This window comes from Oncorhynchus tshawytscha, linkage group LG07 (genome assembly GCF_018296145.1).
Source record: "Oncorhynchus tshawytscha isolate Ot180627B linkage group LG07, Otsh_v2.0, whole genome shotgun sequence".
NCBI lineage: Eukaryota > Metazoa > Chordata > Actinopteri > Salmoniformes > Salmonidae > Oncorhynchus > Oncorhynchus tshawytscha.
Genome location: NC_056435.1, coordinates 50,997,532 through 51,246,711, shown reverse-complemented (window position 1 = coordinate 51,246,711; position 249,180 = coordinate 50,997,532). Strand labels below are relative to the sequence as shown.

At 43.1% G+C, this 249,180-nt stretch overlaps 10 protein-coding genes and 3 non-coding genes across 27 annotated transcripts; 8 read left to right on the top strand and 5 right to left on the bottom strand.

Annotated features, from left to right (window-relative positions):
- The first annotated feature begins 7,158 nt into the window (after positions 1–7,158).
- LOC112255301 (myosin regulatory light chain 2, ventricular/cardiac muscle isoform-like) lies at positions 7,159–9,075 on the top strand. The gene is made up of 6 exons (XM_024428315.2): positions 7,159–7,284; positions 7,982–8,057; positions 8,183–8,287; positions 8,508–8,586; positions 8,673–8,721; positions 8,971–9,075. The coding sequence occupies exons 1-6, from the start codon at positions 7,159–7,161 to the stop codon at positions 9,073–9,075; spliced, it is 540 nt and encodes a 179-aa protein (XP_024284083.1).
- On the bottom strand, positions 8,992–18,290 carry LOC112254786 (coiled-coil domain-containing protein 63). Of its 2 annotated transcripts, XM_024427634.2 has the most exons (10): positions 17,743–18,290; positions 17,235–17,372; positions 14,131–14,253; positions 13,354–13,535; positions 13,060–13,244; positions 12,702–12,919; positions 12,483–12,557; positions 12,105–12,297; positions 11,576–11,767; positions 8,992–10,875 (listed from the first exon to the last, which is right to left on the bottom strand). In XM_024427634.2, the coding sequence occupies exons 2-10, from the start codon at positions 17,361–17,363 to the stop codon at positions 10,730–10,732; spliced, it is 1,443 nt and encodes a 480-aa protein (XP_024283402.1). In that variant the 5' UTR covers positions 17,364–17,372; positions 17,743–18,290; the 3' UTR covers positions 8,992–10,729. The 2 variants fall into 2 exon arrangements, with proteins under 2 accessions (XP_024283402.1, XP_042180532.1); XM_042324598.1 differs by lacking the exon at positions 8,992–10,875 and having other exon boundaries at positions 11,294–11,767.
- Positions 18,291–18,357: 67 nt separating this feature from the next.
- Positions 18,358–75,767, top strand: LOC112254785 (paxillin). 2 transcript variants are annotated; one of them, XM_024427632.2, is made up of 11 exons: positions 18,358–18,564; positions 56,556–56,746; positions 56,932–57,017; positions 57,121–57,251; positions 57,444–57,645; positions 57,855–57,993; positions 71,969–72,127; positions 72,826–72,999; positions 73,588–73,669; positions 73,826–73,974; positions 74,219–75,767. In XM_024427632.2, exons 1-11 carry the CDS (start codon positions 18,552–18,554, stop codon positions 74,483–74,485), a joined length of 1,593 nt encoding a protein of 530 aa, XP_024283400.1. In that variant the 5' UTR covers positions 18,358–18,551; the 3' UTR covers positions 74,486–75,767. The 2 variants fall into 2 exon arrangements, with proteins under 2 accessions (XP_024283400.1, XP_024283401.1); XM_024427633.2 differs by lacking the exon at positions 18,358–18,564 and adding an exon at positions 54,553–54,662.
- A 7,326-nt stretch (positions 75,768–83,093) lies between these two features.
- LOC112254784 (60S acidic ribosomal protein P0) lies at positions 83,094–87,125 on the top strand. The gene is made up of 8 exons (XM_024427631.2): positions 83,094–83,189; positions 83,693–83,801; positions 84,104–84,279; positions 84,417–84,504; positions 84,983–85,129; positions 85,593–85,778; positions 86,268–86,408; positions 86,887–87,125. Exons 2-8 carry the CDS (start codon positions 83,748–83,750, stop codon positions 87,040–87,042), a joined length of 948 nt encoding a protein of 315 aa, XP_024283399.1. The 5' UTR covers positions 83,094–83,189; positions 83,693–83,747; the 3' UTR covers positions 87,043–87,125.
- LOC112255608 lies at positions 84,740–84,868 on the top strand. The gene has a single exon (XR_002954329.1). It is a non-coding gene; the product is annotated as a small nucleolar RNA SNORA63 (small nucleolar RNA).
- Positions 86,044–86,172, top strand: LOC112255610. The gene has a single exon (XR_002954331.1). It is a non-coding gene; the product is annotated as a small nucleolar RNA SNORA63 (small nucleolar RNA).
- On the top strand, positions 86,679–86,807 carry LOC112255609. The gene has a single exon (XR_002954330.1). It is a non-coding gene; the product is annotated as a small nucleolar RNA SNORA63 (small nucleolar RNA).
- A 1,305-nt stretch (positions 87,126–88,430) lies between the features above and the next one.
- Positions 88,431–100,103, top strand: golga7 (golgin A7). 2 transcript variants are annotated; one of them, XM_024427630.2, is made up of 6 exons: positions 88,431–88,561; positions 88,840–88,965; positions 97,165–97,317; positions 97,519–97,620; positions 97,830–97,889; positions 99,137–100,103. In XM_024427630.2, the coding sequence occupies exons 1-5, from the start codon at positions 88,553–88,555 to the stop codon at positions 97,875–97,877; spliced, it is 438 nt and encodes a 145-aa protein (XP_024283398.1). In that variant the 5' UTR covers positions 88,431–88,552; the 3' UTR covers positions 97,878–97,889; positions 99,137–100,103. The 2 variants fall into 2 exon arrangements, with proteins under 2 accessions (XP_024283398.1, XP_024283397.1); XM_024427629.2 differs by having other exon boundaries at positions 98,212–100,103.
- A 756-nt stretch (positions 100,104–100,859) lies between these two features.
- On the top strand, positions 100,860–106,584 carry r3hcc1 (R3H domain and coiled-coil containing 1). Of its 3 annotated transcripts, XM_024427626.2 has the most exons (9): positions 100,860–101,006; positions 101,152–101,285; positions 101,531–101,668; positions 101,927–102,578; positions 102,984–103,156; positions 103,390–103,460; positions 103,637–103,732; positions 103,913–104,047; positions 105,434–106,584. In XM_024427626.2, exons 1-8 carry the CDS (start codon positions 100,977–100,979, stop codon positions 104,023–104,025), a joined length of 1,407 nt encoding a protein of 468 aa, XP_024283394.1. In that variant the 5' UTR covers positions 100,860–100,976; the 3' UTR covers positions 104,026–104,047; positions 105,434–106,584. The 3 variants fall into 3 exon arrangements, with proteins under 3 accessions (XP_024283394.1, XP_024283393.1, XP_024283395.1); XM_024427625.2 differs by lacking the exon at positions 105,434–106,584 and having other exon boundaries at positions 100,861–101,006; positions 103,913–104,756; XM_024427627.2 differs by lacking the exons at positions 100,860–101,006; positions 101,152–101,285; positions 105,434–106,584 and having other exon boundaries at positions 101,581–101,668; positions 101,886–102,578; positions 103,913–104,756.
- On the bottom strand, positions 104,975–177,356 carry LOC112254781 (lysyl oxidase homolog 2A). Its single transcript, XM_024427624.2, has 14 exons — positions 177,117–177,356; positions 175,255–175,584; positions 165,902–166,077; positions 146,327–146,535; positions 144,692–144,908; positions 133,271–133,454; positions 126,895–127,046; positions 125,075–125,242; positions 118,029–118,194; positions 115,465–115,705; positions 115,036–115,151; positions 114,630–114,766; positions 108,289–108,400; positions 104,975–105,277 (listed from the first exon to the last, which is right to left on the bottom strand). The coding sequence occupies exons 2-14, from the start codon at positions 175,547–175,549 to the stop codon at positions 105,204–105,206; spliced, it is 2,247 nt and encodes a 748-aa protein (XP_024283392.1). The 5' UTR covers positions 175,550–175,584; positions 177,117–177,356; the 3' UTR covers positions 104,975–105,203.
- Positions 177,357–183,491: 6,135 nt separating this feature from the next.
- tacc1 (transforming, acidic coiled-coil containing protein 1) lies at positions 183,492–229,318 on the bottom strand. Of its 4 annotated transcripts, XM_042324597.1 has the most exons (15): positions 228,846–229,318; positions 227,142–227,189; positions 208,558–208,661; positions 202,501–204,523; positions 201,957–201,992; positions 196,570–196,630; positions 195,697–195,925; positions 192,988–193,040; positions 192,736–192,876; positions 192,061–192,137; positions 191,874–191,917; positions 191,243–191,409; positions 190,649–190,755; positions 189,129–189,249; positions 183,492–185,400 (listed from the first exon to the last, which is right to left on the bottom strand). In XM_042324597.1, exons 4-15 carry the CDS (start codon positions 204,438–204,440, stop codon positions 185,332–185,334), a joined length of 3,045 nt encoding a protein of 1,014 aa, XP_042180531.1. In that variant the 5' UTR covers positions 204,441–204,523; positions 208,558–208,661; positions 227,142–227,189; positions 228,846–229,318; the 3' UTR covers positions 183,492–185,331. The 4 variants fall into 4 exon arrangements, with proteins under 4 accessions (XP_042180531.1, XP_042180530.1, XP_042180527.1 ...); XM_042324596.1 differs by lacking the exons at positions 227,142–227,189; positions 228,846–229,318 and adding an exon at positions 221,562–221,918; XM_042324593.1 differs by lacking the exons at positions 227,142–227,189; positions 228,846–229,318 and adding an exon at positions 209,415–209,977.
- A 1,768-nt stretch (positions 229,319–231,086) lies between these two features.
- Positions 231,087–239,148, bottom strand: ddhd2 (DDHD domain containing 2). Of its 3 annotated transcripts, XM_042324590.1 has the most exons (19): positions 238,933–239,147; positions 238,717–238,799; positions 238,362–238,442; positions 238,051–238,205; positions 237,330–237,532; positions 236,823–236,912; positions 236,562–236,691; positions 234,691–234,780; positions 234,442–234,583; positions 234,128–234,336; positions 233,922–233,983; positions 233,681–233,809; positions 233,494–233,583; positions 232,991–233,146; positions 232,551–232,706; positions 232,343–232,448; positions 231,919–232,077; positions 231,419–231,578; positions 231,087–231,335 (listed from the first exon to the last, which is right to left on the bottom strand). In XM_042324590.1, the coding sequence occupies exons 4-19, from the start codon at positions 238,184–238,186 to the stop codon at positions 231,269–231,271; spliced, it is 2,085 nt and encodes a 694-aa protein (XP_042180524.1). In that variant the 5' UTR covers positions 238,187–238,205; positions 238,362–238,442; positions 238,717–238,799; positions 238,933–239,147; the 3' UTR covers positions 231,087–231,268. The 3 variants fall into 3 exon arrangements, with proteins under 3 accessions (XP_042180524.1, XP_024283390.1, XP_024283391.1); XM_024427622.2 differs by having other exon boundaries at positions 238,366–238,442; positions 238,717–239,148; XM_024427623.2 differs by having other exon boundaries at positions 232,991–233,143; positions 238,717–239,145.
- Positions 239,149–239,681: 533 nt separating this feature from the next.
- plpp5 (phospholipid phosphatase 5) lies at positions 239,682–247,229 on the bottom strand. Of its 5 annotated transcripts, none has more exons than XR_002954199.2 (8): positions 247,052–247,229; positions 246,142–246,261; positions 244,907–245,015; positions 244,521–244,611; positions 243,327–243,532; positions 242,981–243,151; positions 240,421–240,607; positions 239,682–239,928 (listed from the first exon to the last, which is right to left on the bottom strand). XR_002954199.2 is itself a non-coding variant. In XM_024427617.2 (8 exons), exons 2-8 carry the CDS (start codon positions 246,210–246,212, stop codon positions 239,862–239,864), a joined length of 885 nt encoding a protein of 294 aa, XP_024283385.1. In that variant the 5' UTR covers positions 246,213–246,261; positions 247,052–247,228; the 3' UTR covers positions 239,682–239,861. The 5 variants fall into 5 exon arrangements, 4 of the variants coding, with proteins under 4 accessions (XP_024283385.1, XP_042180526.1, XP_024283388.1 ...); XM_024427617.2 differs by having other exon boundaries at positions 243,344–243,532; positions 247,052–247,228; XM_042324592.1 differs by lacking the exon at positions 247,052–247,229 and adding an exon at positions 246,934–247,036 and having other exon boundaries at positions 243,344–243,532.
- Positions 247,230–249,180: the final 1,951 nt, after the last annotated feature.

Below are 249,180 nucleotides of genomic sequence, written 5' to 3'. Positions count from 1 at the left end.
TTCTGATAGGCTAATTGACATCATTTGAGTCAATTGGAGGTGTACCTGTGGATGTATTTGAAGGTCTACCTTCAAACGCAGTGCCTCTTTGCTTGACATCATGGGAAAATCAGCCAAGACCTCAGGAAGAAAAGTTGTAGACCTCCACAAGTCTGGTTCATTCTTGGAAGCAATTTCCAAATGCCTGAAGATGTCACGTTCTTCTGTACAAACAATAGTATGCAAGTATAAACACCATGTGACCACACAGCCGTCATATCGCTCAGGAAGGAAACGCGTTCTGTCTCCTAGAGATGAAGGTACTTTGGTGCGAAAAGTGCAAATCAATCCCAGAACAACAGCAAATGACCTTGTGAAGATGCTGGAGGAAACAGGTACAAAGTATTTATATCCACAGTAAAATGAGTCCTATATATTGACATAACCTGAAAGGCCACTCAGCAAGGAAGAAGCCGGTTTGCAACTGCACATGGGGACAAAGATTGTACTTTTTGGAGAAATGTCCTCTGGTCTAATGAAACAAAAATAGAACTGTTTGGCCATAATGACCATCATTATGTTTGTAGGAAAAAGGGGGAGGCTTGCAAGCCAAAGAACACCATCCCAACCATGAAGCACGGGGGTGGCAGCATCATAGATGGCATCATGAGGAATTGAAAATGATGTGGATATATTGAAGCAACATCTCAAGACATCAGTTAGGAAGTTAAAGTTTGGTCACAAATGGGTCTTCCAAATGGACAAGGACCCCAAGCATACTTCCAAAGTTGTGGCAAAATGGCTTAAGGACAACAAAGTCGAGGTATTGGAGTGGCCATCACAAAGCCCTGACCTCAAGCCCATAGAAAATTTGTGGGCAGAACTGAAAAAGCGTGTGCGAGCAAGGAGGCTTACAAACCTGACTCAGTTGTCTTGCTGCTTTTTGTTCTGTTGCTGTCTGTATGCTACGTCTTGCTTGTCCTATGTTGCTCTGTCTGTATGCTATGTCTTACTTGTCCTATGTTGCCCTGCGTGTGCTCACTGCTCAATGATTGTCTATATTGTAATTGTTTTTTAATATCCTGCCCAGAGACTGCGGTTGAAGATTAGCCGGCTGGCTAAAACCGGCACTTTTACTGAAACGTTGATTAATGTGCACTGTCCCTGTAAAAATAAAATAAACTCAAACTCAAGTTACACCAGCTCTGTCAGGAGGAATGGGCCAAAATTCAGCCAACTTATTGTGGGAAGCTTGTGGAAGGCTACCCAAAACGTTTGACCCAAGTTTGTAGCAATTGAAAGGCAATACACTCAATTAGTATTTGGTAGCATGTAAACTTCTGACCCACTGGGAATGTGATGAAATAAATAAAAGCTGAAATAAATAATTCTCTACTATTATTCTGACAATTGACATTCTTAAAATTAGAAGTGGTGATCCTAACAGACCTAAGACAGGGAATTTTTACTAGGATTAAATGTCAGGAGTTGTGAAAAACTTGAGTTTAAATGTATTTGGCTAAGGTGTATGTAAACTTTTCTTGTTTTTGATGGGACAGATGTAAGTACCTGCAGATGGGGAGACGGATATATAGAGAGGGGTACAGAAAGTGGTTAAGGGCACAGGCAGTCGGCTGAGCGAGGGCTGAAACCTCTGGGGACATATGTGGTCGGGAGGTTAGACCGCTACACCAGACTGGCACTTATCCTGTGTGTCTGATGTAGAATTGGGTGTGAGAGACAGAGAAAGAAAGATGTTGTGTGTGTGTGTGTGTGTGTGTGACTTATCCATGTCCAGAGTGTTGGGATAACAATGCACATTTGGTATTTATAGTAGTCTGATGCTCCCACTAGCCTGCTAATTCACTAACGGGCCCAGCCCCACTGTGACAATGCCATCCCATTCTACAACCACTGGCATGCAGAGCAGCAGCAGCTATTTCTGTCATTAAACTGGGAATAACTGTGAGGAGCAAGACCGCTGCCTGCCCAGGAACAATTGTTCTGGGTGAGTGAGTGGCAGACAAACTCTTCATACATGTATCTTTAACGTTTAGATGCAGACAGCTGTAATAAAGATGTGACTTTTCAACCTCATAGAAGTTACTAGAGATTCCTTCCCATGCTGTGAAGAGACAGAGATGATGTGACATATGCCATTGAGGCACTGACTAGTTGTTAAACACCTGGCTGAACGTGATAAGGATGGCAATGACAAGGTGAAGAAGCACGTCAGACTCAGGACCTTACTATAGATCTGCCCCTCCCCAGACACTGTTGGGAGTTCATCTCCCTGCCCGTACCCTCCTATTCACTGATTGGCACTTTAGCAGTTTCCCTGCCAGCATGACATGACAGGACTGGTATTGGGTAACTTGTGAACTCTAAATATAATTAGCACATTTTAAGGTGCTGTTCTCTGTGTCACCAGGGTCCTAGTTGAGTATGTGGAACCTAGCTAACGTTCTACTGCTGAGTTTGGAACGTGGAACTCTGGGTGCAAATGATTTTGAACAGCTTCCTTTCCTGGTCTCCTCTCAATTAAAGGTGACAGCTTGAGTAAATGGAGTGCACTGTAAGTGGGTGATATGTACAGAAGCATGGAAGAGAAGTGACTGGGCTTGCTCCATCATTAACCCAGCCTGCCAGACAAACTCCTCTGACAGCAGCAGGGCAATAAATAATGGCTTAATAGGCTATCATAAGCCCACACTCCCTTTCATCTTTTAAATGATTGTTTTATTGGCCTTAGACAAACACAAACATCAATGGCAGGGCATAGGCACAGATCCAACTCATCCAGGAGAATAGAGGTAGCGGTAGTACCCTACTAGAGGAAGATAGCATAGTAGCTACTAAAAACCTTTTTCACAGAGCTGAGCTGTACTGCGCTGGCCTGGTTACGCATCCACCATTGTTGCTGGAACTATATTGGAAAGGACATTGTGAAGAAGATCCAGTACGGTTCAGGTCTGCACAATAGTGTGAAAACTGTGTAGCTGGCTGGGTAATTGGGGCTATGCCACTGTTAAAACCACAATGACTCAACAGCTGGTTTTTAGTTCCTCGAGTTTTGTCTACCCTCCCAATATGGGGATTGAGGCATCATCACTCACACTCGGGCAGTCAGCGGCACTTTTAAAGTAAAGTAGGAGAGCTAGGGGGGTAGGCCATGCTTTCTAGGGGTACTGTAATAAAATAAACGTGGGTACAAGAACGCGTCATACACCAATCCATAAAACATGAGCATAACAATAAACAATCTCTGACAAGGACAAGAGGGGAAACAGAGGGTTAAATACACAACAATAAATGAATGGGATTGGAACCAGGTGTGTAGGAAGACAAGACAAAACCAATGGAAAATTAAACATGGATCAATGATGGCTAGAAGACCGGTGACGTCGACCACCGAACACTGCCCGAACAAGGAGAAGCATCGACTTCGGTAGAAGTCATGACAGTACCCCCCCCCCTCCCCCCTGACGCGCGGCTCCAGCCGCGCGTCGACACAGGGGACGACCCAGAGGACGAGGCACAGGGCGATCCGGATGGAGACGGTGGAACTCTCAGGGAAGGATCTAACACGTCCTTCACCGGAACCCAGCATCTCTCCTCCGGACCGTACCCCTCCCAGTCCACGAGGTACTGAGGGCCCCTCGCCCGACATCTCGAATCCAGGATATCGAACGGAGTACGCCGGGACCCACTCGATGTCCAGAGGGGGCGGAGGTACCTCCCACACCTCAGCCTCATGGAGTGGGCCAGCCACCACCGGCCTGAGGAGAGACACATGGAACGAGGGGTTAATATGGTAATCGGGGGGGAATCTGTAACCTATAACATACCTCCTTCACTCTCCTCATGACTTTAAATGGCCCCACAAACCGCGGACCCAGCTTCCGGCAGGGCAGGTGGAGGGGCAGGTGGAGGGTCGATAGCCAGACCCTGTCCCCCGGTGCGAACACCGGGGCCTCACTGCGGTGACGGTCTGTGCCAAATTTCTGGCGCAGTACAGCGCGCTGAAGGTGGACGTGGGCGGAGGAGCCTGTCTGACTCTGATGCCAAGGTGCCAGAACCGGCTGATACCCCAATACACACTGAAATGTAGAAAGGCTAGTGGAGGAGTGGCGGAGCGAGTTCTGGGCCATCCCTGCGCAGGGCATGAACTCTGCCCCCTCCCCCGGCCGGTCCTGGCAATAAGACCTCAGAAACCTACCCACATCCTGGTTAACTCTCTCTACCTGCCCCTTACTCTCGGGGTGAAAACCTGAGGTAAGGCTGACTGAGACCCCCAGACGTTCCATGAACGCCTTCCAGACTCTTCACGTAAATTGGGGATCACGATCAGACACTATATCCTCGGGCCCCCCGTAGTGCCGGAAGACATGTGTAAACAGGTCCTCCGCAGTTTGTAGGGCTGTAGGGAGACTGGGAAAAGGGAGGAGACGACAGGACTTAGAAAAACGATCCACAACGATCAGGATCGTGGTGTTACCCTGTGAAGGTGGAAGATCGGTTATAAAATCCACTGACAGGTGCGACCACGGCCGTTGTGGAATGGGTAAGGGTTGTAACTTACATTTTGGCTGTGGCTATGGACCTTGCTCTGGGCGCACACTGAGCAGGAGGAAACATAAACCCTCACGTTCTTAGCTAAAGTGGGCCACCAGTACCTCCCACTAAGACAGCGCACCGTCCGACCGATGCCAGGATGACCAGAGGAGGGTGAAGTGTGAGCCCAATAGATCAGCCGATTGCGGACAGTAGACGGAACGTACAGATGCCCAGCTGGACACTGAGGGGGAACGGGCTCTGCACGCCCGCTCAATGTCCGCGTCCAGCTCCCACACTACTGGCGCCACCAAACAAGAGACTGGGAGTATGGGAGTGGGATCCATGGACCGCTCCTCTGTGTCATACAGCCGGGACATTGCGTCTACCTTAACGTTCTGGGACCCTGGTCTGTAAGAGAGGGTAAACACAAAACGGGTGAAAAACAGCTCCCGGTCCCCCACATCATAGTTTCGCTCTGTCGGGCTGAGCGTCTTAGAGAAGAAAGCACAGGGGCGAAGTTTCAGTGGCGTACCCGAGCGCTGAGAGAGCACAGCTCCTATCCCAGCCTCGGAAGCGTCCACCTCCACTATGAACGCCAAAGAGGGATCCGGATGGGCCAACACAGGAGCCGAGGTAAACAAAGCCTTCAAGTGGCTAAAATCCCCGTCCGCCTCAGCTGACCACTGCAAGCACACCGGGCCCCCCTTCAGCAGTGAGGTAAGGGGAGCAGCTACCTGACCAAAACCCCGGATAAACCTCCGGTAGTAGTTGGCAAACCCAAAAAATCGCTGCACCTCCTTCACGGTGATGGGAGTCGGCCAATTACGCACGGTGGCAATACGGTCACTCTCCATCTCCACTCCTGACGTGGAAATGTGATGCCCTAGGAAGGAGACGGACTGTTGGAAGAACAGGCATTTCTCTTGACGTACAGGTCATGCTCCAACAGGCTACCAAGCAATTTGCGCACCAGTGACACATACTCGGCGTGTGTAGCGGAGTATATCAGAATGTCATCGATATACACCACTACACCCTGCCCGTGCAGGTCCCTCAAAATCTTGTCTACAAAGGATTGAAAGACTGATGGAGCATTCATCAACCCGTATGGCATGATGAGGTACTCATAATGCCCTGAGGTGGTACTAAATGCCGTCTTCTACTCGTCTCCCTCTCTGATACGCACCAGGTTGTACGCACTCCTGAGATCCAGTTTAGTGAAGAAGCGTGCCCCGTGCATTGACTCAATCCCCATGGCGATAAGAGGTAGCGGGTAACTGTACCTCACCATGATTTGATTTAGACCTCAATAATCAATGCATGGGCACAGACCTCCATCCTTCTTCACAAAAAAACAAACTCGAGGAGACGGGTGAAATGGAGGACCGAATGTACCCCTGACGCAGGGATTTGGAGACATATGTCTCCATAGCCACCGTCTCCGCCTGTGAGAGGGGATACACGTGACCCCTGGGAAGTGCAGGGTCTACCAGGAGATCTATTGCACAATCCCCCCGTCGATGGGGTGGTAATTGAGTCGCCTTCGTTTTACAGAAGGCGAGAGCCAAATCGGCATATTCTGGGGGAATGCGCACGGTGGAGACCTGGTCTGGACTTTCCACCGTAGTAGCACCAACGGAAACCCCTAAACACCTACCTGAGCACTCTTGCGACCACCCCATGAGAGCCCTCTGTGGCCAAGAAACAGTGGGGTTATGATAAGCTAACCAGGGTAGGCCCAGCACCACGAGATACGCAGGAGAGTCAATAAGAGAGTCTATCGAGCTGTTCTTCAAGCTAACCATCAAACTAATGATATATTGTCTATCTCTCTCTACATTTGTCTACTCTAAGGATGCAACGGAGTATCACATTCCCTTGCCTCTACCCCCACCCCTTTGACATAGTTGAGTGTGAGAGATCAAACGGACAAATGTTGATAGATTGTTTGATTTGATAGAGATATTTGACGTCCGATGTCATGTTCTGCTCAGGATGAATACTGAATATGAAACTGGAAGAAATTAACAAACTGCATTGCGAAGAACAACATTTGTCTGTCCATCTGAAGATTTCCATGAAGATATTTCAGTTTTGACATAGTTGATATACTGAAACATTTTCTTAAAAATGATTCTCATTGTCTTTGTTTATAGTGTGTTAGATTCAGATGGAACATGATTAACACATACATAGTGTATGTTTAGTATTCCATCCTATATGTTTAAGTAATACAATGCTAAAGTGTTATGTATTTTACGTTGGGCAGGATAACTCCTTAATTCATAGCATTTAGTTAGTTCAGGGGTGGTCCTGTCAAAAACTGTTATCTCAATAGTTGTATTGTGTCCTAAGTAACTCTGGCACCAGAGACATATATTTAGAGAGTTAGGCCAACTTTTGGAATATTGTTCTAATTCCAGACATTCAGTTACACAACATTGTTTAAATATTCCCCATTGTAATGTTAATGGAGAACTAACATGGCTGCTGTAGAATGTTGTAGTGACAAAATGTAAATGCATCATAATGCAGAAACCATATTGGCCGAACTCTCTTAATATATGTCTCTAACTGGCGCTAGCATAAATCAATTCAGGGTAGATCAACCCACCAGCCTTCATGGATCTACTCCTTTTCCACCTCCCGCCGAAGGTACCCAAGAAGGCAAAGAAGAAGTCCGCAGAGGGAGCCAACTCTAATGTATTTTCTATATTTGAGCAGTCTCAAATCCAGGAGTTCAAGGAGGTAAGGATACCCCTTTCTGTCTGGGTCCTAGTGCATAACCTATTCTGCCCCTACTGTACTGCCTGATTCACAGTATAGGGCCAACCCGACCGGTACTCTGCTTGCAGACATTTTCTTTCCATATTGTCCTTTCCAGTACAGTTCCAACAACGATGGTGGATTTGTAACCAGGCCAGCTTGGCCCTATAGCGTGAACCCAACATCTGTTAGCCTGTAGGTTTACCTGTCCCTCTGTCCATTGTCCACCTGTCTCTCTGGCCCTGGCATTAACCAGGCGTGTGGTATGAGCGGTTTTGCTCTTTCAATCCCTGCCAGGCATTCAGGCCCTGTTATCAGTGATTAGCCATGGCTGAGGATAGAGCATCCATAGGATTGTTATGACAAAGATTTATAGACGAATCCCTCCTCTCTTTCCCATATTTGATATTTATTTAGATAGTTGGAAAGAAAAAGGGAGAACAGTAAGGGAGGAGAACCCCGTATTCTGGAATGGGGATAACGTGTGGGCCAAAGTTGCCAGTGTTACCACTAAACTCCGGCACATAGACTGATTTGATATGCAGAGTGGCTCCATCTGTAGCCCATGGGATTTACCGTCACTCTCCTCCCAACACATACACACACAGACAAATTCTAGTTACTGGTATGAGTCTTTCTCACGAGTCTCCCATTAAATGTTAACCCACCCTGTTGACAGGCATTCACCATCATGGACCAAAACCGAGATGGATTCATTGACAAAAACGACTTGAGCGACACCTTTGCTGCACTGGGTGTGTTGAAGATCTATTCTATCATTTATCTATTTGATCAGGTAGGTCAGTGAGAACTTGTTCTCATTTACAATAACGACTTGGCCTAATGAAAGAAATGGTACTGACCCATGTCCATGTAACAGGCCGTCTCAACGTGAAGCAAAAGGAGATAGATGAGATGCTGAAAGAAGCGTCGGGCCCAGTCAACTTCACCGTCTTCTTCACCATGTTTGGAGAGAAGCTAAAAGGTGAGGTGTGCAAACAAGGGATGTGTTCAGTTGTTTAAACATCCTACTACATTTTGCAACAGTACTGAATGTCACTTTCTCCCAAAAGTTTACAAAATGAGTTGCCTGAATCGTAATTTGACATTGTCCTTCCTTATTTCTGTATTGTAACTACTGTCTGTGTTATCCAAATGTCTGCCTCCCATCGACTTCTTTCTAATTAGAGGTGTTCTCTGTGTAGGCGCTGATCCAGAGGAAACTATCCTCAACGCATTTAAAGTATTTGATCCTGAAGGAAAACGGGTCCTGAGGAAGGACTCGTGAGTACCCCGTGTGTGTGTGTAAACAGGTCTAATAGATTATAGGTTAATGTAATCCTAAACACATTGTTCTTGCTACTCTTCAGTGTGACCGAGATACTGACGACACAAGCGGACAGATTTTCTCCTGAAGAGGTTCGAGCCCAACCAACATACCCTAAACACACTAAGCCATATACTGTATATATATACCACACACACACACGCCCTGGACCCCTTGTACATAAGACTATCTATCAACAGCAGACAAACAATTTTCATTAAACTCATAATCGGTAACAACACAGTTCATATATGAATATGTTGTGTGTTGCTTAGAATCTGTTGTGACGTGTATGATGTGTCAGTGATTGAGTCACTAATTCATCTAAATGGTTTTCTTAGATGGAGCAAATGTTTGCAGCCTTCCCACCAGACGTGGCAGGAAATCTAGACTACAAAAACCTTGTCCACATCATCAAACATGGAGAAGAGAAGGATCAGGAGTAACTAACTAACTCACTGCTCCTATAGCGTGTCTGTTAGTGACAGAAATAGAAGCGCTTGACTGGAGACTCTAGAGCTTCTATTTCTATCATCAAAACACCCGTCAGCTGTCATCTATCATCTCCAGGCTCCACCCACGGTCCTTTGTGCTTGCCCCGTCCACTTACATCCTCAGATCAGGTGATGTAGACCACCCCGGAATAATTCACTGGCTCCTTTGTCTGTCAGTCACACTTCCCCTCTCAGGTCACCTATACCAAGAGGCCATAGCTAGAGCCCCCCACCACCTGCAGCCCCACAGTGGAAGAGGAGGGAAAGAACCAGAGGGAAACTCACTGGCCCAAGACACTTTTAAACTGGCCACCTGTGATGCATCTGATTGTGTTTTCTCGTCATCGACAGTGGTTAAGCAAACTACCAAGCCAGATGTGTGTAAATGGTCTGTCAGACAAACGGTTGAATCCATATTCAATAGCTTTTTTACAATCTGATCACTTTTCAATAAATAACTTTTGTTGAGAGATCCTCAGTTTGTTACTTCTTGCACCTCATGACAATAAATGTTTAATTTGAAGCATCCCCTTAGAGAGCATAATATATATTCAATGTCCTTTATTTACTTGAATGACTGATGACATATTGGAATGAATGTCATCTTAAGTGATATTCTGTATCAACTCAACAAATCAAGTCTATGCATCAATGGGTGTGTGATTCCCTCAATTATTTTGCCCAAGTTGATCACATAACTGTTGCACCACACTGTGTTGTAAATAAGTAATACACAAAATCAATACCTTTTAATCTGTAAGGTTTCATCACTAGCAGGAGTTTACATCAGGGGTTAATGACATCAGTATGGGTTGAAAATAGTATTATGAGAATGCTGCTTACGCACAAACAGCCCACGAGGAGAGTTTGTGAGGTTCAAATGATCTGTTCAGTGAGGGAGAGCTTTTCTATTGGTTTGTAAACTGATTCAGGGTTTTAGTTTTGTTATGGTAGCAGTCCTGCCCAGCAGCTGAGAACATTATGGATCCCCTAAGACTAAGAGCATGTAGCCTTCTGTATTTAGAGAGGATCAATGAGAGCCAGTGATGTAGCAGAGATGGCCGTCTTCTGGCATCACACTGGTCTTCAAGGTACAGAGGGGCCTAACACTCTCCATCAAAACATGGGGTTTGGTTTGGAAAGACAAAGCCCCAGTGTTTATTTTAGTGCATGTCATGAGGTTACGGGGTAACGTTACACCGCATGATGCATCCCAAAGGCAGGGCAGACACTAAGCTGTCAGCCAGTGATCCCCATAAAGCCTGTTGTTACTCCACTGAGGTGGTGCCTGGCCATGCTGAGAGACCTTGACGCAGAGGTGCAAAGCCCTGAGCCACCCACCATTTGTTATTTCATTGCCCAAAACTAAGTATCTTTCCTGAGGTGGGAAACTAGGGATAAGGGCCTAGATGAGCTGTGTTATTTCCTCCAACAATGAGAACAAACCTGTTCAAAAGCAGTGGTGGGGTTGGGGGGCAAAGGACACGTTGAACAATGAACAGATTACTGAGACCAAGGACTAAAGCTAAATGCTGTAATGGTTTCTTTGACATTAAAACAACGCAGTATGTGAGCACCATGTCTTGTGAGCGTCAGAGGCTCCTGCTCAGGCAGACTTGGGGTTGAAGCCCACCTTCTTCTTTCCTCTTAGGGGGGCAGATGGGGCCTTGGGCACCTTACCCTGTTCAGTATGCATCACCCGGGGCAGCACCCGCTCACGCAGGGTCTGGAAGTCCAGAGGCTGCTCGCTGCCTGTACACCACACACAAAGTTAATGGAGCACAACACCGACACACTCCACTTGAAGTACTAAAAGTCACTTGCGATTAGTGTTGACTTTAAGGAAAATGTTACCCGATATTACATATATACATATTATATTATTATTTACACTGTCAACAGGTTGTTATACTGCCTTCAGTTTATTAAAAGCTGTTTCCCAAAGGGAAACCTATTCACTACACCGGCCCTGGTCAAAGTAATGCATCGGCCCTGGTCAAAGTGATGCATCGGCCCTGGTCAAAGTGATGCATCGGCCCTGGTCAAAGTAATGCATCATCGGCCCAAAGTGGTCAAAGTAATGCACTGGCCCTGGTCAAAGTAATGCACTGGCCCTGGTCAAAGTGATGGCAAAGTAATGCCCTGGTCAAAGTGATGCATCGGCCCTGGTCAAAGTAATGCACTATGCTGTATTGTTTATTTATTTAACTAGGCAAATCAATTGAGTACAAATTATTATTTACAATAATGGCCTAACAAGAGGTAAAAGGTCTCCTGGGGTACGGGGGCTGGGATTAAAAATGGAAATGTAGGAGAAAACACAACACTACATAAAGAGACCTAAGACAACAACACAGAATGGCAGCAACACAACATGGCAACAGCACAACATAGTACAATATAGGGAATATGGTGCCATTTGGGGTGCAGGCTCTACTGTACCAGTACTGACCCAGGCCCAGTAGTGCTTCAGTGGTGCTGTCGTCGAAGGAGGGTGCCTCTGTAGCAGAGGAGGTCACGCCGGGCAGCAGGCTGCAGCTGACCAGCAGGAGGTTCTGAGGGGGCAGCTCCATCTCCTCAGCCTCCTTGTAGCTGCACTGGGACAGGAACATCAACAGCTGGTGCATCTCCTCCTCCAGGATACCTGTGGTGATGCAGAGGACAGGACGGAATGAGACGGGATGAGTCAGTGTCTAGTGGTGAGTATGTGTCGCTCATTCTAGAAGTCTGGTGAGTTCCACTTTTGCTTTGCCTGTGTGAGATAGTGTGTGAGTGTTACATACACTGTACTGCCAATTTGGATACACTTTATTTGATGGTACAGAAATTACCAGATATTTATTTACAAATGGCATAGTAAATTGGTAATATCTTGTGTGTGAATTTTTCTTTGGAATCCGTTAAAATCTTTGTTCTTTTGAGAGCGTTAGCATTGCCAACAGGCTGCGAGAGAGAGGGGTTGTCCAACAATGTCCACCTACCGATAAACTGGGTGACGTTGTCATCAGTGACCTGAGCGCTGCAGCCCAGCTTGCCAATGATAGAAGCAGGGTTACACTTCATCTTGTTAAACAGGTGGGCGATGGCCGTCTTATGCTGGTCCAAAAACTTCAGAACCACAGTGTACTGGCTCTCCAAATTATTGGCCCGGCCACGACGCTGCTCCAGCTCTCTCTGAGAGGGACCAGAGACAAAACGTCAAAGTCAAAAGATGAAGGGGAACACAGATTGATATAGGGGAGAGAAACTGATTGGCATGGTCAGACAGAGAAATGCACAAGGATGCACCAGCAGACACATTAGAGCAGTGAAAAGTTGTGCAAAGTTCAACTAAAACTTCCTAAAAATGAAAACCTTACCTCCAGTTCCTTGAGCTGGCCCTGCCACTGTTGATCATACTGCTTGTTCTCCAGCTCAAAGTGCAGGATCTCAGTCTGTGGGGGAGATAGTAGCAGAACACGGTCATATAACCTTGTCTAGGTTTACAAGTTGTCTAGTTTTACAAGCTTACAGCACATGAACTCCCATCCTGTGTTTGTGTGTGTGCATGCATGCCGTGTATGTGTGTGGACCCTGACCCTGAGCTTGTTGATGCGGTCCTTCAGCATGGTGCTATTGTTGTTCAGCTCGTTGATGTAGTTGAAGTAAGCAAAGCTCTTCTCCTCGTTCTCCACAAACGTCCTGCCGAGCTGACGCAGGTCGCTGTTGCCGCTCACCTCCACGAGCAGCCGGTGCACCGCCTGGTAGGTCTCCAGACTCTCTCCTCCCATTCGCTCACGCTGAGCCTGCTCGGCCCCTACACCAATGACAAAACACTGCCATGAAGCAAGAAGGTTGATGAAGCTCGAGAAAGGCCTCTAGCCTCTAGGCTAAACAAGAAACCATTCGATGAACAACTGTAGGATGTATAATGTTAAGCGTGATTCTAAAACATACTTCTCTTTTTGGCCTCTTCGTCCTCGCCTATGGGGACGCTCTCCTTGGACTTTTGGACCATGAAGCTGCGGAGTTTGATCTCGTGGTCGATGACCCTCTTCAGCTCAGTCATCTCAGTGTGGCAGAGAGACGTGTCCTTCTTGCTACGCTCCCTCACAGCTAGCATGCGGGCCAGGGCCTCGGACCTAGAACACAAACACAGCCCACATTTCTAAGCTGGGAGAGCGCAAGAAGAACAGACTTCTCCACACCACATACAAACACACACACAGACATAGTGTTTGTGGCTCTGACCGCTGGTCGTAGGCAAGGACAGACTTCTCCACGAGGTCTTCCATGACATTGTGCTGGGACAGTAGCTCTCTGCTCAGACGCTGGTACATAAGGGAGAAGGAGCACCTCTGGCGCCGCAGGTGGTCAATCTCATCACGCAATGCCTGGTTGCTGCATAGCAACTTGTCAAAGCTTTTAGTGGCCTGCAAAACCACAGGAGAGATGATGCTCAAATCACAAAACACATTGCAAACCAGTTTGAACCAAATCAATGAGGAATTTAATACAGTGGGGCAAAAAGTGTTTAGTCAGCCACCAATTGTGCAATTTCTCCCACTTAAAAAGATGAGAGAGGCCTGTAATTTTCATCATAGGTACACTTCAACTATGACAGACAAAATGAGAAAAAAAATCCATAAAATCACATTGTAGGATTTTTTATTAATTTATTTGCAAATTATGGTGGAAAACATCGTCTTAGCATGGCCATATACGCCTCGCTCTCTGCCAATCAGATTGAGTGGCCATACTGGGTACATCTTACATATATCGAATCCTTTTATGTTGGTCATAACTGATTCATAGCAAACACTCAACAAGTGTGGAATGGATGTAGGTTTGTGTGATTTTGTGAGTGTTGAATGTATACCGCCACGGTTTTGTGATGTGTGATTGATTTGTGTGATAAATGTAAGATTGTTGAATAGATGTTGTATTCTGTGATGATGACTGCCAAACAAACCAAACAGTCAACAGTGTGACTGTAAATGTAGGGTTGTGTGGTGATGACTGCAGTACCTGGTTGACACGGACCTCCATGATGCGGATGTGCTTCCTCTGATGAAGAGGTCTCTTCAGGCTGCAGATCCTACCACCCATCTCCTTCTTCCTCTGCAACAGTTTGGTCTGCATCTCCTTCATCTCCATGGGGAAGAGAGGATCAATAAAGTTGAATTGAGTTGAACTCTATTCATTCTATGCATTGTCCAGTCCAAGAATTAGGCCTACATGTACTTATGTTTTTAAACATCTTTGAGATTTTCTGTATAATGCAAAGAGCTATATAAATAAATATCAAATCAAATTTGATTTGTCACATGCGCCGAATACAACAGGTGTAGTAGACCTTACAGACCTTAATAGTCTGGGTAGCCATTTGATTAGCTGTTAAGGAATCTTATGGCTTGGGGGTAGAAGCTATTTAGGAGCCTCTTGGTCCTAGACTTGGCCTTTCGGTACCGCTTGCCGTGCGGTAGCAGAGAGAACAGTCTATGATTAGGGTGGCAGGAGTCTGACATGTTTTAGGGCTTCCTCTGACACCACCTGGTATAGAGGTCCTGGATGGCAGGAAGCTTGGCCCCGGTGACTTTTCAGTCTCCTGAGGGGGAATAGGTTTTTGTCGTGCCCTCTTCACAGCTGTCTTGGTGTGCTTGGACCATGTTAGTTTGTTGGTGATGTGGACGCCAAAGAACTTGAAGCTCTCAACCTGTTCCACTACAGCCCCATCGATGAGAATGGGAGCGTGCTCGGTCCTCCTTTTCCTGTAGTCCACAATCATCTCTTTGTCTTGATCACATTGAGGGAGAGGTTGTTGTCCTTGCACCACACGGTCAGGTCTCTGACCTCCTCCCTATAGGCTGCCTCATCGTTGTCGATGATCAGGCCTACCACTGTTGTGTCATCAGCAAACTTAGTGATTGTGTTGGAGCCGTGCAGTCATGAGTGAACAGGGAGTACAGGATGGGACTGAGCACGCACCCCTGAGGGGTCCCCGTGTTAAGGGTCAGCATGGCGGATGTGTTGTTGCCTACCCTCACCACCTGGGTATGGCCCGTCAGGAAGTCCAGGATTCAGTTGCAGAGGGAGGTGTTTAGTTCCAGGGTCCTTAGCTTAGTGATGAGCTTTGAGGGCACTATGGTGTTGAACGTTGAACTGTAGTCAATGAATAGGATTCTCACATAGGTGTTATTTTTGCCCACTGTGAAAGGGCAGTGTGGAGTGCAATAGAGATTGGATCATCTGTGGCTCTGTTGGTGCGGTATGCAAGTTAGAGTGGGTCTATGGTTTCTGGGATAATGGGGTTGATGTGAGCCATGACCAGCATTTCAAGGCTACAGATGTGAGTGCCATGAGTTGGTAGTCATTTAGGCAGGTTACCTTAGTGTTCTTGGGCACAGGGACTATGGTGGTCTGCTTGAAACATGTTGGTATTACAGACTCGGACAGAGAGAGGTTGAAAATGTCACTGAAGACACTTGCCAGTTGGTCCGTCTGGTCCTGCGGCCTTGTGAATGTTGACCTGTTTAAAGGTCTTACTCACATCGGCTGCGGAGAGTGTGATCACACAGTTGTCCGGAACAGCTGATGCTCTCATGCATGTTTCAGTGTTACTTGCTTCGAAGCGAGCATAGAAGATATTTAGCTTGTCTGGAAGGCTCGTGTTACTAGGCAGCTCTTGGCTGTGCTTCCCTTGGTAGTCTGTAATAATTTGCAAGCCCTGCCACATCCAGCGAGCGTCGGAGCCGGTGTAGTATGATTCGATCTTAGTCTTGTATTGAAGCGTTGCCTGTTTGATGGTTCATCAGAGGGCGTAGCAGGATTTCTTATAAACTTCCAGGTTAAAGTCCAGCTCCTTGAAAACGGCGGCTCTACCCTTTAGCTCAGTGCGAATGTTGCCTGTAATCCATGGCTTCTGGTTGGGGTATGTACGTATAGTCACTGTGGGGACTACGTCCTCAATGTACTTACTGATAAAGCCAGTGACTGATGTGGTGTACTCAATGCCATCGGATCATATTCCAGTCTGTGATAGCAAAACAGTCCTGTAGCTTAGCATCTGCTTCATCCGACCACTTGTTTATAGACCAAGTCACTGGTGCTTCCTGCTTTAATTTTTGCTTGTAAGCATGAGTCAGGAGGATAGAATTATGGTCAGATTTGCCAAATGGAAGGCGAGGGAGAGCTTTGCATGCGTCTCTGTGTCTGGAGTAAAGGCGGTTGAACATTTAACATGCTCATAGAAATTAGGTAAAACAGATTTTAGTTTCCCTGCATTAAAGTCCCCGGCCACTAGGAGCGCTGCCTCTGGATGAGAGTTTTCCTGTTTGCTTATGGCCGTATACAGCTCATTAAGTGCGCTTTTAGTGCTAGCATTCGTCTGTGGTGGTATGTCGAAAGCTACGAAAAATGCAGATGAAAACTCTCTAGGTAGATAGAGTATCTCAGGATAAGCTGTTGGCTATCTCAGGCGAGAAATCCTCGAGACTTCCTTAGATATCGTGTACCAGCTGCTGTTTACATAAATGCATAGGCCCCCGCCCCGTGTCTTACCAAAGGCTGCTGTTCTGTCCTGCCAATAGAGTGTATAACCTGCCAGCTCTATGTTCTTAATGTCGTTGTTCAGCCATGACGAGGTGAAACACAAGATATTACAGTTTTTAATGTCCCGTTGGTAGGATGAACGTGCTTTCTGTTCGTCCCATTTATTTTCCAGCAATTGAACGTTAGCTAGCAGGATGGAAGGCAAGGGCAGATTAGCCACTCGTCGCCTGATCCTCACAAGGCACCTTGATCTCTTTCCGCGAAATCTGTGTTACCTTCTCCAGCGAATAATGGGGATATGGGCCTGGTCAGGTGTCTGTATTATATCCCCCCCTTCCGACTCATTGAAGAAGAACTCTTCGTCCAGTTTGAGGTGAGCAATATCAGTTCTGATGTCCAGAAGCTCTTTTCGGGTCATAAGAGACAGCAGCAACATTATGTACAAAACAAGTTACGAACAATGCGAAAAAACAAACAAAATAGCATGGTTGGTTATTAAGAGCCGGTAAGATGGCAGCCTTCCCCTCCGGTGACATTTTACTATTATTTAGCAACAGTCATTCTAATTGGCCATACTGTACCTTGGTGTCCAGACTGGCAAGGTGTTCCTTCTGTTTTCGGATGGCAACCAGGTAACTGTCATTATCCACAAGGAGTCGCTGGTGTTGCTCATGAAGGTTGTCAGTCTTTTTCGGATTTTTGGGGGGCATTATTTTGGCCTGTGTGACATTATTGGAAAATGCATCAAATGGTTATGCAGTCAGATTCAAAGGACAGACCTCGTTCTTGATTTTACTTGGTCAAGAATTACCCTTACAAAAAGATTGCAGTCAGAGTGCAGTATAACTACCACATGCTGCACATACTGCAACCAAATTAATACGTTTTTTTACTGAAGTAATTTTGCGGTGTAACTGCAGTTATTCTGCAATTACTGCGTCCAAAATACCACAGTGGTCTGCAGTTACTAGTTTCAAAACTGCAATATTTTTTTGTAAGGGTACTAGTACACACATGCGCTAATCAATTATTCATTTCCGATAGGCCTACCAGGCTACAACACATAATTTTCCAGATAGCACTACTTACCAGTTTCGGCCTAGGCCGTGTAGTCTTCGATATCTTAGTTTGTGAATGATTATTTTTACATTTATCTCGCTGATGATTGGTATTTCACCAATGTCTCCACTGTTTCTAAATTATATTGACAAGGCTAATGATACGTTGACTTTATAAAATACAAAGAAATATAAATCAATTATGTTGACCTCACTTGCTATTGTGGATCTATGGAGTAACGTGATTTTTAGAACGCATTTTCGAATTCTTAAATCGTTCCATGATGATCACCTCTGACGCAATGCCAATTGTTCAATCATAGGTTGGGGGGAATGGTGAAACATGTACATGGACTAGATGCAACTACAATTGATTTCAGTTTATAGATAGGTTATACATATCCAATTAAGAGACATTGTTGTGTAAATTGGAATCGTGTGCGTGCCATTTAGCTTGCCAAATAAAGACCTCAAAACAAGTGGTGGGGTCTTTAATTTCACTGAAAAACAAATCCCACATTGTTGATTTAATCTAAACATACCTAGTTGGCCCACTTCCGCTAGATGGCAGCCTATAACTAAAAGTTTAAGTACAGCAGCCAGACTTTTCTTACTGGTAAATTTGAAGGCTCCAGGTGGGGGTGAGCTGCTTGTCCCCATGACTGAATTTTATTGTTGAGTGTAGCAGGGAAGCAGCTAACTGAAAACTTCTGTACTGCATTCAGATTACTGGAATTTCTATATAGAAGCCACAGTGTAGGTAGAACAACCGACAATCGAATCAAAGGACAACCGGCCCGGTTCGTTCATAGTGTAGCGCCGATTCCTTCTGCTACCACCATGGATGATTTAGGTAAGTTCCCGTGGTGTTATTTCTTAGCTAACAGTAGAGCGTTCGAATTGTTTTCACTTTTTTGGTACTACCAAATTACCTGCGTAGCACTTGTTCATCAGGTATGCTTAACTATAGTGCATGACCACAAATGTCGCTAACGTTATAGAGCCAGTTATTATCCAGCTAGCCTACTACACAGCGTGGGAATCGGCAGGTTGGAGGCCGCGCGCTGTGGTTCTGAAAACGGGATTTTTTTGCCTTGGCGTCAGGAAGGAGCTAATTCGTGATTATTGTTGAATCAGTTGCTAGCCAATACGCATGGATACTTTGCAATCCTCCCACAATTGTTTTCAATAACACATGTGTTCTGTGTTAGCAATGTGTGCACAGCCAGCTAAATACAGGCAGGGATTCAATCGATGCCGCCTCTCCCAGATGTGTTGATTTTGAACTCAACTTTTTTTAATTAGCTGATTCATGACATTTGCAAATTTGTTTCGAGCCTTTTTGCCGCGTCCATTGCTGATGGAAAATGCTACTATATTGATGACCGCGACCATGCATGCACAATTATGGAGCCATTTCACTGCCAACAAACTATTTGAATTCAATGTTTTAGAATTTGTATTTAGATATTGCATTTGAATGTACTGTACTATTTTAGAATTTGTAATGCACAAATTGAATCATTAAATTCATAAATTCAACTTGTATTTCATGATTTGAAACTGAATTGAATGAATATTTAATTCAGCTTTAAAATTGAATTAAATACTGATATTCAATATTTGTCTTCATTTTCAATATAGTAAATATTGCATTCATTGTCTCTCAGGTTCACAAACTATAATTTCAAGTTGACCACAAAGTTTCATATTAAACTTCTCAGATTGTTTTCAAACTTCAGTTCTCTAAATTCTGATTCAAAACCAGAGACAACATCCTGGTACGTGGCCAACCAGGAGAGGTAAAGGAGAACAGATAGAATGAAACCATCTGTGTTAAACAGGTTTCTGAAGCCAATGTGCCATGTTTAATTTATTTTCTTCCTATACATTTGGCTACAAGCGAATATGACCCCATTACTGAAGGCTTCAGTTCCCCTCTATGGACACAACAGAAGGGAGTGTGACAAATGCATCCATTTGGTCCCCATTACGAAATGGTTTAATAGCCCTTCTAAGGATCACTTTTGCACTCCCTAATTAATCTTTCTCTTGTGACTGACTTGGTGCGAACCGGGTCTCCTGCATGTCACAAGACTGTGCTAGCCCACTTAGCTAAAGCCCATAGGGCTGAGTACAGGAAACTAACAATTCTCCAGACCTCAGTTACGTTTCACCCCTTTTAAAACATCATACTTAGAGATCATGGCACCAATATAGCTGACTGGATTTGAACTCAGGCCTCCTGCACAACAACACTTTATGTGACAGAAGGATATGTGCACCCCATTTCATGAGGGTGCAACATTATACAGTTACACTTAAGTCCTTTAGCGACACTTATCCAGAGTGACCTACAATTGTGAGTGCATTTTCATGCTTTTTTCATACTAGTCCCCCATGGGAATCGAACTCACAACCCTGGCATTGCAAGCGCCATGCTCTACCAGCTGAGCTTTATGGGACTATGAGGTGGCTTGATGATCATGCATGTGATGAGCAACCATTTTGCCTGAGACCTGCAGATGTCAGTTTGACTGATGGGGTTCTAACCCAAGTCTCCTGTGTGCGGGACAATGTAACTTTTTTTTTTTTTTTTTTTTTTTTTTTTTTTCAGCTCTAAGACAAGTTACTCACTCAGCTCAACCTCTGGGGTCACTGGGAGGTAAATGAAACTCACTCATCAGCCTGAAGTGCCACCCCTCTTCAATTGAAGAAAGACTTTTTCAATAGTGCAGTGGGTTGCGAAACTCCTGGAAGGCGTTCATGTGGGTTTTCGAGGGAAAGGTCCTGAGTTTGAAGCTCGACGTGAGCTGAATGAGGGAGAAGTGGTACTTCCTAAGCAAGCAGTGTGTCGTCCTTTACATTAACTTTGTGATCTCATCCCTATGGGCTTTAGCTAAGTGGGCTAACAGTCTTGTGACATGCAGGAGACCTGGTTCAAAACCCAGTCAGTCAATAGAGAATAACTATGACGCGCCTATTCAACTACTGCATATTGCTAAGAGGGCCAAAGTACTGTTTTTGCCACACTCCCTTCAGTGCCTCCTGTGAGCATCAGAAGGCATGGTCATGTTCCAGAGATCCTTAGCTTTCAGCAATATAGTAGTAGCAATAATAATTTTTAAAAAGTAGGAAGTTGGGTGCTTATCATAGCTTATAGACCAAATGCTACGATTCCTTGCAAAGAACCAGGATGTGGTCTCTAATTTTTAATCTGAATTTAGAGAATTCAATTTGAAATCTGAATGCATCTGAGAAGTTTAATATATACAACTTTGGTGAACTTGAAATTAGTTTGGAAGCTTGATACACAGACAATTCATGCAGTATTTACCATATTGAATTTAAGCATAAATTGCATTTAAAACTGAATGCAATATTCATTCAGTTCAGTTTCAAAATAAATATTGAATTCAAATACAGTATCTGTTGGCACTAAAATCGTTCCATACACACATCTAGCAACACTGTTGCAGTGTTGATGAAGAATCTGTAGCCCCAGGCACACCTCTGCTCCTTCATAAGTTAGGGCGTTGGTATATAGTCTTTGGTTTGAGCCATACACTATAGCCTGAGGTTTGAACATATCTGTTCCTTCCCCTGCTCTTTTTGCTGCCATTTGTTCTTTTTCTCATTATCGTCTCTAAACGTTGACTTTTTTTATCTGGAATATATATGTAACTTCGTTTTGCCAGATAAGTTGAGTGAGGACAGCAGCAAGCTGGGGAGTTGTTGCCAAGTGCACCTGTTACTGTGTGTGCATCTGGGTTCCCTTGTCTGTCCTGTCATATTTGATCTAAGCCAATTATGTTGTCCATGTACAGCGGATGAGTAGGGAGTTAATTCATTCTGCTAACGGGTCAGTCACATCCCCTCCAGCCACAGTTGGACTGCTGGGGTTAATTGTGCGTGCTGTCCACAATGTGACACCATCTGTTGTCTTAAAAAATTAATTAATCTGCTTTTACACGGAATTTCCTTGCTCCACATGAACAGGCCTACGTTTATGTGAGAAGATCTGTGTCAGCTAGAAACATTATGGGCTTAGTAATGAATAGTGATATAAACATGCTTCCCAAAATAGCTAGCCTACATGCTATGGTTTGCTGTAAACATGGAATGGCTGTAGTACTGTACGTGTAGAACATGTAGCTTCGATCATCAGTACCCACAACCAGTCATTAGAGAAAGCACTCCCAGTTCATTGTATCGCAGTCTCAAAACTGACTAGGCTATACAAGTTTTAAGGTATTTGACAGTCCGAGGCACCGATCTACAGTATTGTCTTTACAGGTTTTGCACACCCAACTCACACTCACTCAACAATGCAATATTGTAGTGGGCAAATCGTATTTGTGGGTGGGTGGGATTGTGTGTTTAGGTCTGTCTGTTATACATGGCAACCATGAGGTAAAATTTAGTCGGTCATCTGGAGAAAAAAAACAACTTAATTGGATGCAAAAAATGCACCAGAATAACATCTTAACTTAACTGTATTAGTATGCCTCATGATATTGATTTAAGATGCCATGTGGTGTGAGATACCTTCTTTAAATGTGTAATCTGATTTTGGATGTTAAAAAAAGTGCTGCCCTGACACTTGGAGGACTGAGCAAAACGGGGTCACATGACACACGCAAGAACAGCATGGTGTCTACTGACTCTTATGCCTGATTCACACTATAGGGGACAACCTGAACCGTACTGGCTCATGCTGTTCTTTTCACATTTTCCTTTCCAGAATGCTTCCAGCAACTATGTTGGATGCATAGCCAGACCTGCCCGGTATAGCGTGGCTTGGCTCAGTTTCACTTGGCTCAATAGTGTGAGAAGGGTAGTTTATTTTCCAATGGAGGAGAAAGTGTCTCTTACAACTTGCCTAAGTGACTGCGCCCACATAAGTGGTGTAGTTGCAATCATACAACCTTCTAAATGACCAAAGGGAAATCTTCCTTCCTTCAAAATGTCCTTAGTGTCCAAAGAAAACCATGCCATGAATGATTCACACACGCTTTTTCCGTAAAGTTTTTTTGAAATCTGACACAGCGGTTGCATCAAGGAGAAGTCTATCTTTAATTCTATGAATAACACTTGTATCTTTTATCAATGTTTATTATGAGAATTTCTGCAAAATCACTGGATGTTTTGGAATCAAAACATTACTGCACGTAAGCTGCCAATGTAAACTGAGATTTTCGGATATAAATATGCACATTATCCAACAAAACATACATGTATTGTGTGACATGATGTCCTATGAGTGTCATCTGATGATTATCAAAGGTTAGTGATTCATTTTATCTATTTCTGCTTTTTGTGACTCCTATCTTTGGCTGGAAAAATGGCTGTGTTTTTTTGACTTGGCGGTGATCTAACATAATCATATGTTGTGCTTTCGCTGTAAAACATTTTTTAAATCGGACACGATGGGTAGATTAACAAGATGTTTACCTTTCATTTGCTGTATTGGACTTGTTAATGTGTGAAAGTTACATATTTATAAAAGTAAAAAATAAAAAAATAAAAAAAATTGCGTGCCTTTTCAGCGGAATGTTGTTGAGGGGTTCCGCTAGCAGAACACCTGCCCTAGAAAGGTTAAAGTCCTCCCTCAAAAAGGAGAGTTGCACAATCCAGTGTGGCCTTATAACATGCGGTGAGGGGGTGTAAATGTTTTCATGGTGTAGGAGGTGAGACCCAACCCATCTCAGAGAAAAGAAGGAAGTTAAACTATACTTTTTACTGCCCCTTTCATAAAATAACCATTTAATTCACTTTTTTTTAGCTCTTGCTTTCTTACTGAGTCCTAGTTCATCTCATGATCGAATTAGAGTTGAGGACCAAAAATAATTTATTAATTACTCAGTTATTTCATTGAAAAAGGACTGGTAAAGCGTTTACTGGGAAGGTTTAGCTTAGGTAGGTCGAGGTATTTATTTGATAGACAGAGGGTAGCTCCATCAGTGTCTCCTATAGGATAAACTTATTTTTATTTGTATTCAGCAAGTTCATTCTCTGTGCTCAGAGTCCATAAAGCATGTGAGAGAGAGGCTGTCTATTTCGGGCACTCACCCCACACAGCCCTGACCCAGGCTTGGCATAAACACACAAACACAGGAGGATGAGTGTGCACTAACTAGAGGTTGACCGGTTTTTCGAAGCTGATACTGATTTATTAGAGGACCAAAAAAAGCAGAAGCTGATTTTATATATATTTGCTATAATGACAATTGCAACAATACTGAATTAACACTTTTATTTTAACTTAATATATAAATAACATCTATTTATTCTCAAATAAATAATGAAACATGTTCAATTTTGTTTAAATAATGCAAAAACAGTATTGGAGAAGAAAGTAAAAGTGCAATATGTGCCATGTAAAAAAGCTAACATTTAAGTTCCTTGCTCAGAACATATGAAAGCTGGTGGTTCAATATTCCCAGTTAAGAAGTTTTAGGTTGTAGTTATTATAGGAATTGTGACACGTCGACTATTTCTCTCTATACCATTTTGTATTTCATATACCTTTGACTATTGGATGTTCTTATAGGTACTTTAGTATTGCCAGCCTAATCTCGGGAGTTGATAGGCTTGAAGTCATAAACAGTGGTGTGAATCAAGCATTGCTAAGAGCTGCTGGCAAATGCAGTAAAGTGCTGTTTGAATGAATGCTTATGAGCCTGCTGCTGCCTACCACCGTTCAGACTGCTCTATCAAATTATAGACTTAATTATAAGAAACACACAGAAATATGAGCCTTATGACATATAATATGGTCAAATCTGGAAACTATCATTTTGAAAACGAAACATTTATTCTGTCAGTGAAATATAGAACCGTTCCGTATTTTGTCGAACCGGTGGCAACCCTAAATCTAAATATTGCTGTTAAATTGCACAACCTTCAATGTTCTAATCATGTAAAATTCGGGCAAATTAATTACGGTCTTTGTTAGGAAGAAACGCAGTTCGCAACGAGCCAGGCGGCCCAAACTGTTGCACATACCCTAACTCTGCTTTCACTGAACGCAATAGAAGTGACAATTTCCCTAGTTAATATTGCCTGATAACATGAATTTATTTTAACTAAATATGCAGGTTTAAATAAAAATATATATACTTCTGTGTATTGGTTTTAAGAAAGACTTTGATGTTTATGGTTAGGTACATTCGTGCAAAGATTGTGCTTTTGTTAAATCATCACCCTTTTGGCGAAGTAGGCTGTGACTCGATGATAAATTAACAGGCACCGCATTGATTATATGCAACGCAGGACAAGCTAGTTAAGCTAGTAATATCATCTACCACGTGTAGTTAACTGGTGATTGTGAAGATTGATTGTTTTTTAAAAGATAAGTTTAATGCTAGCTAGCAACTTACCTTGGCTCCTTGCCGCCACAAGGTCCTTTTGTCGCTGCACTCACGTAACTGGTGGTCAGCCTGCCACACAGTTTCCTCGTGGATTGCAATGTAATCGGCGTTTTGTTATGAAAACTTGAAATCGGCCAAGCCGATTAATCGGTCGTCTTCTAGCACTAGCACATTCGAACACATCCTACTCCTCTTTAAATGTGTTTGCTGACTTGTTAGTGAGTGGATGTGAAAGGCAAAAACACACCAGACCACTTCAATTTATTCTCGACTAGTTTCCTCTGTTATACAGGTGTTCCAAACCAGTTTCTCCACATACCACAGCATTGGGACCACCAGAGCAGTGAGTGCACTGTGACATACAATTACAATCTCAAATATCTAGGCCTATGACCACGGGATAAAATCTACAAACAACCAATGCGCACAGATTTACTGATTGCACACAATACACTCAAAGACCCCCCATTCTGCTTTGCCAATCAATACCTTTTAGCAGAAATTAAACTTCAAATTGTGCCTTTAAGAAAGCACATACGTGCTCTCTAGCACTGCTAGGACTATAGCCTAGCTCTACAGCTGTGCACCTACCACTAACCCAACCTCAACTTCTGCAGGATTCCTGTGGTACACCTCACAGGAAGCTGTGGGCTCAGTCCTGTTAACAGCTGAAGGCCTGACCAGATGTGATTGTTGCTGGTTCCTTTCTCTTCTGACTCTTCTGTCCTGGAGATGCCAATCCCAATGACCAGGGATGTGTCTGTATGTGCATCCCAATGTGCACTATATAGCGGACAGGATGCCAATTGGTGACACATCTTCTGTGGATTCACTGCAGAATCCGATCATGCAGGTCACAATGTGTGATGCCATCATTGTATGTTGTATATTGTTGATGCTCTGTGTGCCTAAGGAATGTGATTTTTACAGAGGGCCCTAACAAGTATCCCTCTTCTCTCTACTTCCAAGATACAGCCTACATCAGAGGCAGCTAGCCCAGCTCCCATTGGCTAGGCATGCACCAAAAAGACATGAAAATTAAAATACCTTCTGCTAAGTTTGTGTGCAGAAAAAGGAGGGTAAAATGTACCAGAGATGAATCTGTTTCTGCTTGGTTGCTAGAAAAATGTATTGTGAGTGAAATCTGCTCTGGAGCGTTAGTATACTCCTGTCCGCTCAGCTCATTAGTGTTGGGTGATGCTCTGTGTGCCTTTTTATCAAAAGCTAAAACAGGCCAGTTTGTTTGAAGTGCTGTTGGTGCACAGGAAGGAGTGGGCTGGGTGAGGTAAGTTACCCCCAAACAAGAACTGACATGCATAGACTCCTCCTGTCATCTGGTTCTAATACTCACCATCAGGGGACCGCTGTGGGGAAAGGGGATACCTAGTCAGTTGTACAACTGAAATGTCTTCCGCATTTAACCAAATCCCTCTGAATCAGATGTGCGGGGACCGACAACAATCGACATCCACGTCTTCGGCGCTCGGGGAACTGTGGGTTAACTGCCTTGCTCAGGGGCATGAAGACATATTTTTACCTTGTCAGCTCGGGGATTCGATTGAGCAACATTTCCGTTGCTGGCCCAAAACACTAACCACTAGCTTACCAATGTGTGCCAAGTATTGATTATATAGAATGTAGCTGAATATGATAGAGGTCGACCGATAAATCAAAATGGCCGATTTAATTAGGGCCGATTTATATTCTAATCCACGAGGAGACTGCGTGGCAGGCTACCAACTGTTACGCGAGTACAGGCAGCAAAGAGCCATGGTAAGTTGCTAGATAGCATTAAACGGATTGTTTTTTATAAAATAACTAGTGATTAACTAGCTTGTCCTGTGTTGCATATAATCAATGCGGTGCCTGAAATTGTCACTTCTCTTGCATTAAGTGTAAGCAGAGTCAGGGTAAATGCAGCAGTTTGGGTCGCCTGGCTCGTTGCAAACTGTGTGAAGACCATTTCTTCCTAACAAAGATTATAATTAATTTGCCAGAATTTTACATAATTATGGCATAACATTGACGGTTGTGCAATATAACAACAATATTTAGACTTAGGGTTGCCACCTGTTCGATAACATACGTAGCAGTTCCGTATTTCACTGAAAGAATAAACCAATAAAGCAGTGAAAGAAATCAATGCTATGCTTCCTGATAACGCTGCCAAGTGGTAGAATATAAACTGAACAGTACTGGACCCCAAATCAACCCTTGTGGAACGCCACATGTGATATGTATTTTCTCTGAGTTCTGTTCACCAAGGGTGATTCAACTCTCGACCCAGTTACATAGGTCCTAGACCGGAGAAGCCATCCCACCTGTCCAGAAGGAAATCCTGGTCAACCGAGTCAATTGCAGCACTTAAATCTAAGCGTACAAGGACAGAGATGTTTGGCGTCTGTGTTGGCTCTACGATCATTTACCACTAACTGAAGCTGTGTCTGCTGTGGTGGGCATGAAAACCAGGTCTGGATTTTTTTTATATATACAGTTGGTACTTAAAATCAAGTACATTTTCTTAGGAATGGAGTGATTTAAAAATGGCTTGCACGTCTTCAGATATGCAATTAAAAACTGTTTTGAGGGTTGTGGGGTTAGGATCGAAGGCAGGTAGAATGCTTAAGTTCTGATGTCACTTTCCTGAGCATGTCTGTGTCAACCAGGGGAAATAAATCCATAGTGCCTTTGCGTAGTAGGCAAGCGCACATCAAACTTCTCATAGGGTCTTGCTTGACTGATACCCAGTCTAATGTTGGTTATCTTCTCTGAAATATGCCACAATTCATTACGTTTAGATGTGGAGGACCGTGCACACAAGTTTGGGGGGGTAGGATTTATCAGGCCATCAATGGTCGAAGAGCACTCATTATTCAGATTTAATAGTGATCAAGTTAGCAAAATGGGACAATCTGGCATTTCTTATTTCCTTAATATAAATACCAAGTTGCTCTCAGAATATCATAATGGACCTGCAACTTTGACTTTCTCCACTTCCGCTCTGCCTTTCTGCACTTTCTCTTTAATTGATTAGTTTCCTCACTCATCCAAGGGGCTCTCTGTTTTAGATGTGACCTTTTTCTACTTTACTGGAGCTACGGCATCAATGATTTCCCTTAATTTGCAATTAAAGTTCAACTGAATCACCATGAAGGCAGAATAGGTGGTGAAGTATTGTTCATACACTCGATCTGTGGCAACTTCAGAGGTAAGATGGCGTTTCTTACTGCGTTCAGTATTACCCTGTTCTATGGGCAAAAATGTAGTAAAAAATACACCGTGGGGATCAGATAAAGCAAAATCAACAATAGAGGATAGGTCCATAGAAAGCCCCTTGGTAATAACCAGGTCCAGAGTATGGCCGCCGTTATGGGTGGGCTCAGTAACATGTTAGATAAATTCCCATAGAGATCAAAAGATTCATAAATTCGATGGCCTAGGAGTCAGTTGCTTTAGTCAACATGAATATTAAAATCGTCCAACACAATGATTTTATCATAGTCCTTAAGGACAATAGTTTAGATAAATTGGTAAATAAAGTGGGGCAGTGCATTGGTGGCCTATACAGGGTTATGGCCAGTACCGGTGGCTTATATTTAAACAGTATAGCAGGATGCTCAAAACACAAGTCACAAAATGAAATGTCCTTACAGCTGAGAGCATTAGTAAAAACAGAGGCTGTCTGTTTCTGTCCCTTTTCTGATCGTGTATGAAAAGCTGTAGTCCGCGGGGAGACTTCAATAGAAGCGGCACTACAGTCTGACAGCCATGTTTCAGTGAGAACATGCAATCAACTTTGCGCTCAGTAATGAGGTCATGCACGAGAGGTTTTACTTGTTATTGTTCCATATTCAATGAGTGGGCTGCCTCGAGGTAACCAAAATGGTTAACGTTACAACTAGAGGTCGAGCGATTTTATGATTTTTCAACGCCAATACCAAGTATTTGGAGGACCTAAATTTATTTTATATATGTGTATATTTGTAACGACAATTACAACAATACTGAGTTAACACAATACATAAAATCAATTTAGTCTCATAAATAATAAAACATTCAATTTGGTTTAAATAATGCAAAAACCGTGTTGGAGAAAGTGAAAGTGCTAACGTTTAAGTTCCTTGCTCAGAACATGCAAACATATGAAAGCTGGTGGTTCCTTTTTAACGAGTCTTCAATATTCCCATTTAAGAAGTTGTAAAGCAGAAAACCGAGCTTGTCTGCATGTTCCCCTGTCAGTCTGCTCCTCCGCTTATCATAAATCATCCCCACCTCACTGAACACTCTCTCGCTTGGGACCGAAGAAGGTGGGGGACAGAAACTTTTTGCCAGTGTAGTGCGTAATAGAAGTCTGTCCTCATTCTGCTTCCACCACTTCAAAGGCAAGCCACTCTTTCTGTCAATGACAGGCTCTGTGAGGTAACGCTCCAACTCTGCACTGGACTTCAGCCCTGCCCTCTTGGCTTCCAAGGATTCTAGCGTAGAGGCTCTCTACCTGGACTCTTTGCCCCTTTCCATCTGGATCTGGGTCCTCCTTCACTAGTCCCTTCTGCTGTGGCTCTGGGATTTGGATTCCTTAGGTCCAATTCCTCCTTCAGCCACTTTTGCTTTCTCTAGTGCTGTCCCTGAGGTGACGGCGTAGCTCTTGTGACGTGGATCCAGGACAGTTGCCAGCACCAGGCACTTTTTCTTCTCGGCCTTCGAGAACTGCCTTGTCAGGCAGTCCAACATGGTCTTCCGTAAAGTTTTGATGCCTTGAGTGGAAGAACCCACCTGCTGCAGCATCAGCTTCAGCACCGACACACTGGGGATGATGCATGCGGCTGTGGCATTGGAGTGGCTCATCTCCACTGTCACCTCCTCCATAGGTGCTAGAGTCTCAATTAGGATAGAGACTACGTCCTACTGTGTAGCAGACACACTGCTGATGTGTCCGTATTCACCTGCATACACATTCAGTGCATGCCTCTGTTCAAACATCCTCTGTAACATATGTAGTGTTGTGTTTGAACTGCTTGGTTGATGCTGTGTTTTGGAAGGCCAAGCTCCTCCCGAATGGCTCCCAGACTCTGTTTGGCCAGTACAGAATGATCAAAGTGAGTTGCAAAGCTCTTCAACATGGCAATAATGTCTAGCACAGCTCTCTGACTGGATAGTCCATCATTGATTACAAGCTGTAGGGTGTGTGCACTGTAGCTGAAGTCTGACAGTCTCCTACCTTTCACCATGTTTGCCCCACTGTCCCTGAGGACCAGCACTACACGTTCTGTGTGGATTTCCCAGTATTCCAACATGGTCCAAAACATCTCTCTGTAGTTTCCTGTGTGTGAGCCAGTCATAGTCTTGACATTCAGCACAACATGCTTTCTTGTCTAGACATTGTCAATTAAATGTCCAGTAAGGCTCATCAGGGACTGACCAGCAATCAGATGTGAATGTCATGTGTGGAGCATTCACTGGTGCTATCAGATTATTCACTTTCATCACAACTCCTTTGTGTTTTATCTAGCATTTCTGTGTGACGGAATTGTTCATCATTCATCCTGTACTGGGGTTCAGCAAGAGTAATCCGCTGCTATAGCAATCATCTCAATAACTGCTTTGTCCATCTTCTTGGATCTTTGTCCTGACATTTTTCTTTTATTAAAACGTTTTAAGATTGTAGCCTACGACGTCTGACGTGTCTAACACCTTTTTTTTTTTTTCTTGAAGATTTTGCGTTTTGCTTTTTAAAAAAAAAAATATTTTTTTTATAGCTGTTGTTGACCCCATGCTTACATCTTTATCACAAATAAGACCCCATGCTTTCCCTGGTGCCAATTCAATGTAATAGTCCCACACTGGTGCTCTGCTTTTCTCTGCCATCTGTAAAATTACTATAATTGTGTACACACACACAGCTCTCTGAAGTGACAAGGATACTGAAGTGTCTGCTTAGGAGACACATACTCAACTGTTTGAATAAAAAAACAAGAATTTATGTTACCTGTGATGAATGTTTAAAACAAAAACAAATTTCTATATGCAGGAAATCCTATTTTAGTAAATGGGCATGGTAAGAATTGACTACCAAAGTGGGAGTCATAATTCCCATGACACCTTTCAGCAAAATCTGAAAAGCAGTTCCTTCATTTATTCCATTGGATATTTTTTAGATTCACTTCAAATAAGGTCTGTGTTTTGTGTAGGCTTACACCACCTTGCCAATTTTGATAACTGTGGATATCCATAGGACAAGGTAACTCTGCTAAATATAAGCGAAGATTTATATTTTGTGGTGTGGTTTTATGAAAATATGTTGCAAGGAGCCAACTTACCTTGGCTCCTTCCAGCCACAAGGTCCTTTTTGATGCTGCACTCACATAACAGGTGGTCAGCCTGCCACGCAGTCTCCTCGTGGATTGCGATGTAATCTGCTGGCCTTCTAGGCAGAGTGCCTCTGTCTAATGTCTGTTCTTTTGCCCATCTTAATCTTACTTTTTATTGGCCAGTCTGAGATATGGCTTTTTCTTTGCAACTCTGCCTAGAAGGCCAGCATCCCGGAGTTGCCTCTTCACTGTTGTGCACCGGGGCCTCCCATTCCTCTTTCTATAATGGTTAGAACCAGTTTGCGCTGTTCCGTGAAGGGACTAGTACACAACGTTTGTACGAGATCTTCAGTTTCTTGGCAATTTCTCGTATGGAATAGCCTTCATTTCTCAGAACAAGAATAGACTGACCAGTTTCAGAAGAAAGTTCTTTGTTTCTGGCCATTTTGAGCCTGTAATCAAACCCACAAATGCTGATGCTCCAGATACTCAACTAGACTAAAGAAGACCAGTTTTATTGCTTCTCTAATCTCTAACAGTTTTCAATTGTGCTAACATAATTGAAAAAGGGTTTTCTAATGATCAATTAGCCTTCTTAAAATGCTAAACTTGGATTAGCTAACACAGCGTGCCTTTGGAACACAGGAGTGATGGTTGCTGATAGTGGACCTATGTAGAGATTCCATAAAAAATCTGCCTTTTCAAGCTACAATAGGCAATTACAACATTAAGAATATCTACACTGTATTTATGTGCCATGTAAGAAAGCTAAAGTTTAAGTTCCTTGCTCAGAACATGAGAACATATGAAAGCTGGTGGTTCCTTTTAACATGAGTCTTCAATATTCCCAGGTAAGAAGTTTTAGGTTGTAGTTATTATAGGACCATTTCTCTCTCTATGATTTGACTATACCTTTGACTATTGGATGTTCTTATAGGCACTTTAGTATTGCCAGTGTAACTGTATAGCTTCCATCCCTCTCCTCGCCGCTACCTTGGCTCGAACCAGGAACACATTGACAACAGCCACCCTCGAAGCAGCGTTACCCATGCAGAGCAAGGGGAACAACCACTCCAAGTGACATTTGAAACGCTATTAGCGTTCACCCCGCTAACTAGCTAGCCATTTCACATCGGTTACACCAGCCTAATCTCGGGAGTTTATAGGCTTGAAGTCATAAACAGCGCAATGCTTGACGCACAGCGAAGAGCTGCTGGCAAAACGCACGAAAGTGCTGTTTGAATGAATGCTTACGAGCCTGCTGGTGCCTACCATCGCTCAGTCAGACTGCTTTATCAAATCATAGACTTAACTATAACATAAAAACACACAGAAATACAAGCCTTAGGTCATTAATATGGTCGAATCCGGAAACTCGAATATTCTTTCAGTGAAATACGGAACCGTTCCATATTTTAACTAACGGATGGCATCCCTAAGTCTAAATGTTGCTGTTACATTGCACAACCTTCAATGTTATGTCATAATTACGTAAAATTCTGGCAAATTAGTTCGCAATGAGCCAGGCGGCCCAAACTGTTGCATATACCCTGACTCTGCGTGCAATGAACGCAAGAGAAGTGACACAATTTCACCTGGTTAATATTGCCTGCTAACCTGGATTTCTTTTAGCTAAATATGCAGGTTTAAAAATATATACTTCTGTGTATTGATTTTAAGAAAGGCATGGATGTTTATGATTAGGTACACGTGGGAGCAACGACAGTCCTTTTTCGCGAATGCGCACTGCATCGATTATATGCAACGCAGGACACGCTAGATAAACTAGTAATATCATCAACCATGTGTAGTTATAACTAGTGATTATGATTGTTTTCTATAAGATAAGTTTAATGCTTGCAACTTACCGTGGCTTCTTACTGCATTCGCGTAACAGGCAGGCTCCTCGTGAGGCAGGTGGTTAGAGCGTTGGACTAGTTAACTGACAAGGTAAAAATCTGTCCTTCTGCCCCTGAACAAGGCAGTTAACCCACTGTTCCTAGGCCGTCATTGAAAATAAGAATGTGTTCTTAACGGACTTTCCTAGTTAAGTAAAGTTGTAAAAAAATATATTTTTTATCTGCATCCAAAAATTCCGATCGTTATAAAAACTTGAAATCGGCTCTAATTAATCGGCCATTCCGATTAATCGGTCGACCTCTACACCTGATGTGTTTGTGCCAATCCGTGGATTTAAAAACACCAGTGGGCTAGCACTGCTAGCGTTAGCCTGTTCCGTTTTCATGATGGCTAGCATCTAACTGCTACTAAACAGGAATCTGGGACACAAACTTAGGCTATGATTTAAACAATTTAATTTAAACTTTCTTACAAACAACTGAGTGTACGCAGTATACTGTTCTGTTGCACACTTTGGTGTGTGGTTAAGTTCTGGGCCTCAGGATCTTGTCACGATATCTCTGATAGGCTTGCTATTGTTGCCAAACGTAACGCTATTGTTTTAGTTAAGACTGGCCTATATTAAACATGCAGCTACTGTAATAAGTGGTGGCTTGCCCAAAAAAGTACAAAACTATACCACCCCTACCTTGTCACAGCACAACTGATTGGCTCAAATGCATTAAGAAGGAAAAATTCCACAAATTAACTTTTTAACCTTTAATATTTTAGAAATATGTAACTTTCATACATTAAGTCCAATACAGAAAATGAAAGATTAACCAGATGTTTATCTACCCATCGTGTCCGATTTCAAAAATGCTTTACAGCGAAAGCACAACATGATTGTTAGATCACCGCCAAGTCAAAAAAACACAGCCATTTTTCCAGCCAAAGATAGGAGTCACAAAAAGCAGAAATAGATCAAATTAATCACTAACCTTTGATCTTCATCAGATGACATGTTACACAATAAATGTATGTTTTGTTCGATAATGTGCATATTTATATCCAAAAATCTCAGTTTACATTGGCGCGTTACGTGCAGTAATGTTTTGATTCCAAAACATCCGATGATTTTACAGAAATACTCATAATAAACATTGATAAAAGATACAAATGTTATTCATAGACTTCTCCTTAATGCAACCGCTGTGTCAGAAAAAACTTTAAAAAACTTTACGGAAAAAGCATAGTCTGAGAACGGCGCTCAGAGCCCAATCCAGCCAGAGAAAAATCCGCCATTTTGTAGTCAACAGAAGTTAGAAATAACAGGAATCCCAGTTCGACAATAAATTACTTTGTTCCATAAAGTCCATCATTTATGTCCAAATAGCCACTTGTTAGCGTGTTCAGCCCAGTAATCCATCTTCATGAGGCGCGAGCACTTCGTCCAGACAAAAACTCAGTTCCGTTACAGGTCATAGAAACAAGTCAAACGATGTATGGAATAAAATCTTTAGGATGTTTTTAACATAAAACATCAATAATGTTCCAACCGAAGAATTCCTATGCCTGAAGAAAAGCCATGGAACGAGAGCTAACTCTGTCTGAGCCTGAGACACTCTGCCAGACCACTGACTCAAACAGGTCTCATGAGCCCCTCCTTTATAGTAGAATCCTTATTCAAGTTTCTAAAGACGGTTGACATCTAGTGGAAGCCGTAGGAAGTGCAACTTGACTCCATAGACACTGTATTTGGTAGGCCAAGCTTTGAAAAACTACAAACTTCAGATTTCCCACTTCCTGGTTGGATTTTTCTCAGGTTTTCGCCTGCCATATGACTTCTGTTATACTCCGACATCATTCAAACAGTTTTAGAAACTTCAGTGTTTTCTATCCAATACTAATAATAATATGCATATATTAGCATCTGGGGCAGAGTAGGAAGCAGTTCACTCTAGGCACGCTATTCATCAAAGTGAAAATGCTGCCCCCTATCCCAAAAGAGTTACCAAGGCACACCTGTTAATTGAAATGCATTCCAGGTGACTACCTCATGAAGCTGGTTGAGTGTGCAAAGGGTGGCTACTTTGAAGAATCAAATATAACATATATTTATGTTCAACCTTTTTTTCTTTTTTTTACTACATTATTCCATATGTTATTTCATAGTTTTTATGTCTTCACTATTATTCTACTGTACATGCATAAATGGAGATTATGGCCTGTAGATTAACATGCACACGCCTGATCCACGTATAAGGAGAGATGGACCAATCCAGACCCAATGTCCAGTTGGCTCCTCTGACAATGCTGATTACGGATTAGAATTATAGCCCATTGCTGCAGGAGATGGCACTTTTATGTAAACAGGTTTCCAGGCCAACTAGTACTTAATAGAAGCCTCCTGTCCTATCCCCTTTCCTCATACTGAACCCTTTTCCTCCCCCACTCTCCTTCTCTAATTCTCTCTCTCTCTGACACTTAAACAGACTGATTGTTTTCCAGACTATGATGTGGCCCTGTGGAATGTTTGTTGGAGCTTCATGGTGTTCCAGGGGCCGCCCCCCTCCTCCCCCTCACATTGTGTCCAAGTGGAGGGGGACAAAGACTGGCTTGTCCTGGACCCCGTGACCCATATTGGCTTCCAGAACAGAGACAGAACCGTTCAGAGCCCAGGCAGACACAAACATCAGCCTCTGGTTGGTCAGTGGTCTGGTCAGCAGCACTCCCCATGAAGCAGTATCAGTCTAGGTGTAGTCAAGTGCTCACTGAAACCGTAAAGCCTCTTGTTCATCGTGACCATTGTAGATGTGGGGATTGAGAGTAGGGTAGCGAGAACGTAAGTGGGTCTCCCCCTGTGCAGTAATATTTGATCACTTTTTAGATCACTTTTTAGGGTTGGTTCAACATCTCAGAGAATTTTTGACCGGTGTTGTATTCTTTAGGCACCAAACGGAAGAAAACAAACTTAAACGGGGAGGGACTACCGGAAGTAGCGTTCAATGAGAAATACTGATTACTTGGTTTCCATTGCAAAACGTTTCGCTACGGTGTGCCCTTATAAATACGACTCGGGGCTTTTCTGGTGCGTCATTAATTGAGATGTTTTTATTGCTTACGTTGTTGTTTGCAACATGTTGTGAATATTATGAAGTGGATATGAACACACGTACTCAACTACATGCTTGCTTACACATTCGGACTTGTACACACACACACACACCTGATCTCGCTCTTCTCTCACTTTCTCTCTTTTCTCTTCTCTCCCTCTCTTGTCGAACTGTTTTAGAATTTCATCTGTTTCTCTCTTTTTTTAATATATTTGTCTACAAGTTTATACATGTTTGCAACAAGCAAGGGGAAGATATCGAAATAGGGACATTGGGCAATAATAACATATTGTACGGGATACATTTGTACTGTAGTGAAGCCGTCTCTAGAGCAAGGTCTCTTTCATGATCATATGAAACGTCAATTGCTATGGAAATGCTGGGATGTGTGTTTCAATGATGTTAAAGGTAATTATGATGCACCTATGATGGTAATACGATATTGATTACAATTATGAATATTAAGGCTATACGCACTACATGTTACACACAGACACTCAAACATGCAAATTGGCAGAGTTATTATTTATTTGGACATCACACATTATAGTCTTACTCTTATACAGACTTCATACACACTCATTATATCATATCCAATATCATACACATCAACCTACTTGGATTTGTTACACACATAATTTGTCTCAATTTTATAACATCTGTGGCATTGGCTCACAGGCAAACAGGCAAGGGAATAAAACAAATATTGCTAGAAACTATTTCTTGATTTCCAAATATCTGACATTTGAAAGCTCTGGCTCTGATGGCAGTAACTTTACAAGCACTAATTATGGTCAATTTAGCCTGAGAATAGTATCTAGTTATGGTAAGGGGTGAAATAAGTATAGCTAGTAATACTTGTTTGGCAGATTATAAAAAAAGATCAGTCTTTACATGGCTAAAAGGAATATAATATATACTTTTTACAGGAAACTCACTCTAAATCCTTAGAGGAAGTTGTGTGGAAAAGGGAATGGGGTGGTGAAATAATTTTCTGTCATGGACAAAGGAACTCAAAGGGTGTGATGATATTAATTAACAATTTTTGATCTGAATGTGCAAATAATCAGGAATGATTCACAAGGAAGGTGGGTTCTTTTGAATATGACAGTGGACGAAAAAGATATTTGGCTCATTTAATCTATATGGTCCAAATCAGGATGATCCACACTTCAAACATTTATACCAATTTATTGAACTTACAGGCAACAAATGGTCTAATCATTATGGTAGGAGACTATAACACAGTGTTAAGTACCTCAACGAACCGTAAAGGTAATCACTCTACAAACTATCATCACCGTGCCCTTAAGGAAATCACAAATATTATGGACACGTTAGAAATGGTGGATATTTGGAGACTAAAAAAAAAACGACCTAGTGAGATATACATGGAGGAGACTTAATCAAGCTAGTCGTCTTGACTACTTTCTTGTCTCTTTCTCTCTTGCATCAATGGTTTAAAAAGTTTCAATAGGAGACAGAATGCGTTCGCATCATCATCTAATTGTCCTTCACATAACTCTTATACATTTTCACGTGGATGGGGATATTGGAAATGTAATCAAAGTTTATTGGAGGACAACTTATCTTTAACTAAGACAAAATAATTTATAACTTAATTTTTCCAGTATAATATAGGTTCAGCAAATCCCCTTATTGTTTGGGATACCTTTAAATGTACCTCCAGGAGTTATTCAATATTCATCAATAATAAAAAATCAGTTTCTGGCTAAAGAGGCAAGACTAACAAGGGAAATCCATTAACTAATAGTACAGGTAGATAACAATAAAAACGATACTACAGAGATACAAAAAGAACTTGAACTTTTTCAAGAATGATATATTACAAAAATAAAGCAAACTGGATGGAATATGGTGAACAATTCAAAAAATTCTTCCTGAAACTCCAATACAGGAAAGCTAACAAAGAATTTGCAGAAACTCGTTACTGAAGACGGAGCCATCTATGATTCTCCGAATTATATTTTGAAAGGGGAAGATAATTATTTTAGGCAGATGTTCTCTTTTCCGTCTCATCCTCTCCCAATGAATGAAGATGAATGAATAATGTAAAAAATGGAAAATTAACAAATGTACAGAAAGATCGGGTACGAAGGCCAAATTACAGAGGAATAACTTTTTGAGGCAATGAAATCCTTTCAGTCTGGAAAACCCCCAGGGCTTGATGGCATACCGGTAGAGGTATATCAGTATTTTTTTATATACTTAAAGCTCCATTGTTAGGTAGTTTGTTTTAAATACTCTTATAGAAATGGTAGTCTGTCAGGTACTTAGCAGGAAGGTCTGCTTTCTTTATTATTAAAAAAAGACCCAGATGGCAAATATAAAGACCCGGTCTATCTAAAAAAACTGGAGGCTTCTTACACTTCAATCTTGTGATGCAAAAAAAAACATTTGATGGTATTCATATCACAAAATATATAAATAAGCTCTCCACAAAGCATTTCAATAGAAAACTTGTAAAAATAGACAAGATCCTACAACCATGGAGAGGTAAATACCTGTCTATTTATGGGAAAGTTGTCCTGATTTAACTCCATAGTTAAATCTTAGTTTACTCACTTACTTGTGGCGCTGCCTACTCCTGATTCGTTTTTCAAATCATTTGAGCAAAAAATTATTAGCTTTATCTGGGACGTTAAACCAGACAAAATAAAACAAGTGTATATATATATATATCTATATATCTATATATCTATATATCTATAGTGAATATGAATTGGGTGGGTTGAGATTTAAATATTAAAGCACTAAACCTTTCTCTAAAAGCTTCACTCATTCAGAAGTTTTATTTGAACCCTAAATGGTTCTCGAGTAGATTAATAAGAAAAGCTCATCCATTGTTTAAAAATGGCCTTTTTGCCTTTGTGCAGATTGCCATGTCTCATTTTAGATTTAATTGAAAATGATACTAAGGAAAAAAGTATCTAATTTTTCAAACGAGCATTGCGGAGCTGGCTTCAATTTCATCCCCCTGAAAAGATAATACTTGTTCTATGTCTGAACTCAAATGTGCTGGTTGGTAAAATTCTTAAACAATATTGTAACTTGGAATGGTAGAGTTATGTCTTTCATGGAGTTATCAGAATTGTACGGGAAGGTCTGCTCAATCCAAGAGTACAACCAATTGATTACAGCATCACCCCAAAAATGGAGGAGGCAGGTGGCAGCGGGAGGAGGTAGAGAACTGGTCTGTCTGCCCAGTATAAAGGATCAAAACTGGCAGAGGAATAAACATAGCAGTTTCATTTGAGGACCAGGATGTTGACAACTGTGCCATACAGATTGCAAAATAGTTGAAGAGCTTTTTTGATGTACCGATTCCATGGTACAGGGTGTCTGAGTTTTTATATATAAAACAACACAAGATTCAAGACTTTGTGCTTTTCAGCTAAAATTATGTTGAATTCTTGCCACCAAAAAAATGTTGAATATTTGAGGCATAAAATCATCGAAGCTCTGCAGATTTTGTTGTGAGGATACAGAATCAAAAGACCGTTTTATTTTGGTATTGCCCTCAGGTAGCCTGTTTCTGGTCTCAGGTACAGGAATGGCTAAAAATGCACAGCATTGATCTAAAATTGACACGAGAAATTGTACTGTTAGGAGATCTGGAGAGACCAGGTCAGTCAATTACTAATACTCTTAGTAAAAGTATTGATCTTCAACACGCAACCTGTAGATTCCATTTGATTAGATAGATTGAAATTGTATGTTGAACATCATAGCATAGTTGAAAGATATGTGTTGCGTAGAAACACGAAGTGGGTGGCCAGCAGATATAGATGGGATGGCCTGAGGGAAGCTGAGGGTTGGTATGTGGAATTGGAGACAAGTGGGAGTGGAGTTGCTGTGTGTGAGAGAGAATGATGGTCAAAAGATAAAGGGTAAAAAAAAGTCAAAATAAAACCTAATAAATGTACATTTGAATGACACAAAGTGGCAGTGTTTTTACAACTAATGCCGGTTTGCCTGACACTGATGCCGTGCAGGTGTTTGTACACATGCATACACACACACTTTCATTCAAATAAACACATATGAGAACACACATACATGTAATAGTGCCAGACATGCACACAAACCTATAAAGTAGACATTGCTGTTATGATTTCAGTTGTCCTTTGTTTTAAATGTATTATTATTTTTTGCGTTCGCTGTTTTCTTCTGTCTTCCTTTTTTCTCTTTAGTTCATTTTGTTGGTGCATTGGGGGGTTCTTGGGGGTGGGGAATGGAATGAATTGTATTTTTATTTTTTGGGGGGCTGTGTGAAGGGTCTCGACTGGTTGAGGGACAGCTATTGGGGAACTGTGGGGGGAGATCTTGGAGCGTTCGGGTTTCACAAGGTTATTATCATGAAAAAGGAAACTGACATATTTTATATCACTATCATACACACGCACCCTCACACAATGATGGCTCTGTTACATGTTTGATAGTGTCTTGATGCTGTATTGCTTGTCCTTCATATTCTAATACTTTAATGTTAACCCTTCCTTGTGTTTTTTGTAATATATATTTAAAAAAAGCATGATGTGCACAGGGTCTTGGACAGGAAGTGTTAATGGGCTGTGTTACTAGGGCTGCATTGGTGCTCAAGCATGGCACAAATGTTTGGGTGTTACTGCACTTTGAATACAGTAAAGGAAGTGTTGGCCACTTAGAGCTACGCTATGTGTTAAAGCCTTAAGTTATTGCAGTGCTCAAGGGCTCACTTGAAAAAGAGATGCCATCTCGATGTCACCTAAAATAAAGGATGAGTAGGTGTTTTGTATTGTCCCATCTGAGGAGTGAAGTACTCTGGGTCATTTTCTCTTGACTATGTGTGTACCTCATGTTACGTCATTATTTTGAAAGCAGTATGTGCAGCCATGCATGCCATAATCCATTCAGAAATATTCTTATGCACCTAATGGGCTAGCCTGACTGAACCATTTTTGTATATAAAGGGGCAATACGTATTGGGCTGACTTGTCACAGTTTCCCGGCTCTTAGTGACCAGTCCAGGTTTGGGTTGTCTGTAATCTATCTGATACTGTGGTAACTCTGGTATTTTTTTGTGTGCCTTTTTTATTTTTGAACACTCAGCCTCTTGTGTCTCTGTGTGCTCAATTTAAGATTATTCTGGGACTTTTTGGTATGCATTAGGTTGCCTGAATGTGTTTACTCTAGTTTTAGTGGGTAGGCACCTGTGAATGTTGTCGCAGAAGCGGCTGGAATTTCTGATGCACACACAATCCCAACAGAGTTCTGCTGCCTGTCACTGACCTGGAGAGGGTGTGTGTGTTTGTTTGCAGCATCTCTCAAATAGCTTGCCAGCTCATGTCATATTCAAAAGCCACTCAACTGACATTTTAACAGTCAGTATTGGTAAACCTACTCTGACACTGGAGGCTCAACATCTCTCATTTATTTTATTTAAAAAATATATCTTAAAGCGAGGCGGTGATAGCATGTCAGAAATTCCCCGTACACCTTGCTGCCCATCAGATTAGATGATGAAGAGAGAGGGGGCACACAGTTGATACACAGGAAGGAATGCTCAACATAACCATGGCAGATTTCTGTGGACTCTCTCATTGGGATGATTGACATATATTGGCCTATTAACGGGTACAACTTTCACTGGGGACACATTCTGAAATGGCATTTTTGTCCCCCCTGGTGATACAAACGAGGCAACGGTGTGCTTTAGAACCATGTGGACACCTCAAAGTGGTCTTGAAGTGTTTATCCGACTGGATATAAAAAATAATACTAATTATGTTTCCCCCAGTTGTGCCACTGCATATTACAATACATGTCCCTTCTCCCTATATCAAGTAGCCTATGTTCAAGATGGTAACACACAATGACATTTAAAGCCCTCATGTTGACAGTTCTGCCAAGTCCCTCCCTCCCTCCCTGTCTTTTAACAATTCAATGTCGCCCTCTTCAGTCTGCAACATACACACTGTTTGATTTTGATTAGAATGAAGCAGAATGGTGAAAAATACGCAATCCTGAAACCCATTAGCTGACGGCATCTTATCTATTTTATATACCGGGTTAGCTACGCATCATCCATCATCCAGTCAAAAAGCATGTATGGCTGAATAATTGACGACATGTTCAAGCATTTTGTCTGTGTTAGTGTGGCAAATCCATTTTGTATTTTTTTTTTTAAATTTCACCTTTATTTAACCAGGTAGGCTAGTTGAGAACAAGTTCTCATTTGCAACTGCGACCTGGCCAAGATAAAGCATAGCAGTGTGAACAGACAACACAGAGTTACACATGGAGTAAACAATAAACAAATCAATAGCACAGTGGAAAGAAAGAGTCTATATACATTGCGTGCAAAAGGCATGAGGAGGTAGGCGAATGATTACAATTTTGCAGATTAACACTGGAGTGATCAGATGGTCATGTGCAGGTAGAGATACTGGTGTGCAAAAGGGCAGAAAAGTAGATAAATATAAACAGTATGGGGATGAGGTAGGTAAATTGGGTGGGCTATTTACCGATGGACTATGTACAGCTGCAGAGATCGGTTAGCTGCTCAGATAGCAGATGTTTAAAGTTGGTGAGGGAGCTAAAAGTCGGCAACTTCAGAGATTTTTGCAATTCGTTCCAGTCACAGGCAGCAGAGAACTGTAAGGAAAGGCGGCCAAATAAGGTGTTGGCTTTAGGGATGATCAGTGAGATACACCTGCTGGAGCCCGTGCTATGGGTGGGTGTTGCCATCGTGACCAGTGAACTGAGATGAGGCGGAGCTTTACCTAGCATGGACTTGTAGATGACCTGGAGCCAGTGGGTCTCGCGACGAATATGTAGCGAGGGCCAGCCGACTAGAGCATACAGGTCGCAGTGGTGGGTGGTATAAGGTGCTTTAGTAACAAAACGGATGGCACTGTGATAAACTGCATCCAGTTTTCTGAGTAGAGTATTGGAAGCTATTTTGTAGATGACATCGCCAAAGTCGAGGATTGGTAGGATAGTCAGTTTTACTAGGGTAAGTTTGGTGGCGTGAGTGAAGGAGGCTTTGTTGCGGAATAGAAAGCCGACTCTAGATCTGATTTTAGATTGGAGATATTTTGATATGAGTCTGGAAGGCGAGTTTACAGTCTGCCAGACACCTAGGTACTTATAGATGTCCACACATTCTAGGTCGGAACCATCCAGGGTGGTGATGCTAGTCGGGCGTGCGGTGCAGGCAGCGAACGGTTGAAAAGCATGCATTTGGTTTTACTAGCATTTAAGAGCAGTTGGGAGGCCACGGAAAGAGTGTTGTATGGCATTGAAGCTCATTTGGAGGTTAGATAGCACAGATACCATGGAAGGGCCAGAAGTATACAGAATGGTGTCGTCTGCGTAGAGGTGGATCAGGGAATCGCCCGCAGCAAGAGCAACATCCTTGATATATACAGAGAAAAGAGTCGGCCCGAGAATTGAACCCTGTGGCACCCCCATAGACTGCCAGAGGACCAGACAACATGCCCTCCGATTTGACACACTGAACTCTGTCTGCGGTGTAGTTGGTGAACCAGGCACGGCAGTCATTAGAAAAACCGAGGCTACTGAGTCTGCCGATAAGAATGCGGTGATTGACCGAGTCGAAAGCCTTGGCCAGGTCGATGAGGACTGCTGCACAGTACTGTCTTTTATCGAAGGCGGTTATGATATCGTTTAGTACCTTGAGCGTGGCTGAGGTGCACCTGTGACCGGCTCGGAAACCAGATTGCACAGCGGAGAAGGTACGGTGGGATTCGAGATGGTCAGTGATCTGTTTGTTGACTAGCTTTTCGAAGACCTTAGATAGGCAGGGCAGGATGGATATAGGTCTGTAACAGTTTGGGTCCAGGGTGTCTCCCCCTTTTGAAGAGGGGGATGCTAATCGTAACTTAAAAGCAAGGGATATTTGAAGACCCGATCATTCAAGACACAATAATTGAAGATGGGCAGAAGTGTCTTGGCGAAAGCCTGCCTTTTTACATGGATAGGCCCATTTTAAAAAAAAATTTTTTTTTAAAGTGGCATGTCAGTCTTTAATGACATGACACTGGCTTTGAGGAAAGCCAGTGTCTATGTCTGTGGATGACTCAAGGCTATACATGTCAGCTACTACAGCGACTGAAATGACTGCAGCACTTAGTGGCAGTTAGGTTGAGTGTGTGGCAAGGGACAAGTTATTCCTAAATATTTCTAAAACTAAAAGCATTGTATTTGGGACAAATCATTCACGAAACCCAGTTCAACTAAATCTTGTATTAAATCATGTGGAAATTGGGCAAGTTGAGGTGACTAAACTGCTTGGAGTTTAGTCATGGTCAAAACATACTGATACAACAGTAGCTAAGATGGGGAGAAGTATGTCCATGATAAGGCGCTGCTCTACCTTCTTAAAAGCACTGTCAACAAGGCAGGTCCTACAGGCCCTAGAATTGTCATACCTACCTGGACAACTTCAGTCGTGTGGTCCGGTGCCACAAAAAAGGACTTAGGAAAGTTGCAATTGGTTCAGAACAGGGCAGCACTGCTGTCTGTGTCGTGCTCACTCTCTCTGTCTATGTGTAATGAATCCTAAGTGACTCTGTGCTCAAGGTGACATCGTAATTAAGAAACACAGTTCATTTGTACTGGGAGGGAGTCTCCACGGTCACACCAACCCACTTCTGTTGTGGCACCCTTCAACTATCCTCTAGTCTTCACTTCATCCAGGTGTCAGCCTATTGTTTAGTATTTGTGACTGACCGGCTCAAATCGGTCTTATGTAGCAAAATTTGATATTTTTTACATTGGATAAAAGTAGATACTCAAAGCTAGAAAATGGTATATCATACACTGCAATTGAGGAACAATGGGAAAGTAATTCTGCTTTGAAGGTTGATCAACTTGTAAACTCACTTTTGAGAAAAGAGCCTTTGAAAGTTTTGGTACCTACTGGGGTGCTCTCCGTTGTCTACACCCATTCAGCCAGCCCCATCATCGCTCTTTTAGGGATTCACATGTGAGGTCATGTGCTAAATAGTGTGTAGTGTAGTGTAGTGTGTGTGTGTGTGTGTGTGTGTGTGGTAGCCTACAATAAAGAACAATTCAAGGTTAACATAGTGTCCAGATACATTTTATAGACACTTACCCAGACACACTTGGCTAAATTGATGGGTCATGTTAAAGAAATGCTATAACCCCAAGTCACATCCAGTGGTGGAAAAGTACTAAATTGTCATAGTAAAAGTATAAATAATTTCAAATTCCTTATATTTAATAGATGGCACAATCAGTTGTTTTTTCTTTTTTTGAAGCCAGCCAGGGGCACGCTCCAACAAACAAAGCATTTGTGTTTAGTGAGTCGGCCAGACCAGAGGCAGTTGGGATGACCAGGGATGTTCTCTTGATAAGTGTGTGAATTGGACAATTTCCCTGTCAAAATGTAACCAGTACTTTTGGGTGTCAAGGAAACTATATTGAGTAAAAGTAGCCAAAAATGTTATAGTAAAGTAATGTACAGATACCACAAAAAGCTACTTAATTAAGTAGTACTTTCAAGTACTTTACACCACTGCCAAAATTCCTTCACACCAGTACATTAGCCTACTTTATATACTGTTACACATGCACTTATGACATAGTATTCCATACATACAGTGGGGCAAAAAAGTATTTAGTCAGCCACCAATTGCTCAAGTTCTCCCACTTAAAAAGATGAGGCCTGTCATTTTCATCATAGGTACACTTCAACTGTGACAGACAAAATGAGAAAAAAAATACAGGTAACGAGTGGAGGACAGAGGAGCCTCTTAAAAGAAGAAGTTACAGGTCTGTGAGAGCCAGAAATCTTGCTTGTTTGTAGGTGACCAAATACTTATTTTCCACCATAATTTGCAAATAAATTCATTAAAAATCCTACAATGTGATTTTCTGGATTTTTCTTCTTCTAATTTTGTCTGTCATATTTGAAGTGAACCTATGATGAAAATTACAGGCCTCGTCTTTTTAAGTGGGAGAACTTGCACGATTGGTGGCTGACTAAATACTTTTTTGCCCCACTGTAAGTTAAGCCCATGCAACCTAAGGTGCACATGTACAGTACATAAACGGATGCATGTGCCATATGTTTATGTGGTGGACACTTGATACGGTCACATGATATTGTTGGGGTATGTCACATAATCATGTTATGACCACATAGAAAAATATTGATATATGATGAATATTGATTGAAGTGGATGGTCTCTACAGAAGGTGTAAACGGTACAGCCAAATGGTTACTTGCATAGTAGCAATATCAGACAGTGTCAATATAAATGAGTGTGTGTACAATAACGATATCAGTATTATGAGGTAGTTCTATGCATACAATCAGGGGTGAAGTGACTGAGCAGCGGGATAACTTTTATTATAATAATAGCAGCAACGTGTGTGAGAGTCATTTGAATAGAGGCACTGCAGATAATGCTAATGACTGGTCTGTCCGAACCACGCAAGAACAACAGAATCTACATTCAGAGAGCCTGTTTCTGTCCTGCCCTTGACTTTGGTTTAGGACGTGATGTCCATAGCCTCTTCGTCGCAAAACTCCCTGATCTTCTCAATCAAATGAGACCATCTATGGGAGGAAGGATGCGCAGCAGCTGAAACCTGGTCCCGACAGTCCGACCGTTCCTTGGCGACAACACCAGGCTCCAGAGCATCGAAACTGTAAAACGGGGAACAAAAAAATCTGATATTACAACACCAATTCACCTCCCAAGTTTAGATAAGAATAACCTCACACAATGAAGTGCTTGTACTGTTTGATCTGTGGCAGCGGCCTGAAGTACGGAGTCAGGTGTTGTTGCAAACCGTAGCTTTCCACCAGAACCGTATCATCCTCCTGTCCAACCAGCTGTGAGATGTTAACCCCTGTCACAGTGCTGACTTCAACACTAACAATCTCAGACAAAGTGTTCACTATGGTCTTTCTGAAGCGTTGCTTGATGAGGCCGAAGCACCAGTCAGGGGCAAAATTGGTGTGGCCTGTGAGCAGGAAGTGACGGTCCAGATTGTGGTGGAGCTTGTGCAGGGTCCACCAGGCACAATACCATAGCACAAACTTGTTTTTGTTTTTTCCACTGCAGTTATCACAATTCAGTTCCACACGTGTTTTCCTAAAGCTGTAGTTGGTGAAGAAATGGTGCATGTAGCTGACTGCGCTGCTGCCTTTGCTTGCTTGGGCCAACTCTATTTTTGATGACAGTATGACTGGTGGATGAGAGTCGGGCGTGTTCTACTGATTTGATGCTGAAAAACAAATTACAGACACAAATATTTTAGCATTATTATACAATAGATGTGAAATGGCATTCTGAGATGACTATACGCAGTTCCTACTAGAGATCGGCCGATTAATCGGAATGGCCGATTAATTAGGGCCGATTTCAAGTTTTCATAACAATCGGAAATTGGTATATCTGGGCGCCGATTTGTCTTTATTTTTTCATTTTTTTTTCAATTTGTTTTTAGTTTTTATACCTTTTTATTTAACTAGGCAAGTCAGTTAAGAACACATTCTTATTTTCAATGATGACCTAGGAACGGTGGGTTAACTGCCTTGTTCAGGGGCAGAATGACAGATTTTTACCTTGTCAGCTCGGGGACCCAATCTTGCAACCTTACAGTTAACTAGTCCAACGCAATAACGACCTGCCTCTCTCTCGTTGCACTCCACAAGGAGACTGCCTGTTATGCGAATGCAGTAAGCCAAGGTAAGTTGCTAGCTAGCATTAAACGTATCTTATAAAAAACAATCGATCATAATCACTAGTTAACTACACATGGTTGATGCTATTACTAGATATTATCTAGCGTGTCCTGTGTTGCATATAATCTGACTGAGCATACAAGTATCTAAGTAGCTGACTGAGTGGTGGTAGGCAGAAGCAGGCGCATAAACATTCATTCAAACAGCACTTTCTTTCCATTTTGCCAGCAGCTCTTCGTTGTGCGTCAAGCATTGTGCTGTTTATGACTTCAAGCCTATCAACTCCCCAGATGAGGCTGGTGTAACCGAAGTGAAATGGCTAGCTAGTTAGCGCGCGCTAATAGCGTTTCAAACTTCACTCGCTCTGAGCCTTGGGGTGGTTGTTTCCCTTGCTCTGCATGGGTAACGCTGCTTCGAGGGTGGCTGTTGTCGTTGTGTTGCTGGTTCGAGCCCAGGGAGGAGCGAGGAGAGGAACGGAAGCTATACTGTTACACTGGCAATACTAAAGTGCCTATAAGAACATGCAATCGTCAAAGGTATATGAAATACAAATGGTATAGAGCGAAATAGTCCTATAAATGCTATATTAACTACAACCTAAAACCTCTTACCCTGGGAATATTGAAGTCTCATGTTAAAAGGAACCACCAACTTTCATATGTTCTGAGCAAGGAACTTAAACGTTATCTTTTTTACATGGCACATATTGCACTTTCACTTCTCCATCACTTTGTTTTTGCATTATTTAAACCAAATTGAACATGTTTCTTTATTTATTTGAGGCTAAATTGATTTTATTGATGTATTATATTAACTTAAAATGAGTGTTCATTCAGTATTGTTGTAATTGTCATTATTACACAGATTTTAAAAAATTTGCTTTTTTTCTTCTAATTATTATTATTTTTTTAAAATTGGTATCGGCTTTCTTGGTCCTCCAATAATCGGTATCGGTGTTGAAAAATCATAATCGGTCGACCTCTAGTTCATACAGGTAATGTTAGCTACTGTAACTAGCCAGCCACCGAACTTCAGCTGGCTAGCTAACAGCAAGCTTTAACTAGCAATAGAAACTGATTGTCATAGCTAGCTAAAGTTAACCAATAGGTTCAATGTTAGCTAACTGCATTACGAGCATCTCATTTTCTAGACACAAAATGCAACAACGCAGACCAATCCAAACTCATCTCTCTGCATGTCCAGCCCACACATTATCTCTCTGTGGCTAACCAACTAGGCTCGTAATTTAACTTTAGGCTTCTTATTTTAGCCAGTTACTCACTGTTGGGCGACTTGGGCCGTATTGGAGAACAAGTTCCTATGTCTTTTTGACTGTGTATTACATTTATGGAATGTCAGCATTTTATGGAAGAGGATTGGTTTAGTATTCTGAGGTTGAAATGCTATCTCCCAGCTGCAGGCGAGCCGAGGAGACTCTTGCCATGTCCGAATACCCATACTTTGTTCTAAATAGTAGGTTGAGTATGCTAAAAATAACATTTAATATTATGCAACATTTAGAAAATAGAGTCCTGGGGATGCACTACTGAAATCAACGAATAGCAGGAAATGACACGTTCTCATTATGCTTATATAGAATGTTTTATGTGAATTTTCAAAAGTCAAGTATGGTTTAAATGCCAGGATGTTAACCTCATTTTGGCTTTTCAACTAGTAGAATTCGATGCACACTTTCCACAAATTACTATAAAAATCTAACTTTCATGAAATCACACATGTAAGATACCAAATTAAAGCTACACGTGTTGTGAATCCAGCCAACATGTCAGATTTCAAAAAGGTTTTTCGGCAGAAGCAAACGATGCTATTAACTGAGGGTAGCACCTCCGTAAAGAGAGAGAACATATTTCAACCCTGCAAGCGCGACACAAAACGCAGAAATAAAAATAGAAATCATGCCTTACCTTTGACAAGCGTCTTTTGTTGGCACTCCAATATGTCCCACAAACATCACAAATGGTCCTTTTTGTTCGATTAATTACGTCGATATATATCCAAAATGTCCATTTATTTGGCACGTTTAATCCAGAAAAACACCGGTTCCAACTTGCGCAACGTGACTACAAAATATCTCAAAAGTTACCTGTAAACTTTGTCAAAACATTTCAAACTACATTTGTAATACAACTTTAGGTATGTTTAAAGTAAATAAACGATAAAATTGAAGATGGGATGATCTGTGTTCAATACAGGAAGAAAACAAACTGACGCTACCTTTCTGGTCACACGCCTCTATCTAACAGTACACTTGAAGTGACCCTCGTTTTGAAGAGGGCTACTTCATTACACAAAGGAAAAACCTCAACCAATTTCTAAAGACTGGTGACATCCAGTGGAAGCGGTGGGAACTGCAAGAAGGTCTGGATTCCCAATGAAAGCTCATTGAAAAGAGTGACCTCAAAAAACAAAATCTGAATGGTTTTTCCTCAGGGTTTCGCCTTCTACATAAGTTCTGTCATACTCACAGACCTGATTCAAACAGTTTTAGAAACTTCAGTTTCCTATCCAAATCTACTAATAATATGCATATCTAATCTTCTGGGGATGAGTAGCAGGCAGTTGAATTTGGGCATGCATTTCATCCGCACGTGAAAATACTGCCCCCTGTCACCAATAAGTTAAATTGGTAAATAGTTCAATAGTAATATGCTCTAAAACTCTGGTGACTGATGGTGAGGTCACCTTGGCGTCGTGATATGGGCTGCACCAAATGTTTGATGTATTATAATTCATTGTTTGTTGTATTAATAGAAGGGGAAGGGCTATGAGACCCCTCCCTCACTACATCTATAGTAGCAATATACAGTTGAAGTTTACATATACCTTAGCCAAATACATTTAACCCAGTTTTTCACATTCCTAATCCTTTAATCCAGTTAGGGTCACCACTTTATTTTAAGAATGTGAAATGTCAGAGTAATAGAGAATTATTGATTTATTTCAGCTTTTATTTCTTTCATCACATTCCCAGTGGGTCAGAAGTGTACATACACTCAATTAGTACTTGGTAGCATTGCCTTTCAATTGTTTAACTTGGGTCAAATGTTTCGGGTAGCCTTCCACAAGCTTTCCACAATAAGTTGGCTGAATTTTGGCCCATTCCTCCTGACAGAGCTGTAACTGAGTCAGGTTGTAGGCCTCCTTGCTCGCACCCGCTTTTTCAATTCTGCCCACAAATTTTCTATGGGATTGAGGTCAGGGCTTTGTGATGGCCACTAATACCTCGACTTTTGTACTTAAGGCATTTTGCCACAACTTTGGAAGTATGCTTGAGGTCATTGTCAATTTGGAAGACCCATTTGCGACCAATCTTTAACTTCCTGACTAATGTCTTGAGATGTTGCTTCAATATATCCACATAATTTTCATTCCTCATGCAGCCATCTATTTTGTGAAGTGCACCAGTCCCTCCTGCAGTAAAGCACCCCCACAACATGATGCTAACATTTCCGTGCTTCACGGTTAAGATGGTGTTCTTTGGTTTGCAAGCCTCCCCCTTTTTCCTCCAAACATAACGATGGTCATTATGGCCAAACAGTTATATTTTTGTTTCATCAGACCAGAGGACATTTCTCCAAAAAGTATGATCTTTGTCCCCATGTGCAGTTACAACCGTAGTCTGGCTTTTTTATGGCGGTTTTGGAGTAGTGGCTTCTTCCTTGCTGAGCGACCTTTCAGGTTGTCGATATAGGACTTTTTTTTACTGTGGATATAGATACATTTGTACCGGTTTCCTCCAGCATCTTCGCAAAGTCCTTTGCTGTTCTGGGATTGATTTGCACTTTTCGCACCCAAGTACGTTCATCTCTAGGAGAAAAAACGCGCCTCCTTCCTGAGCGGAATTACGGCTGCGTGGTCCCATGGTGTTTATACTTGCGGACTATTATTTGTACAGATGAACGTGGTACCTTCAGGCATTTAGAAATTGCTCTCAAGGATGAATCAGACTTGTGGAGGTCTACAATTTGTTTTCTGAGGTCTTGGCTGATTTCTTTTGATTTTCCCATGATGTCAAACAAAGAGGCACTGAGTTCGAAGGTAGGCCTTGACATACATCCACAGGTACACCTCCAATTGACTCAAATGATGTCAATTAGCCTATCAGAAGCTTCTAAAGCCATGACATCATCTTCTGGAATTTTCCAAGCTGTTTAAAGGCACAGTCAACTTAGTGTATGTAAACTTCTGACTCACTTGAATTGTGATTCAGTGAAATTATCTCTTAACATTTGTTGGAAAAATTACTTGTGTCATGCACAAAGTAGATGTCCTAACCAACTTGCCAAAACTATAGTTTGTTAACAAGAAATTTGTGGAGTGGTTGACAAATGTTTTAATGACTCCAACCTAAGTGTATGTAAACTTCTGACTTCAACTGTAGATATTCCATCAATCTGCCGTTTCCAGCTACAATAGGCATTTACAACATGAACAATGTCTACACTGTATATCTGATCAATACGATGTTATTTTAATGGACAAAAAATGTGCCTTTCTTTCAAAAACAAGGACATTTCTAAATGACCCCAAACTTTTGAACGGTAGTGTATGTTGAACTGGAACAATGTAATCTGTTTCTGTCTAGTAGGATAGATGGGCTAAGGTATCTGTGATAGTCTGCCTCAACAGTCTGAGTATGCCTAGAACTCCATTCCTATTCTATTCAGAGAAATGTATTAGATTGGAAATGAGCTATTATCATGCTGGTTAATGCGATGCATGTCTGTTGAATTGGGAAAAATCCACCAACACTCGGCCCAGCCCTACCTACTGAGCCAGTCCGAATCCGCTACTGTGTTGCGGCCATGGCGTACTGCATCATTTTTACTAAATGGTACGTGCTAAATAGTATGCAAAGATGAGTGCTTAGTGTACAGTTTAAGTATGTAGTATGGGTATTCGGACACAGCCTCTCCCTCATTCAGGGTACTTTTAACTTCTACTGCAGTTCCCTCTGACCTCTGGATGGCCTAGTAACAGGCAAGAGTGCACAGTCCTTGGCCAAGTTCCAATATGCACACTAGCACACCCCTTAGAATGCATTCCCAATATGTTGCTTCATTCTGAATGAAATTTGAGTTTGGTTATTAGAACAGAACATGTGAATGGCTGGCTATGAGCTGATGTGTCATGGCATGTTCCTGTGTGGCTCTGTTGGTAGAGCATGGTACTTGCAACTGATTGGATTCCCATGGGGGACTAGTATTGAACAAGTATTAATGTATGCACTCACTACAGTAAGTTGTTCTGGAAAAGAGCATCTGCTAAATGACTAAAATGTCATATGTTCCCTTCAGCCCTTTGGCACAGAGGACTGACACACTTTTGTAGGCCTCCACACTAATGCTTAGGTCTACAACAAGAAATGTCAAAACCCCAGCCTCCTTTGTGCACAACTTATTGCAATCTGTTTCCTTCATGTTCTGAGCCCTTAGAACTACCCGAAATAATTACTGGAGGCTGGTCTTGGTCTAAAGACTCTCTATTCTACGTCTTTGCTTGTAGGTGTACTTGTACATTACCTTTCCCACAAAAACCTTGTTGAAACCCCTTCTGCTGGAAATCAAGTGTAAATGGATCTTTTGAGCATTGCTGTTGCCCAGAATGAAGGCTAACGTTTTGGAATCAGAGGTTTTTTACTTTCCCTCACCCTTTGGGCAGTTGGTTGGTTGTTAGGCTATATATTTCCCCTTAAAGGGAGTATCTGGCTGTAGGAGAATAAACACCCGGCTCTGCTGTATCCAGAATCAAATCCACTGAGATGTTTACAGTATCTCGAATTCGGTCAGCAAACCCCTCTGCTTCGGTAACCCTGTCATCATCCAGCATGCTAATGATGCTAACGCCAACTCTAGCCAAATTGGATCCAGTGCCCAGCCCAGCTGTCACCATTGCCTGTCTTTAGCATCCATGATTCCTTGGGCCATGGGATACTCTCCATCTCAGCCACACCATACCGAGGGAGTGTATTACGTTAAATGACCTGGTCACTGAACTCGAGCACACTTGGAATGAACCTTGAGACCGACAGAACAGCAGCCCGTGTGAAGGAAGGGTTAATTTAATTACCACTCACACCACTCTCTCTGTAGGCATTGTACTCAGAGACCATATCATTCTTTTCTACCATTCTCTCCCTCTCTTTCACAACTTTCCTTCCATCACTGCCACAACCTTTTCATGTTTTTCTCAGGCTTTCTTGTAATGCTCTGTCGAGTTGGCTCTAATTGCCTAGTTTGTAAACCGTTCTTTGCAGCAGTCGTGTGAGTGTGAACAGACTCTTACCTCAGCCTTCAGAGAGCCAAGAAGGCTGAAACTTCAAATTGGCATAGCTAGGGATAAACCTAATCCTCCCGCTGCCACCAAAAGTGACGCCTCCTCTCCTGCCCTTTCCTCCCTCCTCTCTCATTACCAGTCTCTGGTGTTAAGGTTGGCAGTTCCTGCCTGTCAGCCAGTGGGTTTGGGTTGCTCTCTTCCTCAGTCTTCCTTTGCATTCCTCTCTTCGTCCTCCCTGGGTGTGTATGTGCTAGTCGTCTTCATCGCCTCGGGTATGTTGTTTCCACTCATGTTTCTCTTGTGGTTTCCTTTTATTTCTCACCTTTTGTCATCAGTTATGTTTAGTGTGACCTTGTATTGTTGACTTCTTGAAGTGCAGGTGCATGCATATGTCGTTCACAGTTAATTTATGGGTTGCACTGGTTTGTCCTGTTTATTGTTGATGACTGAAGTAAAGTCCAGTGGAGAGTAGAGTAGGGAACGTATTCGTAGTGCAGAAGATGGTCAGTTTCACACACTTGTGAAATCAGGCAACTGCTTAAGAGAAGTAATCTCGGTATAAGGAACATGGGTGTGTTACGGTGGTTCATACAGAATTATTGTGGATGATGTCACCTTGCTCATTCTCTTCTTGCCCACCAACTGGGTGGCTAACTGGCTAGCCATTTTTTTTACCCAGATAGAATGACTGCATTTTATAGTGTGAAATTGTGGTTGGGTGTTTCTTATGGGATGAACATGATCTAGATTGACCACGTCTATCAAGGTGGAAAGCAACAATTGGTTGGCAGTGAGCGATTACAACCTGACCAGAGAAAGCTGTGGTAGACGACCTACTTAAAGGGATTTTAAGGATTTCTAATTAGGAAAATGTGGAAACCGTTTACTAATAGTGTATATAAATAGTTTATGAAGTATACTTTTGACTGTAAAATGTTACGAAAGCTTATGTCTCGCTGCTGTCTACTTCACATCCATTAACAGTGAAACTTTGTGAGCAGCAGGGTAAATGAGTAACCAAAGGTGTGGTAACAGTGCAGATGATTCAGTGAAGTGGGTTACAACCCTGCTGCTCCTCCTAAGATATCTAAATGTTGCTCACATCTGTCTGTGTTTGGACACGTTGGGAAAGTGCCGGAACATCAAGCTGTCAAGTGTCCTTATTGATGACTAGGAGAATATATGATGACTGGATCACAGAGGCTGCCTGGATCTTTAATTTAAAGACCCTTACGCCCTTCGGTCTCAACGTAGACTTTGATCTGAAGCCATTCTTGTGATTATTGTGACTTTGCCATTGTAATTGTTTGTAAACTTGTGTAGTCAAATTAATCTATGATCGTAGGCTATCCATTTGTTGTTGGTATGCTGTTCTTTGTATGATATTTTAATATTTGATTATTAACCAATGATATTAGGCCACTCTTGGCCATGATTACAGACACCTGTGTCTTGACACTATATAAACGAGTCATCCCGCAGTGTTTGTGATTATACCCTGATGAAGACAGCTTGGCTGTCAACGTTGGTAATTACATTTTTGCATCTGAGCTCCTAGAGTGTGCGGCTCTCTTTTATTTTCAAGTTTTCTACTCCGCTAGCCAGCACCTCGTCTTAATAGGTGTGCGTTTCTTTTTCTTCTAGATCGGATCACAGGTCATACAATATAAATGACAATATAAAATAAACCTGCACAACAAATTAATTTGAAACTACAGTAGACTAGTGGCTGGCTTGTTGTCCGTTATTGATTGGAGGTCTAGGAATTATCAACTTAAAAAAAAAAACTTCTCCTTGAGAGATGCAATCAAATAAGTGTAGGGTTAAAGTTGATTTTGGGGGTCTTCTAAACACTGAATATGTTATTAATTTGCTTACGTGCCATTGTACTTATGCTCACTGTATAGCTGAATATTGAGGCCCCTGTCTGTGTCTAGCTCTCTGCCAAAACCCGCACACCCGCGTCGGTGAGGAAAGGGACTGAGGGTGATAGCGAGGCACAGAGACGGCTTCTGTTTTTCTCTGAAACAAGGGCAGATTTGCATGCCGCTGAGGTTCTCAGAAACCTTGTGTTGAGAATAACTTGTTCTTTTAGCTGCACATGCAGGGTTTGACATAAGAGATCACACCATAATATTAAAAGGGTCTAACTCTTATGTTCCTAGATGCATTGCTGGCGGACTTGGAGTCGACGACCTCCCACATCTCCAAGCGGCCAGTGTTTCTGCCGGACGAGACACCCTACTCTTTCCCCACGGGAGGACAGGCCCCTCCCCCTGTACCACCACCTCCCTCTGCTGAGGCCCTGAATGGGACCTTGCTTGACCCCCTAGATTCAACCCCCTTGTCCACACAGGTACACACATTCCCATACAAGGCTGGTGTGGGTTCAGGTTTTTGCTCAAGTTGGTAACCGATCTGATTCAACTAATAAAATCTTGAAGACTGAGCAAAAGCCTGTGCCCACATGACACCCTCACCCATTTACCATTTTAACTAGAACACTACTACACGTCTAAATATATACCTGTCCTTTCTTAGTCCTACAGCCCTGCACAGAAAAGCTTGTGGTCCAGGGACAGCAGTAGCCCCCCCTTACCCCAAAGCGAAGAGGACCACGTCTACAGGTAATAATGATCATAATAAACAATACACTTCATGTAGCGACACATGACAAAATGAACATCAGATGTCTGTTACTGATGTTTGTCTGTCTGTTGGGTCCTGCAGCTTCCCCAACAAGCAGAAGAGTACGGAGGCTGCCATGAGCTCCTCCCTGGGCTGCAACCTGTCGGAGCTGGACCGGCTGCTTCTGGAGCTCAACGCTGTACAGCACAACACACCCTCCTTCCCCACTGAGGGTACGCTACACCATTATGTGTGCATCCCAAATTACACCATATTCCCTATATAGTGCACTGCTTTTGACCAGGGCCCACACGTAGAAAACCCTATTTGGTACATAAAAGCATTTAACAGTTACGGTCTCTTGACCATTGCAGTTGTTGAAACTTGCCAATATGTAAATATATTTTTATCCTCCTGTGTTGCAGAGGAGTCAGCTCCGCCCCTGCCTTCCAGCAGCACCACCCATTATGTGCAAGCGAACGGGGTTTCTGGGGCAGGCAAGTTGCCTCGCCCCACCATGGATAAGCCAAAACGCAGCGTGGCCACCAGGCCACCAGTCATCGAAGACGTGCGCCTCAGCGCCAAGAGCCTCCTCGACGAGCAAGAAAGTTCTGTGCCCTCTCCCATGTAAGGATTAGGGCTGGTCCAAAATGTTGCCATTCCCATAAATTGGGGGACTATTAACTGCAAAGCAATGGCACTGCACCTCAAGTTCCTGAAGACAGTTTGATCTTACTCACAGATTGTGCTATATCCTGTGTGTTTTTCATGTTTGACTTTGGTCATTTAACGCTCATCATTATGACCTAATGTTTGTTTGTTTGTTTGATCTCTAGCCCCACCCCATTGGTGGTAGAGAAGTTGGGGGAGGAGGAGACGCCCTCCCAGCTGCAGGCCAGAATCTCAGCCTCCTCCGCCACGCGGGAGCTTGACGAGCTCATGGCCTCGCTGTCCGACTTCAAAGTCCAGAGCAACGTAAGTTTTACAGAAAGATTTTTAGGAGGGTGGGTGGATGAGAAGGAGACCGGTGAGTGCTACTCTTCCTGGGGTTGACATAAAACATGACATAATACAGAACATCAATAGACGACAACAGCTCAAGGAGAGAACTACATTCGTTTTCAAACAGCAAACAGCTTACATATCAATTACATACAGTCAAAATATCTAGGGTGGATGGATGAGGGGAGTGGGTAGGGGGAGGGACACTGCAGGTACAGATTGGGTGAAGTAAGTTGGGGTGACAAGTGAATTCAAATAAATGTATCGATTAGAAACCAGGTGGTGGAAAGTCGACTGAGGTGAATGTGTTACTTTAAAAAGGTAGGTTGAAGATGTATTTTTGTCATTGATGTGTGTTCTTCACACAGGTAGAATCCTGTGGTCTAGAATGTAATGTACATTAAGTCGGGCGTTTACTACCATTTGCCTTATCGATCCCACAATACAACAAGTTATTTACTGTAACCAGGTTTCATAACCTTTTATGCGAGTAAAGTATATATATTTTTAATGACAGGCCTGATGGAAACTGCTAATTTGTCTGTAAACTTTCCAAATGTTGACAAAACAAAATACGCTTGACAAAGTGGATTCTTTTTGTCTCTGTAAAATGTATTATGCGAGAAATGGTGGTGGAAACAACTTTTATGCGCATATATGATGCCATTCTATCAATACCAAGTAAAGTATTCAGACGCCTTGACTTTTCTACATTTTGTTACATTACAGCCTTATTCTATAATAGATTGAGGGGAAAAACTACTTAATCTACACATAGTACCCCATAATGACAAAGCATTTTTTTGCTAATGCATTTAAAACTATAACATTTTATATAACTATTCAGACTCTTTACTAGGTACTTTGTTGAAGCACCTTTGGCAGAGATTATAGCCTCAAGTTTTGGGTATGATGCTACATAAGACTTGAGTTGGCACAACTACTTGGGGAGTTTCTCCCATTCTTCTATGCAGATCCTCTCAAGCTCTTTCGGGTTGGATGGGGAGCATTGTTGCACAGCTATTTTCAGGTCTCTCCAGAGATGTTCGATTGGGTTCAAGTCCGGGCTCTGGCGGGGCCTCTCAAGGACATTCAGAGACTTATCCTGAAGCCACTTCTGCGTTGTCTTGGTCGTTGTCCTGTTGGGAGGTGAACCTTCACCCCAGTCTGAGAACCTGCTCCAGAGTACTCAGGACTTCATCAGGATCTCTCTGCACTTTTTTCCGTTCATCTTTCCATCTATCCTGACTAGTGTCCCAGTCCTTGCTGCTGGAAAAACATCCCCACAGGATGACGCTGCCACCACCATGCTTCACTATAGGGATGGTGCCAGGTTTCCTCCAGATGTGACGCTTGGCATTCAGGCCAAAGGGTCCAATCTTGCTTTCATCAGACCAGAGAATCTTGTTTCTCATGGTTAGAGTCCTTTAGGTGTCATTTGGCAAACTCCAAGGGGCTGTCATGTGCCTTTTACTGAGGAGTGGCTTCCGTCTGGTCACTCTACCATAAAGGCCTGAATGGTGGAGCGCTGCAGAGATGGTTGTCCTTCTGGAAGGTTCTCCCATCTACACAGAGGATCTCTGGAGCACTGACCATTGGGTTCTTGGTGACCTCCCTGAGCAAGGCCTTTCTCTTCCGATTGCTCAGTTTGGCCGGGTGGCCAGCTCTAGGAAGAGTCTTGGTGGTTCCAAACTACTTCCAGTTAAGAATGATGGAGGCCACTGTGTTTTTAGTGACCTTCAATGCTGCAGATATTTTTCGGTACCCTTCCCCAGATCTGTGCTTCGACACAATCCTGTCTCGGTGCTCTACGGACAATTCCTTTGACCTCATGGCTTGGTTTTTGCTCTGACATGCACTGGAAACTGTGTGCCTTTCCAAATCATGTCCAATCAATTTAGTTTACCACAGGTGGACTCCAATCAAGTCGTAGAAACATCACAAGGACGATCAATGGAAACAGGATGCACCTGAGCTTAATTTCGAGTCTCATAGCAAAGGGTCTGAATACTTATGTAAATAAGGTATTTCTGTGTTTTATTTTTAATACATTTGCAAAAATGTCTAAACCTGTTTTCACTTTGTCATTATGGGGTATTGTGTGTAGACTGAGGAAAAACATTTATTTAATACATTTTGTAATAAGGCTGTAACGTAACAAAATGTGGAAAAAGTCCAGGCCTGAATACTTTCTGAATGCACTGTACATTTGGAGTCACTTGACGATATTCATGTAGTCCTCCCACTATGACTCAGGAAATCATGCAGTTTATTGCTACTGTTATGAACTTCATAGGGTGGTGAAAAGTGCACAAATGAGCTTGATGCTCCTTTTATAGTACATATTGAGGGTCTTCTTTTGGTGACATGATTGACCCTTTACTGCTGTTTGACAACAATAAAAAAAATGCACTCTTTAATATTCTCATGTAGGCTAGCCTACCCACACTGACCAGAGTGGGCACATGTGTTAAATAGCACAACAGTTTTTGTGACCTAACCTATCATAGTTGAAAATGTGATGGAAATGCATTTGAACTTTAGATTTTTATTCGTTACATGAAATCTTAAGCGGAAAGGTACCTTTTTTTTATATATTTTTTTGCACTACGTCATCACACTGCTTTTTATCCGCAACGAGTCAGTTTGGTGGAAACACGACTGGTGGGAAAATATGCAGATGTTTAGAATATTTGCATGAAAACATGTCCCCGATTGGATGGAAACATAGCTACTGTGAGGAATGTGTATTATTGTTATATTCATCACTATGATATATTATGCCACTTTTCACAAGTCTTTAAAGAAATGTTCATGATTGACTTGACATGATGCATGTCTTTCCATGTCTACCTCTTTTCAAACCATTTTCAATTTTTCCCCCTCCGTTTCCTATTATTACTGTCTAATATTTCCAGTCTTGTTCTCAATTGTCTGTCGATATGGAACCTCTCCTGCTCAGTCAAGGATCAGAACCCCCCTCCAAAGAGAGCCTGCTGCCCCAGTAGTTTTAACCAGATATCCAACTGAGCCTGTGGATCTGCAGCTGGTGCCCCTCAGTGACACGTCCCCTCCTGTAACCCTGTTCTTTTAGAACTCCACATAGATGCCTGCTCTGCTTCTCACCTCTCCACCCCCCCCCTCTCAGCTGCTTCAGCCTCCATTGTGTTGGCCTTGTCCCAGAGTCTCCAGTACACCCAGATCCACACACAGCTGGTAGGAGAAACTGATCCCAGCGTGAGAACTACACTGACCTCCCACATAGTCCTTCACTGTGGTCTCTGCCACCACAAGCCATACTTAGTCAAATAACCCCAATCCTCCTTTTGCTCCAGTTGAAAAGTCCCCCAGTCCTGCAGTGGATGCAAAAACCAGCAAGACGCGTAATCAGTCATTTTTTCCAATACCCCTAGTCCCGTTACTGTTGCCAAGATGCCTAGTCCTATAACTGTTATTTATTTTATTTAACCTTTATTTAACTAGACAAATTCTTATTTACAATGACAGCCTACCAAAAGGCCTCCTGCGGGTACGGGGACAGGGATTAAAAATAAAACAAATAAATAAAATATAAATATAGGTTAAAACCCACAACACTACATAGAGACCTAAGACGACAACATAGCATGGCAACACAGCATGGTAGCAGCACATGGTGCAAACATTGTGCACAGACAACAGCACAACGAGCAAAAAGTTAGAGACAACATTACATCACGCAAAGCAGCCACAACTGTCAGTAAGAGTGTCCATGATTGAGTCTTTGAATGACGAGATTTAGATAACTGTCCAGTTTGAGTATTTGTTGAAACTCATTCCAGTCGCTAGCTGCAGCGGGCTGAAAGGAGTGACCCAGGGATGTGTGCGCTTTGGGAACCTTTTAACAGAATGGGTGTTGTATGTGGAAGATGAGGGCTGCAGTAGATATCTCAGATGGGGGGGGAGTGAGGCCTAAGAGGGTTTTATAAATAAGCACCAACCAGTGGGTCTTGCGACGGGTATACAGAGGAGTATAGAGTACAGTGATGTGTCCTATAAGGAGCATTGTTGGCAAATCCGATGGCAGAATGGTAAAGAATATCTAGCCGCTTGAGAGCGCCCTTACCTTAGCTGTTGCCAAGACGCCCGGTCCTGTAGCTGTTGCCAAGACGTCCCGGTCCGAAAACAAACACCCTTCCTCCCTTAGCCCCCATTGCGCCGTTTTCCCCACCAAAGGAGAACCAGTCAAACAACACCTACTGCTCAGCCACCAGAGCTCCCTACTGCATGTAATGACTTGGGGATAATGTGGCCATGTCGGGAGCCCTTGCTGGAGGACGCCCTCGACAGATTGCTGTCCTATGAGTTGACTCCGCCAGAGGGAGAAGTGGAGCATGCCAAGGAGACCCATCAGGACAAAGAGGAGCTTTATGCCATGGCAGGAACAAGGAAAGAACTTGGGAGGAACGGATTTACCCTGGACACATGCCTCTGGACGGGCGGGAGGGGATGATAACTCCCCTTGCCGAGGCCAGCAGGTTAGACATCTGTTTGACCCCGTCAACGTTCCCAGGAACCGCCGATGCCACGCTGGACCTCCCCCTGAACCAGCCTTCAGCCGTGGAGAGGCTGTCCGTGTCGGGTCAAGTACGGGTACAGGTTTTTTTTTTTATCAGATGATTGCTCATTCTAGCCTGGTGGAATCGGGCTGATCGCTACATTGGCCAGTCTTTTTCAATTTTTTTTATTTTATTTTTTTATTTTACCTTTATTTAACCAGGTAGGCAAGTTGAGAACAAGTTCTCATTTACAATTGCGACCTGGCCAAGATAAAGCAAAGCAGTTCGACAGATACAACGACACAGAGTTACACATGGAGTAAAACAAACATACAGTCAATAATACAGTATAAACAAGTCTATATACAATGTGAGCAAATGAGGTGAGAAGGGAGGTAAAGGCAAAAAAGGCCATGGTGGCAAAGTAAATACAATATAGCAAGTAAAACACTGGAATGGTAGTTTTGCAATGGAAGAATGTGCAAAGTAGAAATAAAAATAATGGGGTGCAAAGGAGCAAAATAAATAAATAAATAAAAATTAAATACAGTTGGGAAAGAGGTAGTTGTTTGGGCTAAATTATAGGTGGGCTATGTACAGGTGCAGTAATCTGTGAGCTGCTCTGACAGTTGGTGCTTAAAGCTAGTGAGGGAGATAAGTGTTTCCAGTTTCAGAGATTTTTGTAGTTCGTTCCAGTCATTGGGCAGCAGAGAACTGGAAGGAGAGGCGGCCAAAGAAAGAATTGGTTTTGGGGGTGACTAGAGAGATATACCTGCTGGAGCGTGTGCTACAGGTGGGAGATGCTATGGTGATCAGCGAGCTGAGATAAGGGGGGACTTTACCTAGCAGGGTCTTGTAGATGACATGGAGCCAGTGGGTTTGGCGACGAGTATGAAGCGAGGGCCAGCCAACGAGAGCGTACAGGTCGCAATGGTGGGTAGTATATGGGGCTTTGGTGATAAAACGGATTCCACTGTGATAGACTGCATCCAATTTGTTGAGTAGGGTATTGGAGGCTATTTTGTAAATGACATCGCCAAAGTCGAGGACTGGTAGGATGGTCAGTTTTACAAGGGTATGTTTGGCAGCATGAGTGAAGGATGCTTTGTTGCAAAATAGGAAGCCAATTCTAGATTTAACTTTGGATTGGAGATGTTTGATATGGGTCTGGAAGGAGAGTTTACAGTCTAACCAGACACCTAAGTATTTGTAGTTGTCCACGTATTCTAAGTCAGAGCCGTCCAGAGTAGTGATGTTGGACAGGCTGGTAGGTGCAGGTAGCGATCGGTTGAAGAGCATGCATTTAGTTTTACTTGTATTTAAGAGCAATTGGAGGCCACGGAAGGAGAGTTGTATGGCATTGAAGCTTGCCTGGAGGGTTGTTAACACAGTGTCCAAAGAAGGGCCGGAAGTATACAGAATGGTGTCGTCTGCGTAGAGGTGGATCAGGGATTCACCAGCAGCAAGAGCGACCTCATTGATGTATACAGAGAAGAGAGTCGGTCCAAGAATTGAACCCTGTGGCACCCCCATAGAGACTGCCAGAGGTCCGGACAGCAGACCCTCCGATTTGACACACTGAACTCTATCAGAGAAGTAGTTGGTGAACCAGGCGAGGCAATTATTTGAGAAACCAAGGCTGTCGAGTCTGCCGATGAGGATGTGGTGATTGACAGAGTCGAAAGCCTTGGCCAGATCAATGAATACGGCTGCACAGTAATGTTTCTTATCGATGGCGGTTAAGATATCGTTTAGGACCTTGAGCGTGGCTGAGGTGCACCCATGACCAGCTCTGAAACCAGATTGCATAGCAGAGAAGGTATGGTGAGATTCGAAATGGTCTGTAATCTGTTTGTTGACTTGGCTTTCGAAGACCTTAGAAAGGCACGGTAGGATAGATATAGGTCTGTAGCAGTTTGGGTCAAGAGTGTCCCTCCCTTTGAAGAGGGGGATGACCGCAGCTGCTTTCCAATCTTTGGGAATCTCAGACGACACGAAAGAGAGGTTGAACAGGCTAGTAATAGGGGTGGCAACAATTTCGGCAGATAATTTTAGAAAGAAAGGGTCCAGATTGTCTAGCCCGGCTGATTTGTAGGGGTCCAGATTTTGCAGCTCTTTCAGAACATCAGCTGAATGGATTTGGGAGAAGGAGAAATGGGGAAGGCTTGGGCGAGTTGCTGTTGGGGGTGCAGTGCTGTTGTCCGGGGTAGGAGTAGCCAGGTGGAAAGCATGGCCAGCCGTAGAAAAATGCTTATTGAAATTCTCAATTATGGTGGATTTATCATTGGTGACAGTGTTTCCTATCTTCAGTGCAGTGGGCAGCTGGGAGGAGGTGTTCTTATTCTCCATGGACTTTACAGTGTCCCAGAACTTTTTGAGTTAGTGTTGCAGGAAGCAAATTTCTGCTTGAAAAAGCTAGCCTTGGCTTTTCTAACTGCCTGTGTATAATGGTTTCTAGCTTCCCTGAACAGCTGCATATCACGGGGGCTGTTCGATGCTAATGCAGAACGCCATAGGATGTTTTTGTGTTGGTTAAGGGCAGTCAGGTCTGGGGAGAACCAAGGGCTATATCTGTTCCTGGTTCTAAATTTCTTGAATGGGGCATGTTTATTTAAGATGGTTAGGAAGGCATTTTTAAAAAATATCCAGGCATCCTCTACTGACGGGATGAGATCAATATCCTTCCAGGATACCCCGGCCAGGTCGATTAGAAAGGCCTGCTCGCAGAAGTGTTTCAGGGAGCGTTTTACAGTGATGAGTGGAGGTCGTTTGACCGCTGACCCATTACGGATGCAGGCAATGAGGCAGTGATCGCTGAGATCTTGGTTGAAGACAGCAGAGGTGTATTTAGAGGGGAAGTTGGTTAGGATGATATCTATGAGGGTGCCTGTGTTTAAGGCTTTGGGGAGGTACCTGGTAGGTTCATTGATAATTTGTGTGAGATTGAGGGCATCAAGTTTAGATTGTAGGATGGCTGGGGTGTTAAGCATGTTCCAGTTTAGGTCACCTAGCAGCACGAGCTCTGAAGATAGATGGGGGGCAATCAGTTCACATATGGTGTCCAGAGCACAGCTGGGGGCAACAGTGAGAGACTTGTTTTTAGAGAGGTGGATTTTTAAAAGTAGAAGTTCAAATTGTTTGGGTACAGACCTGGATAGTAGGACAGAACTCTGCAGGCTATCTTTGCAGTAGATTGCAACACCGCCCCCTTTGGCAGTTCTATCTTGTCTGAAAATGTTGTAGTTTGGAATTAAAATTTCTGAATTTTTGGTGGTCTTCCTAAGCCAGGATTCAGACACAGCTAGAACATCCGGGTTGGCTGAGTATGCTAAAGCAGTGAATAGAACAAACTTAGGGAGGAGGCTTCTAATGTTAACATGCATGAAACCAAGGCTATTACGGTCACAGAAGTCATCAAAAGAGAGCGCCTGGGGAATAGGAGTGGAGCTAGGCACTGCAGGGCCTGGATTCACCTCTACATCGCCAGAGGAACATAGGAGGAGTAGAATAAGGGTACGGCTAAAAGCTATGAGAATTGGTCGTCTAGAACATAGAGTAAAAGGAGGTTTCTGGGGGCGATAAAATAGCATCAAGGTATAATGTACAGACAAATGTATGGTAGGATGTGAATACAGTGGAGGTAAACCTAGGTATTGAGTGATGAAGAGAGAGATATTGTCTCTAGAAACATCATTGAAACCAGGAGATGTCATTGCATGTGTGGGTGGTGGAACTAATAGGTTGGATAAGGTATAGTGAGCAGGACTAGAGGCTCTACAGTGAAATAAGCCAATAAACACTAACCAGAACAGCAATGGACAAGACATATTGACATTAAGGAGAGGCATGCTTAGTCGAGTGATCAAAAGGGTCCGGTGAGTGGAGAGGTTGGTTGGTGATTTAGACAGCTAGCCAGGCCATCGGTAGCAAGCTAGCATAGGATGGAGGTCTGTTGTTAGCCACCTCTTGCGTTCTGTCAGTAGATTAGTGGGGTTCCGTGTGGTAGAGGGGATTAATCCAAATCACACAACAACAAAAATAAAATCAATAGATATAGTTATAGATGCCCAAGAAGAAAACATAATAATAATAAAAATAAATAAATTGTCCGATTGTCTATTCAGATAGCAGCCGGTAAGATAGCTAACGGTTAGCAGGCCGCAGATGGGCGTTCAGGTAACGTCGCGACGGAGGAGCCAGCCGGATCTCCTTCGGGTAGATAACGTCAGCAGTCCAGTTATGAAGGCCCGGTGGGGCTCCGCGTAGGCAGTAGAACGGGTCCGGATAGGTGACTGCAGCCCAGGAGTGATTGACGGAGCTGGCTAGCTCCGGAATAATTGATGTTTGCTCCGGAATCGACGAAGGCCGATAGTCACACGGATAGCAGCTAGCTAGCTGTGAGATCCGGGTATGAATGTCCAGAGAGCAGTCGAAATCCAGGGACATGGAGAGAAATTGGTCCGGTATGTTCCGTTCCGAGCCGCGCTGCGCCGTACAGAACTGGCGATAGATTTTCGAGCTAAAGGATAGCTGATGACCACAAACCGTGGTTAGCTGAATACTAACGATTTGCCAGTAAAGGAGCTAACTAGCTTCTGGATTAGCTTCTGGCTAGTTTCAGGCTAGCTTCTTGGAGTTTCTGGCTAGCTTCTTGGAGGATTACAGATTTGAGGTAAATAATACTTTTTTATAAATATAAATTGGTGAGGCGGGTTGCAGGAGAGTGTTTTGAAGATGAGTTGATGGAAAATAAAAATGAAATGTATGTGAAAAAAAGTTGTAAATATATATATATACAGGACACGACAAGACGAGGACAAAAGACGTCTGAACTGCTATGCCACCTTGGAGCGAGAATTCACTTATCAGTATGGGATTTCTCATAATTGAAACTGTTTTGAGTCTGTAATGAGGGGCATTATTCAAAATGAGAAAAAAAGTCTGCTATTTGGATCACCAATCAATCAGAGGACGGCCTTATTCAAAGCACAGTATTTGACCGGGTGGGCTTTTGTCCTAAATCCACCCACTGTTTCTGAGAGGATGCTGATAGGTCCGTCCATTTTCTGGCTTATTCAAAACGCCCATCTATTGGATTTAGCCAGACTGATAAGTGAATTGAAATAGAATGGTGAAAGCCATGATCAGGCTTGTTCCACAATCATTCAAGTTCCATCTAGCTCTAACAGTATGTCACTGTGCTGTTTTCAAATTATTTATGTGTATATATCTATCTATCTATCAAGCAAGCATCTGGTCAAAGTTGTATCTTCTTGCTTTACCTGAAGTGATGCAAGTAAAGCGGAGCATGTTGACTTGTGAACTGCTCAAGGATAGAAGTCAGCGCAAAAGTTAAGAGGGTTCACTTCCATGGTCCATGTTGAAATCTCCGCTCTGCGTTGTTTATGGCTATATTGCATGTCTCAACTTGCATTTATTACTGTGTGCATAGCTTTGTGGGGATTAGCTTGAGCTTGTCACTTTAACAATCAAGGTTGATGCAAACCTTCACCGCACAGCTGTGTGTAGCTTGCCACCTCTTGTGTAAATATTCTGTATTATGCACTATATATAGAAAAGTATGTGGACTCCCCTTCAATTAGTGGATTTGGCTATTTCAGCCACAACCATTGCTGGCAGGTGTATAACATTGAGTACCCAGCCATGCGATCTCCATAGACAAACATTGGCAGTCAACATGGCATCGTCATCAGTTCGTAAGATTTCTGCCCAGCTAGAGCTGCCCCGGTCACCTGTAAGTGCTGTTATTGTGAAGTGGAAACATCTAGGAGCAACAATGGCTCAGCCGTGAAGTGGTATGCCACACAAGCTCACAGAATGGAACCACTGAAGCGTGTAACGCGTAAAAATCATCTGTCCTTGGTTGCAACACTCACTACCGAGTTTCAAACTGCCTCAGGAAGCAACGTCAGCACAGGAACTGTTCATTGGGAGCTTCATGAAATGGGTTTCCATGGCTGAGCAGCCACACACAAGCCTGAGATCACCATGTGCAATGCCAAGCATCAGCTAGAGTGGTGTAAATCTCGCTGACACTGGAGCAGTGGAAATTAGTTATCTGGAGTGATGAATCACGCTTCACCATCTGGCAGTCCAAAGGATTAATCTGGGTTTGGCAGATGCCAGAAAAACACTACCTGCCCGAATGTATATTGCCAACTGTAAAGTTTGGTGGAGGAGTAATGGTATGGGGCTGTTTCGTGGTTTGACTATGCCCCTTAGTTCCAGTGAAGGGAAATATTTTAATTCATTTATTTATTTTACCCCCTTTTCTCCCCAATAAAATCTAAAACCCAAATCTAGTTTGTTTTGCACATTGTGTCAGTTTTTGCATTCAGGAGAATGGCCATTTGCCAGAGTGGCCAGGTGTGAAATGGACTAACTCGAAAAAGAGTGGAATTGAGTCGAGCGTAGTGCCCTTTGACTTTTGTTTGTGCAAAGGGGCCTTGCTTGAAGGACTGTGCTTCTTGCTGTTTTTCGTGCCTGGTATGGGAAAGCCACACCCAGCCCCCCCACCGCTCTTAACTCCTTTTACCCAACTCTGTAGCTCAAGTTGATTATCCGCCGCACCAAAGAGATGCCCAATGTGCACCCCGTGTACCGAGACGGGCAGTTGTTGCGGCATAAACTGGGTCCTGTCATCTTCACCCAGAACCACCTCATTACACAGCTGCAGGGGAAGCTGGGAATCGAACACCCCGTTGAGCACCAACGCAAGCAGAAGTCAGACGACTCGCTTACTGAGGGAGTCATCGTCACGCAGCGCGCGCAGGATGACTGGACCTCGCCGGTGGTGGACAAGGTACAGAGAGGTGGCCGGAGCCAGTGATAAGTCATCTCACTGGGACACATTTGGACCTGCAGAGCAATACAGCACCTTCCAGTAGCTTGTTTCTTGATTAGTGCTGTTCTTTTAGAGTAACTTTACCAAGGCCATTTTCTATACCACACATACGGTGGGGCAAAAAAGTATTTAGTCAGCCACCAATTGTGCAAGTTCTCCCACTTAAAAAGATGAGAGGCCTGTAATTTTCATCATAGGTACACTTCAACTATGACAGACAATGAGGGGAAAAAATCCAGAAAATCACATGGTAGGATTTTTAATGAATTTATTTGCAAATTATGGTGGAAAATAAGTATTTGGTCAATAACAAAAGTTTCTCAATACTTTGTTGGCAATGACAGAGGTCAAACGTTTTCTGTAAGTCGTCACAAGGTTTTCACACACTGTTGCTGGTATTTTGGCCCATTCCTCCATGCAGATCTCCTCTAGTGATGTTTTGGGGCTGTTGCTGGGCAACACGGACTTTCAACTCCCTCCAAAGATTTTCTATGGGGTTGAGATCTGGAGACTGGCTAGGCCACTCCAGGACCTTGAAACGCTTCTTACGAAGCCACTCCTTCATTGCCCGGGCGGTGTGTTTGGGATCATTGTCATGCTGAAAGGCCCAGCCACGTTTCATCTTCAATGCCCTTGCTGATGGAAGGAGGTTTTCACTCAAAATCTCACGATACATGGCCCATTCATTCTTTCCTTTACACAGATCAGTCGTCCTGGTCCCTTTGCAGAAAAACAGCCCCAAAGCATGATGTTTCCAACCCCTTCACAGTAGGTATGGTGTTCTTTGGATGCAACTCAGCATTCTTTGTCCTCCAAACACGACGAGTTGAGTTTCTACCAAAAAGTTATATTTTGGTTTCATCTGACCATAAGTCATTCACTAGGTACCCTCGTGTGGTTCTGGGATTTTTGCTCACCGTTCTTGTGATCATTTTGACCCCACGGGGTGAGATCTTGCGTGGAGCCCCAGATCGAGGGAGATTATCAGTGGTCTTGTTTGTCTTCCATTTCCTAATAATTGCTCCCACAGTTGATTTCTTCAAACCAAGCTGCTTACCTATTGCAGATTGTCTTCTCAGCCTGGTGCAGGTCTACAATTTTGTTCCTGGTGTCCTTTGACAGCTCTTTGGTCTTGGCCATAGTGGAGTTTGGAGTGTTACTGTTTGAGGTTGTGGACAGGTGTCTTTTATACTGATAACAAGTTCAAACAGGTGCCATTAATACAGGTAACGAGTGGAGGACAGAGGAGCCTCTTAAAGAAGAAGTTACAGGTCTGTGAGAGCCAGAAATCTTGCTTGTTTGTAGGTGACCAAATACTTATTTTCCACCATAATTTGCAAATAAATTCATTAAAAATCCTACAATGTGATTTTCTGGATTTTTTTTCTTCTAATTTTGTCTGTCATAGTTGAAGTGAACCTGTAATTTTCATCATAGGTAATCTTTTTAAGTGGGAGAACTTGCACAATTGGTGGCTGACTAAATACTTTTTTGCCCCACTGTATGGACTATGACTAGCGAACAGTTTCTCAACCATATTCTTCTGTAACAACCTGTTGAGAATTCATGTTTCCTTTGCACCACCTGAGGCTTTCTATTTCCGGTGGTTTAATTTCACTCATCTTTGACGTGTCTCTCCTTTTGCTCTCTGTCTCTGTCCACACCCAGATCATCATTCCTCCTGACTCGCCTGTCCGTCAGAGAAAAGTCATCCCCCCTCCGCAGTCCTATCTGGTGGCCAAAAATCCACCCCCTGACAAGCAAGTCCCCTCTACCCCCCTCCCCCCACATCTCTTGATATATTTTCCAGTCAGTCCCAATTCGTTCCATCCCTGTTCCCCTTGAATTTGATTTTTCAAAGGTCTGTTTACTGAAGGTTGCCTTTCGTTAGATTGAAGTCTGCCTATTTCTTTCCCTCTGTGGAATGAGACTGGGTCAGAAATTTCCAATGACCACACCATTGGAGAAGTGTAGTTCCCTCCCGCCTTGCTTCTGCCCATCAACAGCATACATTCAGTCTCACACTATCAATGGGCTCTATAGGTAAGCCGATAAGCATAGTTACTCTTGAACACAGTAGTCAGATTGAAGTGTCAGGGTTGGACTGCAGTGCTCTGTTATGAAGGCATTATGTGATGAATCTTACATGTTCATTCTAGTCTGGAATGCAATGCCAGTGGCATTTTCCATTTCAGTCATTAACAAGACTGATTTCTGTTGGATGTCACGTAAACCCCAGGAGTTACTGCTGTGTCTATGGAGACACATTCAATTCAATTTAAAAAATCATAATTTTACACAGAGGGGAAATTACTTCATAGGGGCAGATGTAATCAGAAGAGAGACTCTTCTACGTATTAATTAGGTTTTCTGTGATAAATTGAACAGAACATGAATTGGGAAGGGAGCTCTATTTGGGCAACTGTGTTGTGTTCATGTGTCTTACTGTTTGTGTGTGCGGTTATTGTCTGTGTGTTTCTGTATGTGGTTATTGTCTGTGTGTTTCTTTCTCTGAGATGTCTTTCTGTGTGTGACCCGTCCACAGATCCTGGCCCAGGGGAAGAGCTCACCCACTGCTCCCCCCAAACAGTCTAATAAGCTGGACAACATGCTGGGCAGCCTCCAGTCAGACCTCCATAAACTGGGCGTCCAGACTGTGGCCAAGGGAGTGTGTGGGGCCTGCAACAAGCCCATTGTTGGACAGGTAACTTTACAAACACAGAGGCCACATTCATGCAGAACACATACCGGCTGCATGCACACACTCACACTTATGCACACAGACACATACACTCGCATTCAACTTTACTGGGCTTATTACATACGTTTTCTGGTCCCTTTTGAATGTATTTCATGTTTCTGGGGTTGTTGTTTTTTCCTTTTGAATATCCTAAGTCCATGTAGGTGTGAATGTGGTCATGATTAGATTGATACACCCTGTTGTCCCAAGCTGCCTATATAGCTTGCATGGTTTCCAATATAATACATTTTAGCTCCTAATGGAAATTAAGTTAAGTACTGCAACCATAGAAAGGTAATTGTTCCACACTGAACTGGAGAGAAACACTGTTAGCCGATGTAAATCAATCATGCATTGATGTCAGTTTCCCATGCCAATGTCCCATTGAGGTCAGGTCATACACACATCTCTGGTTAGGATTCAACCCTGGGCCCATACTCATAAAAACTCTCAAGTAAGAGTGCTGATCTAGGATCAGTGTTTCCTTTTAGAACATAATGATTAATATTACATGGATGGGGGGACCTGATCCTAGATCAACACTCCTCCTAGACAGTTTATTAATACAAGCGCAGATTCACTAAGTCCAGTAATTCAATTCAGGTTGGGGCTGCTAGATTAGATTGTAAGAGTCTGTCTTGCCCTCTCCTCCCTGTGCCCAGGTGGTGACTGCCATGGGGCGCACATGGCACCCAGAGCACTTTGTGTGTACCCACTGTCAGGAGGAGATCGGCTCCAGGAACTTCTTTGAGCGGGACGGAGCACCTTACTGTGAGAAGGACTACCACAACCTGTTCTCCCCACGCTGCCACTACTGTAACGGACCTATCCTGGATGTTAGTATTACACACAGAAACGAATGCACGCAAACACCCCACTGCTGCTGTTACTACTGCAACGGACCGATACTGGACTTAACTATTACACACACATGATGCCACTCTGAATCCCACAGACCATCTTTGAGCCATCTTTTCCACACACCATCTCTGTTTTTCATTAGTGTGTCCTGTCTCACTCCACACATCAACACTCACTCATATCCTTGCGCTGACACACTGCACACATGAATACACATGCAAGCAAGCATGCTCACACACACACACTGCCTGGGGTGAGGCACCACAGCAGAAACAGGGAAGAGGAGAGCGACTGAACTTTCGCCTCAGGATAGGCCAGATGATTCACAGTGGCGACAAGCTTCCTCATTGGCCCTGTGTGGTTTATTCATATCACTCCCCTTTCTTTCTATTACTGTCTCCCTCTCGCTTCTGACATGCTTCTCTGTCCTCACTAGAACACACGGCTCTATGCTACTCTGTCCTCAGCAGTGCTGCCATCTGCTGGCTATAGATAAAATGGGCAAAATACTTAAAAATATGATACTTTAAATTCAATATGCTAACTGCATTTGTCCCCTACAGAAAGTGGTGACGGCTCTGGACAGGAACTGGCATCCGGAACACTTCTTCTGTGCTCAGTGTGGAGCTTTCTTTGGCCCAGAGGGTAAGCTACCCCCCTTTATCTCTCCCTTTATCTTCCTCCCTTCTCTATTCTTCTCTCTCTCTCTCGCTTCTCTTCCCCTCTTTTTTTCCTTTCTCTCTGCCCTCTCCTCTCGCTCTGTCGTCTTAAGGCAGTGTCTTTCTCTGCTCCCCCCTACAGGCTTCCATGAGAAGGATGGGAAGGCATATTGTCGGAAGGACTACTTTGACATGTTTGCGCCCAAGTGTGGAGGCTGTACCCGTGCCATCCTGGAGAACTACATATCAGCCCTCAACTCCCTCTGGCACCCCGAGTGTTTTGTCTGCAGGGTAAGTGGGTGTGGGCTGTGGTGCTATTCTAAGCTTATTATCCCTCATTTACATATGGTGAGACATACAGTAGCTTTCATATAGTTCTTGAAACAGATTAATTTCTTTCCTCCAGCACCTTCACCAATCGGTTTTGGATGTGGGCAGATTCTACCTATTATACAGTTCTTTAGGTATTTCCAAAAACAGTATAGAAAGCCTTGATTGCCTCCTTCCCTTTTCTTCCCACCTCTGTGCATTACAGGAGTGCTTCACCCCCTTTGTAAATGGGAGCTTCTTTGAGCACGAGGGCCAGCCCTACTGCGAGGGCCACTACCATGAGCGCCGCGGGTCCCTCTGCTCGGGCTGCCAAAAGCCCATCACAGGCCGCTGCATCACAGCAATGGCCAAGAAGTTCCACCCTGAGCACTTCGTCTGTGCCTTCTGCCTCAAGCAGCTCAACAAGGGCACCTTCAAAGAGCAGAATGACAAGCCCTACTGCCAGGGCTGCTTCATCAAGCTCTTCAGCTAGGAAGCTAGCCTCCCCCAGCCTGTTTATGTGTGTGTGTGTACGCGCTTGTGCGTGTGTGCAGCTGTGTGCACGTTCTGCGTTCCAAATCTCTGCTGTTCTGCCCTAAGTGTGCACTTGCTCACTTCCCTTCATGAATTTAAAAGGAAATGACAGGTGTGAGAAATATGGTGGAAACTCCAGCCCAGTCCAATACCAATCCAATGCTTTTTAAATGTGTGGGAAGGAGTGCGTAGGTGCACGCTCCAGAGGAAAAAGAAGAGAATCGGGCCACCGTGTGAGTGTTTTTCAAAAGGTGTAGACTGGGATTAGAAGGCCGTCAGTGGCTATGATGAGGAAGCAGAGTTGTTCCTTACTGTGCATGTAGCTGAGATAAACCTGGCCATTAGAAACACCACAACTCTCCCTACAGGTGCCTATTTGGAGGAGTTGGAGTGATCATTCCAAAATATATTTTTGTAGTTGCAAAACACTGTCTGTGCAATTGCAAATACATGCCTATAAACTGTCTCTTGATCTAAAACACACAAGACAGATTTTTAACTCGAGAAGAGGAAACACTTTCTGGTCTCTTTCTCCTTCCTTTCTCTTCACGGCTCTATTTTTGTACACTTTTCCTATGGAAACTTTCATGTACTTACGAGGACTGCTCAGCAACAGATTGAATTTTTTGTTTACCTGAAGTGTGTTTGTACAAAATAAGACATTGTTTTAAGAGGCGCACACACACTCAAGACTACTGCTCTTTTTGTGCTATGGACTCTCACTTTCTAATTTCAGTACTTCAGTCTTTGCTTCACTGATTCTCATATCAATTGTCATTCATGTGAATCTGATTTCAAAAGGATGTACATTTTGAATATTGTCTTACCCTTTAGGTGGACAGAGGGTGGGGGTTTGGGTCATTTTGGGTACCGCACCTCTTTTTTTATTTTGGCGGAACTATGCTCATCCCTTACTTTCCATTAGCTTTGGGTAGGGAGGCATCTCTTAGCTTGGCAACCAAACTGAGCACAGTGTTCTTCAGTCTGGGGTAACCAGGCTAGATTTTCTTTCTATGAGGAAAATACTGGAGCATGTTTATTTGAAACAGAACATGTTAATTGTGTGCATTTTACCTTTTTTTTAAAATTTGCTACTGTATTCGTCCACACATTTAGCCAAGTTTTAAAATGAATTAATTCCGAGTGAATGGGGAGTACATTTCTTGGTGCAATGTTTTGCTGTAAATTTAGCTACTGACAATGTGTGTTTTCCCTAAGTTACTTAAAGACAAAGTAATACAGATAGGCTTGGTCCTTTTAATGTATTTGCTGCCAATTGCTAATACAATCACAACATTTTAGCAACATTTGGTTTAGTGACATGGCGTAGTGTTGTCACTGTTTAGCTCACACTGATATGCAAAGAGCCAGCTCTGTGTGTGTGTGTGTGTGTGTATATATATATATATATATATGTATATATATATATAATTAGTTGAAGTCTGAAGTTTACATACACAAGTCCTGACATTTAATCCGAGTAAATATTCCCTGTCTTAGGTCAATTAGGATCACCACTTTATTTTAAGAATGTGAAATGTCAGAATAATATCAGAAGTTTACATACTAATTGAGTGTATTTGGTAGCATTGCCTTTAAATTGTTTAACTTGGGTCAAAGGTTTCGGGTAGCCTTCCTCAAGCTTCCCACAATAAGTTGGGTAAATTTTGACCATTCCTCCTGACAGAGCTGGTGTATCTGAGTCAGGTTTGTAGGCCTCCTTGCTCGCTCACACTTTTTCAGTTCTGACCACAAATGTTTTTTTGGGATTGAGGTTAGGGCTTTGTGATGACCACTCCAATACCTTGACTTTGTTGTCCTTAAGCCTTTTTGCCACAACTTTGGAAGTATGCTTGGGGTCATTGTCCATTTGGAAGATCCATTTGCGACCAAGCTTTAACTTCCTGACTGATTTCTTGAGATGTTACTTCAATATATCCACACAATTTTCCTGTCTCCATGATGCCATCTATTTTGTGAAGTGCACCAGTCCCTCCTGCAGCAAAGCACCCCCACAACATGATGCTGCCACCCCAGTGCTCCACGGTTGGGATGGTGTTCTTCAGCTTGCAAGCCTCCCCCTTTCTCCTCCAAACATGAGGATGGTCATTATGGCCAAACAGTTCTATTTTTGTTTCATCAGACCAGAGGACATTTCTGCAAACCGTAGTCTGGCTTTTTTATGGCGGTTTTGGAGCAGTGGCTTCTTCCTTGCTGAGCGGCCTTTCAGGTTATAACGAAATAGGAGTCGTTTTACTGTGGAAATAGATCATTTTGTACCCGTTTCCTCCAGCATCTTCACAGGGTCCTTTGCTGCTGTTCTGGGATTGATTTGCACTTTTCGCACCAAAGTACGTTCATCTCTAGGAAAAAGTACGCGTCTCCTTCCTGAGCGGTATGACGGTTGCGTGGTCCCATGGTGTTTATACATGTGTACTATTGTTTGTACAGATGGATGTGGTACCTTCAGGCATTTGGAAATTGCTCCCAAGGATGAACCAGACTTGTGGACATCTACAAAAAAAAAGATTCTGAGGTCTTGGCTGATTTCTTTTGATTTTTGCATGATGTCAAGCAAAGAGGCACTGAGTTTGAAGGTAGGCCTTCAATTAGCCTATCAGAAGCTTTTGAAGCCATGACATAATTTTCTGTAATTTTCCAAGCTGTTTAAAGGCACAGTCAACTCAGTGTATGTAAACTTCTGACCCACTGGAATTGTGATACATTGAATTTTAAGTGAAATGATCTGTTGTTGGAAAACAGTTGTTGGAAAAATTACTTGTCATGCACAAAGTAGATGTCCTAACCGACTTGCCAAAACTATAGTTAACAAGAAATTTGTGGAGAGGTTGAAAAATTATTTTTAATGACTCCAACCTAAGTGGATGTAAACTTCTGACTTCAACTGTATATACATACACACACACTCAGTTGGGTTTCAGGCAACAGGGCAATTTCTTATGGACTGGAGAGGCATGCCATCCCCAAAACCTTTTGCGAACAACCCTGGATTCCTGTGATGTCACATGGTAGTCTGGACACACATTGATCTGGAGTCAGTACCTGGTCTGATTACCAAATGGCACCCTTTTCCCTATAAAGTGTACTGCTTTTCAAAAGAAGTGCACTATATAGGTATTAAGGTGCCATTTGGGGCGCGGGCCTATCAGGATTGGGTAGTAACTGGTTACATGTAATCTGATTACAAAAAAACTCAAATTGCATTACCAGCAAAACTATTGTAATCAGATTACAGAATTTTGAAAAATTAGATTACTTCTTGCTTTACTTTCAATTCAGAAAGGATGTTTGCAGGGAAAAAATACCTTATGACATCTTGTTTCCTTGATGACATTCGATTCAGCATTGAAAAAAGACATTTAAGCTAGTTTCACCTGAGTGAGTCTGAGACCACTATGACGACGCACCAGATGCATTTGATTGATCTTTTTTTTTTTCTTATTCTAATGCCTCTTAAAGGTCCAGTGCAGTCAATTGTGATTTTCTTTTTTTAATATATATTTTTCCACACTGAGGTTGGAATAAAACGGTGATGTCTTTTTAGGGTAAGAGCTGTTTGAAAAACAGATGGTAAATGAGTTAATAGACCAGTAAGAGTTCCAAACATCACTTTCCCCTCCCAAACAGTCCTTCCAAAATTCTTCTTTGACAAATTGCTCTTTGCTAAGAAGAAATGTTGGTTTATTTTTGACCATTTAATTGAAAACGGCTGCGTTGGACATTTTTAAAGGGAAAGTAATTCTAATCAGATTACGTTACGGTGTTTGGGTAATCCAAAATTTACATTACTGATCTGAATTTTGGACAGGTAACTAAGTATCTTAATGGATTACATTTAAAAAGTAACCTACACAACCAGTCAATGGCACCTAGATCTCTTTGTAACCGGATCTCAAATAACTGCAATGGGCCAGGTTTGAGCGCTTGTTTTTGTTGGTAATTGATATACTGATTTTGTTTTCAAGTGACCTAGTAGTGTTTCATATTTGCGTCATTGAAGAAGAGATTTTATCTTTACACATATTGCTTATATTTTTATGCTAAATCATTTTTAAGGGTATATACACATACATTTCATTTTAATTTCTGAACCCTTTGAAAGAATGAAGATATTTGTGCTAATGCCACATTTTTTTAATGCAATTTCTTTAACACTGAGTTACAGTGAGCTCAAGGCATTGGGACAGTGACACATTTGTTTTAGCTCTGTATTTCAGCTCTTTGCTACAATGACTGAGGTTAAAGTGCAGACTGTCAGCTTTAATTTGAGGGTATTTTCATCCATATCGGGTGAACCATTTAGAAATTACACCACTTTCTGTTCATAGAGGACTGGAACAAATTGACTTGTGTATTAAAGAAGTCAAGTTTTATATTTGGTCCATTCTCCTAGCACACAATAATAACATGTCATGTGAGTCACTTTAATTGTAAATAAGAATAGAATGTTTCTAAACACTTCTACATTAGTTTTTCCCAATTGCTAAAACACATTTTTGCAAACTAGGCTGGTTTTATCAAAATACTTAACACAATTCAACGCAACCAAAATCAAACACACTTCATTCATATTACCAGATTTTTGCCTAACCAACTACACACTGTTGGGCATAATGAAAAGCACACATCTTTAGTTTGCTTTGCCATAATACTATAATAGTTCAAATTGTAGAAAATTCTTCAGATACACACACACACACACACGCTGTTGAAACATTTTATTTTTTACCAAACAAGTCAGTGCAACATATGCACAGCAGATATATTTACTTTGGACTGAACAAAAATATGCTCACAAAAAAACAGTAACCTGAAAAAGAAAATTGCAGAAAAAATGTATAGAAAAAAGAGGCAAGAAAAATAATTAGGCAGTATCTTGCCGCAGAGCTGGGTCTGGCCACAACGCCTCGTCCACATCACAGCTGGGTCTGGCCACAACGCCTCGTCCACATTACAGCTGGGTCTGGCCACAACGCCTCGTCCACATTACAGCTGGGTCTGGCCACAACGCCTCGTCCACATCACAGCTGGGTCTGGCCACAACGCCTCGTCCACATCACAGCTGGGTCTGGCCACAACGCCTTGTCCACATCACAGCTGGGTCTGGCCACAACGCCTCGTCCACATCACAGCTGGGTCTGGCCACAACGCCTCGTCCACATCACAGCTGGGTCTGGCCACATCATCACATCACAGCTGGGTCTGGCCACAACGCCTCGTCCACATCACAGCTGGGTCTGGCCACAACGCCTCGTCCACATCACAGCTGGGTCTGGCCACAACGCCTCGTCCACATCACAGCTGGGTCTGGCCACAACGCCTCGTCCACATCACAGCTGCGTCTGGCCACAACGCCTCGTCCACATCACAGCTGCGTCTGGCCACAACGCCTCGTCCACATCACAGCTGGGTCTGGCCACAACGCCTCGTCCACATCACAGCTGGGTCTGGCCACAACGCCTCGTCCACATCACAGCTGGGTCTGGCCACAACGCCTCGTCCACATCACAGGCAAGATCTTCCCTTGCCAGACATCGAGGGAAGAAGCGCCTAGAGTGCCTTATCCATCCCTGAATCACACCCACATCAATCTCATCACATGCCTCTTCCATAGCCTGCACAAAGAGGCCTGCGCACAAAGAGCTGCCGGTCGTATACCTTCCACCTTCCACTTTTGTTGTATGGTCCAAGGTTGGCATAACGGTGGAGGACACCATGTGTATTGGAGATGGCAGTGCACATTGATGTTCCCACCACATTGGCCAGGAACATCTATAATGAGACTGGCCAATGATGTTTCTCCCCCTTCTGGTCTTTGCTAGGTTGAACCCAGCCTCATCTATAAAGATGAACTCGTGGCATTGCATGAGCATCCATTTCCAGTACTCCCTGAAAACAAAGAACAAAAGCAGTCAATATAGTGTTATCCAGTACACTGGGAAACAATGTTGCGTGTAGTGTACTGCAGTCAATATTGTACTTACATCCACATATGCTCGTCTGACCTCTTTGTTTCTTTGAGAGTTTCTCTCTAACGGCACCTTTTATAAAGTTGTTTCATTCGGATTTGGTTTCGCTTGAGAATGCGAGCCAGAGTGGACAGACTGACTCGTTGAATATGGTGTTGTCTTGGGTGATGTGGCTTTGAATTTCTCTCCCCCTCCCTCCCTTAGCTCATGTTGTGTCATTTTGAATGGCAGTGTTTTGAAATGGCAAACATGTGACTTTGTCAGATTGTTGTCTTATGCAGAGAACCGTGTGCAGTGCATTTAAAAAGTGCCATTTTGAATTGCAAAATGTCTGTAAAGCAGAAAATGTGTTTAGACTTTTGTAGACTTGAGAAGAGGTTTTGCTCTGTGTGTCAGTTTAAATATTTGTGCTGTGCATGTCATTTTAGTGTGTTAGCAATGGGAAAAAACTAATGTGGATGCTACCATGATTATGGATAATCCTGAATGAATTGTGAATAATGAGTGAGGAAGTTAGAGGCATGAATATCATAACCCCCAAAAAATTCTGACCTCCCCTGTTACTGTAATGTTGTATGTCTAACTTTCTCACTCATCATTATTTGCGATTCATTCAGGATTAAATGTAATCATGGTAGCATCCACATTAATGTAGAAGTGTTTAGAAACATTCTATTCTTATTTACAATAAAAGTGACTCTAAAATGACACTACATTTTGTGCCCAAAATAAATGTATGGTAAATAATCTGAAACACAACCCAAAGAATCAGCAAATGCATCCAACAAAGTTGTAGTCACACATGCTTGATATAATCATTGGATGCTAGGAAACCCTCAAATTAAAGCTGACAGTCTGCACTTTAGCCTCTGTCATTGTATCAATTCATGCGATCGGATTGGTGAAGCCGTTATGATGGAGCAGAACAACAATTGCTGCACCAGCCAGTGTCCTGGATTGCACCTCAAACAATTAGTGGCTTCCTCTTATCTAATTTCCTCCATATGCACTGATGTGAAAGTAATGGACAGGTGAAAACAAACACCTGGAATACAACCTTAATATTGTTGTCACTCAGCCAATAGCTTACAATGAAGTGTAAATGAAGAAGAGACATAGGGAAGCCATTTTAGACTTCAGATGCACCTCTGGGTTTTTTTTTTTTTTTTTTGGGGGGTCAGCAAAAGAGGGGCAAACAAAAGTATAGTCTGCAGTTGCTGTAAAATTACTACATGTTGCTATTGGGTGACGCTTTGGGTCTGCCCCCAGGCTGGGATGCAATTTCTGATGTGTTTGGAAAGGTTTGGTTTCTTTAACCCTCTGAAGACGTGGGGTGTTTAAGCACTTTCAGTCTTGCTGTGCCATTAGTATCCATGAGAATCTCTAGTAGTGCAACTGGGTTGACATGAACATGATGAATCCACATTTCACGTAGCCTGGTTATTGAGGAAATGCTGCTAATGTAATATTCTAAATGTTGAAATGTATAGACTGAGGTGTAACAGAAGTAGGGTTAATAGTACTTCGTTTTGACTCTACTTTAAGTCAGGCTCTCTTTCTATGACAGTAAATCCTAAATTGTTCAGTGAATGATCAAGTTAGTGTGCAAAATAATGTATCAAGCGCTGTGAAATATTACTCTGGTAGCCTTTTATAGCCGTGCTTTGGAGACACGGTGTAAGTGCTGCCAGAGTGCCTGAATCTAGTCTTGGACAGTTACACTTCAACATTGAACAAGTTCCTCAAATGATTGGAAAGAGTAGATTTCTTGAGAGTAGCTATGGCCTCAGGTTTAGGCACCAGCCCAAAGTTTGGAATGGAACTGGGCCCATTTTAAAGGCTTGAATGCATGTTTGCTTTGATGTATCTCTAGGCCCTTCAAAGTACTATTTTCACCCTGTGTAAGTTATCAGGGATTGTAATTGTTTTCTTTTATCTACATTTTATTCATGCTTTTAGCCTACATTTATTTGCTTAAGTTCTCTGCTCTCTAAAGTCTCGGAAATTCCAGACCTATGTGGGGGGCAACCTGTCTGATTGGGGAGTCTACTCTCTGCCTTTTATTGGAAAGTCAGCCTTTTTACTTTAATCATTTGATCCCCTTAGTTCCCTTCAGATAAATTATCCCCCCACCCATACTGTATGTGATTGTTTTTTTACATTCCCTCTCACCTGTTTTATTTCCCCATGTACCGTCGTCGTGTTTTCTGGGATGGCTATATGGTACCTGATTGCTGATACATTTTAATTAAATGTGATGGATGCCAATAAATACATTTTATTTCGGACACTGTCATTGGTTTTGTCTCGATTACACAAGACACACATTAAATGCTCAGAGCTTACACTATAAGCAAATGGGTATGGGATGGACCTTTTTAGTGTAATTTTATCATTTGCGTCATCTATTTTTCCTTTCATCTTGACAAGCTCCTGTCACCATTCATCTGCGTTCCGTGGTGGCTCCGCACCGGTAGCGCACAGCCGGTGTGGACAGGGCCATAAAACGAACGCACCCAGAGTCTGCAACCGACAAATGAGTGACACAGATGCTGGCCAATCATGTCTGTGGAACAGAGTAGTCGTAATAGTTTTTGTGATTGGCTGTTTGTGCTGTATATTATTTTTTTCTTCCTGTTTCGTTCTCTTTCTTTCACGCGTCCTTACTGTGAGGTAAGGGGTTTTCACCGGCCTGAGTCTTCATGTACTATTACACGTTAAAATATGTTTTGCTATATTGGGTGAAAAATAATTTGTTAATTACAAACTACAGTACTATGGTAATATGGAAACATAAACTAAGAATAACTCATAATTATATTATATTTCGTCTGTGCGGCCTCCTTGGCACTTTGATTACCGCCATGTGCCACCATTATTTCTGTTACATTTCAGCTGACGTTAGCTTGTTACTAATATACCGGTTCATCATAAAGCCACGTACATATACAAGTCGTAACTAGCAATAGAGAGAAGGTATACTCTTGGTATAATGTCAGCAAACGTTAGATGCTAAAAAATCATTTTTGTTGTGAAACAGCTAACGTTATTGCTTGGAAGCTAGTGAGTGAATGACTGCCAGGTAGATGGCTTTAGTTACTATGTTACTAGTTACTGATGGGCGTCATTGATTTTGAACCTGCTGCATGTCTAAAATCATGTTTTATTTTCCTTAGATAATATACTGTCTTTAAACCAGCTGTAAAAGCGATCCTTCGAAGCACTGCAAAGATGCCGAGGGAAGACAGGACCACGTGGAAATCCAACTATTTTATGAAAATCATCGTAGGTTGACATAACACTTGACTTTGAGAACAATGGTGCTTGGAAGTATAGACCCCCATCTTATGATTGGCCATTGACAAAGCAGGTTAAGTTACAGTGCAGTACTGCTTGTTTCCCCTGCAAACATCAACTAGTTTCCTACCATCCCTGTCTGCATCCCACAGCCGACAGGGATGCTTGGTCTCAGACACGTGCACAGTAGTGAACTGGATAAATATTTTGCTTATACAATGGTAGAGGGTTTACATTTCCTCAAACTGAATTTAGAACAGCTTGTTTGACTAACTTGCTATTCTTTGCAGCAACTGCTGGATGACTACCCCAAATGCTTCATTGTGGGTGCAGACAATGTGGGCTCGAAGCAGATGCAGGCCATTCGTCTCTCTCTGCGTGGGAAGGCTGTGGTGCTCATGGGTAAAAACACCATGATGCGCAAAGCCATCCGTGGCCACCTGGAGAACAACCCTGCCCTGGAGAAGTACGTTTTAAACTAACATATTTTGGTCTGAATGGCTAGGTGAAACTTTTTTTAAATCTACCCTTTTAAAAAAAGTCTTGCTATTTGTGTCATTTGCGGTTTTATGTGCAATGTTGACATGGTTGCTGTCTTCACAGGTTGCTGCCCCACATCAAAGGAAATGTGGGCTTTGTCTTCACCAAGGAGGACCTGGCTGAGATCCGGGACATGCTGCTGGCCAACAAGGTTAATGTTCTTTCTGACCAGGCACTGATTTGGAACCGCGGGTCTTCGGGTTAAATTGTCAACTTGGGGGGGGTTATCCAAAATGCCACCCTATTTGCTTTTATAGAGTGCTACTTTTGACCAGGGCACTATATTGGGTATAGGGTGCCATTTGGAACACATACAATATTATTAAATGGTATAGCCCTTGATGTAGAATCCCGTTTCAGGAGTCTGCTTAAAAGATGAAATAACGATGCAGGATAAGTTACAGTGCAGCTTGTTCAGTTCTGCTCTGTCGTTCCCCCTGCACACATCAACTAGTTTCCTACTATCCCTGTCTGTCTTCATCCCACGGCTGACAGGGACGCTTGGTCTCAAACATAATTTCCTGTTGAATTTGCTCAGTCTCATGGGATGTATCCATGGACTCCACTCTTTTGTTTGAATCGGAGCCATAGCTGGATTGCCCCCTAACCTCCAAACCTCTGTCCCTCAGGTACCAGCTGCTGCACGTGCTGGCGCTATTGCCCCCTGTGATGTGACTGTTCCAGCCCAGAACACTGGGCTTGGTCCTGAGAAGACCTCCTTCTTCCAGGCCCTGGGCATCACCACCAAGATCTCCAGAGGAACCATTGAAATCCTGGTGAGGCGACTGCAGTCTTAAGTCCTCGGCCAGTAGCTCAGCCAGTCTATGCTTAGTGGGCTCTACTTTAGACTAGTGGGATGGTGGAATTACATTGTCATCCTCTAAATAAGAGGTGTTCTTCAGTGATGAGACGACCTGTCAGAACAGGACACAGTCTCACTGCGGTCACTGGGTCAGGGTCGTGTCTGGGTTCAGCTCCCCAGGGCAGTGTGTCTTTTCAGTTGAAGATATTGAGGTAGTTGTCTGAAGGGTTTCCTGATTTGATCAAGTATGTTGCTGGCTGGATAGGTAACTTTGAGCATGTTGCTAGGCTTTGTTGTGTTCCATGTGTCTAATACACAAGTACTGATTTGTGTAGGGTTGTTATTGTAATGTTTTCTTCTATAGAAAACAATGGGGCGTTTCGCAAAATGAAATGAACTGTAGACGAAGTGTCTCAACCTTTCATTTCTCCCTACAGAGCGATGTGATGCTCATCAAGCCTGGAGACAAGGTGGGAGCCAGTGAGGCCACGCTGCTCAACATGTTGAACATCTCGCCCTTTTCCTTTGGTCTGCTCATCCAGCAGGTGTATGATAATGGTAGTGTCTATAGCCCTGAGGTGCTCGACATTACTGAGGATGCTTTGCACGCAAGGTTCCTGGAGGTGAGGAAGCGTGTGCACACCACTGCCTTGTAAAGATACTTTGCATCCATGACCCAAAATCAATTTATTATTGTTGATGCCTTGAATAGTAAATGAAGCTGACTAAAATGTAGTACTGTGTCCCATTAAGTCTTAATTAGTTTCCCCTTCCTCCTTAGTCTTGTCTCAATATTTTATGTTCTGAAAACAAGTGAAAATGATCCATTGAAAAGGACCGACACTCTAGCTGTCAAGTTCAGGAACGTAATTCTCTTAGTGTTTGAGGAAGCAGGATAAGTTACAGTGCAACTTGTTCAGTGCTGCCTTGTCGTTCCCCCTGCACACATACACTAGTTTCCTACTATCCCTGTCTGTCTGCATCCCACAGCTGACAGGGACGCTTGGTTTCAGACACAAATTTAGAAAATATATATTGAAACAATCAGACTTGAGTGAAGTGCTGAAAGTCGCGGTCATTGTCTGTCCTGGCCACAACTTGTCCTCTTTCAGGGTGTGAGGAACATCGCCAGTGTGTGTCTGGAGATCGGATACCCGACTCTGGCCTCCATCCCCCACACCATCATCAACGGCTACAAGAGAGTCCTGGCTGTTGCCGTGGAGACTGACTACTCCTTCCCCCTGGCAGACAAGGTATGGCATCCCACCCACATTTTGACCACATGATATTGAAAAGGATGACTGATCAAATGCTGGCCCAGTCCACAAACAAACCCTAGCCCTCGGGATGTTGCTGTAAGTGTGAAAGAATTTCTAAGTAATATGGTTGTGGTTCCACCTTGCCCTCTAGGTTAGGAATGTTCACCACATCACTTATGCCTGTCAAATCCTTGATTGTAACATCTACATAGGGATAGGGGGCCACAGTTTGATTCTTGATTAGGCCACAATTGCTTGTCCCAGCTGCAGGATAAGTTACAGTGCAGCTTGTTCAGTACTGCTCTGTCGTTCCCCCTGCACACATCAACCTGTCTCCTACTATCCCTGTCTGTCTGCATCCCACGGCAGGCAGGGACGCTTGGTTTCAGACACCAGGTCATCCATTGGCACGTTATCTCCATAGATTTCTACATTTGAGTTAACATTGCTTCTCTACCCCCTCTTTTCCCAGGTGAAGGCTTACCTGGCTGACCCCACTGCCTTCGCAGTTGCTGCTCCTGTGGCTGTGGCCGAGACTGCCGCTGCCCCAGCCGCCTCTAAGGAGGAGGCCAAGGAGGAGTCTGAGGAGGGCTCGGACGACGACATGGGCTTTGGCCTATTTGACTAGAAGGCGGCCAACACTACTCTTATGGTTGCTGACCCAATTCAAGAAGATCATTGAATGTAATAAAAAACCTCCAGAAAATCAAACCACTTTTTGTGTTCATTTTTTAGCCAAGTGGCTGAGTGTAAAGTCATGTTTGGGCCACAACCTAATTGGTATGAAACACGTGAATGAGGTTCTAGTCAGGTCAGACTGTTCAATATGTAAAAGAAAAACATCAAACCCTACCTGTTCAGCGTATCCTGACCCAAAAGGCAGGGAGGTTTGTAACCTGTGACAAAGCAAAGATCAAGTTTTCAAAATTCCTGAAAATATGTAAGCTACCCAAGAATATGGATGTCGATGAGTAAAGAAATTAAACAAATGCCATTGGGTAGACTTGCAAGGATTATGCAGAGGATTAATGAAGTTCAGAAACTAGACTAGTTAACCTCAGTCTTACATGTGTGTACCATGCTTTTATTTGAACTGCTAGCCCCTTGGTTTCTCCCTCAGCCAGTGATATATCTAGGGTTGCTTGAAAGGGTAAGAGATGTTGACGAAGGAGTAGATTCAGTTGTAAGTGAACACTACTTTCTTTATATTCACAGATGGACCGAAGGACCCTAAAACAAGGTCAGGTGTAGCATTTAGTGTTCCTCAGTTTAAGGTGGCAGTGACAGCAATGGATAATTTCTCTGTTTACTTAATGGAGTTGTTGGCCATATTAGTGTGTCGAGGAGGTGAGGCCAGACTGAGTAGTAGTTGGCTTGGTCTCCTGTGCTGCATTGAGTTTTAATTAATTTGTCTCAGCAGACCGGATGTATTGTGCAGTGCATGTATAGGGTGAAATTGTGATGTTCCTCTGGATGCCAGCTCATGTGGGAGTAGAGTGGAAGGAGGTGGATGTTATCCCCAAGCAGGCTCTTAAACATCCTAATGTTGAGATGGAATTGTTAATCAGTAAAGCAGAAGCCAATGGGTTAATAAGAACAGTGAACATATCAAACTGGGAGGTGTGATCATTATCAGAAGATGGAGACAGTGGAATATGTTCTGTTTCAGAAATATGGGAGGGAAAGGGAGCAATTATTATATTTGAGGAGTAATGGGGTCAAAGAGCCAGGATTAAGTTAACTGCTTCAGAAATCTTCAGGGGATGGAGCATTTCATTTCCTTAGGGAGAACCGAAAGGTTGCGAGTTTTCAAACGTAAAAATCTGTCCTTCTGCCCCTGAACAAGGCAGTTAACACACTGTTCCTAGGCCGTCATTGAAAATAAGAATTTGTTCTTAACTGACTTGCCTAGTTAAATAAAGGAAAAATAAATGATAATATTGGGTAGGATTTAGACCTTCACTGTCTCTGTTCCACACTTCAGTCCATTTGGTGGTGATAATGCACCGTAAAGTTGGTAGACAACCACCATATAAACGCCACAGAAGGAAAAAGACGAGTGGCAGCATACTCATTGAAGCGTTCAGTCTGTGCGGAAGTACTACCCGAAGAAGCTAGCTGAAAGGAAAACGTCCACTATGGCTGAGGTAAATTACATTGATCGTTTTAACTGTATTTAGGCATTGACAACTAAGCCGTGTCTAACTAATTGAATATACATTTCACAATTATGTGGCTGCCTGTACTGTGGTGCTTGGTTTACTAGCCAAACAAGATGTTGTCAACAAATATGGCTAACGTTAGCTAGCCCAATGTCCAGACTGAGCCTTCTGTGTAGCTAGCTAGATAGCTTTTAAGGTTAACTTAACTAGGCTAATGATGGGCACAAATGATCCCATGATATTTATTCAATTCATGCTTTCAGGCGCACAACTTGCAGGACCTACAACATCAAGCAGCCGTCGCCTCCAAAGTGTATGTCCAGAGGGACTACAACTCGGGTACAATCTGCAGGTTCCAGACCAAGTTCCCCTCTGAGCTGGAGGCTAGGGTATGAGACCATACACACTTTTTACGTTCTTTAAAATTGATTTATTTGATATATATATATATATATTTGAAATTGCAACACTAACAATATTACACATCAATACAGGGACATTCCTGTGAATACAGAACCCCCCCCAAAAAAAAAAACATATTTCAGGACATCATTAATATGTGACAAGGCAATGAGACATTAACAGACATTTAGAGACATGACTTCTAATAATTTTTAAGTTTCACAACTTTGAGGGATTTATAAAACTGTAACAGTTCAATGGGATTTTTTTTTTTTTTTACAAAATAAGGGATGTTTCAGCCCATTCACATTTGTGAATATGTTATTTGGCCACAAGAATAATAATATTAATAAAATAGTTATGATCGGAATTGCAAGGATAAGCATAATGCAAAGAAAATATTTTAAAATTAGGTTATTTAACTTTTGACCATAACATGAGAAGGTTACTTCCATAGCAATATATTGAATTATAATCACCAAAAATTACCTAATTAACTCCCAATTGTATCCACTTATTGTTGGATTTTTTTAATCCATAAGATTCAAGTTATTATTTTGAAAACTTGGAAATGAGGGAACAACCTCATTAATATAAGTGTTCTTAATAAGTCCAAGTAAATTAAGTGGAATTGCTTTGCAAACCTTCATATATTCTCTCTGAGTAATATTAACCTGAAATTTACCAACAAACTCAAACTGCAAAAACTCCCCAGTTGTTGTCTACCAAATCACATTCAACATGAATACCCTTGTCAAACCAAAGGCACTTGAAAATTGATTTCCTATTCATTTTAATTTCACTTATTGCAAATCAATGTTTTGTGGGGGGCAAATGAAAATTCCTGAATTCCTGAAAATTTGAATTTGCTGGTGAAACTTCACAATCACATTTCATTAGGAATTCAAGTCTACCAAGTTTAATAAACAGATTGTTAGGGATATGATACCACAGAGGTAGGATTAGACAGACAATTTCAACCATTTAATTCTAAGAAGAAGAAGTTGGAGAGCATGGGGGACATCATCTATGAGTACGGGACAGAAAGATTTGGAGTGGAAGAGGCAAAAGGCGGGAGAAAGGTTCCAACCCCACCAGTTTCCAGGAGGAAACAAGAAATCAAGTGCCTCGTTCAAGAAAGTTGGCTGCTTAAGAAACAGTGGAAGAAGGCATCGGAAGTGGAAAAGGAGGGCATAGAGGCACTTCAGGCTGACATCAAAACCCGGTTGGCATCCCTCCGTAGAGCAGAGAACCTACGGAAACGCAGAAGGAAGAAAGAGCAAACTAGAACTTGATTCTATAAAGATCCCTTCAAGTTCCTTAAAAGTCTCTTCACAAAGGAAAAAAGTGGAGCTCTAAAAACAACAAAGAAAGACCTAGAGGAGCACCTGAGAACAACAAACTTTGACTCAAAGTGACATGAACATCTGGCCATCCCATCAGATATCCCACCCATTGAACCCCCGGAACATCATATTGAGACCAGCCCTCCGACATGGAAAGAGGTGGAAAACACAGTTCGACGGGCAAGAACAGCATCAGCCCCGGGGCCAAATGGAGTCCCGTACAAAGTGTATAAGAACGCACCAGACGTCCTGAGGTTCCTCTGGAGGCTTATGAGAACAGCTTGGCAGAAGAAGATAATACCCAAAGTGTGGCGTAGGGCAGGCGGGGTCCTGATCCCCAAGGAGAAGGATGCAGTGAACATCAGCCAATTCCGCCCAATCCCCTTACTGAATGTCGAGGGTAAAATCTTCTTTAGGTTCATTGCCCAGAGGATGGCCGAGTACCTGCAAAGGAATGCGTACGTCGATACATCTGTACAGAAGGCAGGAATATCAGGGTTCTCTGGCTGCTTGGAACATTCCAGCATGATCTGGCACCAGATCCAAATGGCCAAGGTGGAGAAAAGGGACCTCAATGTAGTCTTCCTCGACCTCGCCAATGCATTTGGTTCTGTGCCCCATGAACTCCTGTGGTCTGCCTTCAGATTTTTCCACATACCGGACACCATCACAAACCTGGTGAAGTCGTACTTCCAGGATCTGCAGTTCTGCTTCACCACCTCAGTTCACCACCTCATGGCAGTGCCTGAATGTAGGTATAATCCGTTGGCATTCACAATGGCAATGGAGGTTATCATCAGATCCTCAAAATGGGTTGCTGGTGGACAGCGAGTCGACTCTGGTTTCCGCCTCCCTCCACTCAGAGCCTACATGGACGACATTACAACATTGACCACCACTGTCCCATGCACCAGGAGACTGCTCAGAAAACTCGAGGAGAACATCAGCTGGGCCCGTATGAAGATTAAACCATCCAAGTCACGCAGCATCTCGATTGTGAAGGGAGTACTCTCTTACCTGAAATTCTTCATCGGAGATGACCAAATCCCAACAGTGTCTGAGCAGCCGGTAAAAAGCCTTGGAAGGTGGTATGATGCAAGCCTGAAGGACAAAGACCAGGTGCAACAGCTGTGCAAAGACATCAGTAGTAGCCTACAGTCCATCGACAACACCCAGCTACCTGGAAAGTTAAAGGCCTGGTGTCTGCAGTTTGGTCTCCTACCCCGGGTGTTGTGGCCCTTAGCACTGTATGAGGTTCCAATCTCAACAGTGGAGAAGATGGAAAGAGGAGTCACAGGCTACTTAAAGAAGTGGCTCGGAGTTCCACGATGCCTTACCACCATAGGCCTCTATGGAGATGGTGTCCTCAAGCTGCCCCTCACCAGTCTAACAGAGGAATTCAAGTGTGCAAAAACCAGGCTCCAGATGACACTGAATGAATCTCGAGACCCAGTGGTGAGCAACAACACGCCGACGTTGGCAACTGGGTGAAAATGGAGGCCAGGAAAAGCAGTCCAGGAGGCAACAGCAGCCCTCAGACATGCTGACATTGTGGGTCATGTTCAGCAAGGGAGAGGAGGCCTTGGGCTAACTAGCCGTGCTGCTTGGAGTAAGGCCACTGCACCCGAGCGGCGGAAGATGGTAGTGCAGGAAGTACGCCATCAGGAGGAGGCTGCAAGGTGGGCCAAGGCAGTCTCTCTTGCCAAACAGGGACAGTGGACTCGATGGGACAGTATGGAGAAGAGGAAGATCAGCTGGAAGGATCTGTGGGCCATGGAAGCGAGGCGGTTGAGCTTTTCCATCAGAGCAACATATGACGTCCTTCCAACACCAGTTAATCTTCACCAATGGTATGGTGAAGATCCGGACTGTGCCCTCTGTTCCATGCCAGCCAACCTCAGGCACATTCTCACAGGGTGTAAAACAAGCCTCACCCAAGGACGCTACACTTGGCGTCACAACCAAGTCCTTAAAATCTTGCGTCCGCCCTGGAGGTCAAGCGAGCTGCCACCAACTCCCTACCACCCACAGCAGCATCACACTCCTTACGGACAAACTTTGTCCGCGAAGGGGCTAAACCACCGAAGAGCGTCTCTACACCATTAGAGCGAGACCAGCTGTGCTTGGCCCGCGACTGGAAAATGCTAGCTGACATTGGCCGGCAACTTGTGTTTCCTCCGGAGATCGCAACCACCACCCTAAGACCTGACATGGTGCTCTGGTCCCGTTCGCTCAATAAGGTCTTCATCATTGAGCTCACAGTACCCTGGGAGGACTCAGTAGATGAGGCTTATGAGCGAAAACATCTGCGCTATGCTGATCTAGCTGCCGAAGCACGGCATCATGGCTGGAACACAGAAGTCCGACCATGGAGGCGGCCTGCAGAGGTTTTGTGGCAACATCTACAACCAGACTGCTTAGAGACCTGGGAATTAAGGGCCAGAGCCAGCGTTCTGCAATCAAAGCTGTATCGGAGGCGGCAGAAGGCAGCAGTCAGTGGCTCTGGATGAAGAGGAAAGACCCCAGCTAGGCCCCGAAGTGAGAGGGCCAGGAGGTATGCGGTCAACAATGCTTGACTCAGGGAGGAGGACGCCCCTGCCATGCATAGTCCCATGGGATGTTGGCTATCAACAACAAGGCAACTCCTATGACTAATTGGGAATGGGACGCAAGCATAGAATTGATCACCCTGTCGCTGGCCGCCTTTGGGGAGGGTGTATAGTGTGAAAGGCCGAAACACCCTAGGAACCAAAGGTACACTACTGACGATGCACTCCCCAAATTTCACCACGCTCACGGTTCATTAACTCTTGGAAGTGCTTGCACAAAGGATAGTAACATCTCATCCTGTGTTCTTGGAATCTAAAAGCACCCACTAATAACAATCAATAGCTTGTAAACCTCCACGATCATAGTCTTTCACTAATTGTAGAAGAAAGTAAAAGGGACTGACTTGTGTTGTTTACCTTTATGTAAATATTTCTAGATAAACCATCAGTCTTGGACAAAAGAATTACGACCCAAATTTAAGATCACATTGCAGCCACTGACTTAATGAAACTCATGGCATTAATCCTGTTATCGATGTTTAAAGATTCTTTATCTGATACATTTTTAGTGAAAACAATTCCTAAATATTTAACTTCCTTTTTAACCGGTATGGAGGCAATGTTGACGGAGTCACAGCAACAAATGTGATCTCATACCAATTCATTAAGGTTGAGAGTCAACCCAGAGGCCATAGAACGTTTCTTGATTCTGTCAATAGCCAAGGGAATAGCCACTCTATCCTTTAGGAAAAGAGCAGTGTCATCTGCAAATTGACTGATATTTATATCTTTACCAAAAAGAACCCTTTTTAAATTCTCAGATTTGTTAAGAAAAACAGCTAGTAAATCTGTGGCTAAAATAAATAAGATGGGATATTGAGTAACCCTGTCTAATTCTTCTGGCAATAGAGAAACAAGGGGATGTGCCATTACTCATACCCACCGAACTGCTAATATCACCCTTATCACTTTACAGAGATTCTCCCCAAACCCAAAAGTAGAGAGTTCTAAATAAAAAAAAGTTGTGTTCTAAAGTGTCAAAAGCTTTAAAAAAAAAAAAATAGAATCTAAAAACAATCTAAAGCCATCATCAAATCTAAAACCAATCGTATATGGTTATGGATACTCCTTCCTTTAATGAAGGCTGATTTGAGTTTCACTGATTTTTATATCATCAATGCCTTTTTCAGTTTTTTGGCATAGACATGGGCTAGTAACTTCCATCACGTTGTTGGCAACTGACTAAGTCTCCAATTGTCCAGGTAAAGAGTCCTTCTTTGGTTTGGGTATAAGAACTATTAGTCCCTGTCTCGAAGGAGGTATGAAAGCATTAGCAATACCCACTTTGTAGACAAAGCAATAACTCTCTAATATCAGGCCAAAAATGTAGCTAGGAGTCAGGCTATCTGGTCCAGGAGATTTACCTATAGGCATTTGTTTAATGGCTTGGTCCAACTCCAGTAATATCTATATCAGAATCACATAATTTCTTAAACCTTTCTATAGACTAAATAGAGTTATTAACTGAATCAAAAAAGGAATCCAAGTCGCCTTCTGAAAGATGTGATTGATATAGTGAACTGTAGAAAGAGTATTTTTCTTATTAATCACTTCAAGATCATCAGATATATTGTCACTTACATGAATGGATGTAATACTATGCCTAGTCTGCCTACTGTTCTCCAAATTAAAGAAATAAGATGTTTTTTTTCACCTTTTTCAATCCATTTGGCCTTTGAACGGATGAAGGCACCCTGTGCCTTATCGTTGTATATGTCGTTCACATGGGCATTTAGCAAGCTCTGCTTTTCATTTGGATTTAAATCAAGTTTATTGCTCAACCTGTTAATAACAACAATAATATCCATCTGCTTGGATAATCTTTTCTAAGCTAGCATTTTACCAGTAGTGATGGCATGACATCAAATTCTGAATTTAATCTTTTCCAATTTGTTAGTAGAAGAGAGGGCATAATAGAGGCAGGTCTCTCTGATAAGAGTTTTAGTCTATAAACAAAATGACTTTTCTTTAAAAGAAAAGGGTTACATTTCCAGTATGCTTTAGTAAATATCTTGTCATTATCAAAAGGAAAGAATAATGGTACAATGGTGTGTCGGAGCTGAGGAAATACAAGATTCATATGATTGGAAGATGGCAACCAACAATCAATTCTAGATTTTAATTGTCTGTCGCTAGTTGTAGAGTTGAACCAAGAAAATTGTTTTTAAGTTTGATTCTGTGAACGCCAAATATCAGAAAGGAGCATCAAGAGCAACATTATAATCTTCTCCAAAAATGTTATCTGTAAAATATTTGTTTTTCAACTCAATTAAGACTTTACTAATAGATGTTAAACAATTTTTTGGCAGTATGTAATAACCATAAATATTTACCTATATGTAACGTGATTTCTAAAACTGTCAAAATTTTAAGTCCGCATCTGAGGAATGTGTCTCTTGAAATAAAAAATGAAATTGGACTTTAATGAATCTTTACAAAAACAAAAAATTGCCTTCCATTTTTAAGCTGTTCTGTAAACCCCTGGTATGCAAGGATAAAAATGAAAGACAAATAGAGTTGTCTAGAATAAACAGGGACCCTGAATAATATAAAGGTAGCATACGTTTTCAAAAATTCTTGACGAACAGTAACGACCATAAAAAGGAAAATAAATGGATAGATTGTGTAATAGCACATATTATATTAATAGATTAGATCTTCAATTGAGCTCTCAAACTTAATAAATACGTCGCTGAAAGCTAATCAAGCCATATGAAAAATAAATGGAGATTTACTTACATAATATCGATCTTCAAACACAATGAATAAAAACGGATATCTTAGTAAGCCATCAAATGAGAAACAAAAACCACACTGTGCTTACGTTGGTTAATGTTCACATCCAAAACTCACCACACGAACAGTATGGCCCTATGCAATATCACATATATGCGGTGTTCAGATAAACGATTCCATGAATAAACTTACCAGTTGAAACGGTATATGGTTTCATTAGCCTACTACTGTATAAGCAGGCCAACTCGTAAAGCAAAATCAGTCAGTCACTTAGCTCCACCCTGTGGCCGTCAATGACAGAAAGCCCCCCGCGTCTTGCCTCATCCACTTGTGTCCACAGCTTCGAAAAGGCATCCCTGTCGCGCTTGCTCAAATCTTCTGCAAAGCGAATGCCCATCTCCTTGCAGATCGGCGTAAGTTTGGCAGCTCTCCACACCTCGACTCCCACGTTCCTCAACGCAAACATAATGATGACCTGTCTGTGTCTTCTCCTTTCTCTTATCTCCGAGACGGTGTACCCTGAACATCGCGGTAGATGTTGTATCGGGGATATGGAACAAACCTTCCCAATAATGTCAATCACAATTCCTCTGATATTCTCACCATCAGTTTCAGGTAGCCCATTCAGTCTCAGCCCTCATCGGCACTTGTATCGATCCTGTTCAGCACTGGCTGTGGGCAGCTCCTCGTTTTCTTTTGTCAGGGCATCAACTTTATTTTTCAACAGTTTTGCATCATCTGGTAATATTAATGCCCTCTGCATTAAACTCTGTAGTTTTGGAAACGTTTGCAATTGGGAGGGTATTTTTATGAAACCTCTCAAAGCCATTAAGCCGATCTTGTTCGTCAAATTTTTTGTTTAAACCCTGGATTGCCTCGAAGATGTTATCATTGGTGATAGGCCGGGATGGTTGAGCCTGCCCGGGGTCACTTTCTTGTAGTCTCTTCAGGTTGGAGGGTTTCGAAGGGGTTATTTGGACACCTGTACCGAAGACTAATTCCTCCGACCTCTGTACCGTTACTTCTGGGGTAGTTTCAAAATATTCCATATAGTTGATAGGATCTACCTCGTTTACGACAGCTCCCTCTACATTTTGCTAGCTTCCATCTCCGCTAATGTTACAATACTAGCTAGCTAGGGTTGGCTGAACTTGCTTGACGTATAATAAAGTGGAAAAGTGATTCAGTAAACCATCAAACTAATAAAAAATGCAAAAAAGACAGCAACAATGTTTTAACGGTAATCCTCGTCAAAATCAAATTAGGGCTTGAATTCAATTTTAAAGTTCAGGAGCTCAGTTTAAAGCGACCACTCACTCCGCCATCTTGTCCCCGGCCATCGACCACACACACAGCTACTAAGCAGACCGCTGTTCAAATAGAATTGTCATACATTCCTTCAGTTTGTGTAGTCAGTGTACTTTTCCATTATTGCTCAGTGACTTTGGTCGTGCAGAGCTCTTACTGAGGGGTCGATGGGCATACTTTTTTTCAGGTTGACAGGCAACAGTTTGAGGAGACGATGCAGACGCTCAACAACCTCTATGCTGAGGCTGAGAAAATTGGTGGCAAGTCTTACCTGGAGGGCTGCTTGGCCTGCATGACCGCCTACACGATCTTCCTCTGTATGGAGACCCATTATGAGAAAGTAGGTCCCTCAGTCTTCTCCATAGAAGTATGCAGGCCAAGGGTTAGTCCCTGTGGGCCAGGGTCTAAAGTAGTGCACAAACTATATTGGGAATATGTTGTCATTTGGGACTGAACCTATGTTTTATGACGTGGCCATATTAGGTGTATTTTTTAGGCCAAGCCATGAATTGGTGAAAGGGCTTACTTTCTTTGTCTCTAGGTATTGAAGAAGATCGCTAGGTTCATCAAGGAGCAGAATGAGAAGATCTACGCTCCTCTGGGACTGCTGCTTACGGACCCAATAGAGAGAGGTCTCAGGGTTGTATCCTTTACTGTCCCAGAGGCTCACACTAACAAAGGTTGCTTCCCAAATGCCACCATAATCCCTTTATATGTTCCTTGGGCTCTGGTTAAAAGTAGTGCACTGTAAAAGGAGTAGGATTCCATTTGGGATGCATAGCTAGACCTTTCTTGTGTAACTGTCTTGCATTTCTTGCTGGATCCCAGCTTCCTTAACTAACCCCTCCCCAGGTTGAAATCACCATCTTTGAGGATCGAAGCATTGGCTCCGGAAGATAAACCACACCAAAGGTGAGTGTTTTCTCTGACATTCACCTCATTTAAATAAGATGTTCTCTCATCCTGTTAACTCTAACAGGGGATACCAATGGAAATAAGTTTCATAGCAACCTCACAAGAGCTTAGTGTCTAAATAACTAGAAAGAATAGAATAATATTGACTTGGAGATACTGTCAAATGATATGTCTGGACTTACATTCCCTATGGTTAATGAGCAGCAATGTTCAGATAAGCAATGTTCTTTGACAATTCCACTGCTCCCTGCCTCCAGCTGTCAGGACTACCTTCACACTATTGTTAATTTGAAGTGTTTTTGTTTTTGCTCTTATGCAGGATGGCCTATTTCACCTGGTGCTTCCCAATTGTCTCACCACACCATCAATGATTCCTTATGGATGTAGATATAATTGTTTTTATTTATTTCACATACGAGATGGGAAATGTGCACTAGTAGCCTATATTCCAGAGAGACCAACACTCCCTGTTTTTACATGTTTATTGAGATGATTCATTTTAACGTGAAAAGTCTTATTCTAGTTAAGCAAGACCACACCTTTAGTATAAAGGGTGCCATTTTGTTTTATATTGCCATTTTTTAACCCTTACTCGTAATTAAAGGTGCACTGTGTAATAGGTCAATGCAAATAGCCCTTAAAGGTATATTTCACCCACAGTTTTTAAACCTGTGTTTTAAAATATCCTCTCTGCTTCACCAAAATGTACATAATTAGTCAAATGGTTCCTTACCTTGACAGTAGTCTATGGGCCAGGAGAAACTGTAATCCCCCACAATTCAGATGTTTACTTTAGCATATACAATGAGAGGGAATGGGGCAGTGCTAGCATGTTCCAAACTCATGGATTCTCATTCCTGGAGTTTACAAACGATAACGATGTACAGTAACAGCACATTTTCTGAGTTATGGTTTGCTACTTCAGTTACTTCTAAGTTGTACTTCTCAATAACCAACTATAAGCTTTTGCTAAAATGTTGCTGCTCCTTTTGTATGTATACTGAACAAAAATATAAATGCAACTATTTCAACAAAATTACTGAGTTACAATTCATATAATGAAATCAGTCAATTGAAATAAAATAATTAGGCCCTAATCTATGGTTTTCACATGACTGGGCAGGGGTGCATCCATGGGTGGGCCTGAGAGAGCATAGGCCCACCCACTGGGGAGCCAAGCCCAGCCAATCAGAATGAGTTTTTCTCCACAAAATGGCGTTATAACAGACAGAAATATTTCTCAGTTTCATCAGCTGTCCGGATGGCTGGTCTCAGACGATCCCGTAGGTGAAGAAGCCGGATGTGGAGGGCCTCGGCTGGCGTGGTTACATGTTGTGAGGCCGGTTGGACGTACTGCCAAATTCTTCAAACAATGTTGGAGGCGGCTTATGGTAGAGGAATGAACATTAACTTATTTGGCAACAGCTCTGGTGTAAATTCCTGCAGTCAGCATGCCAATTGAGACATTGGTGGCATTGTTTTGACAATATTTTGGTGGCCTTTTATTGACCCCAGTACAAGGTGCACCTGTGTAATGATCATGCCCTTTAATCAGTGTCTTGATATGTCACAAGTGTCAGGTGGCTGGATTAACTTGGCAAAGGAGAAATGCTCACTAACAGGGATGTAAACAAATGTGTGCACAAAATTAGAAATGTTTTTGTGTATGGATCTTTTATTTCAGCTCATGAAACATGGAACCAACACTTTACATGTTGCGTTTATAATTTTGTTCAGTGTAATTGTCAGAAGATAACATATTGATTTGGTGTGTGTACTTTTGATAAGCCTTGTAGGCTATTTGATATGAACTTGTTTCGTATGCAGCGTTGTGTGGGTTTGTATTATGGTTTCTGTTCTATAGTGACAGTTCACCAGTGTTTAAGCACACAGGTTGCCTGTTATTGCCAATAAAGAATCAGGTTTTCACATTAGCTAGTTTTAATTTATTTAGCTTGACTAAATGTGAATTGACAGGAATTGTGACTCCAACCCTGACTGTGGTTCAACATAATTATGGAGTTTCTAGACTACCCCCTATCCTTGATATTGTCCAATATGTGTAAATAATTATTGACCGCAAATCCACCACAGAAACCTTGAGCATGCGTTGAATCCCAAGACAGGAATTAAAAGCCAATCTATTGTTTGTTCTTGTTATTATATGTAGTGTAATGTGTATCTACAAATAAACTATTTTCTTGAATAATCTGTGAAGCCATACTCAATTAAATATAGCTCGCATTACATAATTGTATTTTTTACTAGATAACCAGTGACCACAGCTAGACAAACTGCAAATGAGTGGATAACATTTTTAATTTAGTCAACAATATCCTACGATCAATGGAGCGAGTCATCGTTAGTTAGCAATAATTAAATAGTTTATGAAAGCATTCTGCGCCTATTCGCAAGGGGGCACAATTACACTGAGATGGAACCTGCAATAATTATTTGGAAGGGGCTGGCTGCGTTTTCTTCAAGCGTTTGCTGTGTGCTTTGGAATAATTTCTCAACTTTTTTTCTTGGTAATTTATTACTTGGACATCTTTTTAACTGCCAAACTAAAGGTTAGAACAAAATGTCAGATTTTATAATTGCATAAGTGAAACGTCTTGATTGAATAGCTTCTGTTCAGCATTTGCTAGCTAGCTATAGCAGAGTTAGCTAGCTAAACTTAGCAACGGAACACTGTATGGGCCAGGGATCTCCAACCCTGTTCTTGGAGCACTGTCCTGTAGTGTTTCGCTCCAACCTTAATCTAGCGTACGTGATTCTAATAATTAGCTGGTTTATGAAATTAATCAGGTCAGTAACAACTGGAAAACCTACAGGAGGGTAGCGCTCCATGGTAGTTAGAGCGTTGGACTAGTAACCGAAAGGTTACTGACAAGGTACGAATCTGTCGTTCTGGCCCTGAACAGGCAGTTAACCCACTGTTCATATGCCCTCATTGAAAATAAGAATTTGTTATTAACTGACTTGCCCAGTTAAATAAAGGTTTAAAAAATGAACCGGGATGGGGAACCCTGCTATGGGCAGTGCAGTGGATATAATATTGGACAAAGCTACCGTCCCCTGTAAATGTGGGATTTAGCTGATAGCGAATTTAACGTAAGTCTGGAAATGTTGTCTTAAAGTGCTTGCTAGATGTAGGATTGGGTTTTTGTAACCACACTGAGGTGTATATATATAAACGGTTGTCGCACTGAGTCAACTGCCTCACCACCGTTGATCATGAAAGACTATTATTTTGCAGCTACAAAGTGCCAACATCGCTACCCTGGCGTTTCCTTGTTTTGATGGCTGTTATCTTCCCAAGCAAGAAAATGAATTTGTTCACACAGTCCTGCACGAACTGGATGCTTACCTACAGAGAGAGAAACAGAAAAGGTAAGCTGCCATTTCCTGCATTCTGTCACAAACATAAGTTGAGGGCTTGTCCATTTTTTTGGTGGGACACATTCCCTGTCAACGCCATTTCACGTAAATGTGTATTAATTGCATTTAGCTAGGTGTCACAGATCATAATGTACCTACAGGTGATCAAAGTCTAACTGAGTTGATGTCAGCAAAGTCACATCTTGGATGTCACCCTAAATAAGCTTTGGCTTGAGTGTTGTCCCCTCCCTCCCCAGTGCCCTACTCTTCCCCCCTCTATCAAGCAGACTTCGCTACCTGATTCACAAAACCACTGAGAACCACCGTAACCTCGCCACCTTCTCCGTGGGGGAGGGCTGGAGCCGCAGAGTAGTTGTCTGCTACTCGCACCTCAGGTAGAGCACACACAAGGTCTTAAATTGAGTTCTATCTTGTTAAATAAGTCTTCTGACCTCGATGGGACTTCCTGGATAAACAGCTGGTAAATTCATATGCCATATTATCAGGTCACACTACATTAAATTGATCCAAGTCTGGCTGCCAAAGTAGTTCTAAAGTAACTACATGGTATAGGGGAATCTTAATGTGAATTATTGCCCATTTATTTCACAGCGTTACATGGTGACTTTAGTATAGTGTGTTATCTGTGCCAGGCTGGATCTGGGGGATGAAAGCAACACAGACAGTTTCTACAATGAGGCTCCTAGGAGAGGTATGGGGATGCAGAGCAGCAGAATGGACCTCCAGCCCAGACCACTGGCCCAGCGGAGCGGAGGTAATGCCAAACGCCCTGACAAGGCCATCTACGTCCCAAGGGCGGCTAGGGACAGGCAACGGGACAGTGGCAGTAATCTCCACGGACCACCAGCAGGGGTGGACCTTGACCTGCCTCTGCACACTCTCAGCTTCACCTCCTCGGGATGCACCTCCACCTCAGAGTCCTGCTCCTGCTGCTCCTCAGACACCACAGAGGGAACGCTGTCAGAAACGCAGGCCAACACCAACCAGGACAGTGTGCCTTTTAATACCACTAGCGCTGGGCAGGAGGACGACTTCATTCGCTTCTCAGCAGAGGAGCCCTGCCCCCACCCCCCCGCCTGGGGCCAGACTGTGTCCTACTTCATGGCCCTGACCCTGGAGCACCAGACTAGGGAAGCCCAGGAGGAGGAGGAACATGTAGCGGAGGAGGTGCTGACGGAGGAGTCGTCTGTGGGCAGTAGCAACGTGACCTCCCACCAACACCATGCCTCTCATACAACACCAGCCAAGGATGCTACTAGCGATGCTGTTGATTTTAGCCAAGAGGTACAGTGTGGTGAAGTCCAGACTAATTCCATGACAATGGACTGGCGGGGTTCATCTATTGGGATTATATAATTTCTGTTCATTTCTTCAAAAGACTTCAGTTATGAGATTTAACATTTTTGGTTTTGTAAATCCGTTTGAAAATGGTACAAAAATGACCGTGACATTATGGATTGTCCTCAAGTTAAATAGACTATATAGTTTTAGGTGTAGGCTAGCCTTTTGGTTCTATAGTGTGAATCAGGCATCTGTTTTAAAGGGAATGGGGTGTTACACTGGGGTGGGGGGTGTCCACAGATAATGTATAAGCTATATTTCACATTTTGTATATGTAAAAGGATTAATGAGAAACACTTATTTGGGATAGGTTGCTATTTCTCAATAACTGGCTGAATTTCTCGTCAGATCAAGGCCCACTTGACAGAGACTGACGTAGCCATCGAACACGCCCACAACGACTACTCTTGTTTCGAAAACGTGTGGATCAACCAGGACGAATTTGGCCACGTCATCGAGATCTACGACTTCCCGGCCATGTTCAAAACAGGCGACCTGCTGGATGCCTTTGCAGACTACAGGTAAAAGCCTCAAGAGTAGGGTGATGTTTCCCCGAGACGCTGATCTTGGATCAGTTTTTTTTTTTAAATCCAACTGATGGTTAGGATTGGGGAGGGGAAGCTGATCGTAAATCTGTACCTAGGGGAAACTTTGCCCCACAGCACAGGTGAAAGCCTCCCCATGCCTCTCATTAAAGCCCACAGCACACTCATAAGGGCTGTCTAACTCTCCCAGTCTTGTCTCTGTCTTCCAGCGACGAAGGCATGAAGATTAAGTGGGTGGACAACACTCACGCCCTGGGCGTGTTCTCCAGTCAATCTGCAGGTATGGTTTTTGAGTATATCTATTTTTTCATATTTTGAGGGATATTTAAGTCCAAGATGAGTCAGGAGTTTCTTTTGGCACATTGGAAATTGGAGTTGGTTGTGTGACCTACTGGCCTTAGGTGAGGAGAAGTTGGTGTTCTTTCTTGTTCGATTCAACCCTGTGTTTGTGTTTAGCCCTCCATGCACTTTCCATTCGGCACCCTCTCCTAAAGACGTGCACTCTGTCTGACGGGAGCAAGAAGGCCAAAGGGAAAGCCATAAGACGTGCTGGTATTGTCCTTGTTACCTCCATACAGTAGCACTAACAAAAAAATATTTAAATGAAGTGGTATCTTCTATTTGGGTAAATAATGTGTTCATTGTAAGTAACTATAACTTGGTGGTACCATACTATTTGCATGTTATCTCTTTATTCCATACTATAATATAAAATGATTCTGTATTTCCCAGAGTTTATCCAGCCGGTGAAGGAGAGGCCACGGACAGACTCAGCGGTGGCCCGCAGAATGGTATCCAGAGCCCTGGGAGTGCAGAGAGGTGGAATGCCCTCACAACGTTTCTGACCGCAGACTCAAGAGATACAAAGTAAACCACAGTATTGGGATGACTAAACTACCGGGCCTCACTCTGCAATGTCTTTAGTTCACGTTGGTGCTTGTGATCACTGCATAGTGCAGAGTCTCAGTTTAAGAAATCAATACAAGGACGTCATGGTTTGCTTGTTTCATTATTGTTTATTGCAGAAAACATGCAAGCACAAAATGCTTTTCCATATTCAACCGTACAGGACAATCACCCATCTAGTAAAGAGTACCTTTGTCAAATGAAGGGCTATGTAGTTGCTGTATCACAAACAGGACAAAATGATGCAAAGATGAATGTTCACATGTCATTCATGACGTTATACAAATGAGAAAACAAACCAATTTTAGAGTCCCCAGACAGTAATAATTTAATAAAATGTACTAAACTGAGCGAAAGATGCTAAGACTAAAATGTATATTTATCTTAGGATCTTAAGATAAAAGGTTTTAAATATCGTTAGAGACAAACAAATCCAGTTTTGATCATCAAAAACAAAGTGGCAGCTGTATGGTTGTAATAATATTGCCTTATCCTTAGTGAATACTGTACAGGAAGACATGGGTTCTTCCTATTAATATTTACAATGGCTTGCTACCACATTGTCACAGACTGGCATGAAACTGCACTAAATTGACAAATGATTCCTCATTTATTTCATCAGTAAAAAAAAAAAAATATTCCCAATAGAGGCAAGACTTCTGCTACTTTCCCACCTACTTCATAGTTGCATAAATTCCGTCTCAACACTTTTTGAAAAAAAAAAAGTAAAACTGTATCGAAGTGCTGCAGGTGTCAAAAACATGTATTTTTCTCTCCTTATGGTGGACCAGAAAGGTTAGATGCATATATGACTGATTTGATAACATGTACAGCGGAGTGCTGGTGCTAAGGAAATGAGTGAGATCAGTAAAGACAGATGCTTCTTCAAGCTGGATCTTTAAAACTGTTTTTTTTTTTTTGTCTGAAATGTCCTTACATCAAATGTTGGCATTGAGGTGAGAAAGGCTTTTACATTTTCATCCAGCACCAATAGGGAGGGAACACAGTACAGCGCTCCCTCTAGTGGTTGATAATGTCACAACAGTCTTGCCGGTCATTCTCATCAGTTTCGTGAAATAAAATGTTCCTCCCAGTCTTTCTATTGAGTCCATCCACACTACCTGTGTCCCAGCTGGTTATTCAAGAGGCCAGGGAAAGAGGATTCCTCTGACTCAGAACTCACTGAGCCACCTGAAGAGGAGAGACGAATGGGACACATGAAGAACTGCACTCATTCAATAGTGGCCACAGTTTGATAGCACAATTGAAAAAATATATATAATTCACTCACTGAAGTCTTCAAGCCTTCTTTCTCTTTGAACTGATTGTTTTCATGATCTTTTACAGGAATGTCAGGCTACAACTTGGCTACACGACTACAGATGTCCTTGCTACTTAAATAACTGGCAGACCATTGCTGTTCTATGACTTGTTCCTCTTCAATTTCCCATTTGTTGATGCTAGTGTAGCACTCAAGTGTGTGATTAACACTATAGGGCTGACCCAAACCATACTATGCAGGCGTGGATATTTTCTTTTCACATTGTAATTTCTATCATGGTCCCAACAACTATGGTGGGTGGACGTGTAATAAGGCTGACCCAGTACAGCTCGGGTTGGCTCCTTTTGGTCCTGTAGTGTGAATCAGGCACCAGTTTCAAAGGGAATGGGGCGTTGTGTTACTGTGCGGTTTGGGGTGTCGACAAGTCTTACTGTATTTTAACTTCGTAATTTGTTATAACCCAAACACTTAACAGATCATTTTAGCTTACCCTGGTTGCGTCCATACATAGATGGATACAGTTGATGATACATGGGTTGTATAATTCCTATTATAAACTGGATGGTTTGAGCCCTGAATGCTGGATGGCTGAAAGCTGTGGTATATCAGACCGTATACCACGGGTATGACAAAACATTTACTTTTACTGTTCTAATTACGTTGGTAACCAGTTTATAATAGCAATAAGGCACCTCTGGAGCTTGTGGTATATGGCCAATATACCACGGCTAACGGCTGTATCCAGGCACTCCGTGTTGCCTCATGCTTATGAACAGTCCTCAGCTGTGGTATATTGGCCATATACCATACCACACCCCCTCGAGGCTTATTGTTTAATTAAGCCTAATTTATACATTGCATACTTGCGTAGCAAAAGGAAAACGGAAAGAAAAAAATGTCCGCCGATGCAATTACAACTCGACAAAACTATTCAGGGTCGCCATGTTGAGCAATTAATAAAATGGTTGATTTCTAATGCTAAAAACTCACTCAAACATTTTCTGAAACATTCAGGCTGAATGATAAAATGTTACTTGTTTATGTTTATAAGCATTTTTCCAGGGGATTTAAATAAAATAGAATGCAATTATTATATAGAGTTCTGTTATATGCCATTGTTTTTTATGGTATACAGTACCAGTCAAAAGTTTGGCCCCACCTACTCATTCAAGGGTTTTTCTTTATTTTTACTATTTTCTACATTGTATAATAATAATAATAGTGAAGTCAAAACTGAAATAACACATATGGAATCATGTAGTAACCAAAAAGTTACATAAAAATGTATTTTATATTTGAGGTTCTTCAAAGTAGCCACTCTTAGATGACAGCTTTGCATACTCTCAACCAGCATCACCTGGAATGCTTTTCCAACAGTCTTGAAGGAGTTCCCAGATATGCTGAGCACTTGTTGTCTGCTTGTCTTTCACTCTGCGGTCCACACCATCTCAATTGGGTTGAGGTCGGGTGATTGTGGAGGCCAGGTCATCTGATGCAGCACTCCATCACTGTCCTTCTTGGTCAAATAGCCCTTACACAGCCTGGAGGTGTGTTGTGTCATTGTCTTGTTGAAAAACAAATGATAGTCCCACTAAGCGCAAACCATATGGGATGGTGTATCGCTGCAGAATGCTGTGGTAGCCATGCTGGTTAAGTGTGCCTTGAATTATAAATAAATCACTGACAGTGTCACCAGCAAAGCACCACCACACCTCCTCCATGCATCATGTTGGGAACCACACATGTGAAGATTATCCATTCACCTACTCTGTCTCACAAAGACATGGCAGTTGGAACCAGAAATCGCAAATTTGAACTCATCAGAACAAAGGACAGATTTCCATGTTTCTTTGACCAAGCAGGTCTATTCTTATTGGTGTGGTTTCTTTGCAGCAATTCGACCATGAAGGCCTGATTCACGCAGTCTCCTCTGAACAGTTGATGTGTCTGTTACTTGAACTCTGAAGCATTTATTTGGGCTGCAATCTGAGGTGCAGTTAACTCTAAAGAACTTATCCTCTACAGCAGAGGTAACTCTGGGTCTTCCTTTCATGTGGCGGTCCTCATGAGAGCCAGTTTAATCATAGTGCCTGATGGTTTTTGCCACTGCACTTGAAGTTCTTGAAATGTTTCAGATTGACTGACCTTCATGTCTTAAAGTAATGGACTGTCGTTTCTCTGTGCTTATTTGAGCTGTTCCTGCCATAATATGGGCTATCTTCTGTACACCACCCCTACCTTGTCACAACAGAAATTATTGGCTTAAATGCATTAAGGAAAGAAATTCCACAAATTAGCTTTTAACAAATAAAAGCTGTTAATTTAAATGCATTCCAGCTAACTACCTCATGAAGCTGCTTGGGATAATAATGCCAAGAGTGTGCAAAGCTGTCATCAAGGCAAAGGGTGGCTACTTTGAAGAATCTCAAATATAACACAGTTTTGGTTACTACATGATTCCATATGTGTAATTTCATAGTTTTGATGTCTTCACTGTTATTCTACATTGTAGAAAATACTAAAAATAAAGAAAAACCCTGGAATGAGTAGGTGTGTCAACTATTGACTGTGTGTATATATATTTATTTTTACTGACTATTGTAATGGCCAACATTACGATCCAGCAGAGGAAATTAGAAATCTGTCTCTCCAGTTTGTAAGACTAACCTTAAAGCACACGTGTTTGGGGACCATCCCTTGTGAATATGTTAGTATTATCAGTATATTGTCTCATTAAAATGTTTTAGAATTTTGCGAATGCCTTTTCACCAATTTATTTACTAAATTAATGTAAGCTTCTTTGGAATGTGGTCATTTGTTATCCATAGAAAAAAGGTCTTTGAACATGAAAAATTCATTGTGTCCATCGCATTCAATACTGATGTAGCCAGTAATCGCCACTGTTGTCATCGTCTCTCACCTATATGACAGTTGTACGTCCATATCAGGTGGCCATCGTATCGACACCTGCACTTCATAATGTTGTTGGTGTAGTCGGACTCTGCCACCTCATAGTTGGGGTTGATTACAACCTGGGGAGAGACAACATAAACTCAGCAAAAAAAGAAACGTCCTCTCACTGTCAAGTGTTTCTTTTCAGCAAACTTAACGTGTAAATATTTGTATGAACATAAGATTCAACAACTGAGACATAAACTGAACAAGTTCCACAGACGTGACTAACAGAAATGGAATAATGTGTCCCTGAACAAAGGGGGGGGGGGTTTGCCTGTTTTTGCTGTGAGATACCCCACTCATCCACCAAGGCACCTGCAAGTTCCTGGACAGTTCTTGGGGGGGGTGGCTGGTGGCATTGTCATGCTGGAGGGTCATGGAAGGGTACCACATGAGGGAGGAGGATGTCTTCCCTGTAACGCACAGCGTTGAGATTGCCTGCAATGACAACAAGCTCAGTCCAATGATGCTGTGACACAACGTCCCAGACCATGATGGACCCGCCACCTCCAAATCGATACCGTTCCATAGTACAGGCCTCGGTGTAACGCTCATTCCTTAGACAATAAACGCGAATCCGACCATCACCCCTTGTGAGACAAAACCGTGACTCGTCAGTGAAGAGCACTTTTTGCCAGTCCTGTCTGATCCAGCGACGGTGGGTTTGTGCTCATAGGCGATGTTGTTGCCAGTGATGTCTGGTGAGGACCTGCCTTACAACAGGCCTACAAGCCCTCAGTCCAGCCTCTCTCAGCCTATTGCGGACAGTCTGAGCACTGATGGAGGGATTATGCGTTCCTGGTGTAACTCGGGCAGTTGTTGTTGCCATGCTGTACCTGTCCCGCAGGTGTGATGTTCGGATGTACTGATCCTGTGCAGGTGTTGTTATACGTGGTCTGCCACTGCGAGGATGATCAGCTGTCTGTCCGGTCTCCCTGTAGCTCTGTCTTAGGCGTCTCACAGTACGGACATTGCAATTTATTACCCTGGCCACATCTGCAGTCCTCATGCATCCTTGCAGCATGCCTAAGGCACGTTCACGCAGATGAGCAGGGACCCTGGGCATCTTTATTTAGGTGTTTTTCAGAGTCAGTAGAAAAACCTCTTTTAGTGTCTTGAGTTTTCATAACTTTTTATTTTATTTATTTCACCTTTTATTTAACCAGGTAGGCTAGTTGAGAACAAGTTCTCATTTGCAACTGCGACCTGGCCAAGATAAAGCATAGCAGTGTGAACAGACAACACAGAGTTACACATGGAGTAAACAATAAACAAGTCAATAACACGGTAGAGAAAAAATAATCTATATACATTGTGTGCAAAAGGCATGAGGAGATAGGCCATAGCAGTGGATAATTACAATTTAGCAGATTAACACGAGTGCTAAATGATCAGATGGTCATGTGCAGGTAGAGATACTGGTGTGTGCAAAAGAGCAGAAAGTCAAATCAAATAAAAACAGTATGGGGATGAGGTAGGTAAATTGGGTGGGCTATATACCGATGGACTATGTACAGCTGCAGCGATCGGTTAGCTGCTCAGATAGCAGATGTTTAAAGTTGGTGAGGGAGATAAAAGTCTCCAACTTCAGAGATTTTTGCAATTCGTTCCAGTTGCAGGCAGCAGAGAACTGGAAGGAAAGGTGGCCAAATGAGGTTTTGGCTTTAGGGATGATCAGTGAGATACACCTGCTGGAGCACGTGCTACGGGTGGGTGTTGCCATCGTGACCAGTGAACTGAGATAAGACGGAGCTTTACCTAGCATAGACTTGTAGATGACCTGGAGCCAGTGGGTCTGGCGACGAATATGTAGCGAGGGCCAGCCGACTAGAGCATACAGGTCGCAGTGGTGGGTGGTATAAGGTGCTTTAGTAACAAAACGGATGGCACTGTGATAAACTGCATCCAGTTTGCTGAGTAGAGTTTTTTTTTCAATTTTATTTGACCTTTTATTTTACTAGGCAAGTCAGTTAAGAACAAATTCTTATTTTCAATGACGGCCTAGGAACAGTGGTTTAACTGCCTGAGTATTGGAAGCTATTTTGTAGATGACATCGCCAAAGTCGAGGATCGGTAGGATAGTCAGTTTTACTAGGGTAAGTTTGGTGGTGTGTGTGAAGGAGGCTTTGTTGCGAAATAGAAAGCCGACTCTAGATTTGATTTTGGATTGGAGATGTTTGATATGAGTCTTAAAGGAGAGTTTACAGTCTAGCCAGACACCTAGGTACTTATAGATGTCCACATATTCTAGGTCGGAACCATCCATGGTGGTGATGCTAGTCGACCATCCAGGGTGGTGATGCTAGTCGGGCATGCGGGTGCAGGCAGCGAACGGTTGAAAAGCATGCATTTGGTTTTACTAGCGTTTAAGAGCAGGTGGAGGCCACTTAAGGAGTGTTGTATGGCATTGAAGCTCATTTGGAGGTTAGATAGCACAGTGTCCAAGGAAGGGCCAGAAGTATACAGAATGGTGTCGTCTGCGTAGAGGTGGATCAGGGAATCGCCCGCAGCAAGAGCAACATCATTGATATATACAGAGAAAAGAGTCGGCCCGAGAATTAAACCCTGTGGTACCCCCATAGAGTCTGCCAGAGGACCGGACAACATGCCCTCCAATTTTACACACTGAACTCTGTCTGCAAAGTAGTTGGTGAACCAGGCAAGGCAGTCATTAGAAAAACCGAGGCTACTGAGTCTGCCAATAAGAATATGGCGATTGACAGAGTCGAAAGCCTTTGCCAGGTCGATGAAGACTGCTGCACAGTACTGTCTTTTATCGATGGCGGTTATTAGTACCTTGAGCATGGCTGAGGTGCACCCGTGACCGGCTCGGAAACCGGACTTGGCTTTCGAAGACCTTAGATAGGCAGGGCAGGATGGATATAGGTCTGTAACAGTTTGGGTCCAGGGTGTGTCTCACTTTGAAGAGAGGGATGACCGCGGCAGCTTTCCAATCCTTGGGAATCTCAGATGATACGAAGGAGAGGTTGAACAGGCTGGTAATAGGGGTTGCGACAATGGCGGCGGACAGTTTCAGAAATAGAGGGTCCAGATTGTCAAGCCCAGCTGATTTGTATGGGTCCAGGTTTTGCAGCTCTTTTAGAACATCTGCTATCTGGATTTGGGTAGAGGAGAAGCAAGGGACGCTTGGTCGAATAGCTGCGGGGGGGAGTGCCATGGGCAGCTGGGAGGAGGTGCTCTTGTTCTCCATGAACTTTACAGTGTCCCAGAACCTTTTGGAGTTAGAGCTACAGGATGCAAATTTCTGCTTGAAAAAGCTGGCCTTTGCTTTCCTGACTGACTGCGTGTATTGGTTCCTGACTTCCCTGAACAGTTGCATATCGCGGGGACTATTCAATGCTATTGCAGTCCACCACAGAATGTTGTTGTGCTGGTCGAGGGCAGTCAGGTCTGGAGTGAACCAAGGACTATATCTGTTCTTAGTTCTGCATTTTTTGAATGGAGCATGCTTGTCTAAGATAGTGAGGAAGTTACTTTTAAAGAATGACCAGGCATCCTCAACTGACAGGATGAGGTCAATATCCTTCCAGGATACCTGGGCCAGGTCGATTAGAAAGGCCTGCTCGCAGAAGTGTTTTAGGGAGCGTTTGACAGTGATGAGGGGTGGTCGTTTGACCGCGGACCCGTAGCGGATACAGGCAATGAGGCAGTGATCGCTGAGATCCTGATTGAAGACAGCAGAGGTGTATTTGGAGGGCAAGTTGGTCAGGATAATGTCTATTAGGGTGCCCATCTTTATGGATTTAGGGTTGTACCTGGTGGGTTCCTTGATGATTTGTGTGAGATTGAGGGCATCTAGCTTAGATTGTAGGACTGCCGGGGTGTTAAGCATATCCCAGTTTAGGTCACCTAACAGAACAAACTCTGAAGCTATATGGGGGGCAATCAATTCACAGATAGTATCCAGGGCACAGCTGGGAGCTGAGGGGGGTCGGAAGCAGGTGGCAACAGTGATTGACTTATATCTAGAGAGATTAATTTTTTTAATTAGAAATTCAAACTGTTTGGGCATAGACCTGTAAAGTATGACAGAACTTTGCAGGCTATCTCTGCAGTAGATTGCAACTCCTCCTCCTTTGGCAGTTCTATCTTGACGGAAAGTGTTATAGTTGGGTATGGAGATCTCAGAATTTTTGGTGGCCTTCCTAAGCCAGGATTCAGACACGGCAAGGACATCAGGGTTGGCAGAGTGTGCTAAAGCAGTGAGTAAAACAAACTTAGGAGGCTTCTGATGTTGACATGCATGAAACCAAGGCTTTTTTTGATCACAGAAGTCAACAAATGAGGGTGCCTGGGGACATGCAGGGCCTGGGTTTACCTCCACAGGAGTAGGATGAGGGTGCGGCTAAAGGCTATCAACTGGTCGCCTAGAGCGTTGGGGACAAGGAATAAAAGGAGCAGATTTATGGGCGTGGTAGAATATATTCAGGGCATAATGTGCAGACAGGGGTATGGTGGGGTGCGGGTACAGCGGAGTTAAGCCCAGGCACTGGGTGATGATAAGAGAGGTTGTATCTCTGGACATGCTGGTTATAATGGGTGAAGTCACCGCATGTGTGGGAGGTGGGACAAAGGAGGTATCAGAGGTATAATGAGTGGAACTAGGGGCTCCATTGTAAACTAAAACAATGATAACTAACCTGAACAACAGTATACAAGGCATATTGATATTTGATAGAGACATACAGCAAGGCATAAAGTAATCGCAGGTCTTGATTGGGAGAGCTAGCTAAAACAACAGGTGACAGCTAGTCAGCTAACACAACAACAGCAGGTAAAATTGCGATGACTAGGCAGAGAGGGTCGGATTAACTACACACACAGCCTGAGTTCGCAGCTGGGGCCGACAGACAAAACATAAATAAACGGAATGGAGTACCGTGATTACTGGACAGTCCAGCAGGCATCAGCTATGTAGCCAAATGATCATAGTGTCCAGGGGGCAGCAGGAGATGGAACAGGGAAGCCGCTTGCAAGCGGGCGACACAGCGTTTAAAGTTAGTAGCCCGGGGGTGGTAGGGGGGGTCTGCTCAGACGGAGGTCGGTTGAAGGCACAGCGGATGGAGTATTCATCGGCAGACCAGACGCTGGCTCACGGCTAACTGGTGCTAGCTTCGTGGCAGTGGCGTTAGCCACTATAGCCAATCGGTAGCAGCAGTGGTCCGGTGCCAAGGTCCAGAGTTTACAGCAAGGATCCAGTGAAGTATTGTGCTCTAGCCGTGTATGAGTGGGGTTCGGGTGAACAGCTGAGTAGGCCGGGAGGTGGGCCTCAGGGACAGCTTCGGTACTGGGTGCCACGGAGGGTGCAAGCTAGCTGTGAAGATTAGAAGTAGTGGCCCAAGGATTACGGCAGGAATCTGGCGTTGTTGTTGAGAGACAGTCCGATACTGGTAGATTGGCGAGTAATATCCAGGCTAAGAACAGGGCTGGTATCTGTGCAGAAGGTAAAAGACTCTAGCAGTGGCTAACAATGACTAAATAGCTTGTAGCTAATTAGCTGGTTAGCTTCTGGAGGTTCATGAAAGTGCTCTAAAGTTAAAAAATAATAGCGATTCCGTATCACATTGGGTGAGGCAGGTTACCGGAAGGTATATTAGAATTAAAAATCAAAAAGCGATTGGGAAAAAAATTGAAATATATACAAAAGTACACGAGAGGACAAACAAAACATGTCTACACTGCTACGCCATCTTATTTGCCTTATGTGACCTTATTTGCCTAAGCTGTTAGTGTCTTAATGACCGTTCCACAGGTGCATGTTCATTAATTATTTGTGGTTCATTGAACAAGCATGGGAAACAGTGTTTAAACCCTTTACATATACATGCGTGAGGTTATTTGGATTTTTAAGAATTATCTTTGAAAGATGGGGTCCTGGAAAAGGGACATTTTCTTTTTTTGCTGAGTTTATTTATGATGTCATCAGATAACCCAGATACTCTTGCTAATACCAAAATAGCCATCTGTGTTTGCAGCAACTATTAGTGAAATTGTAACAATATTAAAACGCTGGGAAAGTGACAAGCTGAATGATTAAATGTGAATTCCTTTTAAATGACTTGACTCCTGTAATCCCCATGGAACCAGAAGTGATTAGAAGAACTGTAACTACTCCCAGTTTATTATAAGATTCTCATGTAAGACAAGCACCCTGCTCCTATTTCATATTTGGATGTATAGAATCACATGCCTATTGTAATATAATTGTTATTTTAAATTAAAACTGGGGGGTATGGGGGGGGAACAAAAGTTTTGAAAGAATAAAAAATCAATTAAGATTCTCACCTGGAAGATGTAGTCTCCTGGCACGACGTCTGTCACGTCTATCCACTGACAGTCAATGTCGTGTCTGTACGTATCCCAGCAGCCAACAGTGATGCCCTGCTGTCCGAAGTTAGCACACTCGTACCTCTTCTCAGTACCTGCCCGGCCAGAGAGAACAGTGAATAGCGTTAGATTGACCTACAGTAACACTCTTCACTGTTGTCTCTGATCTAACGCTCTTCACACTTGTCTCCGACCTACAGTAACACACTTCACTGTTATCTCCGGAGACAACAGTGAAGTCTTATTGTAGGTCGGAGACAACAGTGAAGAGTGTTAGAGCAGGAACGTATTCGAGGTTTGTCGCGATATGAATCACTTGTTTTACACAAAGCCTTTTTACCCCTTTCACATTAAAGCTCTTTACCCTCTTCACATTGGGTGTCCTCCAGACAGAAACTGGCCTTGTGTCCCTCTGCTACCTTGGTGCCATTGAGGCTCAGCAGGTCATAGTGGGTGAACACCTCCATGCTGTGGTAGTGTCTGGACCGGGAGATAGACAGTCAATCATGTTCATCACCACCACCCTCATCATCATAACGAGCCTCTGTACAACCACAGCAGGCACTGCCTCAAGATGAACACAAATGTATGATCTCATAAGACTGCGAAAATGACATCCTCCAGAGGACTTTTATTCCAGCACTGTGATTGTTCTCAACTCATGTAACACTCACAAAGAGTTCCTGCTCATGATGCTTGTTTGCATGCTATTGTCCAGCCCCCTTTATCATAGCTTCCACTACTTAACTAAATTACTAAACTGAAGGACCAAAGAATTCATCCTCCACTTTACCTGTGGCAGTCGTGCCAGACCCAGGAGTTGTGTGCAGCCCTGGGGCGGAAGTCGGACTGTCCGTTGTTGTGGATTTGGGAGGAGAAGCGCATCAGGCGACGGTAGGAGGAGGGTGTGGCGGTGGCAGCGCTGCTGGACAGACAGTGCTCCTCGTTGGCACACTGCAGTATGTACATTGGCCGGTCCTCCAGGTATGTGGTGTGTTCCACCACCTGAGCGTTGAGAACCAAGTCTGGGGCCGCTGCATGCCAGGGCGGGAGAGGTCGTTAGTTTATTTTTATTTTCAATCACTTTGGTACATTGTTCAGATGTAAGTGGTATATAACTGACAACACTTGTAATTCCCTTATCTTTAAGAACATTTAATTGTTCATTCATTGGGGTTTCACACATCTTTCACCCTGGAGTAAATTCATGAAAAATAAAAAAAAGTTGCATGAAATACAATGAGAACGTTTAGTGTTGTCACTAATACACCATTTAGTCATTTTAACCTCTTGATCCTACTTGAGACGCAGACGTCCCACCTAGAGCTCTGGAAATGCAAATGCGCTACGCTACACGCTAATAGTATTAGTTAAAACGCAAACGTTCATTAAAATACACATGCTTGGTATTGAAATAAAGCTACAGTCGTTGTGAATCTAGCCACCGAGTCAGATTTTTAAAATGCTTTTCGGCGAAAGCATGAGAAGCTATTATCTGATAGCATGCAACACCCCAAAAGACCCATAGGGGATGTAAACAAAAGAATTAGCATAGTCGGCGCTACACAAACCGCACAATAAAATATAAAACATTCATTACCTTTGACCATCTTCTTTCTTGGCACACCTTGATGTCCCATAATCAATACTGGGTCTTTTTTGGATTAAATCGGTCCATATATAGCCTAGATATCGATCTATGAAGACTGTGTGATAAACGGAAAAAATAGCGTTTCATAACGTAACGTCATTTTTTAAAAGTTAAAAAGTCGACGATAAACTTTCACAAAACATTTCGAAATACCTTTCTAATGCAACTTTAGGTATTACTACACGTTAATAAGCTATAAAAATCATCAGGAGGCGATGTAAATTCGATAGCTGGTCGTGGTGGAAAAAATGTCTGGAAAAACACAGAGACAATGCCTCAAGTTGGTGGTCGGAGGGAATCGGTTCCCTTTGGTCGGTTCTACCAAGAATCAAATCAGAATCAAATGAGAAGACTCTATACATCCTGTGGAAGCTGTAGGTACTGCAAGCTCGGCCTCATTTAATACGGTTCACCTTTAACAATGGGTTGAAGTGGCGCATGGATATTTTTTTCCATCTCCAGTGATCAGATTTGCCTGCGCTTTTCGATGAAACAGACGTTCTGTTATAGTCACAGCCGTGATTTAAACAGTTTTGGAAACGTCTGAGTGTTTTCTATCCACACATACTAATCATATGCATATACTATATTCCTGGCCTGAGTAGCAGGACGCCAAAATGTTGCGCGATTTTTAACAGAATTTCCGAAAAAGTAGGGGGGAGGCTTAACAGGTTTTAACTACCATTTAATCTAATAGCAAAAAATACAAGATACACATTTGTATCCAATGTCAGGTTGTGAGCATGTTGAGAAACATGTCAGTCTTAAGGTTTCATTATCCTTATACAGTACATAAGTAGGATAAATCATCAGAAATAGGGATATTGTCAAGTTGTTGGCTAGTGTAAAAATGAAGCACAGTGTTGTATGCCATTCTGCCCCATGCAACATTGTACAAGATCACCTTTTCTACGTGACAAGTCAACTGATACACTATCGCCTGTCTCTGCTTGAAATTCATCAGCTTAGTGTATCAATGAAATTCAGATAATGAGTGGAATATATTTAAGCAATAAGGCCTGAGGGAGTGTGGTATATACCACGGCTAAGGGCTGTTCTTAGGCACGACACAGTGATGTGGAATGGTGATTTGATTGTTCATCATTACTTATCTAACCATTGCAGAGGTTGTATGTGTTGTGTGCCTGCAGTGGTGCCTTGAGTATTAGGGTTGAGGGTTGGTCAAGAGTTTTCAGGGTCTTAGGGCTCTATTCAATCAGATCTGCTTTGGTCGACATCCGCATAGCGGTTGTTTTGACGTGTCGGAGGTAGAACTGCCAAATCCATAAGTGGCTCCTGGCATTATACCAAAAGTGGACATTGCCATTTGCTGCATGGAGTTGCATTAACAGAAATCCCATGCAGCCTTGTTTACAAGTTGGACACTGGAATGTGAGATGTAATCTACACCTTGATTAGGCTGATAGAAACCCTCATTATTTTGTTTAATGATTTTAAATTTTAGCATCATTATTTCTATATAGCCTACACTTTCTTGTTTTGAACTTCTAACGCGAGTGGGCCGGGTGTGGCTTCGTGACAATGATCACAAGAGCAACTTCTCGCCAATTTTACGGCTCCAATTCGGTTCTACCTCAGACACCGCCAAAACATCCGCTATGCGGGTGTCTGCCATCGCCGGTTAACTCTTGATCTGATTGAATCTAAACCTTAATTACAGACAGTAGTTATCATCAGTGACTTACACTCGGAGCAGGATACTCCAGCAGCGAAGCGCCCTCCCCCTCGAGGGCAGTGGAGATGTTTCCCGTGATGGAGGCATTGGGCCAAGGTCATCTCCGTTCCTGAGCACCTGACCCCGCTCATCACCACGTCATCAGCCCTCACGTCTCCCGGCCAGTACCACGTCTCCTAGTAGGGAGAAATAACACCACACAGGCAAACTCATCAAACATAGGCCTAGCTTCCATTCTCTAAACTCAAGAGGGAAAACTGTTAGTCATTTTACAACAAGAGGTTTCCCTATCTACATTTCCATCCCTTCAAGTCATGGACCTGCATAGCTATAGGGCGGCAGGTAGCCTAGCGGTTTGAGCGCAGTATCCTAATGGTCGCTGGTTAAGATGGCGCCGAAGAGGATGTCTGACGTTTTACATGCCCCTAACCAATTGTGCTATTTTCTTAGTTTTTTTGTGTTGTTTGTAACTTACTTTTTCACTTATTTTATACACATTATATACACTGCTCAAAAAAATAAAGGGAACACTTAAACAACACAATGTAACTCCCAAGTCAATCACACTTCTGTGAAATCAAACTGTCCACATAGGAAGCAACACTGATTGACAATAAATTTCACATGCTGTTGTGCAAATGGAATAGACAACAGGTGGAAATTATAGGCAATTAGCAAGACACCCCCAATAAAGGAGTGGTTCTGCAGGTGGTGACCACAGACCACTTCTCAGTTCCTATGCTTCCTGGCTGATGTTTTGGTCACTTTTGAATGCTGGCGGTGCTTTCACTCTAGTGGTAGCATGAGACGGAGTCTAAAACCCACACAAGTGGCTCAGGTAGTGCAGCTCATCCAGGATGGCACATTAATGCGAGCTGTGGCAAGAAGGTTTGCTGTGTCTGTCAGCGTAGTGTCCAGAGCATGGAGGCGCTACCAGGAGACAGGCCAGTACATCAGGAGAAGTGGAGGAAGCCGTAGGAGGGCAACAACCCAGCAGCAGGACCGCTACCTCCGCCTTTGTGCAAGGAGGAGCAGGAGGAGCACTGCCAGAGCCCTGCAAAATCACCTCCAGCAGGCCACAAATGTGCATGTGTCTGCTCAAACAGTCAGAAACAGACTCCATGAGGGTGGTATGAGGGCCCGACGTCCACAGGTGGGGGTTGTGCTTACAGCCCAACACCGTGCAGGACGTTTGGCATTTGCCAGAGAACACCAAGATTGGCAAATTTGCCACTGACGCCCTGTGCTCTTCACAGATGAAAGCAGGTTCACACTGAGCACATGTGACAGATGTGACAGAGTCTGGAGACGCCGTGGAGAACGTTCTGCTGCCTGCAACATCCTCCAGCATGACCAGTTTGGCGGTGGGTCAGTCATGGTGTGGGGTGGCATTTCTTTGGGGGACCGCACAGCCCTCCATGTGCTCGCCAGAGGTAGCCTGACTGCCATTAGGTACCGAGATGAGATCCTCAGACCCCTTGTGAGACCATATGCTGGTGCGGTTGGCCCTGGGTTCCTCCTAATGCAAGACAATGCTAGACCTCATGTGGCTGGAGTCTGTCAGCAGTTCCTGCAAGAGGAAGGCATTGATGCTATGGACTGGCCCGTCCGTTCCCCAGACCTGAATCCAATTGAGCACATCTGGGACATCATGTCTCGCTCCATCCACCAACGCCACGTTGCACCACAGACTGTCCAGGAGTTGGGCGGATGCTTTAGTCCAGGTCTGGGAGGAGATCCTTCAGGAGACCATCCGCCACCTCATCAGGAGCATGCCCAGGCGTTGTAGGGAGGTCATACAGGCACGTGGAGGCCACACACACTACTGAGCCTCATTTTGACTTGTTTTAAGGACATTACATCAAAGTTGGACCTCCATGGGTTGATAAATTTCATTTCCATTGATAATTTGTGTGATTTTGTTGTCAGCACATTCAACTATGTAAAGAAAAAAGTATTTAATAAGAATATTTCATTCATTCAGATCTAGGATGTGTTATCTTAGTGTTCCCTTTATTTTTTTGAGCAGTGTATTTTATACATAATGTTGCTGCTACCGTCTTATGACAGAAAATAACTTTTGGACCTAAGAACATCACCACTAACTAGAAAAAGTTTTTTCCTTGAACATGTCTGACGAGAAGGATATACTGCTCTCCCAGGAACAGGCCCAGATCCCCGTCATTTGCGTGAAGAAAAGACGGCGGAAAAGAGGCCACAGATCAGGCTGCCTTCTGAGAATCCGTAGGCGAGCAAGTCAACTCCCACTGCCATCCATTCTACTTGCAATCATTGGAAAATAAAATGAATGACCTACGATTGCGAACTATAATATCTTATATTTAACTGAGTCGTGGCTGAATGACGACACGGATAATATAGAGCTGGCGGGAATTTTCCATGCACTGGCAGAACAGAGAAGCTACGTCTGGTAAGACTGGTGGGGGTGTGTGTCTTTTTGTCAATAACAGCTGGTGCGTAATGTCTAATATTAAAGAAGACTCAAAGTATTGCTCACCTGAGGTAGAGTACCTTATAAGCTGTAGACCACACTATCTACCATTTTTTGTAGCCATCTATTTACCACCACAGAAAGATGCTGGCACTAAGACCACACTCAACCAACTCTATAAGGCCATAAGCAAACAAGAAAATGCTCACCCAGAAGTGGCGCTCCTAATGGCCGGGGACTTTAATGCAGGCAAACTTAAATCAGTTTTACCAAATTTTACCAGGATGTCACATGAGCAACCAGAGGAAAAAAACCTCTAGACCACCTTTACTTCACACGCATAGATGCATACAAAGCTCTCCCCCACCATCCATTTGGCAAATCTGACCATAATTCTATCCTCCTGATTCCTGCTTTCAAGCTAAAACTAAATAGCGGATGCTACGCTACAGGACTGTTATGCTAGCACAGACTGGAATATGTTCCGGGATTCATCCAATGGCATTGAGGAGTATACCACCTCAGTCATCGTCTTAATCAATAAGTGCATCGGCGGCGTCGTCCTCACAGTGACTGTATGTACATTTCCCAACCAGAAGCCATGGATTACAGGCAACATCCGCATTCAAGCTAAAAGCTAGAGCTGCTGCTTTCAAGGAGCGGGACACTAATCCGGACGCCTATAAGAAATCCCCCTATGCCCTCAGACGAACCATCAAACAAACAAAGCGTCAATACAGGATTAAGATTGAATGCTACTACACCAGCTCTGACACTCGAAAGATGTGGCAGGGCTTGAAAACTATTACGTACTGCAAAGGGAAACCCAGACGCGAGCTGCCGAGTGATGCAAGCCTACCAGACGAGCGAAATGCCTTTCATGCTCGCTTCGAGGCAGGCAACATTGAAGCATGTGCGAGAGCACCAGCTGTTGACTGTGTGATAACGCTCTCAGGAGCCGATATGATCAAGACCTTTAAACAGATCAACATACACAAAGCCGCGGGCCCAGATGGATTACCAGGATGTGTACTCAAAGCATGCGCGGACCACCTGGCAAGTGTCTGTAATACCTACATGTTTCAAGCAGACCACCATAGCCCCTGGCCCAAGGAAGCTGCCTAAATGATTACCGCCCCGTAGCACTCACGTCGGTAGCCATGAAGTGCTTTGAAAGGCTGGTCATGGCATCAACAGCATCCTCCCAGATACCCTAGACCCACTCCAATTTGCACACCGCCCCAACAGATCCACTGATGACACAATCTCAAATCACATTCCACACTGCCCTTTCCACCTGGACAAAAGGAACACCTATGTGAGAATGCTTTTCATTGACCACAGCTCAGTGTTCAACACCGTAGTGCCCATGAAGCTCATCACTAAGCTAAGGACCCTGGGACTAAACACCTCCCTCTGCAACTAGATCCTGGACTTCCTGACAGGCTGCCCCCAGGTGGTAAGTGTAGACAACAACACGTTTGCCACGCCGATCCTCAACACTGGGGCCCCTCAAGGGTGTGTACTTTGTCCCCTCCTGTACTTCCTGTTCACCCACGACTGCGGGCCCAAATACGACTCCAACACCATCATTAAGTTTGCTGACGACAACAGTGACATCTATGCATAGTCACTTCACCCCTACCTACATGTACAAATTACCTCAACTAACCTGTACCCCTGCACACTGACTCGGTACCGGTACCCCCTGTATATAACCTCGTTATTGTGTTACTTTTTATTATTTTTTACTTTAGTTTATTTGGTAAATATTTTCTTAACTCTTCTAGAACTGCACTGTTGGTTTTGGGCTTGTAAGTAAGCATTTCACGGTAAGGTCTACACTTATTGTATTCGGCGCATGTGACAAATAAAGTTTGATTTCAATACTCAAGCCGACAAGTTGCAAAAATCTGTGAATGTGCCCTTGAGCAAGGCACTTAACCCCAATTTTGCTATTGTTGAGATATGGGAACATCTGCCTAGTAGAACCCATTCTGATAGTTGTTGTCCAAAACTCCTTGAGAAGATAGACAATATGTAATTGAGGAAGTGAATAGCATATGGGTTAGGCCTCTTTTTCTCTGGTGGATTTTTTCTAGATTTCATGTTTCTGATGATGAGGCTTTATAAAGCAAGTAGCAAGATCCTTAAAGAAACAGTCTCTACATCTTAAATTAAATGTTGCTATGTAATATATTTTGCTGTAAAACTCATATTTAAAGAGAGAGAGAAAGAAAGAAAGAAAGAAAGAGAGTGGGAGAGTCACAATGAGTGAGTAATGTATTACATCTGTCCTCATGGATCTGACTCAGTCTCTTAATACTGTATCATCTGTATGCATCTATATCGAATCCCAAAGCCAAGAGGATAAAAACTCATTCTTCCTGGTATCTCCAATAGAAAAGGAGTAGGGGTGGGTGGGTGGGATGGGGGGGATGCAGGGGGGGGGTTCTATGGAATGGAGTTTAGACTTTGGTGTCATATTTTCCATCTGTTCGGCTGCCTTCAGAAACACTTAGTTTGCGTCGCAAATAGCACCCTATTCCCTTTATAGTCCACTACATTGGACTGGGCCCATAGGGCATTATATAGGGAATAGGGTGCCATTTGGGATGCAGCCTTAGAGCGCTGAGCAGTAAGTCAGGAAAGAAGCACCAGAGCAGTAAGTCAGGAAAGAGGAACCAGTGGAGCAGTAAGTCAGGAAAGAGGAACCAGTGGAGCAGTAAGTCAGGAAAGAGGAACCAGAGCAGTAAGTCAGGAAAGAGGAACCAGAGCAGTAAGTCAGGAAAGAGGAACCAGAGCAGTAAATCAGGAATGGGGAACCAGAGCAGTAAATCAGGAATGGGGAACCAGAGCAGTAAGTCAGGAAAGAGGAACCAGAGCAGTAAGTCAGGAATGGGGAACCAGAGCAGTAAGTCAGGAATGGGGAACCAGAGCAGTAAGTCAGGAATGGGGAACCAGAGCAGTAAGTCAGGAAAGAGGAACCAGAGCAGTAAGTCAGGAAAGAGGAACCAGAGCAGTAAGTCAGGAAAGAGGACCCAGAGCAGTAAGTCAGGAAAGAGGACCCAGAGCAGTAAGTCAGGAAAGAGGAACCAGAGCAGTAAGTCAGGAAAGAGGAACCAGAGCAGTATGTCAGGAAAGAGGAACCAGAGCTCTACCAGAGCTCTACTCTCCACGGGACAGGCTCTGCTGCTTCCGTCTCTGCTCTACTCTCCACCAGGCTTTTGTAACAGATTAACCTCTGTTAACATAACATTACTGGATCTCTGCAGGAAAGTTTTTAGTTTTAATGTCACCTGCACAAGTACAGTGAAATGCCTTTCTTGCAAGCTCCAAACCCAACAATGCAGTAATCAATATCAATGTAGCACTACAAATAACATAAGGTGAACAAAAACACAGGAGAAATACAAGTAACAAATAAAAGTGTGTCTTTCTGTGTGTTTGTCTGTCTGTGTGTCTGTGCACATGTGTGTGTGCTTTCTAGTACATTTAAAGCATCCCCAAACACATCATGGAAATGTTATGTAGACTGCCATTAAGAGGCGGATTAGTACACAATAATCGAAGTTGCACTTAATCACACAATTACTCTGAGCTCTATCAGCCCAGTCCAATTTCCACTCATTAAACTCTCCCTCCCATTAACCCAGTTCTTCCATGATTCATAAATACTTTCCAGGCTTTTAGCACCACTGCCAGTGGCATTCAGCATGTTAATACACTACAAATGATTTAATGATGACAGACTCTCAAACAGTAGACTCGTCCGAACCCCCCACATTTTTTTTAAAAATAAAGAATGCACATAGAGGTGGTGTATCGCACACCGTGGGACTAAAGATAGCTCTTGTATAATCCTTTAAACAACACAAATAATCAAAATAATAACACATAGGTCTGGTACATCAACAGAAAAGTGTATCTAGCCAATATAGGGATTGCTGATGGTGGTGGGCCAATGAAACTTCAAAGAGCGGGAGCGGACTCCCCACCACCAAGTGTATACTGGTCACATACGCCACAGGCCTGTACATGTGAATGTTTATGGTACCCAGGCTAACCTGTAGCCTCTCCTCACTCCATCCCCTCTGTCAGTGTGGAGACTATAAACTAAGGTCAGAACCCCTTTTACTTTCCTAGTTTCCTTTAGTGAGCATCTCCAGCTGTTCACAGCTAAGTATATCAGACCCATATGGATATATGAAGTTTACTGGAGGTGATTACATGGCTCTGATGTATATAACTGAGGCCAACTTGAAACACAGTAGGACCAAATTAGGTAGTTTTATGAAGTAATAGCACCAGTGCTAGACCTGACTATTTCCCCAACATCCACACAAATAACACTGGGGTAAAAACCTATACTTATCTGTGAGTTCCAATCACACAAAAGGTATAATTGACCCTTGATATTATTACATGTTGTTGATACTTACACAGAAACAGGAAACACAATGGTAATAGTTTTACTGTACAGGATTTTGAAATAATCATAAACAAAATCTGAGATGAAATTGACCATTTGTCAAAGAATGTTAGGCTTTTGATCATCTGGCTGACCAGCCAATGGGATGAGCGTTTGATGTGTGTAAACGCACCTGGAAGGCGTTGCTGGCGAACCCAAGGCCCAGCTGCCTGCACACGACCGTGGCCTCCATGGTGCCCCAGCTATCACTACACACTGTGCCCCACACCAGCGAGTCATTCTTCTCCGCCAGCACCTCCACACGCCCCTCAAACGGGTTCCGCCCACCGCTCAGACGCAGCTGCAACACAGTAAAGGAGAGATTAGATGTTTATAAAGGCAGTCCCATTCTGCTCATATGTTTTGGGTTTATTGGACACGCCAGAGATAGAGAGGAAAGACAGGAGGAGAAAGTGTGCTGAGATAGCAGTGGGCCGGATTGGAATCCATGCTTATGTGTTTTAGGGGCAGCGGCTTAGACCACTATACCAGGGGTCGAGCCCACAGGCAAACCAGCGACAAAGGAGCCTTCATCATGTGTTAGCAAAACAATTTAAAATCAGGTTTTGCCTTATCATCAGCTGAATAATAATGGCAAGTAGAAGTAATCAACATTTTAAAATGAATAGACTTGGTAGACAGTTTCATTATTTTGACCTCCCCACAGTTCATTGAGAGAGGAAGTGTAAACTCTAACATAGTCTATTAGCTAGAAAGATATCTTGGCGGCATAGAGAAAATATTGCTGTTGTAAAGCACATTTTCGGCAATTCTACACATTTCCCCATAAATTGTTGCAGTTTTGAAGCTAATATCTAGCAATTCTACACAGTTTGGCATGGAGCTGAGAGATAATTTTGCAGTTTTAAAGCAAATTTCCTGCAATTCTATGCATTTCGCCATGGCTAATGCTGTGTTCCACTGCTCAAATATAGCAAAATCAATGGGCATGTGCCCTGAATGCCCATTTTTGGGGGGGATTTTCTCCCTGAATGTCTAGCTCTAATTTAATTATTTGTTTTCAAAAACGGTATTATCTCAAAATAAATATAGTTCAATATCTTTTATGCATGCTTTCTATCTGGTTTTAGTTGTTTACGTTGACTCTGAAACAGTTTTTCCATCCAGAAATGTACCACTTAGACGGCCTGCCTAAGAGTTTTCTATACAGAATAAAAACTGTAATTAGCTCCAATTACTGTAACTTCCTCCATATTAAACGTATCGTTTGAGATTTTGTCAATGAAGCCATTTATCTACTTCCCCAGAGTCGGATGAACAAGAACAGCTACCATGCTAACTCTTCCTTTAGACGTCCAGTCATTGTGCTAACGCTAGTTAGCATTGGCTTGTGAACTTCCTTTTTATTGGATGCAGAGACATAAAAATGCTATCCACGGTGGTATTCTGTTGCAGCTAGCAATATTCATGAAATGCTTTTTTTCTCCACATAAAATATATTTTTCAAAAATATTACAATAATACATTTGTGGATCCCCTGCAGTACCTCCGCGGACACCAGTAAAAATAAAACTGCACTCGATCACCTGCTAGGCCACAGATGGGATGTTTATTATGAGCCAAAAAAGACACTTGATTCAAAGAGGTAGCATATTCCATCATCTTTGTTGAGTATTCTGAATTACTGAGAAAACAGAAAATATTTGTCATAAATTCTCTCTTTGGCTGTGAAATGCTTTATCTAAAGTATTTTTAGAAGCATTTCTTCTACTATGAAAATAGTTTGGCTAACATTTGTAGTTGGCATCAATGATGGAATCGCAACAACTAAACTTTGCACATCCACAGATGACAAACAAACGTTTAGTGTATTTATTCATTTTCATTTGGCAACAGTTGGCAATAGACTTATATACTAAGTATATATGAGTAATACACAAGTACTATATGAGTAATACCAATGAGCGGTGGGCATTTACTAGGCCTACTCACTTTGTTCTGGAAGCCCATGGCAGGAACATTACATCTAACCGCAGCATCCTCCTCGTGACTGCAGCCCAGGGCATCTCTGTTGAAGTAACACTCTGTGAGGGACTTCTCAAAGCCAGAGCACTCCACCTCATTCATATGGACTGGGCCCATTCCTACAGAGGAGAGAAGACACACCTGGAGTCAGCTCCATCCCACTCTCTCAATCATAGAATTAAATATGTATCTCTATGCTTTCAATACCCCAGGAGACAGACAGAATGGAGATTCTCCATTGAAAGAGCTTTTTAGTTCAGGACTAGGCTTAATCTGTATCTGGGAAACCAGCCAACTATGTTTAAATGCATGGCAATGATGTGTAACTGTCACGTAGAGTAGGCCAGATGGCTAAACTGGATAACCTAACCTCTATAAAAATAAAAAGATGGCGGAACCGCAAAAGTTCTTCTGTGCAAAGGTGTTTATTTACAAGTGATTCCGGAACAGAAAATAACAGTACTGCCATCAACGTCTACCTTATGGGACAGCTTAACAACAATGCTGCCCCATCCACAGCTCAATCCAAAAAATCCCCCTTAGAGACTGGAGAGAGGCTCCTTTTGTAGGGCTAGCCCCTCCCCTCAGAACAATTAACCCTAATTAATTAATCAATTAACAATACAAACCTACATTTTCCATGAACTAAACATACTAAAGGATATACATTGCAACACGGTTTTAAACAATATCACAACATAACATTTACAACATTACATCATTACTGACAATATCTTTCAATATGCCCATATGCATTAATGAGCCATTTGGGACAGGCACTATAAAGCCAACCCAATTCCCTTAGCTCGGGTCCTTTTCCAGCATACCCAGAAGCTACAGAGATGGAGAGAGAGGAACAGAACAAACAAACAATGCGCTCATCCACAACATTGATAAGTATAATAATTATTGTATCTCTCAAATATGAACATTGACAAGTGTGAAATGCATGCACCAAGACAGAAGTTAAATTGTGTGTCGACCCACATTGTTAACTTATGGTATAATGGCGCAGGGAGGAGTGATGAATATGTGTGTGCGTTAAAGAACCAAATGCTGCCCGCGGCCAGTGACGGACTTCTACGTCACATTACCTTCCTCCTCTCCTGAAGCGACCATGTTCGGGAGCCTTGATAGGTAGTCCGCAGTAACGTTCTCTTTTCCTGCCTTGTGACGGACACAGAACCTGAAGGGCTGGAGCTCCAGATACCATCTGGTCACACGAGAATTCCGGTCCTTCATGGTCTGGATCCAGGTCAGTGCTCTGTGGTCCGTGTGCAGGTCAAATTCCCTCCCAAGAAGGTAGTAACGGAGGCTATCTAGGGCCCACTTTATAGCCAGGCACTCCTTTTCGATTGTAGAATACCTGGTTTCCCTGGGCAACAGCTTCCGACTCAGGTACAGCACAGGAAGCTCTTCTCTTGGCTCCCTTTGGGCCAGTACAGCTCCAATTCCTACAGCCGAAGCGTCCACCTGCACGAGAAATCTCTTCTTAAAATCAGGGGTCTGGAGAACAGGGAATGAGCACAGTCATTTTTTCAGTGTCATGAAGGCTTCCTCACACTCCTCAGTCCACTTCACAGGGTTGCTGGCCCCCTTCGAAGTGAGGTTGGTCAGAGGGACAGCGATGGTCGAAAACTGTGGAATGAATCTCCGGTACCACCCTGCCAGACCTAGGAAGGACTTCACCTGTGTCTTGGTTCTGGGTTGAGGGCTATTCCTGATGGACTCCACTTTCTCCACCTGAGGCCGAACTTCACCCTTACCCAGCTGGTAACCCAGGTACTTTGTCTCCTGTTTCGCCCACTCACACTTCAGGAGGTTAAGCGTGAGGCCTGCTTCATGGATCTTCCCCAGGACGCTGCTAAGATGCTGTATGTGCTCCTCCCAGGAGTGGCTGTAGATCACCACGTCGTCCAAGTAAGCAGCACAGTAATCGTCACAGTCCTGGAGGACCTTGTCCATCAGCCTCTGGAAAGTCGCAGGGGCCCCATGAAGGCAAAACGGCATGACCTTGAACTGGAACAGACCCATTGGCGTCCGGAATGCAGTGTAGGCCTTGGATTGTTCATCCAGGGGCACCTGCCAGTACCCTTTGCAGAGATCCAATGTGGTGATGTAATGAGCTCTACCTATTCTCTCCAGTAAGTCGTCAATGCGGGGCATGGGATAGGCATCAAACTGGGAGATGGCATTCACCTTACGGAAGTCCATGCAGACGCGCAAAGAGCCATCCTTCTTTGGGACAATGACAATAGGGCTGCTCCATTCACTTGAAGATGGCTCGACAACATCCATCTCTATCATGGTGTGGACCTCTTCCTTGAGGGCTACCACCAGCCTCTCAGGCACACGGTAAGGATGCTGGCGGACAGGGTTCTGGCCAGGTTTCAAACGAATGACGTGTTCCAGGACTTTGGTTCTTCCTGGTCTCTGACTGAAGAGGGCCGGATACTTGCCAAACAGCTGCTTCAGCTCATCTTGCTTGTCTTCTTCCAGGTGAGCCAGTATGACTTCTGCTCGTTCTTTCCATGCCTCTGTGACTCCATCCGACTCATCCTCTTCTACTCTGCGGACCAGAAAGGACTTTCCTTTGGAGAGTTCCTCTTTCTCCTCCCAGGCCTTGAGAAGGTTCACATGGTAGGTTTGCTTCTTCTTACCCTTGTCCGGGTGCAGCACCTCGTAGGTCACTGGGCCCATCTTCCTCCCGATTAGGTACGGTCCTTGCCATTGCGCAAGGAGCTTGCTGGTAGACGAGGGAAGGAGGAGCAGGACTTTCTGTCCTGGCTCAAACTCTCTGTGGCGAGCGTGCTGGTCATAGCCTCTCTTCTGGGCCTTCTGGGCTTGCTGAAGGTTTGCTCTAGCTTCCTCTCGGTACCGTTCCAACCTGTCTCGCATCTGGAGGACATACTGGACAATCCCCTGTCCTGAGGTAGCTACTGGGGAACCTTCCCAGCACTTCTTCAGCAGGTCCAGTGGTCCTTGCACTGGCCATCCATAGAGGAGTTCGAATGGCGAGAAACCTGTCGATGCCTGAGGCAACTGAGGGGTACAATCACACTTTTAGGACAACTCTGACCCATTCAAGTAGGGCTCTTGGGAACATTGAACTGTTCTCTCCAGAGGTGTGGACTCGAGTCACATGACTTGACAAATTTGATGACTTGTGACTCAACTTGATATTAAATAAAATATCTTGAGACTTGGAGCCTCAAGACTATGGACTTAGACATTATCTGGCCAGGTTTTGTAATGTTTTGTCACTCATTTTGTGGCACAGAGTCTCCATGGATTACTCTCCGCACAGCCAGAGAGAGTAGCCGCAGCATGGGAAAGGGAAGGGAAAGGGGATACCTAGTCAATTGCACACTGAATGATTTAAACCGAAATATGCCTTCCAAAATGTGTTACGGGTCTTGATTATTGACCAATTACTGGTCATCAGCATTGGTGTGCAAAGGGGGCGCATATCCAGATTAGTTACCAGAAAACACTTGCTTCCTTTTCTCCGGTTTTGCCTAAAAAAAACAGATTAAGCTTACATTTATATTATCCACAAAGAATACAGTTTAGAAAACTACTATGGAGGCATCTTTGCCAGAATAATTTGATTGATCAATTTTATATTTTGGGTGGCTACTGGCTGTATGTCTAAAGATACTGTAGCTGTAACATCGCATTGCCTTCAATATTATGGGATCAAGATGTTACATATTCTGGCAAATGAATTACACTATTTGTGAGGAATAAAAGGGCTACCCAGTTGGCCTTATGATTCTGCATGTTCTGGACTCCAAAGAAATTACATGATATCCCTACTTGATATTGTTAACATTAATTACTTTCAGCTAAAAATGCAGGTGTAAAATGCAGTTTATTTCTGTATCTTAACTAGGGTTGCAAAAGGTCGGAATCTTTCCTTAAATTTTTCCGGGCTTTTTCCTGAAATGTTCCATGGGAAGTTAAGCCCAGGAATTTGGGGAATTTTGCTTAAATTCATCAAAAAAAGTTAGCTTATAACAATTAACCTTTTTGTGGGATACACATAAGGCAATTATAGGTCTTGTGGCATATTTTGGTTAAACTATCCCCAATTCAATGGAATTGCAACCCTCTGCATGCACAGTACATTCTTCCATCACATGTGCAGTGCACTCTTCCATCACATGTACTGCTGATTATCAAGATCTTGCACACTAATGAGATGCTTTTGAGCCCACACTACTACACTGTATGAGCCAAGGTCGACATGCTTTCTGGTAAGTTTTGATTACAATACTGGGTGGGGTGAATATATTTTATATGACATACAAGATTATTTGTTAACTACTAAATAGTAGCCTACAGCAAAGTGTGTTTAAATCATTTTGAACTTGTTAACAATTTCTGCTAGTTAGTTTTTGCTACCATGTGGGTTTTAGCTTTCTTGAGCCTGCTAACTGAAGAGTGTTAATTCACCTGTTTCCATACATGTTTCATTTTAAAACATTTATCTTACAAAGGAGTTGTTTTAATCTAACTGCTTAACTATTTATCCGTACATGGAATTGTATTGTTTTATACAATTATTTTCTCATCTTTACAGGAAAATGCCATGTTCACTATCTGATGTGTGGAGACATTTCACTGCAGCTAATGTAGAAGGAAAAGCTGTGTACATTTGCAAATACTGTGCCAAATCATATGTGAAGAATGCAACAAAGATGCAGAATCATCTGGCCAAGTGCATAAAGTTCCCTCAGCGCTCACAACAAGCAACCTCTGACAAAAGTCCCTCTACTTCTATTCGAGGTGAAAATCAGACACCTTATCGATAGCAACAGCTCATGTTTTGTTTTACTCAATGGAGGAACATAGACAGAGACATGCTAATGAATGTCTTACTCAAGCTGTGTATGCAACTGGTTCACCTCTGATGCTCACAGGAAATGTGTATTGGAAGAGATTTCTGAATGTTCTTCGCCCAGAATACACCCCTCCAACCAGACATGCTTTATCTACTAATTTGCTGGATGCAGAGTTCAACAGAGTTCAAGTGAAGGTCAAGCAAATCATAGAGAAAGCAGACTGTATTGCAATCATCTCTGATGGGTGGTTGAATGTTCGTGGGCAAGGAATAATTAACTACATCATCTCCAACCCTCAACCAGTATTCTACAAGAGCACAGACACAAGGGACAACAGACACACCGGTCTCTACATTGCAGATGAGCTGAAGGCAGTCATCAATAACCTTGGACCACAGAAGGTATTTGCACTGGTGACAGAAAATCCTGCGAACATGAAGTCTGATTGGTCTAAAGTGGAGGAGTCCTACCCTCACATCACACCCATTGACTGTGCTGCTCATGCACTGAATCTGCTCCTCAAGGACATCATGGCACTGAAAACAATGGACACACTCTACATGAGAGCCAAGGAAATGGTTATGTATGTGAAGGGTCCTCAAGTTATTGCAGCAATCTACCTAACCAAGAAAAGTGAGAAGAATAAGAGCACCACATTGAAGCTGCCCAGCAACACCCGTTGGGGTGGTGTTGTCATCATGTTTGACAGTCTCTTGGAGAGGAAGGAGTCTCTCAACAAGTGACCATATCACAGTTTGCCGATATGGACAGCCCCATCAAGAGGATCCTCCTGGATGATATATTTTGGGAGAGAGTGGTAAGCAGCCAGAAACTCCTGAAACCTATAGCAGTAGCCATTGCACAGATTGAGAGAGACAAACATTCTGTATGATGTTCAGACTCTGCTTGTAGATGTAAGAGAATAAATATGTACTGCCCTGCCCACTTCACTGTTGGTCCAAGCAGAGGAAACTGCAGTCCTGAAATAAATAAAAAGGCGTGAAGACTTCTGCCTGAAGCCCATACACGCTGCAGCGTACATGTTGGACCCCAAGTATGCTGGCAAGAGCATCCTGTCTGGTGCAGAGATCAAAGAGGCTTATGGTGTCATCACTACCATGTCTCGCCACCTTGGCCTGGATAGAGGGCAAGGTTCCTGGCAGTCTGGCGAAGTACACTTCCAAACAAGGGCTTTGGGATGGAGATGCAATATGGCAGTCGTGCCATCTCATAAGCCACCTGGTGGAAGGGACTTTGTGGATCTGAGGCTCTTTTCCCTGTTGCCTCCATCATCCTCCAAATCCCACCAACATCAACCACCTCAGAGCTGTCTGAGGTGGTTGGTCTGAGACTTACCGGATGACTATGAATCAATTATTCCATATTCCATTACAGTTGGTGAATGTACTTGGTTGGCATGTAGAAGGCATTTACCTGGCAAGCACAGAGAGAGAGAGAAGTAATCAAATTTGATTTGATTTGATTTGAAGACCTACCTTGTCCCAGCCTGCCTCCAGCGAGGGCCTCCTTTGCACTCCCGAAGCCCAGTTCTCGACACACCACGGATGCTGCCTTTAGGTTCCAGCTGTCATCACAGACGGTGCCCCATTCTCCGTTCTTCAGCACCTCCACTCGCCCGTCTCCTGTGTTGGCCCCACCTCTCAGACGCACCAGGGGTTGCTGCGGAAATGATTCATGGTACAACAGTTAGGCCTACCGTTACTGAGAAACAATAGTTCACATTCAGTTGACATACTGTTTTGAATAGGTCCAATGAGACATTTACTTTGAGACATCTGTATGTATTCTTTACTGTAGCAGTCGATATCGATTTTGTTAGTAGAACCACAAAGCCAAACAATATTATATTGTTTCATACATTTTGGGCTAATTATGACTTATTATATGAGAGAGACGGGGTTTGAGATCAGTGTACTGTATCTATTCTGTCTTTAGTCCAGAGCTCATGACTCATTAGTAAAGTGTTCCAACACAGTGTTCTACAGCTTGGGTCTCTGACTTTAATCACTTGTAAATGTGCACAATGTAGCTGTGTTTGGAGAAATCTAAGAAGAGTGTAAGGATGCTGGGAGACGAGAAGCAAGCACAGGGAGTAAACATTTAATAAATAACGGACATGAAACAAAACACGGACAGCTTCTGGACAGAGGAAACCGAACGACATTAATGCTGACATGGGGATCAAACTGAGGAACAGACAGATATAGAGGGGGCATGCGCGTAACGATGGTGACAGGTGTGCGTAATGATGGGCAGCCTGGCGCCCTCTAACGCCATAGAGGGGGAGTGGGAGCAGGCATGACAGTACCTCCCCTATAGGGGCGACACCCGGCGTCCCACCTGGGCGAGCCTGATGGGCCGGCCGAGGCGCGGAAGCTCGACAAGCCGGCGGAGGCGTGTGAGCCGGCTGTTGCGTGGGAGCCCGACGAGCCGGCTGTTGCGTGGGAGCCCGACGAGCCGGCTGAGGCATGATGTGGGGTGGGAGCCTGCCGAGCCAACCGAGGCAAGGAAATCTCTTGAGCCTGATGAGCCAGCTAAGGCACCCCCTGTTCCATCAGCAGCGGCATCCAGACCCAACATCACCAACCAAAACAAAAAAACAAAACTCCCTGATGCTTCCAATATTGGTGTGTCGTGTCTTTGGCTATGCCGGATTAAGTGATATGACATGCTATTCTATAAAATAATTTCTCTGTAATTAATATTACCTGATTGAGCTAATCATGTAAATGTAATTAACTAGAAAGTCAGGGCACCAGGAAAGAGTGTTTATAGAGCTGTTATCTTCCGAATAAACTCTTAAAGACCTAGTAATATTTTACATCAATAGCAGTCAATATTAATCGTCACCTTATTTCAGTCTCATCTGACTGTTGTACATTCTTGGTTATCTTCACGAACCCTGGCTAACAAGTTGAATCAGCAATACAAAATTGGGTTTAATTATTTATTTTTCTAAATACCTATCTAATCACACAGAATTACATATACACAAAATGCAAATTATGTCATACAGAAAACGTCCCTGGTGGACGGAGACGACATCATTTCTGGTTACACAAAGGAAATCAAATCAAATCAAATTTATTTGTCACATACACATGGTTAGCAGATGTTAATGCGAGTGTAGCGAAATGCTTGTGCTTCTAGTTCCGACAATGCAGTAATAACCAACGAGTAATCTAACCTAACAATTCCAAAACTACTACCTTATACACCCAAGTGTAAAGGGATAAAGAATATGTACATAAAGATATATGAATGAGTGATGGTACAGAACGGCATAGGCAAGATGCAGTAGATGGTATCGAGTACAGTATATACATATGAGATGAGTAATGTAGGGTATGTAAACAAAGTGGCATAGATTAAAGTGGCTAGTGATACATGTATTACATAAAGATGCAGTAGATGATATAGAGTACAGTATATACATATACATATGAGATGAGTAATGTAGGGTATGTAAACATTATACACTGCTCAAAAAAATAAAGGGAACACTAAAATAACACATCCTAGATCTGAATGAACGAAATATTCTTATTAAATACTTTTTTCTTTACATAGTTGAATGTGCTGGCAACAAAATCACACAAAAATTATCAATGGAAATCAAATTGATCAACCCATGGCGTGTCTGGTTTTGGAGTCACACTCAAAATTAAATTGGAAAACCACACTACAGGCTGATCCAACTTTGATGTAATGTCCTTAAAACAAGTCAAAATGAGGCTCAGTAGTGTGTGTGGCCTCCACGTGCCTGTATGACCTCCCTACAACGCCTGGGCATGCTCCTGATGAGGTGGCGGATGATCTCCTGAGGGATCTCCTCCCAGACCTGGACTAAAGCATCCGCCAACTCCTGGACAGTCTGTGGTGCAATGTGGCGTTGGTGGATGGAGCGAGACATGATGTCCCAGATGTGCTCAATTGGATTCAGGTCTGGGGAACGGGCGGGCCAGTCCATAGCATCAATGCCTTCCTCTTGCAGGAACTGCTGACACACTCCAGCCACATGAGGTCTAGCATTGTATTGCATTAGGAGGAACCCAGGGCCAACCGCACCAGCATATGGTCTCACAAGGGGTCTGAGGATCTTATCTCAGTACCTAATGGCAGTCAGGCTACCTCTGGCGAGCACATGGAGGGCTGTGCGGCCCCCCAAAGAAATGCCACCCAACACCATGACTGACCCACCGCCAAACTGGTCATGCTGGAGGATGTTGCAGGCAGCAGAACGTTCTCCACGGCATCTCCAGACTGTCACGTCTGTCACATGTGCTCAGTGTGAACCTGCTTTCATCTGTGAAGAGCACAGGGCGCCAGTGGCGAATTTGCCAATCTTGGTGTTCTCTGGCAAATGAAAAACATCCTGCACGGTGTTGGGCTGTAAGCACAACCCCCACCTGTGGACGTCGGGCCCTCATACCACCCTCATGGAGTCTGTTTCTGACTGTTTGAGCAGACACATGCACATTTGTGGCCTGCTGGAGGTCATTTTGCAGGGCTCTGGCAGTGCTCCTCCTGCTCCTCCTTGCACAAAGGCAGAGGTAGCGGTCCTGCTGCTGGGTTGTTGCCCTCCTACGGCCTCCACCACGTCTCCTGATGTACTGGCCTGTCTCCTGGTAGCGCCTCCATGCTCTGGACACTACGCTGACAGACACAGCAAACCTTCTTGCCACAGCTCGCATTGATGTGCCATCCTGGATGAGCTGCACTACCTGAGCCACTTGTGTGGGTTGTAGACTCCGTCTCATGCTACCACTAGAGTGAAAGCACCGCCAGCATTCAAAAGTGACCAAAACATCAGCCAGAACACATAGGTACTGAGAAGTGGTCTGTGGTCCCCACCTGCAGAACCACTCCTTTATTGGGGGTGTCTTGCTGATTGCCTATAATTTCCACCTGTTGTCTATTCCATTTGCACAACAGCATGTGAAATTTATTGTCAATGAGTGTTGCTTCCTAAGTGGACAGTTTGATTTCACAGAAGTGTGATTGACTTGGAGTTACATTGTGTTGTTTAAGTGTTCCCTTTATTTTTTTGAGCAGTGTATTAAGTAGCATTGTTTAAAGTGGCTAGTGATATATTTTACATCAATTTCCATCAATTCCCATTATTAAAGTGTCTGGAGTTGAGTCAGTGTGTTGGCAGCAGCCACTTAATGTTAGTGGTGGCTGTTTAACAGTCTGATGGCCTTGAGATAGAAGCTGTTTTTCAGTCTCTCGGTCCCTGCTTTGATGCACCTGTACTGACCTCGCACCTGTACTGACCTCGGATGATAGCGGGTTGAACAGGCAGTGGCTCGGGTGGTTGTCGTCCTTGATGATCTTTCTGGCCTTCCTGTGACACTGGGTGGTGTAGGTGTCCTGGAGGGCAGGTAGTTTGTCCCCGGTGATGCGTTGTGCAGACCTCACTACCCTCTGGAGAGCCTTACGGTTGTGGGCGGAGCAGTTGCCGTACCAGGCGGTGATACAGCCCGACAGGATGCTCTCGATTGTGCATCTGTAGACGTTTGTGAGTGCTTTTGGTGACAAGCCGAATTTCTTCAGCCTCCTGAGGTTGAAGAGGCTCTGCTGCGCCTTCTTCACGATGCTGTCTGTGTGGGTGGACCAATTCAGTTTGTCTGTGATGTGTACGCCGAGGAACTTAAAACTTACTACCCTCTCCACTACTGTCCCATCGATGTGGATAGGGGGGTGCTCCCTCTGCTGTTTCCTGAAGTCCACAATCATCTCCTTAGTTTGGTTGAAGCTGAGTGTGAGGTTATTTTCCTGACACCACACTCCGAGGGCCCTCATCTCCTCCCTGTAGGCCGTCTCGTCGTTGTTGGTAATCAAGCCTACCACTGTAGTGTCGTCCGCAAACTTGATGATTGAGTTGGATGCGTGCATGGCCACGCAGTCGTGGGTGAACAGGGAGTAGAGGAGAGGGCTCAGAGGGGTTGGGTTTGAGTGAAAGAGTGGGAAGACTGAGGAACAAAGGGAGAAGCCATGCTATCGTAAATCTTATGCATTCTAAATTACCGCCCATTTGGAAAAGGAAAATGCAATAAATATTTACTCTGAGCTGCGCTTCGGTAGGTTGGTCGTATTTGTTGGCCAACAGAGATCTTCCTGTCCTCGGAAGAATGTCATTGGTGGTAAATTCGATACGTTGTAGTATCGTCGTTTTGTGTTAGACTGGATACGTCGTCCGTCCTTTCCTAGCACACGTTTACAGCTGCTGTTGCTAGGATGTCTCACTTCTTTAGTGAATAAGAGTTAAAAGTTTATACCATTCACAACCAAAGCTCACGCTGAGGTTGGCTTAGTTCTGTAGTTGACATGTTAGTCCTTTTCAACGTATGGACCGTGGTCCTATCGTCCTCGGAACAGAAGGTTACATTTTCGTCAAGGGCTTATATAGTGGAGGAAGAGAAGGGTGTTTCATAGTTTATAACCCATGTCTTTTCACGGGGCCGGGCCACTGGTTGAGCAGAGCTCTAACTTTATGAAAACCCAAATCTCTCATTTGGAAGCTAAAATTACATTTAATCTTTTCACAAATAGTGTCATATTTAAACATTTAAATTACACAACAATTCCATGTGAATCTGATAACTAGAATGTGTAGACCTTCCTAGATATAGTTTATGTCGTCCTGTCATCAGTCATAATGTCTCAGATGACAACCGAACTGACATCATATTCATTAAGTACCAACGCATATTTTCAACTGGTTCTATTACCGAAATATGGTTCCTTTTCCCCACTTGTTTGATGTTCCCAGACTCTATGTTTAACAAAGGCTATTCAAGAGTCCTTCAGTAGAGTCAGAGAGAGAGGGAAGGGAGAAAGGTATTTATGGGGGGGTCATAAACCTTACCCACAGGCCAACGTCATGACAGGTGTCAGCATTCTGTAAGGACAGATGCTGGGAGACGAGAAGTAAGAGGGAGTGAACATTTAATTAACAATGGACATTAAACAAAACATGGACAGCTTCTGGACAGGGGTAACAAAACTACATTATTGCTGACACAGGGATCAAACTGAGGAACAGACAGATATAGAGGGGGGAATCAACAAAGTGAAGGAGTACAGGTTAGTCCAATGAAGCGCTGATGCGCGTAACTATGATGACAGGTGTGCGTAATGATGGGCAGCCTGGTGCCCTCGAGCGCCAGAAAGGGGGAGGGGAGCAGGCATGTCGATTTTACATAACATTAAAGAGATTCTCCGGTATTTCTGTATACTTTTTAGCCAGTAGTTCTGAAAGTAGCACTCACGAGCGCAAAAATACGAATAAAGTTGTTAAATTACGATTCTAGTTGGTTTAGCCAAAGAAAAAGTCGGAACCTTCCTGCTAGCCATGATTGGCTGAGATAATGAGTGGGCTGGACATGCCTAGAAATGAGTTTCAGAATGGTCTGCAGTGTAGCATCTTGTGTCTCTAAAATGAGTTGCTCATTATGCGTACATAATCCTTTCTACTGCAGGTTTTTTCAAAAGATATAACGTTAGCCACGGAGAACTGCAAATATGTTGCTACTGCTCTCAATAACATTTCTGCCCTGAATTTATCAGGCGCTATCGACAAAGGTCAATGGGAGGACGATCGTGCCATGCTGACTCTCTGACTCTGAAAAATTAATCAGACGATGAGGAAATCCCTGATTTAGGTAAAAACATTTTAATTGAAAAAGACATTGTTGAGTCTTTTTGATGACAGTGATGGTGAAGAAACGACGATCAACATCTATGAACTGTGTGTAACGTTAGTGATGTTTTCTCAGAATGCCATTTCGCATGGCTAGTTATAGCCTAATGTTAGGTAGCTAACTAGCAAACATCGATCCTATTTGGTTAACTTTAGCTAGCTATGACAATGGGTTTGTATTGCTAGTACTTTATGGCTTGGGATTATAGTTCATTGTTAACCTCTTGATGCTACCCATCCCGGATCCGGGATCGTGACTACGGCTCAAGCTCATTAGCATAACGCAAAATGCGAAAAAATATTCTTAGACATATTTAACCTCCACACCTACACAAGTCCAATAGCTCAAATGAAAGATAAACACCTTGTTCATCTACCCAGCAAGTCAGATTTCTAAAATGTTTTACGGCGAAAACATAGCACACATTTATATTAGACCACCACCGAAACAAAAGGCAAGCGGCGGCCATTTTGTCCCAGAAAATATAAAATTTAAAAGTAAGATTAAAAATAAATAATTCACTAACCTTTTGAAAATCTTCATCAGATGACAGTAATATTACATGTTACACAGTACATTTTTTTTTTTTTTTTTTCAATAATATGCCATTAATATCCATAAATCTCTGTTTACAATGACGACATTTCAAAAAATGCTACTCAAAATGTCCGGAGAAATTATGATAGCTCCGACAGATAACGTCAGATAACAAGCAATAAACATGACTAAATATACATGTTCTACATATAGTTACAAAGATACACTTCTTCTTAATACAACCGCTGTGTTACATTTATTTTTAACGTTACAGAATTCGTTCACTAGTCTATGCTATGAGTCGGCGCTCAGATATTAGCAGTGTCTCCTCTACGTTTGGAGTCCACAGAAACCCAAAATAACCACATAAATATTCCCTTACCTTTGATGTTCTTCGATCAGAAGACGTAGAAGGAGTCATACTTACCCAATACATCGTTTGGTTTCAAGTTGTGCGTCTTTGTATTAGCATATGCTAACAGCTTCAGCTGAAATGCACCCAAAATAACTTCTGCTCCTTCTGGTCCCGCACTCTTGCGCATCAAACTTCAAAATTACATATTATATGTCGACTAAACTGGTCAAATTAAGTGCAGAATCGAGCAAAATGATGTTTTTATCATGTAAAACAATGATAATCGCAAACAAACGAACCGGCTTCAACTGGTGTCTATTGGAAAAGAACGTTCTCCAAATCGGCCGCGCGCAATAGAGTGCATGTATGTGAGAGTGAACCGGGCATTTTCGCCCGCCAAAGGATGAGGGAGCGCGAAATTCAAACAATCAACGTGCCAATTGAAAGCAGACATCGCGCTGAACAAATACATACTGTTCCCAGATCGGTAGCTGCCTGGGAAGGGTGGGGGCGATGACGTCAAAGTTGACCCAACTTTTCTCTTGACAAGAGAGAGTTTGGGAGAAAGGCTGCCCTGAGAGTTCTGCTTTACATACAGACATAATTTAAATGGTTTTAGAAACTTTAGAGTGTTTTCTATTCAATAATTATTATTATATGCATATATTAGCAATTTTGGAAAAAAATATTTTCAGTTTACTATGGGCACGCACTTCCTCCAACGGGGGCAGTATTGAGCCATAAGCTCAAGAGGTTAAGCTAGCTAGCTAATGTTAACGTTACATGTCTAATGTTAGCTAGCTAACATTAGCTGAGGTTAGATGGCTGGCTTTCTAGCTAACACTAGCTTACATGTATGAACTGTGTAACGTTACTGATGTTTTCTCAGAATGGTATGTCGCATAGCTAGTTATAACCTAATGTTATCTAGCTAACTAGCTAATATTGAACTTATTTGGTTTAACTTTAGCTAGCTATGACAGTCAGTTTGTATTGCTAGTACTCTACGTATTCGGCTTATGGTTCATTATTTAGCTTGCTACACGTCTAAACAAAAGACCCCAAGTTAAAGCTTGCTGTTAGCTAGATAATGTTAGCTGACGTTAGATGGCTGGCTAGCTAACATTACGTGTATGAACTGTGATATTTCAGAATACCATTTCGCATCTATTGTATAATAATGCAAAAATATTTGTATCTGGAATTTGTCTTTCAGCATCAGTAGAACACGCCTGACTCTCCTCCCCCAGTCATACAAGGAGAATGTTCAAATGCCTCCCATCAAAAAGAGAGCTGGCCCAAGCAAGCACAGGTGACACCTGAAGCACGAGGACTTGCAGCATGTGGTGAACTTCATCAACAACTACGCAGAGGATAATGCAATAGTATTACCAGGACGCCATCCAGACCACAAACACTTTGGTGGAAAGCTGCTGTCATCCCATGTGACAAAAGCAGCAGTGTGGCGTCTCTACAAGGAATTGATGACAACACTTGGTATGTAATGCATAAACACATTTTGATTTATTTAATTGACCTCCAACATGACTGGCACTACTTTTATTGATCTCACATTATTTATGTATCTGTGGGCCCCTACTGAACCTGAAAACAGTCTGGACCTTCACTTCCTGATCACAGGCCACACCAAGTTTGCCCCCGACTGGTGCTTCGGCCTCATCAAGCAGCACTTCAGAAAGACCAGAGTGAACACTTTGTCTGAGATTGTTAGTGTTGAAGTCAGCACTGTGACAGGGGTTAACATCCCACAGCCGTTTGGACTGGAGGATGATACGGTTCTGGTGGAAAGATATGGTTGGCAACAACACCTGACTCCGTACTTCAGGCCGCTGCCACAGATGAAGCAGTACCAGCACTTCAGGTGAAAATCATTTTCATTGCATTGTATGAGGTTACTCTTCTTATCTAAACTTGGGAGTTAAATTGATGTTGAGCAATGTTGTTATGTCTTCTGATTTAATTTTATTCCCTGTTTAACAGCTTCGATGCTCTGGAGCCTGGTGTTGTTGGAGCGCTCGGACTGTCGGGACCAGGTTTCAGCTGCTGCGCAATGCTGACATCCTTCCTCCCATAGATGATCTGCCTGTACAAGCACCACCTGGACTGGACACAGCTAGACAAACTAATTTTTTTGAGAAGATCAGGGAGTTTTGCAACGAAGAGGCTATGGACATCACATGTCCTAAACCAAAGTCAAGGGAAGGACAGAAACAGGCTCTCCGAATATAGATTGCCTTGTTCATGCGTGGTTCGGACGAACCAGTCATTAGCACTATCTGCAGTGCCTCTATTCAAATGACTCACACACACCATACTTTGCTGCTACTATTTTTTTTATCCTGCTGCTCAGTCACTTTACCCCTGATTGTATGCATATAATTACCTCGTCTATCACTGATATCGTTATTGATATTGTTCTTGTAAATACTGTATATTATTTTATTTAAATTGACAATATCTATTTCTTATATTGCTACTATGCAAGTAACCATTTGGCTGTACCGTTTACACCTTCTGTAGAGACCATCCACTTAGCAAGACAGCAAAATATTGATACAGTTGAAGTCAGAAGTTTATATACACTTAGGATGGAGTCATTAAAACTTGTTTTTCAACCTCTCCACAAACTTCTTGTTAACAAACTATAGTTTTGGCAAGTCGGTTAGGACATCTACTTTGTGCATGAAACAAGTAATTTTTCCAACAATTGTTTACAGACAGATTATTTCACTTATACTTCACTGTATCACAAATCCAGTGGGTCAGAAGTTTACATACACTGAGTTGACTGTGCCTTTAAAGCTTGGAAAATTCCAGAAAATGATGTCATGGCTTTAGAAGCTTCTGATATGCTAATTAACATAATTTGAGTCAATTGGAGGTGTACCTGTGGATATATTTAAAGGCCTACCTTCAAACTCAGTGCCTCTTTGCTTGATATCATGGGGAAATGAAAAGAAATCAGCCAAGACTCAGAAAAATAATTGTAGACCACAAGTCTGGTTCATCCTTGGGAGAAATTTCCAAACACCTGAAGGTACCACGTTCATCTGTACGAACAATAGTACGCAAGTATAAACACCATGGGACCACGCAGCCGTCATACCGCTCAGGAAGGAAACGTGTTCTGTCTCCTAGAGATGAACGTACTTTGGTGCGAAAAGTGCAAATCAATCCCAGAACAACAGCAAAGGACCTTGTGAAGATGCTGAAGGAAACAGGTACAAAAGTATCTATAGCCACAGTAAAACTGTGATAAAGCGCGAGAGCAGGGAGAGAGAGGTGCCGCTATAGCAGGTGGGGGAGGGTCCGTACTGTGAGCGAGTGACACAGGGAGCAGGGAGGGAGAGATGACAGACAGCAACCAACCAACAAGCCGACTCGCACTATAATAGCCTAATAGCTGACATAGCTAGGTTATTTATCATCAAATATGAATACATAGTACCTTAGCTAGCTAGGCTAAAAGAGGCTGCAGTGCATGCACTTACTCATCTTACAGTTACAAATAACAACTCCATTCAGAATATTAAGTAGCAGCCCAAATGTTGGCTCTTGGTCATTGTAGCCTATCATTCTCCTTTAAATTTTTATTCTGTCATTTTAATTCCATCTTCCATTGATTAGATATCTCCTAACTTTTGCCACACACAGAGGCTGCTTTGATTACTTATAATTGGTCAACAACAACAACAAACTACATGCGCCACACTCGTAAAAAGCAAGAGCAGCAGCATAAATTATAACATTTCTCTCTATTGAAGCAGTCCTGTTTGGATTGATATGGGCCTTTCCGGACAAGTCACTTAAAATTACACATACCCGAGACCCGTGACAATCAAATCACCTGTGACGTGACATTATTTAGAATTCTGGATCCGGAACCGCTTGGCTCTCAGGTATTTGGGTACAGGTGGATCCGTGAAGACCTCTAGCTCATTGGCTTGAACTCGAATTGTTAGGGTGCTGGCCCACGTGGGGGAAAATTTTGGGAAAATGGCACAGCACAGCTTCCAAAAAAATATTTGCTTTCAAACTAGGGATTTCGTGGCTAATTCTACTCATAGATTATGCACAAATGAACAACACATTGACACATCCAGCCCAAAGTAGTCGCCAAAGTTCCGAAGAAGAAGGGTCTTGTTCTTCATAATTTTCTCCTCTTCTGAATGCTTTCAATTTCAATACAAGATACAGGGCCAGAGACAGCTCAAACTGTAGTATTCACATCTCTATCATATCATAAGCTCTCTCTCGTTCCAGATGATTCAACCTACCTCCACCCTGTAGGCCTTGCTGAAGCCCTGGGTATAGCTGGGAGCAAATGCCCGTCCTGGGACACAGCTCACCACCACGGGCATCCCCTTCTCACAGGTGGCGTTCCCCTTCAGCTCCACCTTGTGGCCCAGCTTACAGCCATGCAGGCTGGCCTCGTTCCCCGTGCAGTTCACCCCGAAGTCCCAGTAGTTCTTCTTCCTCCGCTTGGCCAGCAGCCTGAGAACAAGACTTTGAATTGAGATGATTTGGATTTTGTTGAAGTGCACTAAATTAAAATGGTTATTTTCTAATTTTAGCCTGCCGTGAAAACATGATCTTCTCTACAGTACCTGATGAGTAAACATTATACAAACAACCTTGTTTTTTATAATACATAAAACACTTACAGAAATATTACCCTACCCTTCCTGAATAAAGATGTTGTCCAGTTCAACTTGGGAGTTTTAGACTTTTATTTATTGACGGTTTTAAGAGCAAGGTTGTGCCCATCTGCATTTTGTGCTAAAAGTAGAATGGCTTCTGGAATTGGCTAACCCCACTGTACAGCACATTTTAGGTTAACTCAACCGTGTTCATAATGAGTATAATAATTTTGTCTGGCGGGTTGATGGAGGTGAGGAGTGCTAATATTAACATTTACAAGCTGACCCTCCTGACTCCTGCTCTCATAGCCTGTAAAAGATGAAGGAACTCAGAAGTCCACAGCTGAAGGAGTGAGTCCATAGTAATGTACTAGTAAAATTAATGCTGAATGAGTTAGTCCACAGTAATGTTCTAGTAATAGTAAGGCTGAATGAGTTAGTCCACAGTAATGTTCTAGTAATAGTAAGGCTGAATGAGTTAGTCCACGGTAATGTTCTAGTAATAGTAAGGCTGAATGAGTTAGTCCATAGTAATGTTCTAGTAATAGTAAAGCTGAATGAGTTAGTCCATAGTAATGTTTTAGTAATAGTAAGGCTGAATGAGTTAGTCCATAGTAATGTTCTAGTAATAGTAAACCTGAATGAGTTAGTCCATAGTAATGTACTAGTAATAGTAAGGCTGAATGAGTTAGTCCAGAGTAATGTTCTAGTAATAGTAAACCTGAATGAGTTAGTCCATAGTAATGTACTAGTAATAGTAAGGCTGAATGAGTTAGTCCAGAGTAATGTTTTAGTAATATTAAGGCTGAATGAGTTAGTCCACAGTAATGTACTAGTAATAGTAAGGCTGAATGAGTTAGTCCAGAGTAATGTTTTAGTAATATTAAGGCTGAATGAGTTAGTCCACAGTAATGTTCTAGTAATATTAAGGCTGAATGAGTTAGTCCACAGTAATGTACTAGTAATAGTAAGGCTGAATGAGTTAGTCCAGAGTAATGTTTTAGTAATATTAAGGCTGAATGAGTTAGTCCACAGTAATGTTCTAGTAATATTAAGGCTGAATGAGTTAGTCTACAGTAATGTTCTAGTAATAGTAAGGCTGAATGAGTTAGTCCACAGTAATGTACTAGTAATATTAAGGCTGAATGAGTTAGTCCACAGTAATGTACTAGTAATAGTAAGGCTGAATGAGTTAGTCTACAGTAATGTTCTAGTAATAGTAAGGCTGAATGAGTTAGTCCACAGTAATGAACTAGTAACAATAAAGCTTACTTGTAGACTTTAGTGTTGTATCCTTTCTCTCCAGGAAAGCCGTACATGCCACAGATAACCCTGTTGTTCATCTCTGTCCACTCTTCGTCACAGATCTGTCTCCACTTCCCCCCGTCCTTCACCTCCAGGTAGCCCTCTGTGATGGGGACCCTCTTACGCTGGGAGTAGATAGCCCGGATACGCACCTCTTCTATCTGGACATTCAGACTCTGCAGATAAAGTGATATACATAGACCCTGGATCATCCACAGTCAAATTCAATCAGTTATTATTTCACGTGAAGATTATCAATGAAACAAATTTGATTTGCTTCAGGACATAGTATGGAGCCCTTCTTCATTTTTGAGAGCATATTTGCCTTAAGACTGCACTGCTTTAGTTAACCCTATATCAATGTCTGGAATTTGTTTTGCTCTGTCAGCAACGTAACCAGAGAAGTGAGTTCAGGGTGAAGGAACATACATCAACAGATTGACTTCTCAACATGGAGATAACCTTTAACCACACACATCATCAATCTATTATATACAAATATTGGTGAAGTTTCTGTTCCCGTAGGCCTATATTATGCAACTTTTGAGAAAGTAAATAAGACATTGATAATATGAGTGATTGGACTAGGAGAATGACATAATGCATAATCAATATAATAAATTCATTGATCTTCTCTCAATCATAATCAATCAGTAAAATACCAAGAGGTGGTGCTGCAAAAGCACGTAAAAAGTCACGCTTTTATGCTATCTTGATTGAACATGGCAAAAATGAAGAATTACTTGCCCCTTTCACCAAGCTACAATAACAGTAAAAACAAAAGCTGTTGCCTGAAGGCTGAGGCAGGCTGAGTGTGGTCCTCTCCTACCTCCGGTCAATGTTAACCCTAACCCTATACAATGGGTCTATAAACCCAACTGGTCAGTAGGGGGGTCATGGTCCTCAATTATCCTCCTCTGTCTGTCCTGAGGACCCTTAAAGGAGAGCGGCGTCTTCACCTTTGACCTCTAGGTTGCGTGTGAAGACTGCTCTATGCTCCCTCACGCATCCATGTTATAGACCTCTGTGTCACGTTCTGACCTTTATTTCCTTTGTTTTGTGATTATTTAGTATGGTCAGGGCGTGAGTTGGGGTGGGTAGTCTATGTTTGTTTTTCTATGATTTGGGTATTTCTATGTTTCGGCCTAGTATGGTTCTCAATCAGAGGCAGGTGTCATTAGTTGTCTCTGATTGAGAATCATACTTAGGTAGCCTGGGTTTCACTGTATGTTTGTGGGTGATTGTTCCTCTCTCTGTGTTTTGCACCAGATAGGGCTGTTTTGGGTTTTCACGTTTCTTGTTTTTGTTAGTTTGTTCATGTGAAGTGATTTATTAAAACATGAATCAAAACAACCACGCTGCGCTTTGGTCCGCCTCTCCGTCAATGGAAGAAATCCCTTACACTCTGACTGTTCAGCCCCCTATTAAAGTCCATACAGCCATAGACCCACAGTCTAACTCCTGGCTGGGCTGTAATGTGTATTGTGGGGACACGAAGTGATGAGTGCCAACCCTTTAACAACTGCTTTGCTACGCCATGAATGCTGAGCTCAGCCTTTTCTCCAACAACCCAGTCAGCTCACTCCTGGAGAAAGCCAGTCCAATATTTCTTTGTGAAGCCAGAATCCAGAAACATTAGCTTTTAATGAAAATGGGAGTATATTTCCTGGTGTCAGCATCGGGGAATGTTCGGATCCCCTCAACACCAATGAGGCGGTGGAGGGAAAGACGTGACTGAATCAGAGACCCAAGTCACCCGACTACTGACCACAGTGGCGAGAAAGGAGAGAGAAGACAGTCTTTCATAAATGTAAACGATAGTCACAGTATGACTGTGAGTTTCCATCAGAACAGCGGAGCAAAGCAGGGTGAGTGCTGTCATGTGGTCATGGGCAGAGGGCTTTGAAAGGACTCGGAGGTTCTAGCCGCAAAGTGGGCAAGGATTCTCTCTAACTTAAAACTGTCTCATCAAATAAATTATGAAAAATATTAATAATATTCCATTCATGAGGCCACTAGAGGGCGATTTGATCATTTGACTGCACGAAAGGGGTCCGAATGTAGAAATCATGCTTATCAAATATGGGAACTTAATTTTCAGGGTGAGGATCTCCTTCCAGGGAGACATCAGGGACTGTGACATACTTTGTTTTACAGAATCATGGCGCTCTCCGGATATATTATCCCTATCCATTCAGCCAGTGGGGTTCTCTGTCCAAGTAAGTATAGAATCAATCTTTAGGATGTTGTTATCATAAATCTTCAATAAAGTTCCAACTGGAGAATTCCAATGTCTGTAGAGAAGCCATGGAACGCAGGTCTCTATCATGTGAAATGCGCGTGACCAGGATCTGGCTTTCTGCCAGACCACTGACTCAAAGAGCTCCTATCCGGCTCCACAACACAGTAGAAGCCTCATTCAAGTTTCTAAAGACGGTTGACATCTAGTGGAAGCCCTAGGACGTGCAACTTTATCTATATCCCACTGTGTATTCGATAGGGGCTGGGTTGAAAATCGACCAACCTCAGATTTTCCACTTCCTGTTTGGATTTCTTCTCAGGTTTCTGCCTGCCATATAACAGTTCTGTTATACTCACAGACATAATTCAAACAGTTTTAGAAACTTCAGAGTGTTTTATATCCAATACTAATAATAATATGCATATATTAGCAACTGGGACTGAGGAGCAGGCCGTTGACTCTGGGCACCTCTGGGCACCTTTCATCCAAGCTACTAAATACTGCCCCTGCAGCCATAAGAAGTTATTAACTGAATCACCCTTGTGGTTAAATGCATAAAATGAGAGTTATTTGCCATAACTAAAAACATATGTTTTTGTGGGTGGGAAGGAGTTCCTGAACTGACCTTTCACCCCTAGGGGCCTAACAAGCCGGCTTGTATGATTCATCCTAAGAGTTACAAATCTTACAATTACAGAGCATTCAGAAAGTATTCGTACCCCTTGACTTATTCCACATTTTGGTGTGTTACAGCCTGCAAAAAAACAAACAAACAACAACAAAAAAACATTTTTATTAAGTATCACACATATACACACAATACCCCATAATGACAAAGTGAAAACATGTTTTTAGACATTTTAGCAAATTTATTGAAAATAAAATACAGAAATACATAAAGGAATAGTTTCTGAAGGTACTGTAAATACGTCAAAAAATTGTCATTGCCAGTTCAATGGACTTCTCAATGTGGAAATGGTGGTACTAGTGGACGGGACATGTCCTCATATAAGTTAAGATTTTTTAATACAATACCCTAGTGATTACTCAACCATTTCCACAGCAGCCATTTGTAATAGGGCAGAATGTTTTTCTGACTGGGTTTGTCGTGGAGGATCGTTACAAAATATAACACTTACAAGAACTTGTGAATTCAATATAGGCTTTTAATAAAAACATATCAGAAGCCTAGATGGTCTGCGGAACACACCCTTTTCCAGAGCACTGGCTCTGTATTTATACACATACAACATATGAGTCCATCCCACATGCAAATGAAGTTACTTCCCTCAGTCCATCTGCCACCATTATATCCCAATCTGTGCATCCTGCTTGTTCACGTCCAATAACGCCCATATCTCCTTTCAGTTAAGTTATAATGGTGACAGGACCTCTTTATGTCCCAAAAATAATACATGCCCATCTTATCCTATGGGCCCCTTATGTTTAGCTTGGTGTGTTCTTTGGTATGTCTGTCCTTATTAGAACTAGTAGACTATGTGTCTCTTCTCTTCCTGTCCTAAAAATATATGTCCTATGTCTATAGTCCATCCGTTGGTCATTTGGCTGACCCCCTCCTTTGTGTGTCCCTCTGACCTTGGTATGTCCAGCTGTTCTATGCTCTCATGGCCTTACTTTGGTTTCCTGTCCTATACAATAGACAATGCATTTTACCAGAATGGCAAATGCACTCTACGTGTATCTTCCTCTTTTGGTACAGTATTATGTTTGTCCCTATATGTACAGCTTGCTCCCACAGGTTCCCCGTCCGTCTGTAAGTGTCTGTGTGAACGTGAAGCAGGCGTAAAGCAGGCCACGGTCATTCCAGTAATTGAAAAGGCCTGAAACAACTTTCCTCTTATTCCCCCCTGCTTGACCATACTTCACATTGGAATAACACGTGCATGTCTACTCGTACTCACTCTCTGCGTGGTGTTCACGGTTTTCAGGGATACAGTATTTTCAACTTAACTTGCGTTTCCCCTGAAAAACAGATGTGGGGACTATACGCCACTCAGGCGTATTTTTACGGCTGCTACGTTAGGTTAACTCGTACTAAATATAGGAAAATGTATGTTAATCATGCTGCCACAGTTTAGTAGCGGATGGCCTAGTCAGAAAAAAAATACATTCTTTGAAATTGCTTTCACATATGCCTCTAGCCCTGCCATTTCACAGGCCTTCACTCTGACTGACTGGAACGAGTATGTGTGTGTGTGTGGGCGCATCTGTGTGTGTCTGTGTGCGTGTGAATTTGTGTATTTGGCATCTGGAATATCTACTCTTGTGTAACTATCCCACGAGACAGAAAGTACAAAGAAAACAGTAGAAACCCTTGACACATGCCTAGACTACTGCTACTACTGGCCCACTGCTCAATACCCCCATAACCCCCACTCACACAAGCCCAGCAGGGCCAAAACCCATCAATCCTACCAGCAGACTAAACCATTGTGTCTAGTCAGTGGAAAGCACCACACACAAAGTACATCACTTCATTCCATTCTGACACTGCTCTTACAGCAGGTGAATCGAGAAGTAGTAGTGAAAAAAGTCATGCCAATTATATGAAATCTGTTATCAAATCTAATATTAGCCTTATCACCATTATTTGTATGTAGTTGTCACGATCGTATGTAGAAACAGACCAAGGTGCAGCGAATGTTGAGTTCCACATAATTTATTAATTGTGAAACTTAGCAAAAACATTAAACAATAAACTAATAACGAAACGTGACGACAATGGAGTGCTGACATACAACTACCCATAAACACAGATGGTAACAAACACTACTTAAATATGATTCCCAATTAGAGACAACGATTACCAGCTGCCTCTAATTGGGAATCATACAAAACACCAACATAGAAACATGAAAACTAGAACACCCACATAGAAATAATAAACTAAACTAACCCCCAGTCACACCCTGACCTACTCCACCATAGAACATAAGGACTCTCTATGGTCAGGACGTGACAGTATCCCCCCCAAAGGTGTGGACTCCGGCCGCAAAACCTGAAACCAAAAGGGAGGGTTAGGGGGTGTCTAGTGTCGGTGGCGGCTCTGGTGCAGGACAAAGAACCCTCTCATCCCGCCAGCATCGGAGGCGGCTCTGGTGCGGGGCGAAGAACCCACTCAGCTTGCGGATTCTCCATCCCTGGTGGCGGCAAAGGTGCAGGCCGAAGAACCTGCTCATCCTGCGGATCCAGCCATGGACCCAGGCTGAACACTGTGCCCGGACGGGACCCAGATGCCGAGGAAGGCTCCTGCCATGGAGCGGGACTGGACACCGGCCCTGGCCTGGACATCGGTGCAGAGGAGGGCTCCTGCCATGGAGCTGGACCGGACACCGTGTTTGGACTGTACATCGGCACAGAGGAAGGTCCTGCCCTGGAGCTGGACCGGACGCCGTGTTCGGACTGGGCATCGGCGCAGAGGAGAGCTCCTGCCATGGAGCTGGACGGCGTGTTTGGAAGCTCCGGACCGTTGACCCTCGCTGAAGGTTCCGGACCGTTGACCGTTGCTGGAGGTTCCTGACCGTGGACCGTCTCAGGAGGTTCCGGGCTGTGGACCGTCTCAGGAGGCTCCGGGCTGTGGACAGTATCAGGAGGTTCCGGGCTGTGGACCGTCTCAGGAGGTTCCGGACTGGGAACTGTCGTTGGAGGTTCCGGACTGGGAACTGTCGCCGGAAGCTCTGGACTGGGAACTGTCGCCAGAAGCTCTGGACTGGGAACTGTCGCCGGAAGCTCTGGACTGGGAACCGTCGCCGGAAGCCCTGGACTGGGAACTGTCACCGGAAGCTCTGAACTGGGGATCGTTTCAGGAAGCCGGCACTGGTGGTACCGGACAGGTGACACGCACCTCAGGGCGAGCGCGAGGAGCAGGCACAGGACGTACCGGACTGGGGAGGCGCACTGGGGCCTGATGTGTGGGACCGGCACAGATTGCACCGGACTGGTAACACGATCCTCCAAACGCCTGCGTTGCCGCATACTCCTCGCCAACTCCATTCTCCGGTATCCCTCCTCGCACTGTTCCATTGACTCCCAGGCGGGTTCTAGCACTCTCCCTGGGTCAACTGACCACCTCTCTACCTCCTCCCATGTTGTCACTGGTTCACACCTCGGCTCCGCCGACCACCCACTGTGCCCCCCGCCAAAAAATATTTTGGGCTGTCTCTTGGGCTTTCCTTGTGGCCGCGAACCCCGGCGTCGTCGCTGTTCTCCCTTCTCCCCTTGCGTCTCCCGCCAAGGAAGTGAATCCTGGCCTGCCAGATCGTTTGCAGAAACGGACGAAGGCGCAGCGAATGTTGAGTTCCACAATTGATTAATAGTGAAACTTAGCAAAAACAATAAACAATAAACGAATAACGAAACGTGACGACAATGGAGTGCTGACATACAACTACCCATAAACACAGATGGTAACAAACACTACTTAAATATGATCCCCAATGAGAGACATCGATTACCGGCTGCCTCTGATTGGGAATCATACAAATCACCAACATAGAAACATGAAAACTAGAACACCCACATAGAAATAATAAACTAGAATAACCCCCTAGTCACGCCCTGACCTACTCCACCATAGAAAATAAGGACTCTCTATGGTCAGGACGTGACAGTAGTAGACACACACTTTCATTTAAAAACAGGAGGAATATAACTAACAAGTGGAGTCTTGTTAGCAACAGAGTATTTCCAAGATTCCCAATTAGTCCCCTAGCCGCTACCCCCTAAGCCTAAGCAGTCCTGACCAAGTCTGAAAGACTTCACATGGACTTCCACATCTTGTTGTTGCCTCACCTCATTTACACTATGATAACAACTGCACATAAGGCCAGGGTTGTTTATGAATGCAACATGCCAAGCATGGATGAAAACATGAGAAACAACATCATTGCTTGCTAGCTATGCTTCACAATTCGGGGAAAGTCCTAAACCTTGATGGATTTGGGACAGCTGTCGTACATCTGAGACGTTAAGGAAGGCAATAAAGAAGGACATTCAAATCAAATTGTATTAGTCACATGTGCCGAATACAACAGGTGTAGTAGAACTTACTTACGAGCCCCTAACCAACAATGCAGTTTAAAAAATAAAATAAAAGAAAGAATATATACATTAACGTTCACAAGTTTGGGGTCACTTAGAAATGTCCTTGTTTTTGAAAGAAAATCCATTAAAATATCATCAAACTGATCAGAAATACAGTGTGGACATTGCTAATGTTGTAAATGACTATTGTAGCTGGAAACGGCAGATTTTTTTACTGAATATCTACATAGGTGTACAGAGGCCCATTATCAGCAACCATCACTTCTGTGTTCCAATGGCACGTTGTGTTAGCTAATCCAAGTTTATAATTTTAAAAGGCTAATTGATCATTAGAAAACCATTTTGCAATGATGTTAGCACAGCTGAAAATTGTTGTTCTGATTAAAGAAGCAATAAAACTGGCCTTCTTTAGACCAGTTGAGTATCTGGAGCATCAGCATTTGTGGGTTCGATTACAGGCTCAAAATGGCCAGAAACAAAGGACTTTCTTCTGAAAGTCGTCAGTCTATTCTTGTTCTGAGAAATTGTGGCTATTCCATGCGAGAAATTGATCTCGTACAACGCTGTGTAGTACTCCCTTCAAAGAACAGTGCAAACTGCCTCTAACCAGAATAGAAAGAGGAGTGGGAGGCCCAGGTGCACAACTGAGCAAGAGAACAAGTACATTAGTGTCTAGTTTGAGAAACAGACACCTCACAAGTCCTCAACTGGCAGCTTGATTAAATAGTACCCACAAAACACCAGTCTCAACGTCAACAGTGAAGAGGCGACTCCGGGACGCTGGCCTTCTAGGCAGAGTTGCAAAGAAAAAGACATATCTCAGACTGGCCAATAAAAAGAAAGGATTAAGATGGGCAAAAGAACACAGACACTGGACAGAGGAAGATTGGAAAAAAGTGTTATGGACAGAGAAATCTAAGTTTGAGGGGTTCGGATCACAAAGAAGAACATTCGTTAGACGCAGAAAAAATGAAAAGATGCTGGAGGAGTGCTTGACGCCATTTGTCAAGCATGGTGGAGACAATGTGATGGTCTGGGGTTGCTTTGGTGGTGTTAAAGTGTGAGATTTGTACAGGGTAAAAGTTATCTTGAATAAGGAAGGCTATCACTCCATTTTGCAACACCCATGCCATACCCTGTGGACGGCACTTAATTGGAGCCAATTTCCTCCTACAACAGGACAAAGACCCAAAGCACAGCTCCAAACTATGCAATAACTATTTAGGGAAGAAGCAGTCAGATGGTATTCTGTCTATAATGGAGTGGCCAGCACAGTCACCGGATCTCAACCCTATTGAACTGTTGTGGGAGCAGCTTGACTGTATGGTACGTAAGAAGTGCCCATCAACCAAATTCAACCTGTGGGAGGTGCTTCAGGAAGCATGGGGTGAAATCTTACCAGATTACCTCAACAAATTGACAACTAGAATACCAAAGGTGTCATGCCCTGGCCTTAGTATTTTGTGTTTTCTTTATTATTGTGGTTAGGCCAGGGTGTGACATGGGTGATTATGTGTTTGTCTTGTCTAGGGGTTTTGTAGATTGATGGGGTTGTGTTCAGTGTAGTATTCTAGGTAAGTCTATGGTTGCCTAGAGTGGTTCTCAATCAGAGGCAGGTGTTTATCATTGTCTCTGATTGGGAACCATATTTAGGCAGCCATATTCTTTGAGTATTTCGTGGGTGATTGTTTCCTGTCTCGTGTGTTTTGCACCAGTTAGGACTGTTTCGGTTTTTCACAGTTTCTTGTTTTGTATATGTATATTGTTCACGTTATCATCTTTATTAAAGATGTTCAACCATAACCACGCTGCATTTTGGTCCTCCTCTCCTTCCCAGGAAGAAAACCGTAACAAAAGGTCTGCAAGGCTGTAATTGCTGCAAATTGAGGATTCTTTGACAAAAGCAATGTTTGAAAGACAGTTACTATTTAAATTAAAAATCATTATTTATAACCTTGACTATATTTCATTTTGCAACTAATTTCATGTATGTTTTCATGGAAAACAAGGATATTTCAGAGTCAATGTGCGGGGGCACTGGTTAGTCGAGGTAATTGAGGAAATATGTACATGTAGGTAGAGTTATTAAAGTGACTATGCATAGATGATAACAACAAAGTAGCAGCGGGGGAAAAGAGGGGGGCAATGCAAATAATCTGGGAGGCCATTTGATTAGATGTTCAGGAGTGTTATGGCTTGGGGGTAGAAGCTTTTTAGGAGCCTCTTGGACCTGGACTTGGCGCTCCGGTACCGATTGCTGTCTGGTGGCAGAAAGAACAGTCAATGACTAGGGTGGCTGGAGTCTGACAATTGCTATGGCCTTCCTCTGACACCGCCTAGTATAGAGGTCCTGGATGGCAGGAAGCTTTGCCCCAGTGATGTACTGGGCCACACGCACTACCCTCTGTAGTGCCTTGCGATCAGAGGCCGAGCAAATGCCATACCAGGCAGTGATACAACTTGTCAGGATGCTCTCGATGGTGCAGCTGTAAAACCTTTTGAGGATCAGAAGACCCATTCCAAATCTTTTCAATCTCCTGATGGGGAATAGGTGTTGTCATGCCCTCTTCATGAATGTCTTGGTGTGCTTGGACCATGTTAATTTGTTGGTGATGTGGATACCAAGGAACTTGAAGCTCTCAACCAGCTCCACTCCAGCCCCATCGATGAGAATGGGGGCGTGCATGGTCCTCCTTTTCCTGTAGTCCACAATCATCTCTTTTGTCTTGATCACGCTGAGGGAGAGGTTGTTGTCCTGGCACCACACGACCAGGTCTCTGACCTCCTCTCTATAGGCTGTCTCATTGTTGTCGGTGATCAGACCTACCACTGTTATGTCATCTGGAAACTTAGTGATGGTGTTGGAGTCGTGCCTGGCCGTGCAGTCATGAGTGAACAGGGATTACAGGAGGAGACTGAGCACGCACCCCTGAGGGGCCCGCGTGTAGAGGATCAGCATGGTGGATGTGTTGTTACCTACCCTTACCACATGGGAGTGGACCGTCAGGAGGTCCAGGATCCAGTTGCAGAGGGAGGTCCATAAGGGTCCCAGGGTCCATAAGCTTATTGATGAGCTTTGAGGGCACTATGGTGTTGAACGCTGAGCTGTAGTCACATTTTCCTTTTGTATAGGTGGGAAAGGGCAGTGTGGAGTGCAATATAGATTGCATCACCTGTGGGCGGTATGCAAATTGGAGTGGGTCTAGGGTTTCTGGGATAATGGTGTTGATGTGAGTCATGACCAGCCTTTCAAAGCACTTCATGGATACAGATGTGAGTACTATGGGTCGGTAGTCATTTAGGCAGGTTACCTTAGTGTTCTTGGGCACAGGGCCTATGGTGGTCTGCTTAAAACATGTTGGTATTACAGACTCAGACAGTGAGAGGTTGAAAATGTCAGTGAAGACACTTGCTAGTTGGTCAGCGCATGCTCGCAGTACACGTCCTGGTAATCCGTCTGGCCCTGTGGCCTTGTGAATGTTGACCTGTTTAAAGGTCTTACTCACATTGGCTGCAGAGAGCGTTATCACACAGTCTTCCGGAACAGCTAGTGCGCTCATGATTGTTTCAGTGTTATTTGCCTCGAAACGAGCACAGAAGTAGTTTATCTCGTCTGGTAGGCTCGTGTCACTGGGCAGCTCTCGGCTGTGCTTCCCTTTGTAGTCTGTAATGGTTTGTAATTCCAACCTCTTCCGACGAGCATCAGAGCCAGTGTAGTACGATTAGATCTTAGTCCTGTATTGATGCCTGTTTGATGGTTCGTCGGAGGCATAGCGGGTTTAAGATCGAATCGTACTACGGAGGGCATCGCAGGATTTCTTATAAGCTTCCGGGTTAGAGTCCCGCTCCTTGAAAGTGGCAGCTCTAGCCTTTAGCTCAGTGCGGATGTTGCCTGTAATCCATGGCTTCAGGTTGGGGTATCTACGTACAGTCACATTGGGGACGACGTCATCGATGCACTTATTGATGAAGCCAATGACTGATGTGGTGTACTCCTCAATACCATCGGAGGAATCCCGGAACATATTCCAGTCTGTGCTAGCAAAACATTTTGGTCCGACGGCCCCATCACCGCCTAATACATGTTCCTTTTTGGTCAGCCAAATATGCATCAACCCTTCCTCCCCTCGCTCATTTTTCCATTGACATTTTAGTCATTTAGCAGACGCTCTTATCCAGAGCAACTTAAAGGAGCAATTAGGGTTAAGTCCCTTGCTCATGGGCAAATCGAGAGATAATTCACCTAGTCAGCTCGGGGATTCAAACCAGTAACCTTTCGGTTACTGGCCCAATGCCCTTAGACACTAGGCTACCTGCCACCCTCAAACCCTTCAACTCTTAAACCCTCCAACTCCATCTTGTCCCACAGAACTTGAGTTATCTGAAGCTCGAGTTTCCCTTTGTTGTACTGCAGGGTGAATGTGAAGAATCAGATTTTTGGAAACAGACACCTTAGTTTGCCTTGTGGAATGCAACCTTTCCTCCCCCTGTAGCTGTATATGGACCTCAAAGGCCCACTTCCATCATGTTGGGTTATTATAACCGGTCGCTAGGCGGTATGTTGAAAATATGTTTGGCCGGGAGCAACAGACACAATCGTTATCGGTGTCTGGCAAGTGTTAGCAGCTGCTGCTTTGCTCTTCTAATGGAAGGACTTCACATCATGTCTTGTCATAACTCATAAGTACTTGGGGGAAGACCTCTCGGTCAAGACCTGCAATAACTCAGGGCAAGAACTCATCAAAACCTGCAATGACTTTACACTCTTAGAGCTGATTTCACAGATTAAGGCTAGTGCTGGACTAAAAGGTACTTTCAATTGAGATTCTCCATTGATCTTGTTTTTTAGTCCAGAACCAGGCTTAATATGGGTCCAGGAAACTGGCCCTAAAAGCTTGACACACCAGAGAGTCCTCAACAAAGTTCATATTGCACGGTGCTGGTGCGTCTCTGCCAAGATCAATGCTGAAATTTCAACGTTCACGATCATGAAGCGTAATTAAAGATGTTATAGATACTGTAGGAAGGATCATTAAAAAAACTGCAAGGAAAAATCAGGAGATAACTCATGTGCATCCTCATTACATACATCCTAATTTCATAATAAAACTATACATCATACGATACATGCAGCATTACGTGAGCCGCCAACCTTGTAGAATCATGGTGTTAGTTAGCTACTGATAAACAAGGCTTCCTGCCCACCTCCTAATGTTTTGGTCTAAAGAGAAAAGACCCCCTTAGATGGCTTCATTTAGTACATTTTTTGGCTTCTTGGAGGAAGGAACCGAGGACAAACAGATCTATACAAAGCAGGGACCAAATATCACACGACTCCTGCTAATATATACAAGACTAGCGTAAACATATGCAGAGAGATTCTCATTACCGACACACCACCACCGAGCTGATCGAGTTCCATTGTTAAAACATGGCTAACACTGACCGAAGAAGGTCACCATGAGGCGGCACTAAAGAAATGTTGACATCACTTACAGGAAATACTGTAGCTACAGTGGGGCAAAAAAGTATTTAGTCAGCCACCAATTGTGCAAGTTCTCCCACTTAAAAAGATGAGAGAGGCCTGTAATTTTCATCATCGGTACACTTCAACCATGACAGACAAAATGAGGGAAAACAATCCAGAAAATTACATTGTAGGATTTTTAAGGAATTTATTTGCAAATTATGGTGAAAATAAGTATTTGGTCAATAACAAAAGTTTATCTCAATACTTTGTTTATATACCCTTTGTTGGCAATGACAGAGGTCAAACGTTTTCTGTAAGTCTTCACAAGGTTTTCACACACTGTTGCTGGTATTTTGGCCCAATCCTCCATGCAGATCTCCTCTAGAGCAGTGATGTTTTGGGGCTGTTGCTGGGCAACACGGACTTTCAACTCCCTCCAAAGATTTTCTATGTGGTTGAGATCTGGAGACTGGCTAGGCCACTCCAGGACCTTGAAATAATTCTTACGAAGCCACTCCTTCGTTGCCCGGGCGGTGTGTTTGGGATCATTGTCATGCTGAAAGACCCAGCCACGTTTCATCTTCAATGCCCTTGCTGATGGAAGGAGGTTTTCACTGAAAATCTCACGATACATGGACCCATTCATTATTTCCTTTACACGGATCAGTCGTCCTGGTCCCTTTGCAGAAAAACAGCCCCAAAGCATGACGTTTCCACCCCCATTCTTCACAGTAGGTACAGTAGGTATGGTGTTCTTTGGATGCAACTCAGCATTCTTTGTCCTCCAAACACGACGAGTTGGGTTTTTACCAAATATTTATATTTTGGTTTCATCTGACCATATGACATTCTCCCAATCTTCTTCTGGATCATCCAAATGCTCTCTAGCAAACTTCAGACGGGCCTGGACATGTACTGGCTTAAGCAGGGGGACACGTCTGGCACTGCAGGATTTGAGTCCCTGGCAGCGTAGTGTGTTACTGATGGTAGGCTTTGTTACTTTGGTCCCAGCTCTCTGCAGGTCATTCACTAGGTCCCCCCCGTGTGGTTCTGGGATTTTTGCTCACCGTTCTTGTGATCATTTTGACCCCACAGGGTGAGATTTGGCGTGGAGCCCCAGATCGAGGGAGATTATCAGTGGTCTTGTATGTCTTCCATTTCCCAATAATTGCTCCCACAGTTGATTTCTTCAAACCAAGCTGCTTACCTATTGCAGATTCAGTCTTCCCAGCTTGGTGCAAGTCTACAATTTTGTTTCTGGTGTCCTTTGACACCTCTTTGGTCTTGGCCATAGTGGAGTTTGGAGTGTGACTGTTTGAGGTTGTGGACAGGTGTCTTTTATACTGATAACAAGTTCAAACAGGTGCCATTAATACAGGTAACGAGTGGAGGACAGAGGAGCCTCTTAAAGAAGGAGTTACAGGTCTGTGAGAGCCAGAAATCTTGCTTGTTTGTAGATGACCAAATACTTATTTTCCACCATAATTTGCAAATAAATCCATTAAAAATCCTACAATGTGATTTTCTGGATTTTTTCCCCTCATTTTGTCTGTCATAGTTGAAGTGTACCTATGACGATAATTACAGGCCTCTCTCATCTTTCTAAGTGGGAGAACTTGCACAATTGGTGGCTGACTAAATACTTTTTTGCCCTACTGTAGATGACAGGGGTCAAAGGTAAAAACTCAGCTCTGTGTGGGTTTGACATGCTCTGCTTGGATAGATGAACAGGGGGTTAACACATACAGGGAGAATCTGCCTGGAGCAGAGCTGACAACTGAGATGATTTATAAGGGCTAAATGCTAGGAGACACTTGAAAGTTCCAGTGTGAAATGAGATGGAAGAAATGGTCATACGCTAGTATATCATGACGTTTAAGTTTTGCTTAAATAACAAAAAATGTCTGTGAGTCTGTGAAATGATTATCAAGAGATGGAGAGAATTCGGTGCCTACCACCAAAGGGGCATCGGTTTCGCTGAAATTATGGAAAGACAACTTTTAGTCAGCTGCAGGACTGATGTTTTTTTTATGGACAACCTATCATTTGTGGTAAATGCTTAATAGAATAGCCCAATCTGTGTGGTCTTGTGTTCCTTTTTGACGGCTAACTAGTGTAAACCACACACAAACAACAAACAAGCCTTTGATAAGCAGAGAACCCCCAAAACACCCATAGACCTTGTCTGTGAGTTTAATTTTTAAAAGTTGAACTTAGGGACAGGATAGAGCATATTTTGGGAAATATTAATAACTGAATTAGCATGTAGCACAGTTGTGTCTGGTTGGGTCTTGTTACATAAAGACATGTTGACAAAGTTGGGTCAGGGCATGACCTGGTTGGAAACCCTGCATAGAATACCTCTTCATCCCAGGAATGAATGGAAGACAGGAGCTACTTGTTCCTGTTTCTGACCCAAGGTCAGGCTTGGTGAAGATGCAAAACAACACATTTTCCCAGTCCACTCCCCTGCTAGTTGAAAGACTCTGGTCAGTCCAGGGAAATATTTGCATAGTGTGGACAGTTATCTGTAATAACACCCATAGAGACGTAAATATAAACAGGGCACAAATAAACAGTGGGAGGGCGCCGTTTGTAAGTCCAATGTTCACGTATAGCAGACATAGTATAAAATGAACAGAGTGAAGGATAGGGATTAATCTATTGAACTAGGTTTCCCATTTAGATTCCAAGCTAGAAGCTTATGAATCATTTATGAAGCATGTCGTTTTATAAAAGGTGTATGAAGGCTTCATTAAGCCTTGAAAGTAGAAGTTAATTTCATGATCACATCTCCTATTCCAATGCCTTTCTTCCTCCCTCCCTTTTCCTCATACTTTCTCATAGAGTTGATCGTTCATTTCATGAGAAAGATACACAGGGATCTGAGAAGTTCTGCAGGGTCTTGTTATCTTATGAAGTCGAGTGAAAACAGACACTGGAGAAGAATCCACTAGAATTTGAACACTGCAAATTCTCTAGTCTAGCGCAGTCAGTGGCATTTGACTATCCTGCTGCTCTCAACTGCTAATTGTTATAATGATAAACCACAGACTGGCCTCAGTTTTAGATGCATTTAACTAGTTTTTAAATTCAAACACATTCAAAGGACACACAAACACTATTGGTTGAGCTAGTCTCACATAAATGGCCATAGTCATGTTATTCCTCGCTGTCTGTATGGGGGACGGCAGGAGTTTTAGATTAGTGTCCAAGTACCCTATGCTAAACCAAGAATGCCACCCCCCTTTATTTACCGCTATAAACCCATGCAGACTTTCCATCCCAGCACAGAGGTGCTCTCATCATCATGATGGGGTGGTATTCCCCCTGTGTGGTGTGTGTGTGTGTGTGTGTGTGTGTGTGTGTGTGTGTGTGTGTGTGTGTGTGTGTGTGTGTGTGTGTGTGTGTGTGTGTGTGTGTGTGTGTGTGTGTGTGTGTGTGTGTGTGTGTGTGTGTGTGTGTGTGTGTGTGTTTCATCCACTATGTCGTCATCTCCTCCATACCAGTCAGCGGGGTCTGGGTCTCTGTGAGTCACCTGGTAAGCATCCCAGACACCAGTGAGGGGTTCTCAACTGGGCTGTCACCATGGTTACGCCAGAAAGAAGGGCCTACTGTGGTAAAGTTCTCAGGCCACAGACGGGCCATAGCGCGCTGAGCTCAAATGTATCTCGTTTCCTGCTGTAGGCGAATGTGAGCGCACTAGTGGAAGATTAAAAATGTGTCCCACTTGTGTCACGTCTGTTGGCGTTGTATAATGTCACGTTTCCTGGCCTACTGGGTGGGATCCCCTTTCATCGTCTGGTTCCATTCACATTTTCTCTCCTGAGCAAGTCTCAACCTAAAATACTTTCTCAATGTCACTGTTGCCCTAATAGGTTTAATTTAACATGTTCAAGCTCTGGTTTGTTGTTAACCTTATGTAGATGTTTAAAGTCATTCTAAATAAGTGAAACTGAAATAAACAGTATTTGCAGAATTGCAAAAACTGCTTCTTTCTGTGAATTCAGGGCACTCCAAGTCAAAAGTCAAAGTCAAAACATAGTGTGATCCCTAAACTTAGCTAAGGATGTTATTCCAACTCCCAGAGAAGTTCCAAAATCAATACAGCTACAGTCAAACTTGAGTTGAACTAAACTCAAGGATTAGTGTTGTGTACAGGCTGATTAAAGTCACACAGACACCCTCTCAATGAATAAACATTACCAAAGATATGTGTCTCTGTTGGTGCTATGTGGACTTTCTCTACAGGAACTCGTGTTTGATTTAGCCTAAGTTACAATCACAGTCCAGACCTTTTAAGGGAACCCCCACTTGTCTGGATGGAATGTGAAATCATTTCTCATGAATATCTCATAAAGGATTACACAGACATCCTCCTGTTTTCTACCCTTCTACCTAGCTCTCTCTCTACCGTTCTACCTACAAATCAGCTGTGATAGACAATCTGGACCCTCTCTTTTTAAAATGATCCACCAAAATTGTTGCAGCCCCTAATACTAGTCTGTTCAACCTCTCTTTCATATCGTCTGAGATTCCCAAAGATTGGAAAGCTGTCGCGGTCATCCCCCTCTTCAAAGGGGGAGACACTCTAGACCAAAACTGTTATAAACCTATATACATCCTGCCTTGTCTTTCCAAAATCTTTGAAAGCAGATCACCGACCATTTCAAATCCCACCGTACCTTTTCCACTATGCAATCTGGATTCCAAGCTGGTCATGTGTGCACCTCAGCCACGCTCAAGGTCCTAAACGATATCACAACCACCATCAATAAAAGACAGTACTGTGCAGCCGTCTTCATCGACCTGGCCAAGGCTTTTGACTCTGTCAATCACAGCATTCTCATCGGCAGACTCAACAGCCTTGGTTTCTCAAATGACTGCCTCGCCTGGTTCACCAACTACTACTTCTCAGATAGAGTTCATTGTGTCAAATCGGATTGCATGTTGTCCGGTCCTGGCAGTCTCTATGGGAGTGCCACGAGGTTCAATTCCTGGGCCAACTCTTTTCTCTGTATATATCAATGATGTTGCTCTTGCTGCTGGTGATTCTCTGATCCACCTCTACGCAGACGACACAATTATGTATACATCTGACCCTTCTTTGGGCAATGTGTTTAACAAACCTCCAAATGAGCTTCAATGCCATACAACTCTCCTTCTGTGGCCTCCAACTGCTTTTAAATGCTAGTAAATGCTAGTAAAACTAAATGCATTCAATCGATTGCTGCCTGCACCCGCCCGCCCAACTAGCATCACTACTCTGGACGTTTCTGACTTAGAATATATGGACAACTACAAATACCTAGATGTCTGGTTAGACTGTAAACTCTCCTTCCAGACTCACATTAAGCATCTCCAATCCAAAATGAAATCTAGAATCGGCTTCCTATTTCGCAACAAAGCCTCCTTCACTCATGCTGCCAATGACTGGAACTAATTGCAAAAATCACTGAAGCTGGAGACTTATATCTCCCTCTATAACTTTAAGCATCAGCTGTCAGAGCAGCTTACAGATCACTAGTGGTACCTGTACACAGCCAATCTGTAAATAGCACACCCAACTACCTCATCCCCATATTGTTATTTATCTTCTTGCTCTTTTGCATCCCAGTATCTCTACTTGCACATCATCATCTGCACATCTATCACTCCAGTGTTAATGCTAAATTGTAATTATTTTGCCTCTAAAGCCTATTTTTGCCTTACCTCCCTACTCTTCTACATTTACTATTGTGTTATTGACTGTACGTTTGTTTATGTGTAACTGTGTTGTTGTTTTTGTGGCACTGCTTTGCTTTATCTTGGCCAGGTCGCAGTTGTAAATGAGAACTTGTTCTCAACTGGCCTACCTGTTTAAATAAAGGGTAAATAAAAAATAAAAACCTCCCCTCTCTACCCTTCTACCTCCCTTTCTTTCTACCCTTTACCTCCTGTCCTCTCTACCCTTCAACCTCCCTTCCTTTCTACCCTTCTACCTCCCTTCCTTTCTACCCTTCTACCTCCCTTCCTCTCTACCCTTCTACCTCCCTTCCTTTCTACCTCCCTTCCTTTCTACCCTTCTACCTCCCTTCCTCTCTACCCTTCTACCTCCCTTCCTTTCTACCCTTCTACCTCCCTTCCTCCCTACACTCTCGAAAAAAACCGGTACCAAAACAGTTATTCAGCTGTCCCGATAGGAGAACCTTTTTGGTTCCAGGTAGAACTCTTTTGGGTTCCATGTAGAACCCTCTGTAGAAATTGTTCTGCATGGAACCCAAAAGGGTTCTACCTGCAACCAAAAAGGGTTCTTCAAAGAGTTACCTTATTGGAACAGCCTAAGTACCTTTATTGGTTCTAGATAGCATCTTTAAGAGTGTACCCTTCCACCTCCCGCCCTCCCTACACTTTCCACTCACTCCTTCCTTAACCTTCCACCTTCCTACCTCCCTACCCTTCCACTTCCCTTCCTGTCTCCAACAGGTTGGAGCATGGAAACTGGGTTTGATAAAAGGGTTTACCGTAAGACATTTCGACACTAGATCCCTGATATCCAGAACTCCTTTCAAACGTTAAACACATATTCTCAGCTATTGCTCCACATCTGTCTTGCATTTCTGTGAATTTGCACCGTAACAGCATCCAACAAAAGCAAAGAAGCAATCATGTATGGTGTGTGTGTGTTGTGTGTATGTGTGTTTGTGCGGCCGTGCAGCCGTGTGTACATAAGTGTGTGTGTCTGTATTTCTATGTGCTAACATGTGTGTTTATGTTTTAGGCTTACCTCCACACTGTTGGTGAAGCTACTGATGAACTTGAAGCCGGGGATGCGTCTCTGGTTACACACCACTCCCACGTCCTCAGAGTGTTTGCAGTCAGACACTCCGAAGCCATTGGACTTACACTGAGCCAGTGTTCTCTCCCGCCCCGAACAGTGGACGTTATCCAGCCAGATCCGACCTTTGAACAATGGGGGATGGAGACACCTCTAATGACCACACATCTAATGAACCCTGCCCAACGCCCTATATCAATTTTAAGCTTCAGACAACACCTTTGGGTAACACTTTGGGCCAGTCTCATTGTGGACTAAAACATACTTTCAATATACTGTATTTTCTCCAGTGAAAATCCAGGACTAGGCATAATCTAGACTGATTAATGGCGCTCGAAGGGCATGGCTGCCGTTTTACAGGCTCCTAACCAACTGAGCTATTTTGTGTGTTTTTTCGCATTGCTTGTAACTTACTTTGTACATAATGTTGCTGCTACCGTCTCTTATAACAGAAAAGAGCTTCAGGATATCAGAACAGCGATTACTCACCTCGAACTGGACAAAGATTTTTCTTTAATGAGTCCGACGCAAAAGATTTACTGCTTCTCCGAGACCACGCCCAAATCCCCACCATTCGCGTGAAGAAAAGACGGAAATACAGGGGGTGGAGATCGGGGTGCCTTGTGAGAATTAATCCGCGACTGGGTAACCCGCCTCTACCATCCATTCTATTGGCCAATGTGCAATCACTGGAAAATAAACTGAACAATCTTACCAACAAGACAGTAAAAACAGTAATAGCTTATGTTTCACAGAGTCGATATGGATAAGATTCAGTTGGCTGGGTTTTCCGTGCATCGGCAGGACAGAACAGCTATGTCTGGTGAGACGAGGGGTGGTGTGTATTTGTCAATAACAGCTGGCGCTGTTCATTTTTTATTTAACTAGGCGATTCGGTTAAGAAAAATATATCATTTTCAATGACAGCCTTGTTCAGGAGTAGAATGACAGATGTTTTATTTTTGTAACGGTTTTCTTTAGGTGAAGTAGAGGCAGAACAAAATGCAGCGTGGTTGTTCATGTTCTTTAATTTATAAAGACACTACACATGAGATAACTAACAAAAACAACAAACGTGAGAAAACCTAAAACAGTCCTATCTGGTGCAAAACACAGAGACAGGAACAATCACCCACAAACACACAGTGAAACCCAGGCTACCTAAATATGGTTCCCAATCAGAGACAATGACTAACACCTGCCTCTGATTGAGAACCATATCAGGCCAGACATAGAAATAGACAAACAAGACATCCAAAATAGAATGCCCACTCAGAACACATCCTGACCAACCAAAACATAGAAACATACAAAACAAACTATGGTCAGGGTGTGACAGTACCCCCCCTCCTCTAAGGTGCGGACTCCGGCCGCAAAACCTGAACCTATTGGGGAGGGTCTGGGTGGGCATCTGTCCGCGGTGGCGGCTCTGGTGCTGGACGTGGCCCCCACTTCACCGTAGTCTTAGTCCCCCACCTTGTCCGCTTCCGTGGCCTCCTAGCCACGGCGACCCTACTTAATGACCCCACTGGACTGAGGGGCAGCAGCTCGGGACAGAGGGGCGGCGGCTCGGGACAGAGGGGCGGGGCCTCGGGACAGAGGGGCGGGGGCTCGGGACAGAGGGGCGGGGGCTCTGGCGCCTCGGGGCTGAGGGGCTCTGGCGCCTCTGGGCTGAGGGGCTCTGGCGCCTCTGGGCTGAGGGGCTCCGGCGCCTCTGGGCTGAGGGGCTCCGGCAGCAGCGCCGGACAGGCGGGAGACTCCGGCAGCAGCGCCGGACAGGCGGGAGACTCCGGCAGCAGCGCCGGACAGGCGGGAGACTCCGGCAGCAGCGCCGGACAGGCGGGAGACTCCGGCAGCAGCGCCGGACAGGCGGGAGACTCCGGCAGCACTGGAGAGGAGGAAGGCTCCGGCAACGCTGGACAGGCGGGAGCACCTAGGATGAGCCGGAGAGACAGCCTGGTGCGGGGGGCTGCCACCAGAGGGCTGGTGCGTGGAGGTGGTGACGGATAGACCGGACCGTGCAGGCGCACTGGAGCTCTTGAGCACGGAGCCTGCCCAACCTTACCCGGTTGAATGGTCCCGGTCGCCCTGCCAGTGCGGCGAGGTGGAATAGCCCGCACTGGGCTATGCAGGCGAACCGGGGACACCGTGCGCAAGGCTGGTACCATGTAAGCCGGCCCAAGGAGACGCACTGGAGACCAGCTGCGTAGAGCCGGCTTCATGGCACTTGGCTCGATGCCCACTCTAGCCCGGCCGATACGCGGAGCTGGAATGTACCGCACCGGGCTATGCACCCGCACTGGGGAAACCGTGCGCTTCACAGCATAACACGGTGCCTGCCCGGTCTCTCTAGCCCCCCGGTAAGCACAGGAAGTTGGCGCAGGTCTCCTACCTGGCTTCGCCACACTTCCTGTGTGCCCCCCCCAAGACATTTTTGGGGCTGACTCTCAGGCTTCCTACCGCGCCGCCGTGCTTGCTTCTCCAACTCCATTCTTCTATAACCTTCCGCGCACTGCTCCATCGAATCCCAGGCGGGCTCCGGCACTCTCCCTGGGTCGACCACCCACCTGTTATTTCCTCCCAAGTAATATAGTCCATATTCTTGCCGTCCAAACCGTCCTCCCATGTCCATTCCTCTTTTCCCTGCTGTTGCCCGTTACCACGCCTCTTGGTCCTGTTGTGGTGGGTGATTCTGTAACGGTTTTCTTTAGGTGAAGTAGAGGCGGACCAAAATGCAGCGTGGTTGTTCATGTTCTTTAATTTATAAAGACACTACACATGAGATAACTAACAAAAACAACAAACGTGAGAAAACCTAAAACAGTCCCATCTGGTGCAAAACACAGAGACAGGAACAATCACCCACAAACACACAGTGAAACCCAGGCTACCTAAATATGGTTCCCAATCAGAGACAATGACTAACACCTGCCTCTGATTGAGAACCATATCAGGCCAGACATAGAAATAGACAAACAAGACATCCAACATAGAATGCCCACTCAGATCACACCCTGACCAACCAAAACATAGAAACATACAAAGCAAACTATGGTCAGGGTGTGACAATTTTATCCTTATCAGCTTGGGGACTTGATGTTGTAACCTTTTGGTTACTACTACAACACTCTAACCACTAGGCTACCTGCCGTTAATGGGGAATTGAGGTATCGGTCGCCTGAGGTAGAGTACATCATGACTGAGTGGGGAACTGAGTGGCGCAGCGGTTTAAGGCACTGCATCGCAGGCTGTATCACAACCGTCCGTGATCGGGAGTCACATAGGACAGCGCACAATTGGCCCCGCATCATCTGGGCTTGGCCAGGGTGGGCTGTCATTGTAAATACAATTTGTTCTTAACTGACTTGCCTAGTTAAATAAAGGTTAAAACATTTTTAAGATAAACTGCAGACCACACTATCTACCAAGAGAGTTTTCATCTATATTTTTCGAAGCCGTCTATTTACCACCACAAACCGATGCTGGCACTAAGACCGCACTCAACGAGCTGTATAAGGCCATAAGCAAACAAGAAAATTGTCATCCAGAAGCAGCGCTTCTTGTGGCCGAGGACTTTAATGCAGGCAAACTTAAATTAGTTTTACCAGCATGTCACATGTGCACCAGAGGGAAAAAACTCTACACCACCTTTACTCCACACACAGAGACACTTACAAAGCTCTCCCTCGCCCTCCATTTGGCAAATCTGACCACAATTCTATCCTGCTGATTCATGCTTACAAGCAAAACTAAACCAGGAAGTACCAGTGACTCGCTCAATACAGAAGTGGTCAGATGACGCGGATGCCACGTTACACAAACTAGCACAGACTGGAATATGTTCCGGGATTCATCCAAAGGCATTGAGGAGTATACCACCTCAGTCACCAGCTTCATAAATAAGTGCGTTGATGAAATCATCCCCACAGTGAAGGTACGTACATATCCCAAACAGAAGCCATGGATTACAGGCAACATCTGCACGAAGCTAAAGGTTAGAGCTGGGAGTACAGGAGGAGCGGGACAGTAATCCGGACACTTATAAGAAATCCGGCTATGCCCTCAGATGACCCAACAAACAGGCAAAGCGTCAATATAGGACAAAGTTTCAATCCTACTACAACGGCTCTGACGCACGCCGGATGTGGCAGGGCTTGCAAACTATTACAGAATACAAAGGGAAACCCAGCCTCGAGCTACCCAGTGATGGGAGCCAACCAGACGAGCTAAATGCCTTTTATGCTCACTTCGAGGGAAGAAACAGTGAAGCATGCACGAGAGCCTGTGTGATCACACTCTACGTAGCCGATGTGAGCAAGACCTTTAAACAGGTCAACATTCACAAGGCTGCAGGGCCAGACGGATTACCAGGACATGTACTCAGAGCATGCGTGGACCATTTTCATCCTCTCTTTGATCAAGTCTGTAACACCTACATGTTTCAAGCAGACCACCATAGTCCCTGTTCCAAAGAAAGCGAAGGTAACCTGCCTAAATTACTACCGCCCCGTAGCACTCACCATCATCCCGGAAACCCTAAACCCACTCCAATTTGCATAACGCCCCAAAATATCCACAGATCCACCATCGCACTCCATACTGTCCTTTCCCACCTGGACAAAAGGAACACCTATGTGAGAATGCTGTTCATTGACTACAGCTCAGCGTTCAACACCACAGTGCCCACAAAACTCACCACTAAGCTAAGGACCATGGGACTAAACACCTCTCTCTGCAACTGGATCCTGGACTTCCTGTCGAGACACCCCCAGGTTGTAAGGGTAGGAAACAACACATCTGCCACACTGATCCTCAACACGGGGACCCCTCTGGGGTGAGTGCTTATTCCCCTCCTGTACTCCTTGTTCACCCATGACTGCATGGCCAAGCACGACTCGAACACCATCATTAAAACCTCTTGAAGCTAGGGGGCACTATTTTTATGTTTGGAAAAATAACGTTCCCAAAGTAAGCGGCCTATTTCTCAGGACCAGATGCTAGAATATGCATATAATTGACAGATTAGGATAGAAAACACTCTAAAGTTTCCAAAACTGTCAAAATCTTGTCTGTGAGTTAAACAGAACTGATATTGCAGGCTAAAACCTGAGGAAAATCCAATCAGGAAGTGCCCCTGTTTTTGAAATCTCTCTGTTCTTTTGCATCCCTATTGCCCATTTAAAGGGATATCAACCAGATTCCCTAAGGTGTCAACAGTCTTTAGACATAGTTTCAGGCTTTTATTTTGAAAAATGAGTGTGAAGGATCAAATTGCATAAGTGGACAGGTGGGGGCTCTCAGAGTGAGTTGGTGCGCAATTGGTATTGTGGGTATAAAAATCATCTTTATGGAACAAAAGGAACATTTGCTGTGTAACTGGGAGTCTCGTGAGTGAAAACATCCGAAGATCATTAAAGGTAAATGGTTAATTTGATTGCTTTTCTGATTTTTGTGACCAAGCTTCATGATGCTAAGTGTACATAATGCTATGCTAGCCTATCGATAAACTGTAAAACATAATTTCAAAATCTGAGATGACAGGGTGATTAACAAAAGGCTAAACTGTGTTTTCCTATATTGCACTTGTGATTTCATGAATATGAATATTTTCTAGTAATATTATTTGACTGTTGCGCAATGCTATTCAGCGTTGCTGATGACAATTATCCCGGATCTGGGAGGGGTGGTTCAAAGAGGTTAAGGATCCGTCCCTTTTATTTCCATTTTTGCCTGAAATGACATACTCAAATCTAACTTCCTGTAGCAGGAGAAAGGCCATAATGTATTATTCCAGCCCAGGTGTGATATACATTTTGGCCACTAGATGGCAGCAGTGTATGCAATGTTTTAGACTGATCCAATGAAGCATTGCATTTCTGCTCAAAATGTTGTATCAAGACTGCATAAATATGCCAAATTTGTTTATTAATATCTTTTTATGTTCAAAATTGTGCACTCTCCTCAAACAATAGCATGGTATTCTTTCATTGTAATAGCTACTGTAAATTGGACAGTGCAGTTAGATTAACAAGAATTTAAGCTTTCTGACAATATCAGATATGTCTATGTCCTGGTAAATTTTCTTGTTATATACAACCTCATGCTAATCGCATTAGCCTACATTAGCTCAACCGTCCCTAGGAAGGGACACTGATCCCAAAGAAGTTTTTAAGTTTACTGACAACACAAGCCTGATCACTGACAACGATGAGACAGCCTATAGGGAGGAGGTCAGAGACCTGGCAGTGTGGTGCCAGGACAACAAACTCTCCCTCAACGTGAACAAGACAAAGGAGATAATCGTGGACTACAGGAAAAGGAGGGCCGAACACGCCTCCATTCACATCGACGGGGCTGTAGTGGAGCTGGTCGACAGTTTCAAGTTCCTTGGTGTCCACATCACCAACAAACTATCATGGTCCAAACACACCAAGACAGTCGTGAAGAGGGCACAACAACTCCTGTTCTCCCACAGGAGACTGAAAAGATTTGGCATGGGTCCCCAGATCCTCAAAATGATCTACAGCTGCACCATCGAGAGCATCCTGACCGGTTGCATCACCGCCTGGTATGGCAAATGCTCGGCATCCAACCGTAAGGTGCTACAGAGGGTAGTGCGTACGGCCCAGTACATCTCTGGGGCCAAGCTTCCTTCCATCCAGGACCTATATACTAGGCGGTGTCAGAGGAAGGCACAAAAAATTGTCAAAGACTCCAGTCACAAAAGTCATAGACTGTTCTCTCTGCTACTGCATGGCAAGCGGTACCAGAGTCCCAAGTCTAGGTCCAAAAGGCTCCTTAACAGCTTCTACACCTAAGCCATAAGACTGCTGAACAATACATCAAGATTGGCCACCCTTAGCCTCCCGGGTGGCGCAGTGGTGAAGGGCGCTGTACTGCAGCGCCAGCTGTGCCACCAGAGACTCTGTGTTCGTCCCCAGGCTCTGTCGTAACTAGCCGCGACCGGGAGGTCCGTGGGGCGACGCACAATTGGCCTAGTGTCTTACGGGTTAGGGAGGGGTTGGCTGGAAATTTTGTTAATATTCCAATAATAAAGAGTTCCAAACCTTCCAGCCAATAACAGCTAGTTATTGGCTCCCTACTTAGACCACTCCCAGACAGTCCACTCCCTACTTAGACCACTCCCAGACAGTCCAAGCAAAATTCTTGCTTGAGAAATTGCTCTTTGCTAAAAATATATTTGTGTTTCTTTTGACCATTTTATTTGAAAACAATCACAGTAAGGTACTTACAGTTTTTCTCAATTGCTAAAACTTCTGAAACCTTGCTCCATTTCCTGAAAACATTCAACACAAAACCTCATCCTCAAGCACTATTTACATAACCTCTGACTCCTCTTGCAAAATGAAACATTTGCCTCAAAACAGTTTTACCTGTGTTCAAAATCAAACACTGCTCTCAAATCATAAACAAAGTGATCAAAATGATATACACTCTCAAGCAGTCAGTAAACAATCCCCCCGAAAAATAGAAAACACATTGTTCACAACATACAATTCTCAGGGAGAAGTACATTTTTAATCTAAAAAAAATGTCATATTTTTCCGTCATTGTCTTTTGATGAACGAAAACATGTTCTATCATAGTCGCTCAAAATGGATCAGAAATTACTACTCTGCTTTGCTCTTTGCAATTTTGTTTTTTGTTCTTCCTCCTCCTTGTACCCCTTTGTCTGTGATACTCTAATTCTTGTTAATTTTGCACGCCCAATTTTTCAGTTTTTGATTTGTTAAAAAAGTTTGAAATATCCAATAGATGTCGTTCCACTTCATGATTGTGTCCCACTTGTTGTTGATTCTTCACAAAAAAATACAGTTTTATATCTTTATGTTTGAAGCCTGAAATGTGGCAAAAGGTTGCAAAGTTCAAGGGGGCCGAATACTTTCGCAAGGCACTGTACATGGTGGAGATCATCAAGTCAGTCTACTCTCCAACTATGTGTTCCAGAACAGTCTGAATCAGTGGTGTGGGATGAGGGAAACCAAACGCAGCACATTGATCATGGAAATACAGAATAGGCCTCAGGCCCTTTCTGTAATTAGTTTATAACCCAGACACTGCAGAAGCTGAATATGAGCCACAACAATAAATGTTACTTCTTAGCTAATACTTCTTAGCTAATACAACATGACTTCAGGGGCTGCAGATACCCTAGTGGTTAGAGTGTTGGGCCAGTAACCGAAAGGCTGTCATTCTGCCCCTGAACAAGGCAGTTAACCCACTGTTCCCAAGTAGGCTGTCATTGTAAATAAGAATTTGTTCTTAACTGACTTGCCTAGTTAAATAAATCATATCTATACATCCTTTCCTGTCAGGAAACACCCAGCAAATAACATTTTGATAACTCAGCATTTTGTGATTATAAATGTTGCAAAAAGAAATTGCTCTGGGGATGTTGGGCGGATATTCACACCTATTCCTATGTTACCTATACTGGCTATGACAAAAGCCTAGCTTTCCCAACTCTCCAGTCTACATAGTTCAAGATCAAGAAACCCTTTTGGCTGCACATGCAGTGAACATTATATAACTTCTATCTCAGCAGCTCAAAACAGAGTCATATGTTCCATGAAAATCCCATAACGAATGCAGCACGTTTCCCCTGTCTGGGACCGTAATCCCTCAAAAAAAAACACTGTTTTACCCATTGAAGTCTAGCTAGCTGATACACACCAATCAAACTTTGTGTGGGAAAAATGACTGGAAAATGGAAACACTAAGCCAGAAACATAGACATAATCTCATCATCTCCCTTGTTTTGTAAGAATATCTCTGGTATTGTCATGTGTCTAATGACTTTCCCAACTCCATAAATCTGATTGAAGGTTGCAAATGGAACAGTATTGAGATGTATGGAGGTCTGGCTGCTCTCTATAAAAGCCAGATGAAAGATGTTATTAACCCAACCTCCCATCGTCAAAGACTCATGTGTTCCCATTGAGACATATCTTCGTTAATCCTAATCATAGTCCCTGCAAAGAGGGACATACCATATCTCATCTTTCTAATTTACCTGGGTAATAGAAAAAGTCTCTCTAGAATACGTTACAAGAATGATGATCATTCTAATTCCAAATATTAGACCACTCCATGCTACAATATGCTAGACCCAATTCTTGTTGCAGTCTGTCATTGATTCTCAAAGGAAACAAATATATATTTTCATATATTTCACTGAACTATCCCATTAATTAAGTCTTAATGGTCAAAGTGGATTTCCCATTACAACATGTTACTGAACTATCCCTTTAATTAAGCCCCTACTCTTCTGTGTTCCTCACCTTCTCCCTTGCCGTACTTGGAGGACGGGGACCAGGACACGGCCTCCACGAAGCCCAGCTCTCTGCACAATATGTTGGCCGCATGGATAGAGAAGTCGTCGTCGCACACCGTGCCCCACTCGCCATTGTAGTAGACCTCCACCCGGCCCTCGTAGTGCTTGCGTTTGTCCCCTGCCAGACGCAGCTGGATGATGGGGGTGCCAGGGGGAAGCTCGGTGTCCGACTGGGCCTGGCATGGTGCCCACACACAGAGTAGCATGGCTAGGCGACACAGCAGAGGGCACCAAGACGGCATGGTTCGGAAAGGGCAGGGAACTCACTGTATGTAAACTGGAGGAGGCAGACACGGACCAGAATGACCAATGAATGACTGAAATAAGCAAGGTAATGTATTTAGGCATCTTGAAGACTGTATTGTGCTATGAGTTGCTGAAATGAATGGAATCATATTTGAATTCAAAGTTGAGTGTGAAGGGATATTCATGTATGAAAAGTTTTTTGATTATTTTTTTTTAATACGTTTTAACGATTGAGGGGCATCTGAACCGATTGAATATCTGATACCAACAGAAAACGAAAGCTTATTCAATGGACCAGCTACAGCTTGTGTGGTGTGTGGTTTGAGTCACAAGGTCAGCATGTTTGTTGCATTTCATCAACCAGAAATAAGAGTCTTCTTATGTTTTGACATTATCCTCAGCCTCACGGGCTTCTCCAACAACCTAGACCTCACCACAATTCCAGGGTGGACTGAGGATTAGGTATGGTGGTAACAAAACAGATTTATCTTGCGGAGAGCAAGGAGATATTTCAGTATGAGAGAGAGAGAGAGAGATGATTGGATTGATGGATGGATAGATGGCTAGATGGATGAGAAGACGTCACCATCCAGCTCAAACATTTTAGACCCCAAAAACCGATTGCTCCCTAATTATTATGCTAATGTAACTGTGTTGCTTCACCATTTACTGAGAGAGGTTTGTGTTAAGGTCGTCAGCAGCACAGATTGAGGTTTCTCCTGTTGCTTGGCTGAAGGAATCGCATGCCCCAGACAGGTGCTCAACTTTGTAGGCCTAATGCGTTTCACATGTGGGCTCATGCTATGTTCTACATGCTCCTATCTTTTCATCTCTGGCTGGGCCAGAGCTCATACTACCCCTCAGGGCTGTGGAACCAGATAAAGGGAATTTTTGCTTTATCTCTCTTTTCAGCCAGGCCATGAAAGTGTCAACGGTGAGTGGTCTTTGAGGGGGGAGAGGGGACAGACCTGCACCTTGTAAGCCCCAGCCAGGGGCAACTTTTCCTGTCAATGTCATGGTGATGATAAAAATTTAGGGGTGGGGGAAAAGTTCAAAATAATCCCCCTTAATACTCATGAATATCATTATTTCCCCTTCATATTATATATAACCAGGACGTTTCTTATATCGAAACATATTAAAAGGGATTTGTCTGCACTTTTTCAACATTTCTGACTGGCTTTCAATCTTTCCCTGACCTAGAAAACTAAACTCCACTCCATGGTGAATCTGTGTGCAACTACAATGTGGCTCTGAATTCAGATTCAAAAACTGCAATCACTTCAGCAGCAGTAAAACAATGAGCTTGATTGCTTGATTGCTTTATATATTGCAGCTAACTAGTTAACTATAAATATGAAATACACTAGCTACGGGAATAATGGAACATAATTTCCTTCAATTAGCATTCCTTTAGTCGAAGTTACTGCTATTCAGAACAACCATATAGCCTGATCAAACATCATGTTGACGATTATAATGCGCGTATAGGCTATTCACGATCGTTATTTAATGTAAATGTAAATATAATAACTATAACATGCATACAAAATACCCACTTACTTGAAGAAAATCAGAAGACACCCTCGCGCCAAAAGGAGCAGCGTTTCAATCGAATGTCTATGCTGCAGCAGTTGATTTTAACACTTTATTGAGTATGTTTTCCAGAGTATGTTTTCCAGCCTCCCACCTCTACCTCAGCAGGTCGGCCTCAGTCCTATAACCACCTTCAATCCAGTGATTCCTCGAAACGTCCTCCTCCTCCCGTAATAGGCCTATCAATGGAAGCAGAGTCCTGCAGTCATGACGTCTTCGGGCATCCTTCCTTCCCGGTGTCCACAGGAGGATTACGAAGGCAGCTGAATTTGACTTGTTTTAGGGACTATTATGATACATTTTGCCTGTTGCTAGGGGAAGAAAACAACATTTCCACCAAAACAAATAGCCTAAATTATTTTTCAATAAAGGTTTGCTATATAGATCCCCTCAAATGTACATTAGATTGCACCAGCTGCAACCCAATACTAGAGACTAGCCTAACCTACCATCACAACCATTCTAATATTAGAAGACTCCAAACTCTTTCAACAACAAAACATTTCAAGAGGTGTGAACAAACTCCTGTGAACAATAATGTTTCAAAATGACAAGTGGATGTAACTCTATTCTGGGAAGACTGTAATGGAAGTTTTCAACATATTCAATGTCAATGTTAAGTAAAGGCAAAATGGTTGCGATAGATACCCCCTCACTCTGACCTGGTTGAGTTTCTACAGTATCTGACTAATTATTCTGGCATGTAGTTAAACTAGGCATAAGTCCTATCTATGGTAGTCCTATCAGTAGGCCTACCTTTAAATGCACCCTTCCTTGACATAATCACTGACCTGGAAGTGAAACATGTTTTCCACTTCAGTGCCTTCACCAGCACTGTATTTTTTAAATACTTAACACAAAAATACTTTCCCAAGCAATGTCATTTGAGTCTGTCTGCACATTTCAAAGTTGGTTTAGGAGTTCAAAAGAGATGTCCTTATCAATACAATATTATTGCACACACAGAACATTCCCTGTCCTCATTTATTTCTGGTATTTTGGTCAGTTGTGGCCCCACTTAGAAGGTAAAGTGCATGCAATTTAATTAGAGGTGCACAAACAACATTTCTCAAGCATCTTCAAGAATAGAAATGGAAAAACTTCAGTGAGTTGATCTGGAGATGTTCTAGTTATGATTCCAGGCCACAACAAGGTAATGACCCAACTAATGATGAAAACATATTAAATGTATTGTCTGATTCTAGTAAAGTAACAAAGGAAGGAGAGATATCCTCATAATAGAGATAAGGACTTTATCTAGCGCAATTATTATCACAATCTCTACCTAGATAGAGCACAACCTACAAATAATATTATAGGCTACAGTAATTATTATAGTAAAGAAATACTATTAAAGGGTAAAGCAGGTGCTTATGCAAACATGAACATTTGTTTCACTAGACTGTGACCACGTTTATTGATACAACATTGAGAAGGCAACAGTCTTTATTATCAGGCTCAGGCTAAGACACAGATGCAGATACAGGAAGCGGATAAAGTCAGATCTGGGAAGACTAGAGGACAGGAAACACGGGAACACCCCGGTAGGACTTGACAGGACAAGACGAACTGCAACAAACAGAAAACGCAGGTATAAATACACAGGGGATAATGAAGGGAGATGGGAGACACCTGGTGGGGGGCCAAGACAAGTACAAAGATAGGTGAAACAGATCAGGGTGTGACACTTTATCATTGACCTTGGATCCGAGATACAAATAATTGACAAACATGAGAAGAGAACAAGAAACACAGAAACTGCAACAAAAAAAATACGAATTAGAAATGTAAATATAAATGTCATAGAAAAGATCTTCCATATTCCCAAATTATCCCCATCAACATGTTTCCAGATGTTGATGATTTTATTGTGCTTCATTGTATTTTCCTTCAAATGTTGTGTTTTATGACCATCATAAGACCTTCTGTATTATTGTTTTAGTCGACTGTAACATACTGTATTCTGGATGTCTTTGGTTACAGGCTCAATAAGTGTCTCTGAGGAGAGAGAGCGAGAGAACAGGGGCACTGTCTCTAAAATGAATCTCTCTGGGAACATGAAACCAACACAAAAGCTAAAAGGTAGGAGGAAAGGGAGAGAGAAAGAAAGAAAGAAAGAAAGAAAGAAAGAAAGAGAAAGAGTGTGTGTGTTTCCGAGCGAGCGTGTGCGTGTGTTTTTGTACACTGTTTTGTACAGCCAAAATGTATGTGAGCTTGTACATTATCATTAGACAGCATGCATTACAGACTGAAGGTCTCTGTGGTGTTGAAGCCCAATGCAGCAGGAAACCAGACTCACCTGTTCCCAGCTGTGTCCATGAAGAGTGACCAGTCTATGGGACGACCAGACGTATTCAGAAAGGGAGACGGTTCTACTGAACAAAGGTATGAGTTCTGTATTTTATGGAAAATATGCCCATATGAAATTCATGAACGTGCAGGTTTGGGGAGTAACTGATTACATGTAATCTGATTACCAAAAAAAACAGCTAAAATGTTGTAATCAGATTACAGATACTTTTGAAAAACTAGATGATTACTTATTGGATTACTTTTAATATCAGAAAGGATGATTGCGGAAAAATACATTGTGTCACTTTTCTGTATTCTCTTTTTTTTTTTTTTTTTTTCCCCAATTTCGTGGTATCCAATTGTTGTAGTAGCTACTATCTTGTCTCATCGCTACAACTCCCGTACGGGCTCGGGAAAGACGAAGGTTGAATGTCATGCGTCCTCCGATACACAACCCAACCAGCCGTACTGCTTCTTAGCACAGCGCGCATCCAACCCGGAAGCCAGCCGCACCAATGTGTCGGAGAGTACACCGTGCACCTGGCAACCTTGGTTAGCACGCACTGCGCCCGGCCCGCCACAGGAGTCGCTGGTGCGCGATGAGACAAGGACATCCCTACCGACCAAGCCCTCCCTAACCCGGATGAAGCCAAGCCAATTGTGCGTCGCCCAACGGATCTCCCGGTCGCGGCGGTTACGACAGAGCCTGGGCACGAACCCAGAGTCTCTGGTGGCACAGCTGGCGCTGCAGTACAGCGCCCTTCACCACTGCGCCACCCGGAAGGCTTCTTTTCTGTATTCTTAATGTTATTCAATTCAGGATTGAAAAAAGTTGCAAGTTTAAATTTGAGTGAGTCTGACCACAAGTCTGAGACTACTATGTTGACACACCAAAAGCGTTTGATGGACCCTTTTTGTCTTCTTCTAAGAAAGTAATCCAAAAGTAATCAGATTGAGTTACTGAGTTTGGGTAATCCAAAAGTTCCATTACTGATTACAATTTTGGACAGGTACACTACCGTTCAAAGGTTTGGGGTCACTTAGAAATGCCCTTGTTTTGCTCAGTTGTGCACCGGGGCCTCCCACTCCTCTTTCTATTCTGGTTAGAGCTAGTTTGCGCTGTTCTGTGAAGGGAGTAGTACACAGGGTTGTACGAGATCTTCAGTTTATTGGCAATTTCTGGCATGGAATAGCCTTTATTTCTCAGAACAAGAATAGACTGACGAGTTTCAGAAGAAAGTCCTTTGTTTCTGGACATTTTGAGCCTGTAATCAAACCCACAAATGCTGATGCTCCAGATACTCAACTAGTCTAAAGAAGGACAGCTTTATTGCTTCTTTAATCAGGGCAACAGTTTTCAGCTGTGCTAACATCATTGCAAAATGGTTTTCTAATGATCAATTAGCCTTTTAAAATTATAAACTTGGATTAGCTAACACAACGTGCCATTGGAACACAGAAGTGATGGTTGCTGATAATGGGTCTCTGTGCGCCTATGTAGATATTCCATAAAAAATCTACAGTTTCCAGCTGCAATAGTCATTTACATCGTTAACAATGTCTACACTGTATTTCTGATCAATTTGATGTTATTTTAATGGACAAAAAGTTGCTCTTCTTTCAAAAACAAGGACCTTTCTAAGTGACCACAAACTTTTGAACGGTTGTGTAACTAGTAACTGTAACTGATTAAATTTAGAAAGTAACTTACCCAACCCTGTGTGCATGTGTGTGCGAGTATGTGTGTGTTTTTGTGTGTACAGCGTAGTCTACAGTTCAATAAATCAATCAATCAAATGTATTGATAAAGCCCTTCTTACATCAGCTGACGTCACAAAGTGCTGTATAGAAACCCAGCCTAAAACCCCAAACAGCAAGCAATTCAGGTGTAGAAGAACATTGTATATGTACAGTTCCGTTGTATATGACATCATCAACATTAGACAGCATCAATTAAAGACTCAAGGTCTGTCTCTGTTGAGTTGAAGCCCAATCCAGCAGGAAAGACCAGATTCACCTTTTCCCAGCTGTGTGTCCATGAAGAGTAACCAGTCTATGTCCCATAGACTATATGTATTCAGAAAGGGAGACGGTTCTACTGAACAAAGGTACGAGAGCTGTATTACACAGGTAGGCCATCCAGAAATAACTTGGTACACATACTGAACACATACTGAACATTTCCAATTTCTACTTTTTATTTAGACTGAATGGCTATAACCTTACAGAGAGTTGTTGTGCTTTTCTGGCCTCGACTCTCAGCTCAAACTCCTCACAAATGAGAGAGCTGAACCTGAGTGACAACAACCTGCAGGATTCAGGAGTAAAGCTGCTCCCTGCTGGACTGGAGAGTCCACACTGTAAATTGGAGACACTAAGGTCAGTATTCATGTATTTTTTAAACAAATTAGTATAGTTCAACGTGTTTATATAGGCCAATGCAAACCTAATATATTTGGTCATGAGAATTGAGCTTCACTGCTCCCAATCTACATAATGATAGAAAAATCCAACCTAAAAAATAATCAGCATCCTTGTCATGTTTCTTATAGGAAGAGGTGTATGAACTCAAATCAATGTACAATAAACCACTCATTTGCTTTTGTAAAATGTTCATTGTGATTGTTCAGCTGACACAAAAAAAAGATAGCTGCCACACTCCCTCTCGAGATTTTAGCACTATGTGTATAAAATAATGTAGTGTTACTGCTGTTACTGTTTAGTATCTATCCTGTTGCCTAGTCACTTTATCCCTACCTACATGTACATAGGTACCTAAATTACTTCGTACCCCTGCACATTGACTCGGTACTGGCACCCCCTGTATAAAGCCAAGTTATTGCTACTCATTGTGTATTTATTCATTGTGTCATTATTTGTATATTTTTCAAATATTTCTCTTTTTTTCTCTCTGCATTGTTGTGAAGGGCCCGTAAGGAAGCATTTCACTGTTAGTCGAATGTGATTTGATATGCTACATGTACAAATCATGATACACTCTCTACAGGCTGCCTGGTCACAGAGGAAGGCTGTGACCAAATCCCTCCCATCTGAGAGAACTGGACCTGAGCTACAACCACCCAGGAGACTCATGATTAAAGCTGATCTCTGTAGGACTGGAGGATGGAAAACTGGAAAAACTCAAGTATGTTGAGGGTTTGTGTCAATCTGTTTTCATGTTACACACAGGTAGACCATGCGTGTGTGTGGAGGCAACTGTGGGAAGCACAACTCATAATAATGTTTGGAATGGAGCGAAAGGAATTTTGTGTGTGTGTGTGTGTGTGTGTGTGTGTGTGTGTGTGTGTGTGTGTGTGTGTGTGCGTGCGCGCGTGCGTGCGTGCGTGCGAGAGAGAGAGAGACTATCATTTGTTTTTATACAGGACAATGACCCAACACACCTCCGGGTTGTGTAAGGGCTATTTCACCAAGAAGGACAGTGATGGAGAGCTGCATCAGATGACCTGGCCTCCACAATCGCCCGACAACCCAATTGAGATTCTTTGGGATGAGCTGGACCGCAGAGTGAAGGAAAAGCAGCCAACAAATGCGCAACATATCTGATAACTCATTCAAAACTGTTGGAAAAGCATTCCAGGTGAAGCTGGTTGAGTTAATGCCAAGAATGTGCTGTCATCAAGGAAAAGGGTGGCTGCTTTGAAGAATCTAAAATATATAATATATTTTGGTTTGTTTAACACTTTTTTGGTTACTACATGATTCCATATGTGTTATTTCATAGTTTTGATGTCTTCACTATTATTCTACAATGCAGGAAAAACCCTTGAATGAGTAGGTGTGTCCAAAACTTTGACTGATACTGTATATATAAAACAATATTTTGTTTTTAATAATCATTTCATACTTCAATGGCATTTTGATGGACGATTCTGAACGTGTTATGACACTGTTGAAGTTCACTATCACTGAGTGTTATTGAAGCAAGACCCAGAAATGATTTGGCATTGAGATAAAAATGGCTCCATTGGACCTTTAAGCTTAAGGCACAATGTCTGCTGTGCAGTGCGCTACATAGTTCACAGTAGAACATTAATCATGATAACCTTTATTCAGGGAATGCCTTCTACACACAATATACAGTATATCAGAAACTATAATAAAATCACTTTTCTGTTACTATGTCCTCTACAAATACTGCCATTAAAATAAAATTATATTATTTTCATACAATATAAAATGTACACATTAAGGCAGCTATAGACATTTAAAAGCAGCTTTAAACAGCCTTTGATTTGGCAAAATAATAACATTTGGCAGTGGATTGTACTGTACTGATGATTATGATGTTGATCCATGAAATATGTACGATAAGTCAAAGACTCCCAAACGATGACCCAGGTAGGACCTCATCTGGGCTTCTCCAACTTCCATGTCCACATACTATATAGGTCCTTGTAGTCCTAAAGGGTAGTTTGGAACTGGCCCTATATATTGTTATAACATTAGGCAAACAGTTGTTATGCTGGGCAACCAGTTAGCTCTTTGATAGCTCTGAGAACATATATCTAAACAAGCATCCACACCTGCATTGAAACAGTTTACAGATCCATCATAATCTCTAATAATGACTGGTATTGAGCCTGGAACACTATCACAGTGATTTTGAGGGGGAACATTTGGCAACCCAAGTATTATGGTGATGATGGAAAACATTTGTCTTGTTTTCCCAAGGCCTAGAGAGAAACTTAACTGTGGCTGCGCTGCAGAGAGCCAATCAATGTGGCCACAGCTCCCTACGCTGTGTCTAGCTAAAATAAAGAAGAAAAAACAACATGGCAGTTTCAACCCATTGAAACTAAAATGATAACAGAGTATGTCATTACTCCACTGATAGATTTGTTAAGCTGTTCATGTAATACTACGTGCTATGATGAGGTCAGAGAATAGTGCTCTTTAGTTATAGGCTACATGGGCTAAGCGGTAAAACACAAGAAAAATTGATTGAGGCCTAAATATTGTCTATATATTGTCCCATGATCAAAAACAAATATGTGATTTATACTAGCATACCCCTAAAAGCATTGCCCTACCTAAAGAATGGGAGCAAACAAACATACAAAACAACAGAAGATCAAACGAGATTAGACAGAAATGTAATATAATCAAAAACAACAACAAACTAGAATAGCAGCAGGATGATTGTGTAAAGTGTAAACCTGTTGAACACAAGTAAATACAGTTGGTGGATCTCTTTTTGTATCAAAAGAATTTCCCTCACACCATATCTGGAACACACGTCTCTGTCTCTTCTGACAACACTGATAATCCATGATGGGGCACACACTTTACAAACACACCGTACACACAGTACGCAACACAACAGGTTACTTGCTACTAGTTCCTTCACATAGTTTCACTTACAATAAGTAGAAATCAACAGAAAGGTCCTTAACCAAATTTATCCAAAAGTTAAGATTTGGCCCTACATGCGCATCAAAGTTGCACATTGAACATGACAAATTGCCACGTCAATACTTAATTGGTTATAATAAAAGATTAACAGCGAAACAGCAATGAGTGTGTATATATATATACAGGTATAGAGTATATATATATATATATATACATACAGGTATACAGTATACAGTATATATATATATATATATATATATATATATATATACTCATTGCTGTTTCGCTGTTAATTTGTTCCAATCTGAAACATTAGGGGTGACTACTGCAGTCACTCGCTATGTGTTTGAGTAATAAAAGCAGAGACGGGTTCAGATCATATAGAAGTGTGTACAGTAATTTTCCAGCTAGCTGCAGTGGGGATGGTTAGGCCTTGGCTGCAATGGAAAGGCAGAGAGGAGAGAAGTTGGTGGAACAGTACATCCAACAACTCCAACGTTTATGATTTCAGGTCTGATCAGTCTGATGTCCCGAGCTTCGCTATTAGTTCGTCACAGATCTTTGTGAGCTCCTCGATTTCTTGATTCTGGGTAGAACAGAAAGATCAGAGAGATTGTTCAATCAAGGTACAAATGTGCAATTCTGCATTGAAACCCTAGATAACTAATTAGATGGCTTAGTTATTATTTTACTATCAGTGATTCTTACCTTCTGATAGAGGGGTTCTCTTGTCATTGGAAGCCACCGATAAGTAACACAATTATTGTATCCAGTTATGTATCCAGTCTTTTACTATAAATGACTTCTACAGTAGGGTTGAAATGTGGGAACCCGGTTACCAAGATTTACCGAAATGCACAAATCCCCTCATTTTTCACGGGATAAATAACTGCGAGAAACCGGTCAATTATAATAAATTATTTATATGAATAGCATGACATGGAATGTAACTGTTAAATTATATCAATGTCTAAATCTGTATTCTCTATGGCCTCTGTGGTCACTGCATGACGAATCATAAAAACTCAGGCTTGGGACCGACAGCCCATCTCAGTTTGTAGAACTGTCATCTCATTATGATAACTTGTTTTATTGTGACAGGTAGACCTACATTTGATGCAGCATAGCATATGCTACAGTAATATAAATACCGAATGTGCATCTAATTTACACATCTCCATCTGGCTTTCGGGGATCAACTTATTTTTTAATTGTAAAGATGTTTTAGTTTTTTATTGCAACTGCAAGGTTTTAAAACACTCCTATATTGTTGCTTTAAATCAGTGGACGAGCAAGCACTCTCGCAGATTGTCTCTCTCTTCATCAATTCTGAAAGTATTCAGACCCCTTGACTTTTTCCACATTTTGTTACGTTAGAGACTTATTCTAAAATTGATTAAATACAAATTGTCCTTATCAATCTAAACACAATAACCCATAATGACAAAGGGAAACAGATTTTTAGACATGTTAGCAAATTTATGAAGAAAAAAAATATATATATATATACAGTGCCTTGCGAAAGTATTCGGCCCCCTTGAACTTTGCGAACTTTTGCCACATTTCAGGCTTCAAACATAAAGATATAAAACTGTATTTTTTTGTGAAGAATCAACAACAAGTGGGACACAATCATGAAGTGGAACGACATTTATTGGATATTTCAAACTTTTTTAACAAATCAAAAGCTGAAAAATTGGGCGTGCAAAATTACACATGATTGTGTCCCACTTGTTGTTGATTCTTCACAAAAAAATACAGTTTTATATCTTTATGTTTGAAGCCTGAAATGTGGCAAAAGGTCGCAAAGTTCAAGGGTGCCGAATACTTTCGCAAGGCACTGTATATATATATATGTAACAGTATAGCTTCCGTCCCTCTAGTTAGCGCGCGCTAACTAGCTAGCCATTTCACTTCGGTTACACCCGCCTCATCTCGGGAGTTGATAGGCTTGAAGTCATAAACAGCGCAATGCTTGACGCACAACGAAGAGCTGCTGGCAAAACGCACGAAAGTGCTGTTTGTAATGAATGTTTACGAGCCTGCATCTGCCTACCACCGCTCAGTCAGATACTTAGATACTTGTATGCTCAGTCAGATTATATGCAAAGCAGGACACGCTAGATACCACTTCAGTTTGCTTACCGCCCCAACAGATCCACAGACGATACATTCGCCATCACACTGCATCTGGACAAGAGGAATATCTATGTAAGAATGCTGTTCATTGACTATAGCTCAGCGTTCAACACCATAGTACCCTCCAAGCTCATCAATAAGCTTGAGGCCCTGGGTCTGAACCCCGCCCTGTGCAACTGGGTCCTGGACTTCCTGACGGGCCGCCCCCAGGTGGTGAAGGTAGGAAACAACACCTCTACTTTGCTGATCCTCAACACTCGGGTCCCACAATGATGTGTGCTCAGCCCCCTCCTGTACTCCCTGTTCACCCATGACTGCATGGCCATGCACACCTCCAACTCAATCATCAAGTTTGCAGTCAACACAACAGTAGTAGGCCTGATTACCAACAATGACGACAGCCTACAGGGAGGAGGTGAGGGCCCTGGGAGTGTGGTGCCAGGAAAATAACCTCTCACCCAATGTCAACAAAACAAAGGAGATGATCATAGACTTCAGGAAACAGCAGAGGGGGCACCCCCCTATCCACATCGAAGGGACCGCAGTGGAGAAGGTGAAAAGCTTCAAGTTCCTCAGCGTACACATCACAAGCAAACTGAAATGATCCACCCACACAGACAGTGTGGTGAAGAAGGTGCAACAGCACCTCTTCAACCTCAGAAGGCTGAAGAAATTTGGCTTGGCACCTAAAACACTCACAAACTTTTAGAGACGCACAATTGAGAGCATGTATCACCGCAGGCTGTATCACCACCTGGTACGGCAACTGCCTCGCTTGCAACCGCAAGGCTCTCCAGAGGGTGGTGCGGTCTGCCCAACGCATCATCGGGGGCAAAGTACCTGCCCTCCAGGACACTTACAGCACCCGATGTCACAGAAAGGCCAAAAAGATCATCAAGGACAACAACCACCCGAGCCACTGTCTGTTCACCCCGCTATCATCCAGAAGGCGAGGTCAGTACAGGTGCATCAAAGCTGGGACTGAGAGACTGATATACAGCTTCTATCTCGAGGCCATCAGACTTCTAAATAGTAATCACTAGCACATTAGAGGCTGCTGCCCTATACATAGAATTTAAATCACTGGCCACTTTAATAATTGGAACACTAGTCACTTTAATAATGTTTATATATTTTGCGTTACTCATTTCATATGTATATACTCTATCTTAGTCTATGCTGCTCTGACATTGCTCTTCCAAATATTTATACATTCTTAATTCCATTCCTTTACTTTAGATTGTGTGTTGTTAGATATTACTGCACTGTTGGAGCTAGAAACACAAGCATTTCGCTACACCTGCCATAACATCTGCTAAAACACTGTATGTGACAAACAAAACAAGACTCTTCCTCGAGCTGGCAGCCAGTAGCTTGTAGCTTCATACCCAAGAACACTCGAGGCTGTAATCTCTGCCAAAGGTGCTTCAACAAAGTACTGAGTAAAGGATCTGAATACTTATGTAAATGTGATATTTCAGTTTTTATTTGAATAAATTTGCTAAAATGTCTAAACCTATTTTGGTTTTGTCATAATGGGGTATTGTATGTAGATTGAGGGGGGGGGGGATATTGAATCAATTTTAGAATAAGGCTGTAACATAACACTGTGGAAAAAGTCAAGGGGTCTGAATACTTTCCGAATGCACTGTATAAGCCTATATATAGATGTCCTAGTCTACCTTTTTCAGGTAATCATTTCAATGCCGTATTAGCCTTATATTTACATAATGAGAGGTTATGCATAATAAGCTTCTAATTTATAACCTCTGTCTCTTGCGCAATAAGCACGCACCTGTGCTCCGCTGGCTTCTCGCTGTAAAAAGAAAAAAGGCTCCTTAGCGCTTGGAGTCCTATGCAGGAAAAGCTAGAGTAGAATAGCTTGCTGGGCATTTTTTGTTGCATTTCTTACACCACTTTTAATAATGTAGGGCTCATAAATGTATTTAGTCAGGCTCAGGTTGCATCAGGTTTGAATTTGGATCAAAGCTCTAATCACATCCAGACATAAACCTATTTATATGATTTATAATCCTTTTGAATGACACCTGCGGTTTTGGCGGGAAATACCAGTTTACCTGGGAGGAAAGTGATTTATTCTCAGGATGTATTCAATCTGATTCTAAAGATATATTTCCACCAAGTGGAGTAAGTCAAGTAAATGTTGTCAAGTACCTTCTGGTGGAGGGCTCTCTCCAAGGAGTCCACCTTCATCTGCTCTTTCCTCAGGCTGGCATGAAGAGCCACACTCTCTGAGTCGGCCTTGGAGCGCACCTGGGCTATGTCTTCATTAGCCCTGCAACACAGCAGAGAGGTAAACGTTAGAGAAAGAAAATAATGAAAAATAAAAGACCTCCAAAGGAAGATCTCTTCCCTCCACTGTGTACTGTACCCAATGAGCAATAGGCTAGATGATAGGAATATACACAACATGACCAGAAGTATGTGGACACCTGCTAGTCGAACATCTCATTCCAAAATCATGGGCATTAATATGGAGTTGGTCCCCCCTTTGTTATAACAGCCTTACTCTTCAGGGAAGGCTTTCCACTAGATGTTGGAACATTGATGAAGGGACTTGCTTCCATTCAGCCACAAGAGCATTAGTGAGGTCAGGCACTGATGTTGGGCGATTAGGCCTGGCTCGCAGTTGGCGTACAAATTAATCCCAGAGGTGTTTGATGGGGTTGAGGTCAGGGCTCTGTGCAGGCCGTCAAGTTCTTCCACACCGATCTCGACAAATCATTTCTGTATACACCTCGCTTTGTGCATGGGGGCATTGTCATACTGAAACAGAAATGGGCCTTCCCCAAACTGTTGCCACTAAGTTGGAAGCACAGAATGTCATTGTATGCTGTAATGTTAAGATTTCCCTTCACTGGAACTAAGGAGCCTAGCCCAAACCATGAAAAACAGCCACATACCATTATTCCTCCTCCACCAAACTTTACAGTTGGCACTATGCCTTGGGACAGGTAGGGTTATCCTGGCATCCGCCAAACCACAATTCGGCCATCCGACTGCCAGATGGTGAAGCATGATTCATTACTCCAGAGAACACGTTTCCACTGCTCCAGAGTCCAATGGCGGTGAGCTTTACACCACTCCAGCCGTTGCTTGGCATTGCACATGGTGATCTTAGGCTTATGTGTGGCTGTTCGGCCATGGAAACCCATTTCATGAAGCTCCCGACGAACAACTCTTGTGCTGACATTGCTTCCAGAGGCAGTTTGGAACTCGATAATGAGTGTTGCAATAGGGGACAGACAATGTTTACGTGCTTCAGAACTCTGCGGTCCAATTCTGCGAGCTTGTGTGGCTACCACTTCGCGGCAGAGTCGTTGTTGCTCCTAGATGTTTCCACTTCACAATAACAGCATTTACAGTTGACTGGGGTAACTCTAGTAGGGCAGAAATTTGACAAACTGACTTGTTGACGGTGCCAAGTTGAAAGTCACTGAACTCTTCAGTAAGGCCATTCTACTGCCAATGTTTGTTCATGGAGATTGCATGGCTGTGTACTCGATTTTATACACCTGTCAGCAACGGGTGTGGCAGAAATAGTCGAATCCACTAATTTGAAGGGGTGTCCACATACTTTTGTATATATAATGTATTTAAGATTATAAACAATCTCTTTGGGTAAAATAAATCGAAATTATATTAAACTAAAAAGTTTATGTGTCTATCTTTACTTGACTAGTTTTTCCTCAGCATGGATCTTGAGTGTGTGGTATCTCTGCTCCTCCTGTCTGACGCGGACCAGATACTCTTGGGCACACTTCTTCAGCACCTCTTCATTCTAGATACACACACAGACAGATCTGAAATTTAATTCAACCGAATGTATTGTTTTGGCAGGTTGGTATTTCTCCATTACAAGTAGTGATAATGAAAGGTCAGATAAAGAAGAATCAAAACATGAAGTAAAACACAGAATACAACATGGGCAGACAAAGGTTTACTTCAACTCAACAGTCTTTGAAGTACAGTGAGAGAACCTTGCTAGTGTAACGTTAACACAAGTCACGCATAAGCGGCTGGTAGGAGGAGCTATAGCAGGATGGGCTCATTGTAATGGCTGGAATGGTATACATGAAACAGTATCAAACATATGGAAATGATGTTTAACTCAGTCCCATTTACTCCATTCCAGCCATTACAATGGGCCTGTCTGCCTATACCTCCTCTCACCAGCCTCCACTGGTATCACGCACACCTTCTTAAACCTTCTCTCTAGTCTCATGTTAACATATACCTTCCTAAACATTTGCTCTAGTCTCACATACCTTCTTAAAGCCTTCCAGGATGGTCTTCATGTTCTCGTAACGTCTAAAGAGGTCCGAGAGTGAGCGCTCCACAGAGTTGAGGTCGGCCAGGGCCTGGTCCCGCTCCAGAGTCACCTGCTGGACACGCTTCTGGGAGCCCAGGACACTCCTCTTGTGCTGCTCATCCTCTGCAAAGTTTACAGGTCAACGGTCACTAAGTTGAGATACGTCCAAACAAGGACTAAGGGTACAAGAGTGTCTCAATAGCCTAAATAGGCTTGCTATCATCGTCTAGTTCCATGAATTTGCGCTGATGTTTAAAAAAATGAGAATTCAATCAAATTATAACAAAAAGGGAATACAAAGATAATTGTTAATTTGTCAATACATTCATTTCCATTTCCTGATGAATAAATGTGCAACATTTTCTAAAAACATGTTTTCACTTTGTTATTATGAGGTATTGTGTGTAGCAGGGGAGGAAAAAAAAATATTTGATCCATTTTGAAATCAGGCTGGAACAACAAAATGTGGAATAAGTCTAGGGGTATGAATAAGCTGAAAGTCATAAGCTGGTAGGTATCAACTATATTGCTTTCACCAATCCTGTGATTTCATATCAGTGCCGATAATGAACTCTTCAAGAACTTACCAATCATCTGTGCAACTGTTTTCTCGTACTCCACCACTATTTTCCTACAAGAGATGAATTAACAGGAGGAGAGATATAAATACAAAGAAAAATGTTTATTTTCAGTCTAAAAGCTTTCTTGTGAGTTTTCCTGTGATATATGATTCACTTTGAATTATGTCGAACTAAAACAAGTGCCATATAATACCTCATCTCTAACACCTCCATATGACTGTCTTCATACTTTCTCTTCCACTCGTTGGCCTCTATCTCTTTAGTGATTATCTGTTGGGGAGAAAACACTATGCTTAACATAGGCTTGCCAGGCATCCAGTTGCTTGCTACAGATGTAGGATCTTAATTTGAGCTGGTTTCTACAGCAGGAAAATAATCCTGCAGCAACAGGAAATGTCAATTATTATATTGATCATAATTAATGGACATGTAAGGGGTTGTTTTTTCTTAAAGGGAAAATCAAGTCTGAAATTTCAAAGTGAAAATTACAAACTTCAGAAACCTTTTTAAATCTAAAATACAGTTTTCCTTTAACAGGTTGATAAAAATGAAGATCTTACATTAGTACTTGTTGAAAGTTTAAGTATGTTTACTATGGTATAATAGAAGTACTGCAGTCAGTGTGCAGTACTACAGTGACAGTCAGCAATCAGGGAACTGGGCCTTTAGCTCAGAGGGCTAGCTCTTAGTGCAACCTAGGTTGTGTTCTTTAGGGCAGGCAATGGGAAACAAAAATTATAATTTCTAATTAGATATATCCAGATAGTCCCTCCCTATTTCAATCTGTTTTCTTCAATTTGGTGCCTAATGAACATGACCCAGATATTTTCAGTTTGGTATAATAACCACTATTGGTCAGTTACTATACCTCCTCTCTGATCAAGGTGAGCACCGCTGCTTTGTCCATCTCATTTAGCGATATGGTATCCATGGAGGAGGGACTACCTTTGTCATCGTGTCCCTTGCAGCCAATCAACTTTGGCCTTGGGGTGATTGACAGCTCTTCACTCTGTAGACACCAAGGACAAAACATGTCAATCTGTGCTCTAATGCAAACTGTCTTCTATTGAAAAAGCATAACAAATCTTAGAGACAAATCAAAAGATCTAAGCCTACTTACTGAAATGCAAATGTCCTTTTCCTTCATATTGTGTGTTATCCTCGCCTGTGGCCCTGAGAGGAAGACAATAATACATGAATAAGTATTATGGGGATCAGAGTATGTGAGCAGAGCGGAGCTGGAGCTAAATATTTTCATAAAGAAAGTGATAAAACACTCAGGTCCTAAATCAAGGTGACTTACAAAGATGAGGACCAAGAGCAAGAGAGGGAGTGCGGTGATGTAGTGTCAACAAAGAAAGAATCATTGTGGAATCTGGAAAGACACTTATCCCAACAGCATGATGGTGTACATGCTACGTGCACATGCTAACAGAAAGGAACTAGGTGGGTAGATAACTAAGTGTGTCATTGTAGCAAAATATTTACAGTGCCTTTGGAAAGACCCCTTGTCACGCCCTGACCGTAGAGATCCTTTATTCTCTATTTTGGTTAGGTCGGGGTGTGACTAGGGTGGGCATTCTAGTTTTTTTGTTTCTAGGTTGGCTTGGTATGGTTCCCATTCAGAGGCAGCTGTCTATCGTTGTCTCTGATCAGGGATCATATTTAGGCAGCTTTTTCCCACCTGTTTGTTGTGGGATCTTGTTTGTGTATAGTTGCCTTGAGCACTGCATAGCTTCACATTCATTTTGTTCTTTATTGTTTTTTGCCGGTTCGCGTAATAAAGATTTATTTTTTATTTATTTTAATTTCACCTTTATTTAACCAGGTAGGCAAGTTGAGAACAAGTTCTCATTTACAATTGCGACCTGGCCAAGATAAAGCAAAGCAGTTCGACACATACAACAACGCAGAGGTACACATGGAGTAAAACAAACGTACAGTCAATAATACAGTATAAACAAGTCTATATACGATGTGAGCAAATGAGGTGAGATAAGGGAGGTAAAGGCAAAAAAAGGCCATGGTGGCAAAGTAAATACAATATAGCAAGTAAAACACTGGAATGGTAGATTTGCAGTGGAAGAATGTGCAAAGTAGAAATAAAAATAATGGGGTGCAAAGGAGCAAAATAAATAAATAATTATATTAAATACAGTAGGGAAAGAGGTAGTTGTTTGGGCTAAATTATAGGTGGGCTATGTACAGGTGCAGTAATCTGTCAGCTGCTCTGACAGTTGGTGCTTAAAGCTAGTGAGGGAGATAAGTGTTTCCAGTTTCAGAGATTTTTGTAGTTCGTTCCAGTCATTGGCAGCAGAGAACTGGAAGGAGAGGCGGCCAAAGAAAGAATTGGTTTTGGGGGTGACTAGAGAGATATACCTGCTGGAGCGTGTGCTACAGGTGGGAGATGCTATGGTGACCAGCGAGCTGAGATAAGGGGGGACTTTACCTAGCAGGGTCTTGTAGATGACATGGAGCCAGTGGGTTTGGCGATGAGTATGAAGCGAGGGCCAGCCAACGAGAGCGTACAGGTCGCAATGGTGGGTAGTATATGGGGCTTTGGTGACAAAACGGATTGCACTGTGATAGACTGCATCCAATTTGTTGAGTAGGGTATTGGAGGCTATTTTGTAAATGACATCGCCGAAGTCGAGGATTGGTAGGATGGTCAGTTTTACAAGGGTATGTTTGGCAGCATGAGTGAAGGATGCTTTGTTGCGACATAGGAAGCCAATTCTAGATTTAACTTTGGATTGGAGATGATGATGAAGATGATGAACCCAAAGCACGCTGCATTTTGGTCCGATTCTTACAACAACAGACACCCCTTGATTTTTTCCACATTTTGTTATGTTACAGCCTTGTTCTAAAATTGATTAAATAAAAAAATATCCTCAGCAATCTACACACAATACCCCATAATGACAAAGCGAAAACAGGTTTTTAGAAATGTTTGCAAATGGATTAAAAATTTAAAAAATGAAATACCTTATTTACCTAAGTATTCAGACCCTGAAAAAAATTAAAACTCTGCGTCTCTGTCCAGCCTGGCAAGAGTGGCCAAAAAGGTGTTTCGCATGACCAGTGGCTACAAGTTTGGAGAGGATATTATAAGCTGCTGACCGGCTGATAATATAAGCAATTAATCTAAAAATTAATTCAAGGCACTAATAAGTCCTTTTTCTGTCTGTCTGCTGACCTATTTAGTGTTTATATGCTGTTTAATATGACATGTAGCCTATTTAAAATGATGTTCGCTTCTTACATTCACCTTTTCATGTTTATTATAATACTTTTCATTCAAATCCATATGGTTTGGGTTCAAAACTTAAAAACCAATTGGTAGGTCCAGGCAGTCACAATAATAGATGGGTGTTGATTCAATTGTGATTTTAATGAATGGAGCGAATTTGGAGCTTTTTTTTTCTCCCTGTGAGCACTGAGCGGTTTTTAGCAGTGCTGTATGAAAGGACATGGAGCGCCTGAACGGTGATTCCATGAGCAATGAGCGGGATTTCCAACCGCTCAACTCCCATTAACATGCTCTGATGGGGATGGAGATGGAAAAGTCATTTACTCAACTTCTGATTTTCAATGGCCAATAGATGGCAGTAAAAACTATTATGGGACTACAATCCCAGAGGCTCTCCAGAAACTGCTTTTCTGCTGTCTGTAGTCAAGTGTAATCTAATGGATTGTCTAAAACTGCTGGCAATAAGTTTTGTTTTTTGTTTTCTAGCCCCTTTAGACTTTTAAACAGAGTCCCTTTGACTATGTCTTGGTCATTGAATAAATCTAAAGAACGTCCTGAGAGCCAAACCAAACTTACCATCCAGCATTGCCTGGCTTTTGACATTGTCTGTGATGGCCAGGCCTTTGGTTGGGCCTTTAGCTGGGCCTTTGGCACACACTGAGTCTTCTTCCTCCTCCACCTCCACCCCGGCCTCCTCCTTGGCTTTCTGGCCCATGATTTCACTACAAGCCAGCTTTTCCTCATCGGTGGCATGGCGAACGCGGCGGGGCATTTCTTGGACCTGTGACACAACCACATCCTCTTCCTGTAAACAAGAGAATGGAGTGTCAGCATACCGTCAGCCTACAGTCAGATAGAACACCCGTGGTGTATTTACTATATTGAATTGAATGTATTCCATCTGGTAAACTGGGATGGGAACCACGGGATGGGAACTACTGAGCCACACTGTAAAATCTGCATAGAGAGTCCACCAACAAAAATGTAAACAATGCCATAATATTGCACAGTGGATTCCATAAGCATTTTAACATGCAAATAGCACTTGATTTCTACAATATTTTTGTTTTGTTTCTCAAAGTAGTAGATTAGGTGGTTCACTTGAGGTAGTTTAATAGTCAATTGGAGTGTTATGGGATGCGATAAAACATGATGGCACATGGCATCTACAGACTGATAAACACGTGCTGAGTGATGAGTCATGCACCTGTCAACACGCCAGGGCTGTACGGCAGTGCTATGGACACAATGATGAGAGTGTGAGAAAGGGATGCACTTGTCAGCATGAAAGAAAGAAGCTGTGTGTGTGTGTGTGTGTGTGTGTGTGTGTTTGTGTGTGTAGGTGAGGTAACCTACTGAGTAATAGACATTGCAGTGCCACTGTAGCAAGGTTATATTCAACTGATATTGCACAAGCACTTACGCACACGCACGCACACACACACACACCTGATTGCAGATATTCAGGACCAGGGACTGGTTTTCATACTTCTTGACCTTACACGAATTCCTAGAGGAACACCGGAAGAGGATTTGTAAATACAGAATATACAGTAGCATTGGTTATTAGGACACTGAACATGTAATTGTTCGGGACATGTATCTAATAAACTGTACATTTTATTTTAACATTTTTATTTCACCTTTATTTAACCAGGTAGGCTAGTTGAGAACAAGTTCTCATTTACAAATGCGACCTGGCCAAGATAAAGCAAAGCAGTGCGACACAAACAACAACACAGAGTTACACATGGAGTAAACAAACATACAGTCAAAAATACAATAAAATAAATCTATATACAAAGTGTGCAAATGAGGTAGGATAATGGTTGTAAAGGCAATAAATAGGCCATAGCGGTGAAATCATTACAAATATAACAATTAAACACTGGCGTGATAGATGTGCAGAAGATGAGTGTGCAAATAGAGATACTGTGGTGCAAAGGAGCAAAATAAATTAAATAAATAACAGTATGGGGATGAGGCAGTTAGATGGGCTATTTACAGATGAGCTATGTACAGATGCAGTGATGTGTGACCTGCTCTGACAGCTGGTGCTTAAAGCTAGTGAGGGAGATATGAGTCTCCAGCTTCAGTGATTTTTGCAGTTTGTTCTAGTCATTGGCAGCAGAGAACTGGAAGGAAAGGCGGCCGAAGGAGGAATTGGCTTTGGGGGTGCCCAGTGAAATATACCTGCTGGAGCGCGTGCTACAGGTGTGTGCTGCTATGGTGACCAGTGAGCTGAGATAAGGCGGGGCTTTACCTAGTAAAGACTTATAGATGACCTGGCGCCAGTGGGTTTGGCGACGAATATGAAGCGAGTGTCAGCCAACGAGAGCATACAGGTCGCAGTGGTGGGTAGTATATGGGCCTTTGGTGACAAAACGGATGGCACTGTGATAGACTGCATGCAATTTGCTGAGTAGAGTGCTGGAGGCTATTTTGTAAATGACATCGCCGAAGTCAAGGATTGGTAGGATAGTCAGTTTTATGAGGGTATGTTGGCAGCATGAGTGAAGGAGGCTTTGTTGCGAAATAGGAAGCCGATTCTAGATTTAATTGTGGATTGGAGATGATTAATGTGAGTCTGGAAGGAGAGTTTACAGTCTAACCAGAGACCTAGGTATTTGTAGTTGTCCACATATAGTTGTGCACATATTCTAAGTCAGAAACGTCCAGAGTAGTGATGCTGGACAGGCAGGCAGGTGTGGGCAGCGATCGGTTGAAGAGCATGCATGTAGTTTTACTTTAATTTAAGATCAGTTGGAGGCCACGGAAGGAGAGTTGTATGGCATTGAAGCTTGTCTGGAAGTTAGTTAGCACAGTGTCCAAAGATGGGCCAGAAGTATACAGAATGGTGTCGTCTGTGTAGAGGTGGATCAGAGAATCACCAGTAGCAACAGCGACATCATTGATGTATACAGAGAAGAGAGTCGGCCCAAGGATTGAACCCTGTGGCATCCTCATAGAGATTGTCAGACAACAGGCCCTCCGATTTAACACACTGAACTCTGACTGAGAAGTAGTTGGTGAACCAGGCGAGGCAGTCATTTGAGAAACCAAGGCTGTTGAGTCTGCCAATAAGAATGCTGTGATTGACAGAGTCGAAAGCCTTGGCCAGGTCGATGAATACAGCTGCACAGTATTGTCTCTTATCGATGGCAGTTATGATATCGTTTAGGACCTTGAGCATGGCTGAGGTGCACCCATGACCAGCTCGGAACCCAGATTGCATAGCGGAGAAGGTACGGTGGGATTCGAAATGGTCGGTGATCTGTTTGTTAACTTGGCTTTCGAAGACCTTAGAAAGGCAGGGTAGGAAATATATAGGTCTGTAGCAGTTTGGGTCTAGAGTGTCTCCCCTTTGAAGAGGGGATGACCGCGGCAGCTTTCCAATCTTTGGGGATCTCAGACTATACGAAAGAGAGGTTGAACAGGCTAGTAATAGGGGTTGCAACAATTGCGGTGGATAATTTTAGAAAGAGAGGGTCCAGATTGTCTAGCCTGGCTGATTTGTAGGGGTCCAGATTTTGCAGCTCTTTCTGAATATCCGCTATATGGATTTGGGTGAAGGAGAAATGGGGGGATGCTTGGGCAAGCTGCTGTGGGGGGCGCAGGGCTGTTGACCGGGGTAGGGGTACCCAGGTGGAAAGCATGGCCAGCTGTAGAAAAATGCTCAATTATCGTGGATTTATCGGTGTTCACAGTGTTTCCTAGCCTCAGTGCAGTGGGCAGCTGGAAGAAGGTGCTCTTATTCTCCATGGACTTTACAGTGTCCCAGAACCTTTTGGAGTTTGTGCTACAGGATGCAAATTTCTGTTTGAAAAAGCTAGCCTTTGCTTTCCTAACTGCCTGTGTATATTGGTTCCTAACTTCCCTGAAAACTTGCATATCGCAGGGGCTTTTCGATGCTAATGCAGTACGCCACAGGATGTTTTTGTACTGGTCAAGTGCAGTCAGGTCTGGAGTGAACCAAGGGCTATATCTGTTCCTGGTTCTAAATTTTTTTTGAATGGGGCGTGCTTATTTAAGATGGTGAGGAAAGCCCTTTTAAAGAATAACCAGGCATTCTCTACTGACGGAATGAGGTCAATATCCTTCCAGGATACCTGGGCCAGGTCGATTAGAAAGGCCTGCTCGCTGAAGTGTTTTAGGAAGCATTTTAACAGTGATGAGGGGAGGTCATTTGACCGCAGACCCACTACAGACGCAGGCAATGAAGCAGTGATCGCTGAGATCCTGGTTGAAGACAGAAGAGGTGTATTTGGAGGGCAGATTGGTTAGGATGATATCTATGAGGGTGCCCGTGTTTACGGATTTGGGGTTGTACCTGGTAGGTTCATTGATAATTTGTGTGAGATTGAGGGCATCAAGCTTAGATTGTAGGATGGTCGGGGTGTTAAGCTGTGAATGGAATTTATATGTTAAAATGAATGATTAGAATATTCCACCCTGAAACTATATAAGTGTATGAAATGTATTAGAATCATCAATGAAATACATTTGAATCATGGTGGTCTATAGCAAGTGGCAACGGTGAGAGACTTGTTTCTGGAAAGGTGGATTTATAAAAGTAGAAGCTCAAATTGTTTGGGTACAGACCTGGATAGTAAGACAGAACTCTGCAGGCTATCTCTGCAATAGATTGCAACTGCGCCCCCTTTGGCACTTCTATCTTGTCGGAAAATGTTATAATTAGGGATGGAAATGTCTGGGTTTTTGATGGTCTTCCTAAGCCAGGATTCAGACACGGCTAGGACATCCGGGTTGGCAGAGTGTGCTCAGGCAGTGAATAAAACAAACTTAGGGAGGAGGCTTCTAATGTTAACGTATATGAAACCAAGGCTTTTACGGTTACAGAAGTCAACAAATGAGAGCATCTGGGGAGTGGGAGTGGAGCTAGGCACTGCAGGGCCTGGATTAACCTCTACATCATCAGAGGAACAGAGGAGGAGTAGGATAAGGGTACAGCTAAAGGCTATAAGAACTGGTCGTCTAGTACGTTCGGAACAGAGAGTAAAAGAATCAGGTTTCTGGGCATGGTAGAATATACTCAAGGTATAATGTACAGACAAAGGTATGGTAGGATGTTAATACAGTTGAGGTAAACCTTTGCATTGAGTGACGATGAGAGAGATATTGTCTCTAGAAACATCATTTAAACCAGGTGAGGTGACCGCATGTGTGGGAGGTGGAACTAAAGGGTTATCTAGGGCGTATTGAGCAGGGCTAGAGGCTCTACAGTGAAATAATGCAATAATTACTAACCAAAACAGCAATGGACATGGCATATTGACATTAGGGAGAGGCATGCGTAGCCGAGTGATCATAGGGGTCCAGTGAGTGGCTCAGGCGGGCCGGAGACACGTCGATTCAGGCAGCTAGCGGGCCGGGGCTAGCTAGCAGAAGGGCCTTAGAGGGACGTCGTGACGGAAGAAGTCAGTAGTAGCCCCCTCGTGCGGTAACGTCAGCAGACCAGTCTTCGTGGATCAGCAGAGATCTGTGTGGTGAAAGGGTCCAGGCCAATTGGCAAGATAGGTATAGTGGCCAAAGAATTTGTCTGATGGGCCTCTTAAGCTAACAGTCCGAAATGCTCTAGACAGCTAGCGGGCTGCGGATAGCAGGCTAGCAGATGGTTGATACACACTATTCTCCCATTGGTCTAATCAGTATTACACAGCACTGTCATGACGTTGCCCTCTTTGGGTACAGCATCCCCTTCTCCCTGTCTCCTACACCCAGGCTGCTGTGGTCAGAGAGAGGTCGTAAATTCCTGGAGGAGATTATATCCTCATGGCCACAGTATAGAGACAGAGTGAATTTTCCTAGAGAACCGCCAAAACAACTATTCTATAAAGACATGAATGAATGTCACTTTGAACTATCCATTCGAACCATGAGAGAGAGTGAGAGAAAGAGAGAGAGAGAGAGAGAGAGAGAGAAACAAACTTTTCAACAGACACACCGACGACACATTGAGCGTAAATACAGTGTATATATATTGATTGCAATTGTTCCCGAATGAGTGAGAGTTCATGTGCAAAGGATTAGCATTTCAATTGTTATAATTATCAACTGTCTTATCTCAGTCGACCCCCACTTCCCTTTTGTACAACAAGCCGCCATGCAGGTTTAGCCCACTAGGGCATATTCCCCTATCATTTATTGTAACCATATTAATTTTGTTTGTTTGTGTGTGCACTTCTGTGATTGTTTAGTTATTTAATAAATAAATGATTTAAGACAATTGATGTATGGATGACTCATAGTGAAGACTGGGTTCGTGCAGATAACCAACAATTTACGACGTTTGGAATGAGACTAACGTGAGGTAAAATAATTAATTAATTAATCAAGAAGACTAATTGATCAGATATTAAAATATATCTGAAAAGTTGTATTAGGAAAATTATAACTTTGTAATCTGAATATTTTCCTTGGTGCCCCAACTTCCTAGTTAATTACATTTGCCTGATTAGTTCATCACGAAATGCAAATTACAGAGAATCTTTGATTAAAACTAAAAGTCTTAATGTAATGATAGTAAAGACACGACAGCACTATGCAAAATCCTATGCAGATAGAAATCTGTTATTTAACTCTGCAAAGACTCACAAGGCAACCATTAAGGAAATAGCCTACTAGCTGATGAAGGCATGTTTTTTAAGGGGGAAGGTTCACGTGCCAACATGCAGGAGTGCAGGACACTAAAAGCTCCTTCACTGAGCTCTCATCATAACAACACATGCAATAGGACTGAAAGCAAAGATGGCAGACCAACCCAGAGAGCGAGAGAGAGAGAGAGAATGAGTGAGGAAAGAGGAAGTACTACTTACAACAGAAAACAGAGAAACTTCACTTGTTCAGTGGTCCTGAGGCGAATGAACACAAGGTGGGAGGAGAAGCAGAGAAAAGGTGCACGATAGACAGACAGTGGCGGTTGGTTGGTAGGGTTGGCGGGAGAAGGTCGATAGGGAGTACAGCAGGAAAATGAAAGATGAGGGAGAGAGAGAAGGAGGAATGAGTAGTGATGTACTGCTCAGCATTATGAGATTTCTAGGAGTTGGTTTGGCAGCAGGCTTCTGACACAAACATTATGATGCCAGTGGCCTTGCAAATGGCAAAAAGATATTTACCAGCCTAATGTGAGAACCATGAAGCCAAGTTTGGTATCACATAGGCCATTGAGCAATATCGAACATGTTTACTCACTTTCTGACAGTATTGTTTTATCAAATACACATTGCCAAGAGTTTTTAGAAGACACGGAAAGACAATTGAATGCTTTCTTCTTGTTAAGACAATCCACATTCTGAAAGCAGAACTAACATGAAGAAGGCTATACTAGTGTTGGAACACTAGTGAGTGTAGTGGACTTACATGATGATCCTGTCCTTGCTTTTCTTTGGAGTCTGACACATTCTCTTCCCCTCATCCAGGGGCCGCTCCAGCTTTGGTTTCACTGCTTCCTCTGCTGGCGGAGGAAGTGGGGTATCCCGGGAGGTTGAGTTCCCGCAGCCCAGGGCTGTAGATGGCTTAAAGGGGTCCACATAGTTGTCAAAGTTGTGAGGATCAAAGCTGTAGGATCCTTTGGGCAAAACTGGGGAACTACTTATTTTGACACCACCACCCCAAAAGGGGATCAAATTAGGGTCTTCCCACTGGTTGGGGTCAAATGTATAAGTGGACTTGGGAATAGGAACGTCGTCCAAACTTAAGGAGGGACCTGGTATGGAAAGTGGTTCGGAAGTCGTTTCTGAAACCGGCTCTACTACCGGGTGAGCTATTACTGGTTCGGGTGCCGGCGTCGGGGCAGGTGCTGTTGTCGTTGCTTTTGCCCTTAGTTTCTTGACGGCGAGCTTGCTGCCGGGCGTTTTACCCATCCTCCTGGGCGGTGTTTTTTTTACCTCACCTGCCTCGTCTAACCCAAACTCTATCTCCACAGGCTTGGGCTCTTCTGATGCCTCCGACGCTGAATCTTTGACCTCCTCAACATCCATTTTAGGTGAGGAACTAGTCCCACAAAGCGGTGGAGAAGAGCTGCATACAGGTAATGACCCCAGTGTGGGCAGGGAGCTAAGTACAGGTAGCGACCCCAGTGTGGGCAGGGAGCTAGGTACAGGTAGCGACCCCAGTGTGGGCAGGGAGCTAAGTACAGGTAACAACCCCAGTGTGGGCAGGGAGCTAGGTACAGGTAGCGACCCCAGTGTGGGCAGGGAGCTAAGTACAGGTAGCGACCCCAGTGTGGGCAGGGAGCTGCATACAGGTAACGACCCCAGTGTGGGCAGGGAGCTAGGTACAGGTAACGACCCCAGTGTGGGCAGGGAGCTAGGTACAGGTAGCGATCCCAGTGTGGGCAGGGAGCTAAGTACAGGTAGCGACCCCAGTGTGGGCAGGGAACTAGGTACAGGTAACGACTTCAGTGTGGGCAGGGAGCTAGGTACAGGTAACGACCCCAGTGTGGGCAGGGAGCTAGGTACAGTTAGCGACTCCATTGTGGGCAGGGAGCTAGTTACAGGTAGCGACTCCATTGTGGGCAGGGAGCTAGGTACAGGTAGCGACTCCATTGTGGGCAGGGAGCTAGGTACAGGTAGCGACTCCATTGTGGGCAGGGAGCTAGGTACAGGTAGCGACTCCATTGTGGGCAGGGCATCTCTTGGCGGGGAGTTTTGAATCTTGGAGCCGCCGCTGGCGAACGGATTGAAGCTGCCGTCGAATTGGTCCGGGTTGAAGTTGTAGCTAGCCTTAGGGACTAGGGTGATATCACTGTCCCCATCCCTCTGTGCACTAGCCCTGGAAAAAGCTCCCTTTATCTTCAGGGAAGGGGGTGTGGTTTTAGTGGGTTTGGCCTGAGGTTCAGGGATGGTCTCTATGGGGTGTCCATTACAAAGCGTCTTAGTAATGCTAGCCTCCTTAGTTAGGCCTAAGTCTAGAGAAGTAGCCAGTGGTCTATCCTCCTCAGTTAAGCCTAAGTCTAGAGAAGTAGCCAGTGGCCTCACCTCCTCAGGTAGGCCTAAGTCTAGAGAGGTATCCAGTGGTCTATCCTCATCAGTTTGGCCTAAATCTAGAGAAGTAGCCAGTTGTCTATTCTCCTCAGGTAGGCCTAAGTCTAGTGAAGTAGCCAGTGGTCTATCCTCCTCAGATAGACCTAAGTTAAGAGAAGCAGTGGCCTTTGCTGCTCCATTGGTCTGGGCTGATGGGCCTGCTATTGCGGGTTGAACCTCTGCAGTGTCTGTGGTGTTGGGCAGTGTTTGTGGCCCCTCCTTAGAGTCCACAGGGGCCTCCTCCTCAGGGACCAAGGGGGGCTTGGCCTGACCCATGTTCTGGTTAAATAGGAGGCTAGGAGCTGGATCTCTGGCTGGGCCAGACACTATCAGCTGTTCATCCTCCTCCTCCAGGGCATCTGGTGAAAGCAGGAGAGGGGATTTGACAAGTCGACTCAAAAACAAGTAGAAAACATAGCCACAAATGCAAAATATTATCAAACATATTATTTGGAGTGTGCTTTAATTTCAACAAAATAGCCTTCTCAAGGCAGGTTGCTAGCTACAGTATGAATATTAAGAAAGGTTAAGAGAAAGGCTACCAATCCCACAGTAATATACAGTTGCATGCATATATTTCCATGGTTACGCTATTCTTTAAATACCTAATATCATAACAATGCATTCATGTGACTGGACAACTGTGATAAGGAAATATAAAAGCTATAATGGCAGGTAGACTAGTGGTTAGAGTGTTGGGCCAGTAACCGAAAGGTTGCTAGATTGAATCCCAGAGCTGACATGGTGAAAATGTATTGTTCTGCCGCTGAACAAGGCAGTTAACCCACTGTAATCATTACTAATCAAAAACTATCTGATTAACTGTTCTAGAATCAGTTAATCAGAGTTCAGATCACTGTACCCAGGGCTTTAAGGTTATAGGTTTTATGTTTTTATTGAGATTACCAGTACAAACAATAAAAATCATAATACAAAAGGTTAGGCTATGTTTTACAGTGCATTTGGAAAGTATTCAGACCCCTTTACTTTTTCCACATTTTGTTACGTTACAGCCTTATTCTAAAATAGATTACATTGTTTTTGTCCCCTCATCAATCCACCCACAATACCCCATAATGACAAAGCAAAAACTGAAATATCACATATCACCAATATCACCATATCACAGCAGGTAAAATTTGTCTGTCCTCGGTTGCAACACTCACTACCGAGTTCCAGACTGGCTCTGAAAGCAACATCAGTACAAGAACTGTGTGTGTTTCCAAGGACAAACGCTACATACCCAAATGCATAGTGCCAACCAATGTTCCCTCCCCCAGGACTGCCACTCAGAAGAAATATCAGCCTGCACAGAGAAGCACGAGATTGAACTTCACTCAACTTTCTAGTTTTCCCCTTTACTTAAAACTATTAAAGTTTCCCTCTACTGTGGGAATTTCCAATATTAGCCACTTTCACTGCAACATACCGAAACAAAACTAACTATGCAAGAGATGTTCTTGTAGGCAGAATGCACTGGAGTAGGATTCTATTACATTAAAAAGCACGACTCAGCCCGTACTCTACAGACCAGAGGGACAAAACCAATCAGAGCTGCAGTGTCCCTATATGCAAATAGACCATTGTCATATATGGATCTGTGTCATTCACTTTGAACTGGACTGTGTTTACAGCATGAGTGGTCTCGAGTAGATGCACTTGTTCTGAGATCAAAGCAAAAGCTGCATGTAGCCACTTGTGCACATTTGTTCACATTCTTTGCTAGTAAGTGAGTTATTAGCCCAGTTATAGCTCATTTCTAGTCAGCAATAGGGGAGTGGTTGCTTCCTACAAGAGCACAAATTGTCATTTCTAGCCATCTGAGTCAGGGTAAAGAGCTTTTTTCTGTCTTAAAGGGGCAGTGTTGTATTTTGAGACAGGCTTGAATAAGCTAAGCAGCTTAAACCGCAAAAACAGGTTTTTAAATGTTTTTGCAAATAAAAATAAAAAACTGAAATATCACACTCTGTAAGTATTCAGACCCTTTACTCAGTACTTTGTTGAAGCACCTTTGGCAGAGATTACAGCGTCACTGCACAGCTATTTTTAGGTCTTTCCAGAGATGTTTGATCGGGTTCAAGTCCGGGCTCTGGCTGGGGCACTCAAGGACATTCAGAGACTTGTCCCGGAGCCACTCCTGTGTTGTCTTGGCTGTGTACTTAGGGATATTGTCCTGTTGGAAGGTGAACCTTCGCACCCAGTCTGAGGTGCTGAGCGCTCTGGAGCAGGTTTTCATTAAGGATCTCTCTGTACTTTGCGCCATTCATCTTTCCCTCAATCCTGACTAGTCTCCCAGTCCCTGCCGCTGAAAAACATCCCCACAGCATGATGCTGCCACCACCATGCTTCACCGTAGGGATGGAGCCAGGTTTCCTCCAGATGGGACACTTGCCATTCAGGCCAAAGAGTTCAATCTTGGTTTCATCAGATCAGAGAATCTTGTTTCTCATGGTCTGAGAGTCTTTAGGTGATTTTTTGCTAACTCCAAAAGGTTAGCAAAAAGGGTTAGGGTTAGGGTTAGGTACTAAAGGTTTTTAAAATTACCGCAGCTTCATGCTAGCCGGGTTCCAGATCTGTTTGTGTTTATTTGGCAATACAGCACAAACAGATCTGGAAACATTAGCAAGACAACACAAACAGATCTGGAGCCATTAGCAAGACAGCACAAACAGATCTGGAAACATTAGCAAGACAGCACAAACAGATCTGGAAACATTAGCAAGACAACACAAACAGATCTGGAGACCATTAGCAAGACAAAAACAAACAGATCTGGAGACCATTAGCAAGACAGCACAAACAGATCTGGAGACCATTAGCAAGACAGCACAAACAGATCTGGAGACCATTAGCAAGACAACACAAACAGATCTGGAGACCATTAGCAAGACAGCACAAACAGATCTGGTGACCATTAGCAAGACAGCACAAACAGATCTGGTGACCATTAGCAAGACAACACAAACAGATCTGGAGACCATTAGCAAGACAGCACAAACAGATCTGGAAACATTAGCAAGACAACACAAACAGATCTGGAGACCATTAGCAAGACAGCACAAACAGATCTGGAAACATTAGCAAGACAGCACAAACAGATCTGGAGACTATTAGCAAGACAGCACAAACAGATCTGGAAACATTAGCAAGACAACACAATAGGGCCCATTGATCCAAATCTATCTGATGGGGCCCATCAATATAATGGAGATATTTATAGTTCCATCACATGGGAAGTCACTCTCATGATCTTTGACCCCTCCCACTGACAATTAAAAACAAGGAGGAGCAACTGCTTTTGTTCCTGGGTGACCTCCTGAGTTCCATAGTCAAAAGCCAATTCCCATGCAGGCCGTGGTCCCATTCTCTACCTTTTACTTATCCAATGTTACAATAATAATATTTTATTTGGGCCACATATGCTATTCTTGTGGAGTAGCCTCCCTCAGTTTGGCCTGAATGGATAAGATACGTTCTTTATTCAACCCATGACTACTCCCTCACCACATATGTAATTGTTGCTGTGAATAAGGTACTTGTGTAGTTTAATACCAACCTTTAAGTGCTATGTAACTTTAATGGCCTTCATGAATTTCTAACAGTCAGATACATACCTAGAAAAGTACGGTAGGCAGACAAAGCACATGTCTTCAATTACCTTGGCATGGTACACCTCCCTCCGTTTGGCCACATGCCAGATGCAACAGAGTTAAAATAGCTCAACAGTAGGTGCAGTTTAATCTAATGTAGTAGCAGTCCTTTGAGAGCAAACGCAATCTGCAGTTTCAGTTAAGAAAACATTATTAATGGACAGTCATCAAATGGTCTGAAGCACTAAATCTACTTGATTCCACCAAACACTGTATATTTTGTTCATGAAAAGAGCCTATTGAAAACCATGTCTTGTTAAAAGTTGAAGCACCATGCACATGTGTGCACACACACACAAACAAACGGTTCCCTGCAGGAAATGCACAGACAGAATGACAAAGCTCTATTGTTGCCATGAAAACTCCAAAAGAAGCCAGCCAGCTAGCATTCTCTCCAGGTGATGGTTAGTCAATGGTTGCGTGGTTGTGGGAGTGAAATGAAAAGGATGTTGGGGTGTCATGGTAGGCCATACCATGTACTGTAGATGTTGCGAGGGACTATTTTGTGGCATAATATCCCTATAACATCCCTTCCTGTGAAGTTGCTATGTGTGGTATGTCATTATGGTATGGTTGTGGTATGCTGTCATGCTCTATTGTTGCTGACTCATGTGCCCAAAAATAATTGCCCCTTCAGGGTTAGACAACTTTTTAAAATTGAATTGAATACGGGCATGTACATTTTTTTGGCATGTCTTGTGCCTACTTCTATCTGTGTTGAAGGCAAGCAGCAATGATCTCACCTGCTCTGTCAGTGGTGAAGGTCTCCAGCTCTTCTGGGACTTGGAGTGGAGCATGGACAGGGCTCTGAGCCTCTGGGGTTTCAAAGTGGCCCTCTGAGTCTGAACTGGAAGAGAGAGAGAGAGAGAGTGAGATGAGTATGGTCATATCACTAGAATGTCTGGAAATACAAACCTATTGTGTACATAATATACTATGTGTCCTCTACATGTTGTAGTATGTGTACTTATTTAAATGTAATGTGTTTGCATAGCTGCCATGTGCAAGACCAGTTGACTACATCTGATAAACAACTAATAGTAGCTGTGATTGGAAACAAGACTCACCACCACTCAATGCTGTGCTATAAGTATAGTAATTAAACACAGCTATAAAAATGTATATTTGTATACTAATCTCTCTCCATCTCTATCACACAGCCTTGCATGATAACACTATAAGCGGGGAATGTCCCCCCCCCCACAAGGAACAGGGACACACAGTGTGTGCTTAATTAAGATGGTATCATTCGTTTGTATCTGTCTGTGGTGTGGGACAATAATAAAATACCTGAGGTGTGTTAACATTCTCACGCACACACACACACTTGTAAATTAACCAGTAAGCCTATAACACAACATTGTGTGGGAGAACCTTACAGTAGGAAAAAACAGTTTAACAGTCAAATGCATTTTTCTTTCTTTCTTTCTTTTTTCTCACTTTCTCTGTCTCTCTGCTCATCCCCCCTTTAGAACAACACCAACTCACAAACCCCACAGGTGGAAAAGCAAAGCAGGTGTCCCTCTCCCTCCAGCTGCCTTGCAGGGCTCTCACTGTTAAAAGGCTTCAAGGTTCCAATGTAGCCAACAAACACACTCGCCTGCAGCCTTGAGATCTCTCTTCTTCCTCCTCCTCTCGCTGCCCTCCACAAGGCAGCAGTCCATCTTCCTCCTTCACCTCCTGGCCCTCCACCTCCTCTGCTCCCCGGACTGCTGTCCACGTCCACTTGGCCCATGACATGGGCGACAGCCAAGACATCCTCGACAACAAAGTTTTTGGCTTTCTCCTTTAGTCTGAGTAGAGTCAATAGACACTATCGGTTTGAATTGTGTCTGAATAGACACTATTGGTCTTCTTCTCCCCCTCTTAAAGATCTTCCACTAGTAGTAGCTCCTCTTAAAGATCTTCCACTAGTAGAAGCTCCTCTTAAAGATCTTCCACTAGTAGTAGCTCCTCTTAAAGATCTTCCACTAGTAGTAGCTCCTCTTAAAGATCTTCCACTAGTAGTAGCTCCTCTTAAAGATCTTCCACTAGTAGTAGCTCCTCTTAAAGATCTTCCACTAGTAGTAGCTCCTCTTAAAGATCTTCCACTAGTAGTAGCTCCTCTTAAAGATCTTCCACTAGTAGTAGCTCCTCTTAAAGATCTTCCACTAGTAGTAGCTCCTCTAGTAAAGATCTTCCACTAGTAGTAGCTCCTCTTAAAGATCTTCCACTAGTAGTAGCTCCTCTTAAAGATCTTCCACTAGTAGTAGCTCCTCTTAAAGATCTTCCACTAGTAGTAGCTCCTCTTAAAGATCTTCCACTAGTAGTAGCTCCTCTTAAAGATCTTCCACTAGTAGTAGCTCCTCTGGACTGTTTTCTTCTTCATGTTCTTCATGTTAGTGAGCACCTCCCCCTGAAGAGACAAGACACTCCCTCCACTCCTTACTTTGCTGTTGATGCTCTATTTGGGAACTTGTTTTTCATAGAATGGAAAGAGGCTTCTATTCTTCTAGTCTTCTATCCTTCTCTCTCTCTCTCTCTCTCTCTTTCTCTCTTTCTTTCTTTCTTTCTTTCTTTCTTTTTTCTTTCTTTCTGTCACGCGCCCTCTCTCTCAGCCGCTGGGGCAGTCAGAATATCACAGCAATGACCGGCTAGGCTTCCAGAGTGCTGCCTAGCTCTCACTTTCTGTCTGTCTCTCTCTCTCTCCCTCTCCCTCTTTACTTCAGGGACAGCCCATTGTGAAAGAACATAGGGAGAGAAAGGAAGCTTGCGGCTTCAAAAGAATGCTGTGTTCTCAGGACCAGTCAGTCTGGCGGCCCCTGTGGTGACAGAGTGGTAGCTCCCAGTCAAGCAGCCATTCCACACTCTGGCAAAAAGCAGAGGCAAAACAAACTAGGGCTGATGAGAGGAGGTGTGAGTCTGGTGTAGCAGAGTGGTGGAGTCAGTGGAGCTCCATGTTTTACAGCACAGAGGGGTTTGGAACCGAGCACCCCCGTCCTCAGGCTGTTTAACCGTTAACTGTTTCTCACCTCCAACGACCCAACCAGGCGACGACAGATAGCCAAGCACGACTGGACCATACCGGGGAAACCTGTTCTGGCTCATAGCCCCCAGTCAATGCCTGACTCACGGACCCAATGGCCACTGTCACTCTCTGGCTCCCTGTTCCAATAGTCATTAATTCCCTTCCTTTCCTCATTTCCTTAGGATGTTATTTTCCTTTCCTAATTTCCTTAAAAATGTTCTTGTTCTTCATGAATGCTGACATCACAAGGTCTTTATTGGTTAAAGTAGAAATCTGACCGTATCTTTTCCCTCGTGCCTATCAGTTGTCACCAAGCAAAGGAGATACGGTGAGGAAGCCATTCTAGATGATTGAAACACGACCTAGCTAGCACTGATAACACTGATGTCTGCTTGAAATACCTGAAGAGCCTGGGGGAGTTAGCTGTTTGTTCACCTCCAATTATACACTACATGACCAAAAGTATGTGGACACCTGCTCGTCAAACATCTCATTCCAAAATGGGCATTAATATGGAGTTGGTTCCCCCTTTGCTATAACAGCCTCAACTCTTCTGGGAAGGCTTTCCACTAGATGTTGTAACATTGCTGGGGGGACTTGCTTCCATTCAGCCACAAGATCATTAGTGAGGTCGGGCACTGATGTTGGGCGATTAGGCCTGGTTCGCAGTCGGCATTCCAATTCATCCCAAAGGTGTTCAGTGGGTTTGAGGTCAGGGCTCTATGCAGGCCAGTCAAGTTCTTCAACGCTGATCTCGACAGACCATTTGTGCAGGGGGGCATTGTCATACTGAAACAGGAATGGGCCTTCCCCAAACTGTTGCCACAAATTTGGAAGCAATGAATCGCCTAGAATGTCATTGTATGCTGTAGCGTTAAGATTTCCCTTCACTGGAACTAAGGGGCCTAGACGGAACCATGAAAAACAGCCCCAGACCATTATTCCTCCTTCACCAATCTTCACAGTTGGCACTATGCATTGTGGCAGGTAGCGTTCTCCTGGCATCTGCCAAATCCATATTTGTTCGTCGGACTGCCAGATGGTGAAGCGTGATTCATCACTCAAGAGAACGCGTTTCCACTGCTCCAGAGTCTAATGGTGGAAAGCTTACACCACTGCAGCCGTTGCTTGGCATTGCATCTTAGGCTTGTGTGCAGCTGCTCGGCCATGGAATCCCATTTCATAAAGCTCCCAATGAACAGTTATTGTGCAGACGTTGCTTCCAGAGGCCGTTTGGAACCCGGTAGTGAGTGTTGCAACCGAGGACAGACAATTTTTACGAGCTAGCTTTAGCACTCAGTGGTTCCTCTCTGTGAGCTTGTGTGGCCTACCACGTCGTGGCTGAGCCGCTGTTGCTCCTAGACGTTTCCCCTTCACAATAACAGCACTTACAGTTGACCGGGGCAGCTCTAGCAGGGCATTCATTTGATGACTTGTTGGAAAGGTGGCATCTTACGACGGTGCCACATTGAAAGTCACAGAGCCCTTCAGTAAGGCCATTCTACTGCCAATGTTTGTCTGTGGAGATTGCATGGCTGTGTGCTCGATTTTATACACCTGTCAGCAACGGGTGTGGCTGAAATAGCCGAATTCACGCATTTGAAGGGGTGTCCACATACTTTTGTAGTGTATATGTTCAGGCCAGCATTACCTAGTCTTCGTGCTCCCTTATACACATCCGGAATGGCAGGTCTCTCTCTCTCTCTCGCTCTCACTCTCTCGGAGGACCTGAGCCCTAGGACCATGCCTCAGGACTACCTGGCCAGATGACTCCTTGCTGTCCACCTTGCTGCTCCAGATTCAACTGTCCTGCCTGCGGCTATGGAACCCTGACCTGCTCACCAGACGTGCTACCTGTCCCAGACCTGCTGTTTTCAACTCTCTAGAGACAGCAGGAGCGACCGTGCTTCTACACCTGCATTGTTTGGGGTTTTAGGCTGGGTACCTGTACAGCACTTTGAGATATCAGCTGATGTAAGAAGGGCTTTATAAATACATTTGATTTAATCCGTATCAGTTCCATTGTGTTGGGTTAAATGTACTATAATCATTTGACTCTTTAAAGTGTTTGTTGTCTGAAATACTCGTCCTGACAACAGTTTCAACACAATGACAGTGTTCCCAAAGCTTGAGCAATAGGCCTGTCAGACAAACATCTGAACGCTCACCACACATGGGTCTCCTCTCCTGCTGCCACCTGCACAAGGACTACTGCAGTGAGGAATTGAGGTGAAGTGGTGTAAGAATAGTTGAGGTGGTGTAAGAATAGTTCAACCCATAGAGCACAACACGTTCAAAGTAATCCAGGGAAGATTGAGACACATGCTGAGTGAGCCAGGTTTGTACAGCGTTCAGTTACATAAGTGCTGACTGTCTGTCAGAAGAGATCCACATCATCTTCCACAACATAATGAGATTCAGTCAAATCAAATCAAATCAAAATGTATTGGTCACATACACATGGTTAGCAGATGTTAATGCGAGTGTAGCGAAATGCTTGTGCTTCTAGTTCCGACAGTGCAGTAATATCTAACAAGTAATCTAACAATTCCCCAACAACTACCTAATACACACAAATCTAAAGGGATGTAAAATGGATATATGGATAAGCAATGGCCGAGCGGCATAGGCAAGGTGCAATAGATGGTATAAGGTACAATATATACATATGAGATGAGTAATGTAAGATATGTTAACATTATTAAAGTGGCATTGTTTAAAGGGACTAGTGAGTCTCTATGTAGGCAACAGTCTCTCTGAGTGAGTGATTGCTCTTAGCAGTCTGATGGCCTTGAGATAGAAGCTGTATTTCAGTCTCTCGGTCCCAGCTTTGATGCACCTGTACTCACCTCGCCTTCTGGATGGTAGCGGGTTGAACAGGCAGTGGCTTGGGCGGTTGTTGTCCTGATCTTTTTGGCCTTCCTGTGACATCGGGTGGTGTAGGTGTCTTGGGGGCAGGTAGTTTGAACCCGATGCGTTGTGCAGACCGCACCACCCTCTGGAGAGCCTTGCAGTAGAGGGCGGTGCAGTTGCCGTTTTAGGTGACAAGCCAAATTTCTTCAGCCTCTTGAGGTTGAAGAGGCGCTGTTGCACCTTCTTCACCACACTGTCTGTGTGGGTAGACCATTTCAGTTTGTCTGTCATGAGTACGCCGAGGAACTTAAAACTCTCCAACTTCTCCACTACTGTCCTTTCGATGTGGATAGGGGGATAAATTCCTCTGCTGTTTACTGAAGTCCATAATCATCTCCTTTGTTTTGTTGACGTTGAGTGAGAGGTTATTTTCCTGACAACACACTCCGAGTGCCCTCACCTCCTCCCTGTAGGCTGTCTCGTCGTTGTTGGTAATCAAGCCCACTACTGTTGTGTCATCTGCAAATTTGATGATTGAGTTGGAGGCGTGCATGGCCACGCAGTCATGGGTGAACAGGGAGTACATGAGGGGGCTGAGCACACACCCTTGTTGGGCCCTAGTGTTGAGGATCAGCGAAGTGGAGATGTTGTTTCCTAGCTTCACCACCTGGGCGTGGCCCGTTAGAAAGTCCAGGACCCAATTGCACAGGGCGGGGTTGAGACCCAGGGTCTCCAGTTTAATGATGAGTTTGCAGGGTACTATGGTGTTGAATCCTGAGCTGTAGTCAATGAGCAGCATTCTTACATAGGTATTCCTCTTGTCCAGATGGGATAGGGCAGTGTGCAGTGTGATGGCAATTGCATCGTCTGTGGACCTGTTGGGGCGGTATGCAAACTGAAGTGGGTCTAGGGTGACAGGTAAGGTGATATGATCCTTAACTAGTCTCTCAAAGCACTTCATGATGACAGAAGTGAGTGCTACAGGGCGGTAGTCATTTAGTTCAGTTAGCATTCCCTTCTTGGGTACAGGAACAATGGTGGCCATCTTGAAGCATGTGGGGACAGCAGACTGGAATAGGGAGCGATTTAATATGTCCATAAACACACCAGCCAGCTGATCTGCACATGCTCTGAGGACGATGCTAGGGATGCTGTCTGGGCCGGCAGCCTTGCAAGGGTTAGCACATTTAAATATCTTTCTCACGTTGGCCACGGAGAAGGTGAGAGGGGGGCACAGTCCTTATTAGCGGGCCGCGACGGTGGCACTGTATTATCCTCAAAGCGGGGAAAAAGGGTGTTTAGTTTGTCTGAATACGAGATGTGTCCGTGACGTGGCTGGTTTTCTTTCGTGATTTCTTGTAGACCCTGCCATATGCGCCTCGTCAACGGTCTGCTATAGGAACGTTGCATGAACGTTGCAACCAAACATTCCCCATGCACTTCTATCCCAACTAACCACGCCTGTCTAAAGTGTAGAACTAACTTGAGCTGTTCATCCAACCATAAAGCATAGCCTATACTTATTAAGACTACGTATAAGCATACAATTCCATTAATGAATCAGCATCAAAGTGAAAAGAATTGTGGTGTAACTGCATACACATCATACATGGCCACATTACTGCTATATTACGAAACATCAAAAACATACCACTTGATTGAAATGCTAAGGCTGCGCTTGTTTGTTGTAGTATAACACTGGCAGCCATAAACATGAAGGAGAAGGGTAAAGCAATCGTCTGTGGGGTGCATGGGCGCCGTTCCAAACAGGACACCACCCAGTCCTGTATGGTTAGCAGTTCAACTTTAGCAACGTTCTGCTCCAATACTACTGTGCTCAGGAGGATACAGTATGAGAATGACTGATGTTTCATTATGTAACCTAAGGAGAGCTACATAGACAGGCTTCATATTTCAAACACACACTGAAAGTTATGAAGCTGAGAAAAACTAAAAACACATGCCACTGAAAAAATCAGTTACAAAATCCGGTTCTACTTTGAACAAACAATATCTGTTCAGGCTTAATAATGAAGCTGTCGTAAAGCCTTTATGAAGCTGAAATAATAACACAGGGATGCTGGTTTAAATCCTGGGCCTGCTTTCAGTGGGAATAGTGTCTGTTCCCAGCAACCATCTACTGTTGTGCCCTTGCCTTGGCAGCAGCTAATGGGGATCCTTAATAAATACAAAATACAAAAATACCCCCAAAAAAGAAAATTGTATGGGTAAAATGGATCCGCACTGAGACAACAGTGAGTCAAACACATACAGTCAGACACTGAGACAGTCACAGACAGACACAGACACACACATATGTATGCACACACACACACACATGCACGCACAACACACACACACACAAGCACACGTACACGCACATACACACACCACACAGAACCACACACATGCATGCACATACACACACACCACACACACAAGCACACGCACGCACACACACACACACGCACGCACGCACGCACACACACACACACACACACAGCACACGTACACATGCACATACACACACCACACACACAAGCACACATGCATGCACATACACACACACACACACACACACGCACACGCACACCACACACACAAGCACACGTACTCATGCACATACACACACCACACACACAAGCACACATGCATACACGCACACACACACACACACACACACGCACACACGCGCGCACACACACACACACACACACACACACACAAGCACACGTACACATGCACATACACACACCACACACCAAGCACACATGCATGCACATACACACACACACCACACACACACGCACACGTACACACGCACATACACACACCACACACACAAGCACACATGCATGCACATACACACACACACCACACACGCAAGCACACGCACACCACACACACAAGCACACGTACACACGCACATACACACACCACACACACAAGCACACATGCATGCACATACACACACACACCACACACACAAGCACACGTACACACGCACATACACACACCACACACACAAGCACACATGCATGCACATACACACACACACCACACACGCAAGCACACGCACACGCACACCACACACACAAGCACACGTACACACGCACACACACACCACACACACAAGCACACATGCATGCACATACACACACACACCACACACGCAAGCACACGCACACTTTTCTGAAGGCTAGTAACGAGGACGGTAAAGGAATATGACACATCCCCTAACACATTGTCTCATCAAGGCACATGTCCTCACTGACCGGAGCAACCTCTCACTTTTCTCTGCTTTTCACAAACACCAACACTAAATCTATGTTTAGTCTTGATGCCAGTCTTACACTGAACACCCAATAACAAGGATGTCCTTATGCAGGATAGCGGGCCTTGCACAACAGCCTGCTAACATCGTGTCTCTAGTGAGCCAAGCATGGAGGAACAATAACAAGCGTTCACAAGTAGAAATCCTCTTGGCTACAGGCCCTCATGGGCTACTTCCTCTGTTCTCTTTTACCCGACGGGGTGGAGGTAAGATTGTGATGACAATGTTAGTTAAGGAGGTGAATCTCTCTGGTAGGAATGCAACACAACATACACTAGTTAGTAAATATGTAGCTACAAACAGCCATGTTAGGAGACACCCAACTCTCTCTTTCTCTGATGTCGCCAACACAAACAGGCTCACACTCTCGTCATCTCTCACAAACATGCACGCGCATACACACACAAGTTATGCAAGTACGCACACACACACACTTGCGTTTGTAGTGGGCTTTGTATTAGCCAGCCGCTCTGTCTGTCCTCACTGGTGCTATTTCTGTCTCCAGGCAAAGGAAGGAATTTTATGTAAGGCAGGGCCCTCATTTCATACGTCCTTATCCCAGTCTGTCCTCTTCTATAAAGTTATAAGCCTGATTTCTCTCCAAACTTCTCATTATGGGAAATTTGTTGCTGCTTGGTGTGATCCACAACATTCATAAGATCGGACCTCTCCCTCTCTCTCGCTTTCTCTGTGTGCGTGTGTATGTGTGTGTGTGTGTGTGTGTGTATTTGTATGTGTGTGTGTGTATTTGTGTGTGTGTGTGTGTTTGTGTGTGTGTGTATTTGTGTGTGTGTGTATTTGTGTGTGTGTATTTGTGTGTGTGTGTATATTTGTGTGTGTGTGTGTGTGTGTGTGTTTGTGTGTGTGTGTGTATTTGTGTGTGTGTGTGTATTTGTGTGTGTGTGTGTGTGTGTGTGTGTGTGTGTGTGTGTGTGTGTGTGTGTGTGTGTGTATGTGTGTATGTGTGTGTGTGTGTGTGTGTGTGTGTGTGTGTGTGTGTGTGTGTGTGTGTGTGTGTGTGTGTGTGTGTGTGTGTGTGAGAGAGAGAGATAAATAAGTAACACAATGTATTTTATTAGTTTATGTAACAGACCAGTATCTATCAGCTGTTGTAAGCCCCTCTGTTGCATAGCCATATCTGGAAGTGAGTCTATTTTCAGAGCAGTGATAATGATCATTGTTATTTTCATCCATGGCACATGACTTGTACTGCACCTGTTGAAAAACCTGACAGGGAAAATCACCACGCTCTGCACAGCATAGGCTCAAAGACAAAACGTCTTATAACAGTTATCTCACATGTCTCTGTATCACTGAAAAGTAACATTTGCCTACATTTGCCAACTCAGAGAGTTGTAAAGATTAAAGTCGTTTTTTGAGTCTACACAAGGAGAGTTTGAGAAGGTGGAGGAGACCACATCCACTTAGAGACATCTACACTGCTCTCCAATCATGACTATAGACTGACCTCTATGCCTTCCCTTGTCTATTATATATGCCTTGTCTACCTAGTATGTAAGGTTACAATTAAGCTGTGTTAGAATACCCACACAATTTACGTCACAAATAGTATGGGTGGTGCGGTTAGTATGAGTATTCGAACACAGCTTTAGTCTAGTCCCAGATCTGTTTCTTCTGTCTTGCCAACTCCTAGGGTTCTTGTCACACCAGCACAAACAGATCTGGGACCAGCCACACTATAGGTCCTGGTCATAAGTAGTGCACTATATAAGTAATAGGGTGCCATTTAGGATGAAACCCAGGTTAGATAAGCCTTGCACTGTTCAGTCCCCCTGTGGAAAATCCCCTTCATGTGATGAGAGCTCCATCTGGTGGCAGAAACTGCTCCACCTACTGCTTCAGTGGCCTATTTTACCCTGTTCTTTGGCTGTCCTGAATTTCATCACTGTATACCTCTTTAATAATATAGGCCTACAACTATATGGAATAATATCTATAAAATGTGAATGTCGTAAACCATACAAATAAGTCTCAAATAAGATCATTTTTAGTTTCACGCTGTCATACTTCACTAGTCTTGTGATGTATTCACTCAGCTTTTTGGAACAAATGTGAGAAAGGTGGTTATCAAGGTTTGGACATTTCTGCACTTGAGATATACATTTGCTAACTCGACACAGAGAGTCCTGTAAGAACAAGGCAGAGGCTGTGCTAGTATAAATATTGAAACATACCCCAAGGTCTTGAGCACCTGTTTGCAGTGTTACAGGTGTTTTCCCAGCCAGCCCTGCCCAGTCCAGGACACTGCACATGGTAAATGATGAGAGGACAAAGTCCTGTATGATATTACAGTATACACAGATACCCCCTGTCTGAACTGACCCGTGTTTACAATGCAAATAGGATGTGTGAATGGCTCACATAGAGCCAGCTGTTGCATTTCCAAGCTATCTGTGCAAACAGTGGGGAATCAATTGATATTGATAGCCATGTCCTGTTTTACCCAAGTTAAACATGTGATTAAACATCTTATTATGTCATTTAGGTGACTATCGATTTTAATAAATATTTTTAGATGACATCCTACTCACTGTTAGAATCAACGTTATTTCCACGTCATTTCCATGAAATTACATTGAACCAAAGTGGCATTGACATTGTATTGACATCTGTGTCCAGTGGGATAGAACAAAGTCACCACAGTGTGTGTCTTGTAAAGTATTAGCAACTATCTTTATCTATATCATTGACCTTAGAAAGTGGAAGAACCTGACACTCATCTTTACACAACATAAACAAAAGATCCCCTGTGGCAGAAGATTCAGAGGGAAAGGACCAACCTTTCCCTTCAGGGCCTGATTTAAATCAGTTAACCACTTTAAAGGACTGTCTATAGCACAACTTCTGATGTATGACTTCACCACTGTGACCGGAAATGGATCTATCTAACGTGGTCCATCGGTAACAGCTCACCATAATATCGATCTATGTTAGCCTGCTGAGCCAAAGCCTAGGCATTAGCTTTGGGAGCCGACACAACTCAGGTCTCAGGACAGGTTTAGTCATCACAAAAGCAAGGTTCCGAACCACCTCCATTACACAAACAGTGATGCAGCCTTTATTTATCTTTTATGTGAGGCACAGTTCACTGTATTAGTAAAAGCATGAGGGTTAAATGCATCCATTACGTCCACAGTCTCATCTGTTATTGAGATGGCATAACCATAGAGATAGAATTACAGTACATTGACTTAAATGCGATTCTCTGTTATGGTTATTCTATTTCTGTGGGCATAACCTGCAGGGGGCAGAGTGGCCCCCTCTCGGAGAGACATCTCCTCATGTAAACATTGACAGTACAGGGAGGACTAGTGGAAACCCAGGATGTATTTCACACAGTGAGCCAGCTAACCCTTCCTTTGCTCAACAAAACATGATGAAACAACTGAGGGTTTCCATTTAATCAACAACTGTCAAATGTCTCCACATACTGTATCTCAGTGGTGTCTTTGCAAACAGCTCAGATCCATTGGAAGTATTGGAAAAGAAAGGCAGCAGTCAATGCACAAGATTCATAGGCACTCGATAGTGTGAATAGTTACATCATACCCTATTATCAGAGATGTGGGCATGCACAAGCACACGCGCACACACACGCACACACACACGCACCGCCCCCCACACGCACACGCACGCACACACACACGCACCCCCCACACACACACACACGCACACACACACACACACACACACACACACACACACACACACACACAGACACAGACACAGACACACACACACACACAAACAGACAACCATGTACTAGAGGGTATGGTAGACAAACATCCGACACATTTGTAGGCTGTTGTGAAGCCTTATTATTGAGTGAGTGGGGGTATGTGAATATTTGCTGAACGTGCACCATTCATTCACACTCTAGTATGAAACACCTGGAGGTGACAACACACTGCATACACTGACTGTTTTAAACACTGTTGCATAGTGTATGCTTGTAATACACAGCATACTAAATGACTGATCTCAATCCATTACCCACAGCTACTCTCATTTGAAGTCCTATGTATCCCTCAATTGGAATAATAAGACATATAACTTGCAAAAACTAGCAAAGGCCGTATTTTTCCACACCATCAAGCCCAAAAATACAACATGACAAGTGACGATATTGTGCTGTTGTAATAGTTTTGAAATCCAAATATAGAAAATATACATAGTGTGTGTGGAGCAGGGAGCAACTCTATCCCCCTGCTCTGTCTAAATCTACTAGTGGACTATAGTGTCTCCAACACTTAGTTTTGAACAAAAAAATATTTATTTAAGCTGGTTCCTTTCTGGTCCACAAACATTCTTACAGGTCACAAGCATACTCGTCAGGCCATAACAAAGTTAACAACCCAAAACACCCAAGTACACAGTAAACTCCCCCTACAAGACGTCACAACCTATGACAAACAAGAGCTCATGAAACATTCACCAAGAATATCATTGACCCAATAGCTCATATAGTAATAATATTCCACTGCTATTTATGTTACTGTAAGTACAGGTATTATAGAAAACAATTCACTCACATGTTACTTGTCTTCCTCTTGGTTGAGTTTGCTGCCCCGCCCCTCTTCTTCTGTTGGGACTGAGAGCTCCCCATGTTGACAGGGCCGATACCCCTCCAAGGGGACTGGGCCTTTACCTGTCTGTGTGTAAGTCTATAGATGTGCGTTCTACTTTAAGTGTGCATGCATGTGTGTGGGTTCAGTGTCATCCCAGGTCAAGTTAGCCAGTGTACTGTTTATGATTCCTAATACTGTACTGCTTCAGTGAATGACGCTGCAATGTCCGTCTGAAACAGCTCTGGTACAGTTCTACAGCTCTAACAGTTTCTCTCAGCTGGCCCAAGCCTCCTCTCTCCCTCTCTCCCATAGACTTATTGCTGCCTCCCTCTTTTTCCTTCTCTCTTTCTCTCTCTGGCCCCTCCTCCCTCACCTCTAGCACACACATGCCTCCATGCATGCACGCCACACACACACACACACACACACACACCAGGGAACAGATCTTGGTAAACATTCGGCTGGGAGTTACTGTATGCTGTAATAAATCCAGGTGGGGACAATGAAGGGAGGAGGCTGGAAGGTACAGCAGGTAAAGAAGGTCAAGTTTCTTTGCCATAAAGAGATGTCATGTGAACTTAATACGGGGTTGCGTGGGGTTGCGTCCTAAATGGCAGCCTTTTCCCTACAGTGTACTACTACTATAGTGTACTATCCATTGGGCTCTGTTCAAAAGTAGTACAGTATAGGGAATACGGTGCCATTTGGGAATCGGACCAGATAGCAGGCACACAACAACCCATGAGAGCATACAGGACTCTGCTTGATGTGACAACATGGTGATAGATACTTCTGGTTCAACCTGTCCCCATGCAGATTAGGAAGGAGGGATGGTACCATGTTTTGACAAAAATGTGAACAGCAGTCATTCCAAACATTACAGTTACAAGGAAGCGATTGTCTGACCAGACAGCAGTATTTTGACCTCACATTGGATTATATGCCTTCCCGTCTACTTGAACATATCAGTACTTTTTGCACAGATATGTGCTGTTTTGCATGATGAAAAGTCACCATTAGCGTACTGTAAGAAAAAAGATGCAACTCATTGTGACAAGGAGGAGATACATATAACACAACATGAATGGGAATTTCCCTTACAGTTATGAATCCACACTGGATCAATACCATGAATAAAAGCAAGAGCTTATACCATTTTGTCAAAGATCTTTAAGACAACTTTGTTTCAGGATTCAAGCTCCCACAAGCCAGCAAGAACAGGTTCTGCTGCTCGCACTGACTAATTATTTTAGTTGCTGAACTAATTTACCACAGCATAATGCTTCATTGCAGATTAACAGTTTATATGGCAGAGTTGGGCTATCAAATCCTGTTGAACATAATCAGTTTAGAAGGTGAATGAATCCAATTCATTCATGAAGAGCCAATATGGGAACAATGGGCAGTGTTAAATTCAATTAATTAATGAATTCATCACTCAGAATCTAGCCTAGCCTACTGCTCAACAAACTGCCACAATGCTGCCCCTTGAACTGTGCATAATAACAGAGGTCAAAGTCACATATACCAGACACCTCTCTATCACACATACACCAGGTCATCATGTGACTCATCTGAAGAGTCAAGTAAACAAATATTATAGATACTGTATAGACTAAGCAGCGTTCGGTAATAGATGGCTCATAGGCCAAAACCGTCCCGCATATGTTTTTATTTATTTATTGGGTGGAGGTTTAGACTGTAAAATAACCAGGAATTCAGCAACAACAAAATAATTTATTCAGGAAATAAGTATTCCTACCAATAAAAAGAGACAAATTTGATCGTGTTTCAATGTAATCAAGGTATGAAATTATTGTTATTTCAAATACAATCTCTTTTTGGGTTTACTTGTGGTCAATTTGCAGTGTACAAATGATAATTATGTTCCATCCCCCCCAACCATTCGCTCGGACATACTACATACTGCAGAGGTACATCCCTAGCCATGTCTACTGTACGGACTAACACTACAGAGGTACATCCCTAGCCATGTCTACTGTACGGACTAACACTACAGAGGTACATCCCTAGCCATGTCTACTGTACGGACTAACACTACAGAGGTACATCCCTAGCCATGTCTACTGTACGGACTAACACTACAGAGGTACATCCCCAGCCATGTCTACTGTACAGACTAACACTACAGAGGTACATCCCTAGCCATGTCTACTGTACAGACTAACACTACAGAGGTACATCCCTAGCCATGTCTACTGTACAGACTAACACTACAGAGGTACATCCCTAGCCATGTCTACTGTACGGACTAACACTACAGAGGTACATCCCCAGCCATGTCTACTGTACAGACTAACACTACAGAGATACATCCCTAGCCATGTCTACTGTACAGACTAACACTACAGAGGTACATCCCTAGCCACTACAGGTAAATACTGTCGACTACAGACATACACTACTGTTCAAAAGTTTGGGGTCACTTCGAAATTACCTTGTTTTTGAAAGAAAAGCAAATTTTTTGTCCATTAAAACAACATCAAATTGATCAGAAATACACTGTAGACATTGTTGATGTTGTAAATGACTATTGTAGCTGGAAACGGCAGTTTTTTTAATGGAATATCTACATAGGCGTACAGAGGCCCATTATCAGCAACCATCACTCCTGTGTTCCAATGGCACGTTGTGTTAGCTAATCCAAGTTTATCATTTTAAAAGGCTAATTGATGATTAGAAAACCCTTTTGCAATTATGTTAGCAGAGCTGAGAACTGTTGTCCTGCTTAAAAAAGCAATAAAACTGGCCTTCTTTAGACGAGTTGAGTATCTGGAGCATCCGCATTTGTGGGTTCGATTACAGGCTCAAAATGGCCAGAAACAAAGACTTTCTTCTGAAACTAGTCAGTCTATTCTTGTTCTGAGAAATGAAGGCTATTCCATGTGAGAAATTGCCAAGAAACGGAAGATCTCGTACAACGCTGTGTACTACTCCCTTCACAGAACAGCGCAAACTGCCTCTAACCAGAATAGAAAGAGGAGTGAGAGGCCCCGGTACACAAGCCATTTCCAGCTACAATAGTCATTTACAACATTAACCATGTCTACACTGTATTTCTGATCACTTTGATGCTATTTTAATGGGCAAAACATTATTTTCTTTCAAAAACAAGGACATTTTAAGTGACACCAAACTTTTGAATGGTAGTATACATTGCCTAGCCAAGTCTACTATAGACACTACTGATAACAGACAAGAAGAAAAAATGCTTCTTTATTGAACAATAATAGCATCATGGTAGGAGTCCTATCTGTCTGTGCTGTTCGTGTTCACAATACTGATCGCAAAGATAGCCTTTTAGCCGACGCCTTGGCATTGTCACATCGTCACCTTTCAAAGAGGATCATTCTTCCTTGATCATTTTCACTTCATGCTCAGTTACATGTTTTGAGAACATCAAATAAGACACGGCTTGAAATTAATTTGCTTAAACTTTGTACCCGTCCATACTTTTGATAACCGATTTAGCACATTTTTATTTTGCTGTAATCAGTTATAAACAGTGGCATGAAACAGGTTGAAAACAAAGACTAGGTACGCACAGCCTGACATCTACTGGTAGACTGAGAGACATTTCATTGCTGGTAGTCTACAGGCTTAGTCCCTGAGAGGCACTCAATAGTTCCCACTATTGATCTTGGACAGGGCTTTCCATCATAATTACAAAACTTAATATAATTTATAGTGTACTTGCTTTTTGGCTTTTTAAATGTTAATAGTTGAGTCCCCTACTCATGCAATAGGCCTCATTGCCATGATGGGACTAATGATTACCACTGAGATAGATAAATGTGACCATGTTAAAGTGATCAAAATGTTTCAATGTGTTATAAAGTTACTAGGCAACCTCACACACAGACCAGACACATCTGGTGTAGGCCTTCAGTATATCCTAGCCAGCAACAGTGACAGTGCAGTCTTACTCAGCGTTGGGTTTCCATTGAAATCCAGGGGACCATGAGAAATATGGGGATGAGAAACAGCACAGTGTTGAGTCAACATCTCCCCTTCACTTCCTACTCAACAAATGATAACTCATCCTCCCCAGTGCACCCAAACTGCTAGGGGAAACACTTAAAGACAACAAACTCCAAGAGTCCCTTCCACAACCACAAGTCTATAAATGGCAGGGTCATGGAGTGTCTGAGAATCTCTCCCTATAACTATTTTCTAATACTGCCTGCTGACATATTCCAATGGTTATTTTCTAATATTGATCACATTTCCCATTGTTTTCTCCCTAGTGTTACTCAGAACGGTATAGGCCTCATAAGCTCAATATAAATGGATTGAATTCAATTGATTTCAATTCAGAACATTTGTGCTAGCAGCCATGGATGTCTTCAACTCACAGGAAAACTGGGCGAAAACTGGGGGAACTTGCATTCCAGTGCCCCAAATGGGAATGTATTTATATTCCCAGAAACTGCAACTTGCTTCCCCTCCAAATGTTAAAAATCAGACTGGAGGAAAGGATCCAAGATCCCGCCCTCTGCCCTTCTTCTCCAATGAGCTTTGAGAGGAATTTAGAAAATAAGGATGGAGGAAGAAAATATTTGACGGCTAGTAACATTTTCAGACCCAACCATATGTTGGCTGCTCCCACCCCTTTAACTTCCACTTCCTGTTCATTTGAGCCTCAGCATCAGCCTGGGGTGTGCCGTAGAATGATTTCATCTTCCTTACTGCTCCAAGGGCCTCGGGAATGTCAAAAACGCAACAGTACATGATACAATGTGCCTGCCTGCAAGCTTGAGGGAACCAGGAAGCCAAAATGGAGAGTCTATAATTAAGCAATAAGGCTCAAGAAGGTGTGGGATATGGCCAATATACCACGGCTACGAGCTGTTCTTAGACACGACGCGGAGTGCCGGGATACAGCCCTTAGTCATGGTATATTGGCCATATACCACAAACCCCCAGGGTTTTATTGCTATTATAAACTGGTTACCAACATAATTAAAAATAAATGTTTTGTCATACCCATGTTATACTGTCTGATATACCACGGCTGTCAGCCAATCAGCATTCGGGGCTCGAACCACCCAGTTTATAAGAGTTCTCCACTTATATCAATTCCCTCATAATGTAACTTAAAGAAAACATATGGAAGGTAATGAACTTTCCAGCACGCAGGCTGTCAGTATTTGACCCTCTGTCTGAGCTGTTCTCTTTCTGGGGTTAACGCTGTGTTTGTGTGCTGTGAAATGGGAGTTCTACTGGGCACAGACGTCAATTCAATGATGTCTATTCTATATTGGTTCAACATAATTTAATTGAAATGACATGACATGGAAACAACATTGATTCAATCACTGTGTGCCCAGTGGGGTGTGTGCGTGCGTCCTTGGTGAGCATGTGTATGTGTGCTTGGGAGAGGGTATGTGTGTGTGCGCGTGTATATTCGTGGATATGGATGTATAGGCCCGGTATTTTAAGCCACGATTGGCTCCCTGGTCACTTCAGACAGACTTTACATTGCCTTATGTATAGTGCTGTGTGTGTGCTGTTGAACCTTACCTTATGTTGGCTACTGGAACTTAGGTCTTTGGTCAACATGTGGAAATTCTGTGAAAAGAATCAATCGATTGATCAATCAATGTCTGAATCACATTCTGAGAAAGGCAAATGCACTGTTGTGTGTGTGTGTGTGTGCATGCCTGTGTGTGCGTGTGTGTAAACTCAATGGTGAGGTTTAAAACCCCTCTACATACTTTACATAGTCTGTAATTGTCACTCTATCCTCCAGTCCTCTCACTAGACCTCCTACTTCAGAGAACCTCAAGTTACCTCACCTTACATGACGTCACCTTTCAGTCAGATGGCTTTTCTTTATTAGCAGGTTTGCTAGATGCTGTGTAGCCTGCCTGTGTTAGCCTAGAATTCAATCAAACCCACACTGCAGAAGCCCAAGCTGTTGTACTCAAACATGAACTAAACAGTGTTATGTAAATAATGGACAGCCCCCACAAAAACCAGGTTCAGACATTTTTATTTTACAACTTTCCAATTTTCATCCAAATAAGGGAAGGCCTTTTGGTTAATCAGTGCATGGATAAAGTATGCTGTGGTTTAATACGTCTTAAACATGAACACATCACAAAGATGAGGTAGAAAAGCCAAGCTGTAAACAACAGGCTTAGAGGCATGAACATGTATAAACTAGTAGTGCTCACACAAGATCAAAGACACTGGCTGTGGCTAGTTGTTTCCTAGAGCTTATAAAAAAAGTGTAGAACTTTGCCAAACTCCCACACTGTAAGAATAAATGTCATGAGAAAAATGAATGCTTTAATAGTAATCCTCTCTTGCTAGAAACCCCCTGTCCAGACGGATAATGGAGAGCTTTGGTAAATGAGGAATTAAGTTCAAGTAGAATGGACAGACTACAAAGAAAGACAATTCAGTAGTATATTTTTTTTCCCCTCATAGAATCTCCTTCCTTGAGGACTAACCCTAACCCTAGCCTATATATTATAGAAAAATATATGTGCATGTGAAAAGGTCATGGGATGCATTTGCTCCATTGAGTCCATTGAGTCATAAAGTCTACATAAGTGTTACAATCATGACACAACAGATTAACAGTCAAGACTAGCCTAATGGTGTGATCTTTTGCTAAATGACTTCACATAGTCATAATAGCCTACCTTTATGAAATAAATACAACACTATATCCATCATCATAACCAATAAACTATAGGACCTGTGTTAGTCCAAGTTTCATTCACAGGAAACTTGGTGAACAGATGAGACTATGGTTTCAAATCGTGCATTAAAAAGTAATTGCTCTCATGGAATGTTACTCTTTAAATACAGATAGTGTGATGATGATAGGCTACAGTCGGTGTCTACACATGGGCCAGAGTGTGAATTTGAACATGCATGCTTCCTCTTCAACAAAGATATTGCAATAATCATAGAAATCCTGTTCTAATTCCTAATACTATGTCCATAATAACATACGCCTATGATGTTGTGCTAAAGTCCGTTCAGAATCACTTTTTAAAACAAAACTCTACTTTAAAATATAATAGAATTAATATTCCAAATTAATAACCTTGTCGAGAAGGAATCTGCAAGTAAGCATTTCGTTGGACGATGTATATGATGCATATCCCGTACATACGACTAATAAAACATGAAAAACATTTTTTTACCGGCAAGAACAGTCAACACAGAACTGGCAATTATAGTCTACAGTCCAAAAGTTACATGTCCTACTTTTCCAGTGAACTTTCCGGATAAATCAGCTATCCAATTTTCAAAAAACGTCAAAGATGGTGTTATGAAGTTAGTTTCTTCACTATGAAAACGTTCCTTGCAGAGCACGATGTGAGCGTCAGTCCCAATGCCCGTTCTTCTAAGTGAAATCGTGTCTGTAATATATGGCGTATATTACACGCGGATAAATGGGAAATGAACTTTCCGGGGCCAATATGCCAGGAATGTGGCTTAAAGAAACAGTTAATATACGAAATTAATCCTATAAATACGAACACAATGTTCACCTCTCTTTGGAGTATAAGGCTAAATAGGCGACAGAGTGGCATGAAGTCGACTGTAGTAATTTGATAAACCTATTATTGGCTGCTGCAGACAGTCAAATCCTTGCAGGCTTTACGTCTGTTATTCATCATTTACTAAAAGTATATATATATATATATATACATACATATATATATATATACATACACACACATATACACACAGTACCAGTCAAATGTTTGGGCACACCTACTCATTCAAGGGTTTTTCTTTATTTTTACTATTTTCTACATTGTAGAATAATAGCGAAGACGTCACAACTCTGAAATAACACATATGGGATCATATAGTAACCAAAAAAAGTGTTAAACAAATCCAAATAGATTTTAGATTCTTCAAAGTAGCCACCCTTTGCCTTGATGACAGCTTTGCATACTCTTGGCATTCTCTCAACCAGCTTCATGAAGAATGCTTTTCCAACAGTCTTGAAGGAGTTACCACATATGCTGAGCACTTGTTGGCTGGTTTCCTTCACGCTGCGGTCCAACTCATCCCAAACCATCTCAATTGGGTTGAGGTCAGGTAATTGTGGAGGCCAGGTCATCTGATGCAGCACTCCATCCCTCTCCTTCTTGGTCAAATAGCCCTTACACAGCCTGGAGGTGTGTTGGTTCATTGTCCTGTTGAAAAACAAACGATAGCCCCACTAAACGCAAACCTGATGGGATGGCGTATCACTGCAGAATGCTGTGGTAGCCATGCTGGTTAAGTGTGCCTTGAATTCTAAATAAATCACTGACAGTGTCACCAGGAAAGCACCCCCAAACCATCACACCTCCTCCTCCATGCTGCACAGTGGGAACCCCACATGCGGAGATCATCCGTTCACCTATTCTGTGTCTCCCAAAGACAAGGCGGTTGGAACCAAAAGTCTCAAATTTGAACTCATCAGACCAAACGACAGGTTTCCACCGGTCTAATGTCCATTTCCCGTGTTTCTTGGCCCAAGCAAGTCTCTTCTTCTTATTGGTGTCCTTTAGTAGTGGTTTCTTTGCAGCAATTTGACCATTAAGGCCTGATTCACACAGTCTCCTCTGAATAGTTGATGTGGAGATGTCTGTTACTTGAACTCTGTGAAGCATTTATTTGCGCTGCAATTTCTGCGGCTGGTAACTCTAATGAACTTATCTGCAGCAGAGGTAACTCTGGGTATTCCTTTCCTGTGGCAGTTGTAATGAACACGAGAGGAGACAGAGAGCTGGTTTCAAGCGCAGGGTGCAGCAGATGTTCATTGCTTGATTCTCTTTGCTTATATCAGCTGTTCTTGACATAATATGGACTTGGGCTAGCTTCTGTATACCACCCCTACCTTGTCACAACACAACTGACTGGCTCAAATGCATTAAGAAGGAATGAAATTCCACAAATGTACTTTTAACAAGGCACACCTGTTAATTGAAATGCATTCCAGGTGACTACTTCATGAAGCTGGTTGAGAGAATGCCAAAAGTGTGCAAAGCTGTCATCAAGTTAAAGGGTGGCTACTTTGAAGAATCTCAAATATAAAATATATTTTGATTTGTTTAACACTTTTTTGGTTACTACATGATTCCGTGTGCTATTTCATAGTTTTGATGTCTTCACTATTATTCTACACTGTAGAAAATAGTAAAATTAAAGAAAAACCCTTGAATGAGTAGGTGTGTCCAAACGTATGACTGGTACTGTATATATACTGTATATATACGCAGGCAGGCACGCATGCGCGCACACGCACATACTTACATATAGTGCTAAATTGCTGTATAGGCCTATAATATGCTATATAATTTTTAAAAAGTGTGAATAATTAGAATAACACCTTTAATGAAAAGTTAGTCACATTTGCCATGTTTGTAAACAAACTACGATGAGCCCATAATCAAACGGTGCATTAGGTTTAGACCCAAAAACAACAGTTTATGTAAATGACTAACCTCCAGATCAAATCACAATTTATTTAAAGTGCATTTAACAAAAGCCTCAATACACTAAACTATTTTTTTATAATGAAATCAAACAAATTTGATGCATACAGCAGCATGCTTCCAGAGTCTCCTGTATTACAAGCATTATACACAACTCATAAGCTCCATCATTTACATTGACATTTGGAGATGCTAGAGAAGGATTCCCTTCCCCTCATAGATTTCCCTCAAAAGCAGCAGCACAGTATCCTTGGAATCCCTGAAACACAAAAGAAAACATGAGATACCGCAGAAAGCTAAAGAATACATGTAAGATACCAACCCTCACTCATTTGTTCTTACCAGTAGCAGAGATGGCTCTGAATGGCAAACAGATACTCGTTGAAGCTCTCTAGGGGTTTCTCCTGAAGGACGTAATCAAACCGACGTCCGCCATTCAACATTCCAACACTGATATTCCTCATCTCTGTAGGTGAGACTGTACCATTTGGGGCCCCACTACCTGGAAAAGAGTATTGAGGGAAGATTCAGGTAACACAGTTCAAACGTTATTGTCCCCAGAGGGAAATTTGGTTGCAGACAGGAGTAACATGATAAAAATACACATAGTACATACAAAAAACATGTCACACAAAGAACATATTACACATAAATGTAACCATATTTACATCATGTTACATTACATTGCTCTTAAAGGGTACCTGTGTAGCTACACTATAATTACTACAATAAAAACAGTGACATTTGTTTTTTAGACTATGAAGAATAAAGTAATACATGTATGTTAAAACATTACACATGGTTCCTAATGAATGAATGAATGAATTAAATTACTTTCCCACCTTCTGACTCCTGAGGTGGCAGTGCAGCTGTGGTTCCTACCCCGGCCACCGGGGGTAGTGTGTTGACAGGTAGCATGGTGAGGGTCTGCCACACACCACGGACAGTACTGATGGAGAGCAGTAGATCTGAGCTGACTCGCTTCAAACTGTCTTTCAGCTCTGAGGGACACAATATCAACACAGGGTCACTGCATTGGATGGTGGATGAAAGTTCACACACTGTCACTGGATAAAAACAATGTCTTCATTGAAGGGCAGTGTTTTTACATGATCAGACAGGTCAGAGCTTTAGCAATGCTCCCTAAGGGTCCTAACAAAATGCTCATAACATATAGGGCTACCATTGACCAGTGGTAAGCAGCAAGTGTATTTCTTGAAATGTTTCTGTAACGTCCAGATCAAGGCTTTATGTCTCAGGTCTCACCAAGATGCATCCTCTTCCTGCCCTTGTGATGTGGGATCAGTATGGGGGGCAAGTCCACGTCTGGAAACACCACCATGGGCTCAATCCTATAGGCCACCGGGTCAAACTGCATCGAGGAAGAACACATAGTCAGGTTGTTATGAATATTCATGACTTAGATGGACTTTAGCTACATTAAATATTCATAACGTATGATCCATAAACATACTGGATGGTAGATGTTGTAGAAGCTTTTGCAGGTGGGGAGGCTGTATTTGGGATCGATCCTCTTCAGTCCGCGCACCGTGAGGAACATTCCTATAGGAGAGCCCAAGGCAAAGAAGGCCTGTGGCTGGAAGGCCAGCTGAGGGTACACGATGGACACCTGGGAAGGAAAGGAAAGGGTTAATGGTTAATAGTAATTCAGTATGCGCCATATGTAAATTCTGCATTTTCTGTGACTAAGGATGGATATCAAAATGTAGCAACATTTTCAAATGAAATCAAACATTTAATTGAAGTAGATTTTCAGTTGTATTAGTTGGGCCTCATGCTAACTGCGTTAAGACACTATTAAGACATTCCGTCATTGTGATTGGAGGACAGGGAGGGAGACAGAGAAAAGGCCTGTGTACATGTAACAGAATGCTGTCACTGTTGTTTGTTTACCTGGCCAATGCCAACGTCAAAGTACTTGTAATCCACTGGGCTGGTGGAGGGGTTGCCTGAAAGGAGGGTCGGGTGTTCTTGGACTTGGGAATACACACCGGCAATGCCGGGGATGCCAGGAACTGGGTGTGAAGTTCCTGTCCTGGATTCCTGCTGCTGGGCCAAAGGAGAGAGCGAGAGAGAGAGGAGCTCCAATAACAATCTAAACAATGAGTCTACATCACAAATGGCATCCTATTCCCTACATAGTGCACTTCTTTTGACCAGGGCCCAAGTAGTGTCCTATGTAAGGAAAAGGGTATTTTTTGGGACACTACTTCCAGCCTTTTACAAACAGTTAGGATAGAATATTGTCATGGCCGAGACAGACAGGAAGCTATGCACAATGGATCCAATAGACTGGAACGTTAGATCAAAGATTTTGAACACTGGGGAAAAATTTCACATGGTGTTTATGTGCAATGACTGAATCCATTTGGATGTGAATGAGAGATAGGTCATACCCCTCTCCATCTCTTCAACAAGTACATGATCTTCTTGCGAGGCCCCAAGGGTATTCCCAAGTCCTTGAAGAATGTCTCTGAACACAGCCCCTAGTGAATAGACAGAGGACACAAACAGTCGTTAGACAGTCACACACACAAACATACACACACACACATATGCACACACACACACGCACATGCTTACCAGTGATTCTAAGTCCATTTGCTCCTTTGGAAGCATTTGGACATACTTGCCCAATCCAAAGTTCCTAAGTGTGTCCTCAAAGCTCTCAAAGTCTAATGGGGTTGCTTCACTTGGACTGCTGACGCTACTCTGAAGCACAAGACATACAGGATTAACATCAAGCTAATTAGAATAAAAATGCTGGTGGTTGTGTCCATGACCAAAATTGAGTTGTAAATTTTGGCAGTAGTCTGTTACTTACTCCCTCTTCATCTTTGTTCCTTCTTTCTTGATTTGTCAGAAGGTCAAAGAGGATCAGAGAACCTAGAAAAGTCATATAAATAAAGAATACAACTTATTGTAATGGTTATCAATACTAGCCTTGTCTAAATAAAGACAAAAGAGAGAGAGAGAGGAATAAGTTAGGAGGGGATTTAAAAAGTTAGGAGAGGTCTATGAGGTACTGACCCAAACTGTGTCCAGCCAGTGACACTTCCCCAGTGAATTGTGGGTGTCGCTGGAGGAAGACTTGGTGGAGGCGGTTGATCTCTGAGGCCACAGTGTCTATGATGGTCTGGCAGTATGTGGGGCTGTTGTAGAAGAACAGGTCCAACACCGTGCTGTTGCTGAACTGACGCAGACGACTGATGCTGGGCAGGGTGATCCTCTGGATATCACTGTATGGTGAGTGTCAAAGTGTGTTGTTAAGAGATAGAGAAAAGAAGAGAGAGAGAAAGAGACAGAGAATGAGCGAGAGAGAGTGTGTGTGTACAAGGCCTTACTCATCCACCCCAGTGGCATCACCATGTAGCACCCGGTGCCAGTCGACTGGCAGGAACTCAACACGGCCCATGTGGGTCCCATCTTGACTCTGCTTGAAGTGACTGCTCAGTAGGCTGAGAGAGGCACCCCGGAAATCATTCACTGCATGGGGGAGAGAGGGACAAAAGAGGGAAGGGAGGTCATTCATTCATTTAGCTGTATTTCTATGAAAGGCCGGTAAAGGGGTAAGGATCAAAGGTTCTACACACCACACTGAACGACCCCACGCAGCTGGATGTCACAGGTTGGTCCAATGCCATGCACCATGAAAACAAGGTGGTCCACTTGGTCAGGTTCTCCTGAAAAACCAACAACACAAATAATGTACAGTGCCTTCGGAAAGTATTCAGACCCCTTGACTTTTTCCACATTTTGTTACATTACAGCCTTTTTCTACAATGGATTAAATAAAACGTTTTCCTCAGCAATCTACACACAATACCTCATAATGACAAAGCAAATTTGCAAATGTATTACAAAAAAAAAAAAAAAAGCTTATTTACGTAAATATTCAGGCCCTTTGCTATGAGACTCGAAATTGAGCTCATGTGGATATTAATTAATTGCAATCCACCTGTGGGAAATTCCATTGATTGGACATGATTTGGAAAGGCACACACCTGTCTGTATAAGGTCCCACAGTTGACAGTGCATGTCAGAGCAAAAATCAAGCCATGAGGTCTAAGGAATTGTCCTCAGAGCTCCGAGACAGGATTGAGTTGAGGCACAGATTTGGGGAAGGGTAAATGTCTGCAGCATTGAAGCTCCCCAAGAACACAGTGGCCTCCATCAATCTTAAATGGAAGAAATTTGGAACCACCAAAACCCTTCCTAGAGTTAGCCGCCTGGCCAAACTGAGCAATCAGAGGAGAAGGGCCTTGGTCAGGGAGGTGACCAAAAACCCTATGGTCACTCTGACAGAGCTCTAGAGTTCCTCTGTGGAGATGGGAGAACCTTCCAGAAGGACAACCATCTCCTCAGCACTCCACCAATCAGGCCTTTATGGTAGAGTGGCCATACGGAAGCCACTCCTCAGTAAAAGGCACATGACAGACAGCCCACTTGGAGTTTGCCAAAAGGCACCTAAAGACTCTCGGACCATGAGAAACAAGATTCCTGTCACCATCCCTATGGTGAAGCATGGTGGTGGCAGCATCATGCTGTGGGGATGTTTTTCAGCGCCAGGGACTGGGAGACTAGTCAGGATTGAGGGAAAGATGAACAGAGCAAAGTACAGAGAGATCCTTGATAAAACCTGCTCAGGACCTCAGACTGGGGCGAAGGTTCACCTTTCAACAGGACAATAACCCTAAGCACACAGCCACGACAACGCAGGAGTGGCTTCACGACAAGTCTCTGAATGTCCTTGAGTGGCCCAGCCAGAGTCCGGACTTGAACCCGATCGAACATCTCTGGAGAGACCTGAAAATAGCCATGCAGCAATGCTCTACATCCAACCTGACAGAGCTTGAGAGGATCTGCAGGGAGGAATTTGAGAAACTCCCCAAATATAGGTGTGCCAAGCTTATAGCGTCATACCCTAGAAGACTTGAGGCTGTAATCGCTGCCAAAGGTGCTTCAACAAAGTACTGAGTAAAGGGTCTGAATACTTATGTAAATGTGATATTTACTTTTTAAAAAAAATATATATATATATACGTTTGCTAATATTTCTAAAAACCTGTTTTTGCTTTGTCATTATGGGGTATTGTGTGTAGATTGATAAGAAAAACAACAACATTTTAATCAATTTTAGAATAAGGTTGTAACGTAACAAAATGTGGAAAAAGTCAAGGGGTCTGAATACTTTCCGAATACACTGTATACTGTGTAAGGAATTGTCATTTGTCATCATGTAATTATCAACATGTACTGTAAATTATCCTCGAATGCATTAGAGGTTCCAAAAACCTGAGATCTCCGTACTCAATGTCTGTCTGTTGTTCAGGCCAATTACCAGCACTGTTGGCATTTAATACACATGGTAGTACAGTAGAGGAGCGACCATCTTACACTGAGTTGTAGAAATTAAAGCCCTCAGTGAAGAGGGGAGGCCTGGCTCATACATTTGAGGGCTTACCTTCAGGTAGCTCTACTCTAATACCCTCCAGCCCCCTCTTGACCATCCTGGGTTGACTCTGCTCAGAGGGGAGGCTTATCCAGTCCTTCAAGGGGATTGTCTGTTGCATTGTCTGTTGCTGTGTCATAAGCTATCGGAGACAGAGCAAGGTCTATAAACTCTTGAGTTGCATAAGTTATATTTTACAGCGCAATATTGACCTGGTCTTTACAGACAGTATACTACAGTGGGCTAATTGTAATCATGAATGGGGAGTCATACCGTAGGGCTGTGCAACACCACCGTTTCTCCAGTGGGGAATTGTATCTTCTTCATCCAGTCATTCAGCTTCACTGCCATCATGTAGGCCTCCTTAATACAGTGATACAAATGTAATGGACTGGGGTTCGAACCCGCGTCTCCTGCCCTCCAGGCATTAGCTCGGGTAGTTAGAGCAAGTCTTGGGGCGTGCAGTTGACTCGGGTTGAAATCCAGTCAGTCATAAAATGTTATTTACAATGTAATCAAGGTTTGATAAATTGACAGATTAACTAACAAGGCCATTACCAATCTGCAGTATACCTCTTCAGACTGTAGAAATAAGTAAATACTGGCCCCACAATACTACGGTACTAAGATAAACGCCAAGGTAACAGGGTAGATATCACTTTGTAATGATGTGTGCATCTGATATGGCACCCTATTCCCTATAAACAGTAGAGCATTACTTTTGACCAGGGCCCTGTGTACTATATAGGCACCAGGGTTCCATTAAAGACTGTGTCCTACCTCCAGGACTAGGCTGGTGTCCTCTGGGTAAGGGGTGTAGGAGATGTCCTTGTCTCCTTTGTGGAACCAGGAGCAGCGCCTCACCTCCAAGGGGGGCTGCTCCCAGTACACCGCAAAGCACTTCCTCTCCTTCAGCCTCACGTCGAAACGCCTCCCTTCTGTGGCTACCACCACCTCCACTTCTTCCTCCCCACTGGTCTCCCCTGTTAGGAGCAAACCCACAATTATGAGGACATCATTATAATCATCTTTATCATTGCTGTTATCATCAGGGATCACTTCATTCAACTGGACTTTGAATGAAGGGTTATCTGGACAAATAATATTTTCATTCAATTCAATTCAAAATTGTGAGTAACGATAATGTGTTACCATTCTACTACCAGGCTATTATCACTTTATTCCATCCTCTAATGTAAAGTGCTACCATTATCTTAATAAGGCTCTATTGCATGAACGATGGTTCACTCCGAAGTAGGATTGAGTTATATTCTTGTTTCGAGGTACTACATCACATAGTTTGTGGTATAGAGGGGTAACAATACAAGAACAATGTCTTTAACTGTATATGGTTTTAACTGTATACTTGACATTTTAAATGATTTCCCTCTGTATATAAATAAACTAATTCATGAACATTTCATGTGTATTACATGTGTATAAGTGTAATGTGTATTGTATTAAATGTGTATTTGTAAAAGTGTGATGAATAGTCTCATGCCATGTTTGTGTGTCTCCTCCAGCCGTAGAGAATCCTCTCTGCTGAATGGGATCCAGGAGCTTCTACAGTCCACCGGATTCTGGCAGTGGAACCAATGGTGCTGCACTGGCTCATATACACCTGTCACACCTTCCATGGCAGATATATCAGTGAAGCTATGTGAGAGTGGGAGTAAATAGAATATATTAGAATAGAGTAGGACAGAAAATAATATTAAATAGATTTCTTAGATATTCCCCATAGGGGACTTCCATATTTTTTGTCTGCTTTTAAAGAACAGAACGACACGAATAAATGGAAAACAAGCTCACCTACTGTCTGGCTACTGTATGAAGACAGAGGTGTAATTTGATTGGCTCAGGTTGGTCACCCAGTAAGCTTTAACACGCTACCTGTGAGGCACAAACAGAATTCTAATATTTACACATTCATCTGGTGCTGGGGTTCAGGGAAAATAGCATTGTTTTAGATGCTATAGAGGAATTGACATCTGGATCTTTAGGATAGATTGTGCATACCATCTCACAACATACTGGGAATGTTTGTTTACCATGGAACTTGACACTTAACCATGGTGCTGGGAGTGAATATAGTCAATTCATCACTTATACTATTACAACTAACATTATTTGAAGTAGAGAGCAGACATCAGAAATAGCTACATACCTTCAATGTACAGCTAATGTTATAGTATGGCTCTATCAAATATGGCAGTTCCTCCTGAGTGGATCTCTAGGATGTCTCTCTCTCTGTTGAAAGTTGCAAATAGTCTTCCTTAGAATATATAAAAATCCAAAACCATTTAGATATTGTTAAACGCAAAAAGACACAAAGGTTTGTTGAGGTTTCCAACAGGGTGGACTTTCCTCTGATACACTTTACTTGTCGCAAGCAGGTCCCAACACTCGTATGTTCTGAATGACATCACCGGTTTAGTGATTCAGTAGTAGGATCAAAGGTCAATTTCCATGACGATAGAGAGATGTGTAGCAACACAACAGTAAACCTGTAGGCTATAAATCACTGGCAGAATCCTAAAGAAATGACAAAAATCATAACTCAATAATAATACCTAGCTAAGAGGATTCCAAGCTTTGAGTGGGGAATGGGAACATCTACAAGTTTAATTATATTTAGTGTGTATGTGTGTGTGGGGGGGGGGGGGTAATTTAAGAAAAATGTCAGCCTTGACAATTCAGTCAGTCCATATCTACACTTCTATCTCAACAGATCTACAACAGACTGAAGTGTAAAGGCTACTTGGCAACTGAATAGGCTAGGTGTCAGTCTGTGTTCTGCTTCTCCTACATAAAGACACAATGTTCCAGCTGTTAACCAGTAGAGGCTGGCTCATAATAATGGCTGGAAGGGCACTAATGGAATGGCATCAAACACATTGAAAACGTGTTTGACACCATTCCACCAATTCCGCTCCAGCCATTACCACGAGCCCACCTCCCCAATTAAGGTGCCACCACCCTCCTGTGCTGTTAACATACTGTGCTGTAGAACATAAACCACATGGATGATTGGCTTCAGCGAGAGCATGGGTGAAGTTCCCTACTTAACAAAAACTGTAGAAAACCATATTGACATTTGACAATGTAAAGAAAGTCTGCTGAATCCGTACATTCCCTGGTAACAAACTTTATTGGCACAGTATTGTAAACAACGTACTATACATACAGTATCTGTAAGTGCATTAAAAAAAGGAGAATTTTGGCATCTTAAGTGATCAAGAAAGACTCCATTTGATTCATTAATTTTCTCATTAGATTTGGATTAGTCATAGATTTATAAAACCGAGATTGCTAGCATGTCCCCTTACTTGTGATCCAACGTAACCGTGGAGGTCCTTTCACTTCTATACAATTGGTCCTTCAAAGATTAGAAACATTGATATTAGCATGACAGCCTGGGAATGCAACCCTGTTTTTACAGTAGTACTGTTTGTCTTCTTGGAATTGACCAACAGACAGCACTGATTGAGTGAGGAGCAGACTACTTGGTACCGCTCCTCTCCAACTAAAGTTGTTTGTTTGTTTGTTTTTCCACAGTGGAGGTCTGGATCTGCAATCACAGGGCTGATGGTCTAGGATCAGGTTCCCCCTGTCCATATAATCTTATTCATCATGATTTGAAAGTAAAATGAGAGGTTGCGTCCCAATAACCTCTCCTTTCTCCCAAAGTGTGCACTTGTTCACTTCCCTTCATGGATTTGAAAGGAAATTACTGGTACATGGAACTCGAACACGTACACCAATCCAATGCTTTTACATGCGTGGGGATTATTACACGAGTGCACACTACAGGAAGAAGGAGAGATTATGGGGATGCACCCAGTACAGAAGCAGGCCTGGGGCTCCTTACAGAGGCAGAAGGTATCCTGAGTTGGCTTGCTGGGCCTGCTGCTCCTGCTGCTTGCGCTCCTGTGCCGCCGGGACTACTTCCCGGTGCAGCAGGGGCCTGTGGCTGTCTGAGTCACTGAGAGACGGGTAGTGCTGCCAGTAGCCCAGACAGGCAAACACCAACCCCAGCAGAGAGCCCACCAGGACATCTGGAGAACAAAAATATTAGAATTATGTTCAGTTTACATTTCTATTTCAGTAATTTAGTGAATGATCTGTAACCAGCCAATATAATTGTAATTTGCCACACTTGAAACAGGGGTTGTGTTGATTGTGGTGGGCATTATTTTGAAAATAAAGACATCAAAAGTTGATCAGGGCTTGTGAAAGCCAATGACAAAGCCTGAAGGTCAAAGCAGAGCCAGTCGCCATGTGGGATAAGGCAACACTTTATCAATAGGCCCATTACAGTGGGAATGTAACGGGCTCAACCTTCTACTGTAACATGAGAAAATATTATTATTACTACCTATTATCAAGAAGAGGTAATAAGGGTTGTACACAAACGTACGACGCAACTCTGTGACATATGCAGTGCATAAATCTAGACACAGTACCCCATAATGACAAAGTGAAAACAGGTTTTTAGAAATGTTAGCTAATTTATTACATTTTTTAAACAGAAATACCTTATTTATTCAGTATTAAGTATTCAGAGCCTTTGCTATGAGACTCGAAATTAAGCTCAGGTGCATCCGGTTTCCATTGATCATCTTTGAGATGTTTTTACAACTTGGAGTCCACCTGTGATAAATTACATTGATTGGACATAATTTGGAAATGCACACACCTGTCTATATAAAAAGGTCCCACAGTTGACAGTGCATGTCAGAGCAAAAACCAAGCCGTGAGGTCTAAGGAATTGGCTGTAGAGCTCCGAGACAGGATTGTGTCAAGGCACAGATCTGGGGAAGGCTACCAAAAAAATGCTTCAGTATTGAAGGTGCCCAAGAACACAATGGCCTCCATCATTTTTAAATGGAAGAAGTTTGGAACCACCAAGATTCTTCCTAGAGCTGGCCGCCCGACCAAACTGAGCAATCGGGGGAGAAGGGCCTTGGTTAGGGAGGTGACCAAGAACCCTATGGTCACTCTGACAGCGCTGAGGCACAGATCTGGGGAAGGGTAAATGTCTGCAGCATTGAAGCTCCCCAAGAACACAGTGGCCTCCATCAATCTTAAATGGAACAAATTTGGAACCACCAAAACGCTTCCTAGAGTTGGCCCCCTGGCCAAACTGAGGAATCAGAGGAGAAGGGCCTTGGTCAGGGAGGTGACCCTATGGTCACTCTGACAGAGCTCTAGAGTATCTCTGTGAAGATGGGAGAACCTTCCAGAAAGACAACCATCTCTGCAGCACTCCAGCAACCAGGTCTTTATGATAGAGTGACCAGACGGAAGCCACGCCTCAGTAAATTGCACATGACAGGATGCTTGGAGTTTGCCAAAAGGCACGTAAAGGACTCTCGGACCATGAGACACAAGATTCTCTGGTCTGATGAAACCAAGATTGAACTCTTTGGTCTGAATTCCAAGCGTTGGGTCCGGAGGAAACCTGGCACTGTCCCTACGGTGAAGCATGGCAGCATCATGCTGTGGGGATGTTTTTCAAAGGCAGGGACTGGGAGACTAGTGAGGATTGAGGGAAAGATGAACAGAAAAAAGTGAAAACCTATGAAAACCTGCTCCAGAGCACTCAGGACCTCAGACTGGGGTGAAGGTTGACCTTCCAACAGGACAATAACCCTAAGCACACAATGCAGGAGTGGCTTCAGGACAAGTCTCTGAATGTCCTTGAGGGGCCCAGCCGGAGCCCGGACTTGAACCCGATCGAACATCTCTGGAGAGACCTGAAAATAGCTGTGCAGCGATGCTCCCCATCCAAACTGACAGAGCTTGAGAGGATCTGCAGAGAATAATGGGAGAAACTCACCAAATACAGGTGTGCCAAGCTTGTAGCGTCATACCCAAGTAGACTCGAGGTTGTAATCACTGCCAAAGGTGCTTCAACAAAGTACTGAGTAAAGGGTCTGCATACTTATGTAAATGTGATCTGTTGTTTTTTTAAATACCTGTTTTTGCTTAGTCATTATGGTGTATTGTGTGTAGATTGAAGGAAAAAACAATTTAATCAATTTTAGAATAAGGCTGTAATGCAACAAAATGTGGAAAAAGTAAAGGGATCTGAATACTTTCCGAAGGCACTGTATATACACATTAAGTTTCAAAAGTATTGGGACAATGACACATTTTGTTGTTGGGGGGACTATGTACAAAAAGTGTTGTAATTCCTAAACTGTACCCTAAAATTAAAGCTGATGGTCTGCACTACCTCATAGTCATTGTATAATTTCCAATCCAAAGAGCTGGAGTACAGAGCCAAAACAAAAAATGTGTCACTGTCCCAATACTTTTGGAGCTCACTGTATATTTATGTTCAAATTGTTACCAAACCCTTTAGTTCCACACTTCAATCAAACCTCTTTTAGTTTCTGTTGAGTGTTAGCTATCAAGCTGTCTACCTTGCCAGTGATGCTTGTAGTCGCAGGTCCTGGACATGGCGATGAGGATGGCAAAGAGGAGAGGGGCGAGGAAGGCACAGAGTCGCCAGGCTTTGCCCCGTCCTGCAGGACTAAAGCAGTGCAGCTTCCCCGCCACATACAGAGCAGTGAAGCCCAGACCAGCAAAGGCAACTGAGAAGGCAACACATAGAGAGAAAGGTCAAGGTCTTGGATATGTACAGTATAATGTAGTTGGCTGACCTAAAGAACGGTTTATGATATAAAAGTGTTGCATTAGTTGTAGTCAACTGGCGCCAGCTGTCATGAGTGTTACTGGTAAAGTGTGTGTGTGCATGCGTGCATGGACCTTAGGTATGCTCTCACATGAGGAGTGTCCGCTAGGGAAGCTCTTCCTCCCCTCCTCTACAGTGTCGGGGTCTCCACTGCATCGCAGCTCCGTGTTCATCTGACCATCAGGGAAACAGCGGTAGAAGAAATCTGGCCGCGGCCTGCCCACTGCCAATTTGATAGCGTTGGTGAAAATCCCATTGAGTACCAGAGTCAACGTCACAGCTGAAAGGAAGACAGAGACTGTGTGTATTCTGTAGTATGACGTGACAATATTTGACATGTAAGTCAATCAGAAAGAGACTCTGGTGTGGCCTATGTGGTCCAGTGGTTATAGCCACTGACCACTGTTCATCTCCGACCCACTGCCCTTTCCCTCCCCTATCTCCCCCGTTTACTATCTCTTCAATTTAGCCCATAAAATATGAAAGGATTGGGACTGCCTCACTGATTTAAAATATATATTACAAAAAATGTGTCTTGTACTTCATACTGTGTTGCTCATCATGAGTCAAAACATCTTCATGGGTTATCTACAGTAAAAGTAGATATGAAATTTTCATGTAAAAGCAAGCTTATCTTGGTTCTTAAAAATGTCAATTTGTGAAACAATTTATTGCCTTGAATGTTGTCTATGGCTGCGTTAAGACAGGCAGGCCAATTCTGATCTTTTTCACTAATTGTTTGACCAATCAGATCAGCTCTGAAAAATTACTGGGGGAAAAAAATCAGAATTGGGCCACATGTGTAAACGCAGCCAAAGACTTTATGGTCTCAATCATAACCCCGCCCTCTGCGGAGACTGAAACTACAAGATGCATCCGGTTTTCAGGGGAAATGGAAAGAGTGCCTTTGACGAGACTTCCACTTTTGGACGTTAACAAGGTGACGCTCCATCTTAACTCCTCCTCCACATTTACTGGACTGGTTAAACAGTGCAGAAGATAACCTCCCCTGACAGGTGTTTTTCTCATCAGGACCAGAAAGAAAGAAACGCAGCGTAGGCATTTATTTAACGCCTGCTACGTTAGGTTACCCTAACCCTAGTCTCAACCACAACCCTAACTTCGTGTCCACATCCCAGTTAAACCTTTACCCTCAACCTTAGTTAATTAAACTGTTATCTTGCCTTAAAGGGGAGTCCAAATCCATTGAGTTTGCCTGCAGCTACTTTGCAGAAAGGAGGGGTTTCCGAGCGTAACATTGTACCTACCCAGAGAGGCCTCCTTAATGTCCCTCTTCTCTGTCTTGTTCAGGAAGGCAAACAACATGATAACAGCCATAGGGGTGAAAAGTGCTATGCTCTGCAAAACAGAAGGAAAGGAAAAAACAGTTTTATGTGTGCATGAAAATTACTTAATCCAATTTGTTCTGATAATCATTTTGATATTGAAACCAGACTGTCTTGACAAAATTCAGACCCAAAAGAGCAAGCCTACAAGGCGACAGTGACAATAGGAAAAACTCCATTTGGAGAGGAAGAGACCCTGTTAGGAACCAAACCATTGAGAAGAAGTTCATTTTCTTTGGCTGGCTGTTGTAAATACATTATTATGGAGGTTAATTATGCAGATTGTCATTAGTAGTACTGGTACTTACAAACATGAGTTTGGTAGGAACGTGGTCATTCTCCACATGGTGGAACTTGTAGAGCCACATCTCCTCTGGCTGGATCTCACGGGAGAAAGGAGGTAGCACCTCTGTCACACTAAGAGGACAGAGAGAATCATTGGTAGCTGTTGTAGTATTACATAAGGAAACTTCTCCAATATACTTGTATGGTGATTGACTGTCATAGGACTTGTAAAGACAGCACAAACAGATCTGGTACCAGGCTGGGCAACAGCACCTATACACATGAATCTAAAGTTGCTGTAAGCTTACTGTTAGGAATAGTCGATTGCTTAGGTGTGGGAAGATTATGGATGCAAAGACAAGGCGAAGACTTATGTAAAAAAAAATTTAAAAAAATTATAATAATTTTCAAAGGTTTAATAGACAGAACTTGTGCACAAGTGAGATCGGTACGATACTCAGAGGAGTTCACAACAATCTGACCCTCAAGGCCAGAAAGCTACTTAAATACTTGTCACATTTATTAGTGATCACCATTGGCTGCTGTCAAGGCAGCAGCCACTCTTCCTGGGGTCCAAACACATTAATGCACATCACACAAAAATGTAACAGTACATCATATAACATTATTACACCACTACATATCTACAACACAAAATGTATAGTACTACCATACAGCAATAGTACAATATACGTGTGTAGAGTGCTGGTAAAGTGCAATATGTAGAGTGCAATATACGTGTGTAGAGTGTCTCTTCAGTCTGCATTGTTCCATAAGGAGTACATTTATCTGTTTATAAATCTTATTTACTGCTTGCATGAGTTACTTGATGTGGAATAGTGTTCCATCTAGTTATGGCTCTATGCAGTACTGTGCGTTTCCCAGAGTCTGTTCTGGACATGAGGACTGTGAAGAGACCCCTGGTGGCATGTCTTGTGGAGTACTGTATGCCTGGGTGTCTAAGCTGTGTGCTAGTCGTTTGAAAAGACAGCTCGGTGCCATCAGCATGTCAATACCTCTCACACAGACAAGTAGTGATGCAGTCAATCTCTCCTCTACTTTGATCCAGGAGAGATTGACATGCATGTCATTGATGTTAGCTCTCTGTGTACACTTAAAAGCCAGCCTATCTCTGTTCATTCTCCAAGACCCTGGGCCCTGGTCAAAACATTAATCAAGGTTGTTGTCCAGACCACTTGGGTCAGAGTGAATAGTATATTTGATACTCCATCTATATCATTAAAAACCACCAACTTACCAGAACACTGCAAACAACAGTAGACGGGTCAATACGTCAAAGACGAAACTGTAATTTAGACTCCTCCTCATCTTCTAGCCTAGCTTGTGGTCAAACTAGCCCAGGGGTTCTGCTTAGGGCCTAAAGGACAGGAGGAGAATGGAGACATGTCATACACTATAGAAGAGTTGGATGATTCAGGAGGGCCAACTTTGAAAGTCCTTTTGTCAGACTACAACATAGTTATAAAAAGTCTGACGGACATTTTATCAGTGAGTGTCATCATGGCATGTCGCTGCCTGTATGATGCAAAGAAGTACATTCCTAAATGCATCAATGGATATACATTGTTTTCAATTTGTTAGACAGCTACTGAAGCCACCACTATGAATTGCAATCACTAAACGGTCAGTGCTATCCGGCTTCTTTGGGACGTGCCTACCCTTACCTCTTACCATTTTAAAGAGACGTTCCAAAGATTCCGGATTGCAAGGACCACCACCAAACAAAGTGACATCAGTCTTCACATTCTTCAAATTAGCAGACTACTAAATTAGGCCTAAATAATGATGTACCATGCATAACATAACCCTGGGCAACAGGCAGAGAGAGCAGTTGGACATTAAAGCTGTATAAGGACCCAATGTAAACATGACACGTAGCCTACTGATACAGCACGGCATGTATGAGTAAACTGCGTAATTCAGCCAAAATCCAATTATTTGGCTCTTTAAAATTCAGGCGGACAGCCAAATATATGAGTTACGGTGGTTTATGCATCGGATTACAGAGTAATTTTCATAGGATACCTACCAGCATGCCACAATCATATCTGACTGGATACTAGCTTGTACATCCGCAAACACGATACAGTAGCCTTCACCGGTTCTATCCCCCACTCCCTTGTTTTTACGCAGTATAGTATACAGACCTTTGAGCGCATCAAAGTATTCCAATCTTCGTCGGCTGTTGAACTGTTCCGGTAAAAGATGGAAAGAAAACCCATATCAAACTATTGTAGTCATCGTTTCACTACTATTGTTGCGCCCGACCAGGTAACTCTGGTACGACCTGCTTTGCAAGGGATCATTATGAAACTGACTGAATGCGGAAGACAATACAATCCTTACCTGTCACTACATTAGAGTGACATCTAGAGGAATAGGCTGCACACCTCATCAGGCCTGAGTTGTACCAATTTGGCACACTAATAAAACATTTTTTTTGTATCAATCTCCATTGTTTGTAATGGACAATTTCTGATTTCTTGAATACATATCAATGTATTTGTCTTTCTTGAACGTGTGATGTAGGCTACACAAATTACTGTTTGAGGCCCTAGAGGGCATTAACAATCTGTCACGTAATAAAAAAAATCTCCATCAAAATCCGTCAGTTTAAAATAGAGATAGGGCGACTGTATGTTTTTTTGTTGTTGTTGATTCATGGGCTGCGTCTCAATTACCACAGCCTGTTGGCCTTCTGCATCTACGGTGGAAGGTGGGCGTTCTGCAGTGGTGTCTGTCAGACCATGAGACATCCCGAAAACGTCTGTAGCATCTGAACGGTTTGGCCTACAAACGAATATGGATTATCGAATATCCATTTATGAATGTGTTTTTCAATGTGTTTCAAAATCAAACAGCTAAATGATCCATGTTATGACAATCTTAAAATAAGTCCATATGTTAAACTTTGTAGATGATGTTAATAAGAACAGATTATCTGACACCAATCTGGCTATTATGTTAATAATCAGGCCCTACTAATGATCTCAGCTAATACAGAGCACAGAAAGGAGTAGGAAAATGAATCTGAAGTCAAATGAATCCATGAAGTTGGCCAAGGTAGCTTCAATTCATGATTGACTCCGTGTTTTATGGAAATCTTTGAAATCTTTGTGCAGCGCTACTAGCTCCACCTATGGCATATGATGTCATTCCAGATGTCGATTAACACTACTTGAAACTCTCAGTTGAAACACTAGTAAAACAGGCTCAACCAGGCATCTCACTTATTCTTTTAATTTAACCAAGTCAGTTAAGAACAAGTTCCTATTTACAATGATGGCCTACCCTGGCCAAACCCTAACCCAGACTACGCTGGGCCATTTGTGCACCGCCCTATGGGACTCCCAATCACAGCTGGTTGTGATACAGCCTGGAATCAAACCAGGGTCTGTTGTGACGCCTCTAGCATTGAGATGCAGTGCCTTAGACTGCTGCGCCACTCAGGAGCCCAAAGGTTATGTAAGGCATCAACAACTATCTGTGGTGAAGTTTCACCTAGGTACAGATCTAGGATAAACTTCCCCTCCCCCAATCCTAACCTTAACCATTAGTTTGGAAAATGCAATGCTGACCCAAGATTAGTGTCTACGGGGAAACTTCACCCAAGCCCATGTAAAGAATCAACCACCAGAGGGATACACTCCTCCCACGCCCAAATCCCAGACATGGGCAGTTTGGGATTGGACAGAATTTCTTCATCAGGGTATCATTATACCCTGATGAAGACAGCTTGGCTGTCGAAACGTTGGTATTACATTTTTGCATCTGAGCTCCTAGAGTGTGCGGCTCTCTTTTATTTTCACATTTCTATTCCGCTAGCCAGCACCTCGTCTTAATAGGTGTGCGTTTCTTTTTCTTCTAGATATGCGGAAGGACCACCAGAGGGCAGGCTGGTCCCATGGATAGTAGCCCAGCCCGGCATGTGAGTCAAGGTGATCAGAGGCAATTAAGCACAGCTGACGTTTCTAATGACCCATTCTCTTTCTCCTACAAGAGAGAGGAGGGAACCGGCAGTGGGGGAGACTGGAGGAAGAAAATAGTGTTTGCTTCTACAAAGGAAAGGACGCACCTTTCGGAAGGGAGAAGAAGAGGACAAACTACCTATTGGGAATGGCCAGCACAGATCTGGACCACCACCCGAAGGGAGCTGTCCATGAACGGATCGTTAAGGCGGTGACGCTACCCGTGATTTTTGTTATAGTTTGAAGATACTCGCCTTGTGTTCCTTGTTCTTGTAAAGAAGAAGATTTGTGTTTTCATTGTGAGATCA

Coding starts and splice junctions, on each gene's coding strand:
- r3hcc1 (XM_024427626.2), top strand. CDS start 100,977: ATGTGGGATTTAGCTGATAGCGAATTTAAC. Junction 101,007..101,151: donor TAGCTGATAGCGAATTTAAC/GTAAGTCTGGAA, acceptor ATTATTTTGCAG/CTACAAAGTGCCAACATCGC. Junction 103,461..103,636: donor GTTCTCCAGTCAATCTGCAG/GTATGGTTTTTG, acceptor GTTTGTGTTTAG/CCCTCCATGCACTTTCCATT.
- LOC112254786 (XM_042324598.1), bottom strand. CDS start 17,363: ATGCCCCCCAAAAATCCGAAAAAGACTGACAACCTTCATGAGCAACAC. Junction 13,536..14,130: donor TGGAGGTCCGTGTCAACCAG/GTACTGCAGTCA, acceptor GTGGTTTTGCAG/GCCACTAAAAGCTTTGACAA. Junction 12,298..12,482: donor GCCAGCTCAAGGAACTGGAG/GTAAGGTTTTCA, acceptor GGTCCCTCTCAG/AGAGAGCTGGAGCAGCGTCG.
- LOC112254785 (XM_024427632.2), top strand. Junction 72,128..72,825: donor ACAAGCCCATTGTTGGACAG/GTAACTTTACAA, acceptor CCCTGTGCCCAG/GTGGTGACTGCCATGGGGCG. Junction 73,670..73,825: donor AGCTTTCTTTGGCCCAGAGG/GTAAGCTACCCC, acceptor TCCCCCCTACAG/GCTTCCATGAGAAGGATGGG.
- plpp5 (XM_024427617.2), bottom strand. CDS start 246,212: ATGAGGAGGAGTCTAAATTACAGTTTCGTCTTTGACGTATTGACCCGT. Junction 245,016..246,141: donor CTGTTGTTTGCAGTGTTCTG/GTAAGTTGGTGG, acceptor CTGTCCTCTTAG/TGTGACAGAGGTGCTACCTC. Junction 243,533..244,520: donor CATTAAGGAGGCCTCTCTGG/GTAGGTACAATG, acceptor TCTTCCTTTCAG/CTGTGACGTTGACTCTGGTA.
- LOC112254781 (XM_024427624.2), bottom strand. CDS start 175,549: ATGCCGTCTTGGTGCCCTCTGCTGTGTCGCCTAGCCATGCTACTCTGT. Junction 146,536..165,901: donor GCTTCACCAACAGTGTGGAG/GTAAGCCTAAAA, acceptor CTTTATCTGCAG/AGTCTGAATGTCCAGATAGA. Junction 127,047..133,270: donor TGGAGGCAGGCTGGGACAAG/GTAGGTCTTCAA, acceptor TCTCCTCTGTAG/GAATGGGCCCAGTCCATATG.
- golga7 (XM_024427630.2), top strand. Junction 97,318..97,518: donor TGGAGACCCATTATGAGAAA/GTAGGTCCCTCA, acceptor CTTTGTCTCTAG/GTATTGAAGAAGATCGCTAG. Junction 97,621..97,829: donor TAGAGAGAGGTCTCAGGGTT/GTATCCTTTACT, acceptor ACCCCTCCCCAG/GTTGAAATCACCATCTTTGA.
- LOC112254784 (XM_024427631.2), top strand. CDS start 83,748: ATGCCGAGGGAAGACAGGACCACGTGGAAATCCAACTATTTTATGAAA. Junction 83,802..84,103: donor ACTATTTTATGAAAATCATC/GTAGGTTGACAT, acceptor TATTCTTTGCAG/CAACTGCTGGATGACTACCC. Junction 85,779..86,267: donor TGCACGCAAGGTTCCTGGAG/GTGAGGAAGCGT, acceptor GTCCTCTTTCAG/GGTGTGAGGAACATCGCCAG.
- ddhd2 (XM_024427622.2), bottom strand. CDS start 238,186: ATGGAAGGTGTGACAGGTGTATATGAGCCAGTGCAGCACCATTGGTTC. Junction 234,781..236,561: donor TAGAGTAGAGCTACCTGAAG/GTAAGCCCTCAA, acceptor TTGGTTTTTCAG/GAGAACCTGACCAAGTGGAC. Junction 232,449..232,550: donor TCTACAACATCTACCATCCA/GTATGTTTATGG, acceptor TCCTCGATGCAG/TTTGACCCGGTGGCCTATAG.
- LOC112255301 (XM_024428315.2), top strand. CDS start 7,159: ATGGATCTACTCCTTTTCCACCTCCCGCCGAAGGTACCCAAGAAGGCA. Junction 8,058..8,182: donor CGACACCTTTGCTGCACTGG/GTGTGTTGAAGA, acceptor TCCATGTAACAG/GCCGTCTCAACGTGAAGCAA. Junction 8,722..8,970: donor ACAGATTTTCTCCTGAAGAG/GTTCGAGCCCAA, acceptor TGGTTTTCTTAG/ATGGAGCAAATGTTTGCAGC.
- tacc1 (XM_042324593.1), bottom strand. CDS start 209,572: ATGTCTTGGCTGTCGCCCATGTCATGGGCCAAGTGGACGTGGACAGCA. Junction 208,662..209,414: donor GAGAGATCTCAAGGCTGCAG/GCGAGTGTGTTT, acceptor TCTCTCTTCCAG/TTCAGACTCAGAGGGCCACT. Junction 191,918..192,060: donor ATGGAGGTGTTAGAGATGAG/GTATTATATGGC, acceptor CATCTCTTGTAG/GAAAATAGTGGTGGAGTACG.